The following is a 283,528-nucleotide window of genomic DNA, read 5'->3' as shown; positions in this document are numbered from 1 at the left end:
ATAAAGTATTTATGTAATCCTCTACAATTTCAAATACACAGGTATCAAACAATTAAAAATCATTTTTAAAAAATGGAGCCTGGGCTGGAGAGATAGTCAACTGGTTAAGAGCACTTGCTGCTGTTTCCGAGGACTTGAGTTCAACTCCCACCCCATATAAGGTTGCTTACAATTGCCTGTAGTTCCAGCTTCTAACACCCTCTTCTGGGCTCCAAGGGTACTGCACATTCACTGGAGTATATATACACACATATTCGGGAAAGGGAGGAAACAGGGAGGCATAAATTAAAAAAATTTAAAACTGAGGTAAAATTTTATAACATGATGGTACCATCTGGTCTTTTACAGAGCAGTGCACCTGCCTCTGAATTTAGTAAAAAAGAAAAAAAAAAAAAAAAAAGCCTGGGGAATAGTGTGTGTTAGTTTTCCATTCCTGTAGCAAATACCTGAGATATAGCAGCTTTAAAAAGCGAAAAGTTCACGGTTTGGCTCACAGTCTTTGAGGCTTCTGTGTATGGCTGATTGTCCCTATTGCTTTAGGTTGGTGCCTATCATGGTGGCCAAGGATACCTGCTTATCTCATAGGCAATGTGAACAAAGAGTTAGAAATACAGTTGGGGATGTGGCTCAGTGGGTAGAGCACTTACTTACTGTGACTGAAGCCCCAGGTACCATCCCTAGCATCACATAAAACGGGAATGGTTACATGGGCCTGTAATCCCAGCACTCATGAGGTAGAGACAGGAGGATTCAGACTTCAAAGTCATCCTTAGCTACAGAGTGAGTTTAAGGCCATTCTGGCTTACCTGAGACCCTGTCTCAAAAGAAAAAAAAAAAAAAAAGAAGAAGAAGAAGAAGAAGAAGAAGTTGGGGACTGGGGAGATGGCTCAGCATCTAAGAGGACCTGCTAATCAAGCATGAGGACATGAGGTTGGATCCCAGTACCTATGTAAAAAGCCAGCTGTGGCCTCAAGTCTCATGGCAGAAACAAGAGGTTCCCTGGGGCTTGCTAGCCTCCAGACTAGCTTCAGGTTCAGTGAGAGATTCTGTCTCAAAGGCATAAGGCAAAGAGTGACTGAGTAGGATCCTCAATGCCCTCTTCTAATTCCCATGCATACCCCCGCCGCCAACGTAAACATACACTATCCACACATAGACAACACACACCATACACACACACACAGAAGAAAAACAAAACCCATGTACCATGGTATCACACGTCCAAACAATGATGCCACAGTTCTATTTTCATTGTTATATAATTTGCCAAAGTTTACCAGCATGTCATATGTTAAGTTCAAAGACAGTCAACTAGAGAAAGGGGAGAAGAGAAACAGGTAGAGAGAGTTAGGCATGTCTAGACATGTTGGAATATGCCTGTAATCCCAACATTGTGGAGGAGACTGAGCTAGGAGGGTCACTGGGAATTTGAGGACAGCCTGGGCTACATAGTTGACATCCTGTCTGGGGGAAAAAAAAAAACCACAAAAGTCAGGCAAATATAAAGCATCCTTGTTTTGCAAATGAAAAGGTTTAATAGAAATGATAGCATTTCAAGTGGTTTAAACTAAAGAACAAAGTTTAAATGTGTAAAACTATAAGTTGGCTTGGTAACCAAAGTGGAGCCAAAATGGGTGCGCATGTACACTTTCCAATTCACTGAAGAGGGAAAGAAGATTTGAAAGCTCATAGGATTTCAAAAGAAAAATATAGACAAAGCTCACATCTAAAATGGAAAGTGCACCAGGGTAGGTTCACACTTAACAGATTCGAAGACTGGAAGTAAAACATCTGACAGCAGGTAGGTACTCACTGGTGGGAACGGTTGGCTGGATTTTGCTGAAGGATCCCTTGGATAGACAGTGTAGTGCACACCTGTCTGTCATCCAGCACACAGGAGGCTGAGACAGGATGATGCTGAGTTGGAGACAAGCCTGCTCTACACAGCACGTTCCAAGTTAGGTTGGGCTACAGAGTTAAGCCCTGTCTCAAAAACAAAAACAAAACAAAACAAAAACCCACCAGTAACTAATCTGTTAATTACTTAATTAGTTAATTAATGAATTAGTTAAATGGTTAGTTAATTAGTTCGTTGTTGGTTAACCAATTAGTTATTTCATTGCTGGTTAGTTATTTAATTGGTTATTTGTTAATTAACCAATTTAAAATTGGAATGCACACATACATCTAACAATATATTTATTTTCTAAGAATGCCCTTTATGGGGCAGGTGAGATGGCTCAGTGCATAAAGGGGCTTGCCACCAAGCCTAACAACAAGAGCTCAATCCTGGAATGACCAGAGAGGAAGGAGAAAATTGACTTCTGCAAGTTCTTATCTAACCCCTACACATATGCACATAACCATGTGTGCATATGTATGTGTGTGTGTGTGTGTGTGTGTGTGTGTGTGTGCAAATAAAATAAAAAATTTTAAATGTTTAAAGTGCATCTTACATATGTAGTTGCACAATGATATTTGTGGGAATATTGTAATTTCTGAAAGAATGAATAGAATTTCCACTAAAGTTTTCTTCTCAAAGAATTGGTGCATTTAATAAAATGATTGAAAATAACAGGAGTAAGTTTTTAATTAATAATGGTTTCTAAGCAGTGAAGATGGAGATTCTAAACAAATAACTAAAAAGAGGACTTTTAAATAGTGTTAAATGTACAGACAGCCCCCAACTTACAAAATGCTTAGATGTATAACCTTCCAGTTTAGTTTTTCAGTTTTATGATGGTATGTGTACACACCCATGCAACAAATTGATTTTTCACTTTCAATATAGTACTCAATAAACTCTGCGAGAGACCCTACAATGTGTTATAAAACAGGATTTGTGTTAGGTTGAGTGTTCTGAACACATTTAAGATAAGTAAGCCAGGTTAAGCTGGGACCATTTATAAATTAAGGGAATTAGGTACAGCTTCCACTTAAGCTATTCTCGAATAGAGGATATTCAATGGTTGGTCTTAATTGACAATTTTACACAATTTACAATCTCCTGGGAAGAGAATATCAATGAGGGGTTGTTCTGGATAAGATTAACCTGTGGGCATGTCTGCAGAGATTGTCTAGATTGTGTTAACTGCAGTGGAAACACCCTTCCTGAAAATGGGCGGCACCATTCCCTAGGCAGAAGGTCCTAGAGTGTAACAGTGTAAGAGCAAGCCAAACCCAAGCATCCATGCATTAGTCAATTGCTCTGTGCTCTTGCCTATGGATGTGACTAGATGCTGCATCCATATTTCTGCCTTGACTTCCTCACCATGATGGACTCTAACCTAGAATTATGAGTGATTCTCCCCTGAGATGCTATCACAGCAAAAAATAAATAAAACTGGGACAAGAGGCAAAGCCATCGTGAGCTGAAGAGCACCTGTCACCCATGGCATAGAAGCTATTCAATGGATATGCTTCTATTTATATGTTTAAAAAAAAACTCTAGAAGAACACCACTAACTCAGCTTGAGCAGTGACATTCCACCGACTGAAGAAGTGGGCAATGTGTATGGAGGGGTTTGTATAAATATCTTCTGCATTGCTACATTTTTTTTTCTTGATAAAGCATTTGTCTGGGCTTTGTCCTGGGTTTAGCTTTAGTTTAGTTTAGGAAGTGTGGGGGTCAGGAGAGGGAAGGCTAAAGAAATGACTCAGCAGCTAAAAGCACTTGCTTACTCTTGCCACACATAGGTTGAGCAACTCACTACACCCAGTAAAGACAGTTCTGGGGATGCGAACTCCCTCTTCTGGACTCTGGGGTCACTGTGAGCAATGTAGTGCACATACAGAGAAGTAGACACACAATACACACACACACACACACACACTTTTTTTTAAATTGACTCTTTAAGGGAAAAAGCCAGATGAGAGCTGGCATTCCCTCTCTGCTTCTTGATCTGCCCTAGTTTGAGGCTTCAAGGCCACATGTGCCCACCACCATGAACTCTGGCATACCTTCTCAGCCATGATAAAGTATAAATCTTTCAAACTGTGAACCAAAAATAAATCCTCCCTTAAATTGTTTGTGTAAGATGTCTGTCATATCAGTGAGAGATGTAACCAATGCACACTCTAAAGGGATTATTGATGCTCAGTAGAGCATGAATATATGGATATATGATATAAATGAACTATATCAAAACTCAGTAGAGCTTCCTAGCTACTAAATAGTGTTGCATGCTGTGACAGTCAGATGCCCTAATACCACCTGGGCATAGAAGGCCTATTCACCACAATCCTAGACCTTCTTTTCAGATCTCACTTAACATCATCATTCCTAAATACTCCCTGATGACCTGGTTTCATTTCTGTTGATGTGATAAATACACAGATGAAGAGCCATTTAAGGGAGAAGGAAGTTGATACAGCTTACAATTCTGCATTACAACCCATTGTAATGGAGAAGGCAGAGTGGCAAGAGCTTAAAGCAGCTAGTTTTATCACATTCACAGTCAAGACCAGAGAGAAACAAATGCACCCCTGCTACCTGCTTGCTACTGCTCAGCTAGCTTTTTTTTTTCACTAAACACAGTATTCTTGTCTAGGGAATGGTGCCACTCACAGTGAACTGGACCTTCCCACATCAATTACTTATCAAATCAGTCCTCTACGAATATGTCCATAGGTCAACCTGATGAAGACAATTCCTCAATTAAGACTTTCACAACTGACACCATTAAGTCAAGTGATTCTAGGTTGTGTCAAGTTGATAGTTTAAAACTACACATCACACCTGTGATCATAATTACACAGGGTTCCTGAATTCTGTGAGTCACTTTAGCAAATTATTGACCTTGGGGGAAATCATGAAAACCCTCAAATTTATAGCAAGTCTGTGAACCATGTCAGTGGCCTGAGAGTCTGAACTTGATATTCTGTGTTCTGTGTTTGTTATGTATTTGTGTATACCAACAATTCTGATTAATGCCTAGTTGGGGCCCAAACAGAGTAACAATCTCTTATTTCTTTTGAGGTAGACATAATAGTTTTCAGTGAAAGACTAGCTAATGTAGACCATTTCATATAACAAGATGATGGAATGTATGATGTAAATATCAGACAAAATATAATTCAAGGTAAGAGTTATTAAACAGAACAGAGAGTCATTTAGTCTGGGCAAAAAGTGCAACCAACCATGGAAATTTCTAGAATGTACCATTCTGCAACAAATAACCTAACAAGAAATCAATTGGAATACTATTAGGAATCATATGGGAACTCACTTAAATACCAAGTTACAAAAATATGTGTGCACCAAAATCAATACCTTTCTCCCTTATGAAAATAACAAGGTATGAAATATAATGGAAGCTAAGGTATTTTTTTCATTTGCAATAGAAATAAAATGTTCAGTCTATATGGACAGAAATTTAAGACTCTCTTAAGATACATAAAAGAACCCTGGTATAAAAAGAAAAGAAAAGAAAGGAGCATGCCTTGTTAATCTTTTTAAAACAATAGCAGAGCTCCCTAAATTAACTTCAAAGTGATGACAATTGGGACCCCAGTGGGATTCTGTTATGGTCCATGGCAACTGTCAACTTAATAAGATCTAGAACCACCTGAGAGATGAACCTCTGGGTGCATCTATGAGGAATTATCCTGATTGAGTTAACCAAGGTGGTAAGACTCACCCTGAATGGGCAGCACCATTCCATGGACTGGAGCCCTGGACTGAATAAAATGGAGAAAAGGTGGACTGAGTACCAGCATTTGCCTCTCTCTGCTTCCTGACAGCAGATATAACATGGCCAGCACCCTCATGCTGCCTCCTCCACTATGAGGGACTGTACATTTGAACTGTGAGCCACAGTCCACCCTTCCTTCCTTAAATTGCAAACTTTGTCAGGTATTCTATAATAGCAGCAAAAGAAGCTAAGACATTTATATTAGAATCTGATCAAAAGGTTCTAGAGTTCACCTGCAAGACTCATTATTTATGAAGGTAGAAGAATGAGCTTTACTTGGTATTAAATATACATTAATTATATGGCCATTGAAGATGTGGATCTTTCTATAATTGTCATAGTAATTCAGGAAAAAAAATTAACTACTTGGGATTTATTATCGGATTCAATATTTCCTTTTGAAATACAGTCTCCAAAAGGGAAGGACACACTCTCTCTCTCATTTTTGACCTCTTAATTTCTCCTTTATTCCCCTTCCCTTCCTCTTTCTCTCTCTCCTCCTCCCTCTTTCTTCCTCCCTCTCCCTCTCTGTAATTCCAGCACTCAGGAAATGAGGGCAGAGGAATCATGAGTTCAAGGTCATCCCCTGCTACAGAACTAGTTTGAAACCAGCCAAGTTATGTGAAATCCTGTATCAAACAAACAAAATACCATTGTGGGGGAAAGCCAGTAAAATAGTTGGCTACATCTATAAATGAAAAATAAACTTGCTTTTAAAAATCACTAATAATCATAGAACTATTGATATAAGAGTTTAAGATGCCCCATTAGATTGGCATGATTTAAAACTATGGAGACAATCCAGTATGAGAATATATGAACGTGTATCCTCTTTGAAAGTAATAGCCAAATATATGCCCCCACCCCTACCTGAGGTCTTACAATGATAGCTGCTAATGTTTTGTTTTTTTTTTTTTCAGCAGTATGGTCCCAGTAGGTTGATGATGATTTGGGGAGATGGTGTGTAGGCTCCAGAAGGAGGGTAAATATGATCAAAATACTTCATACATATGTATTAAATTCTCAGCGAATAATATTTTTTACATCCCAAGACATAAATCAAATTTCAAAACAGCCTGTCCAACATAATACCTTTTATTCAAAGTCATATACAGCTAAATTTTGTGCATATGGCCTAGAAATTTCTTTCATAGAAAAATAGTTAATAAACAAGGCATTCAAATGTTCACAAAAAATATTCATCCTAGAGTATTTTCAGCAGTGCTATTGAGAATAGCTCCAAACTGTAAACTACCCAGATGCCCATCAATAGTAGCCTGGATAAATAAATTATGACACAGACTGAGAACATGCCACATCAGTCGTGAACAACTGGGCAGGGGTGGATCTTTACAAATTACATGAGAGAAGAATGATAAAGACAAATTCACCTTCATGTTTATATATAATGAACTTAAAAACAGACCAAGGTAGCCTCTGTCACCAGAAGTCATCATAGGGGGAAACATGGCAGCATGCAGGTAGATATGGTGCTGGAAAAGAAGCTGAGAATTCTACATCTTGATCAGGCAGCAGAAGTGAAAGCCACCCTATGCCTAGCTTGAGCATGTGAGACCACAGAGCCTGCCCCATAGTGACATACTTTCTGCAATAGGCCACACCTACTCTAACAAGGCTCACCTCTTAATCCTTCTAATCCTTTCAAACAGTCCCACTCCCTGATGACTAGGCATTCAAATATATGAGCTCATGGGGGTCATTCTCATTCAAAGAGCCAACTGCTCTTAGCCTTCATCAGAGAAGCTTCTTACTGATGCCAGAAGATGGGGAGATGCACAGCAAAAAGCTGTCTTCTGGAAGCAACATAGCCATTGTGCTCATGAACCCATTGCAGCTGTGGTTATCTGCACAAAACCTGCACAAGGCACCATCAACATTTCATCAAAGATGGAAGATGAGCTCATTAGAGCCCACATCTCTACCAAGGGACTCCTGCAGTTAATGGTTGTTGGGGGAGGAAGGGTCATTTTTCTGAGTCATTGATAAATAGACACCACCACCACCACCCTCAAGCAAGTCATTCTAACCTCAATGGACCACACAGAAAAAGAAAATATGAAAGCGGGGGTGGGGGAGATTTTATGAGAGAGAGGGGAAGAGCTGTCTTAGGGTTCCATTGCTATGAAGAGACACCGTGACCACGGCAACTCTTATAAAGAAAAAGACTTAACTGGGGCTGGCTTACATGTTCAGAGGTTCAGTCCAGTATTGTCATGGTGGGAAGCATGTCAGAACCCAGGCATTCTTGGTGCTGGAGGAGCCCAGAGTTCTAAATCTTAATCCATAGGCAGCAAAAGGAAACTGTGTGACTGGGTGTAGCTTGAACATATATAACCTCAAAGCCCACCTCCTTTACAACACACTTTCTCCAACAAGACCACACCTCCTAATAGTGATCCTCCCTATAGGTCAAGCACTGAAACACATGAATCTATGGGGGCCAAACCTATTTATACTACCACAGGAGGACAGAGAGGGATGGGGGTGGAAATGACTAAACCTTGCTATATAAATGTACTTAAAAACAAAATAAATCTCTGGCTAGAGAAGTGGCTCTACAGTTAGGAGCACCAGTTCCCAGCACCTACATGGGGTAGTTCACAACCACCTGTAACTTCCAGGGACTTAATGCCCTTCTCACTTCTCCATGGGCACTGCCTGAATGTACACACATACACTCAGATACATACACATAAAATAAAATGAAACAAATCTCTTTTTAAACAGTTAGAAAATAAATAAAAGTAAGGAAGTGGAACAATTAACTAATAAAAATAAGCACTGGAAAGCTCATCAGATCACAGGGTCAACAGGTCAGAAAGCTATGGAGACACTTTTCTCCCAAAAGACTGTTAGTGAACTGGAGTTCATAAAAACAGCATCTATCCAAAGGCTAAGGTGCTGGGCAATTTCTGTTGATTCTGTTATTGCTGAAGCTAATCCCAAAATTCATTTTAAGAAATGAATTTATTAGAGGATTATTGAAATACAACCAACTGCATGTAAAGTTCTAGACTGCTTCAAACTAAATGCATACATACGCACATACACACAAACATACACATACATATATACACATATACACACATATACACAAATACATACAAACACACATATATATAACCATGAACATACACACAAATACACACTCATATGCACAAATACACATACACACATATACACAAATACATACATACAAACCACACACATATACATACAAATGCTCACATATGTACAAACACACACATATATACACACACACGTACACAAACACACATACAGACACATAACACACACACACAAACGTGTGGTGGATGATTTTGAAATTCTGGTTTTCCAGCTTTCACCTCCCAAGTATTGGGAATGTAGATAGATCTGTACCACCATGGTTTATGCCATGGTGGGGATGGAGTTTCATGCCTGCTGGTAAACACTCTACCAACTGAGCCCCAGATCCTAATTTGATAAGCTTTTATTTATGTATATACTCATATCACATCAGATGGCAAATGTATCTATATCCCTTCGTTATTCCTTCCTTTCACCTTCCCAATTGTCTCCCCTCACCTGCAAGAATCATGATAGTTGGAATTTGGGGGACATGGATTTTTTTTATGTCCCCTTATTTGGCTTCTGTGGGGAACAGAAGGAACAAGGTCTTATCTATCTCAGACTGCCTATGTAGCCAAAGATGACCTTGAATTTACAGTCCTCCTGCCTCCACCTTCTCATGAGCCACATCTGCCTCCCTAGTTTCCTTATTCCTTATCTCTGTACAGTTACAGAGATAAAGAGAGAAGTATAATCTTGGAAAGTTCTGGAAACTTCCAGAGGTGAAGCTTAGCTGAAAGGAGTTACTGGGAACAAGTCCTCCACATGTCTCTCCCTCTCCCTTCCCCTCCCCCTCCCCCCCTCTTCCCTTCTCTCCCTCCATCTCTCCCTCCTGCGATTTCCAGTCCACCGATTTCCAGTCCACGGTGAGGTAAGCAGCCTCTCCCACTGCCCCTGCTGCCATGATGCTCCCCCTCATCACAGGCCCATAAGGGCTGAAACCTCTGGAAGCCTGAGTTGAAGTAAATTCTTCACAAAGATGTGAAAGCAGAAGTGTGAGGGGCATAGCTGGGAGGAGAGGGAGACCAGCCCAGTGAGAGATGGACGAGAGGGTAATGGAGCAAATATGACGAAAACACAGTATATATAGGTATAAAAATGCCATGACACCTAATTATATATAATTAACATATGCTAAAATTAAACAAAAACATTTAGGAGCCATCAAGATGGCTTAGCAGGTAAAGGTGTTTGCCACCAACCTTGTCCACATCCCTGGAACCCACATGGTGCAAGGAGAGAATTGACTCCAGCCAACTCTCCTCTGTCTTCACGAGTGTGCTGTGGCAGTGTGCCTCCCCCATACAAATAAATAAGTGTAAAAATAAATACATAATAAGTGCTTAAAGGGTTTTTTTAATTCCTTCCTAAAGTTGCTTTTCTCAGGACTTTTGTTACTGAGAGGAGAAACAAAGAGAGCCGTTGAGTCTTCAGTGTGTTATGTTAGTGATTTAAATTTAATTATTCAAATGTAGTTGCAATTAATAGTCATGTTAGAGTCTTTGTATGAAGATACATTCAGCTGTTTAGCTAAATATCTAGCTTTTAAATGAGTTAAATATCTAGAAATGGAAAGCATGAGATAAAACAGATACATGTTTGACTGTGTGAAAGTTTGCCAAATTGTTACATAAAGCAACTGGAATATTCCATATCCCCCCTCCCAGAATGTGCTACCCACATTCAGGGTTCCTTTCCTTCTCAGATAAAACTCTCTAGAGACACCCTCACAGGCACATCTAGAGGTGTGTCTTCTAGGTGGTTCTAAATGCAGTCAAGTTAACCATGAAAGTTAACATTTTAATTTTGTTATTAAATTTAATTTTTAATATAGTTCCAGTAGCCCCACTCTGCCCAAAACACCTGCCATTTGCTCTTCCCTCTTTTTAAAAAAGTATATGTATCAGTGTTTTGCCCGTATGTATGTCTTTGCATCATGAGCGACCCTGGTACCCAGGGGAGCCAGAAGAGGGTAGGTATCCAGTTCCTTGGGATTAGATTTACCAATGGTTGTGAGCCTTAGTGGCCATAGGAGCATGAAGGCTGCTTGTTCACCTCCAAGAAAAGAGATTCCCAGCGGTCAGCACTCTTTCTCTTTGTCTTAATCACTGTTCTGTTGCTCTGAAGAGACACCAAGACGTATACAAGAAAGCATTTCATTGTGGGCTTGCTTATAGTTTCAGAGGTTTAGTTCATTCAGAGGTTTAGGTGCTACATAAAAACACATACAGATATACATACATACATACATACATACATACATACATACATACAGACTGACTGACTCTGGCTTGGCAAGGGCTTTGGGAACCTCAAAGCCCACCACCACCACCACCCCACCCCCAGTGATCCATTTCCTCCAGCAAAGCCACACTTTCAAATCCTTCTAATCCTTTCAAATAGCTCCATTCCCTAGTAACTAAGCATCTAACTCTATAAGCCTGTGGGGGCTTTCTTATTCTAAACACCACACCCTTTCTATTCAGACTGGTATTCTAGCCCATGAGCTGGCACTGCCCACATTCGGGGCTCACCTTTCCTTCACAGTTAAAACCTCTCTGGAGACACCCTCACAGACACATCATGTGGTGTCTCTCAGTTGGTTCCAAGTCCAGTTAACAATGAAAGTTAACCATCACAAGCACTGTTCTGGAAAGATTCGAATGGGATAATTCACACTAGAGAAAAGAAAAACTTGTTCTGACATTGGTTCCTGGGTCTGGAGAGATGGCTCAGTGGTTAAGAGCTCTTGATATCCTTAGAGAGGACCCAAGTTTAGTTCCCAGCACCTACATAGGGCAACTCTCAAGTCCTCTGTAACCCCAACTCCAGGCGATCCAACACCCTCTCCTGGCCTTGGATGTGCAAGGATCGCATCTATACACATACCCACTGACACGTGTGTATACAAATAAAAATCTTTTCAAAATGGAAAAAGTGTTCCTACCCGTGAGATCAGTGGAAAGAAAACAAACAATGTTATTGTCACAGCTTTCTCCCACATGTATAGTGTCACTTTTGAGGAGGTAGGTGTAAAACAGCTAGGCGGGGTGGGGGGTACAGCAGCTTGTCCTGCTGTTCGATTGTTTAAACATTAATTCCAGTTCCTAATGCATAATTACAACCTGGGTATGACCAGAGAAGGATGCAAAGACTCCTTCATCACTATGATGGGGATGGGGGTGGGGAGCCTTGCAAACTTGACAGGCTGAGTTTGAACCCCAGAACCTACCATGGCACACATCCAAAATCATAGGGGGATGAGACAGAGAGACAAGCAAACTGTCGTGCGTGTATAAATTGTAATGTGAGCCAAGGACAGAAATAAATGAGGAGAGAAAAATTAAAGAGGAACAAGCTTGGGTGAGCAGGGAAGGATGGGTAAGATCTGAGAGGAGTTGGGGGAAGGAGGTGAAAATATAAGATCAAACTACACTGTATAGCTGTCTCAAAGGCTAGGAAAAGAGATGGAGAACCGGAAAGTCATAACACAGGCCAAAGAGATGGCTTATCAAATTGAAGTGCTTGCTGCACAAGCTTAAGGACCAAAGCCCAGACTCCCAGAACAGGAAAAGCCAGGGTGGTCATGTGTGCCTATAACCCCAGCATTGTGGGAGGCAGAGACAGGAGGCATAACCTAGCTCCGGGATCAGTAAGAAACTTTGTGTCTTAGTCAAGGTTTCTATTCCTGCACAAACATCATGACCAAGAAGCAAGTTGGGGAGGAAAGGGTTTATTCAGCTTACACTTCCATACTGCGTTTATCACCAAGGAAGTCAGGATTGGAACTCAAACAGGTCAGGAAGCAGGAGCTGATGCAGAGGCCATGGAGGGATGATTCTTACTGGCTTGCTTCTCCTGGATTGCTCAGCCTGCTCTCTTATAGAACCAAGATTACCAGCCCAGAGATGGTCCCACCCACAAGGGGCCTTTCCCCTTGATCACTAGTTGAGAAAATGTCTTATAGTTGGATCTCATGGAGGCATTTCCTCAACTGAAGCTTTTTCTGTGATAACTCCAGCTGTGTCAAATTGACACAAAACTAGCCAGTACACTTTGTCTCTGTGGAATAAATTGAGACTGACAGAAGACGCTTGATGCTTCCCTCTGACTTCCAGACGCTTACGCATGGACACATGCACTTCCCCACACATGTGCATACTACACTAATACCACATTCACACATGAAAACACTAAATGTACACACACAAACACACACACAAAGACAAGACACAAAGGCATCCATGATCACAAATGACTGTGTACTCAAGTGAATGGAAGTTGTCTAGGGCTAAGTCTGGAGAGATGGTTCCGCTGTTAAGAGCACTTCCTAATCTTTAGACAACCTGGGTCGGTTCCAGCAGCCATGTTGGGTGGTCCAGGAGATTCACAGCCCTCTTCTGGCCTCTGTGCTCACTCACATGTACATTCTCTTAATTAAAATAAAGCAAATAGGGCTGGAGAGATGGCTCAGCGGTTAAGAGCACTGACTGTTCTTCTGAAGGTCCTGAGTTCAAATCCCAGCAACCACATGGTGGCTCACAACCATCCGTAATGAGATCTGGCACCCTCTTCTAGAGTGTCTGAAGACAGCTACAGTGTACTTACATATAATAAATAAATAAATCTTTAAAATAAAGCAAATATTTAAGCAACCAGTCTGGAAAGGCTACATACTATAGCAATACCATGGAAAAGGAAAAACGAGAGTGAGAGAAAGAGAGAGAGAGAGAGAGAGAGAGAGAGAGAGAGAGAGAGAGAGAAGACAAAGAGAACCTGGGACTAAGTAAAGCACTGGCCCTCTTTCAAGACAGTGAAAGCATTCTCTATCCTACTGTAACTGTGGGTTCATAACAATATGCATTTCTGAAAACTCACCAAACAGCACCCATGTTTACTTGAATGAGTGCCAATTTTTAAAGTAATTAATTGATTAATTAAAAAGTAATTAATGTTGGGTTTTTTAAGCTAACTCTCAATCATTAGATTTTACCATGGAAGACTCAGGAGCCAGATGCGGGGGTGAAGGCCTGCTAGCTCAGAGAGGCAGAGAAAGCACCCAGCTGACCTTCCTCCTCAGCTGATAACCTGCCAGGAATGACCCTCTCTCACACCATCTCAAAAAAAAAACAAAAACAAAAAACAAAAAAACTTCCTTCAAACTGAATGTCCCTCCCTTCTACTTCCTGTGCATCTCCTTCCAACTCCCTCTTATTCTCTCTGCTTTTTCTTAATAATCCTATGTTTACTTCCTATCAACTGGTTGCTTCTCTGCCTCTTGACCTGTGATTGACTTTATTTCATCCTGTTTACAGTATTCAGGCAGAAAGCTCTTGGATTAAAAATGTGTCCTGAGGCTGAGCCACATCCCAACCTAAAACAGGTTTTTCAGATAAAAAGCACAATCTTGGGGCTCACGGTGTGATCAAATATCCTGAGATAATTTAAGGCTGGGGGGCATGGTGATGCAAGCCTGTAATTCCAGAAGCAGGAAGATCATTGGTTCAAGTTCATCATCCTCAGCTACAAAGGCTAAGGCCAGCCTGGGCTACATGAGACAATACCCCCCCCCAGAAGCATTTAAGAGCTCAAACAAATCCTAGGAAGGGATCCAAAGAGAAACAAGTTCATTTGTACTGCAGGCATATAAAATGACCTCACTGAAGAGGGAAGGAAGGAAGTCAAACGCAAATAGCTTTGGAAACAGACCCGCTGTGTGAAGCTAAATGCAATGAGTGCTGGGCACGAGCACCACAGTTGATGCGCAGATGATGAAGTCAGCTCCTGTGGGTCCATGACGTCATGGTTCTCCAGACACTGTGGATATATTGGGCCTCATTAAATAAATGGACAGTTGATGGTCAGAGCCAAATTGCTCTGCGTTTGGAGGAGGAGGAGTCTAGAGTTTAGCAGAAAGAGAGGATTCTAAAATGATCCATGTAGTACTGGACTAGGAAACAACACAGATCAAAGCTTAAGTCAGGATAATTATATGTAGAGATGTGTGTGGATTGGATATATGTGGGGCTTGGTGTACACTCACGTTTCTTGGCCCTCTTAGCTGAGAGGGCCTAGAAATCATCATTGCCCCATAGCAACAAGCACATCTAGCATTCACATCTTGGCTTGTGATCCCCTTCTCTAACCAAAGAAACCAGGACAAGGGTCTGGGGAGATGGCTTGGTCAGTAATGTGTTTGCTATGAATCATGGGGACCTGAGTTTGATTGCTGCAACCTACATTTAAAAAAAAAAAAAAAGCTAGGCATGATGGTGCACGCTTGTAATCCTCTTCATAGGGAGATGAAGAGAAGGGTACCTCTGGGATTTGGCAGACAGCCAGTTCATGTACCTGATGAGATTTAAGACAATGAGGAGACCCTATCTCAAATTAAGCAAGGTAGAAGGCATCTCAGGCTGACCTCTGACATCACAAGTGCTTGAATATGGACACACTCATGCATGAGAGTGCACATGCAAAAGCACCAGAAAAACAAACAAACAGACAAACCAGGCCAGGAATGTGTAAGAAGAGGCTGAGATTGCTGTGGGACATCAAAATTAAACATTGCTGTAGATGGTACCCTTCGAGCTGGTAAAAAACAATCCAAAGAGCAGAGTTGTCCCCATCACGGTACACTGTATGTGTTACTTTTGCCCACAAATCTTGGCTGTTTAGTCTTATGTGTCTCTAAGAAGTCAAATCTTTAGCCTAAAAAATATTTGACCAAATATCAATTAAAAGGGAGACTTTGAACCAGGTAGAATGCTGGCCTGTAATCCTAGCACTCAGGAGTTGGAGGCAGAAGAACCAAGAGTTCAAAGTTATCCTCAGCTACATAGCCTAGGCTACATGGTACCCTGTCTCAGAAAACCCAACTATATAAGTAGGAAACTTAGCATCCAATTAAATACTTGAAAAAATGCCATACTCTGGTCTACTGTTGGGGGGTGGGGCGGTGGTTGTGGAATTCTTTGGATGTCAGAGGGAGTCAGAGGGAGACCATTCCTGTGGGTCACATTTCCTAAAGAAGGGTAGATGTGACCAAGACACCCATCAGACAGTGGGGTGGGGGTACACTGGTAACACCAGCTCTCAATTACTGAAGCAGGAGGATGGTAAGTTTGAGACATAGACAGAGTCTCAAAACAGGGGAGAGGAAAAGAGGGGAGGGGAGGGGAGGGGGGAGGGGAGAGGGAGGAGAGGGAGGAGAGCGGAGGGGAGGGAGGAGATGGAGGAGAGGGGAGGGAGGAGAGGGGAGGGAGGAGAGGGGAGGAGAGGGGAGGGGAGGAGAGGGGAGGGGAGGAGAGGGGAGGGGAGGAGAGGGGAGGGGAGGAGAGGGGAGGGGAGGGAGGAGAGGGGAGGGGAGGGAGGAGAGAAAGAAGAACAGGAGGAAGAAAAGAAAGATCAAATGAATGAAGGAGTGGAGTGTGGAGAGGAGAGAGGAGGAAGGAGGGAGGGGAGAGAGTGGGGGTGAGGAAAAATGAGGGAGGGGAGGGAGGACTGGCTGGTGGCCATGCCTATGATATTGCTACTACTATTTTCCCATTGCCTTACAGTATGCATTATTTTTAAATACTGTTTACTCTTAGCTCTACAGCTCCTTGGATGTGCGACCATCCCATGCCCGCTCCTACACCTTATTAGTTAACGCATCACTGAAGACTCGCGTGCCCTATTGTGCCACACGCTTGTTTAATGCTTTGAGACAGCACTAGACTATAATTGATTTTCTTCGCTGTTACCTTAAATGTTCTCCTCTGCATTTAGAAGACATAATTCACAGGCCTCGCTAGACTTGACAAAGAAATCCATACATTAAAAGAGCCTTTAAAATGCTTTCTTTTTCTGATTCTAACAAGATTCCAAGATTCCTTTTGCTTTGTTTTCACTTTTGTTTTCTTAAGAGTGGGTCTCATATCTCCCAGTCTGGCCTCAAACTTGCTCTGTACCTAAGAGTTACCTTGGACTCCTGATCCTCCTGCTTCCACCTTCAGAGTACTGGCTTTCAGGTGGGTGCTACCAGCATCATCAGCTTGCTAAGATTTCCTGGTACATTGTAATTTTCCCTACATTGAAACTCTCCAGCTAGTCCCAGGTCTGGTAAAGTCTCTCTCTGTCTCTCTCACATACACACACACACACACACACACACACACCTCCCCCTCCCCAGTGTTAATGGGATAAATGCATAAGTCAGTAAAGAAACTGTCCCCTCCTGCCCTCACCAACCCGAAAGGAGGGTGACTTGGTCATCAATACATATTGAGAGAGGACAGTGACACACACACACACCTCCTCCACCCAGAGTCCCAAATATGAACTTGAACTAAAGCCACGAGAACTGAGATGCTATTAACCCCTGTTCAGTTAGGGCAAAACCAAAAACACACACTCCAAGCTCCATACTATTCAAAGGAATCCACCCAACTTTTAAGTAACTTAGTGGTGGTAACAGCCTGAGGTCAGACAAGAGAATCATGAAGTGGAAACTGAGTTTCCTTTAGGGGAATGTAAGAGCCAAAGGTCAGGGCAGATGGCTGTAAAACCATCTTCTAAGCACATGAGGCCATTGCACACAGAAATGCACAGCAGCTGTGGGTTCCTTCTTAGGCCTACAGTAGACCAAGCCAATCAGCTTAGCAGCATAGGTTCTTGGAGCCTACCTCCAGTTGAAGAGTTTTGACAGTTGCAAGATGCCAGGGTGGTGTGGATCCATTTTCTTCCAGGAACTACCCTGTTAAGATGCCCATGTTCAGGTGGATGACTCTACACCCATGCACATAAGGACAACATTAAATAGACTCAGTGGGTTATGAAAAAGGACATGATTTGGAGAAGAGGGTAGCAGGGTAACTGGGGCAAGGGGAGAGCTAAAAAAGAAGAAGGAGCAGAAGGAGGAGACCAAAATGATCAAAATATGATTAATACGTGTGTGAAATAATTCAAGAATGAATCAAAAACCTTTTTGATGCGTTGAAGTTGGAGTACTGGCTCCACTGTAAAGAGAACTAGCTGCTCTCACAGAGGACCTGGGTTCAGTTCCCAACACCTATACCAGACAGTGACAGTCCACAAGCACCTGTAACTTCAGCTCCAGTGTTCTCTTTCTGGATGCAGTGGGCACCTGGCCTCATGTGGACATACCCACAAATATGCATCATTCAAAAACAAAAATAAACCTAAAAAATACAAAGTGGACCAGGGGTAAAAGAAAGACTTTGGTGAGTCCGGGTCAAAGAATTTAGGGTATGGCAAAAGGATATTTTCTACTTTTTTGTCTAGCTCAGCTGTCACGGGTTCTGTGGAGTTGAGGACTCATGCCTTGGCTGCACCTGCAGTTCTGTTCTTCACAGAGGACGAGGCTCTTGACCCTGAGTGTTCACGCTCATTTCCTCCAAGATCATCTCCATTAACAAGCAAATTCAAGTACTTCCTCTCTCTAGTCTCTTGCCTCTCCACTTTTGTGTCCCCTGTCCTCAAAAGCCCTGTCCTTTGGATGAGCCAGTGCAACTGCTTTGGAGAGAAATTTGGCAAAGTTAGCAGAAGAAGAAGGGGTGCGTGTATGTGTGTGTGTGTGTGTGTGTGTGTGTGTGTGTATCTGTGTGTCTGTGTGTATATGTCTATGTCTGTGTATGTGCCTGTGTGTGTCTGTGTGTATGTGTGTGTCTCTGTCTGTGTGTTTGTGTGCATGTATCTATGTGTGTGTCTGTGTGTGTCTCTGTGCATGTGTGTGTGTGTTGATGCCAGTAGTATGCACATTCACATGTGTGGATACACACATATGTGGGGGTGAACATGCTCATGTGCACATGCTGATAGAGGGCAGACCTCAACCACAGATGTCATTTCACACATGCCATCCACCTTATTTGATTCTTTTTAATTTTTAAATGACATTTATTTGTCGTGTGTGTGTGTGTGTGTGTGTGTGTGAGTTCATCATGGCTCTAATGGGGAGGTCAAACAACAACTTGTACAAGTCAGTTCTCTCTTCCTACCACAGGAGTCCCAAGGTTTGAACTCAGGTCATCAAGCTTGGCAGTAAGTGACTTTATCCACTGAACCATCCTGCCAGCCTTCTTACCTTGTGCTTATTACTTTATATCATCGTGGTTGTTGTTGTTGTCTCTCACTGGATCCAGGGCTCACTAAGGAGCCTGACTAATGAGCCCTAGGAATCCGTTCACCCATCCCCACAACTCCAGCACTGAGATTACAAGCATGTACCGCAACACCGAGCTTTAGGTAGGAATTGGAGATTTAACTCAAGTCCTCATACTTCCATGACAAGCACTTTACTGAGCTAACTTCACAGCCCCAGGGTACACTTTTTTTGTCCCAGATATTTTGCTTCTAGAAAATTTATCTTTAGTATATATGCGCAAGTTCATAAGAATAGACTTACAAAGATGGTCATTGCACTATAGCTTATGACAGAGAGGAGGAGTGAAAAAGAAAGAGAGAATGGGAGGGGTGACATTGAGAGGCACCAATGGGGGCACTTGGTTAACTAAATCACCATATGTCTTAGTTAAGGTTTCATTGCTGTAAAGAGATACCATGACCAAAGCAACTCTTTAAAAGGTCATCATTTAATAGGGGCTGACTTACAGGTTCAGAGGTTCAGTCCCATATCATCATAGCAGGAAACATAGCAACATCCAGGCAGACATGGTGCTGGAGAAGGAGCTGAGAGTTCTACATCTTGATCCAAAGGCAGGCAGAAGGAGACTATCCTCTGCAAGCATCTAGGAAGAGTGTCTTTTCTGCACTGGTCAGAGCTTGAGCACCAGTAGACCTCAAAGCCCACCTAATTTCTCCAACAAGGCTACACTTATTCCAACAAGGCCATGCCTCCTATTAGTGCCACTTCCCGTGGGCCAAGACTGTTCAAACCACCACACTACACCATAGAAAAGAATGTTGTCAGGGGCAGGGAAATGCCTGCCCCCATACATACTGGAGGAGCAGCATTCAGACTTCAAAACCCACATAAATTCTGGGTGGGTGTGGCAGCCTTCCAGTAATTCTAACCTTAGAAGATGAAGACCAGGTGTACTGGCTATTTTTGTGTCAACTTGACACAGCTGGAGTTATCACAGAGAAAGGAGCTTCAGTTGAGAAAATGCCTCCATGAGATCCAACTGTAAGGCATTTTCTCAATTAGTGATCAAGGGGGAAAGGCCCCTTGTGGGTGGGACCATCCCTGGGCTGGTAGTCTTGAGTTCTATAAGAGAGTAGGCTGAGCAAGACAGGGGAGGCAAGCCAGTAAAGAACATCCCTCCATGGCCTCTGCATCAGCTCCTGCTCCCTGACCTGTTTGAGTTCCAGTCCTGACTTCCTTTGGTGATGAACAGCAGCATGGAAGTGTAAGCCGAATAAACCCTTTCCTCCCCAACTTGCTTCTTGGTCATGATGTTTGTGCAGGAATAGAAACCCTGACTAAGACACCAGGGATATCCAGAGCAAGCTAGCTAACAAAGTAGATACATGGGTGATCTCTGACTTAGATTAAGAGACCCTGCCTCAAAGAATAGAATGGAAAAGCAATGGGTGATGGTTTCTGACAGCAGCCTTGGACCTCCATAAGCATGTGCACACCCAAACATACACATGTTCCTATACATGTAAATGTGAACACACACATAGGTATATGTCTCTGGATGAGATGGCAAACATAGCCTGATCTTAGATTCACCCTAATACATAAATTCAACCCATATCCCTCATGATCTTGTAAGCTGATGAGGAAACCATTATTCATCTCTTCCTTTCTAACATCCATATAAATCTACACAACCACATAGATCTAAATAGTGCCTTGATGAGTAAAAAAAGCATATGACCAGAAAATGTCAGCTATGTTTTTTGTTGGAAATAGGGACTGTGGTGATTACCTTTCACTGTCCACTTGAAACATCCTGGGATCACCTGGGAGGAGAGAGTCAATGAAAGGTTGTCTGGATCAGGTTAGCCATGGGTATACCTGTAGAGAACTTTCTCAGTTGGGTTCGCTGAAATGAGAAGACCCTCCTTGAATATGGGCAACAACATTCCCTATCTATGAACTGCATCAAGCCTCTACTGCTATAACTTCCTCTACAATGGTGGACTTGGGAGGGAGTTTGGGGTAAAAGAATCAGAAGTTCAATGTCATCTTTGACTACATAACACATAGCAAATCTGATGCCAACATAGGATACATAAGACCATGTTTCAAATAAATAAATAGCCAGATACATACATACATACACACACACACACACACACAGATACACTCACACATACAGATAGACAAATGAGGGAAGGGGGTGATAGTGCAGTCAGCAAAATGGTTGTTGCCTTGCAAGCATGAGGACCAGAGTTTGATCCCCAGCACCCACATAAAAAGCCAGGTTTGGTGACATACACTTGTAATTCCAGTACTGGGATGGCGGGGACAAGCAGATTTCTGGTGCTCACTGGCTAGCCAGCCCAACCTAATCATCAGGCTCCAGACTAGTAAAAGATTCTGTCTCAAAAAATAAGGAGACAGCTCCTGAGTAATGACACTTAACATTGTCCTCTGTCCTACACACATACACACACATACACACACACACCAAAACTCCACTGTCCAGACCTAGTCCTTCTATTACAATTCAAGATGAACCAGAAATGCTTCATCTTGCTCCTGTGCCTTGTGTTATACACGCTAGGATGAAAACAGCTTCCTTGGAGATGTTCCATGCCACAGCATCCTTGCTAGTTCTGATGAGTTTGGTACCACTGAGTCAAGCATTAGCAGAGAGAGAGTGAGAGGAGAGAGAGTGGCACTCAGTGTAGGGACCATGGAGACCTACACTAACGTGTTAAATTCACAGTCAAGAGCAGAGGGATTCATGCATGATTGATTGCTCATATGGAGGAATCAATATGATAGATTTGTATTGATGGACGAAAGGGAGACACAAAGAGGAAAGATGAGGGTGCCCCCCCAAGGAACAACTAGAGTTGTTGACATCAGCCTAGCAACCGAGACTAGCTTAGCAACCAGGCAAGAAGGAGTTGAGTTCCTTCAGCCTCTTGCTGTGTAGGACCATAAGGCCACGGGGCAGTCTGTGGGACCTGTTTATGAAGAGACTCTTTATCAAAGCTATTTAGAACAGGGGTGGGAGGGAGAAATAGAGAGAAAAAGTGCCCTTTGAATCTCCATTGCTTTGAGAGTCAGCAATTTAATGACTCATACATTCTAGATCCCTGCTTTGTCTACACATTTTCATTTCAAAAAACTAAAAACACTTTGTTTGGAAGATTGGTTATTTTTAGCTTATATATCAATAGTATGCATCCACTTCTCCCAGAGAGAACAGCTTCCTTCAGACTGGCCCACAGCACCACCCTAGAAGTGGAGCTGTTTGCTAAGCTGTATCTTGTCTAAGCTATTTGCACATCTCTCTGCTCCATTTTTTTGCTTGCTTGTTTGTTTGTTTGTTTGTTTGTTTGTTGTTTTTAAGGTCTGCATTACCGACCATCCAGGAGTCACTCAAGACCAGTTCTCTGAGAGTTAGCTTTGTCAACTTGACACAACCTAGCATCACCTAGGAAGAGAGTCTCAGTGAGGGACTGTCTAGCTCAAGTTGGCCTGTGGGCATGCTTGTAGGGAATCATCTTCATTAATGGCTGGGGGAAGAGCCAACCTACTGTGGGCAGCTCTATTCCCTAGGCAGAGGTCCTGGCCAGCATAAGAGTGGAGAGACCATGTTCACATTCATTTCTCTCTGCTTTTGCCTGTAGATGGAATATGACTATTTAAAGTTCTTTGACATCTCCACAATGATGAACTCTGAACCAAGGATTGTGAGCTGAAATAAACCCTTTTAAGTTGTTTTTGTTGGGGTGTTTTGTCACAGCAACACAAATGAAAGTAAAATGGCATCCTAAGATCCTCCTCCAGGTCTCATGGACACAAATGGATGAACAGGTTTCCAGCCTCCAAACCAAGGAGCCAGCACCCTTACAAGTCAGGACAGCTAGCTCCCCAGGGGATCACCCATGCAAATGGCTGCAACTTAAACCTTAATATATCAACTTAGTGTTTGGCCTTGGAGATACACAGATGCAATTTCATCACTCAGGAGAATGAGGCAGGGGGATTGTGAGTTTTATATCAGCCTAGAAAACAAAGGGGAAGGTAGGGGGGTGAGCAAAACTTACCATATTTAAGGTGGAAAAATCCACATCATCTATAGACTGAACCATCCCAAAGACTGAATAAAAGAACAGGTGCTATAACAATACCATTCATATTTCTTTCTCCCAAACTGTAAGGGCCATGTGACAAGACACCTCAGACTCCTACCAATAGGCCTTTCCCACTGTGGTTGGCCATGGCTCCCTAAGTCACAAGTGGAAGTAGTCATTCTTCCCTGAAGTTTTTTTCTTTGTTGTGTATTTGTCACAGCCATGGCCAAAGTAACTAGACACCTAGCCAAACTTCTTAAGCAGCCATTCTGAGCCCTCTCTTATAAAGACTTCCAGCTTCAAGTTCAGAGTCCTCAGGAGGGCTTGCCCTACGTGTTAAGATGCTCTTGCCCAAGGGTTTCTTCAGCTCCTGCCTTTGATTTCTCAAACAGTGAGTTATCTTGAAGAAGGTTCTGGAATCTAGATAAAGTCATGCAATATCCTGTGCCCGTGCCCTCCATGTCTGCATTTCTACAACTCTGGGGAAACATCACTAAAAATCAAGAACTGCATCACCTAAAATATTTCCAATTCTGCCCCATAAGCTTAAGTTCATGCCCTCTACCATAAACACTTCCCACCACTAATATGAGCTAGGATGGAGAGAGCAAGAGGTTCTGTTACCAAGAGCCTTGGAGAGATAACCTTAGAACCGACCAACGTAAAGAACTCACTGCACTGTAATCTTTGAGGCCAGTATCACACAGACCTAAAATCTTCCTCTATCCAAAAACAGTCTTGAGTTTTCACAGCATTCATGCGTGGATTCCTGGGCAAAGAAAAAGAGTAAGTTCAAAATTTAGGGAATCCAGTGGCTTGATAACATATAGACCCCCACAGCCTGAATGGACCTCTTCTGTATACAGAGAGAGGCCAGGAAGAACAGAAAGAAGTTGGGGGACAGAGGAGGGAGAGGACAAGGAGAATAGGGAGGAGGGGGAAGAGGAGAAGAGGGAGGAGGGAGAAGAGAAGGGAGAAGAAAAGGAGGGGAGAGGAAGAGAGGAGAGAGGAAAAGGAAGGGGTAGGGAGGAGGAGGGGGAAGGAAGAAGGGGGTGGGGGAGGGGGGGAGAGGATGGGGTGGGGGAGGAGGGGGAGGAAAAGAAAAGGAAGAGGTAGAGAAGGGGGTTAAAAAGGAGATGGAGAAAGAGGAAGAGGAGGAGTGGAGAAGAAAAGAGAGAAGAAATAGAGGAGAAGAAAAGAGAAAAAGTGGAGGAGGGGGAAATAGGGGGGCAGATGAAAGAGATGGGGAAGAGAGGAAATAAACCATGATTGGCCTCAGAGAGACTTGGTAGGAATTCTGGGTAATCCTTTGACCTTGTGACCTCAAATCAGTTACTCAGTACTTTAAAAGAAAGAAAGAAAGAAAGAAAGAAAGAAAGAAAGAAAGAAAGAAAGAAAGAAAGAAAGAAAGAAAGAAAGAGAGAGAGAGAAAGAGAGAGAGAAAAAAGAAAAAAACCTTTTCACCTGTAAAAAATGTATTTACACAGCTAGGCCTGGTGATGCAGACCCGCCAGCTACTTGGGAGACTGAATCAGGAGGATTTTGAGTTCAAGGAGTATTTGGCCTACTGAGTGGGCTTAAGGCAAGCCTGAGCAACTTTGTGAAACGGACCACCACATAAAACCAGATACACTGAAACTAATAGAAGAGAAGTGGGGAAGAGCCTCGAGCACATAGGCACAGGGGAAAGTTTCCTGAACAGAATACCAATGGCTTATGCCCTAAGATCAACAATCGACAAAGGGGACCTCATAAAATTGCAAAGCTTCTGTAAGGCAAAGGACACTGTCAATAGGACAAAACGGTAACCAAGAGATTGGGGAAAGATCTTTACCAATCCTACATCTGATAGAGGGATAATATCCAATATATACAAAGACCTCAGGAAGTTAGACTCCAAAGAACAAAATAACCCTATTTTAAAAAATGGAGTACAGAGTTAAACAAAGAATTCTCAACTGAGGAATACCAAATGGCTGAGAAGCATCTAAAGAAATGCTCAACACCCTTAATCATTAGGAAAATGCAAATCAGAACAACCCTGAGATTCCACCTCACACCAGTCAGAATGGCTAAGATCAAAAACTCAGGTGACAGCAGATGCTAGCGAGGTTGTAGAGAAAGAGGAACACTCCTCCATTGCTGGTGGGATTACAAGCTTGTACAACCACTCTGGAAATCAGTTTGGAGGTTCCTCAGAAAACTGGACATAATATTATCTGAGGACCCACTAATACCACTCCTGGGTGTATACCCAGAAGATGCTCCAACATGTAATAAGGACACATGCTCCACTATGTTCATCACAGCCTTATTTATAATAGCCAGGAGCTGGAAAGAACCCAGATGTTCCTCAACAGAGGAATGGATACAGAAAATTTGGTACATTTACACAATGGAGTACTACTCAGCTATTTAAAACAATGAATTTATGAAATTCTTAGGCAAATGGATGGAACTAGAAAATATCATCCTGAGTGAGGTAACCCAGTCACAAAAGAACATACATGATATGCACTCACTGATAAGTGGATATTAGCCCAGAAGTTCTGAATACCCAAGATACAATTCACAAAACATGAAACTCAAGAAGACGGAAGACTAAAGTGTGGATACTCTGATCCTTCTTAGAAAAGGGAACAAAATACCCATGGAAAGAGTTACAGAGACAAAGTGTGGAGCAGAGTCTGAAGGAAAGGCCATCCAGAGATTGCCCCACCTGGGGATCCATCCCATATACAGTCACCAAAACCAGACACTTTTGTGGATGCCAACAAGTGCTTGCTGACAAGAGCCTGATATAGCTGTCTCCTGAGAGGCTCTGACAGTGCCTGACAAATACAGAGGTGGATCCTCGCAGTCTACCTACTACTGGACTGAGCATAGGGTCCCAATGAAAGAAAGGACCAAGGAGCTGAAGGGGTTTGCAGCCCCATAGGAGGAACAACAATATAAACTAACCAGTACCCCCAGAGCTCCCAGGGACTAAATCACCAACCAAAGAGTACACATGGTGGGACTCATGGCTCCAGATGCATATGTAGCAGAGGATGGCCTAGTTGGTCATCAATGGGTAGAGAGGTCCTTGGTCCTATGAAGGCTCTATGCCAGGGCCAGGAAGCAAGAGTGGGTGGGTTGGTGAGCAGGGATAGGGGGGAGGGGATAGGGAGTTTTTTGGAGGGGAAACCAGGAAAGGGGACAACATTTGAAATGTAGATAAAGTAAATATCTAATTAAAAAAGAAAAGAAAAGAAAAAAAGAGAAGGCTTGGGATATAGTTCAGCTCTTAGAATCCCCCAGTGAGGGGATGGGGGCGTGCCTCAGTGGTAGAGCATTTGCCTGGAGTCCCCCAGGGAGGGTCTGGAAGTGTGGCTCAGTGGTAGAGCACCTGCCTAGAATCCCTCAGTGAGGAGCTGGGGGCATGGCTCAGTGGTAGAGCACCTGCCTAGAATCCCCCAGTGAGGGGATGGGGGCGTGCCTCAGTGGTAGAGCACTTGCCTAGAATGCCCCAGTGAGGGGCTGGGGTTGTGGCTCAGTGGTCAAGGACTTGTCTAGACTCTCCCAATTAGAGTCTGGAGCTATGACTCAGTGGTAGAGCACTTGTCTATAGTACACCCAGTAAGAGGCTGGGAGTATGGCTCAATGATAAAGCACTTACTTGTCTCAGCGCTAGTGAAGGGCTAAGGGTAGAACACTTGCTGAAAATCCCCTAATAAGGATCTGTATAGCACTGGTCTAATACACACAAGATCGTAGGTTCAGTATCCAGTACTCTGTGTATGTGTAAGCATACGCACACATACACACACACACACACACACACACACACACACACACACAAAGTCCTCATGGGAATATTTTGAGAATTAATTAAAATGACCCATGTAAAGGTTCTGTCTCCACGCTGTCACTTGCTCTGCATTCTGCAAGTTACATCTGTTTCATAACAACCCACACCCTCCCAAAGGCATTATTGATAGTGAGTTTGCAACCACGCCCTCTTGCCTTGAGAGTGAATCTCAGAGTCCATGGAAACCCACCACCTCCAGAACACACATAAACTCTCCTTCCTTCTGGATATAGCTCGTCCTTTGATAAGCCCCTATCTCCACCCCCACCCTCCACCTCCCACCCCCACAGTGGACTCTTCATAGACTCTCCTCTGTTCCCTGGACCCTGGGCATCACAGGCTTTCAGACCCCACCCCCACTCCCCTACCTGGGAGTTGCAAAGCAATCTAGATCCAGGGATTTAGGGTTGGGGAGAGACTTGCCAGGTGGGGAAGTCAGGGGCTGGGCTTCTCCGTGGCTCCTCTCCCCTTTCGGGGGTTTCTTGGTCCCCCTTTGTCTCATTCTCAGGCTTCCCATCTCCAGGTTGCTCAGGCAGCCGCATCGGGGGTCCAGGGTGATGTGGTCAGAGATTTGGGGGTACCTCAAAGGAGCATCAGCGAAGACATTGAGAGTCTGCAAGGAGTTGACAGAAACTTACTGCCAGAAACAATACCAAGTGGTTATTTACTCAAAGCCAGTTGCCTAAATAATTCACACCTGCCCTTCCATGTTTACACAGGACAATGGTAGACACAACCGTGGCACCAGAAATATAATTATAGTACTGACAGATGTTTAGTTATTAATAAGGGCTCAATGTCACCAGAGAATATTATATAACAAATGGATCTGCGCCTCTGGAAGCAACTTTCATCTTTCTAGGTACTTTTCCATTCATACCCTCAGGCTTTGCCCAAGCATAAGCAATATAAAGTGAACAATAGCAGATACCAACTTGAAAGCTACTTGCAACAAAGCCCAGTACTTCACATATGTATTTGCGTTAGGGTTGGAGCTCGGTGGGGGACACTCGCCCAGCATGTGTGAGACCCTAGGTTCCATCTCTTCACCCTTGCCTTCCTCAGCCAATGAGGAAACCCTGCCAGGGCTCGATGGAGCATGCCCGCTACTCAGAAAGATGAGCCAGAAGGGCTGTAAACTGTAAATTCAAGGTCTGCATAGGCTGCAGAGTGAGTTCAATGGCAGCCTGAGCCTTAGAGCTTGGGGCAGTGTGGGCTATGGAATGACAGCCTGTTTCAAACTGAAAGGTAAAGGAAAAACCATGAGATGACTCAGCAGATAAGTGAGCTTGCCCGGCAACTTGAGGTCAAGCCTCAGAACACACACAACAGTGAAGGGACAGTTGTCCTCTGATCTCCACATGTGCTCCACGGCACACTAGCAGCCCCCACACACATATCACACATGCATACATGTACAGCATGCACATAGATGTGATAATAAAAAAAATAAGTTTTAGGTAAAAAGAGGACTGGAAATATAACTAAGTGATTGGGCTTGGAATGTCCCAAAGAATGGGACCACAGGGAGTCCATGCAGAGGAGAAGCTACTCAAGTTCAGATTACTAAACAAGGTGTGTGATCACACACACACACCAGCACAAGACACTGTGTTTGCCCTGTGTCTCAACACTGATAAATGCTTAGGGAGATCCACATAAGCAGGAATGGTTTCTTTTGGCTCACAGGTTCGGTGGTCTCACTTTGTAAAACACTGGGTGTTGCTTCTGGCCCTGTTGTAAGGTAGAGCATCATGGTGGAAAGTGATGAAGCAAAACTGCTCACCCTGTGGTGGGCAGGAAGCAGAGAGAGAAGCAGAAAGTGGCCAGGGATTTGGTAGGCCCTTCAAAACACCATCTCCTAGTGATGCACTCCTTCAGCTAACTGCTACCCCTTAAAGGCCCACTCCTTTCCAGTGATGTCATCAGATTATGACTCTATCGTTAGGTTAATATATTCATGAAATTGAAGCTTTCAGAATTTGATCATCTCTAAAACATCTCAGCTCTGAACACTGCTGCACTGGGAACCCAGCCTTGGACATGTGAGCTTTTGGAGAGATACTTCACTGCCAACCCATAACACAGTGTTCTATAACAAATTTCCTCTGGGCTGAAACAGTCCATGCCGGAGGAAAGCTCCTGAAGACTCGGATAGTAAACAACCAACAAGTCTCAAGATGTCTCTGAAACCTAGCAGATTCATAAACTCTAGTCACCTTTAACTTTCAACTTTACATAGCCTAGAAGGAAATTTTAGTTGATTGGTTACTCAGATGAGGCTGGCCTGTAAACATGTTTATGGGAGATCATCTCAACTGTTAATCAATGTAAGAAGGACCAAGTCCACTGTGGACAGCACCATTCTCTAGGCTGTTGGTCTTAGTCTCTAGAAGAAAGTCAGTTAAGCTTAGACAGCCACCAAACAGCATATTTTTCGTGGTTTCTGCTTAAAAGTTCTGATTTAATGCAATAATAAACTGTAATCTGGAAGTATGCGTCAAAAAAAAAAAAAACCCTTTGCTCACTGTCTTAGGGTTTTACAGCTGTGAACAGACACCATGACCAAGGCAACTCCTATAAGAACAACATTTAATTGGGGCTGGCTTACAGGCTCAGAGGTTCAGTCCATTATCATCAAGGCAGAAGCATGGCAGCATCCAGGCAGGCATGGTGCAGGAGGAGCTGAGAGCGCTACATTTTCATCTGAAGGCTGCTAGCAGAATACTGACTTCCAGGAAGCTAGGATGAGGGTCTCAGAGCCCACGGCCACAGTGACACACCTACTCCAATAAGGCCACACCTTCTAATAGTGCCACTCCCTGGGCCGAGCATGTACAAACCATCACACTCACTTATGTTGGTTTTGGTCAGCATGTTTCATCACAAAGAAAAAGAAAAAAGAAAAAAGAAAAAAAAAAACAGAAAGGAAGTCTCTCCTCCCTCCTCAAATGATTTGTGCAGTTAGAGCTGCTGAGAAGAGGGGGATGTCTGACCTGTAGAGCTGCCGCCTGCAAGTTGTACAGTGAGCTTCAGCTTCCAGCTTTCATGAGTCGTCACCCATGCTAGGGTGGCTTTTAGTGACGCAGCACGTGCCTGTCAGCCACTGCTTCAGCAAGTTGGCCTGTGGTCGTTTAATTACCCTGGTCTATCATCAGTTCCCTATCTGGGGTGAACAGAGCTTTGTTCCTGGGAACAGTGTCCCCACCACAGGCACACACACCAACACTAATATCTCAGACACATAGACACAGTACACACCAGCGCCAATCTTCACACACACACACACACACACACACACACACAGATTTCAGATGCCCGCACAGATCCCACAGCCTCCATCTCTCTGGGCACACACTCACACAACAGCACGAGTCGGTCCTTGGGAATGAACCCATAGTCACCTCAGACCTGAATTCAAACTCTTCCTTTGACTCTCACACACCCAAGCACTCCCATACCCCGACACTGCACCCCCACGGCTGACGCCACTGTACACGCTGTCCCCCACCTGCGCGCGGTGCCACACCACTCTCTCACATGCCCCCCCGTGACTCGCTGATTCACATGCGCTGACACCCGCTCCCCACGCACGAGGCACGCATCTAGACTCTCTCAGTCGCCTCTAGTCATCTCGTGAAGTTCAACAGGAAAAACAAATTTTCCATGTGCTGACAGTAGACATTTTTTAAAAGTGACATTTTATTTTCAAATCTGGTTTGAGTTGCCAAGGGAGAGCTAGCACCATGGGAGCCACGTGACTGGTGGGAAAACGCAGGGCTCCAAAGATTTTCAGATGGCGCCCTTAGGCAGAATCCTTCCCTGTCAGGCTCCTCCAGGCAGGGTGGCCACCAGGATAGAGCTGCTAATGGAAATGGAGCTGCAGACCTGGCGGTGGAGTAGCTCAGAGCTCTCTTATAAGGCTGCCCCTGCTCACTGGCATCAGGCTTGAGAGCTCAATCCACTTAATGACTTGGAGGTTGGCCATAGTTGCTCAGAAATACAGCCTCGGGGAAGACAGCTCCCCCTATGGAACAATGGCTCCTGCAGCTCCGTGGCCTTGGGTGTCAGAGAAGCTCCAAGCAAGAAGACTCATCACAGAGCAAAATTTCCAGCCAGAAGCCACGCCCTCAGGATCCCCCTCTTACTGCCCACTCCAAGAACATTGCTGGGGGCGGGGCGGGGGGAGGGGGGCGCTCAGCCAGTACAATGTTTGCCATAGAAGCATGAGAATTTGAAGTCAGTCCCCAGAGCCAACATTTTAAAATCAGGACAAGGGCCAGAAAGATGACTCAGCAGTTAAAAGCACAGGCTGCTCATCTCGAGGACCCGAGTTTGATTCCTAGCACCTCCATGGTAGATAACAACCACATGTAACTCCAGTTCAAGGGAATAGACGCCGTCTTCTGCCCTCTGTAGGCACTGTAGGCAGATTGCATATAGTGAGCAGACAAACAGGGAAAACAGCCGATACATATACAATTTAAAAAGAAAGGGTTTCTTTTTTTTTTTTTTTTTTTTTGGTTTTTTGAGACAGGGTTTCTCTGCGTAGCCTTGGCTGTCCTGGAACTCACTCTGTAGACCAGGCTGGCCTCGAACTCAAAAATCCGCCTGCCTCTGCCTCCCGAGTGCTGGGATTAAAGGCATGCGCCACCACGCCCGGCTAGAAAGGGTTTCTTTAAAGATGGGCATGGTAGAATATGCTGGTAGTCCCGGTGGCGGGGCGGGGTGCTGGGGGGTGGGGTAGTAGAGATGGGACGGTCCCTAGGGTTCACCGGCCAGCTAGTCTACCCTACTTCATGAGTTTCAGGTTTAGTGAGAGACCCTGTCTCAAAGAGCAAGGGCAGGCCAGTGAGATGGCTCAGATAATAGAAGTGCTTGTATATGGAACTGACAATCCAAATTCAATCCCTGACACTCACAGCGTAGCAGGAGAGATCATCTAAGGGTTGTCTTTTGACCTCTACATGCATGTCAGTCATGGCAGGCAGGCATGTTTCTCTCTCTCTCTCTCTCTCTCTCTCTCTCTCTCTCTCTCTCTCTCTCTCTCTCTCTCTCTCTCTCTCTCCATGTATGCACTTCCAGAATAAATAAATACATACATTTAAAAACAACACATAAGGTGGGTCAGGTACAGTGACACATGCCTTTAATCCCACCACTCAGGAGGCAGAGGCAGGTGGATCTCTGTGAGCTGAGGCCAGCCTGGTCTACAGTGAGTTCCAGAATAGTCAGAGCTACCTAGTAGAGATACCCTGTCTCAAAAACAAAACCGACAATACACAGGGTAGATAGAGCCTGAGACGTGCCACCAAAGGCGAAGGTTGTATCTGACCACCGTGCACGCATCTGCTCTATCACGTTCTTGTTGCATCAGTAAAATAATCTTACCCCTCCCTCTTCCCCCCCTCCAAAAAAAGAACTTAGGGTAGAAAGAATGTATTTTGGCTCACAGTTCCAGGAGGACACAGTGAGGAGTACCTCATCACGGCGAGGAGACATGGTGACAGGAGCAAGAAGCTGACTGGTCACATTGAAACCATACTCAGGAAGCAGAGAGAGAAGAGGAAGTGGGGCTAGTTTATAAAACCACCAGTCAATCCTGCCCCCAGTGAGGTACTTCCTGCCAAAGGCTCTGCCTCCTAAAGGGACTGTTATCTTCCCAGATGGTGGCACCAGCTGGGGGCCAAGTGTCCAAACACCACATATAAGCCTGTATAGTACATTTCTCATTCAAACCACAACAGAGACAGACAGACAGACAGACAGACAGACACAGGAGAAAGAGAGACAGAGCGAATAGGAAAGCCAAGACACCCTTCCCAGTCCAGGACTCCCCACGGGTACCAAGTGTAACACCCAGTATTGTTCTCTGGACAAAATGGATGAACCTTCAACACCACTCCCTTCCCTCATCTAACTAGATGCCATTTCTGAGCCCTGAGAACCCCATATACTTTGGGGGGACCTACAGTTGATTCCTAATAAAAATGGTTCTGCCTTCCAAACTACCAGTGACCTGATTTCCTGATGAGACTTCTGAGGATCATTCCCTCCAAGATGTCTGTCTGTCAAGGAAGTCCATCTGTCAACTTCCCATCTCATCTTCTAGAAGGGGAGCAGGTGTTTGGGCCCAAATCTTGAAGTTTGAGTTCTGTGATAATGGCTGGGTACCCATTATGATCCTTTCAGCATCTTCCTCCAGGAAGCTATCCACCCACTTCCTGAAGCACCTAAAACATCCTGGAAGCATTGGCCAGGCTTGCGGGATAAGTGGGAGTTGCTCTAAACCTCCCCCACCCCCAAATGACATTACATAAGGTCTGCCTCTCAAGGACCATTGTGTGTGTGTGTGTGTGTGCGTGTGTATTTGCACATGTGTGCACATGATTTTAGAGGTTAATGATAAATTCTGGGTGTCTCAATCATTCTCTACATTATTTTTTTTCTTTAAATTTTTTAAGGATTATGTATATGTGTATGTGTGCCGGCACACACACACGTGTGCATGCATCTCAGGGATTGAACTCAGGTCATTAGACTTGGCAGCAAGCACCTTTATGCTTGAGTACTGAGCCATCTTGTTGGCCCTCTACCTTATATTTTGAGATCAGGGCTTTTACTGAACCTAGAGGTCACTAGGTAAGCTATGGGCTGGCTGGCCAGGGATTCTTCTGTCTCCACCTCCCCATCACTCACCAGGATTACAGACTCATACCACCACATCCAGCTTTTTTACATGGTTTCTGGGCATCTGGACTCAAATCTTCTTGCCTGGGACTCAAACATAGGTCCTTCCGTCAGTAAGGGCTCTAAAGAGTCTAATTCACTCTTAATTCACACACCATTGATCTTATAATAAAACAGGCCATGTTGACCCTCCAAAGACAGTAAAACACTATAAAAAGGCCAAGGTGCCACATGTCAAAGTATGGGATGACAGGAAACTGTGTCAAACAGGAGGCCACAACTCATTGCCTACTGCCAGTGCCTGGAAAGGAAGCTAGACCAGCAGAAGAGAAACTGAAACCCCAGACTCCCCGGCTTGTCTAAACAACAGGCAGCTGGCTTTATTAAGTTCCATCAATAAAGACCTTAAACTCTGAAGAGTCTCTATGAGAAAATAATAGTAAATCCAGGTGTGGTACCACACAACTGTGACTCCGGCTCTGTTGGAGGTGGAGGCAGGAGGATGGCGAATTCTAGATTCTCCTCAACTATAAAAGTTTGAGAATAGCCTGGATTACATAAGACTCTGCCTCAAACAATTGATAGAGGAATAGATTGATGGATGGATGGATAGATAGATAGATAGATAGATAGATAGATAGATAGATAGATAGATAGATAGATAATAGATGGACAGACAGATAATGGATGGATGATAGAGAGATTAGATAATTGATTGATAGATGACAGGTGAAGTATGATAACTGATTATGGATAAATATAGATGAATGGATGATAGGTGCTAGACAGTCAACAGGTAAACAGATATTAGATGATTGGCAGTTATAGGTAAATAGATGATTGATTGATTGATTGGTAGATAGATAGATAGATAGATAGATAGATAGATAGATAGATAGATAGATAGATAGATAGATAGATGCTAAATAGACAATTTAAAAGAAGTGATTACATTACTAAATAAATAAACTCTATTTCTGTCTATATAGTGGGGTTGCTTCTACTAAAGATTCATGATGACCTCAGCAGCTTCTTCCAAAATGGTGACAGGTCCAGTCAACCCTTGTACTACTGGTACACAGCAAGTTCCTGCCAGGCTGGTACAGTGTGACCCAGCACCAGAAGGCTACAGGGAACTGAGGCCAAGGCCTGGGCCCAGGGCAGGTCAGTAGAAATAAGGTGTCCTTAACCCAAACACACTTTGGGTACCAACCAGTTCAGCTATCAGAAGGAGGGCTGGCTTCCTGGGGATTCCCAGGGCTCAGAGTCTCCCCTGGGAAACCAGGGGACATGTTTAGTATGAGCAAGGACAATAGACATTTTTCTTCTCTTTCCCTCCCCTTCCTTTCATTTCTCTTCCCTCCGCCCTTTCTTTCTTCTTCCCTTTTCCCCTCCTCCTGCAGTTCCTCCACTTGCTCTCTCCTTCCCCCACCCCAACCCACACTCCCATTACTCTCTCCTCCATCCCTGACAGTCTTGAGTCCTCCTGCTTCAGCCTACCCTGAGCTGAGATCACAGGGCAGCTGGTGTCCCAGACGCCCACACCCGCACTTCCTCTTTACTTCCCAAACAACCCCAAAACTGAGCTAGAGAAAGCACCTGAGCTTGTGTGGACCAACCTGAGTCAGGGCATCAAGAACAAATGGGAACCTAAAACAGAAGTGACTGGGAACTCCATGTTGAGCCTGCAGCTGCCATCCCGACACTCACACAGCTCTTCTCTTGGTTACCAGCCAGCCTCTTTCACTGCTCCGGCTCCTAAGCGACTACTTAATCAGGCATTGTGCATTTGGATGTATTCATTATATTTTAATATGATTATGTCCAATCCAGTAGACTGAAACAGATTCATCCAGATGTGTAATTAGTCTCTAAATGCCGATTATTCTTGATGTCAATTTGGCAGGGACTTGGAGAACGAAGAAGCCATTCACACTCCGTGTTTATAAGTCATGCTTGGGGCAGGGCCCATCCATGCATCATGGGGTAGGGTCATCCACACAAGCACACCCACAGTGAACTGGGGTGCAAAGGCCCCACCCACCCAGGGGATCCCCAGGTCTCCTGCTTCTGCTTCCCTGTTCTGGTCTTTAAGAAGGAGCTTTGGAAGGGGATGGAGATGGTTGGCACCCTCTGGGGCTCTAGAGAATGGTATAGTCTCCACACTTGCAAGGTATACATGCATTCGCTAGCCATATAGTCACCCTGAGCAAGTGTCTTCCCCAGCTAGTCTCTCAGCTTACACAGCAACCCCTCTCAGTCCACAAGATCCTTCTGTAGGGACTACATCTTCACATCAGCCTTGGTGGATGGAACTCCCAGAAGTCCAAGCTTTTATGTTCCCAAGTTATCATAGAAAAAAAAAAACCCTCATAGTTTTTCCCCGATTTGTAAATTACATTTATTTATCTGTGTGCCTGGGGTAGGTGGGGCACATGCCGCCACGCATATGTGGAGGTAAGAGGACAGTTTGTGGAGTTGGTTCTTTCCTACAACCATGTGGTCCTGGGGGTGGAACTCAGGTCTCTCACCACTTGGTGGCAAGCACCTTTGCCCACTGGACCATCATGGAGAACCAGATGGAAATAACATCCTCTGGACATGACAAGGCTGTTCCACACATGAATTCACAGCAGCTGTGGTTGCCTAGACAAGCCAGTGAGAGACCTTGTCTACAAAATAAGGCGGGGGACTGGTAGGATGGTTCAGCAGGTAAAGCTGTCTGCCTCTAAGCCTTATGACCTGAGTTCGATTCCTGGGACCCACGTAATGGAAGGAGAGAATCAACTCCTGCAAGTTGTCCTCTGACCTTCACATTCACACTGTGTCACATGCATGCCTCTCCGTGCATAAATAAATTAATAAATTAATAAATAAAGTTTTAAAAACATAATAAAGAAAATAATTATTTACCGTGACAGGATTGAAGAAAACACCCAATATCCATTTCTGACCTGAGCACACTCACATAAATGCATGCATGCATACCTTCACAAACATGTACACAAGCATATATGATATGTGTGCGTGTGCACACACACACACACACACATACAAAGAGAGCCCTGCAGAATTGAGCTCCCATGACTTCAAATTTCTTGTTACCCTAAGGAGCAGTCTCTGAGGACCGACTTAGATCAAGTTTATCTTGGTCTTTGGCTCTGGGATGGTTCAATGGTGCTCAGCACTGACCCCTGGTGTTCACATCTCACACTGCAGCCCTCAGCAGGCTCATCACTCCCTGCGATCTGACCTGTCCCCTGGAGTACCATCAACTCTCGGCTTTCATCTTACTGTCTGCAGAGCCTTCCTTTTACTAAAGCGTAAGCCACAACACAATTGGTACCTTAGTTTAAAAAAAACCCTCTCATAATCTATCATCCCCTGGCTGCTACCCCAGCAGCTTCTGATGGCATCTACTGTGTGTACTATATGGTCCCTAAATCAGTTCGTGAATGCCTCAGCATCCATGAAGTGCATGCTTCTAACTGGGGTATTTGTTTCCCTGCCATGCACAACGAGTCTCTTCTGTTTTTTAAGTCTCAGTCCAGGCAAAATCAGACTCTCCCATTCCCCAGGTATCAGCTTAGCACACACCCAGCCTCTCTCAGCTCCCAGGATTCAGTCTAGTGCATGTTTTGTTATCTCCCAGGTCTCCACTTGGTATGTATTTAGGCTTTCCCATCCCCCAGGCCTCAGCTCAGGGAATACCTGACCTCTCTACTCTGCCAGACCTCAGCTCAGGGCATATTCAGCCTCTCTAGTCCTCCAGAATATCCTATTATCTCCTGTCTCCCAGCTTCAGTTCAGCACATACCTGGCCTCTCTCACTTCTCAAGCTTCAATGTCAAGTCCTCTTAGAGGCAATTTCCAGTCCCTGAGTTCCTGTGTGACTTTCTGCACACAGCTTCCTTCCACACACTCTGCCCTATTTCTTCCCATCAAAGTATGCCTTACTATCTAAAATGACCATATCCATTTATCTCATCGCATGCTAAGTCTTAAAATATAATAGCTCATATTTGACCAACTCTCTCATAGAAATATCAGCATGTGTGGCCAGAAAGGGGAAGAAATAAAGAAGAGGTGATATGCGGAAAAGAGGAAGACATCCATCCAGGGACTTCCTGGCTTATGGCTTTTGCCCAAGGGCAGTGGGAATTGTGGCTTTGGACAATCAGAACTCAGAGTTGGAGCTGCAGACAGCTCAGTAGCTAAAGGCACTGGCTGGTTTTGCAAAGGACCAGTTTGGATCACAGAATGTAGGGTTCACAACCACCTATAGCTCCAGATCCAAGGGACCCAAAAACCTTCTTCTGGCTTCCTCAGACACGCCTAGACACACACACACACACACACACACACTTACTTAAAATAATTCTATTTTTAAAAGAATTCAGAATTGAGAACAACATTAGAAACCAGAAAGTGAGGGGACATGCGAGGGATTGTCACCATCCTGACAGGAATTGATGATAGTGTCCCCACTCCCACCCCACCCCCACAGTGCATATGTGTCTGTGTGTATGTTCACATCATGTATGTAGGCATACCTGTATGTGTATGTGAGTTCTGAGGTCCACTGTTAACTCGTTATCTTCCTCAATTGCTTATTATTTTTGCTTATTTATATGCTAATTTTATTCTTCAAAGATTTATTTTATTATATTTAAAAGGGGAAGCATGTATGTGCATGTGTTTGGCTCATGTGTGATGGTCAGAGGACAAGTTGGTTCTCTCCTTCCACCATCTGGGTCCTGGGGATTGAACTCAGGGACATCAGACTTGGCAGCAATCACTTTTACCCACTGAGCCATCTTGCTGGCCCTCTGTATTATTTACTGATAGAGAGACTCTCATTCAAATCTATAATGGCTAACAGTATGTTTTAAGTTTAAATGATTACGCTTAGGAGATCTATAAGACAAACACGCCTGTAACCTTTAAGCCTCACTTTGTCTAAAAGATCCTGACAGAGAGTAAAAAATTATTTAAGCCCCTAGACCTGTGTCCAAAATAGCCCCATTGTTCCAGGATGCCAGGTGTTTGCGGTTTTTGCCAGGTGTTTGTGGTTTTTGTGTCTTTATAAACCCCTTACCCCTTGAGCTCATCATCGACTCCTCTACCCCTGCGTGGGATATGAGTCGTCCCCAGTGCACTGGTCTTTCCCAAATAAACCTCTTGCAGTTTGCATCAAGACCGTTTCTCGTGAGTGATTTGGGGTGTTGCCTCTCCTGAGTCAGAACATGGGGGAGTCCTCACACTGTGGGTCCTTCATGTCCAAGGACAGATAACTTCCTGGAGTGCTGGGAGCCATTGTTCATGAAAGATAACAAACCATATATTTGTTCTGTAAACAAGCTTGGTTGTCCCAAGTGCACAGGACGTGTGCTTGCTTACACATAGGCATGAAGTGTCAGGATTATCCTTGCCACTAATTGCAAAAAGGCAGAAAGTAAGTAGCCTTGTGACTCTTGCCTCTGTAACCCCTGACTAATGTAATTCGGCGCCATACTCTGAGCATGAGTCTTGGGTGCGCTCTTGGCCAGTATTCCATAAAGCCTCTTATTCATTAAAATTTACTCATGGTCAGATTGGTGAATCCCTGAATGAGCCCAGACCCATAAGGAACCTATAACTGACAGATTATACCAGTCTAGCTAGCCAGCTCACTCTGGGGAATACCCTATCTCTGCCTTCCAAGTGCTAGAGAAATGGGGGGGGGGCGGTCAGCACACCTGCCTGGCATTTATGTGGATTCTCAGGATCTTGTGTTCTTGTTCTTGTTTTGGGTTTTTTTGGTTTTGGTTTTGGTTTTGTTTTTCAAGACAGGGTTTCTCTGTGTAGCCCTGGCTGTCCTGGAACTCACTCTGTAGACCAAGCTGGCCTCGAACTCAAAGATCCACCTGCCTCTGCCTCCCAAGTGCTGGGATTAAAGGCGTGCGCCACCACTGCCTGGCAATTCTCAGGATCTTAACTCTAGTCTTCATGCAAGTATTTTATCCACTGAGCCATCTCCTCAGCCCCAGGAATAAAAAGTATTCCTGAGGCATATGTCACTCATTTTAGCTATCAGATTATTAAGGCAATAGACAGCCCCCAGCCCGCAATTGTCACCACCTCCTAGAGTCTCACTGTGTAAAAGGAAAAATCTGAAGCCTGGAGCCAGCCTGAATGGGTAATGCATCTCTAAGAAGGAGACTTCACAGAGTTCTCCCACCTGTCGGACCACCTTGCATGAGAAACTGGAGCTGAGACATGGAGGGGTCAGTGATGGGCAGGACCACACCTTGACCACAATATGCTTAGCTATACAACTTTCTTGTGCATGTGTGCAATCTCTCTCAGAATTTATTTTTAGTTTTAGTTATGTATACGAATGTGTGTCTCTGTGTGGTTATGTGCACATGTGAATGCTGCAGGTGCCGAAGGAGGCCAGAAGAGGGCGCTGTATCCTCTGGAATTACAGGTGATGGTGAGCTGCCTGAAGTGGGTACTGGGAACCAAACTCGGGTCCTCTGAAAGGGCGCACTTATCCATCATCTTGTTCTTTAAACTGAAATCTCATGTCGGGACCCCAAAGATGACTTGCAGGGGTGGGAGAGAATGTCCCTGGACCTCTCTGTTCCTCTTCTCTATATGACCAAGTTGAATAAATCTCCTTTCTCTGCTTTTCACTATGGTTGTTTGTTTAATTGATCTGCTGAGGACAGGAGGTGAGCCTAACTCTTTAGAGCTGACAGAGTCCCAGCTCTGACCCTGGTGGTGCTGGGAAGAAAAGGAAAGAGCTGCAGAAGATGAGCACACGTTTTCTTAGAGGGGCAGAGTTTGCCCATAAAGTACACAAATGGAACAAGTTCTAAACAGCATATTGAGGCCCAAGGGAATGGGCCACCCAGCCAGGTAAACTTCCCAGGCAAGGAAACCCAGCGCATGAATCAAGACTCTGCCGATACTCCCTGCAGAACCCAGCATCTCCACAGCATAGCATCTGTGCACAGCCCAGGGATCAAAGCAAAACTGCGCCTGTACAGGGAAGGAAGGAATGAAGAAAGGGAGGGAGGGAGGGAGGGAGGGAAGTAAGAAGGGAGGGAGGGAGGAAGAGAGGAAGGAAGGAAGGAGGGAGGGAGGGAGGAAGGGAGGAAGGGCAGACGGAATATTTGGACTGGTTAGATGGATCAGCCAGTAAAGCTACTTAGCACTAGCCTGACTTAGATCCCTGCTGCCCACATGGTGGAAAGAGAGAACAGGCTACCCCAAGTTGTCTTCTGACCTCCACACACATGTCATGGGGTGTGTGTGTGTGTGTGTGTGTGTGTGTGTGTGTGTGTGTGTGTGTGTGTTTGTGTTTGTGTGTGTGTGTATACAAAAAAAAAAACAAATAAATGTAAATTTTATTTAATTTTTTAAAATTTGGATTCTAAATATGTTTTGTTTTGTTTTGTTTTGTTTTGTTTTGTTTTGTTTTGTTTTGTTTTGTTTTGAGACAAGGTCTCATATAGGCCAGGCTGGCCTTGAACTTCCTATGTAGCCAAGGAATGCCTTGATTTCCTGATCCACCTACCCCAAACCCCTGAATACTTGGGATTTCAGGCATGCCGCACCACACCTGGTGAATGTGGTTCTGGGACACAAACCCAGGGCTTTGTCATATTAGGCAGGTGACCTATGAACTGAGCTACATCCTCTAACCCAAGGAATCCACGTCTTCTAGAGAAATTTCTCAGCCTGCTACAATCAACAACCTGTAGAACAGAGGCCACCACCAATCAAAATGGACACTGTCAGGCAAATCACATGGGATGCCAGCCTTCATGAGGTCGTCTGGTGCTGGCTGCCCCCCAAAGAGCATTCTGTTCCAGAAGTTGTTCTGGTCACCTCTTCAGTTTGCATAACCCAACTCCAGGACCCCCTCCTGCTCTACCAACTGTTAAAACATATGGGATTGTACCCAACCAGCGACCCTGGGCAACTGTCCTCCAAATCCTGTCAAGAAGAATTACCTCAGAATCCATTGCTTGGCACCTGCACTACTATGAGAACAGCTACCCATAGAGTTAAGTCCTTCAGTGTGAACAATAACTTGAAAATCTATTAGCAGTAGTAGCAGGGACCCCTTTCTTCAAGTAATATCTTAATTTTTTTATTTAACATTTTTAACTTTTAAAATGTTTTCGGAGACAGGGTTTCACTACGTGGCCCTGGTTGGCCTCAGACTCTCTATGTAGGCCATGCAGGCTGAGAACTCACAGAGATCTACCTACCTCTGCTTCCCGGATGCTGGGATTAAACACATGCACTGCCTCTGGCTTCCTCATACATGTGCATGTACGAATAAGTGTGAACATGTGCACACTTCTGCGCATGTAAACGCCTGCGTACCCACAAAGGATTAATTCAGACCTACAGAGACTGTTTGGGGATCGCCTTCTTCATAACCATGCTTCAGCTGAGCAATGAACATTTAACATTCCCCACACAGGCCCCCCCTTTTCCTTCTTCCTCCATCCCACCCTCAGGCATCACAAGGGGAGCAGATCACTCCACTCAACCCTTCCTATCCCAATATTTGCCACAGGCTCCAAAAGAATGAGGCCAAGTGACCATAGATTGGATGCTCTGAAACCATGAACCACAGTAAGTCGCCCCTTTAAAGGTGTCCCAACAATGAAGGGCTGGCTGACGCATCTCTGTATCTTGACAAATGCTACAGAGGCAGTTGTGAGACCCCATGGCAGGTGGCCTCTGACCTGAACACGTGTGCCACAACTCATACACACAGATGAACATACATGTGAATATACATATGTAATAATAATAGTAATAATAATACCAAACCATTTTTAAAGAAGGTCATCAAATAAGATTTGCAGTTTCAGCAGGCTTATCACTTTGCTGTCACCTGCCTAACTGATGACCCCACAAATGTCTTTGGAAAATGCCTTCGTTTACATCTTTCTTTTGTCCTACGATGACAGAAACCCATGCGCTCATTTCACAGTGGGACATGTTATTCGAGGCAATGAGAATCCACAAACCCAAGCCACAGTCACGCACATTTGCCTCAGGTTGAACCCTCTCTGATTCTCTCAGCGATGAGAACCACGTTGTGCGGTGGTCCTGAGCCTGGGATTTTACTTCCTGCCTTTGAGTCTGCTGCAGGAGCTTCCCTCCCTCCACACTGGCAGGAAGAGAACGCTCCAAGTTACCCCAAAGTCCACCTCCAACCAACGCCATTCCTGGCCCCTCCTTGCTTTCTAGGTCCAGTTTTCTCATTGCTTATTGTCTTTCTCCATTTATTTCCATATTCATTTAATTATGCCTCCCAATTCAAAATGCATCTCTGTACACGGCCTCGATTCTGGAACAAAGTGGAGCTATCTAACCAGAGGCCACGTCCCCATTTCTTTGTAGTGGGCTGCAGCTGTGTTGAGTCAGCCCTTCCAGAGTCCTCTTTAGCAATCACTGTCCATGACAACAGCAGCTCGACTATCATCTAAAACTAGAAAATCTGCCTGGCCGGCGAGATGGTGCTGATGAAACTAACCAAATTCCACTTTATTACTTGTTCCTGTAATCTTGTTAGCCTCTGCGTTTGCAACACCACACTCCCAAGGGGCAGGAGAAAGAAATGAAGCCATCACTGGCTCTAGACCAAGCAGTTGTTACTCTTCCTGTAGTATCTATGGAGTCTCCTAAGGTTCAAGGGCAACGAAGGAAAAATTCAGAATGTGGGGTCAGGCCAACTGGAGCTTTAAGATGTCTTAAGTTCCCATTGTACAATTTTGTTTTCCTTCAAATCAGGGGCCAAGGTGAGACAAATTGTGTCGCCTAGAAGTTTCAGAAATATAGGCTGTCAGAGTCAGCAGCTATGGTACATACCTGTAATTCTAGCACTTGGGGAGGGGAACTGGGGCCAGAGAGTCCGGTTCAACCCAAACTACATATACATCAAGACTGCGATGGTCAGAATCAATTGTCACTTTGACAGGCCCTAGAATCACCCAGGAGACACATCAGGACATGATTTTCTAGGTTGGGTTAATAAAAGTGGGAAGAGCCACCTGAAATACGGATTCACCAGCCCATGGGCTGGGGTCCTGGACTGAATGCAAAGGAGAAATTGAGCTGAGCACCGGAATCCATCTCTCTCTGCTTCCTGACTACAGATGCAATATGACACACCTTGGCAGACTTTTGACCCTGTGCCTTCCCCATGGGCCCTGTCCCTCGAACTGCGAGCCAAGGCAAAGCCTACATTTCCTCTTTGAGTTACTTTTTTCGGGGCTCACAATGCACTCAGAAGTCTATACATAACTAAACTGAAGGACTAGGAGATGGCTCAGTAGTGAACCCCGTGCCTAGCATGGGCAAGGTTCTAAGATTTATTTCCAGCACTATAAACAAACAAACAAATAGCAATCAAATCAGCTAGTGGTCCCAATGATCCCAAAAGTTAGGCTGGAGAAATGGTTCGGTGGGTAAAATCCTTGCCTCCCAAGCACCAGGAGCTGAATTCAACAGACAGAAGCAAGCAAGGCAGGAGAAACTCAACACTGGGAAGGTGGAGGCTGGAACCCTGGGGCTCACTAGATAGCCAGGTTAGCCAAATCCAGGAGTTCTAGGCAAGTAAAACACAAGGTGGGTCTGGAGGGCTGATGGTCTCCAGGGGCAATAGGGACTCAGGGCCAGTAAATCAACAGGGCTGTTGTGGATTCAAAGAATACATAAGCAGCCAGAATCCAAAAAACAACCTGGAGCCTAATTTGGCATGAGTAGCTGGGGCCAGGACTGCAGCTCACCATGCTGAGTTCAATCCCCAACAACAAAAACTGGGAATGGGAGAGAACAGAGAATGTCTGCAGTCTCAGTACTCAGGAGTTTGAGGTCACACATAGTTACGAAGGAAGTTTGAGGCTAGCCTGAGCTACATGATACCCTGTCTCAAAACAAAGCCAACAACAACAACAAATGGATGGTAGGCTGCGTGTAGTAATCCACTGTACACCTGTAACCCCAATGCTCTGGAGTCTGAGGCAGGAGGATCACAAGGTCTAAGCTAACCTGGGGCGCATAACACATTCCCGCATAACCTGAGCTACACAGTAAAACTGGGGCAAGATAGAAAGACCAAAAGGAAAAAAAATGGAGAGAATATGGGAAAGGAATGGAAGCCTGTCACCCTAGGATCTTGATTGTCCTTCCTGCTATGAGTCAAGAAACTGTGACACAACTGACAAAGTCAGAACTGCCTGCAGAGATACCATGTGTTTTCTCACATAGGAAATTCAAGTCAGCAAATGAGGGCCCGGGAGATGCTCTGTGGCTTGGAATGCCAGCTGATCTTGCACACTCAGCACCTATGTCAGTCATCTTACCACTGCCTGCAACACCCTCCTCTTTCAAGGCACAGCATTCTTGCAACACGTACACACACACAGAGACACCAGTGAATTGTGCTTGAATGCTTTTGGCCTTGAGTGGAGCTATATTAGGGCCCCCTCCTATCCCCAAAGCCAAGAACGCACCTTGGAAAGCCTTAGACAACTTCATTTACAAAAATAAATTACTGAGGATTAAAGAAAGACATAAACTAGCTCGCTATATATATATATTCACAATTGAAACTCTGATTAATCTTTAGACATCACTGTAAATTATAGCTATGAAATTTAGACAACCACAGAATGAGGAGCAGTGAGGTACTCATCGGGTAGAGAGGGCTTGCCGCCAAGCCTGATGTCCTGAGTTCAATCCCCGGGACACACATGGTGGGAAGAGAGAGTAGGCTCCTGAAAGTTGTCCCTTAACCTCTATGTGAGTGTGCACAGGCACACGTGTGCACACACACCATACTGTAAAGAAGAGATATGCGCATCCCCATGTTTATTGCTCCTTTATTCACTATAGCAAAGAATCAGAATAAAACTGGTTGGCCATCAACAGATGAAGAAATGATGACTATTTTATATATATGCATATATATGTATATGTATGTATATATATATATATGCATTGTGTATATATATATATATGTTATATATACACTTGTGTATATATTATGTATATATACATTGTGCATATATTGTGTATATAGATACACATTGTGTATATATATGTATATATATTGTATATATATGAATATTATTCAGATCTTAAAAAAATGATAAAATTTGCAGGAAAAGGATGGACTTAGAATAGTTAGGGAGATCAAGGAACCTCAGAAGGAAAAACACACATGTCCTCACTTATATGAAGAGCCTACTGATAATATATGCATATTGTAAACAAGTGCGCATCTGGGTACAGTCTAACATGAAGAAAAAGAACAAGAATGGCTAAATTCTAGGGGATGGGGGGACTGAATGCAGGTAACAGGAGTTATGAAGGAAGATATAAAGCTAATTGATTTTCCAGTCCTGCTTCTGTCGCTGCTATTGTTTTGGTTTGGGTGGTGGATAAGTGCACAGAAATGTATTTGATGGTAACAGTCTAACACCCCGTGTGAAGCTCAGCTGCTTCAGAATGGCTGTGCTAACTGCAGAGAGGTCTACTGAGACGATGGACTTGGGCTCCAGTTCATGGTGATGCGCGGTGTTTATTTGCAAGGGTTGATTTTTAATAATATGACGTTTATTTTAAGTTTTTTAAAGAAAAGGAAACCATAGACTCATATACACTGCCACTGTAAAGACAACAAAGGTTGATAGCCCTTAAGAAAACTGATCCATGCCTCAGATCACAGTCTCTCTCTCTCTCTCTCTCTCTCTCTCTCTCTCTCTCTCTCTCTCTCTCTCTCTCTCTCTCTCTCTCACTCCCTCTCCCACTCCCTCTCCATCTCTGTCTCTCTCTCTGTCTCTCTGTTTGTCTGTCTCTCTGTCTGTCTATCTGTCTCTGTCTCTCCCCAACCCCTTTTCTAAGTGTCTATCTCCCTGTCCCTGATCCTATCCCTCCCTCCCCCTCCCACCCTGCCTGCCAACACTTAAATGTGAAGAATGGACCATGTCTTACCTCTACTGATCAGACTCACTAGCTCTGTTTCCATCTAGCTCATTCTGGAAACCCTTTCTGTAACGCAGTCAGGGATCTGGCTTCAGCTGAGCCAAGGTCCCTGAGGAGGGACTCTGTAGGCTGCTGGCAGCTGGCAGCCTGATGAAGCTCTGTCTCAAAAAATTAGAAGACAGGGGTTGGTGGCATGGCTCATCAGGCAAAGCCATTGTCACCAAGCCTGACAACCTGAGTTCAACCTTTTGGATCCACACGGTACTGGAAGAAACAGACTCCCACACACGGCGTATGACCTCCACATGCGTATCATAGTGTGTGTGCGCTCACACCCACCCTTCTGCACATACATAAATAACTGCAATAAACATTTCTAATTGGAAAAGACAGGTTCCCTTCCACCTTGTTCTCCCATGAATGTTTTTACTCTGTAGTAGAGCAAAACCCTGCTCCCAGCTTCCCTTAGAGTGTAGTGTCAAGGAAAGTGCTCTCGTCTTTAGGAGACCCAGACCACCTCAACAATGGATCCGTTGGAAGCAAGCCATGGCTGAAGTAAGGAAACAGTGTCTCTTTCTTTAGGGCCTGAAAAGGTGCAGAAGGGAACAGGCTTGGGGAGATGGTAGGAGAGACTTGCTAGAGTCCAGTTTACAACAGCTATCTTGAACTCCAAGAATGGGTACCAGGTAAGATGAGAAAGGGCAGGTGATCGCCTGCATCCCAACACATATAAGCTTTGGGGGGAAACGGAGGACCTCATTTATCCAGGCCCTCAGTGATGTAGCCAGGCTGGCTTCTTTCTCAGGGGACCAAAATATACAACGTTCAGGCCCTGGGGGAGGAAAACAGCTCTAGGGAGCTGGCTGGGCTCCTTGCGAATGTGAGAATGTGGTGTCCCATTTGGAGCTCTCTGGAGAGTTCCGAGGGCCAAGTCTCTCGGCCTTGCTTTGACAAGAGTCACTTTTCATCTTCCTTGGCTCCGGGAGCCAGCCAAAGCATGTGGGTGAAAAAAAAAATCAGTTAATAACTATGCACATTTTATAATAAATTTTAACAATTTAAGAGTACAGTACAGCTTTATTCTCGTTTTTATTTCACCACACTAATTCAGCGCGTAATAACCTGCCAGGGACACAGAACCCACTTGACGTATGCTCTGAGCAGCAAGATAATGGAGAGAGCTTCACGGGGACTTCAGATTGCACCCAGAGCACCAGAGGACTCCCCTTTTTTTCTTGGGAGCATTGAGGGATGCAGCCCTGAGTTGTTCAGAGGAGATGCAAGCTTGGAGACGCTCCAGCATTGGGTCTCAGTGGCCGGCTTCTGTATTGAGCTCCCCACCCCCAACCCCGTGGAAGGACTGGCAGAGGAGGGACCAAAAAGCACAGATGGGATGTGCTAACAACAGCCTGGCTCTCCTGGGATCGCTGCGTTCCCTGGATCTCTTGGGCTTTGGCTGCAAGGTAAAGTGGCTCGTTTCTTCCTGACAGCTGGCCACTCCCACCTTTCAAACCTGAGCTAAGCCCCCCAAGGAAATGTTCACAGGGGCACAGATTTAAAAATAAATAAATAGATAGGGCCTGGAGAGACAACTTAGTGGTTAAGAAGACACACTGCTCTTTCAGATTTTCCCCACCAGCACCTATGTTAGGTAGTTAACAATAGCCAAGTAGCTCCAACTCCAGGAGATCTGACGCCCTCTTCTGGCCACTGTGGGCAACTGTATATATGTGCACACTCACAGGCACTGACACATACACACAAACACACACATATACACATAAATGAAAGTAAAATTAATTTTTTTTTTCAAAAGCGAAAGGAATCACCTGCCTTTAGCACCAATCTTCTAAATACCATCCCAGCCAATCCTCTTCCCAAGGACGGAAGTCATCCATCTAACGGTTTCAGAGTGCTGGGGATCTGAGTTTCGCTGTCCATGGTACACTCCAAGCTTTTGTCTAAAGCAGTGCTTCTCAGCCTTCCTAACGCTGCGACCCTTTAAGACACTGTCTCACGCTGTGGTGACCCCCAAGCACGAAAATATTTTGTTGCTACTTTATCATTGTAATTCTGCTACTGTTATGAATCTTAATGTAAGTATATGCTATGCAGGATACCTGGTTTGTAACCCCCAAACCAAAGGGGTCACGACCCACAGGTTGAAGACCACTTCTAATGGATGTTGAAATAGATTAGTTGGATGGTATTGTCAGCAGTGGTTGGGGAAGAGATAGCCCAGAATGACCAACCAGCAGCCTGAAATAGTTTCTTAATCTTTTAGGAACCTTTACTTAAAACCAGGCCCTCTGCAGGAGCAGCAGGTGTTCTTAATCCCTTAGTCACCTCTCCAGCCCTCCCATGGATCTTTTTGGTAATTCAGCTAATAAGGGACTCCAAGGTGCCTGGGGTGGGATTATCATCTGAATAGGATAAAACCAAGATCCATCTGAGCCATCCATCGGGTCTTGGCTAGGTCCTCAATGTAAATGAGGTTTCTGGAGAGATTCTTAGAAAATTGCAGGTTTGCTTTGTGGGTTGCAACCCCTTTGACAAACCTCTATCTCCAAAAATATTTACATTACAATTGCAAATTACATTACAATTACAGTAGCAAAATTATAGTTATGAAGTAGCAAGGAAAATAATTTTATGGTTGGAGGTCACCACAGCATGAGGAACTGTATTAAAGGGCCACAGCATTAGGGAGGCTGAGAACCACTGCCATAAGCAGTTATAGAGTTCTTGCTTCTCCACTGGTGAGAGGCTTCAGCCAGACTCCAGTTGGAGTCTTCTTTCCTTTCTTTTACCTCCTTATTTCTCCCTATATTTCTATCTTGCCTTTCTGCCAGATTTGGAAATATGGATACATGGAAATAGTATCTATTCCCATCACAGATTTAGTAGAGCATAAACAGATGTGTGCATAAAAATACAAAAATTAAACCAAGGATTAAAAGGCAGAGTGGCTTTCAAAAGACCATCAAAGGACCTTGAGACTGGAGTGGGAATGACTAAGAGATTAGATGGTTTGAAAGAGCTGTCTTTGCTTCTCTGGTCCCATGGCTTTGGATTGTGGCAATACATTGGTGGGTATGGCAGTTTGGCCCATGAGAAGTGGCACTAGTAGGAGGTGTGGCCTTGTTAGAGGAAGTGTGTCACTGGGGAGGTGGGGCTTTGAGGTCTCAAAGCTCAAATATGCTCAAGTCTGGCCAGTGGTGATACACCTGGCTGCCTGCAGAAGACAGTCTCCTTCAGCTGCCTTCAGATCAAGATGTAGAACTCCCTGCTCCTCCAGCACCATGTCTGCCTGGATGCTGCCATACTTCCTGCCATGATGATAATGGACTGAACCTCTGAAACTGTAAGCCAGCTCCAATTAAATGTTTTCTTTTATAAAAGTTGCCTTGGTCATGGTGTCTCTTCATAGCAATGAAAGAAACCCTGACTAAGCAAGTGGGACTGTGTAAACAAAATGGCTTTCCTCGTGGGAAGGTATGAAAATAGAACATCCTATAAATCCCTTTAAGGATATCCTCATGACCTAAGACCTCTCCTTCTGCCTCTTAAAACCTGCACTACCCCTCCTCCTAGTCCCAAGCAGGTGACAAATCCTTCAACAAATAAGAGGGGGGGATCTAGATCTATAGTTCTAGATCTGAACTATAGCACATCTTGAACAGGGAGACACAACTGCTCAACTTCCTTGGTTATCTCTTCCTTGTGTCACTGACCTTTAAATAGCTCAGGGTTCCGCTACTGGGTCTTCCTCTATCTATCATCCACTGATGATCGCATCTGACAGGTCTCCTAATACCTTCTGTACTCTGATGACACTCAAGGCTGTCTCTAAGGCTAAGGAGATGGTAAAGTACTTGCTGTGCGAGCATGAGGTCACAAGTTCTACCCCCAGCACTTGCATAAAAGACCCAGACACCATGGTGTACTTTTAATCTCAGCACTTAGAAGGGGATAGGTAGATTCCCTAGAGCCCACTGAGCAGCCAAATTAGCATACTTGCAAATCCCAGTGAGTGACCTTCAAAGACCAAGGTAGACAGTATGCATGTGCACAAACACACACACACACACACACACACACACACACACACACACACACACCTGCCTCCAGCCAACAGTTCCTTCTAGACTCAAGTCTGACCACTCTCTATTTCCACAGATATCTCCAAGTAAAAATAAGAAACCCTAAACTGGGCTGGAGAGATGGTTCAGAGGTTACATGTACTGTCTGTTCTTCCAGAGGTCCTGAGTTCAATTCCCAGCAACCACATGGTGGCTCACAACCCTCTGTAATGGGATCTGGTGCCCTCTTCTGGCCTGCAGGCATATATGTATGCAGAATGCTGTATACATACTAAATAAATAAATCTTTTATAGAAAAATAAGAAAAAGAAGCCCTGAGCTGCTGCTTTCCTGCTGGATCTGCTGCATCCACGGGTCCCCATCTCAGACCACAGAGGCCTGAGTCATTACCTACTCCTCTCCTTTCACACTGCTGTTCAATCCACCCACAAACCCATTTTCCTCCTGCCTAGAAAGAAAAAAGCAGAAGCCTAGCACTTCCCACACATTCTCAGTGACCCCTTAACCAACCATCTTCTATTCCACCCAGTGTCCTGGTTTCATTTCTGTTGCTGTGATAAAATACCCTGACAAAAATTAACTTAGAGAAGAAAGGATATATTTGGATCACAAATAAAGTCAAGAGCAGAGAGAAATGGATACACCCATACTGCCTACTTCTTCTAAGGCTCAGTTTAGCTTTTTTGATTCTCATGCAGCTCATGAAGCCCCAGCCTAGGGAATGGTGCCACCCACGGTGGACTGGGCATACCTATGTTAATTAACAATCAAGACAATCCCTCATGTGCATGGCTACCAGTCAACCTAATCTGAACAATTCCTCCATGAAAGCACTCTTCTGAGATGACTCCATGCTGTCAGCTAAACTACCAGCATACCCAGACTATAAACTCACATCCCAGCTTGTCTGCCTGCTTTCATCTCTGCCCCACCCCCACCCCTATCTCAACACGGAAGTGAAGATCATTTCAATTTGCTTCTGCTTTTGATCATAGTTTAATGGTTGTGAGAATTCCTTTTCCAAAGAAACATAAACAATATCTACCCCCTCCTCATAAGGCCCCAATGACAAACTGAAGTATAATTCCACAACAGTTCCTCCTGAGGAACCAATGAGTTTCTGGGCTTACTTAAAGAGCATAGTAGGGAGAGTGCACAGGCCACAGGGCAGGAATATGTGGAGCTCAGAGGACAGCTTGCAGAGTCAGTTCTCCCTTTCTACCAGGTGAATTCCAGAGATCTAACGTAGGTTGCCAAGTTTGGTGGAAATTCCTTTATCCAATGAACCATCCCTATAAATCATACTTTTAAGAAGAAAATTGATGGAGTGGAGATATAGCTCAGTTGGTGCCGTGTTTGTCTGGTGTGCATGAAGCCCTGGGTTCCATCCTTTCATACAGATCTCTTCCCTGTAGACATATAAGCAGCATCTGCCTCTTTTTTCCTAAGCAAAACAAAGTATGGTCCCATCAATGCTTACTCTGGGGAACCAATGAGTTTATTGGACTTTCTTACAGAAAGGTGAGGGGTTACCGGCAGAATGGTATGGGTGAGCTCCAGTATGGCTCTGCAAAGTCTTCACCCACCCAGTGTGAATAATGCCTTCCCCATATCTGCATAGATGGAACCCCTTCAATTGACCTCCTCCAGCCTCTGTACTTTAGCACCTCCAAAGACCCCAGGCTGCCTGCAAGAGGGACAGAAGTTCATATGATGACCCTCCCCACCCTCTTTCTAAGAGAGAATGTCAGGAGTCCACAGGCTCAATTGGGATGGTTTCTTGCAAGCAGGCACTGATGATCTCATGAAGATAGCAGCAGTTCACCCCAGAAGACTGTGTTCTACAACAGTGCACTGCATCCCATCTTACTCAACATCAAAGCCACAGTTCTTACAGTGTTTTCAAGACTTGTTATTCCATGGCAGGGAGGTGTGGGGGTGGGAATATATGATTCATCTTGTCTTGTCTGGTTTTTGAGACGGGGTCTACTGCATCCTTGGTTAGCCTCAAACTGACTGCATAATCAAGGGTGAGCTTGAACTTCTGATCCTCCTGCCTCTACTTCCCAAGTGCTGGGATGACAGATGTATACCATAATACCCAGTTTAAGAAGTGCTGGGGGTCGGGGGGGGGGGGCTGGTGAGATGGCTCAGCAGGTAAGAGCACCCGACTGCTCTTCCAAAGGTCCTGAGTTCAAATCCCAGCAACCACATGGTGGCTCACAACCATCCGTAATGAGATCTGACTCCCTCTTCTGGTGTGTCTGAAGACAGCTACAGTGTACTTACATATAATAAATAAATAAATCTAAAAAAAAAAAAAAAAAAGAAGTGCTGGGGATGGACCTTGGAGCTTCTGCATGCTAGGCAAGAGCTCTGTCAACTGAGTTACATCCCCAGCTCAGCCCTCCACTACAATGCTAAAGCATCTACACACACAAAGAGAGAAAGACAGAGACAGAGACAGAGAGACAGAAAGAGACAGAAAGACAGAGATAGATTGAGACGGAAGTGGGACCATGGAGGGGAAGTTAGTTATCTCCCTTAGAATAAAATCTTTCCTCTTAAAGAATCCAAGACCCTTTGTAATCTGGTCACATCTCCAGCCTTCCTCTCACTACGTGACTACGGATGACAGCCGACTGGCATCTCTATCACCCCCGAATGTGGTTCATTAACTTCTGACCTGTACATGGGCTACTTACAGGTCTAGAATGTTCTCTCGATGTCACTCATTTGGGAGAATCAATTTAGGGGTCGCTTACTCCAAGGACGATCTCCTTAACCCCAAGTTAGGTAGATTCCATAGATTTCTTGCCAGGGTTCACTGGATTTGACAACTTGGAATCTCTATTGTTGACAATCCACTTTATAAAGCTGTGCAGCTTCAGGGATTTTCTTACAGGAATGGAAAAAAACTAAACAACACAAACATCCAGGCAGCAATATTTATTGGCTCGCAAGGTACTGAGTGTCTCTACACACATCACCTTATTGATATTGTTTACCAAGTTGGTTGACTTCTTCTACACAGTAGAGCAATTGTGTAAGCAGAACTTTCTTCCCAGAGCTGTTTCTCCCTTTTAGAGCCTTTCTTCGACGCATGAAGAGGAGGCAGCAGCTCGTGGTAAGGGGAGTCACCTGTCATACAATTGCCCTGACTGATCAGAATGTTACCAAGGACACCCAGAGCCCACAGGCATCTGATACAGGTCTCAGAACAGGAAGCAATTTTTTTTTCTTTTTACCGCAGTTCAAATTTCTCCACCAATGGAGATGCTTTAGTTCACACTTATCACTGTTGTGGGATTCTTCTGTCTCTCTGGCTCATCTGCACTCCTTCAGTAAACTAAGTGAGAAATGGTGGTGCCCCGTCATTAAAAATCACCCGTGTTGATGGTTAAAATGCCCACAGAACATCATGTATTCGTTCAATTAACTTTTATGGAGCAGAAATGCCTGACTAGGTCCTGCTCTGGCCTTTGGGAGAAAGTTAATGGCAAAATAGCATAGGAGAGGTCACCCCTGCCTTCAGAAAAGGCACAGTCCAGCGGTCAGGGGAGGACCCATTGTAGTTATCTAAATGGCTGCATCCTTGCGTTAATGTGCACTTAATTGATAGCAGCAGAGATAGAAGATGGTCTTTCCTTGTACCTATGACATACACGGACTTCAACTGCTGTATCTCATTCAACCCTGACAACTTTAACCTATTGCAGATTAAAGAAACGAGGCCCAGTGATAACAGATCACCCGCTAGGCCACACATTGAGGCACCAGTCTATGGGTCCTCTCCATCGCACCACCCCAATAATCTGTGCGCCCCCTCAGGTCATGTAGTGAATACTAATGGTGGTGCTTGCTGATCTGTGATCTTAGCACGTGGGAGGCATGGGGATCACCATGAGTTTGAGATTAGCCTGAGCAAATGCTCTGTCTCAAAAAAAGAAACAAACAAAGAAAGAGGTCTGGGGATGAGTCTCAGTCGGGAAAGCGAGTGTCTAGCATGCACAGAACCCAAGTTCACTTCCCAGTCCCTCCATGAGCCAGGTGTGGTCACAAACACCTGTAACGCTAACACTGAGGAAATGAAGGCAGGGAGATTAGAGGTTCAAGATCATTCCTTACAAGAGAACTCAAGGACCTGAGTTGTATTCCCCCAAACCCACATAAAAAGGCCAGGCATGGGGTTTTGTGCCGGTAATTCTAGTCCTGGAGACACAGAGGCTGAAGGATCCTAGAGACCCCACGGACCAGCACATCTAACCTAGCTGATAAAGTCCAGGCCAGTGAAAGACCCTAGCTCAAAGGAAGTGGGCAGCATTCCAGACGTTGACCTCAACTTTTATGTATACACCAACCAACACATGCACACACTCACTAAAGCAGGGGTTCTCGACTTTCCTAATGCTGCAACCCTTTAACACAGTCCCTTGTGTTGTGGTCACTCCCAACCAGAAAATCACTTTGCTGCTACTTCATAACTGTAATTTCACCACTGTTAGGAATCATAATGTCAATATCTATGTTTTCTGATGGTCTTAGGTGACCCCTGAAAAAAGTCGTTTGTCACCTACACCCTTGCCAGGGGCCCCGACCCACAGATTAAGTACTGATGCACTAAAAGAAGACTATTAAAAAGACTATTAAAGGACCAAAAGCCATATTGCCATGTTACCAGATCTAGACAAACCCCACTGGAAGTATACTTGGTTTGAAGGCCAGCTGACACCAGTAAATTGAAAACACACACACCATTAACTTGCAAGGAACAGTTGAGGCTAAACAACAGTCCCCTGATTTACTTGTTCATAGGTCCCTGCCAGCACAAAGACACAATTTGTGATATACATCCATCCCAGGCCTCTCTTGTCAAAACCTCAGAAAGCCCCTGGGAGGGGGGCTGCTGACGCTTGAACAACAGCACACAGAGCAGCCGGGACCTCCAGCTTTGGGAAGGACAGGAGAAAGAGGTACTGTGTGGAGCCCCCTCGGGGGACACGTTCACCTCTGAACCCTCCAGCTGTGCATGCTGAGGACGCATCCTGATGACAGTGGCCACAGTCCAGTTTGCAATCCCCAGGAAAGCTGTTCACAGAGGAACCGAAAGCACAGCCTTGGGCAAAGCCGCCATACCTTGCTTCCCACATTGCGCTTCTCCATCTTGCATGATGAAGGCCTCTGCTACTGAGGTTTGGTTTGGTTTGGTTTTTTTTTTCCCCCCCAGAGAACAATGATTCCTGGGTTTTCTTTCAGGGGGGAATCTTCAAATTGCCATGCAACTCCACCAGTAGACCAGTCACAGAGACTGGCAAGTCCATCATGTGCTACACTCTAGGGCTCTGAGCAGTCTCCCCTAACCAGAGAGTTTCAGCGCTGTAGAGAAGTTCATTTTCCTACTAATATGGATTGCAACGGACCTACAGTGTGTGGGAGGCAGATGCTTAACCCAGAGGAAATGCCCAACCTTGACTAGGAGATTGGAAAGGATTCCACACATAAGAACCACCGTTCAAACAAATATTTTTTGGACCTTGGTGCCAACAATGGGGGGGGGGCGGCTCCCTCTGGACATAACTGGGTAGCAGCTCACAATTGGGGGAGGGGGGCTACCTACAGACATTAACTGGGTTGCAGCTCACCTCCGTCCTTATGCTTTACAGGTGACGCTCCTCACCCAGCAGGTTTAAAAAGAAGTCACTGGGAGAAATCAGCAAAGGTGGTTTTCTTCCTAGATGCACCTCCCTGACAGAGGCTGACATCCAGGGGAATCCCTATCCCAAGGCCAAGTGGACCCAGGGACCCGGCATTCAGAATAAAGAAGCAACCATCTTCAGGAAGCTGGCTTTCAGGGTCATCTCTGGAGAGATGGAAGCTGACTGACTTGGGTCTAGGCTGAGAGGAGAGGCTCACCCCAGAAGGAGGCTGTGGGGGCGGAAACAAATCAATGTAGAGTGTGTAGATGGATGTGTGCTCTGGGCCCGTGTACAATTTACAAGTGCAATGTGAAAAGAAAATAAATCTTTCTTCTCCCTCGCTCTCCCTCACTCTTTTTCTCTCTGCCAGGCTACAGCAGATTCCTAAATCAAAAACAAGTCTTTAGAAGAAAGCCTCAGACTGGGCTAGAAGTGAGTTTCCTCAAAAGGCAGGAGGGAGGGGGTGAAGGATCTTTGAGAAAAGACAGCAAGCTTTTAAAAAAAAAAAAACAAAAACAAACAAACAAACAAAAAAACCTGGCACTATTCAGAGTCTAGGGTATGGGGACAGGTGTTGACATGAGGCACCTCTGGGAGGATTTCTGGAGCAAAAGTTGTATGGGCTGCATAGCCGTCTTCCATCTGAGTGGCAGGTCATGGGTTTCTTTCAGAAAAGCAAACTGAGTCAGGGTGACATCCTTTTTTTCATGATCACCAAGGGTCAAGGGACCCAGCCGGGAGAAAATGCTTTTGCACAAGCCAGAGCAGAACTAAAGATGTTTTCCCCGCTTCTGCAGACCACCTGAGCAGCTAGGTGAAGCCAGCCAGGGCCAAAACAAACAAATGAGGACCACCCTCCAGAGCACCCCTTCCCTCCCCTTCCTTCCCTCCAAAGCCCAGGGAATCAAGACTTGATTTGTCTCAACTAGCTCCTGAGCTGGGGAGGGGACCGGAGAGGAAGAAGAGGGAAAGAGGGAAGCCAGGGGGCCAGGCAGCGTCCATGCAGTTAGTGTCTTATTGATTTAGAGCCACAGGAGCCAGCAGCGGCAAGGACCATACCTCCTGCTGATCTCGGGAGAAGTGCTCCAAGATCCATGGCTGTGGAGTTGGGGGAGAGTCGCTAAGCCATCTGAAGGAACAGAGCACTGCAGCTCCTCAGCCTGATGGGCCAGGGCGAGCTTTAATTAACAGGGTCTGATGCCTCTTCTTTTTTGGTAACTGAGCAGATTTAAAGGGCTAGAGACCCAATTTGAAGGGTGCTGCTGCCTGCTGCTGCTGCCACTCGCTCGGGCTGCTGCTGTGGCTGCTCCTGGCTGCTGCGCTCGGCTGCTGGAAAAGCTTCCTGCAGATTGCTAGTTCCAGTGAGGAGATGGAGCCAGGAGGACAGGAAATGGGGCTCTGTTCGTGCAGGGTCTCTTGGGATCTGAGGTTGGGAAACTGGACCACCAAGCACAGCCCATGCCAGTGAGTACCAACATCGTGCCTGCTGTCCTCTTTGGCCAAGGAGAAGGGCTGCACTGGAGGGGGGCAGGCAGGTAGCATCAAGGGCACCCTGTCCCCATATGAGCCTAGACAGGACGCTGGTCAGGGAGAGTGGGAGGGAGTTTCTGTTCTGAGAGGGTTGCTTGAGCATGGTCACTGTAGAATGTGCACACTCATATACAAGCCTGCCCTTGCACACACTGGCATGCCCGTGTACACACACACACACACACATACACACATACACACCTGTGCACAGACACTTATACGTGGCTAGATAGATGGCTCATCTGTTAAAGACGATATCTATCCAAAAAAGATAGATATCTATGTGTATACACACCAGTCCATGTAGATGTGCCTGTGTACACATGCAGGTCTAATCATATACACACACACACACACACACACACACACACTCATATACATACGCGCCTACTTGAGTATACACTCACAACCTCTTGCATACAAAATGTGCCTCCCTACCACCTTCCAAAACCAGACTTATGTCCTCTACACCTATAGTAATGTGACCAAGAAAATCTGTGACATCAGGCATGGTCAAGAGAGTAGCCAGGAGTTAGATGTCCACAGAGAAGGAACATGTGTAAAATTTCTGCTGAGTTCCTGAGCCCTTGCTGCTTCTGAAAGACCACAGACCTTGTTGAAGATCATCTTAACTTTAAAAAGAAAAAAAAAAAAAAAGACGGGTTTTATTTTTACTTTATGTGACTGTCTGTGTATGTGTATGTGCATGCACACGCACATGCATGAGTGCAAGTGTGTGCAGTGCCTGCAAAGGCTGGACGAAGGCACGGGATCCCTTGAAGCTAGAGTTCCAGGAGGTTGTGAGTTCTTCCCAAGGTGGGTGCTGGGACCTCCAGAAGAGCAGAATGCACACCTAGCTGCCAAACCACCTTTCCAGCTCCGGGAACTACATAATGGTTGAGATTATCACAGCGGAGACCCTTTGACACGAAACCTTTTCCCCTGCTCCTGCTAAGGCAGCCACTGGCCTCTCTGTAGTCTTCTCCGTGGCCACTCCATGCCTCAGCCTCCTCCATTTCTTTAGTCAGTTCGTTTCGTGGCACCTTACCAGGCACTTTGTGAAAATGTGTATGGAGAGGGCTGACGCATGCTGGGTAATGGATGCATGCAGAGGGAAGAGCTGTGTCTTCCTGTATTGCCCTCTACCCTATCTCTCACTGACCTGGTGCTCGACTTTACTGCCTGTCCATGAGTCCCACTGCCTGGCCCACTGCTCTTCCTTTATATCGGTGCTTGGGACTCAAACCCAGGCCCTCACACTTAGATGGCAGGAACCACACCGATGAAGCCGTTCTCCCAGCCCTAGCCTGGGATTTTTAATCCCATTTCCCCTGATAGGAACACAAAATAAACTCAGCCAATCAGCGTTCCGTATCTAACAGTGCCCGGTATGCATGTCTGAGGGCACGCTAAGATTGTGGGTGTGAAGGGGGGGCCTCAGACCCTCCCTAGGATGCTACCGTCAGGTGTAGGACCCTCTTCTCCTCCTAAACCTGCCTTTGTGAAGTGACAAGGTCAAACCAAGCCAGCGATGCTCTATATGGAAAGAGGAAGCCAAGACGAGAAAGATGGGGAACTTTTCAAAAGCTTCATCCAATGATAGCAGCACTGAGCTTAACCAAACCCTAGGTGATTGAAACAGCCCCGTGAAGAGAGGATGGACTTACAAAAAGAACCATGAAACCACACGCAGGCCTTTAAGGAGATGAGAAGTGAGAGGTGGACAATGGATCCCCGATTCCCTCCTCTCCCCCCTCCCCCCAACCCCCCTCCAGAGAAATGGTCCCAGCATCTGGCCCAGGTGGCCAAAGACTAAGTCTCTGTTTAGACTTCACCTGGGACTTAGGCAGAATCTCTGCAGCTCCCCTCTGTCTGTCACCCACTGCCAGCTATCTGCATTGCCACCACCCTCACATGCACACGTAATGGCCACAGCACCCCTGCACACACTTAGAGCTTGTTCCACAGAAAATCTGATGTCACCCTCTTGGACCCAAGTTCTGCACACTTCCTTGCTCTGTGTCTCTCGAGGAGGTCTCTGTGTTGCCTCTTCCTCATGTCTACAGAGAACAAACCTGCCAGGCGGCAGGGAACTACAGTCCTAGCACTTAGAAGGTGAAGGTGGGAGAAGTGAGTTCCCAGGATAGCCTGGACTACACAGTGAGATGAAAGAAAGAAAGAAAGAAAGAAAGAAAGAAAGAAAGAAAGAAAGAAAGAAAGAAAGAAAGAAAGAAAGAAAGAAAGAGAGGAAAGAGAAAGGAAAGAAGGAAGGAAGGAAAGAAGGAAGGAAAGAAGGAAGGAAAGGAAAGGAAAGGAAAGGAAAGGAAAGGAAAGGAAAGGAAAGGAAAGGAAAGGAAAGGAAAGGAAAGGAAAGGAAAGGAAAGGAAAGGAAAGGAAAGGAAAGGAAAGGAAAGGAAAGGAAAGGAAGAAAGTGTAGAGGTAAAAAGGAGAAAGAGAAAGAAAGGGGAGAAGGGAGGGAGGGAGAGAGGGAAGGAGGGACAGAGGGAGGGAGGGAGGTCTAAAGAAAAGAGAAAAACTGAAGATAATGTGTGCTTTCCCTAGTGATTGACAGGGGAGTCTGCCTGCTTTTTCCACCCTTGTCTTAACACCCAAGCTCTCTCCACCTTAACCCTCCTTACCATTCAGACAGGGTCCCTCACTGAACCTGAAACTCACACTCTGGCTTGCATCCAGCGAGCACCCAGGATCCATCTGTTTCTTCCTCCCAGCACTGTCCTTAGAGCCATGTACCACTCTAGTAGACTTTTTTTTTTTACATAGTTGTTGGGGATTCAGGTCTTCAGGCTCAAGAAGCAAGCCCTTTAGCCCTATCTTCAACCCCTCAGTGCCCTTCGATAACTGCTAACCCAACCTTGTTGTATCCTTTAGAGAGGAAAAGGGCTGGTCTGCCCCATGTCAGAGAAAACTGCACATCAGAGCCACTCAGAGTAGAGTGCCAGCCATTGAAGGACCCCTGGGTTGGAAGCCTCCTCAGAGGTCTGACTAACAACCCTACCAACCCTTCTCGGGCCAGGTAAGATCACCTTTTGCCTTTGGTTTGTCCACTCCTAGGCTCCTTGCAGTTCCTAATTCCTAGGCAAGTTCCCATGTGTTAATGCCATCTGTTTGAAACATCTAGTGTGGTTTTTGTTTTCCTGACTGGACAAGATTTTTTTTTCCTTGGAAATCCCAAATTGGAATGTTCTAATAGTCACGATTAAGACTCAGTCAGAACGTTCTGGCACAAAGTACACATCTTGGAGTATGTTAACATTTACCAATTAAATGAAATTATAAGAGAGTAAAAAAAAATAAAGAAATAAAGAAAATCTGAGCTCATCTTTCACATCGGAGGCTGCTGGCACAATTCTAGGTTGTCTACTTATCATTTATGATACCAAATTTATAGGCATCAAGAAAGAAAAATATTCCCAGCCCAATTTTAAGTCTGATGCATTCAAGACAAAAAAAAAAAAAATTAAGAGGCAAGAGAGAAATTTGAGAATGGCCTGAATGCCACCCCAACAGAGAAAGACAGTTGCTATAATGTGCATACAATTGTTGTGCTTGTTACTGAGCTTCAGTTCAGTGCATCAGGTCAACAACTGCACACTGTATTGATAGTTCAGAAGTTGGACAGTGAAGCTGGGAGGGAATTTGAGGAACTGAACTTATCTCTTAGTAAACCCCTCATGGGGTTATCTATTCTGACAGATAGATAGATAGATAGATAGATAGATAGATAGATAGATAGATAGATAGATAGATGATAGACAAATAGAGAGATAGAGAGATATAGATTATGGGTATAGATAAAGATTATAGATGCAGAGACATAGATATAGGTTATAGGTATAGATATAGATTATGGATATAGGCATGGATTACATATATAGATAGGTATAGATATAGATTATAGATACATAGATATAGATGGTAGATTTTAGGTATAGATTATATATTATATAGATTATAGGCATAGATAGAGATAGAAATTATAGGTATAGGTATAGATTATAGAAATATTACAGATATGATATAGAAAGATATAGATTATAGGTATAGGCAAAGATCTAGATGATATAGATATAGACATAGGCAAACAAATCAGTCACTTTGGAAACAGAAGAGCATGGGGCCCACACTGGAGAAACTTCTCTAAGGCCTCTGTCATGTTCTTTCTACACACTGAGGAGAATGAATGAGCCTAGTTGTCGTTACTGTAACAAAGTACCTAGGTGGGTAGCTTTATAAAGAAAAGAGGTTCAGCTCATGGCTTTTGAATCTGAAAGTCCAAGTTTGGGTGACCTCAGTAATAGTAATAGCAGCCTGAGGGCTGGTAAGGTGTTTGGGAATATGATGGAGCTGAGGGACATGGCATCAAAATGCCGAATACGATGTCAGAGCAAGGGGTGAGGCCAGATTCGTTCTATAACAATCCCCTCCTGACAACCATGCTGGTCATCTCCATTGGCAGTTTGACCAGATAGAAGGATGCTTAGGAAATTAGTAAGACACACTCCTAGGAGTATCCAAGAGGGCATTTCTAGGAATGATTGGCATGTGGGAGAGCAAATGATAGGAAGACTGGACCTGATAGTATGTCAGATACATCCAACAGCCTGGGAATTAGGATGGGATTGACAGAAGAAAGGAAGCTAGCCAAGTATGTAGCCCTGCTCTTCCTCTTCCTCTTCCTCTTCCTCTGTCTACCACAGCTGCCATCACCTGGGAACAACAGACTCCAGTACCAAGAAGCCTCCAGGCCTTCAGCCTCAGACTAGGGCTGCATCATTGGTCCAGCCTATAGGAAGTTGGTGAGGCTGGTGTGAGGAATTTCATCAGTGGGTGATGCTTCCAGCTACTGGGACCTACAGCATGCAGATGGTCACTGTGGGACTCTTCTGTCTGCAGTTTTGTAAACCAATCCAATGAATGTTCCCATAATCATTTTATAATCCCATATACAACAATATGTGGTGTGTATTACCACATATAAGCTTCTGTGTGTTCTGTTCTTCTAGAGACCCCCCCCCAATACAGGAAGTAATCTATATACTACCTTAACACCTTCTGAGACCATTGCAACCCTCAAATGTGCCCCCACATGGAAACACATCTTCACATGCATGCATATCACACGCACACACATACACATGGAATAACAACAACGAAAAAATAGCTAGGCTAGGTGTTTGTGGCACACACCTTTAATCCCAGCACTGGGGAGGCAGAGGCAGGCAGATCTCTGAGTTTGAGGCCAGCCTGGTCAACAGAGTGAGTTCCAGGACAGCCAGGGCTACACAGAGAAACCCTATCTAAGGAAAAAGAAAAAGAAAGAAAGAAAGAAAAAACAACAACAACAACAAAACAAAACAAAAAACAAACAAAAGCAAATATATGAGACAAGAAGCACACGGATGTCGCAGGTTCTCCTCACAGACACCACCTGACTCAGAGGGGACTCTGCAGAGGTGGACAGTGGTGCCAGAGCCAGAGGATGACACGTGTTGCTGAGCTGAATAGACGCCCTGCTGCTGACATACAAAGTCGGGGTCTAAGGCTCCCAGGCAAAGCCAGGACCAGAAGACAGAACGATTCCAGTCAGAGAGAAAAAATGTATTACTGGTCAGACTGGAGAGGGAAGTGGGGTACATTATGACTCTCTGTGTCTCATGGGAGGAGAGAAGAGTCACCGAGGGGCTTATCTGGGTGAGGTAGGTACCTTTGAAAAATATCCTTCGACTATATGAGGGGCCTAATGGGCCACAAGTCAACCTAAACAGCAAATAAAATGTAAGGGAACTTGTGATTGATAAACAATTAGATAAACCTCTCTAAAAGAGAAATTACGCCCCCCCCCCACACACACACACACCTCCCATCACCATTTCAGAGGAAAGTCAAACTCTGGCTTGAAGGCTCTGTATGAACCGCTGGCAGGAAATTACCTTTCACCACGTCTCCTCCTTCCAACTCCTAGCTGACAAAAATAGTTCCAGACACATAGAAGCACTGTCGACGCCCGGAAGAGGCTAGCTAGCTTCACACAATCTGGCCTCGGCATGTTCTGCCAGCTCGGGGGGTAAGCATCCTCAGCCCCTGGTAAACGCCTAATTATCTACCAATGCCCTACACAGATGTATGTATTCATCGTGAAACATCCCAAAGATTGGTCTCTCTGAAACCCTTTCTTCTCCATTCCCTGAGCAGAGAAAGGTACCTACTTCTCTTACAGCAGCCAGCCCACTGGGTAGACATCTTATTTTTCTCCCAGAAACTGTCTCCCACTCTATAAGAGGCAGGCATTTCTCTATAAGAAACAAATGTCCCCCTCCATTAGAAATATGTCTCTCATCTTGGTGCACTTAGCTTATCTAATACAGGGCTGGTTCATAATAACTTTACATTTTTTTATTTAGTGTGTGTGTGTGTGTGTGTGTGTGTGTGTGTGTGTGTGCATTTTTTATTTATCTATTATTAGTGTGTGTGTGTGTGCCCTTTTGGGGCACACATGCTACACCATGTGTGTGGAAGCCGGAGGACAACTTTGTGGAGTTGTTTCTCTCTCTCTATTGTGAAGTGGGCTCTGGGGATCAAACTCAGGCTGCCAAGTTCTTACAGCACTTCACCCCACTGAGCCCTCTCACTGGCCCCAACAAATTTTGATTAACATGAACCGATGCCCAAGTATGAAGGCTTACACTGTAATCCAAGCATTCAGAAGGCTAAACCAGGAGAAAAGTGAGTTCAAGGTCAGCCTGGGATAGATACAGACACACCTCTCCCTGCTCCCACTCCCACCCCCCAAAAGCAGTCGATCTGCTTCTTTATTAACAAGCTAAGAAAGCTTACTCTCTGGCAAAAATGAGAAGTTTGTAAATCTCACCCCCGTGGAGCGGTCAAAGTACGTGCATACTCTATAGCCCTGTAATAGGGAGCTAGCTACCCAGGTCGCAGAACGCTGCACTAGGGAAACTTGGAGCAGCTTTCTTAGCTCCGTTCCTAAGTGCTGGGTTTCAGGTGTGTGTCACCACGCCTAGGCAGCTCCTGTGTCTTACTGTGATAAGCCATCATGACTCCAGTGATCTGTGGAGGTGATTTTGAAAGATATCCCACAGAGGGTTACCACCTTGTGTTGAGGCAGAGAGCTTTTCCTCCTGGAACCCCTGTGGATCTGGATTCAGCATCCTGATTCTTAAGTCCAAGGTTCCAAATGATTTGCAAGTAGCAGAAATAACATACTGTTTTGCCTCTCCAACCATCTCCCAGCCTCTGTCCAGTTACACATTCTTCTTCCTCCTCCCCTTCACCAGCTTCCCTGGGCTGGTGGGAAATAGCAACCCATGGAAGGGAGTGACATCCCCTAAAGCATGAACTGTGGCCATAAAGGATAAAGATGCCATTCATAAAGTTTGTCCCCACGGGATAAGAACTCTGAGCCTGAGAAACTATCGTGAAAATCCCCTCCCTGGTGGAGATGTGAACCTTCCTCAGAAGGCTCCAAAGACAAACCAAGATACAATTACCCCCTTGGGGGAACCACTGAGCTTATTGGGTTTACATAAAAAGCATGGGTGAATGAGGAGTTACTGATAGGAACTTGTGTGGCCCCCAAAGTAGCCACACCAGAAAGTCTTCACCCAGCATCAATGATGGCTTCTCCACAACCACACATAGTGAATCCCCCTCCAGGCTTTCTCAGCCCATATACTGTAGCTTTTCCCAGGACTACTCCCCAACAAGCAATTAAGAAAAGTTTCAACCCTATAGGTAGAACAACATTATGAACTAACCAGTACCCTAGAGCTCTTGACTCTAGCTGCATATGTATCAAAAGATGGCCTAGTGGGCCATCACTGGAAAGAGAGGCCCATTGGACTTGCAAACTTTATATGCCCCAGTACAGGGGAACACCAGGGCCAAAAAGTGGTAGTGAGTGGGTAGGGGGGGGAGGGTAGGGAGGACTTTTGGAATAGCATTGGAAACGTAAATGAGGAAAATACCTAATAAAAAAAGAAAAGAAAAAAATTATATAAATATATATATATATATAAAAAAGAAAGAAAAGTTTCAGCCACTGCATACAAATGGCTGAAAGGAATGGCTGGATCTCAGGTGAGGGTCCAGTGACCCTCCCCACACTCCTCCTCTGAAGGACTGTCAAGAGTCCCCGAGCTCACTCCTGGTGAGACACTTACAGTTGATGTCCTGATGCTGGAGACTGTATGGCTCAGGAGATAATAATACCTTGCAACAGAAGTTCCCAGACACAGGGAGGTGATTACATAGGAGCTGGGCTGCCATGATGCTTTCTGGGTAATGCAAAAGTCCCAGAGAGGCCAGGAGGTACTCCCAAATAGATTCCTGAAAGGATAAATGGCTTGATACACCACTTCACCCCATTTGAGTAACCTTTAGCCCCAACACAGCTGGGTGTGCTGCCAGCCTCTCTGACTGGAAATCCAGCCAGCACAGAGCTCTGGATAACATATGAACAGCAGTTGTCCTTTCCCTAAATCTGGTTGCTGTCACCCGGCAAGGCCATCTTTTGATGTTCCAAGGCTTGATGTATTTTTATCTAAGCCTAAGAAGATGCCAAAGCCAACAATAATGCCACTGCCATTATTATCGAAGGAACCACATCTGTCAGGGAGCCAGTGGGATGTATGCACACCGAGGCTCTGAGAGAGCTTCTCTGACATCTGACGCATGTCCACAACCTCACTATTCTGGATCCATATGCAGAAAACCCACCATGAAGACAGAGCCACAAAAGGATCGACTATGAGATTGGAGAAACAGATGAGGGGAGGAGACCTAGCCTGGATACGGGCAGCACCATTCCCTAGCTGGGATCCTAGGCTGAATGAAAAGGAGACAGTGAGCTGAGCACCAGCATCCATCTCTCTCTGCTTCTGGAGGACTATGGATACAGTGTGACCAGCTCGCTCAAGCTCTAGCTGCCATGCCTTCCCCTGCCGTGATTGACTGTATCCTCTCTGAACTGTGAGCCTCAGTAAACCCTCCTCCCTTAAGCAGCTTCTGTCAGGTACCTGGCCACTGCAGTGAGAAAAATAACTAATAGGCCCCTGTGTGTTATAAGGTGTACCAGCCCAACTATTTGTTTACTCAAGGGTTGACCTTGATTTCTATTGTCACTGGCCATAAGCCATGTCCATGTATATACGACTATACATACAAGTCATAGAAAATTAAAAAGCACAGAGAGGCAACCCCAGAACTGTAATAGCCCAAGATTCACCAATGTTTTAAATTTTCATTTCTATTAATTAATAGTAAGAAAGGACTGCAGAGATGGTTCAGCAGCTAAGGGTGCCTGTTGAGCAAGCCTGAGGTCTACAGTTCAAATCCCAGTACCCACATAACAAGCTAGACTACAAACATTCCTCACTCTGAGTGGGATAAAGATAGGAGGATCACTGGGGCTTATGGTTACCCAGCCTAGGAGAAAAACACCTGCCCCACATTCAGAGAGACATTTCCCCAAAGGAATAAGTGGACAGTAACAGAAGTAGACACCTGCCACTCTTTCCTGATCTACACACACACACACACACACACACACACACACACTCACTTTTTTAGTTGCCAACAAGAAAATATCCACTCAATATTGCCTATTTTTCTCTGCTACTATGACGACCATAACCATAGTTCTGGTGACTGTGACCCACTGAGACACTGCTAAAAGACCCAGCCTAGAGATCCAAAGGAGACAGAAGCCATGTCGTATTGTGCTGAAGACCTACACAGGTTGTCTTGGAGGCTGAGACTAGAGCCTTATTTGCCTTCTCAGGTGTTACACTATCTTTCCTGGGAAGCCATGGACAAATAACTAATCACTCCCAGGAAGGCACCAAAGCCCAACTCATCAAACGGTACTGGGTGAGCTGACTGAACTCACAGAGACCTGGAAGGGATTACTTACATGTAAGAAGCAATAGGTGCCCCAAAACAACTGTATCACTCACTGCAAATTCCCACCCCGGCAAGAATGGTGACCTCATGGATACTGCAACCTGGAGGCCTCTCTCAGTTAAATTTCTACTTCCTGTATAGTCTAGCATCTCCCAGGATCCTTTGCAGCTTCTGGTGGACAGGAAGAAGGAGTGACCAGAATCCCAGGTGAGGGTTCTATGACTCTCCTCCACCTACTAGGGATTACCAACAGCTCCATTTCCATTACCATAGACCTGGCTATCACTGTCTTGTTCTGCTCTAGTTGCCAGGGCTACTGAGCCAAATTAATCTCTACTCCAAGATGCCATCATGTTACACCTGGAGGAAAGAGACCATTCTATAACACCAGGCTTGGAAAATCAGCAGCTTCTCAGAAGGTAAGGACCACCCATGGAAATACTGGTTATTTTTATGATCTTAGTAACAAAATACTTATCAGAAACAACTTAAGGAAGGAAGGATATATTTGGCTCATCCTAGAGGGGAAGGCATGGTGTTACCGTTGGGTCCATGGCAATAGGAGCTCCTAGCTTGTTCACGTTCTGGTGAATTTTGAAGCAGAGCTGGGTTATGACTTTCAAAGTCCATTTCAAATAGCTTATATCTACCAGCTAGAACATATATCCCAAATATTCTACAAGCTCCGAAGACAGCACCATATAAAGACCAAGTGTTCAAAGGTTTATATTCAAATTGTAAATTAGACAAGTGTCATTTCTCCCAGGGACTCAAAGAACTCCAAGAATCTAACTCAGCAGAGAGTGAGGAATATCTGCATAATGTATAGGAGAGGGAACCAAACGGGAAAAAGAAAAGTCAGAAAGAATTAAAATTGCTGAATCTAAACTGGAAAGAACCAAGATAGGTCATATTAACCACCTTGCCCAGATGTAGCCACCCATACCCACTTAGCTTATGTAAAGGTAAATACTTAAGAGAATGGGAGTGGGACACTGGAAATGTAATGTTATAGGTTTTATATTCAATATGTCCTCCCAGAATTTATGTGCTGAAGGCTTGGTCCTTTCAGAGTTAGCTCTAGTTGCCAACTTGATACAGCCTACAGTCTCTAAGATGAAATGACTGAGGATCAGACCAGCCTGTAGGCATGTCTGTGGGGGGTTGTCTTGACTGTTAATAGATGTAGGAGGGCCCAGCCCACTGTAGGCAGCACCATCCTTAGGCAGGTAGCCCAGAACTGTATAAAAAAAAAGCTATCAAAGCATGAGCTTGTGAGGCTCCATAGTTCTTGCATTCAGATTCCTGCCTTGGCTTCCTTGACTGTGAGCTGGAGGTATAAGATGAAATATCCTAGATATAGCTGTCTCTTGTGAGACTATGCCGGGGCCTAGCAAACACAGAAGTGGATGATCACAGTCAGCTATTGGATGGATCACACGGCCCCCAATGGAGGAGCTAGAGAAATTACCCAAGGAGCTAAAGGGAACTGCAACCCTATAGGTGGAACAACAATATGAACTAACCAGTACCCTGGAGCTCTTGTCTCTAGCTGCATATGTATCAAAAGATGGCCTAGTCGGCCATCACTGCAAAGAGAGGCCCATTGGACTTGCAAACTTTATATGCCCCAGTACAGGGGAACCCCAGGGCCAAAAAGGGAGAGTGGGTGGGTAGGGGGTTGGGGGGGTGGGTATGGGGGACTTTTGGGATAGCATTGAAAATGTAATCGAGGAAAATAACTAATAAAAAAAATAAATTTAAAAAAAAGATGAAATATCCTCCCAAGTAGCTTTTTGTCATGGTGTGTGTCACAGCAACAAAATGAAATTACAACAGTCCCCGAAACAGAGGTGGGGCACCTGAAAGTGGTTAGACTATGAGGATTCTCACGTTTTTAGAGGAAGTGAGTCATTGGGGCACGTGGTTTTGAAATGTATACTTTTCTCACTCTCTCAAGTCCAGGACATCATGAAATGAGCAGCTTCATTCCCCTGAATGATCCCTACCCTGATGCTCTCTGCCTTACCACAGCCTAAGGGCAATGGAGCCAACCCATCATGAAATGAACCCTTCTATTCCATGAGCCGAAACCTTTCCTCCTTTACATTGTTTCTCATAGGGCACCAGCCAGCAAGATGACTCAGAGGGTAAAAATACCCAGAGCACAAGCCTGAAGACTTAAGTTCAGTCCCTAGAAATTACATTTAGAAAGCTGAGTGTGGTAATGTGCATTTGTATGCCTAGAGCCTGCAAGGCAGAGACAGGAGAATCTCTGAGGCTCCAAGTCTACTTGATGAGCTCCAGGCTGGTGAGAGATCCTGTCTCAAAGAAAAAAGTGGATTTTACCTTAGGAATGATCCAATGACCCAAGGTCTCTTGCTTACATACACACACACACACACACACACACACACACACACACACACCCTACGATGGACGTGGGTGAACATCTTCCTACTCACCTTCACCCCCTAATTGCTGCATCCAGGATAATGGAAATGTAGACATTAAGGACGGCGCGATAGGAGGGTTTTGTAATATGACAGCCAAAGTCAAGCAAGAGACAGACACTCGCCTAGCATAATAACGTCCAGAAATGATGCCAGCAGGAAACCATGAATCTTCTCTGTGGATCATTGCGATCTGTGGGCAGGAGATGAACACTTGCACAGTGAGGTGCCTGATTTGTTGTTTAATATAGTTGGAGATGAGCTTGGGAAACAGGAAGAAACAGAACCTGACACCCAATGAAGAGGACCCCTTACTTCTCTGACTTGTAGGCTCCAAGTGTCCCTGGTCCCAAGCAGCAGTAAAATGAGTAAAGACACTAACATCAACGAAGGTTGGAATGCTTCGGGTAAGAAAATAATCCCAACACAAGAAAGAAGACACACAGGTGGAGTGGGAGAGTAAGAAAACGGGAGCTGGAGAAACAGCTCACGTGATAAAGCACTAACCTTGTAAACACAAAGGTCCGAGTTCAATTCCCAGAACCTATGTAAAAAAGCCAGGCATTCTGGTTTGCGCTGGTAATCCCAGGATTGAGGATGAGGACACAGGAGAATTCCTGAAGCTCACGGACCAGCCCCTTAGCCTAGTTAGTGATTCCCTGCTCACTGAGAAACTACATCTCCAAGAAAAAAAACAAGGTTGGGGTGGGGGGCAGCTAGTGAGACATCTTAACTGGTAAAGGTACCAACTGATTACCTGTATCCCTTCCCTGAGACCCACACGGTGGAAGAAGACAACTGCTTCAAGCATTTGTCACATACATAGCACACACTAAATTAAAACATGAGGGGTGGCACATGCCTCCATGCATGCACACACATACACACAAACATACATATACATGTATATACAAAAAAAAAATTCCAATTGGGAGACCTGGCTGGGTGTTGTGTTTCCAACTTGAAATCAAAGCAACCGTGAGGATCTCAGTATGTGACCCTCACGAGATCAGGCCTGACAGGAACAAAGCTCTATTCACACCAGAGAGGGTGCTGCTGCTGCCAGACAAGAGGATTCCTTCCACCCACGTCTGTCTTGGAGAACTGGTGAATGTATTAGGGCTACCTACAGGAGGGCAAGAGGTGACCCACAAACAGCAGCATCATTAGCATGTATGATGGATTCTCCAGGCCGCACAGACTCCCCACTTCAGTTCATCTTCTACCACCTGTAGACCGAGGATGCCCCAAGGGCACGCAACTGGGACAGTTACCTGTAGCTGGTGTGGGGAGGCAGGAGAGAGAGTTGGCTGGAATCTCAGGGGAGAGTCTCATGACTCACTCCTACCACCTTTGCTGCCTTGGTTAGTTTTCATCATTTTTTTTTTAAAAAAGGTAACTTCAGCTGAAAAAATGGTCCCATCAGGTTGGCCTGTGGGCAAACCTTTGCTTGATTGATGCCTTTGCTTGATTGATGATTGGTTTGGAAAGGCCCAGCTCGCTGTGGGTGGTGCCATCCTGGGCAGGTGGTCCTGAGTTGTCTAAGACAGCAGGCTGAGCCAGCCATGGGGAGCAAACCAGTAAATAGCACACACACACACACACACACACACACACACACACACACACACAGCCTCTGTATCAGCTCCTACTTCCAGGTTCCTGCCCTGACTTCCTGCATTCACTTCCCGTCATGATCAACTACAGCTGTAAGCTGAAATAAACCCTTTTCTCTCTAAGTTTCTTTTGGTCGTGGCATTTATCACAGCAAGAGAAACAGCCTTCTATGAGGGAATGTCAACAGGCTCCATCTTGTGAGGGTCCTCTATGCATAACAACATATGCTCTGATTTCAAGATCAGCTCAAAGGACAGCATTCCATAACACTAGCCAAGAGACCATTCACAAGCATGCAACAACTACAGATTAGAGCATTACATTAGAGGCTTACAAGGTCCAGTTTTTAACCTATGACCCATATTGGTTCTATATTGTTTTACCATTGATGGACAGGTCTTTCAGAGAGAGAGAAAGACAGAGAGAGACAGGGAGAGACAGAGACAGAAACAGAGACAAAGACAAAGACAGAGAGAGGTAATAGACCCATGTGAATAGGCGTTTACCTTACCAAATAAAAGGGCTTAGCCTTTTGCCCCATGTCACTAACAGTTACCCCAAACACTACTGGGGTCAGTTATGTAAGGGTATCTCTCCCAGAGGGTGGTTTCCCAACAAGAGATTCTAAAACCTAGAGCTAAAGGTATATATAGACTTGGAATTTTTGCTACTGGTCCAAAGATTTACAATATAAGGAACAAAATAACACACAGGGAGTACAATGTGTTTTGAGAGCAGCATGAACAGGTAGATATCTTGTGAGTTGGGAAGGCTTCCCGGAGGAGGTCCTATTGGTTCTTGAGTCCTGAAGATCAAGAAGTTAATAAGAAGTACATCCCTGGACCATTTCCCACCTCCACTACCAGGGAACAACTGCGGGCTTCCCTGAAACTCTAGAAAAGGACACACAGTTTCTGTCTTTCGAAACAGTCCGTTATTCCCGAGTCCCCACAGCTCTTGGGCTCTCTCACCTGAGTTCTTGACTTGTTCCTTAAAGCTGCTTCCAGAAGGACTCCAGACTGACTACTGGAGCTGCGAAGGTGGATTAGCCACAACGCCACAGCCAGGAGATCTTCCACACCGAATTGGCTCAGTCCATGCAGCCCGCCAAAGAGTGTGGGACCCTGGCTACGGTGCCCCGGTCCAACTGTGAATCGGGGAAGCGTGTCGCCTGCTTTCTGGATCCAGGCCAAACCCAGCTGACCTACCGGGCAGATGGAGGTGGAGCTCAGGGATCCTGGCAGATCTCCAGTGTCACATTAACTCCCAAGAAGCCACAGAAGCAACTGGCTGAGGGCAGCAGCCATAAGCCCAAGTCCAGGTCCTCTTCCAGACTGCTGGGGCCTCATTGTGGCTCTGGCTCTTATAGGTTCTGGTCCTGGTTAAATTAGACATGTTTAACATCCATTGGAGCCTGAGACTCTTGGCAGTCCCTGACCAATGAACTGAGAACTTTAGGACTTCACTTAATTTTTCTCAAACTTTTCTTTTAATTTAATTAAAATGCGCACTGCAAAAAAATTACTTTCGTTTAGAATTCATTTTTATTTATTCATTTCCTTATTTCTCTTTTTCTTTCTTTCTTTCTTTCTTTCTTTCTTTCTTTCTTTCTTTCTTTCTTTCTTTCTTTCTTTCTTTCTCTGTGTAGTCCTGGCAATCCTGGAACTCACTCCATAGATTCAGGCTAGCCTCAAACTCCCAGTGATGCACCTACCTCTGTCCACTGAATGCTGGGATTAAAGGTGTGGGCGACCACGGCTCAGTTTGCTTTTTTTTTAATGGTACTGGAGGTCGAACCCATAATAAGAGTTCTACTTCTGAGCTACCCCTACCCAAGACCCTCACCATGGGATTCTAGGCAGGGCCTTGAGCTCACCACAGGTCCCATGCTTGCAAACGTCACCGGACCCACTGGTTGGATCCGAAAGGCAAAGCCACATAGGATGTGGGTCCCTGTACCCCAAACGTTCTAGCTTTCTGCTACAACCAAGCCTGCTCCCTGTATCCTTAATGTTGGCCAGCTTGTGGACAGCTCTTCCCCCAACAGATTTATACATAGAAATATCTAGTGAGGAGAGTTCACGCACCTGATCTGACTTTGATATTCCCTGCGGCAGAAAAGGCTCCCTGCCTGTTCCCATCTGCCAAGGCAGAGCTCACGCTGGCCTCAAGCAAATCCCATATGCCTATGCTAATGTGAGTCAGGGCCCTGTCCCTAAGGCAGTGTGACTATTTCTTAACATCCTCAGCCTGAGCCATCAAAGGTCCCAGAGAACTCATGTGACTTGTGAAATGTCCCCACAGGCTCACGTGTTTGAACCCTTAGCTCCCAGCAGGTAGTGCAGCTTGGGCAGTTGTGGAACCTTTAGGAGGTGAGGAAGTGGGCCCCTGGAGATGGGTCTAGAAGCTTTTAGACAGATGGGCTCCACTTCCTGAGAGTGGATGCAGCGTGACAAACTGCCTGGCGCTCCTACTCTGCCTTCTGTACCGTGATGGATTGCTCTTCCACAAGACTCGAGTTTGATTCCCAATGAGTACCCTTATGAAGCAATTCGAAACCTCCTGTAACTCCAGCTACAGGGGATCCAACAGCCTTCGCAAGCAACCGAACACATGTACGCGCTCACGCGCGTGCGCGCGCACACACACAACATTTTTTAAAAGTATTTGAGCTGGGCATGGTGGTGCGAACCCATGATCCCAGCACTGGGAGACTGAGACAGAAGGATGAAGGACAGCCTGAGCTAGATAGGCTACCCCAGTTTTAAAAAAAAAAAAAAAAAAAAAAAAAAAAAAAAACCCTTGGCCACAGAGATTGTTCGGATCAGTAAAGCATGTGTTGTACAAGCATGGGGACCTGAGTTTAATCCCCAGAACTTATATAAAAACAGGGCATGTGTAACCCCAGAACTGGAAAGGAAGTAAAAGCTTGAAGTCCGCTGGCCAGCCAGCCTGGCTGAGTCAATGAGCTCCAGTTTCGGTGAGAGCCCCTGTCTCAGACATGAAGCAGTCGAGGAAGACACCTAGGGCCAACTCCCAGCTCCACACACGAGCATGTACAGCACACTACGCACAAACCTGGAAAGCATTTGGAGAATGTAGCTTTAAGTTTTTGAAACCAGAATAAAGTTGTTAGGTCAGAGACAGAGCAACTTACCGACCTTCTAAGACATTTTACACCCATAGCAATTGGAGCTGTAGCTTCTACAAGCCAAAAGTCGATTCTGTCTCCACCAAGGGAAAAAAAAAATATCAAGTTAACATGGGAGCCCCACAATGTCTGAGCTGTTGAGTAATGATAAAGACACATCCCTTTATCTTTGGCAGGGGGCGGGGCTTGTTAGACAGCACCCATGTGATCTTGGAGGATGCTCCTCCTTTACCCCATCTTGTAGCTGAGATTTTTTTATTTCCTTTAACTCCTTCGACTGGTTGAGAAGCCAAGCTCTACATCAAATGCCTCCAAGATATGGCTCTGTGGTGTTTAACATCCTGAAGCCATAGCTCACCACTCCCTGTAGGGACAGTGCCCACTTATGGGGCAGAAGTGAAAAGGGCCTGGGGAATGTGTAGACCAACTGATAGGGTGCTTGTCTACCATGAATAACTCCCTGAGTTCAAGTCCCCTGTACTGCTAAACAGGCATGGTAGTATCCCAGCATCCCAGAGACTGGGGCAGAAAGATCAGAAGTTCAAAGTCATCATTGGCTACACAATGAGTTCAAGCCCAGTCTAGACTACATGAGACCTGTCTCAAAAGGAGGGGGGGAAATTGTATATTGGTTGTGGAGCACTTTTCCAGCCCACCTCTTGACACTTCTGCAAATGTGTGTGACATTCTGACCCAAAAAGTCCCTAGGACACACTGGTTTCTTCCACCCTTGACTTTAACCTTATTCCCTAATTCTGACATACTCATCCCTGAAATGGTCACCTTTATTAACCCTGGATTTACATCATGGCATCATACATGCTCTCTGGAATATTCCTTTAAGATGAGTTCTTTAGCACTTCCTGATCTGGGATATCAGAACAAGATCTGTGGATGGTTAATCTTGAATGCCAATTTTATTGGCGTGAGAAACACCTAGGAAATTTGTTGAGCACACCTCAGTGAGGGTGTTATTAGAGATGGTTAATCCTAAGAGCACTAATCAATGGATTATTGCCTTAATAGACTCATAATATGGCCACATTTGGGAGAGGTGGAAAAAGGAGGTGGGAAAGCTTAATTGGAGGAAACGGATTGCTGGGGGTGTGTCCCCAGGGTTATATTTTGCCCAGGTCCCTTCCTATCTCCCTCTTTGTACATCCAGGTGGAAATTACATGAACTGCTCTGCTCCAGGAAGTCCTCCTGACCAAGACAGACAGAATCTCCTGCAACACAAATGCAGAATTCCTGCCTTTGATCTGCCTGTGCTTGGTATTGTCACAGCCATGAGAAAAGCAACCAAATATCGATCGTAGCAACTACGCCATACCACCAATGACAGTTTCCGTGCATGGCATTCTAAATTATTTATTGGTCTCGTCCAACTTAATCCTTTCAACAAAGGTTAAATGCAGACAACTTCACCCTGCTGTTGTATTAAAGGAAAAGTAAGATTTGGGCAAATGGAGTGATTCTTCAAAGACCACATGACTCAAGAGAAGCCAAATCAGGATTCAAATGAAAATATCTATCAACCTCTGCCTTCCTCTCCTATCTCCTTTCCCCCAACACCCCTCTTCCACCTTCCGCCTTATCATCCCAGGTTACCTTGCCTTGAACTTGTCACATAGCCGAAGATGACCTTGAACCCCAGATCCTCCTGCCTCCACCTCAATTACAGGCATGTGCCACCACACCTGGTTTATTTGGTACTGGGGCTGGAAGCCAGGCTTCATGCCTGCCAGACAAGTATTCTTTCTACCAGCTGAGATAGATTCCCAACTCCTAAAACAGTTTCTCCTGATCTATAACTATATTATATATCAAAAACATCACATCAATGCTTCCAAATAATATAATCAAAATAATCAATAACAGGGAGCATATGGTATTTTTCATTCACATGCACCTAAGCACTAATGTGTCGAACAATTCTTCACCAGTTTTTGGTAAGCTTGAGAAGGTGTACGTGAGTCCTTAGTTAAGTCCTTATTATAAATATATAATATTTATATATTTTACCCAGTTTGATGAGGTATTTTCTTACTGAGTTTTAAAAGTTCTTTATAGAGGCTAGACAGATGGCCTAATGGATAAGAATACTTTTTGCAAAGGACCCAAGTTCAGTTTCCAGGATCCAGTGGTTTACAACCACCTGTAACTCCCGCTCCAAGGGATCCTACACCCTCTTCTGATCTTCATGGGTGCCCGCACTCACACGGGTACAAATTCACACATCCTTGGAATTTTTAAAAACTATTTAAAATGTCTTTATACTCTGAATTAAAAAAAAAAGGTTCTGTTGCTATTGTTTTGTTTTGTTTTGTTTTGTTTAGACAATCTTATATGTAGCCCAGGCTGGCTTTTAACCTTGCCAAGGATAACCTTGAATTACTGATTCTCCTGCCTGCACTTGCAGAGTGTTGAGCTGTCACGAGTATGCTGCTGTACCTGGCAGGATACAAGAGTTTTATAAAGTGTGCTTTGTAACTGTTTTCTCCTACAAATGACATTCCGACACTTTCCCTCTTCCTTCTCTCAACAGTATTGTGTGGACAGCTGAAATTTTCATCTGGGTGGACTCTGATTTATCTGTTTACGCTTGATTTTCTTCTACCCTAGAGAGCTTTTCTCTCCATGGTGCTCTGCGCCAGCTTCGATAGATTTCCTCGAGCAAATGCATTTCATGGCCTATGCCCTCCTGTACATAGTACCCAAGACCACCGAAACTTGGATGAACCTGGTTCCCATGAGAGACCTTTCAAGGAAGCTGTAATGGAGCAGTTGTGTGCAGATAATTGACTTTCTGGAAATCCTGGAGTAACTTCAAGTGACAAAGCCCAGTCCATTGGCCATGTAAAGTGGTGTGAGTCACTTCCTCACTGAGACCTCTTGGGGTCTTCGGAGACTGTGACTGCTCACATCACACTTAACCGGAGTGGTCCAGCATTCTGGGGACATGCTTGTCCAAACCTCCCAGCTTCCAGATGGTAAAAACTGCAGCATCCCTCCACAGCATCCCAGGCTGCTCTTACAGTTTCTGTTTGTTTTAGATACTTTGCTTATTACTGTGACAAAATAACTGTCCAGAGCAACTGGGAGGGTTTATGGAGGCTCATAGACCCAGGGCACAGTCCATCATGGGGGTGGGGGGAGGCTCGGCCGCAGGAGCATTAGCGGCTGGTTACATTGTATCCACAGTCAGGAAGCAGAGAGAGATGGACGCTGGTGCTCAGCTCACTGTCTCCTTTTTATTCAGTCTTGTGCTACCCACATTATGGTGGGTCTTGCCACCTGAATTACTATAATTTTTAAAACCCCTCAGAGACATACCCAGAGATTTGTCTACAGGGTGTATCTAAATTCTGTCAAATTGACAATCAACCGAAATCAAACCATTCATTCCACACAAGAGTACTAAACACGTATGGTGGGAGCTGTCTAAGGTGCTGGAGGCAGAGGAAGCTACCATGTCAGAGAGGGGCTTCTGGTGGGGGCAAGAGAACAAGCAATGTATGCATAAATGCGAGGTTACAGTTGAAGGCTGGTGGAAGAGCTCAGCGGGTAGAGGTGCTTGCACCACAAGCCTAAAGACCTGAGTTCAAGTCCTGGTTGTCACAGTGCAAGGAGAGAAATGACTTTACAAAGTTGTCTTCTGACCTTTGCAAGCACACCGTGGCATATGCCTGTATGCTCACACACCTCTTCACACACGTGCACACACAAATGCACATACACAGCTGGGCGTGGTGGTGCACGCCTTTAATCCCAGCACCCGGGAGACAGAGGCAGGCATATTTCTGAGTTCGAGGCCAGCCTGGTCTACAAAGTGAGTTCCAGGATAGCCAAAGCTACACAGAGAAACCCTGTCTCGAAAAACAAACAAAGAAACAAAAAAAAAAAAAAACCCACATACACAAACACGCAAGCATGGCATGCATGCAGACATCCATATGCTGACAGAGAGGAAGAAAGAACAGTTGGGATGAATGTCATAGGGCCAGGTGTGGGGGCGCCTGCCTATAATCACAGCCCTTGAAGGATGGCAGTAAGACGACTGGGAGTTCAAAAGTTCAAATCCACCCTGGCTCCATGAGAATCTGTCTCATAATAGCAAAAAGAGAGAGAGAGAGAGAGAGAGAGAGAGAGAGAGAAGGGGGTGAGGTTTTGTCTTTAACTGTCTATTGTAATGTTAAGTGCAGGCTCCCAAGACCTCAAATCTGCTCATAGCCCCTGTGGCCCTGCCCCTGAGTTAATTCTGATTGGTGAATAAAGATGCCAACAGCCAAAAACTGGGCAGAAGAGACATAGGTGGGGTTGAGGTTTCAGTGGCTAGGATCTGCAAGGACCACGTGGAGGTGAAGGAGCAAGGAAGCCACCGCGAGGTAAGGGTCAAGAGAGCTTGGCCCTAAGGGCTGCTCAATTGCAGTTAAAAGCAGTCCAGATGGAACGAAGTAAATATTAAGTAATAACTCGGGATTATCAATAGAGAAATGCATTCTAACAACTTGGAGGGAGCTGACCCAGCTAGCTCCTGTGCTGCTTAAGGCACATTGAAAATATAAAGGCTGTGAGTGTGTCTTTTATCTGGGAACTCAATAACCAAAGGTAGGGTAGGAACCCCTGGCTGGGATTTAAACACTTATTAGTACAAGAAGGGGAGGCCATTCCTTAGCGTGTGTGTGTGTGTGTGTGTGTGTGTGTGTGTGTGTGTGTGTGGTGTGTGTGTGTGTGTGTGTGTGGTGTGTGTGTGTGTGTGTGTATGTGTGTGTGTATGTGTGTGTGTGGTGTGTGTGTGTGTGGGTGTGTGGGAGTGTGTATGGTGTGTGTGTGTGTGTGTGTGTGTACAAAGGCTCTCGGGAGCTGAGATGTGAGTGGCAAAACTGTCAGGGAGCGAAGACCAAGACAAACAGATGCCCCCCTCCCGTCCTCTCCCTCCCCCTGCCCCCCGGCCCCCCCCCCGCCCTCATCAGAGATCAAAGGGAGCCACACTGATGTTGTCAGAGGCCACAGGTTCCAGCATCTCGGGTTGCCGACTTGGCCTTGACCTCACATCTAGCTGGAGATGACCTTGAACACTTGACCCTTCCCCTCCTTGGTTATGGGATGACAGACGTGTGCCAGCATCCCTGGTCCAGACTCTGCCTCTTTATCCCTTTAGCTTTTTTTTACAGGAAGATGAAGATTTTATTTTGATGATTATCAATGAAATGGAATAAAAACACCAAAAAACATGCCCACGTTGATACAGACAATTAAATTTCGACAAAGGGAAAAAAAATCAATGGAAGGAAGCGAGGCTGGGCTTTTCAATAAATAACACATTATCTTAATTACCATAGCTTTATAATAAGTCTGCAAAGAAATAATTTTCCAACTTTCAGTTTTTCATTTCCAATATGGATGTCTTTTATTTCTTTTTATTATCTTATTACACGGACTAGAACTTCTGGTAAAATATTGAACGAGAGCTGGAAAGAAGGCTCAGCATTTAAGAGGGTACGCTGCTCTTGCAGAGGACTTCAGGCTTTTCAGAACCTGTAGGGTGGCTCAAACCACATGTAGCTCTAGCCCTGGGGGGGGGGGGCGGGGGAGGTGTCTGATGCGTCCTTGAACACTCACACACATGTGACAGACACACACACAATGTAAAAGTAATAATAAAAGAAAATATTAAGTAAAATTTTAAAGTGCAAACTTGCCTCTTATTTTAAATTTTAGATGCTTCTACCACATTAAAGATGTTGAAGCGGTAATTTGCTAATATGCTCTGCCCAAATGTTTTAAACTCCCAAAAGAAAGACATACACACACGCATACACACACGCACACACACACACACGCACACACACACACACACACACACACACACACACACAGCCTTATTTTTAATATCCCTTAAACAACACAATGGCTGGGCACTTCCAAACCTCCCTGCAGCTAGCACACTCTCCCCTGAATTATTACTTTCTAAAACCTATAATTCCATCTCTGCTACCCCAGACCCAGTCAGGGTAGAGTGGCCCCTAGGGATACTACCCCAATTCTTACATATTGTATTCTTTCTCTCCTACAGTTCTCAGGCTTGATCTTTCTGCTCCCCTGCCCCCACCCCGTCATGGTGATTCTAAAACCTCCTTCCTTTTGTTGTCACTTGCTCAGGAAATCTAAACTCCTGCCTCTGCCTCCCTGCCCAGCCATTGGCCACAGGCAACTTTATTTACCAATTAGAACCAGCTGGGGGCAGGGACCTTCAGCATCTCACATGCAGACATGCCAATCCTTGTGTGATGTGGGGAGCTGACTTAACACGAATAGCATTAGAACCAATCCACAACAAGATCTTATCTTTTATTTCTAGTTTTCAGAGATGATTTTTCAGGACTGAAATGGAAGATTTAATAAAATAAATAAACCATGTTTATTAAGATTAGGGACTAGGACGATGGCTCTGTGGATGAAGTATTTGCCTCAAGAGCATGAAGACTTGAGTTGAATCACTAGCATCATGCTAAGTCAGGGGCAGGAGTGTGAATCCCAGCAATCCTACAGCAACATGGGAGATGGAAACAGGAGACCTTCTAGAAGCCACTGTGGACTGTGGAACATAGCAGCAAAGAATCCCATTCCAAACAAAAGGGGTACCAAGGACCAACACCTAAGGATGTCCTCAGATCTCCACACCCATGCTACATCTCATACACACACACACACACACACACGGGCGGGGCAGAGGCATTCACCATGAACACATGCATACGTATATTACATATTTAAGGGAGCTTTCTTAGATCTTAATTCCCTGATTCCCTATCATGAGACCTACAGTCAAAAAAGATGCTATTGTATTTTGGATCTGAGGCTGGTTTGCGATGCTGTGTGTGTGTGTGTGTGTGTGTGTGTGTGTGTGTGTGCATGTGTGTGTGCCTGTGAATGTGCATGTGCTTGTGCTTGTGGGCACGTGGTAGCCAGAGTTCTGTCAACCTTGAGTGACACTCTTCAAGAGCATGCCACCTTGAGTTGTTTGTTTGTTTGTTTGTTTGTTTGTTTGTTTGTTTGTTTTTTGAAACAGAGTCTCTCATTGGCCACAAGCTTGCTCATTAGGCTAAGCTTATTGGCCAGTGAGTCCTAAGAACCCACCTGTCTCCACCCACTCGGCAGTAGAATTACAGATGTTTACCGCCACATTGGTTCGTACATGGGTTTTACATGGACTGAGCTATTGCTTCGAAAGCTGGAGAGCCTGTCAGAGATGAGGCTGCACTGGCAGAACTGGGCCACTGAAGGTGAGCCTTAGTAGGTTTTACTGCTCCCTGATTCTGGCTCCTCCCCCCTGCGTCTTGGTCAGCCATGGTGTGAATCCCTTCTGCCTCATACTCCCACCGTGAACAACAGAGACAATTCCACTGCCATCCCTGCCATCCCTTCTGTAATGCACATATATTGGCCAGCTGCCGTGCACTGTCTGAACTCTCTGAATTCAGGAAGTTGGACTGCACGCACACATCCTGCCGTTTCAGACCCAAGCATGTGTTTCTCAGATTATCCTCTGGTGTCTGAGAATGGGCTTGCCTCCCAAAGTTGGTGACAGGGAGGGAAAGAAACAGCAAAACAGCCCAAGAGTGAAATACTCTGTCCTTGAGGGTAGCTGGAAGAAGACACATTTCCAACATAGGTCACGAGTGTTTATCCCAAGACGTGAAAGTGCCTGCAGTGGGAGAGAGAAGCTAGAAGTTCAGCCATGGAGAGAAAGCCCAGTCTGGAATCCAGCTAACTACCTCAACTTCCCCGATCAGTTGCTGCTGGATTGTTGTGAGTGCCTGACTGGATGATGTCATGGATGTTGTGAGTTTCTGATTGGATGATGTCATGGATGTTGTGAGTGCCTGATTGGATGATGTCATCACATCTGCTGCTATCTGTTTGTTTTAACTTGGAAGCCTCTCTCTCCTAAGGGGACAATCCTCTGCCCAGGACTTTCTCCTGATTGGGAGTCCCAACTGAGTAGCTTGATGGTGTTGCCCCATGGATTTCTTCTAAAATGTTTGAGCACTCAGTTTGATGGAACTATGATGGCTAGCTATCCATCTATCTATCAATTGACACTTATTCTTTTACTTTACCTTGCTAATATATTTGGTAAACTCATTTGAAATGGAAAGTCTAGCAATCACATATCAGTCTCAGGACCACACAGAGCACCTTCCCTGCCATGTTGGACTTAAACTCCTCTGTAACCATAAGCAAACATAAATCCTTCCTGTCCTAAGTTATGTCTGTCGGGTACTTTGATCACACAGATGCAAAAGTGGCTAACATAGATGTTATGGAATTTCCTTACTTCTCAGCTCCACATGATGTGGCTTAGCAATCAAGGTATTAGAAAATCATAGGCCTTCCTAGCACCATATTAAAAACCAAGTGTAGGAACTGGAAAAAAATGGCTCTGTGGTTAAGACTGCTTGCTGTTCTTGCAAACTGCACCCACATCAACCACTTATAACCTCCTGTTAACTCCAGCTCCAGGGAATCTTCTGCCCTCTTCTGGCCTCTAAAGGCAGTGTACTTATGGGCACATTCACATACATACACACATACACACATACACACACACACACACACACACACACACACACACATACTCCAGAGCACACATACATGTGTGCACACAAACAATTTAAAATCTAAAAATAAGCCAGGCAGTGGTGGTGCACACCTTTAATCCCAGCACTTGGGAGGCAGAGGCAGGCGGATTTCTGAGTTTGAGGCCAGCCTGGTCTACAGAGTGAGTTCCAGGGCAGCCAGGGCTACACAGAGAAACCCTGTCTCAAAAAAAAATCTAAAAATAAAAAAGCAAATGTGTCAGTGCACACCTATAAATCCTAGCACTCAGGAAACGGAGTTAGGGAAATCAGAAGTTCAAGGCCATTCTCAGCAACATAGCAAGTTCAAGCCCAGCCTGGACCATACAGCCACCACCACCCTCTCTTTTAACAAGAAAAAAGGCTTCCCTCTTCTTTACCTCCCCTACACATTCACATCTGTGAATATTTTCAGAAGTAAGGAGGGAGCAGAGTACAAAGCTTTCTTTCTTTCTTTCTTCCTTTCTTGCTTTCTTTCTTTCTTGCTTTCTTTCTTTCTTGCTTGCTTGCTTGCTTGCTTGCTTGCTTGCTTGCTTGCTTGCTTGCTTGCTTGCTTTCTTCCTTTTTTCCATGTCTTCTTTATGAGATTTCTCTCTGAGCTTAAGTCTGCTGTGAGGCATAAGGGATTAGCCCAGGAGAGTCAAACCTCCAGGAAGGTTTGCCTTCTCGTAAAGCCACTGGACTCCTTTGAACTGATGCACCAGCTGAGGATACAAGACTAAATGTTGCTTCCTGGCTGTCTGCTCCAAGGAGTCTCTGTAAAAATGGCCTTTTCTGGTGTCTCTAAAACCCAGAGGAGGCTGGGGAGGAACAATGGCGCAGTTGGCAAAGTGCTTCCCTTGCAAGTGTGAGTACCTGAGTTTGATCCCACGACCCCACAGGATAATGTGGAGTACGGGCTGGTGAGGTGGCTCAGCACATAAAGGGGCTGGCTGCTAAGCCTTGAGACCTGACATGGTGAAAAGAGAAGACAGACTCCAGAAAGACATCCTCTGACCTCTACAAGAATGTTGTGGTGTGCACACACACGGGAACACATGCACAAGCATGCACACATGCACACACACTAAACAAATAAATGTGTTTAAAAAAAAAAAAAAAACAGAATATAGTGACACATGACGCCAGGGCTACCAGATGGAAACAGGCAGATCCCTGAAGCTCATGGTCATCCAACCCAGCCTATTTAGTGAGTTCCAGATCCTAGTGAGGGAAATTCAAATACATAATACATACATACATACATACATACATACATACATACATGGTGGGAAAAGCCTGAGGAACACCATCTGAAGTGTGCTCTGCCCTCTACATGCATGTACACATATACCTATACATGCATGCAACCATGTGCTGTGTGCAGTCAAGAATAAAAGATGGATGCTGGTGCTCAGCTCACTCTCTCTCTCACCCCAGGCCCCCAGCCCGTGGGAGAGTGCTACCCACATTCAGAATGGGTCTTCTTACCTCAATAAAGCCAATCTAGAAACCTCCTCACAGACTTGCCCAGAGCTATGCTACCACAATGATTCTAAATGCAATCAAGTCGACGATGGAAACAGATTGTCATATTTGGTCCTTAACATTTTTTTTTCTCTTTAGGCAAATAATCTGCATACAGAGCTGTAAGGAATCTGGACTTGTGGAATATCATGGCAGTTGCCTGTCATCTCAGCTGAGATGAAGGTCGAGGCAGGAGGATGGTGAGTTCCAGGCCAGCCCAAGCTACATAACATAACCCAATCCCAAGCAACTGAACTGATAACAAGTAGTAGTAGTAATAATAATAATAATAATAGAAAGAGAGACAAAGGCTGAAGATGGGAAAGAGGCTAAAGGTCTCACATGTCAATGGAGTAAGACGAAATCTTCCAGTAATGATTTTGTCTATGTTGTGAGTTCTGCAGAGAACCCCTGAGGACTTGGGATTCTGGCTAGTGGGGATCCCCAGGACACACAGACATTTGTACAGTATGGTTTCTATTAGAAAGGATAAACCAAGGAGCTGGGGGAGACAGCTCTGCTGGCAAGAGCACTTCGAGATCTTCTAGAAGACCTGAGTTCATTCCCAGCATCCACACTGAGTGATTCTCAGCCACCTGTAACTCCAGTTCCCCGGGGATCCAGCACCTCTGCTTCCATGGACACTGCACGCACGCACGCACACACACATACACACACATACACACACACACACACACACACACACACACACACACGCATGCATGCATGCATGCACAATGCGCAATTTTAAATATGAATAAATCTTTTAAGAAACAAATAATTTTAAAGAATAAAGCAATGAAGCTGTGGAAGGGCCTGTAATCTTAGCACTCAAAGGCTGAAGCAGGAGAATTGCATATCTTGAGGTCAGCCTGGGCTCTGCAAGGAGACGATCTCAAAAACAGCAAAACAACTGAAGAATGAGAAAAGAAAGCAAGCAATTAGCAGGGAAGGCGAAAAGACCAACGAAAAGCACTACCAAATGTTACCCCCCCAAAAATCCATTTAGCCAGGCGTGATGACGCACGCCTTTAATCCCAGCACTTGGGAGGCAGAGGCAGGCGGATTTCTGAGTTCGAGGCCAGCCTGGTCTACAAAGTGAGTTCCAGGACCGTCAGGGCTACACAGAGAAACCTTGTCTCAAAAAAAAAAAAAGAAAGAAAAAGAAAAAGAAAAATCCATTTAGTACAACAGCTCGAGCTGGGAAGACTTGCTTTATTTCTTCTTTGCTGTGCGCCCCTGAACACATTGTCCAGCTTCTCTGAACCTTGAATCCTCTCTTTGCAGTAAGAAATGATAATATCTGGCTCATAGGGTCCTTCCAAAGATGATGTCACAGCCCCCCAAGACCTGGATTATTTAAAGCAGACCATCAAGATGGTTCAGTCAGCTAAGTGCTTGCTCCACAAACAGGAGGTGCTGAATTGGAGACCGGCACTCACATAAAAAGCCGGGCATGGTCTCCCACCTTTGTAAGCCCAGTGCTGGGGATGCAGAGTCTGTGTGAAGCTCTGGGGCTCACTGGCCGACCAGCCAGCCTAGCCTACTTGGTGAGTTTCAGACCAGTGAGAGACCCTGCCTCAAAAAAAAAAAAAAAAAAAAAAGGAAGGAAGGAAGGGAAGGGAAGGGAAGGGAAGGGGAGGGGAGGGGAGGGGAAAAAGGGGAAGTGGAGGGAGAGGAGGAGGGAGAGGGAGAGAGAGAGGAAGGGAAGGGAAGGGCAAGGCAGATATTTCTTGAGGAAGAGCACCAGAGATTGACCTCTGCCCTCTAAATGTACACACACACACACTTGTGTGTGCACACACATGAACTGACCCACCCACCACATACCCTCCCACACACACACAAAAAGAATGGGTGTTTTAAAGAAACCAAAGGCATCCTGTAAACTATGCAGTAACCAAGCTACAGAAGAAGACCGAAGTGAACACTGGAAGAGTTACAGCAGCGAGCTCTAAGCCGGCTCCATTCTGTTTTCCAATGATTGTAGTACACATTAGAATCACTTTTTAATCACTAACTACTGTTTCTTTGCCAGTACTTAAGACCTCGAGATTTATTTGAGTTCCACACTCATAAATAATTGAGATTTATTTTCACACAGTACAATTAGAAGAAATTATGTAGCCTTAGAGTAAGAAGGTCAGAATTTATCCTCGGGGGAGGGGCAGGGGGCGGGGCGGTGAGATGGTGCAGCAGTTCTATTTTCAGTGCTCATATGAGGCTGGTCCAGGGGATCTGATGCCCTCATGTGGCCTCCAAGGGCATTATACTCAATGTACACAACGCCACACACATATTTAAAATGAATTTTTTTTTTTTTTTTTTTTGGTTTTTCTATACAGGGTTTCTCTGTGTAGCCCTGGCTGTCCTGGAACTCACTCTGTAGACCAGGCTGGCCTCGAACTCAGAAATCCACCTGCCTCTGCCTCCCGAGTGCTGGGATTAAAGGCATGCGCCACCACCACTCGGCTTGAAATAAAAATATTTTTAAAAAAATATGTTATCTGTAAACTTATGGAGTCACTTAATATGGAGGTTTCTCAAAACAAAACAACCAAAAACAAAACAACAAGAACAGGCTGAAGAGGTGGCTCAGCAGTTAAGAGCACTGGCCGCTCTCCCAGAGGACCTGAGTTCAATTCCCAGCAGCCACACAGTAGCTCACAATCATTTGTAATGGGATCTGATGCCTCTCCTAGCATGCAGGGTATACATGCAGATAGAGCGCTTATCTACATAAACAAATAAATCTTTTTTTTTTTTAACCACTAAAGTCAGAACTACATATGACCCAAGCCACACCACAGCTAGGAATATACTGGAAGACCCCTAAGTCAGCAGATCACAGAGGTACCTGCACATCCTTTGCCACCCTGGTCACGATAGCCAAGAGTTGGTACCATCCCAGATGCCATCAATAGACAGGCCATTGTGGTGTGTGTGTGTGTGTGTGTGTGTGTGTGTGTGTGTGCACAGTGGGGTTTTATTCAGTCACGGAGAGAAATGAAATCACGTTTGCAGAGAAGTGGATGGGAGCGGAAATGACTATGCCGAGTGAGATAAACCAGACCCAGAGAGACAGAGACGACGTGGGTTCTCTTAGCGGCAGAAGCCAGATTTTAAAACGCAAGTGATTGTATTTTTTTTAAGTGAATCTTACATCCCCTTTGATGTACTGTTTCTGAGGGTGCCTTTTCGTTTATGTACAATGAGACAGACGTGATGGGGTTTAGAGCTTTCAGAGAATCTGAGGGCTGAAGTCTGGAACCCTCGATTCCCCAAGACCCATGGTGGAAGGAGGGAACTGGTTTCCACAAGTGCGTCGTAGCATGCTCATGCACACACGACATACGAACCAAGTAAACAGTTTTTAAGTAATGCAGTGCTTAATCTCTTAAACAACTGAACACTGATCAATTTATTTACTTCTTACTTCTGCAGTGTTGGGGGGGGTGGAATCCAGGACCCTTGTACACCAGGCAAGTGCACACACACACACACACACACGCATACTAGATACATATATAAGTACATAAATCAGATAGACTATCATGTCTCTACTGACAATTATACTTTTTTTAAATTTAAAATCAGAGTATAGTGGCAGTCCAAATCTCTCCCCCAAGGGTCCAGGGAGCCGTGTGGAAGAGGGAAAGGAAAGATTTTAAGAGCCAGAGGAGATGGAAAACACCAAGGACCCAAAGCCTTCCAAACACACCAAAGTCAGCGCACACAAGAACTCACAGAGGCTGTGGTGGCATGCACAGGGCCTGCCCAGGTCTGCTCCAGATGGGGTCCCAGTGCTGACAGAGTGCAAGCAAGCCCCCATCCCTAACCCAGATGCTAATCAGTGTTCGCCAAAGGAGTCTCACTGGGAATACAGATCACTCTTCATGGCAGGCACCATGCCCAGCAGTAGATGGCCAATGCAGAACGCATTCAATGGCATCTTTGGAGGACCTTTGTCTCATAATGCTTCGTTTGGGTTTCTTTCTCTTTCTTTCTTTCTTTTTGCATATATATTATGTTTCAGGGTTTGTGTGGGTGTGCGATTTCTGCATGTGTGAACACGTGTGTCTCTACATCTGTGTTTCTTGGGCTTTTCCTTTGACTCTCTTTCTTCTGTTTGTTTGTTTTGTCCTATTCCAGCTTGTTGGTTTTGCTTTATCTCATTTTATTTTATTTTATTTATTATATTCCCCTCCCTCCTTTCCTCCCAGTCCCCCACATACCCCCAATCTCCTCCCTTCCCATCCGTGCCTCCATTTCCCTTTAGTAAAGGCCAGGCCTCCTAGGGATATCAATGAAACATGGCATGCATAGCAAGCTGCAGTAAGACTAGGCACCTTGAGGGGCAGTGGTGGCACACACCTTTAATCCCAGCACTGCAGAGTCAGAGGCAGATGGGTCTCTGAGTTCAAGACCAGCCTGGTCTACAGAGCAAATACCAGGACAACCAGGGCTACACAGAAAAACCCTGTCCCAAGGGGGAAAAAAAAAATTAGGCACCTCCCCTTATGTTAAGGCTGGATGAGGCAAGCCAGTAGGAAGACAGGAGTCCCCAAAGCAGGCAACAGCATAAAAATCAGCCCCCCACTCCCTCTGTTAGAAGTCTCACAAAAAATAGCCTGTTTGTTTTCTAATGAAAGAGAGGGTTCAGATTTGGATGGAAGGGAATGGGAAGAGAATCTGGGAGGCGTTAGGAGAGAATGTATGAAAAAAATCTAATTTAAATCTAAAAAAACAGAAAAATGAAAGGGCGAGGCAGTGAGATGGCTCAACAGGTAAAGGGGCTTGCCACAAACTCCTGCCAGCCTGAGTTCAATCCCTGAAACCCCACATAAGAAGCTGTAAAAACTCAGACACAGCAGTGGGCTTCTGTAAGCCCAGCACTCGATGGTGAATGGAAGGTGGAGATGGGAGAGTCCCAGGGAAGCCCATGGACCAATTACATGGCAGAGGCACATGATTGTCTCTTCATCATGGACGGAGACAATCTCAAGTGCTGGGACTAAAGGCATGTGCCACCACCGCCTGGCCACACCCTTATTTCTTGATGTCTTTGATATTAGCTACTGATCAATTAGTGAATCAAATGACAATTTAGCAATCACACTCTTTCCCACTTCCTAGTATGTCATCATTTTTGGCTGAAGCAACATTTTTCCCGTGCCCATGTCAATATTATTCGTGGGTGATTGGTGTTATATGAATACCACTTATTTTCTTTACCTTGAGGTCCATAATTGCCTCTAACTCATTTCCTTGCTTTCTATACTTAACCATAGTTGTATATAATTATATCACCTGCTGTGAGCTACTCTAAATATCAAATAGAGGTCAGAGACTGGGAATCAGGCATCCTTTAATCTGTCCAATTTTAACAAACTTCCTCTTCTCACTATAGGACCATGACCTCCAACTGCATCAAAAGTCTCCAAATTCAGATTCTACTTAGACCAATGTCTTCAAAAGAAGCATTGTTAGCATTCAGTCGGGGTGGCCAGTCCCAGTGAGTGGAGGGCTGGAGGCAGCCCCAAGGGGATGAGGTCACGGAATCAGTGAAGAGAGGATGATGCTTACCACTAAATGTAAGTGGTCCCCAAAAGACACCTGCAGAAAGGTACAAAAGACATCTCTGCAGATGAGAGGTGAGAGATAAGGAAGGGCCTCCTGTTTTCTGGGGGCATTCAAAGTCAGTCTTTGGGGGGCTGGAGAGATAGATGGCTCAGAGGACAGGAGTGCAGTCATGAGCTCAGCATCCACATAGAGCTAGTGAGATGGCTCAGGTGCAAAACACAAGCAATGTAAACCCAACCTGCGTTCAGAGCATTTGTAAAGGTGGAAGGAGAATACACACACACACATGCATACCGCATAAACACTAACGATGTTGCTCGATAGCACGCACAAAGCCCTGGGTTCCATCTTAACACCACATCCAACTGGACTTAGGGGTGTACATCTGTAATCCTCATGCTTGGAAGATGGGGGGGAAGAGGGTTAAAAGTTCAAGATCACCCTTGACTACAGAAAGAGTTCAAAGTCAACTTGGATTTCCTGAGACTTTATCTCAAAAGCCAAACAACAGAGCTGGGAGGATGGCTCAGTGGGGAAAGCACCTGCCTTATGCAAACCCAACAAGCTGAATTCAGATCCCTAGAAGCCATGCAGTAGCCAGGCATCAATAACTCCAACGCCCCTGTGGGGACATGAGAGACAGAGACAGGAAAGTTCTCCTAGTGTACACAGTGGTGCACAGTAAGAGAGCCTGCTCCAAGATGAACACCTGAGGCTGTCCTCAGACATACACACACACAAAACACACACATGCGCGCACACACATGCATGAAAATAAAATATCATAGTTTTTTGTTTGTTTGTTTTGGGGGACAGGATTTCTCTCTGAAGCCTTGGCTGTCCTGGATCTTGCTCTATAGACCAGGCTGTCCTCAAATTAGAGAGCCATCTGCCTCTGCCTCCCAAGTGTTGGGATTAAAGATTTGCACCATCGCCTAACAAGACACAGTATTTTTAAATAACTTGCTGGAGAATTGGGACTGTGGAAGGTGAGGCTAGCTGGAGGAGTGGGTTACTGGGTGTGTGACTTTGATGAGTGTATCTTCCACTAGGGTCCTCTTGTTGCTGGTCCACTTCCCAGATGCTTGGAGTTTAATGCACTTGTTACCTTGCTAATTAAGGTCAAAGTCTACCATTGCCCGGATAGCCTTCTGGGGCTCGACACATAATGGAGGACTCCCTTCATTGGCAGAGCTTCCCCTTCTCTGACCTTGCCTGGGGAGTTCAACTCCCCCACACACACACACACACATGAACATCACATACCCTTGGTTAAGATTACAGGTTCAACGTCCTTTCTTCTGATCAGAACCCATTCAGCTAGCACCTGAGATTCCTGACATGCTTCCCCGTGCTAATAAGGCATTTCAGGACCACAGTGCAAATGGCCTTTGCCCATCCTGGATGCCCTTACCTCCAATTCCCAAAGTTATATAAGCCTTGAGTCACCCAAAGTAAAGTTGATCTGCGGCTGGTCCCAGTATGGTTATTCACCATCAGTACTCACAGGGCTTCCGAAGCCCCGTTCTCTGTCTCTGCCAGCTTTGCTGTCATGGACCGTCTATTGACTATCGGTTGATGATCCCCAAGGGCAGGGAGTCCCAGCACTCTGGTCTACCACGATGTTCTACTTTCCCGAAAGCCCAGAAACCTGGAACCAGCCCATTGAAGGGGCTCTAATTGCCCAAGCTCCTTCCTCTGATGACTCTACTGCTACTATGCATCCTTGCTGCCAGGAGGCCAAGAGCCTTTCAAACAGTCCCAGTGCTGTGACGTTCCAACTCCCAGGGGCTCAGCAACACCACAGCCAAGGACTGTGTACTGACCTCTGAAAGCATGCCCTAACACAAACCTGTCTCCCAGTAAGTCCCCTCTCCGTGCATTTGATCTCAGGAATAAAATGCTATGTCTCAGGGGTGCATTAAAGGGCAGTCTTTGAGGCATCTAAAGTCATGGCTCAATAGTTAAAAGTGCTTGTGTAAATAGTATGCGTGCATTTGTGTGTGGGTGCATGTGTGTATGAGCATATGAATGGTGTGTGTGTGTGTGTGTGTGCAAGCGCGTGCGCACATGCTGACAGAAGCACACTTTGGAAATGTCTCTGGAATATTTATATGAACTCACACGCAATGAACCAAACAGCTAAGCTCACACGAGAAGGACAGGGAGAAAGTGTGCGGGTCCTTGGGGGAGACATCAGGGAGGATGCTATAGCAATTGGTCAAAGGAGGGGCTCCAAATACTGGGGCCCAAAAATATAAACTCTTTTTGTTTGTTTGTTTTGTTTTTCAAGACAGGGCTTCTCTGTATAGCCCTGGCTGTTCTGGAATTCACTTTGTAGACCAGGCTGGCCTTAAACTCAGAAATCAGCCTGCCTCTGCCTCCCGAGTGCTGGGATTAAAGGCGTGCACCACCACGCCTGGCGGTTAAACTGTTGATATGCTCACTCTAAAGCAGGGCATGACCTGCTGACTCCACCTATCAGGAGTGAAATAGAGATAATACTGAACAGTAGCCTGGGGAATGCTACTCAGAAAGTGCTTACTTTGCGATCATGAGGACCCGAGTTCGATTCCCAGAACTCTTTTAAAAAGAAAGAGAAAAGTCAGGCATGGTACTGTGTGCTTACAATCCTAGTGCAGGGATGCTGAGATGAGCAGCTCCCTGGAGCCCACTGGCCAGTCAGCTTAGCCTTCCCAATGAGTTCCAGACCGGTGGGAAAGCCTGTCTCAAGCACTAAGGTGAAACAATAAAAAAGGAGAGAGGGAAGGGGGGGGGTCAGTGGGTAAAAGGGTCTGCCACCAGTCCTGATGATCTGAGTTCAAGCCCCAGAACCAACATGGTAGAAGGAATGAACCGCCTCCTGCAAGTTGTCCTCTGACCTCTATATGTGTGCCATGGTATGTGCATGCCTTCATACAGGTGTGCAATGCACACACACCCAAAACACACATGCGCACACACACACATACACACACACTCACAGATACAAAGTGAGTGAGTCTAATATAATACTTTTAGCATTTTTAAAGAATTGATTACTTTTACTTTATATGTGTGGGTATTTTGCTTGCACAACATGTCTGTGCACCACATGTATGCAGTGGCCAAGAAGGCCAGAAGAGAGTGACAGAATCCCTTGAATGGGAGTTACAGGTGGTTGGGAGCTGCTATGGGGGAACTGGGAACCAAATCTGGGTCCTCTGGAAGAGTAAGCAGTGCTCTTGACAGCTGAGTCATTGCTGTAGCCTCTGTGTGTGTGTGTGTGTGCGTGTGCGTGTGCGTGTGCGTGTGCGTGTGTGTGTGTGTGTGTGTGTTGGATTGGAACCTAACAAAGGAACAAAGGACACCCAAGGTTGTCCTCTAGACTCCATAAATACTCATACACATAAGCACATGTTCCTATAGACACACGCACACACACACACACACACCAGAATAAGGAGACATGACCCACTGAACCTACATATCAGAAGAAAAATATCAAAAACACTGAAATACTTAGAATCAGCTGGAAGAAAATGCTGATAGAGTTTTCTGACTCATTCAGAAGTGCTTCTTGCTGCAAAATTAGTATGTCTTAAAAGAATAAATTGGTCCTGATCAAACTCCGAAAACCATTTAGTGCCTCTCAACACCAAGATACACCGAGGCATCTTGGTAAGAGCCAGTAGTAATCAATATGGCAAGTTACCTCTGACTTATTGTTTTTACAGAGAATTTTTTTTTATAAATGAATCCATTACCAAGTGCTCATTAGATATTAGGGCCCTGATACCTGGCTGAATAGGAAGAGAAGGAAGCTAATTAAGACAGCTAGGGACCTGTTACTTTGTGAGCTTGCCAAAGAAGTGATTCCTACATTCATCCTTCTGCACACAGCTTTTAATGTGTCTGCATGAGGCCCACCTGAAGATAGACTCCAAGAGAAGCTGATGAAGATGCCATCTCTGACTCAGACTTCTGCCTGGGAAAGGGGAGAGAGGCATTGCAGATTAGATCCTCTACGTCCTCCATTGTGGTTTGAAAATGAAATACCCCACAGGCTCAGAGTTCAGCCACTTGTTCACCAGCAGATGGTGCTATTTCAAGAGGCCGTGAACCCTTTAGGAAGTGAGCCCAACTCGGAGAAGGGAGATCACTGGGCTGGGTGAGAAGGGATCTCAGGTTATATAAAGTCCCTGGTTCCCAACTCTCTCTCCTTCCTGGTCCATCGTGATGTGAACAGCTTCTACCACATGCTCCTACCACTATAAGCTGGGTTGCTTTGCCATGCCTTCCCTGCCATTGATGGACTGATATCCTTGGAACCTCGAGTCTTCATTTGTTTCTGTGTTTCACTCACAACAAAACAAAAATACTAATATGGCCCCCAAGTCTTTTTTTTTTTTTTTTTTTTTTTTGGTTTTTCGAGACAGGGTTTCTCTGTGTAGTCCTGGCTGTCCTGGAACTCACTTTGTAGACCAGGCTGGCCTCGAACTCAGAAATCCGCCTGCCTCTGCCTCCTGAGTGCTGGGATTAAAGGTGTGTGCCACCACCACCCGGCAGCCCCCAAGTCTTAATCTTTAACCTGGCACTATTGGAAAGTGGTGGAAACTTAAAGAGGTGGTGCCTAGAGCAGTGGTTCTCAATCTATGGGTCCCGACCCCTTAGAGGAGCAAATGATCTTCTCATGGAGGGCGCCTAAGTCCAGAAGAAAACACCAACATTTACATCATGATTCATAACAGTAGCAAAATTACAATTATGAAGTAGCAACAAAAAATAATTTTATGGTTGAGGGTCACAACACAAGGGTCACAGTGCTAGGAAGATTGAGAACTACTGAGCTAGAGAAAAGCCATTGGAGACTCTATTCTTATGGAAATAATGGCACCCCATCTCCTCCTCTTTCTCTCTTTGCTGCCTGGCCCAACACTAGGGTCTGGTTTTGCTACATCTTGCCCTTCTGCCATAATGTTCTACTTCATCACAGGTCCTACACACATGGGGCTACTGTTAAATGATCAAGGACCGAGACCACCAAAACTGTGAGCCCAAATGAACCTTTCCTCTTTATAAACTATTTGTAGCCAGGTATTTGTTACAGTAACAGAACGCTGACTCATGCAGGAGGCAAAGATTTCAAACCAATAAACTGCAACACCGTGTTATGTCTAGTGTACAAGGCTCTGGGTTCTGACCCCAGGACCCCCAAAAGCAGTCCAAAAATGAGTTTCCTTTAGTTAAGAGACATTTCCAGTTGCTATGGAAGCCATCTAAGCATGTGAGACATGGCATCAGGGCTCATGGGGAATCTGAAAGCTTTTTCCCTGGAGGGTGATGGTGGAACTGGTGATCGTGGAGAGGCAGACATTTGCCTCTGCCCCCAGCTGTTGGGCACAAGGCTACCCACACCCTCCTCACCACATGAGAGTTCATGGTCTGGGTGTTGTGTTGCCATTAGACTGAGAAAGCAGTTCCTTAATGAGATACAGTGTTTAAGTGCTGTAAGCACACCCTCTATTTTATGTCTAGATGTGTTTGAATGATGTGGTAATGGGAAAGGTATATTCTGATTTCCCCACCAAGTTAAATAAACACATTAGCTCAGGTAAACAGAGCCCATGGAAATGAGCACACTGGGATGTGGTGTAGCTCTAAAGAAGGTCCAGTTCTTCTCTTCATCTCCCTCCCCAGGACTGCAGACAACCTTGGCACCCCCAACTACCAGGGCAATATCAGTAATAAAAGCCATTACATCAGCATTTCCTGTCCCCTGGGGACAACAGGCTGAGTCTTTTGGAGGGGACACAGAGCAGAGTGGGACAGGATGTGGTAGCCAAAGGAATGGTCAGTTTGTGACTCTGAGTCATAAATTGTCATAATCAGGAGGCAGACTGAGCGTGAGGTTGTAGCTGATGTTCTGCCTCCCCTAAAAGGTTTGGAAATTAAAATAATAGGCTTTTTAAAAAAGAGCCACGAAGGACTGTCTAATGGTCCACACTCTGCATTAGCCACAGACAGACCCAGACAGGCCAGTGACAAGAACAGACTGTCACCTCCACCCTCTCCCCCAGGACAAAAGACTGAGAAATGGGAAATAGGTTCAGTCACTGGGTTGGGCTGAGAAAGGGGTCCTGGGAGAGCTGGGAGAGACAGCTGGTCCATGAGAAAGCACTTGCCTAGAATCCCTCAGGGAGGGATTGGGGGTGTGGCTCAGTAGTAGCGCCTCTGCCTAGAATCCCCCAGTGAGGGGCTGGGGGCGTGGCTCAGTGGTAGAGCTCCTGCCTAGAATCCCCCAGGGAGGGGCTGGGGGCGTGGCTCAGTAGTAGAGCCTCTGCCTAGAATCCCCCAGTGAGGGGCTGGGGGCGTGGCTCAGTGGTAGAGCACCTGCCTAGAATCTCCCAATGAGGGGCTGTGGGCGTGGCTGTGGTAGCGACCTTGCCTAGAATCCCCCAATGAGGGGCTGGGGGCGTGGCTCAGTGGTAGCGACCTTGCCTAGAATCCCCCAATGAGGGGCTGGGGGCATGGCTCAATGATAGAGCAGTTGTCTGGAATTCTCCAGGTGAGGTTGTGGCTCAGTGGTAGAAGGCACCTGAGGAACAGCAGCTGAGGTTGTCCCCTAGCCTCCACACACTCACACACAAGTGTCCTTGTGGTACTTCACATAGACCCAACGCCCTCTTTGCTGAGCTTCAGCAGCTACAGCGTGTATCTGTTTGCTCTTGTTTCCTGGTAACCCCATTTCCTACACTGCTCCTCCTCAGGACCTGGTATCTCTGCTGTCATGTTACACTATCTGCTTGGGGGACGTCAACCTTCCTCTTTTGTGTTTTAGCATTTATTTTTAACCATGTGTGTCTGTGCGACTGAGTGCAGTTGCTGTGGAGTTGAGAAGAGGACCCTGGGTTCTCTAGAGCTGGAGCTGCAGGTAGGTGACTGTGAGCTAGCAGAAGTGGGTCCTTTCCAAGAGCAGTTTGGGCTCGTAACTGCTGAGTCCCTTCCCTAGGTTTGAACGGTATCTCCCACCCACTGTGATGATTGATGCATTTCTGCCTCCCTGGAGGCTCTCTCTAGACCTTTCTGAGGGTCCTCTTAACCTTCACCCTTGAGTGCCCTCTACCTGCTACCACTGTCTATTCAATCCCCAGGGCAGGGCATGGTGAGCCAACACTGAACTCCCCACCCCATCTGACCAGTCTGTAGCTGCATCCATTAAGCATTAGGTCATAGATCTCGCTTGAATCCACCCACAGCTTTACAACCCACTTGTGCAAATGTCACCACACACACACACACACCAACATGGGCACAACCCGGAGGTGGGGGAGAGGGCATTACTTCTAGATTGGTCTATGAAAATGCTTACCAACTCATGTCTTTCCCTCTTGGCCTCTCCAAGCCATTTTAAAGCCTGCAGCTCCAGTGATCTTATTAAAATGCAAATCAGATCAAGTTGTTCTTTTGCATAATTGTTCCTAGGGCCCAGGCCTGGCCTCCACCTCCCTGAATCAACCATTACTCTCTAGGCTTGACTGGCTGTTTCTTCTCCTCCTCCATCTCTGAGTGTGCATGTGTGTGAGGCACCCATATTCATGTGTACAAAGGTCAAAGACTCTGAGTAGCCTCTATCACTCCCCACCGTATCCCCTTAGACATTGTTCCTCAGGTCATTTAAACCCTTATTCCCAGTGGGGATAGCTGTTTGGGAAGGTGTTTGTTTAATCTTTATGTTTATGGGTGTATTTCATTCTGTCTGTATGTATTTCTATATCTATGCTTTGTGCTGCTTGAGGAGGTGGTGGTATAGCCTTGCTGGAGAGGACACATTTGGAGATGAAAAGTCTTGGGCCATCTCGAGTTTACTCTCTTTACGTGGAGCTCCAGCTGCCATGCCTGATGAGGTCATGCTCTGCCACCATGACCAGAAGCCCAAATAAGCCCTTCCATCTCTGAGTTGCCTTGGTCACAGTGTTTTTTGTTGTTGTTGTTGTTGTTTTGTTTTTTGGGTTTTTTTTCTCTCTGTTGAAATGTAGTTAACTTAATAAATATTTCTGTCATTGGATTAAATATACAATTAGGAAAGTATGGGTATAGGTCACAGTGTTTTATCAGGAACAATCAAAAAGTAACCAATATGGCGAGGCGGGCAGCCGTCAAGCTCTGGGTAGCCTCCTATAGCATCAGGGTTGCACAGGCCAAAAGGTGGGTGCACAACCACGCCCAGCTTTTTATGTGGGTGCTGGGAATTGAACTCAGGTCCTATGCTTTCAAGGCAAGCTCTTTTACTCACTGGGTCATCTCCACAGCCCCCTTTCCTGCACATTCTATGTCATCTCTCAGCTCTAGGTACATGGGTGGACCCAAGCCATTCTACCACAGTCTTCTCTCCTTCTCTAGAATCAGGATTCTTCCATTAGGTTATAGCTATATCATGGCACACACATTTTCCAGGGGCTGCCCTGCGGCCACCAGGAAGTGTCTCTGGGTACCTGCTGACCCTGCCTCCTTGGCAACACTCATCAGGCACTGTCTGACATTCACTATTCATCTCTGGGAGTCTGCCTGTCTCCCACAGATGCCATCATCAGAAGTGTGAGGACTGTTCTTCCATGTTACAGAGTTAACAACAGATCCCCGGTAGAATTAAAACAAAGTCAGTGTTTGGTGAAAATGTGAAATAACAAAGACTATGAGGTACATAGAACACCACAACACATATAAAATGTATGCCATTCTTTCAAGAAATCATTGTCTAGGCTATGAAGGGAGTTGGAGGGCAGCCTTGTTGGGATGAAAGGGAGAACTGAGTGCTAAGGGTTTAAACTCAGGTCCCACTATTTGGCACTGTACCAAATGAGGCACCTCCACCCCAAACCTTTTCTTAACAGACTACAGCTTTGCTTCAACAACAATGGGGCGGGGGGGGGGGGGGTGGAGGAAGGGAAGAAGGAAAAGGAAGAGAGCCTTAGCTCTCCCTCACCTTCCTGGGTTCTACGACAGACCCTTGGATATATACTATTCTGAAGTGAACAATGTTTGGGATTTTTTTTTCTCCCCATTCTCTAAGATTTTTAAAACTCTGTGTGTGTGTGTGTGTGTGTGTGTGTGTGTGTGTGTGTGTGTGTGTGTGTGTATACAGGTGCTTACAGAAGCCAAAAGATTCCCTGGAGCTTGAGTTATATGCAGTCACAGGTGGCCTGCATGGGTGCTGGGAACTGAACTTGGGGTTCCCTCCAAGACCATCAAACGCTTTTGGTCATAAGCCATTTCTCTAGCCCTATTTCCTTATTAGCGTTATAGACTGTGTGTATTTAATAGTTTGAGGGAATGCAAAATATGGTAGCTTGTATCAGTAATCCCAGCCCCCAGGAGGCAGAAGAAGACTGCCACAGTCTGAGGGACATCCTGGGTGGTGGCTCCATGGGCAAAAGCACTTGTCACACGGCATGGGGACACAAGTTTGAATGCCCAGAAGCCAGATAAAAAGCCGAGAGCAGACATATGTGCCTGTAACCCCCGCTGCTGGGGATGGGAGTGGCGCTAAGGACTCATTGGGGCTTGCTGGACACCAGCCTTGCTCTGGGGTCAGTAAGGGACACTGTTTCAAAGGAATAATATTAAAAGTAGCAGAGCAGCCCTGTTCTGTACCCTGCATGTGCACAGGTGAGCACACCTGCATACCCACGAGTATATACAACACACAAATACACACATGTATAGTGAACTGATGCTGTCTGAAGCTAACACACAGATGCCTGAGATCCTGCAGAGAGCTTGACCTCGGCTGAAAAGCATGCAGGAAGTGTGGGTCGGTGCACATTAAAAACCCTCTTGTGCTCTCTCCAGCCCCCTTAATAGCCAATGACCTTAACTTTGGTCTCTTACCTAACATTCCCGATAGAAATCCTCAAAACATATCCAGGTTAGGGCTTGCCTGCCTTCTCCCAAACCTAACACTGAGCACCGTGTGTAAATTCTGGGAAGACACACCCACTCTGGTGTCAGTCTAACCTGTTGTCCCTTCCAGCGTAACCTTGAATGCACTGATGCATGGCACCACTTTTGTTCTATGACTATAAAAATGCATGTAACAGCCAGGCAGTGGTGGCGCACGCCTTTAATCCCAGCACTTAGGAGGCAGAGGCAGGCAGATTTCTAAGTTTGAGGCCAGCCTGGTCTACAAAGTGAGTTCTAGGACAGCCAGGACTATACAGAAAAACCCTGTTTCGGAAAAAAAAAAAAATGTATGTAACCTGTTCCGTGGTGGAACATATCACTTGGAGCAACCTAAATGCAAGCCCCCAGCACGGTCAATTATATCTACTTCATGTATTTGCACATGTGTGCTGTTGTGTGACCGAGCATTGCACAAGAACAAGCTCAGAAGACAGCTTGCAGGACAGTCGTGTTCTGCCATGATCAGACTCGGGTCAGCAAGCATGGGAACATGTCACCTTCAGCAGCTGAACCATTTATTTATGTCCATGTGTCTACCTGTAACTCCAGCTCCAGGGGATATGACACCCTATGCTGGCCTCCATAAACATGACACTCATTTGCGTGTGCACATGTGAACACACACACACACCTTTGAAAACTGAACAATCCTTTTCAGGTCTGACTCTAAACAGAGGTCTTACCTTGGATAGGTAGAAGGGTTTAGCCCAGGGCACTCTAAGCTAAATATACTAAGTGATCACTCTACAAAGAGCCAATAGCTCAGAGAGCCTGCCTGGAGATGCTGGCCTGTAATCCCAGCTCTCAGCAGGCTGAGGCAGGAGCATTGTCATGAGGGAATGCCAGCCTGTACCACCTAAGCAGAGCAGATCTAAAGAAGAGAGAGGAAGGTAAGGAAAGAGTCAGTAGCTCAGAAGGAGGTGGCGGCAGTGTTTATTCCCTGTGTAACACTCAGGGATAGCACTTAGGAAAATTACTAAAATAAAATCCAAACTATAAAAATTCAGAGGTGACTGTCATCTTCACTGTCTCAGAAACTGACTCATTAAAGGGCCTGAGTTCTGGTAAGCAGCGTCGACCTGTGGATGCCGTGTGGGCAGCATGGCTGCCTGCTGGTGTCAGACCATGAAGTACGGCTGTGAACTGTTACCCCGTGGACAGTGATGGCAGCCAAGGACCTGCCGGGGCCATGTAGCTTTTGTCTTTGGAGATCCTTAACTCAGATAAGCTCAACATCCGGAAATGTCCTTCGTTTTGTTCTTCCTCTGGTATCTCGTGTCCTTGGGATCAAAGCCTCTTTCCCTGGCACCAAACAGTGCCCACTGTGGGGTTCTGGCCATGTAATCCCTTGAGCTGAACGTCTTGGAGCCTCCACTTTCTTCGTACTGCAGAACGAGCTCTTGGAAGCGGCTGTAATTGATCCATGTCCACCATTCTCCATCGATCTTAAACTGCAAAGAAAAGTTGTCAGGTCAGATGTAAAACTGTGTATAAAGAATAAAGTTCTAGTCCCATCTGGACCACACCAGCTGCACTGGCTAGTTTTATGGCAACTTGGCACAACCTAGAATCATTTTGGAAGAGGAAATCTCAACTGAGAAAATGCCACCACCAGACCAGCCTGTGGTACATTTACTTAATTGATGACTGGTGCAGGAGGGCCCAGCTCCCGTGAATGGGGCCATCTCTGGGCTGGTGGTCTGGATGGTGTAAGAGAGCAGGCGGAGCAAGCCAGTAAGCAGCACCCCTCCATGGCCCCTGCTTCAGCTCCTGTTTTCAGATTCCTGACTTGAGATCCTGCCCTGACTTCCTTCAGTAATGGACTGACTACAAGCATAAACTGAAATAAATCCTTCCCTCCCCAAGTTTTTTTTGGTTGTGGTATTTCATCATAGCAATAGAGGCCCCGAGTAAAACACACAGCACTGGGTTGGGACTGGAGAAATGGCTCAGCAGTCAAGAGCATGCATTGCTCTCCCAGAAGGCCAGAGTTCCTTCCCATCGCCCATACAGGGCAGCTCACAATGGCCTATATGCCTAGAACTCCAAATAGCCAAATGCCTAGAACTCTAGCTCCAGGATATTCAAGGCCCAACATGGTCAAGGCCACCATGCAGCATACATAAATATAAATAAGTGTTTTTTTTAAGGATCAAAACAAACGTCAAAAAGCCCCTAGTGAAAGGGTCAAGAATGTGGATCTGTTGGTAGAGGCCTCTCCAAACATGGGTTCTGCTCCCAGCATTGCACAAACTGGACATGGTGGTAAACACCAGTAATCCCAGCATTTGTGAACTAGAATCAGGATGATCAGAAGTTCAAGGTCAACCTGGACTACAGAGCAAGTTCAAGGCCAGGCTGAGCTACATGTGATTCTTGCACAAAAAAGAAAAAAAAAATGTTTTAAATTGCTAATAAGCCTGGTTTTCCTATCATGTTAAACTTTCACATGTTTTTGGTATGTTTGTGGCCCTGAAGACTGCTCCAAACCACGCATGGCAGGCACATCTGTTAACAAAGAACACTTCCTGAACTAGGCAGAGTGGCCCAGGCCTGGAGACTCAGACCCTGGGAGACTGAGGCAGAAAGATCCGAGGCCAGAGCAGGTTCTATTTAGGAATACATACATTCATGTCATATATGTATAGGCATGTAACAATTAATGAAAAAAGAGGCCATGAATTTGAAAGACTGCAAGGAGGGGTTTATGTGTGTGTGTGTGTGGGGGGGTGTTAATTACAATTTCAAAAAAAATAAAAGAACAAAAAAATTAAAGCCCTTAAAAAAGAAAGAAAGAAAATGTGTATCAGTGCGAGGGAGTTGGAGGCAACCTGAGCTACATTTCTGGAAAAGGGAAGGAGGCTACTCCCTAAAACTGGCAGCTGAGTTTTCCTGGAGTGAAGTGACTGCAGACACCTGCAGACACATCTGGTCAAGCTGCCTCCACCTCTTCCTGCTGTGGTTGCTTTCTATCTCGTGTGTGTTCTCCTGGCTTTGTTGGCAGCATGGATGTGTGGAGGTCTTTCTATTGCTAAACTTTGCTTGAATAAAGCCTCAATCAATGGCTTCTAATTCTGAGCTGCTAAATGACTCAAGCTAGCCTTTGCATCCTAACGTGCATACAATATCTCATTAGCAGAAAGCCTCGTTAAGAATTTCAATTCAATAATGGGGAATAATCCAATTTGTACTCTCTTAAGTAAATTGCTTCTCAAAAGTCACTGTGGAATAATGGCCGGGATGAAGAGAACAGAGAAGCCACCAAGGAGAAGGTAGTGGGGGAACTCACTTTGTGGCGAGGGCATTGCATTCAAAGCCTCTTGCTGGCATTCATTTATGCAAAGCTAATGTTGATGGGTGACTTGTAAATAGACTAGTGTTTCTGTCCCAGCACTAGGAAGACTGAGGCAGGAGGGAGTTCAAGGGCAGCCTGGGCTACAGAGTGAGAGCCTGTCTCAAAATAAAAGCAGGGCTCAGATGCAGCTAAATGGTTAAGACCACTCACAGCTCATGCAGAGGATACAAGTTCAGGTCCCAGGGCCCATATTGGATGGCTCACAACCACCTATGATTCTAGTTCTGGGGGATCTAACACCCTCTTCTGATCTCTGAGGGTCCTTGCTTTCATGCTATCAGGTACATGCACACACACACACACCCAAAAATTTTCAAAAATATCTTTGAAAAAAGTAACCACAAAAGTCTAATTCTATGAACCAATTGAAACAACAGTTTCCAGTTACAGTTAAGAAAAGGTATTAAAAATGAAAAACAGAGTTTCCTGGAGTCAGGATAATACTTGCTGAATTTAAATGGCTTGTGGTTTATGTCACCTAAGAGCTTTCTACTAGACAGGGCCAAATGTATATAAAAGCGTAATTAGTCTGTGGATGAAGTATGAGGCCTCCCTGTCTGAGGTCCATTCTTTGGGACGCTGCCCCAGGGCTTCCTGCATCATACAGGCAGAGACCTAACCCCCTATCCTCATGCCCTTCCAAGACACACTGTACACAGGGTTCTTCAGGCCTGCGGCAGGCAGGTAGCTCTTTCTAGCCAGGCACGACGGTGCACACGTGTAATCCCAGCACTCAGGAGGTAGAGGCAGGAAGAGTTCGAGTTCAAAGTCAACCTCCGCTAAATACTGAATTCCAATTTGAGGCTTGCCTGGCCTACGTGAGACCCTGTCTCCAAAAACAGGAGGGAGGGGTGCAGCTGGAGAGATGGCTCAGTCCTTTACGGCATTTGCTCCTCTTGCAGAAGGCCCAAGTTTGGTTCCCAGCACCTACGTGGAGGAGCTCACAAGCCTTTCTTTGTAACTGCAGCTTCACGGGACCCGATGCCTCTGGGTCTCCACTGGCACCTGCACTCACACTCACACACTCACACATATGTATGCATAATTAAGAATAAATCTTTTTTTTTTTTTAAAGCAAACAAAAAAATAAGAAGTAAAGAATTCCTTGTCAAGCCAAGCGTGGTGGCGCACGCCTTTAATCCCAGCACTTGGGAGGCACAGGCAGGAGGATTTCTGAGTTCAAGGCCAGCCTGGTCTACAGAGTGAGTTCCAGGACAGCCAGGGCTACGCAGAAAAACCCTGTCTCGAAAAACTAAAGAAAAAAAAAAAAAAAAAAAGAATTCCTTGTCATAGATAGTTTCAGAAAGACAAAAGGATCTGCTGAGATTAGACAGCAGTTCTCAACCTGTGAGTCACTGGGATCACAAAGTAGACATCCAGCACACCAGATACTTACATTACAATTCATTACAATAGCAAAACTACAGTTATGAAGTAGCAATGAGAATAAGTTCATGGCTGGGGGTCACCACACCAGGAGGAACTGGATTAAAGATCACAGCAGTAAGAATGTTGAGAACCACTGGATTAGAACCATAAACCTAATTTTTAGTCCAGCCTACATTAAAAAAAAAAATCAGAGTTGAGCCACCACACACACACACACACACACACACACTCACAAAACACAATAACCCATATGCAAGGCACCTTATCTGCAATCCCAGAGGCAAACTGCAAACTTGGGCACTGGGAGCTATGCTAACAGTCTGTACCCTAGTCCAGAATGGAAGAAACCACTTGCACACACGGGGCCATGTGAAGCTAAAGTGTCCAATGACAATTCTGATTCCTGGTCTGAGGACAAAACTGGAGGGCTAAGCTTCTGCAGGCGACATGGATGCACATTAGGCTCAGGTCACTGTGACAAGGCACCTCAGTCTTGGGCTGCTCAGGAACAGAAATGAAGGCCAAAGCCAGGTTCCTGCAAGTCTGGTCTTCCTGGCTGGCAAAGAATGTCGACTCCGTGGCTTAACACGGGCTCTCTTCCCTGTGCACGGGCTATTCAGTGTCTCCTGTGAGGATGCGAATCCAAACAGATCAGGCCTGTTCTCAGGACTTCAACCAATCCTTAGAAGCCCCAACTTTAATATAGTCACGCTTGCAGATTAGATACCTAACACAAATTAATTTGGGGTATGGAGAAAGCAAGATTCCATCCAGAATATGGGTAACTCTGAAATTAATGCCTCAAGGATCAAACTGAACTTCTCAAGACAAGCTGAGATAAAGGTAGCTCAGAAAAGTCAAACTGTTTTATGCAAAAGTCAGAAGCTAAAAGGGCAGCGCTTAGCACGTCTGACACAAACTGCACCGGAAGACAGCTGTGTCAACAGGGAAACGAAGCCTCAGATCTAAGATGCCAGGGTAAGTGTCCTGAGACATGAGGTCATCTGACTTCAGGGACTCCTCATACCCCACAGGAAGGAAAGAGGTAAATCTATGCAGAATTATGAACACACTCAAAAGGTCACGTATGGTCTTATGACAGACACACTGTGCTGAGGTTCGGCCCTGACTAAATAGCCAGGCGGCTCTAGACAGGACCAGCCACAGAGGCCAGAGTACCTGCCACAAGGAAAATACTCAAACAACCTCATCTGGCTATTTTCTCACCTTTCACACAGAGAAAATCCCATAAACCAAATGACTGACAGCACAAGTCAATTATTATAAACGATCCAAAGAAATCTACACATGATGACATATTAGCTACAGGCTCAGCTCACAACCCAAACCTGATACCTAGGTTATTTTAATGAATTTTGTTATGTTTTGAAAATCTTTATTACATGTATTCATTTGGGAGGAGAGGGTACGCACGAATGGAGGTCACAGAATAGCTTGCAGAGGTCAATTCTCTCCCAACGCCCTCTGGGTCCCCAGAGTCAGCTGGCCCAGCCTGGTGGCAAGTGCCTTTACATCTGAGCCATCTCTCTGGCCCCAGATTATTTTGTGTTTGATGTCTCTAAACTTGCTGGCTTAAGGTGACTCATCCAGTTGTGGGCCCAGATGGAGATATGTCACCCTCTCTGGCCTCCAAGGGTACTGCACTCATATGCGTGCACACTGGCATATGCAAACATGATTAAAAATAAAAGCAATTCTTTAAACAAGAATCTCTAAACAAAATCTTTAAAAACTCAAACAATGGAATAGTGCTCTCTGTGTTGTTCTGGGCTTTCTTAACACTCATGTTAGGAAAGACAGTGGACAAGCGGACATCCCCTGTGATCAAGTGCGGGGCACAAAGAAGAAAGAGAAGAAAGGTGAGAGAGAAGTGGGGGGCACAGCACACATCTCACCTTCTTGTGTCCGATCAGGAGGCAGTTGGAGTGCTCGTGTTCACACGCAACTTCATAGTCGGGAAGCAGATCGACCAGCTCACGGACAAACCGCACCACTTCCTCATGCCAAGGGACATTGGCCATGGTGAGGCTGCTGGCTGCACTCTCCCCACAGTAGGTCACACCCTGAGGGAAGGACAGCATCAAAGACTGTTAGTTACGGACCTGTCTCTGGGGGGGACAGCTTGTGGTGGTCACATTTCATTATCGACTTGACGGGATTTGACATCACGTAGGAGACAAACCACTGGGCACATCGGTGAGAATGTCTCCAGAAAGGGTTAAGTGAGGTGAGACGCACACTGAATGTGGGCTAGGGTCCTGGACCAAATAAAACAGGCGCACCAGCATCCATCTCACGCTCCTGCCGCCCGCCATGCCTGCCCACAGACATTGCTTTTGTAGGCATTTTCTCACAGCTGGGAGGGGAGTAACTGATACAGATCCCACTGGAATTCTATAACGAGAGAGCGAGTTTTTCTGACACAGTGTGTCTATGTGGCGCTTATCTGCTGAGCCATCTCTCTAGCCCCACTGAGTGTGAATTTATAAAGTATTACATATTATATACACTGAGCAGGTCGTATTTAGGAATATATGTGTATTATATTCATACAACAACACTTAATGAAAAAAAAGGCCATGAATTGAAAGTGGGCAAGGAAGGGTATATGTGAGAGCCTGTGGGGACAAAATGGAAGGGAAAATAATATATTTATATTCATTATATAAAAAATAAAAGAATTAAAAATAAATAGAATATCACACCAAGGAGAAGCATTTGCGGACTGACGTGCAAGCCTTAATTATTTTATCAATATGGAAATTCCTACTTCTTTAAAACAACTGTAGTACCATACATTGGCTTCTAATTCTTCCTCCTTATCTGTGAACCCAGACATACCTCCCCAGCCCCCAATCTCCTCGGCCCTCTACTGGGCAAGTGCAGTGGGAAACGATTCTTTCTCAAATAAGGTGTCTCTTCGGACCTCTCCAGAGCAACCCTGTTGTTTTGGTTCTGAGATGTTTCATACATCCCAGGCTGGCCCTAAAGTCAGCCTGTATCCTGTATCCTGCCGAGCTTGAGCTCCTGGTGCCGATTCCACCTCCTGAGAGCTGGGATTACAGCCACGGCCACCATGACCAGCTCAGCACTGGACTGCCTCGGCAGCTAGCTACCATCTTCTAGACACAGGCAGCAATCGAAACAGAAAGGCAAGCCTGCTGCTTACAAGTCCCCTCCTTGATACAGACACACAGACATACATGCCACAAACACATACATAGATTTCAGACAGACGAATGCTACACACACACACACACACACACACACACACACTCGAGAGACAATATGCACTACAGAGAAACACTACACATACACCCCACAGACATATAGATACTATACACACAGACACCACACATACAGACACTACAGAGACACTGCTCATGTATGTACACAGAGACACCGCATGCTGTGTAAGAGGCAGAATTGCATTATATTAAAAAGAAAAGCTGATTCTACAAACGAGCCTTAGGCGACCCGCCCCTACAGATGGCAGAGCTGGGACTTGGCCTGAGCTCTACAAACCCTCAGTGCAGATGACAGCCACCACAGATGGCTGTTCGCAGTACTACGGACACTGCACCCAGAAAGCCTTCTCTGAATATTAACCACCCACAGCCCCACTTCCTTAGAATAAGTGGTGAAATGGCCTCTGTTTGCTTGGGGATTTAAAGAATCCATTAGGCTGAGCTTCAGTGGATTTTAACACGCAAGTAACACAGTTCAAGACACCATTAGGAAAATCAAGTTGGAAAACTGTGCTAATTACTAACCCAAGTGTAAAAGAAGAAGTAAGAAGAAAGAAGGAAGAAGAAGGGAGAAGAAGAAGAAAAGGAGGAGGAGGAGGAGGCGGCGGCAGCGGTGGCTTACAGACAGGTCATCAGATTCCAAAGCTGCCTATGAGAGCTGAGTTACGCAACTGTGTGGAAAAGCTATCTCAAAGGAACTTCTTGTTAATATTTAAAAGTTCCCTGAAGCACAGAGGTCTCAGATAAGATCTTATATTCATAACTTTGATTGAGGGAGATAGTTTAATATTTTATTATTCAGCAATAACAAATCATGAGATGCTAAAGGGGACTGACTCACTGGGAAGATGGACTATATGCCGAAGTTCATTAAAACCTTCTGTTTGTCTTGTGTAGCCCAGGCTGGCCTCCATTTCACTATGGAGTGAAGGATGACATTAAACTGCCAACCCTCCAGCCTCTCTCTCATGCGTGTACCACCAATCCTGGCTTATGCAGTGCTGGGGATGGCCAGCGCTTCATGTGTGGTAGGCAAGTGCTGCACCGGAGAGCATCAGCCCAGTCCTGAACTGTCTACTCTCTGAGGACTATGAACTGTTAAACAGGAGTTAAGCACTGTTTCAGCTTGGCTGGGTTTATAACCATCTCCAAGACAGAGCCTGATGTGTCTGTGAAGGTCTTGCTGTAAAGGGTTAACGGAGGAGGAACCATCCCGTGGGCTGAAGACCCAAACTAAAAAGGAAAAAGGGAGGCACCAGGATGGCTCAGCAGGTCAGAGTGCTTTGTCACCACGCCTGATGACCCAAGTTTGATCCCCAAGTCACATATAGGAGAAAAGGACTCGCAACACTTTGCCTTACTGTTGGAGCACAGTCCAAGGATGCAGTCACGTGACGGGAATTCGGAGTGCTCATGAGAAAACAAGAAGAAAATAAGACCAGAGTCTTGTGTCCTCAGTTTCTTTAAAAACATGGAATTGTTCTTGGAACATGTTTCGTACCCAAGCCAGGAGCGGATAGGAGTGAGTTACACAAATTATTCGCTACAACTGGCTTCTGTGCTCTGTTCATGTCATATGCATGTGTAGAAAAACATGTTTTGGCCATGTGCTACTTGCACTTCTGATTCTCTACAGCTCGACTTCATAAGAGCTTTACTCAAGTGACCTCTCTTAACCCTCAGAGCGTAAGCTGCCTGACGCTCTCAAGCTGGCTACTGCACACAACTTTAACGGGCCCCATTTTTAGGCTCCGTTTTCCTTTTGAATGGGAACAGTTCCAGATGAATCACATGCTCACACATGTGCGCGCGCGCACACACACACACACACACACACACACACACACACACCTTTCATTCAAGCACTCTGAAGGCAGAGACAAGCTCTGTGAGTTTAGATCTAGCCTGGCCTACATAGCATACTCTAGACCAGACAGGGTTACACGGTAGGATCCTTTCTCAAAATAAATAAATAAAAATAAATTAAGGTTCAGTAAAAATGGAACAAAGGAGAAAGCCATCAGACTGCTACTATTTATGCTTCCACTTACTGATCCAATTGGATGTAAAGAGGCAGGCCCTGTCTCCCACTATCACGTCTTCCCCTTGATGACAGACTACAGAGTCTCCTCAAGCAGTATATGGATGCAGCAACATGAAAACTGATAAACACTAGAGACTCAAGTACTTGGCAACCCCCTGCCCCTGCCCCTGCCCCTGCCCCTGCCTCTGCCCCTGCCCGTGGGCAGAGAGGGGAGCTTTGCTGCATGTCCTCAACCACCGTTGAGCCCTGTCAACAGTTTCAGGGCCAACAGAGGGTGGCTTTAAACAAAGTCACTGACAACAAGCGGTTACCAGGCACTTCCTGGGCTCAGAAGAGAACACAAACACAGGATTCCTTACAAATGTGTTCCATGCTTCGAGTTTCAATGTGGCAGATGTTTGTAACGTGAAGTGCATTTTTACCAACAAGCAGGCAGATAATGAGAGCTGAGAGTCTCAGGCTCACAAATGAAGGCCCCATTCAAGCCTAATGAGGCTAAAATGCACGTTAATTTACAGGGAATATAAAAGAAAAAAAATTTTTACCAGACTGGCAATGAAAGGAAAGAGGAAATCAATATAATGAAGAGATAGCATCTACTGATTTATCTTCTATAACATGCCTAATGGAAGGCAATCTAAACATTTACTGGATCCAGGCAAAGATTATCCCATTGAATTCTCAAACAAACCTCTTGAACAATTATTAATTTAAGGCAGATGGGCAGTGTGCACCTACAAGCCCAGAGCTTGGCAGGCTGAGGCAGGAGAGAGAGAGATTCCAGACCTGCCTGGGCTGCCTAGCCAGACACCTGCCTCAGAGAATAAAAGCCACTGTCATTCTAATTTTAGGAAAGATAATTTGGTTTGAAAGACTGCATGTCGAATAGGTATCACTACATGTTTCAAACTATGAGCAAGATGGTGCAGCAAGTAAGGGCGCTTGCGGCCAAGTCTGACCACCTAGGTGGGATCCCTGGAACCCACCCAGCAGAGGATGAAACTGACTAATGCAGGTCGCTGGCTGACCTCTGTGTGTACCCATGGTCAGGATGGGGAACCTCATATACATACATATGAACATTTGGAAAAACAAAAGAAGAAGAAAAGCTTTAGATTTTAAACCAAACCTTTGATTCACGGCCTGAGCAGCCTCATAAATAAAATGAGAAGACAAAGGAGATAGGAAAGACAGAAAGGCAAATTCCTTGATCTGGTTCAGTCAGTAAAACAAGAGAAGATGCTAAAAAGAAGTGAATAGGAACCATGCTTGAAACACATCCCAAAACACTCACGTTTCTACTCTTTGCATGGTATTTATGCGTTTATTCAGTGTGTGTGCATACATGGAGGTCAGAGGTCAACTTGCTAGCATTGGCTCTCTCCGACCAGCCAGGGTTAGCGCAGGTTGTAAGACTTGGTGGCAAGCACCTTTACCTGTTGTCACTGGCCCTTGCTTTTGTTTTGGCTGTTTTAAGACATGTGGTCTAGGCTAGCCTACAACCACGGTAGCTGAGGATGACCCTGAGCCGTGGGGTTACAGTGAGCTCTCTCACACTCAGCTTGCTTCTACCTTAGGATCCTCACAAAAGACTCAGCTCTCCTGCAACTCAGAAGATGGGCAAGGCCAGGGGGTGTGCATGTGAGCCTGGCATACTCTTAACTTTGAACCAAACTGCCCTGAGGCTCACAGGAAGACTTCCCCTTTTTGCTGAGTCAGGGTGGTCATGACTCCAGGCTTCTCCGTTTGTCTCAGCCCTGGGCAGACACTCCTCTGATGCACTGCCCTGCACTGAAAGGCTCTGTCTTCTGTCCTTTAGGCTGGGGTCCCTCCTGAACCAATGGACTATGATGTGCATGACCTCTTGTCCTCACACCCTGAGGGCTCCATTACAGACCTGACTTATCAGTTACTCTCACTCGAGGGCTTCATCTAATAGATTACACACACTTCACTTCTTGGGGGTAGGGGTTATCTTGGCTGTCACACTGTTTCTCAACGAAGGAGCTTCAGAGACCCTTCTCCCTCCCCTCCTCCTCCTTAATGTCTCCTTAGCCTCCACTAGTTTTCTTTCCAAAGCTTTATTGTTAATTATGTAATGTGGCTATGTGCACCTGTGAGTAGTGCCTATAGACACTGCCTATAGGTGTCAGACTGCCTGGAGCTGGGATCAGAGCCACCGGATGGACACTGGTGCTGTAAAGAGAACGGTATACACTCTCAACACCTCAGCCGTCTCCCAGCACCGTCCACTGTTTTTGTTTCCATTTCATCTTTGATTTTTACGATGAGTGTCACCCTGTAGCCCAAGTTGGCCTCAAATTCCGCCTCAGCCTCCCAAGCACTAAGACTACAGGCATGAAGCCACCACCACAACAAAATGTCACCTCTTCAGACAATAACTCTTTGAATCCTACTCAACAAGAAAGCTTACCTTCTAGCTTACTAACTTATTTTTAGTTGGTTGCTGTTTGCTTGCTTGAAATGCTGGACATAGAACCCAGGGCCTCCTGGATCCCAGGCAAGCGCTCCACCACCAAGCCACGTTCTCGGTCCTGGTTCAGTCTCTGAGTTTTGAGAGACAGAACATGACAGTGCAGACCTGGAAGCCCAGCATAGAGGCAGCTTGAGGCAGAGGACTAGAAAACAAGATAAACCTGGATTACAGAAGGAGTTCAAGGCCAGCCTGGGCAACTTTGCAAAACCCTGCTTCAAAATAGGTGAGAAGAGCTGGGGAGAGAGCCCAGTGGTTCGAGGATGTTCTAACTCATCTGTTTGTCCTGAGGGAAGGACAAACTGGCCTGGTCCTGTAGGATCCTAGGGAGAACTTCAGAGCTAGCCCCAGGCCCATGCCTTCTGCCTAACTATTTAAAACTGCCAGCAGGTGGAATCAGTTGAGGTGTCTGTCAACAGATGAACAGGTAAGGAAAATCTGGTGTAAGAGGCTGGTGGCAAAGGCTCAGTGCGCAGAGGCAATTGCCACCAAGTCTGACAACCTGAATTGGAACCTGAATTAGTTCACATGGTGGAAGGAGGGAATCGACTCCTGAATGCATGTAGATTTTCACTCTTGCTAGACCACACGTTTCTCTAAGAATTTTAAACATCAACTCTCTCATGTACTTCTAAGGACTTCAGTACCATCTCCACGCCTCCCGTCCTCAGTTTTCCCCTTGAGTGCTTGAGTGAGTACAAGTATCGCCGGCAATCCTGCCGGGATAAAAGGACGAAGTGGGAAGCTGTTTGAAAGAGACCATGAGCGAGCGGTGACACAGCTTTCTCTACTTCCGACTCATGTGAACGGGAGCCAAATACACAAAAACCCCAGCAGGAAAATATACTGTCTAACAAGTAGCCCTTTCTTTCTTTCTTTCTTCTTTTTTAAATAGTAACTACTACCACTGGTGCGATGGTGGCACATGGCTGTAACCCCAGTACTTGAGAAGTGGAAGCAGGAAGATCAGGGCTTCAAGTTCATCTTTGGCCACATGGTATAATGTCAACAGAAGACTCTGTTTAAAAGACATTTAAAATTTTTTTCAAATTGTAAAATGTTCACCATGACTTCGGAAGAAAGGGCAAGGGGAAGAGGGAGGGAGAGGGGTTGAAAGAGAGGGCGAGAAGGGTGCCTGTGACCCAGCCAAGCACAATAAAAACAGACATTTTACTACCATATAATTTGTGGAAACATTTTTAATAGCTAAACCATAAATTAAAACACCACTAATCTCTGCTGTTGGCGAGCTTTCCCTGAACAGGGACATATATTTTCAGACAGTTTATATTTGTGCGTCATTAAAACTTCTGCCAAGAGAAACCTTTTGAACTTAAGAGCAATTTTAAAATCAAAGAAGGTCTTTAGCCTGACCAGAGATAAAATTATAATGGCTCAGAAAGCAGGAGCCCTGGGTGCTCATCTCCTGCTCCCCCCACTTTGCCCCCACCCTGCCCCTCTTACAGAGTGCCCACCTCCCACCCCTACTACAAAGAGCTGAGCAGGGGCCCTGGATGCCTACCTCCTGCTCCCCTCAAACCCTGCCCCTCCTGTAGAGAGCCCACCCCCCACCCCTCTATCTCTAAAGCAGTGAAATGCTGCTTCCCAGCACTCCTGAGACTCCACGCTGAGAAGGCAAGAGCTGGCTTCTAAAGATGAGGACTTCCTCCTACCAGTCACCCATCTTGTGGATGCTCTTTGGTCCCCAGAGAGCCCCTCCATACTCTATCTTACAGGCAGAGCTCCAAACTGTCACTTCCAGCCCTGGCTTAACTCTGAAACAGTGGCCTCTATGAACTTGTACTTTAATATGTAAAAGTATCATATATAGCCAGAAAGATTTTGCTGAAGGGACTGTTATAGCTGTCTTGTATGAGGCTATGCCAGTGCCTGGCAAATGCAGAAGTGGAGGCTCACAGTCATCTATTGGATGGAACACAGGGCCCCCAATGGAGAAGCTAGAGAAAGCACCCAAGGAGCTGAAGGGGTCTGCAACCCTATAGGTGGAACAACAATATGAACTAACCAGTACCCCCAGAGCTCATATCTCTAGCTGCATATGTAGCAGAAGATGGCCTAGCCGGCCATCACTGGGAAGAGAGCTCCTTGGTATTGCAAACTTCATATGCCCCAGTACAGGGGAATGAACGCCAGGGCCAAGAAGCAGGAGTGGGTGGGTAGGGGAGTAGGGCGGAGGGAGGATATAGGGAACTTTCGGGATAGCATTTGAAATGTAAATAAAGAAAATATCTAATAAAAATAAATATATAAAAAAGTATCATATATATACACACATATATATGTATGTATATATGTATATTTGTGTGTATGTATATGTGTGTGTGTGTGTGTATAGTGTGTGTGTGTGTGTGCATGCACATGCATGCGTGCTGTGCATGTTTTCCTTTTCCTTTACTCTTTTTTTTTTTAATGTTTGAGAAAATGTCTTATGTAGCCAGGCTTACCTCAAACTCATGGAGTAATCAAGAATGAGTTTGAACTTGTGACCCTGAGTGCTGGGATTACAGGCCTCTACCACTATGCATAGCCACTGGGTACTATGTTTTTTTTCAATCTTTTTGTTTGTGTGGTGGTGGGATGGGTGTCAGTCCTTGCTTTCCACCTTGCTTAAGAAAGGGCCGCATTGTTTGCCTCTGTGTATGCCAAACTAGCTGGCCCACAAGTCTGGGCTAAACAGTGAGTCCCAGGCTAGCCTGGACTACAGAACAAGACCCTATCTCAAAAACAAACAAAAAGTGGATGGATGGATGGATGGATGAAAGGAAGGAAGGAAGGGAGGAAGGGAGGGAGGGAGGAAGGAAGAAAGGAACAAAGAACTTACCTTTTAACTTACATAGCTTAGGGTAAAATAATCAGGGATAAGGGCAGAGACAGTGGGTGGCAGTTGAGCTGAAACCAGACCTGCCCCAGCCTGGTCCACTGAAGGTGGTAGGTGGGCAGGACTCATTAGACCTACCACCCATGCCTGGAGGTTTGAAATGTCTCCTAGAATCTAATTGCTCATCCTAGCACTGCTTTCTCAGTTTAGTGGAACTACACAGAACAGCTCATCTTGTGTTGTCTACCTCTTATCTTAGGAAACTCTTAAAGATTTTCTTTTAAATCTCAATACCAAATATCTAAAATGTCAGTCTAAACTGACCATGTTGTATGTGGCAGTGATGAACTGTAAAATAAATCAATGAAATGATTGATTTTTATAAGCTGACCGGTCCGATAATTAAACTTATTTCTCACTTTGAAAAAAAGATTTAAAAAATATTGTGTGTGTCTGTGTGCAGTGCCCTCAGCTGGGTCCCCTTGAGCTGGGTCCTTTGGGAATGTAGCAACTGTTCACACTGAGCCATCTCTCCAGCCCGGCAAAGTAGAAGCTTTCGAAGACCAATGGCTCAGTCTCCTGCAGTGCTGTGTCTGATGCCCAGGACAGAGCCAGCTTCCTGGTGAGTCTATGATCCAAATACCCAGAAACTCTGCAAGCTTTACCCCCAGCCCTCAGTCAGCTGCCCTCTGCTGCAGAATGCCCACCACCAGGCAGCAGAGCTCACCTTGACCTCGATGAAGTCGGGGTTCCCCAAGGACACCAGCTCAGCGTAGGCCTGGAGTTCATCCACGTTCCAACACTTCACAAGCGTCAGTCTGTAGACCGTTCGTTGTTGCTGGAACAGAGGGAAAACAACTTGGCTTTAGCCTGAGCATATGTCACAGATTGACCCAAGAACACTGGCCAGCACCCTTAAGCCACAGAGAACGCAGGTCAGGTGAAGCCCCTATGGACGTCTACAAACCGAAGTTACTTTAAAAAAAAAAAAACATGGGTTGCTCAGCTAGCTCAACTGGTAGAGCACGAGACTCTGAGTGATTTTATCTTTCATTCCATGTATACGGATGTGTCTGTGTCTCTGTGTGTGTTTGTATACAGGAGCACACTGCCTTCAGAGAGGCTAACAGAAGGCAGCAGACCCCCACCCTGTAACATGGTGCTGAGCATGGAGCCTAAGGCCTCTGGGAGAACACCAATGCTCTCACCCACAAAGCCTTCTATCTCTGCAGTCCCTGAAGTGACAGTCAGTGATGATCAGATTCTCACGCCCAACACGCACTCGTGCATGCACGCGCACACACACACACACACACACACACACACACACTGAACAGGCTTCAGTATGAGCAAAGGGGTAGTGAGAGGACTCAGTGAGTAAAGGCGCTTGCTGAAAATCCTCATAACCTGAGTTCAAACTCTGGGACCCACATGGTGACTGGTGAGAACCAATTCCTGCAAGTTGTCCCTTTACCTGTATGTGCATGTACATACATACACACAGGTGCATTCACATGCACACATACAAATACACAGACGAACACACAGACACACACATATCCACAAGTATTCATACGTGCAGAGGCACTCATATATTCACACACACACATACACACTAACTAAACAAACAAATAAGTAAAATGATTATTAAAGAGAAAGCAAGTCCCCCCATGGGTGCCACCACTGGTAAACTACCCGCGCTCCTGTGAATAACCCTTCTCCCGTGCTAGGGTTAGAAACTGTCATTAAACTCATTATGTGATGGAGAGATGGCTCAGCAGTTCAGAGCACTGACTGCCCTTGCAGAGGACCTGAGCTCAGTCCCCAGCACACACATCAGGCAGCTCACAACCACGGGTAACACGAGCTCTAGGGGATCTGACATGGTCTTCTGTCTCCATGGTCACCTGCATATGTGTGTGCACGCACACACACTTTAAAAAATATTTTTTCCAGGTCACACACATAAAAAAAGGCATTAAAATAAAAAGGAGACCTGTTAGGAGGAATAAGAGGATTTTGGGTGGAGCGGGACAAAAAAGGGAAACAGAGGGTAAAATGACTGGAAGGCATTACAGACACGAAGGAAAATGTCAAACTGAGATGTGATATCAGTAAACAGATACATTCTAATGAAATAAGGTGATTAAATCATATTAGATGATGGAACATTAACTCAAATAACCTTTTCAAGCTTTTCAAGTTCACACAAGAATCATGTGGACTGTGAATAATATGGATTAGCATTCTTTTCTCTCCGGCTTTTTTTTTTTTTTTTGGTTCTTTTTGGTTTTTTTCAAGACAGGGTTTCTCTGTATAGCCCTGGCTGTCCTGGAACTCACTCTGTAGACCAGGCTGGCCTCAAACTCAGAAATCCGCCTGCCTCTGCCTCCCGAGTGCTGGGATTAAAGGCGTGAGCCACCACCGCCTGGCTCTCTCAAGCTTTCTTGTCATTTATAATCACTGGCATTTCTTGTTGACAGGAAAAACATGTGCATGCGTGGTTTAACCAACACCTACCAAAGAATCCAAATTGGAGCACTTTTTTGTTTGTTTGTTTGTTTTTTCAGAAAGCATTAAGATGGCAGTCATTAAAGACTCTGAAAGATGGACAACCCAAGATGTTGCAACCTTCCTGGGCCTGAAATAAACAAGTAAGACTCAGGGCATTTTGACCACTACGGATAGCTTAAAATCAAAGGCTAACATTTTGCCCTTGTGGGGAGGCCAGACCTGGGTAACAAATGCTTTAGTGAGCAGGGCTCAAAATAATGGAGTGAAAAGAAGGGACACCAAGCTCCCCACTTCTGTGTTTGGGGAAAAGAAAAGTGTAATTTATAACAAGAAAAAAGTCACAAGAGTAATTTTTTTTTATAAAGCAAGTCTCCTGCAGCCCAGGCTAGCCAAGTACAACCTTGGACTTCTGCCTCTATTTCCTGGGTCCTGGGGTGCCCATGTTCCTGAATGCTACAGCACCCTGCACATGTGAGATCTTTCATGGACCAAACTTAGAAATCTATACTAAAGAGCATCTGTCAGGCACATCAAAAGCATTTCATTCCTATCTACTTAGTTCTTTAGAAAGGCATTTTACCAGGCAAGAAAAGACAGGGCATTTCTAAATTCCCTTGCAATAGCTGTCAGGCTTCCACATCAAATCGAAGAATAGATAGAGCTAGGCTGGAGAGATAGATGTTCAGCAATTAAGAGCTCTCAGTCTGCTCTTACAGAGACTTGAATTCAGTTCCCAGCATCTATGCTGAACAGCTCAGAATCACCTGGAATCCCAGCTCCTAGGGCTCTGTCCCTCTCTTCCGGCCTCTATGGGTACCTGCACTCTTGTGCACAGACATACACACACACTTCTAAAAATAAAAGAGACGTCCCAGTTAAACTCACAGAAGGCTGTCTATCCTGTTGTTTTAAAGTCTTCCTGAAAGTTCTGATCAAATCAAGGAAGCCAGGGCAAAAAAAGACTGAAGTGCACACAAAAGCAGTAAACTGTGAGTAATATAATTGGAGTCTTGGAAAGCTACCAACTTAAAAAAAAAAGAAAGAAAGAAAGAAAGAAAGAAAGAAAGAAAGAAAGAAAATAAATCAGATGCAAAGAAAGTGGCCAATTACCAAGGACAACTCGCCAGCTCTGCTAGCCTAGAGCAGCAGTGGGTTAAAATAAATCCGAGGTAGGATGGGATCCAGAGAATGCATGCTTCCTCAGTATGCTCAATTCCTATCTTTGTAAAACAGGGGATTTGTGCAGGCTTAGCAATGTTAACCCAGGAAGCCCAGGTCCCAAAAGGCTGTGGCAAGAATGCACCAAGTTTACAGCCTGGGTTACACAGCAAATTCCAAGCCAGCCTGGGCTACACAAGAGTGCTGGGCTAGCTGGGTGGCACACAGCAACCCCATTTCCAAACTAACAACAAAGTCGTTTTTGTTTGCCTGTTTTAGCACCTTAACCCTGTCGGACTTAGAACCAAGCCTTGCAGAACTAAAGCACGCCAAGTACCAAGGGACTGTTTAGACACCTCTATTAAAATACCAATGACAGAGCCGAGGTGGCTCAGTGCGTGATAATTCAAGGGATGCAAGCATGAGAATGTAAGTTTGGGTCCCCAGAACTCAAATAAAAAGCCAGGCATGGCCACACACATCTGTGACCCCAGGAGTGGAGTAGGGGTTGGGGGATTGGCAGAGATAGGATCACTGCTGCTTCTCTGGCTGCCAACCGTACTCCAGCTTCAGGGTAAGAACCTGTCACAAGGCAATAAGGTAGAGAGTAGCACAGCAGGACACCTGATGTCCTCCCCTGGCCTCCACAGACAGCAGGGCACTCACCCCCCTCCCACACACTCACTCACAAAGATACACCACACAAATGTACATCATACGCTTACACACCAAAACTAAACTAAGTCAGCCCCAACAGGAAAGACTCCATGCCAGCAAAGACCATTTACGGAATAGAAGGAAGAGAATATTCCACTTAAACATCTCTATAAAAACCCAACCATTCACTTAGGAAATTACATGCAAGAGACGAAACTTAAACAAAACACTTTTCTGAGACCTAAAGCAAACTCTGCCTCTCTCTACCTCCATGGAAAGCAGGATTTATAAACCGAGAGGTTTACAAGTCCTTTGAACACAACCTGATGAGGCCCCTAACAGCAGAGACATTACTCAGCACTTGCTGTGTGCCAGATGCTGTTACGTGTATTTGTGTCTTTCCAAGGCTATAAAATCTGTATGTACATCAGAAGGAATCTTGGCAGATATGTGTGACTATTATCTTCACTTGACAAACACGAGATCCAGGCTCAGAGAGGGTAAAAATGCCAAAAGCCACACAGTAGCAGAGCAGGTGATCTGGGATGTGGTCGCCAGCAACAGGAATCCTAGCAACTGGGCTTGTGTGTACACTCGCTCTGCTTCTCTGTGTCTGTCAGTCCGTCTCTCTGGGTGTCTGTCTTTCTCTCTGTGTGTCTGTCTGTCTCTATCAGTTACACCTTGTAAAACTGAGATAAAACACACAAAGAAATTAAGACTTCGGCCTTGTCTGGGTGGCTAGAGTGCTTGCCTTCCCTACAATGAGGCCCTAGTGTCCATCCCCAGAACCACATAAACCAGGCATGGTGGCGCATATCTGTCATCCCAGCACTAGGGAGTCGGCGGCAGGGGGATGAGGAGTTCAAGGCCTCCTTTCAAGTCAAACCTGTAGTACATGAGTCCCTGACTCCAGTGGGGGACACTGGAGAATGGATCAGTGGTTTACAACTGCTCTTACAGAGGGCCTGGCCAGTCTGTGCCCCACACCCAAAAGATGCCTGGAACCCCAGCTCCAGGGAACCCCACACCCTCTTTTGTCCTCTGAACTCACATGCACAGAGACAGGCGTACTAAAAATTCTTCTTTTTAAAAGATGCATGAGTACATTCATATTCCAAACTGATGTTCCACTGTAATTAATATATATAATAAAGTCACCTCTACAGCTGAGCCACTTCTAGTTGTACAGTGGTTGCTATGCAGTAGCAATGGTGGTTTCCAACCAGAGGCAACTCTGCGACCCTGGGGCTATCCTGTTCCAACTTTGAAACTTCCTTCCACAGGAAACCTTGGGAAGCCTCTGTGGCTTCCATAAGTGGGGGTGCTCCTGACATCTAGTGGGCAGAGGCCAGAGCTGCTGCTGAGCACAGGATAATCACAAGCTCCTCCACCCTGCACCCCTTTTCCTGCTATCACAATCATTCCGTGAAAAAGGCCAGTGGAGAGAAAGCCAAGAAGTCCTGTTAGAGCTGGTCTTCCCATGACCATTAATGGAGTCTTGCTGTACTTGGCCATTTGCTTAATGTCCATGTTTAGGAGCCAACTATCTTCTCCCAGAAGTGCACGACACCCTTTATGCACATAAAATAAAACTGTATTCATCCAAGTGTGTGTCAGAGCATGCACACGCCACACATGCTGTAGCGGTCAGGATATGAGGCTTGGCAGCACAAGCCTTTACCCACTGAGCCATCTCACCGGCCCTGATTTGATTTGATTTGATTTTGAAAGACAGGCTCTGACTCTAACTTCCCATCTAGCCAATCACCTTGATGTTCTGATCTTTCTGCCTCTACTCAGAGCTCCGGGATTATAGGTGTTGCACTAGCCCGCCCCAGAAAGTCAGGACTACCACAAGTGACAGTCTGAGCTGGAGAGTGGCTGTGGAGAGCTGGCCCCGTCCTGCCTGGGGTTTACGCTGAGTCAACCGTAAAGCCATCTGGGCCTGGAACTCTCTTTGCACAGGTTTTTAAATTATAAAACCAGAAGGCTAGAGAGATGGCTCAGTGGTTAGGAGCACTCCCTGCTATTACAGAGGACCTGGCAGATGATCACAATTACCTGAACCAGCTCCAAGGGCTCTGTACTCCCATGGACGTACACATACACACGTGCACAAACACATACACACACGAAAAATTAAGATAAGCTGGCTGCTATGCACACCTTTAATCCCAGAACTTCAGAAGAAGACTTTGTTGTGTGTTTGAGCCAAACTGCTCTACACAATGAGTTCCAGGTCAGTCAGAGCTACAGAGTGAAACCCTCTCTCAATAAGTAAATAATAAAGTCAGATTATTTATAAGCCCTGTTACAGTTCGCTTTCCGTTGCTGTGATTAAAATACCATGGCCAGAAGCAACCTGGGGAGGAGAGGCTTACGTGGCTAACAGATTACGTGTGGAGGTTTGGTCTGTTGAGACGAATTGTAATGCTAACCTAAGACCTGGTTGCCCCAGAGATGAGAGTCCACATGCAGACCCAAGCAATGCTATGTGTGACCTTGCCCCCAAATTATTTGTGCTTGGTGAATAAAGATGCCTATAGTCAGGGCTGGAGACATGGCTCAGCAGCTAAGAGCACCAGCTGCTGGGTCCTGGGTTCAATTCCCAGCAACCACATGGTAACTCACAACCATCTGTAATGGGATCTGATGCCCTCCCTCTTCAAGACAGCAACAGTGTATTCACATATATGAAATAAATAAATCTTTAAAAAAAAAAAAAAAAAAGCCGGGCAGTGGTGGCACAGGCCTTTAATCCCAGCACTTGGGAGGCAGAGGCAGGTGGATTTCTAAGTTTGAGGCTAGCCTGGTCTACAGAGTGATTTCCAGGACAGCCAGGGCTACACAGAGAAACCCTCTCTCGAAAACAACAACAACAAAGATGCCTACACTCTAAAGCTGGGCAGAACTGAGATAAGTGGGGCCTGGTGTTCCTGATTGGAGGAGACCACAAGGCGGAGGGAAGAAGGTGGAGAGAGGAGAAAGACACCATGAGTTAGGAGTCAAGAAAACATGGCCCTGAGGGCTGGCCAACTGGAGGTAAGAGCAGCATAGATAAATCACAGTAATTACTCGGGATTATGGATAAAAAATAGATTTTAATAACATGGAGGGTAGATATCTGATCTGCATTAGTGCTGGTAAAGACTTATTATAAATATAAAGGTTGTGTGTCTTTTATCCAGGAACTGAACGATCAATGGCAGGGTAGAAACCCTGGATTGGGATTAAATTTTTTCTACAACAGTTACAGCCCATCATGAAGGTAAGGACCCAAGGCAGGAATTGAGGCAGAGACCATGGAGGGATGCTGCCTACTGGCTTGCTCAGCCGGCTTTCTTATGCACCTCAGGACTATGGGTATGCCACTACCCATAGTGAGCTGGGCCCACACCCAGCAATTCATTATTCAAGAAAATGCCCCACAAGCTTGCCTACTGGCCAATCTAATGGAAACGTTGTCTCAGCTCAGGTTTCCTCTTCCCAGATGACCCTAGTTTGCATCAAGCTGGAAAACAAATCTAACAAATACAGACTCACAGCCTTCTGGTTTATTTTTGTGCCTTTTTTTTTTTTTTTCTAGTTTTGTTTCCTAAGCATCTGTACAGTTTGACCAGGAGGCGGCCTGACTTTAATCCCAGTACTCGGGAGGCATGGGCAGGTAGATCTCTAGGAGTTCGAGGCCAGCCTGGTCTATAGAGGGAGTTCCAGGACAGCTGGGGCTACGTTACACAAAGAAACTGTGTCTTAAAAAAAAAAAAAAAAAAAAGATTTTGTATATTTTATCTAAATGTCATAAAGTCATTCAAAACATGTTTTTTTTCTTTCTTTTGAGTATATATGTGTATACACATGTGAGCATGCATGCAGATAGCCACACACATGCCACAGGACAAGTGTGGAGGTCAGAGGACTATCTGGATTGTGCAGTCCTCAACTTCCACCTTGAGATGGGGTTTCCTTGGTTGTCGCTGTGCCTAACCCAGGCTAGCTGACCCATCATCACAGGGACACTGATATTGTAGATCCGCTAAGTCTGGCTTTACATGAGTGCTAAGGACCAGAACTCGGAGCCTCAGGCTTCTGTACGGCAAGTACCTGGCCCACTGCGTCATCTCCCATAGCCCTCATTTGGTTATTTAGCATCTCAAGATTTTCAGTGTGATGGTTTCAGTGAGAATGGCCGCCATAGGCTCATATATTTGAATGCTTGTTCCTAACTTGATGGAACTGTTTTGGGAAGGATTAGAAAGTGTGGCCTTGTCAGAGTAGGTGTGTCATGGGTGTCGGGGGAGATGCATTGTGGCTTCAGAAACCCATACTAGTCCCAACCTCTCATTCTCTGCCTCCAACCTGCAGATCAGATGCGTGCTCTTGGCTACTGCTCCAACACCATGCCTGTCTACCTACGCAGACACAGTCATGCTCCCCGACATGGTCATGGCTTCGCTCTCTGAAACTGCACACAAGTCCCCAGTTACATTCTTCCTCTTGTAAGCGCCTTGGTCATGCGCCTTGGTCATGGAGTGTCTTCACAACAAGAGAACAGTGAGCCTGGCCACATTCCTTTCCATCCCTAACATTCCACATTTGTCTTATCTCGCTTCACTGACTGACTCTGCAGTCTTACAGGCTTTTTGTTAAGGGCCAACTTTGGTTTTTATAATCGTCTCTATTCTGTGGATGGTCTGTTTCATTAACTTCTTTATTCCCTCCCAAGTTCTTCCTCTGTGGGTAATTTGCAGTTCGGTTCTAACTTCTTAATATGTATTGATCTTTAGTCTTTCTTACTGAAATAGGAGGAACTCTGTTTCAGCAAAAACATTCATTTCTTGTCATGGGGAAGAAAGCTCTAGACTGATGACCCACAGTGGGTTCCACTTAGCTGAGGCCTCTTTCAATCCTGAAGAACAGTGCCGCTGGAGCTGGAGAGATGGCTCAGCGGAGAAGAGCACTGACTGCCGTTCCAAAGCAACCAGGTTTGACTGCCAGCACCCACGTGGCCGATGACAACCATCTGAAACTCCAGGGAATCTGACGTCCTATTCTGGACTCCGTGGCCACCAGGAAATAGTTTGCAGACACACACTCAGACAAAACAACCATACATACTAAAAATAATAAAGTAATTTTTGAAAGGAACAAAAAGAAAAGAATACTGTTTCCATCTTCCCAGGTCTGGCAGAGTCCCAAGTAGGCTTGGCCATCTTTTCCTCAAAGACAGAAGGAAGAGGTAGCACCAGGAGATCCTCACCAGAGGACATGGAAGTTAAACAGCAGGAAAGGACAGAATGATACATTTTTATTTATTTGTTTAGAGAGAGCATCTCACATTGGTTAATGCCAGCTTGAGCTTGACAGAATCCAGAAGTGCGGGGGGGGGGGGGGGGGGGGGAGGGGGTCGTCTCTGAGCCCGTGTTTGAGGGACGATCTTAACTACATCCTCACTGTGGGCAGGACCATTCTCTGGCTGGGACTCTGGATGGTCTGAGTGTAAAGGGTGTTGGGGCAGCAGCATGCATTCAATGCTCTAACCCCAGCTCTGACTGCCATGTGACAGGCTTGTGGCCTTGCCCTCCCTGTTGTCCCGCTGCTGCATGGAGCCTCAAACGTGAGCCAGAATAAGGCCTTTGCCCTATGTGTCACTTTAGTGGGGTGAAGGCACTTACCATGTGATCGTGGCAATTTGAATTCTATCTACCGGACCCAGGTAAAAAGCCAGACCTGGCGGCTCACATTTGTGATCACAGCATTCCTACTCAGAGATGGGAGGCAGAGGCAGGAGAATCGGCTGGGAGCTCAAGGGGCAGCCACCCTGGAGTACACTGCCCACTGGCAAAAATAAGAGACACTTCAACAGATGAAGGGAAGCCACTACAGAAAGCTGCCCTCTGATTTTACCACATGTACCATGTTTTATGTGCGCGCGCGCACACCCACGCACACACACACACACACACACACACACACAGGATATAAGGATACATGTATGGCTTTTTAAAAAGCTGAATAACAGCCAGGCGTGGTGGCGCACACCTTTAATCCCAGCACTCGGGAGGCAGAGGCAGGCGGATTTCTGAGTTCGAGGCCAGCCTGGTCTACAAAGTGAGTTCCAGGACAGCCAGGGCTATACAGAGAAACCCTGTCTCGAAAAACCAAAAAAAAAAAAAAAGCTGAATAACATCTTTAGAAGTAGCTGGAGAAAGTAATACAACAACGTATTGCTGTAATGAGGAGAGAACAACAGAAACACAGGGGAGCAGGAGAGGCAACAGCAGAGCATGATGGGAGGACTGCCTTCAGTTCACAGATGGACATGGAATGACGGAGTACTTGCAGTTTTCTAAAGCTGACCAAAGGGATAGAAAATGCACTCAACTCCTCCCGAGTGCAGGAGGAGCACCTTGTACTTATGGGATCACTGCAATGCTCTGACCGATGATTACAGGTCAGCTCACTTGAGCAGCGCTAATTAAACACAGAGGCATCAAAGGGGGAGGGGCATGAAAATAGGAGGGAGTTCTTGGGAAAGAGGGGTTCAGTGAGAGTGGGAGGGGGGTAAGAGAGGAACTGGGGTGTTATATTCATTTGTGAAATGGAAAGGAATACATTTTTGTTTGTTTTTGCCTTTCAAGACAGGGTTTTTCTGTGTAACCCTGGCTTGCCCTGGAACTGGCTCTGTAGACCAGGCTAGCCTTGAACTCACAATGATCTGCCTGCCTCTGCATCCTGAGTGCTGGGATTAAAGGTCTGAGCTAACACCCATGAAAACAATTTTTAATGGGGCTGGAGAGATGGCTCAGTTGTTGAGAGCACCAGCTGCTTTCTGAGGACATGACTTTGATTCCAGCACCCATGTGGCAGCTCACAGCTGTAACCCCAGTCCCAGGGCATACAAAGCCCTCTTCTGGCTTCCTTGGGTACCAGGCACACACATGGTGCAAGCAAAATACTCATACACATTTTGTTTTTTTTTAAGCAATAAAATAATTTCAAAGTTAAGAAAAAAATTAAGGAAGGAAGCTGGGGCTGGAGAAATTGCTCAGGCCTTGAGCCCTTGCTGCTCTTGCAGAGGACCTGGGTTCAGTTCCCATGAGACACCTTACAACCATCTGTTAACTCCAGCCCCTGGGGAAGACTCCCTCTTCTGGCCACCAAGGGTAACTGCATAACACAGAAAGACAACACATAAATAAAAATAAATCTTTTCAAAAAAGATTATAGTTCAGCATTTCTCTGGAACACAGAAACAGCTTTTAAATATTAATACACGAAACAACTCAATAACACAAAATAGATAACACACTGACCAACTGAAGCTCATCTCAGGGATGGAATGTTGTTTGGTATTTGAGAATCAGTGCCATTCACCATATTAGCAGAAGGAGCGGACTACTCAATAGAATGAGAATAAGCACGTGAACTCAACAATTATTCATCATTTAGAACCCATAGGGCTCTGGGAACAAAAGGAACATTCTCCACACTAATGATATTTGCAACAAGTCAACAGCAAATATTATTATTAATATTATTCGTGGTGAGACAGCGAATATTCCCCCTGAATCCAGAAGACCATGCATGGGAAGGCAGTGGTAGGACCGTCCTAGAAACAGCATCACACAGCAAAGCTGTCCTACACGAGGAACGAAAGGATACCACGGGCCAGTGAGATGGTTCTACAGGAACAAGTGCTGGCCACCAAGCCTCACAACCTGGGTCTGATGTCGGGGACACGCATGCTGCAAGGACAGACCCAACGCTTGCAAGCTGTCCTCCCCCACATCTGTGCTGATTCACAAATGCTAGGGTATGCATGTGCCGGCACACACACACACACACACACTTAAAAGATCTTTTTAAACATACCATATGATTTGATTTAAGGAATTAATCATTTTAGAATTAATAAAGTAATTCTTATAACTAATATTAATATGGTTAATAAAATGATATTATAATTAATAAAATAATTGCTAATAAATAATCATTTTAGAAGACTCTGTCATATAACTATCCAAAAAATCTAATTCCTACATATCTATTATAATTTTTGAAAATTAAAAAATTAAGTATTATTTACCAGTGGCATCCAATACTATGTATTTGTAAAAACCAAAAATCACAAAGCACAGGAGTGATCCCTACAGAGGTCATTAAATGGTACAATACCACTTAAGAAATGCTAACTCCCTACAGAGGTCATTAAATGGTACAACACCACTTAAGAAATGCGACTGAAGAAGGAGCTCTCAAATCCAAACCTGGCCAGGGCTACAGGGTGAGTTCAAGGCCAGTCTGGGTTATATGAGACCCTGTCTCACACACACACACACACACACACACACACGAATACAAATGTGGGTCAATACTCTAATGCAAGGATCAATCCATTCTGGCCCTAAGGTTGAATGGTCCTCTACTTGTTCTCCTTATAGCCTTGAACTAAAAATGGATTTTATGTCTGAACAATTACAGTCTGTCTTGTAACTGAGAACAGTGACCGTGACGTCCAATTAGGCAAAGCACAATACCACCTCAACAAATGTCAAGGCCTTCAGCAGGACTCTATCTGGACTCAGCCTTCACTAGTACAGTCTGGGCTTTGTGGCTGTGAATTTCTAAAGCTATGTTTTCTCCTTTCTGAGAGCATCACCTCCCCACAAGCCCTTCACTGTGCCTCTAGTGTGTGCGTGCATGCATACTTAACTCCCTAGACAACCTTGGGTTCCTGTGCTCCCACCCCAGGTGGCACCAACTCTTCCGTTGCCCCTCGACACAGGATGCAAATCCTGCCTAGACTCAGCAAACATGGCACTACCTCAACCAGAACACAGCTTGTGTCATTTTTAATAAGTCTTTGTCTGTCTGTTTGAAACAGAATCTTACTATGTAGCCTTGGTTGGCCCGGAGCACACAACGTAGACCAGGAAACCATTGTGATCCGACTTGCCTCTTGAAAGTGTATTTTTTGAGTGATAAGAAGAAGCTGAAAGTTACACAGAGCAGACTCAGGCAAATCTACTCTAGGAAGAACAGGGTCTGAACGTTTGGATTACATGTGCTGGCATACGCACAGCATTGAAATAAAATAGTGCCCACATACGCACAGCATTGAAATAAAATAGTGCCCACATCTGGGTGGGGTGTATACAAGTGTGCAGGCACTCAAGGAGGCCAGAAGACAGCACTGGATCCCACAGCTGCAGTTACAGACAGTATGACTGCCAGTGTCCTGCTAGCCATCTCCCCAATGTTCAAGTCTTTAGGTGGTATATATAGAAATATTCACAGTTTTATTCCAGTGAGATGGTTCAGGGGGTAAAAGTGCTTGCTACCAAGCCTAAGACCCAGAGTTCAAGCCCTGGAACCCCCATGACTGAAAGAGAGAAGTGACTCTTAAAAGTTGTCATCTGATCTCCAGAGAATGCCTTGGCAGGCCCACACTCACACACAAATACAGAGAGAAATAAATTAATGAATGGAAAAAAATTTTTTTAATAAAATAAACTATTGCAGTGCCCCCTCCCCTGTCTGAGTGAGGAAGCTGATCAGGCAGTAACTTACAGTACCGTCAGGTGTCAGAGCGAAGGCTGAAGCTCTATGCTGCGGCATCCTCTGCTCTTTCTGGCGCCTTAGGTAGTCATAATAAAATGTTGAAACCTATACAATTACATGTTGGAATTCTGCGGCTTCTAATTAGGCTGCACATTCCAGGTGAGGTTATTACAGCGCAGGCCCACAGCTCTCTTAATTCCAGTGATTTACCCTGACAGTTGCAATTCAAGACAAACTAGTTGAGGTGGTGTCAAAACAAGATAAAACGGTCTCCTAAAATACAGCACCGACTTACTAGTAATCAAAGGGATGCAAATTGAAGCAGTAATGAGGTACCATTTTGGATTATCAAATTGGCACAGGTTGTTTCTTTTAAATAGCAATGCTCAGAGCTTCCTAGACAGGCACACCCATCCCCTCATGGTGGGGCTGTGATTCGGCACAGACATTTTGGAAATTAATGCGGCAACATGATTAAGGATTCTAGAAAATATCCAACTCGGTTGATCTGGTAATTGCATTTCTAAAAATTTAGCCTACGGGAATGATAAACCTCACAAAGGCTGAGGAGTGAGACTATCCACTGGAGCCCTTCTAGCAATGGTGAGATATCACAGCATCTCAAGATGTTCGACACCAATCTATGGTGTGGTCGTTTGGCCAGCACACACACCTACAGTGGTATTTTAGGTAGTATCTGTGAACCCAGCATGGCTGAGGCATTCCTATGGGAAGCAGAGCTCAGGGCAGACGTGCAGGCTGGTTTCTCATCCTATGGCTGTGAAAGAATCCCCTGGCAAACACAGCCTAGGGAAGGATTTATCTGGGCTCACAGTCCATCATGGTGGGGGAGGCAAGGCAGCAGGAGCAAGAGGCGGCAGCCACACTGCATCCAGTCAAACAGGAGTGAGCAACGCGTGCTCAAATGCTCACTCTCCACCTACTTCCTCCCTTCTATGCACTCCAGAGCAGGCCCAGGGAACAGTGCACCCCTCTGCGGAGTGGGTCTTCCCACTGCAATTAACCTAATCAAGAGACTCCTCCACAGGCTTGCCTTCCAGGTCCTGCAGAAGTAACATGCTAGATGAGCTATCAGAGCAGGACTCTAGGAAAGGGAGGGTAAGTCAAGTTGAGGCGGTTTTATTACACTCTTGTTCCCACCGAAACCTTGGGGAAACCTGCTGTAGAGGAATGTTTAATGACAGGCAGTGATTTTCCTAGTCGATTTGTAAAATATGTAGTAACAGGTGAAGTGTGGGCTCTCGTGACTGAAGAGCACTGCCATGAGGTGACAGAGTGGGTCCCTGAGCACAGAGCACCATATAGAGGTCAGAGAACAATGTCACCAAAATCAATAAACAGACGCTCGTGGTGCAGCCCCGCCCAGACGCCCAGTCAGCTCCCATCACTTACACTTCTGTGTCTGAAGATGTGGACCAAAAAGCCAACCCCCTGGCAGTATTTCCAGAGACACAGCTCATCCATCATTCTTGCAGTAAACTCTTATGGACAGCAGCAGCCGGACCCAAGGTACGTGGGACACAGGGGTGAGGGTACCTCAGATAAGCCAATGAATTCAGTAGCAGATCTACATTCCAGAACTATTGCTTAAGCTAACCTCACTGTCGGAGTTCCAAATACTAAGAAAATGACCCCATTGGTGGACACTGATTGTTTAATCACAAGATTTTAGAGTTTAGAGATGTTTACATTTTAACTTAAGTCAATAAATGTCCCTGTGTTAAGACTGGATCTCAAAAATAAAAGACTGATTAAAGACAACTGGGTCCTTGAATGAAGCTTTCCACGGTCCCTCTCTGGAACATTTATCAGTGAGGTGTGTCTGGTGTTTGAAAGTAAAATCAGAAGTGACAGTAAACTGAACCTCACCTGCCAGAGGAAGGACGGGACAGGGAGATGGCTCAGCAGTCACACACACCCGCCAAACATAAAAGCAAAGCACCAGCTGCCCACGCGTGTCCTTGGACTTCGTGTCTGAGGCACTCAACTACAAACAACGTGACAATAATATTCAATAATCAAATAAAACTTTTAAGATGGGGCTGGGTTGATGGCTCAGCAGTTAAAAGCACACCCTGCTCAGGCAGAGGATCCAAGGGCAATTTCAAGCACCCACCAGAGGTAGCTCACGACCACATGCGATTCCAGCTCCAAGGGATCTAGCATCCCCTTCTGACCTCGGCAGACACTGCACTCGCACATGCACATACACGCACACACCAAGACTAAAACTGATACTTATTAGAGAATGACTTTGACCTGTGGGGACAGACTGTTGAGCCTGGCTTTTCAAAATGAATCAAAAGTGATAGCAAACCAAGTCTCTGCGAGAAAACGCAGAGAGCACTACAGCCTCGCTGGCACGCCTGTGATATGCCTTTCATTCAGATCCACCTTCCTGAGGGGCAGTCCTTACTAAACAAGGAAGGTGGACTACTAGCCAAAGGGTAGTACAGGTCTGTGGCGAATTGTAGACTGGTCTCTGGTCGAGCTGAGGTCTGAACCCCGATGGTCATAATTCACCTACATGACACAGTAGGCCTTCCCTCATGCTCCTGGAACTCCAGCCCCTGCCTAATGTACCACCTCCCACAGCCCCCACAAGAGAAGCATGGTCAGTAGTCACATAAGCAATGGCCCAAGCTTCTGACCTTCAGGCTAAACTCCTCCCCAGTTACCTAGCAACAGTGAAGACCATAAAAAGGGGTGCTCAGCCCCCACCTCACTCTTACTCTCACTCCTTTGTCCTCTCACTTCTCACATTTCTCTCCCCTTTCCTTTCTCTTTGTCTTGTTCTTTTCTTTTCTCTTCTCTCTCTCTCTCTCTCTCTCTCTCTCTCTCTCTCTCTCTCTCTCTCTCTCACACCTTCTCTCTTTCCCCTGCATTTCTATAATAAAGCTCTTAACATAGAGAGTCTCTGCTCCATCAAGACCCACTGCACACTCTGGTCTGTGTTGGGAACTTCTTCTTCTTCCTCTCTCCCACAACCCTGGTGGCTTTAGCAAAGTAGCTGGGGGGGGGGAAGGGGGGTGTCCCCAGGCAGGACTGCCCCTTGGCCACCCCCTGAAGAGTGGGATAGAGGAATGCCCACCCAGGGATGAGTGGATAGGGTAGGTAGCAGCCCTCCCACGCCTGACTGACCAGAGAATAGGGAAACTCTGGCGGGGCGTGGGCCTCTTTTCCCTTTCCCCACTTCCCCCAGCCCCCCACCCCCGGGCTCCCCTTTTTATTTTGTTCCCAACACAAGTCTGTTTCCTGAGCTGTTCCACTGAAACAGATGAGGGGAAAAAAGGAGAGAAGGAGGGAATAGTAATAAAGATACAATGAGATGGACGGCCTCATGACCAAGAACTGGATTCAGTGTCTGCCGGGAAACACATGGGAACAAAACTAGCATTGAGTCAAGATGATGTACCACAATTCCAGGGTTTTCTCACCTGCCCTCTCAATGGGAGGCAAACATAGCTCTATAAGGAGGTAGCTGTGGTCAAAGAAAACTAAGATTAAAAGGTAAATGAAACCAAACATAGTAACAAGTGCCTATGATTCCAGTGTTTGGATAACAACAGAAGGGTCCTTGAATACACCTGGAAACCCTGCCTGAAACAAATATATAATAGAGACAGGCATGGTAAAAAATAAAAAGATAAAATTAGTGGCATAACAAAAGAGGGTCTTTAAAACATATTGTTAGGACGGCTCAGCAGTAGAACCTTTTAGTTGAATCCCCCAGTGAGGGGCTGGGGGCGTGGCTCAGTGGGAGAGCACACATCTGACATACACAAAGCCTTGAGTTCCAAACTCAGCACAAAAATCAAATGAATGAATAAATAAATAAATAAATATCTTCACATACACACAAGTACACATATAAACCTATCAAAAATGTGTACAGCATAATACAATTGTACCTTCTAAAACTGAAATGTAGCCCCTATACAGTGAATAGTTAACTACCACAAAAGACACCCACCCCCACCCCCATTTGAGGGCCAGGTGGTGGTTCCATATCCTAGAGTGCTTTCTGGAAATGTTGAGAACAATCAGGTAGTCGGACTGTCACCTCCATTTCTAACCCCAGCCCTCCCATCCTCAAAGAATGGGAAACAAAAGCAAACCCAGCCTCCACCCTGGGGGAAGGAAAGGCTCCGAGGCTACAGAGGCTACAGAGGTTGTAATCATGTGAGAGTCAGGGCTGCAACTCAGGCGACACCTGAGGGAACACATGTGCAAAGCCCCTGCCCCCAGTACCACATAAACTCCAAAGGCTGCTCTTTATGTGAAACTGAACATTTCTGACTGGTCCCAGCTACAACGCATTTCTCCCCACTGCGAGGCTAGATTTAGGAACAGAACAAATAGCTGGATATAAATGGTATTTATTCCAACCCAGTACCTCAAGGACTAATGGAGTAATTCTTTTATTCCCGTGAAGGCAAATGACTTTTTCCCACACGCGGTGCCTTCTTGCAGGCCCTCAGCAGAGGTGCAAGTTATCTTTCAATCGCCATAAATCAAGCAGACCCCCAAATGGTCTCCAGGATCTTCACTTCCCGAAAGCGCTAATAAAATGGGTTTTCAGATGTCAAGTTGAGAAAGTGTTTCTTTCCTTCTGGCTTCAACCAGCCAAAGAAATTAGCCCCTGCTCATTCTTTTTAATTTCCCTTCCCCTTAAACTCTGCTTTTAATCAAACATGAGGATTCTCATAAGGGAGTTCGATTCTAATCTCCAAAATGGGGATGGCTGGGCTCAAAGTTTAAAACAGGCCTGGAGACGAGCAGCCTTGAAGAATGTCACTTGCAAAGAAATTAAAGGTTATGAAGAGGGTTCATCAGCCAAGAAAGAAAGCCACCAAGACAGCAAGACAGCCTCAGGGGTGAAAGGTGCTTGCTGCCAAGCCTCCCGATCTGAGTATAATCGCCATGGTGGAAAGAGAGAACCACTCCAAGTTGTCCTCTGAACTCCAAACAAGTGAGAACACACATGCACACTCACACACACACAAACACAAACATACTCATACTCTCACACACACACATGCACACTCACACACACACATACACACACACTCACACACACATACAAACACAAATACACTCATACTCTCACGCACACATACACACACACACACAATAAATGTAAAAAAACATAACCAAATTTAAAAAAAAGTGTTCAATGGGCACCATGAGTGGTGGAGGGCACAGGCTTCTGGGCTATCCATCAGCTGCCAGCATCACTGAGACCATGAAAAGCCTGCCTCAAGGTGCAGCCCACACCCCTTATGCCAGCGTAATTCACTTCTTGGTTCCCAGGCAGCACCAGAGACCATCGCAGTGCAGACCGCCAACCGTGCAAGCTTTTCTGGGTCTACACACATTCAGCACCTTCTCTGCCTTTGAGCACACAGTGAGGTGTTAATCTTTCGCACCATGAAAGGTACCAGTAAAATGAGAGCAAAATTCCTTTCCAGCAGCCACACAGGTAGAAGTTGTCTCCTCTTACCAGGAGAAAAGTCTCCTGAGACGTCCACCTGTTCACTTACTTCCCAGGTACCTCTTGGCTATGCTGAATCATCAACATCACTGCCTCGTGCTCGGGATCCTGTTTGGTTCTTTGGTGTGAGAAAATACCCAGACCAAAAGCAACCTTTGGTCAGAAAGGGACAGGAAAGGGTTTATTTGGCTTAAATTTCAAAGTCACAATCCATCACTGATGAACATCAGGACAGAACTAGAAGGAGGAGGATCGGAAACTCAGGTCATTCATTGTTACAAACCGAGTTCCAGGCTAGCCTGGGCTACAAGAGGCCCTGTCTTTAAAAAACAAAACAAAACGCCGGACAGTGGTGGCGCATGTCTTTAATCCCAGCACTTGGGAGGCAGAGGCAGGCGAATTTCTGAGTTCGAGGCCAGCCTGGTCTACAGAGTGAGTTCCAGGACAGCCAGGGCTACACAGAAAAACCCTGTCTCAAAAGACCAAACAAACAAACAAACAACAACAAAACCAAACCAAACACAAACATGATGACATAGATCTTTAATCCCGGCACCTGGGAGGCAGAGGCAGGGGATCTCCATTAAGTTTGAGGGCCAGCCTGGTCAATAAAGCCTGTTCCAAGTCAACCAGGGCTACATGGTCAGACCACATCTCAATAAGTGAATGAATGAATAAATGAATGAATGAATGAATGAATGAATGAATGAATGAAGAGATGGTTTAGCAGTTTGCTGCTCTTACAGAGGACCCAGGTTTGATTCCCAGCACCCACTTGGGAGCTCACAACTGTCTATAACTCCTGTTCCAGATGATCTGATGCCCTCTTCTAGTCTCTCTGGGCACTGCATGCACACCATACACAGACATAAGGTAAAACACTCATACATATAAAATAAAAATTAGTATTTTCAGTAACAACCTTGTGTATTTCCAATACTTAAGCTTCTCCCCACCCCTTAAATGAATTGATTCCCTCTTTCCTTTTGATTATTTGTGTGTGTAGGGGGTAGCAATCAGCATACAGGTGCATATGTACATGTGTGTGCTCATCTGTATGCATGAAAGTAGAGGCTAGAAAATGTTCTTGGGGGCCATTTCTCCGGTGCTGTCTCCCTTGGGTTGGAGGAGGGGGCTAGTGCACATGAGGCCAGCACCCATCAAGGCCAGAAGAGAGAATAGGATGTCTGGAGCTGTGAGCCAATGATGCAGGTGCTGTGCTACGACCTACTGGGGTCCTCTGGAAAGGCAGCAAGTGATTAAGTGCTCGGCTACCTCTCCAGCTCACATTGTATTTTTTGAGACAGACCTGGAGTTCTGCAAGTGAGCTAAGCTAGCTGGCCACTGAGCCCCAGGGATCCACCCATATCCATTTCCCCAGTGCTGGGATTCTAAGAACAAGGCACTGTGCCTAGATTTTATGAGATGCTGGGGATCCACAAGTAGCCTTCACACTTGCTCAACAGGCACTGACCACCCCTCTCTATCATCTCTCCTTCCTCATCTCCCTAGCTCTTTGCTCCCCTGCCCTCACGGCTGTTGCTTACTAATTCCCTGGTGGTAAACGGCAAACCATCCTCAGCCTCCAAGCCTCCTTCCTCCTTCCTCCTTCTAAGCAGTCTGCTTGAGCTATGGGCTGCACACAGCAAGCCACCCAGCGAAAAGGGCACATTTTCCTGGCTCCCCCAAGCAGAGTGTGGCTAAGGAACTCCAGGTCCAGGGGCTCTGACACCCTTTCCTGGCCTCAGTAGATACTACAGTCACACACACATACCAATGTACAGACAGAACATAGATGATTAAAAACAATACAGCTTTAGAAGGTGCTAGATTCAGCAATGGCAAGGGAGAAAAGAAGGAACTGAAGACCACACACAAAGCCCCTGGCTCACCTTCATGGATACATCATCTCACACATATCATCTGTGTGGAATCCAGTCCTGCAGCTAATCTGAACGCCAGTGGCACCGTCAGCTTAGATCTGGATCTGGCTAGCTATGTGGGGTGCTTATTCTCGCTATTTTACAATTGTCTGTAACCGCAGCTTCAGTTTTGTTAGCCTTACCGATGATTAAGAACTCTCGCTGCTTTCTCATCGTGTGCACAGGGCAGCTCTCAACTGCCTGTCGCTCCAGCTCCAGGGAGCCCAACGCCCTCTACTGGACTCCTCAGACACCTGCACTCAGGAGGGATACAGTCACACAAAGACACACATCAATAATTTTTTAAAATTATTTTTAATTTGACTTTTTGAAATGCAAGGGCTTGGAACTTTGCTTGTTGCTGCTTTTTTTGGTCTTGCCAATAAGAAGCCATGCCGGCTAGTTTACTACCTACAAATGATCTCTCCCTCTCTGTGCTGCCAGAGAACAGAGACCTCCACTGCCTTGTCTACTGCTGCCAAAGATTATCCTTACCAGGTATGAAGCACTCAGTAAGCACTTGCCAGGGGAAGGGGCAGTCTGTGTGACTGGAGTATTAGCATTTGTTGATGGATGGGAATGCAGAGCCTCATATAGCTCTGACAGGGCATCAAATGGGGCTGGAGGAGTAGTTCGGTAGCAGAGCGTATGCTCGGCATGTGTGAGGTCCTGAGTTCAACCTCCATCATCAAGAAAAACAAAAACAAAAAAATACACAGGAAAAAAAATCTATAAATGTTAGAAGGCAGTGGCCATTTTTACCAGGTACTAATAGAACATGACTCTATCATAAGAAAAACAATTTGGGAAAAAACATATACACGCACGCACGCACACACCCATGGGCACACACACACACACATATACACACTATAATTACAGCGACATATGCACCCCAAACCCAAGTTTATGTGAGGTTCAGCGTGCCCAAGGCCAGCCTTCATTACATGAAACCCTGACAATCAATTGGAAAAATTAAAATGGGTCATATATCAACTAAAGTCTTCCGAAGAACATCTTAAAACTGAGATGAGATGCCTGTATATGAACTACCTCTGGCACAGATCTGTACGTGTAAAACAACATTTCCAGGCCTAACACCAAAAATAAAGGTCAGCAGCAGCTGCCTGGCAGAGAATGGCAGCCTCTGTGCCAGCACCAACCAAGAAGCCTCTTTTACGGTGATGCCTAGTAACCTGGCCACACCAAATTCAATGGACTCTGGTGCTCCACCAACCATGTCTGCAATGCCATTCATTTCCTGCACACAGTTTGCAGAAAATCAACATAAATTTTGCCCTTGCAAACATCCACTGAAAACACTGGGTTGAAAGATCTGTATGCAAAGTCAAGTTTGGACATTAAACTCGTGCGCCGACTGGAATACCAACAACCTCCAGGCAGAGGATCTGCAGGGAGCTGCCTGGATTTGGAAGGCATTTGGAAGATATATGGATGCTAATATTCTTTATATGGTATGTAAGCCAGAAGTCAAAGGAGGTGCATATAAAACTCTATTACCTTGTGGATAGACAGATCTTGAAAAACATTTCTCATTTTTAGATAGTTGCCAAGTTGCCACTGCTGTTCAAGCCCCAGTCTTCTCGGGCCTGACCTCAATATACAACTAGCTTTGAGAAAAAAACAGTAAACCAAAAAAGAAAAGTATTGTTTCCTGAAAGTCACCCTCTGTTCTGTGTATTTATAGTCATCTGGCTCATCGAGATGTAGAAATTTCTGGAATCAATTTTGCAGTGCTACACAAACAGCCATCATAAAACTTCAGCAAACTTTCAGAGACAAATAACAATTACAAAATTTGGCCAGCTTGTGTTGGGGACTTCAGATGGGAGGCTGCTTTGTTTTGAGACACAGTCTCAGTAAGAAGCCCGGGTGAGAGAGGTGTCAACGGGAGGAGGTGATCTCAAAGCTGACAGGGAGTGCAGAGAGAGAGACACACACACACAGAGACAGAGATAGACAGAGAGGGAGAGGGAAATGCGCACACAGGAAAGGCTGAGCAGGACACAGTCCCAAGGGCTCATATCCTATGGCCTAATTCCTCCAAACAGGCCCGCCTTCTGTGTCTTATAACAACCAATGCCACCATCAAGAGCGGAGTCCTTCTGTTAGGTTAGAGCCCTCACTGACCCAGCCAGCACTGCCTGGCATTTTAACTCTTCCTTCTTCTCTTGAAAGTCTCTCAATCCTATCAAGCTGACACCCAGGATTATCCGTCATGGGGCTAGAGATGTGGCTCAGTGATTAAGACCACTTGCAGAGACCTGAGTTCAGTTCCCAGCACCCGTATCAGGCAGCTCACAACCGCCTTTAATTCCAGCTCCAGCAGATCTGATGACCTCTCCTGGTCTCTGTCTGTGTGTGTGTGTGTGTGTGTGTGTGTGTGTGTGTGTGTGTGTGTAATATTTTTAAAAATATTACAGTCAGGCCATTAAATCCCAGCATTTGGGAGGCAGAAGCAGGCAGATCTCTGAGTTCGAAGCCACCTAGTCTACAGAACAAATTCCAGTACAGCTAGAGCTACAAAGAGAAACTCTGTCTCAAAAAACAAACAATACAAAATTAATATATACCATTTCTTTATTCGATTCTCTCTGGTTCTCTTTATTCACCCCCAATTTCAATATTCAGCCTGTAACACTTTCATAGTCAGAGAAGGGAAGGTCAACTATTAAATGTTAAGTGTGAATTATGGGCCACGTGCAAACACTGGCTTGTTTAAATAGTAGACACAAGGTTGGAAAGAAGCCTGAAGTCCTTAAAATGCTTCTACAAGCAGGAAGACCCGAGTGTGATCCCAGAACAAGCACATACTGCGTGCTGGCTGTGATGATATGTGCTAGAACCCTAGTGTTACAGAGGCAGAGCCAGGCTCACTGGCCAGACACCCTAAACCAATCCGCATCTCAGGCCACTGAGACCCGGTCTCAAAATAAGGTGGGTGGCACCTGAGGAACGACACCTAAGGTTGAGCTCTGATCTAAACGCACACAAACACAAATATTAACTAGTATAGAACACCCCACTCATATCAAAAGCACCCCCACCCTCCCACCCCCCTAACCACCCCCGCCCTTAACACGTAACATAGCTCCAGGGTATCAGGCCACCAAGTCAAGCTGCTTTCTGTTTGCTTTTGGGTTTGGAGGCTGTGGGGTTTGTTTTGTTTGTTTTGTAAGGGTCTCTTCATGTTTCCCTGGCTGCCCTTATACTTGAGATCTCAAATTCCGGGCCAAAGGACTCGCCGAGCGCGGATGTGGTCTTAGCTTCAGTTCCTAAGAACCACAGTGAAAACAGGAAAACGAGTACACACAGGGGCAACGATTTCCATTACAACTTTTTTCTTTTTTTTTCTAAAGATGTTTTATTATTTATGTACATGTATGTAAATAAAGTATGACTGTGTGTGTGTGTGTGTGTGCATGTACATACAAATACAGGTGCCCATAGGAACCAGGAGAGAGAATCAGACCTCCTGTAACTAGAGTTACCGTGGTTGTGAGCCTCCTGACACAGGTGCTGGGAACGAACTCACATCGTCTATTAGAGCAAGTATAGGCTGTTAACCACTGACCCACCTCCCCAGCCCAGACATTCAGTTCAGACGCTCTAACTGAAATAGTTCTTATATATTACTCACATGCTACCTGTGAGCTCACACTCAGTTACTTCTGAGCTCACATGCTTGATTCTTGAAATTTCTGAAAATTAACTTTATACTTAAACCTCGATTCTCTGCTGACATCCCAGATAGGCGTGCTGCAGGCTGCTACCTAGCACACTGTACTATGAACCTTGTGAAAATGTTCCTCTCTTTAAACACATGACCATCGAGGACACCAAAAGGGACGGAAAGCCAGCACACTCCAGAGAACCCTGGTAAGGTAATACCTGCATGAGAAATGCTCCCTGCTCCTCAAAAACCTGAAAGTCAGTAAGCAAGCCAGGAAGCCAGAAAGTGGGCTTCAGGGGTAAAGTCGCCTGACACGAGTAACAGAGACCTCAGTCTCAAAACCCGGTGACAATCCCAGCACTCCTACAACAGGAGAGGTGGAGACAGGGGAATCGCCGGAAACAGGGGGGAGTGAGCTAGCCTGGACTACCCAATAGCAGAAGCAATAAAAGAAATCCTTCCTCAACCAAGTGGAAGGAGAAAACCAATCCCAAATGTTGTCTTTACACATATGTGCACACATATATACCACACTCTGCCCCCCCCAATAATAAAAAAAAATGAAAAAAAAAAAAAAAAAAACCAAAATTGGGGCTAGGTAGTGATGGTGCATGCCTTTAATGCCAGCACTTGGAAGGCAGAGGCAGGCAGATTTCTGAATTGGAGGCCAGCCTGGTCTACAGAGAGAGCTCCAGGACAGTCTCTAAAACAAAAGAAACCCTGAAGATAAGGAACAGGAGATGGCTCAGAAGTTAATAGCATCTGCTGCTCTTGCCCAAGACACAAGTGTGGCTTCCAGCATCCACACGGGGAGGTTCCCAACTGCCTGGTACCTCTCGTTCCGTGCCCTCCTCCGGCCTCTGAAGAGAGCTCTCAGTGAGCAGGAGCACTAGTTGCTCTCGCAGAGGCCCAGGGTACAGTTTCTACTACCCACACAGCCACAGTCCTCTGACCCCCGGAGGTAGGAGGCATGCACACAGTACACATGCAGGCAACACACACACACACACACACACACACACATAGAAATCTTTAAAAGAAATTAAAGAAAAAAAAAAGGATTTAATCTTTCTGCATTTAAAGAAAAATGAAGTAAACAAGGCTCTGTTCATTCTTGTTTACTTATTTTGGGGATAGTGTTATAATTCCTACCTTTGCAGATAAGGCTTTCAAACTGTCTAGGAAGCGCTGCCAGAAATCCTTGAAGAGCGGGCGGTCGATCTTCTTCAGGCCGTCTCTGGTGCTGGCGTCCACGCTCACGTAGAGCTGAGTAACTGGCGTGAGCTTCCTTGGGAATGGAAAGAGAAAGAAAATGGAAAAATGATGCCTACGTCAGGAACTCCACCGTATGAAACGTACAGTCTGGAAGAGATGACACAACACTGCACTGGTCTGAAAGTATCCACTCTGCCCACCTATCCAAAGCAACCATTCTGTTTTCTTTTGGACAGAGCCAGAAATGGAAGCCAAGGCCACGTGCAGTGAGGAATAGCACTCTGCCACTGCGCTACAGCCCCAGTCCACGATGACGATGATTTTATAATGAGACACAACAAGAAGTCTCTGGTTATTTTTAAATGCCTAGACATGAAGGCTAATAAACTGAAAACATTAATTATCTGAAACTGGCCCATCAGCTCTGCCATGCAGTCTAATGCAGGTGGAAACCCAGAGCTGTGAAGTGAAGTGGAAATTTAAAGGTTCTCGGGAAAATCCGTTGTGCTGGACAGTGTTTTTCTGGCGCAAACACTGGAAGGTGTTTTCCTGAAGCGGACACAAATGAAAGGATGTTTTGCTAGCGCAAGCACATGAAAGGACACATGATGAAGGATTCCTCACTAATGACACACGTGTATTGGTTTGCCTTACACATGTTGTTGAGTTCCATTTGTCATGATGCCATGCAGAAAAGCACACTTCTAGTGGTGTGCTGGTGGCTTCTTGCCCCTTCCTCAAACTTGGGCCAATTGGCAGAGTAATGTCAGCTGAGGCAGTCTCACATGGAGTTCTGCTAAGACAGACTCTCATGCTGAGGCAAGACCCATGGGGGACATGTGATGTTTGGAGGGAGTATAAATAGGACTCAATGGTCTGTGAGAGGGGCTAGTTTTGCAACACTTCTTGGTCTAGTATCTTCAGTGATCTTCGCTTCACTGAAAGAGACACAGCAGAGAATTCCTGGTGTCCCTGCCAGTCCTGGTCCCTCCTGCTGATTTGGCTGAGGCCTAGCTGTTCCTACTAGGTCTTGCCACTGCTACTGCTATCCCGAGACTACCAAACTGGACTGTTAGTATATTCCTGAAGTTTGCAAGTGAACCAAGCTACTGGTGCTGACCTATAAACTGGACTGCTAATTTCCTGACAACACAGATGGGATTTGCTCCAAAGGACAATTTCTAAACAGGTTCACTTCCTCCCTAACCTAATAACCGTTTTTTCCACTCCCTCTGATGGGTGATGGACTAGAAGGAAGGTTAAAGCATTTAAGAACCATTATTAAAATCAGGGTTGAGAAAAATTAAAAACTACAGTGTAGTGTCTGGGTCAATGGGTCTCCAATATCCTCAGGTCACTGGAGGAACCTCCAAAGGACAGGAAATAGGACCCAGCCCATGTACCTTATGCGGAGAGCACAAAGCCAAACCCATTCGTCAGAAGGAGAAATGGCTTCAAGTCTGCTTCGCCTAGACTGACTGAAAAGATAGGAGTGTGTGTGTGTGTGTGTGTGTACACATGTGTGTGTTGCTCTTGTTTTGTTTTTCTGAGTCTAGCTCTCACCATGTTGCCCAGGTTGATCTAAAACTTGCTATATAGAAATTGCCTCTAACTCACCATCCTCCTGCCTCAGGGTTCTCAGTGCTGGGATTACAGATATTTACCACCACATCCAACTTCTACTGGGAATCTTAATCAACACCATGGAGTCCTCTAAGATGACTTGGTGGGTACAAGTACTAGCTACCAAGCCTGATGACCTAAGTTTTGTCCCCACAACCCACATGGTAGAAGAGAATTGTCTGGAAAGTTGTCCTCTGTGGAGATCACAGGCATGACATGGCAAACACATACAAAGAAACACACAAAATACAATTTCATTTTTTTTTAAGTCTTTATAATCCCAGTGCTACCAGCCTGGGCTTCAAAGTGAGACCCCCTCCCCCTTCAAAAACCAAAGAAAGCAAAGAAGACTGTGCTGAAGGGTACTGCATATCTAGCATGGCCTCAGACACCCAGTGCTTGGTCATGACCCTTCCTGATCAGAGCAGAATCTGGCCTGACCTTTCTCCTGTGTGCATAACCACTTAGCAGCAATTCTAAAGGTCAGACATACCGAACAAGCATCTACTGCACATGGAAATCCAAAGTTCTGGCGGCTGACACCGTGTTAAGTGTCTGAGATACAGGGTCAAGGAAGTCTCCAGCTCTCACTCCGGAAGCAGACAAAGAAGAAAGAATGTCTCTAGGAATGACAGAGCTCACTCTAAAAGGCTAGGTAGCAGCCAGGGACCCTGAAGACATCTCCTAGGGCCTAGGGATCATATTTCTGCCTAGACATGGCCTTGGTAACAAAGACAGGTCACAAGGCTCCCAGCCTGACCCCCTCCCTCTACCTCTACAAATAATATGTCAATAAAGAAGGCTATATAGGGGCTGGGGAGATGGCTCCGCAATTAAGAGCACTTGCTGTTCTTGCGGAGGACCTGAGGTGGTTCCCAGAACCTACATCAAATGGCTCATAACTGCCCATAACCGCCAATACCCTCTTCTGGCCTGAGGATGCCTCAGCATACATGGTACATATACGAATACACAGACACACATATACATAAAATCTAAATCTTTTTTAAAGAATTCTACACCACAGCTGGGCAGTGGTAGTGCACGCTTTTAATCCCAGCACTTGGGAGGCAGAGGCAGGCGGATTTCTGCGTTCAAGGCCAGCGCCTGATCTACAGAGTGAATTCCAAGACCACCAGGGCTACACAGAGAAACCCTGTCTGGAAAAAACAAACAAACAAACTAACAAATAAAAAGCTACGCTGTAACTCCTGTGTCTGAGAACTCCATCACTATTTAGAACGATGGAGAAGGAGACTATGTTGAAATACAACCTTAAACCCCCTGTCTTAGTCAGGGTTTCTATTCCTGCACAAACATCATGACCATGAAGCAAGTTGGGGAGGAAAGGGTTTATTCAGCTTACACTTCCAAATTGCTGTTCATCACCAAGGAAGTCAGGACTGGAACTCAAGCAGGTCAGAAAGCAGGAGCTGATGCAGAGGCCATGGAGGGATGTTCTTTACTGGCTTGCCTCCCCTGGCTTGCTCAGCCTACTCTCTTATAGAACCCAAGACTACCAGCCCAGGGATGGTCCCACCCACAAGGGGCCTTTCCCCCTTGATCACTAATTGAGAAAATGCCTTACAGTTGGATCTCATGGAGGCATTTCCTCAACTGAAGCTCCTTTCTCTGTGATAACTCCAGCTGTGTCAAGTTGACACACAAAACCAGCCAGTACACCCCCACACACACACTGTCATAAAGTCCAAAGGCTGTGTGGACACCATGACGACACATTCTAGCTTTAGATTTCTGAGTGAAGTAGGATCATTCTGCAGATAAAGGCCAGCCTGGACCTGAGTTTAGTCCCCAGGACCCAGGTGGTGGCCAGCCTCAGCTCAACAGTGGCATCTGGACCAGGGTCAGGCCAGCTGTCCACTCTGTAAGACACTAACGGCCCTGGTGTGCAGGGATGCTGCCACCTTACCTGATCTCCTCAGGGAACTGCGCATTGGTGACAAGGAAGCTGGAGATGCCGTGCTGGTGGAGCAGCTTCAAAAGCCTGTTGATTTCTGGGTACATGATGGGCTCACCCACGAGCGACAGTGCACAGTGCTTGACCTCCATCCCCTCTTCAAAGCGCTCCGCCTTGAGGCCTGGCACGCCTGAGAGAGCAGTGACGAAAGTCAGAGCAGGCACAAGCCCAGAGAGCATGGCTTCCATGACCACTAATGATGCTTTGATTTCAGAGGGAAAACCCTGTTTTTAATCATTTAAACAGGAGCTCAATCTGTGGCTCAAGCAGGCTGGAAACTCTTAGTAATCCTCCTGTCTCAGCACACACACACACACACACACACACGCCATTGCTGAGATTACAGGAGTGGACCACCACACCCACCTTAAAACCCAATCCTCTTCTTTTTAAAAAAAATGTTTTCATTTTATGGGTGTCTGCACGCACCACATTCGTGCAGTACCCCAGGAGACCAGCAGAGGGCATCCAGTCACCTGGAACTGAAGCTAATGGCTAGTGAGCTAGCTGCCCTGTGGGTGCTGGGCACAGATCCCACTTCCTCTCCAAGAGCGGCAAGCGCTCTGAACCACTCAGCCATCTCTTTAGCCGTGGAACTTGAATGTGGGGCTGAAGGGATAGTCTAGTGGGTGGAAGCTCTTGCCTTCACAACTAATTAAGGACCTGGGTTCAAAGGGAGTAGACACAGGATGATTGATGGGGACTGTGAGAGACCCTGTCTAAAAGAATGAGGGAGGGGCAGTTATAGAGCAAGACACCCAGCATCCTGCTTTGAACTTTCCTTGAGAACCCATGCGCGCTCGTGCACACCCCTACCCCCAGACTGTGAATATAGCATCTACCGAAGAATTTTTGTTAGGATTGAATTAAAAAATAAACATAAAGACTTCCACGACACTCAGGAGGCGACAGCAGTTTGACCTCTGTGAGTTCAAAGCCAGCCTGGTCTACTTAGTAAGACCCAGTCTCAAAAATAACTAATTGTTTTCCTCTGAGACCCTTTCACTAAGAACTAGCTATTATAATAATACCTTGGTCCTGGTTTACTGAACATCACAATCAGTTACGTATTAGATGGAAAAGTGGCTCAGACAATAAAACGCTTGCTAACGAGCATGAGGACCTGTGTTTGATCCTCTGTATCCCTGTTTAAAAAAACAGCCAGGTAAACTGGTCCAAGCCTTTAATCCCAGTACTCAGAAGGCAGGTAGATCTCTGTGAGTTCAAGGCCAGTCTGGTCAACATAGCACATTCCAGAGCAGCCAGGGCTACATAGTGAGACACTGTCTCAAAAAACGACAAACGGTGTGGGTAGTGGCTCCTCAGGTACCTTAGGGAGGCAGAGACAGTCAAGTGCCTCGAGTTCGGTGCTGGGCAGCCTACTTGGGAAGTTCCAGGCCACTGATAGACCCTGTCTCAAAACCAACAAAAAAAAACCAACCAACCAACCAACCAACCAATCAACCAACCAACCAATCAACCAACCAACCAACCAACCCAGGATGGGCAGGGCCTGAGGAAAGACAACCAAGCCTGCCTGTGAGTGCTTGCCCAAGCTGTGGACAGGCAGTGGGAGCGAGCTGCTGGGCATCAGTGGGCAGGTGCTACTGGCCAAGGGGGATGGTGTTGGGAGACCCACATATCCCACCCCACCCGGCTCCTGAAAGCCTTTCAGCCTCCTTCCAACAACCAAACACACACACACACACACACACACACACAGAGAGAGAGAGAGAGAGAGAGAGAGAGAGAGAGAGAGAGAGTAATGTCACTATCGCCCCAGCAAAAACAAAGAACTTAAAACATACTTGGAAATATAAATATGCAAGTAAACCGCCCCCACCCCCATCTGAAGACCAGGAAGCAGATTAAAATTCCAAAACCGACAGATGCCATCTTCTGTGTGCCTGACACTCAGCATGTGCATTTCCCATCAGTGTTTCTGAGTGAGTTTGTCCTTGCGTTATCGAAATCTAAGATTTAACTCAAATCCAAGTTTTAAATAAAACTTGATCCTTAAACTCAGTCTGTGTTGCCAAGACAACCTAGCGCTCTGCCTAACAGTCCTGGTTAGCTTTAAATTCCCCAAGAGCAGCAGAAGAGAGGGGTGGGTTTACCCTGAACTGCAAAATCAGCCTCCAACTCTGAATATGGGACAAGGGTACGTTGGCTAGACCTGGGGGGTTAGGGGCAGAGGCACTGGGCTCAACTTCTGACTCTACTATGGAGTTAGTCTGGCATCCATAGGCAGGCCCCAGACTTTTCCTCCACTAATGTTTAACATGGTAAGCAGAAAAGGAGACCGTGAGCAAGAATTAAATTAGGGGCTGAGGATATGGCTCCATTGGCCAAGTGCTTGCCTCACAGGCAGAGGGGTGCATTTCTGTAACCCCAGCATTCAGGAGGAGGAGGCAGAGGAAACACAAGTCTAAGGCTATCCTCAGCTACATGCTGAGTGGGGGCCAGCTTGGGCTACCTAAGACTTTGATGCAACCCCATCGCCCTACCCCTGCATGCACGCACAGATAAAAATAAACAAATAAGCAAAAATGAAGGCTTGCTGGTGACACAGAGCAAGATGGTGACCGTGGAGGTGACTGGAGACACAGCTGGTGTGAAGTGGGCTCCAGCTGAGGCCGTGTGGAAGGAATCACTGGCATGGAGTTTTGCTGACTGGATATGTGCATGGGAGAATAAGGTGTCCCAGAGAAGCCTCGAGTGTGTGGCCTGAGCAATAGAGCTCTAAACAGCAGAGACAAAACAAGCAACGAACCCAACAAAACAACCAACAGGAACCCCTGCGGGAGGATGCAGCAGGAAAAGTACATACGGGATTCAAAGTCAGACAAGAAGCTGAACTGTTCGGTAGACAGCTAAACGGATGCACAACGCTCAAATGTGGGTTCTAGAGACAGCTTCAGGAATCGACACACACAGACACACACAGACACAGACATACAGACACACACACACACAGAGACACACAGACACAGACATACAGACACACACAGACAACACGAATACATATAAACAAGCATAAACACAATGCACGCATACACACCACACATGCACCAGCACACGCATACAATCCAATTCACAAGATTTAACCCTTTTGAGTTTTCCTGGTTTCATTGTTACTAAGCAACTTCAGGGCCGTTTCCCTCATCCTGGGCAGCTTCCTCCCTCTGATTCATCACTACAACAGTCATCAGACAAACTAAGGAGCAAACTTTACCTCACAGATAGATGCCAAAGAAAGCAGAGCTCTGGGATTTAGCCTAACATTGAGTAAACCATGGCACACAAACATGATGAATGATGCACTAATCCACACATAACATCCTTATTTCTTTTTTGTTGCTTGAGGCGAGGTCTCCCTGTGAAATCTAAGATGGCTTCAAACTATGTAGCCTAGGATATGCTAGAACCTACCCTGCCTCAGTCTCCTGAGTACCAGGACTGTAGGTGAGCCTCACCATGCCTGGCTCAAGGGTCTCCACATCTGAAGTCGGGGCTAAATCAAATATGAGACATTCTTTTATTCTCATAGTGATACAGGTCCCCGGATGAGTGACAGCCGAGACATATGTTTGATGGAGACTTCACAGTGCTAGGTGTGTGTATGTTTGTATTGGTGAATGTACATGGCCAGTGTAGACACCAGAGGAAAACCTCCTTCTTCCTCAGGCACCATCCATCTTGTTGAAACGGGGTCTCTCGTCAGCCTGTAGACCACCAAGGAGGCAAAGCTGGCTGGCAGGGAGCCCTGGGGATCCATCTGCCGGTGTCTTCTCAGCATGTGTATGCCACCATGCCCAGATCTCTTAAATGGGTTCTGGAAACTGAACTTAGGTCCTCAAGCTTATACAACCTCAGGGTTTTATTTTGTCATCCCCTAGCCCTTTCTTTGAACCTTAAGCCAGGTTCAGAGAACAGGGGCTGGAGGGATGGCTCAGAGGTTAAGAATGCGTGCTGCTCTCCCGGAGAAGCTGGGTTTGCTCTGAGCAGCCACATAGCAGCTTAAAGCCCTCCTGGAGACCTGATGCTCTTTTCTGGCTTTGGTGGGCACCAGGCATGCACATGGTGCACATACATCCATGCAGGCAAAACACTCATACTCATAAAGGAAAGGAAAGAAAAAGCAAACAAACCACGGGTGTTTCTGCACCGTGTCACTTTTTGACACAGCCTGTGGCAAGCCATTTGTGTGTCTGCTCTAAGTAAGAACAGAAATGAACAGAAACGAACAGAAATGCTAGCAACAAATGTCAATTTCATTTACATCTTCAAGACCCAGGACATTCTTAACAATGCAGTCGCCCCTTGGTGCCTCAGGACTGATCCTCTGAGACTGTGTGTGCCTGCCAGGATGGTATGAGGGGAGGGGGGGCAGAGTATAACTTGAAAAGATGCTGAGTTGCATTGAAGTTCTGACCTACTTCTGATCATCAATGCGTAGTTAATTGTGCTTGTGTATAAAGGAGATATTGTGAGAAGAAAGCTATCTTAATGACTGGGTGAAAGAGACAATGATTGCCCACTGAACTGAGAGCACAGAGTTTGGAACAAGGAAATCAGAGAACATCTTCAAAGCCTGCTCTAGGCTGGGCAGTATGCTAATGTTAGAAAACCAGAGACAACGGGCAACAAGACCCATGGTCCATCCAGTCCTCATAAGTAGAGTGCTGAGATGAGCGAGTCACACCATGGAAAGCATGGTGCCTTCCTGGCAGGGTGGGGAGGCACTCTAGAGGACAAAGGACATTCTTTTCCTTGTTGGTTGGTGGGTTTTGATTTTGGGGGGTTTTGTTTTGTTTTATTTTGTTTGAGACAGAGACACATGTAGCCCAGGCTGCCCTTGAATTTAATATGTACCCAAGGATGACCTAGAACTCCTGATCCTACTGCCTTCCCCTTCCCAAGTGCTCAGATTACAAGGTGCACCACCATGCCTTGTTTATGTGGTCTAGGGATAGAGCCCAGGGCTTCAGGAACATGCCAGGCAAGCGCTCTCTGCTTTAACCACACCCTCAGGCTGACAGTCACTGAAGTTAAAGGATACCCCTCTAAAGGCAAGCCAGGGAGGAGATGCTCGATGCAGCAGCTAAGAGAAAAGGGGCTTCAAGAATGGATGGACATACATGTACTTTGCAATTTACAAAGGAGGAGAAGGAGAAGGAGAAGGAGAAGGAGAAGGAGAAGGAGAAGAGGGGAAAGGAGGGGAGGGGAGGGGAGGGGAGGGGAGGGGAGGGGAGGGGAGGGGAGGGGAGGGGAGGGGAGGGGAGGGGAGGGGAGGGGAGGAAGAGGCGAAAGAAGAACTAGAACTGTTTCTAAGCATTTCTGGTTACAACATACAAATACCAAAGTCTTCTATATATGCCTAAATGATACTGATATGCCTAAATGACACTAATAGATGCCCCCCTTTCTCTCTTTCTCTGTCCCTGTGACCTCTTTTTTCAGTTTTATAAAACAGGGTCTCAAGCTCACCATCCTCTGCCACAGTCTCCTGCTGGGATGATGGCAGTGCACACAGACACCCAGCCAATGAATCTATTCTGATGCCTCCCAGTCAACTTCAGATATCATTGACCTTAGGAAAGAGCTGTGTCTGAAACATTGGGAAGGGGGTGGGGTTTCTAGAGCCACCTTCTTAGTGGCTCCAACAATGCAGGACAATTCAGCAGTGCGCATAGTAAGTCACTATATAAAACCATCATATTGCACCAGTGCACACAGTAGGTCACTACATGAAACCGTCATATCGCAAGCTCATGCCATCTGCCTGCAGCAGGCTTTCAGTTGTGCACCCAGGGTCAGCAGTGCAGATTCCTGGAACCCTGTGAGAAACACACATGTGCCAGTCATGGTGGCCCACACCTGTCACCCCAGGCCTCAGGAGGCTGAAGCAGGAGGAGCAGTTCAAGGCCAGCCCGAGCTACACAGTAAGACCCTCATCTCAAAAAGAGAAAGAAAAGAAAGAAAGCAGAACGAGAAAAGACAAGGACTGTACATTCACAGGCCTCAGCTCGCTAGACTTCCTCTCCGGGAAGGAGCAGCAGTTGGTGTCTGAGCAGCCGCAGATGGTTCTGACTCACAGTAAAGTCTGGAGCCAGAGCTCCCAGTGGAGCCAAAGCCGTGTAAGCATTGGGCAGAACTGAACTGGAAAGCTTGAAAATGAAGGACGGGGTTTCTGCTGCCTCACTGTGGGCCACAGGAAGGCATTTTATTAAGAGCACCGCACTTCGCATGGGGCAGTCACTCATAAACCCTTTTATGAATGGTTACTAACGAGGCAACTCCACCTCACTAACCATTTTATTTTTGGTTTGGTTTGCTCATACACACACACACACACACACACACACACACCTACATACATATTACCATTTTGATTTTTTTAGGCAAGGACTCCCTATGTAGACCAGCCTGGCCTTTAAATTCAGAGATCCACCTGCCTCTGCCTCCTGAGTGCTGGCATTTAAGGTTTGAGCCCCCACATCTACCTTACTACCTTACTTATATCTTTAATTATGAGTATGGTGTGTGTCTGGGAGAGAAGGGGTATGTGCACATGAGTGTAGTGCCTGCAGAGGCCAGAAGAGGGCGCCAGATCCCCAGAGCTGTGGAGATGGGGCTGTAAGCTACCTGAAGTGAGGGCTAGGAATAGAACTTTAGTAGCACACTCTAAACTGCTGAGCCCATCTCTCTACAGACTGAAGCCTCAGGTCCGTTCACAAAGCCACCTCATGCTTTCCAAGAAGCAACAGTAAAAGCGTTTAGGAATGATGGCTAGACGTCTCCAGGAGAAACTTATAGACTCAGTGCACCTCACTCCAGGTGCTAAGCTTTGGCTGGCATTCTTTTTTTTGTTGTTTTTTTGTTTTTTGTTTTGTTTTGTTTTTTTGTTTTTCGAGACAGGGTTTCTCCATGTAGCCCTGGCTGTCCTGGAACTCACTCTGTAGACCAGTCTTGAACTTAGAAATGTGCCTGCCTCTGCCTCCCAAGTGCTGGGATTAAAGGCGTGCGCCACCACTGCCCGGCCTTTGGCTGGCATTCTTAATTCTTCCACCTAGTGGAAACATACAAGCTAAAAGGGACACAGGGAGATGCACAGTGGTGCAAGAGGCATGGAAGTCCCTGTGTTCATAGATAAGCACAGGAACAACCAGGAAGGTTAAACACACAGCTGTCTCTTCAAAGGGAGACATTGTTAACCTGTTTTCCTCCCAGAAGGTTGGGAACAGACGTGGTTAATAGCCTGGTGACCTTTGTGTCACCTTGTGGCCGGGCTACACTGGATCCTCCCCAGACTCATCTCATGAGCCTGCGTCTCATGAGCCCGGTTCCGCAGCTAATCGACAGCCTCCATCTTTATGGAAGAGGTCACCTGCACTTTACCAAGTTCCCATATCGCACTTCTGCAGCTCTGTTGTGCGCACAGGAATGAGCTAATTATCACCAGGAAATCGTTTCTTCCAAACTGTGCTGTGCTTAAATTTGCCTAAAATAAACTACTCTGGGTCCGACTCTCTTAAGTTTGAACCAACGTCACTACTGCATCGCTCTGAGCCAAACTGCCTGGTCTCTCTTACGGATCCCCTCTGCCGGCCATCTTTGGGAAGTTAGTTATGTCAAATGATGTTCTGCAGGGACACACAGGTAAAAGAATGTCTTGCAAAAGCAAACACGTGAAAAGCTGTTTTCCTGAATCAGACACAGGTGAAAGGATGTTTAGATATAGCAAAGACGTGAAAGGACCCCAGATGAAGGAGTATAACTATGACCCCACAGACAGTGGAGACGAGCACTGAGCATTGGTTTGGTTTGCCTTCCCTAGCGTTGTTGAGCTCAACTTGTGCTAACGATGCCATTGAGAGAACCTGGCCCAAGAACTGCTCTCGAGGTTCCTGCAGTGACTTGCAGCTTCATCTGCAAGGTGAACTTATCGCCACCACAGGATAAGAGCAGATATACACTTGTAATGCCAGTACACTAGAGAAAGAGGCACGAGAATCAGAAGTCCAAGGTCAACCTCCACTACAAGGCAAGTTCAAGGCCAGCTTGAGATGATAAGACCTTGTCTCGTAACAAGGCAAATAAACTAAAGAAACAAGCAGGAAAATACCTTTGAACTGTTTAATCATGTTCTGATGGTTCTCAATGGCTTCCTTCAAGATCAATTCTGGCTGGTCCATCTTCCACCGCCACTCAGTGCCCACAGGATTGGTATGGTGCCTGTAAACACAATACAAAGTACTAAGGCCTTCTGTTATGACATCCCAGAGTCTACTGTGACTGTCCCAGCAAAGCTCCACTGTTCAGAGAACAGTCCCTACTTAAGTCATGGCACATGGCAGAGATGGGTGGGGAGGGCCTTTAGCAGTCTGCCTGGCTCTCAGCTCAGAGACAATCAACTCCAGGTATAGGTTGACCAAACAAATGAACCTGACTTTTAAGAAAAATACTGTATCACATATTTATGGGTACCTCTGTGGGTATATATATGTGCACCTATGCTCAGGTACTCAAGGAGCCCAGAAGAGGCACTGGCTTCCCTGGTCCCCTGAAACAGAAGAAATGCCTCTAACTGCTGAGCCACCTCTCCGGCTCCTTCTTCCTGCTTCTAGTCCTGCTAACTGAATGCAGACGTAAATGCACGATGCCCTCTGGCCAGAGCATTTCCACTGTGAGTGGAAAAACCACATGAGAAGAGGCGAAGTGCTCAAGACTTAGAAACTATAGCCTACCCCAGGCGCTCAAGGCTCTCAGGAGCAGTGGGTGTGGCTTCTCTGTCTATTCCAGTCTTTTGTTTTGGACAGACTCCCACATAGCCAGGCTGCCCTCAAATTCCCCATGGAGTTGAGGACACCTTTAGCTTCTAATTCTCTGGCCCCCACATCCCCAGTGCTGGGATTACGGTGCGGACCACTGTATGTGGTTTATGCAGTGTTGGGAAAGGAACGCAGGCCTTCATGCACGAGAGGCAAGCACTCTTCCGACTAAGCCACATCCTCGGCCCTTCTTATTCTTTGCCTATTTCTTTTTCCTTGTTCCTTGGAATATGTAACAAGTACAGGCCTCACTGCTTCCAGCTCTGATTTTTTTCCCTGTGTTTATCTATATGTGGTTCTACAAATGTATGTGCAGATGACCCCAGGGGCCGGAAGAGGGCATCAGATCCCCACAGAGCTGGAGTTTCCGGCAACTGTAAACTACCTAATGTGAGAGATGGGAGCTAAACTCAGTCCTAAGAGCAGCAAGCGCTTGTAACCACTGAGCTATTCTCCAGCCCCCAGTTATATTTTTTAAACACGAATTATAGTCATCTGAATAGGTTTGGACCCCACAGGCTTATGTGTTTGAGTGTCTGTCCCACCACAGGGAGCGACACTATTAGATGTGGCCTTGTTGGAGGATATGTGTCACTGTGGGGGTCTCCCAGGGCTCAAGCTCCACCCGGAATGGAAGAGAGCCTCCTCTTGCAGAGGAGTCTATGGAGGACAGTCCCGACCTAGCTGCCTCTGATCAAATTATAGGACTCTCAGTTCCTCCTGTACCATTTCCACCTTGATGATAAATAATTCAGTTAACACACTCACAATAGGGCTATGTAGGCTGACATTCTTCTTAAAACTTTGCTGGAGCTTGGTCCACACATCACACGAATCCAACACTCCCCCGGCAGTGCTCAGGCTCTGGTCACCACACCGCACTGCCCATCTCCACTTACCGCCAGCAGAAAACACATTTATTCGCACACGCCAAGCTTGGGGTGGCTTCCATGCAGCGGTGGCTCTCGATGCCGTAGAACGTGTGTTTGTAGCAACCTCCTCTCCCCCGCAGCATCGACTGTGGCAAGCAGGAAACACGCCATCATTTGAGTGGGATAACAGAAACCTAACAGCTAGGCACTGTTTCTCTACTTGCACGCTCTAGTTTTCTTGCTTTTCATTACTGTGTATGAAGCATGCAGGCTCAGGCAGGCCACAGCATGTGAAGGTCTGAAGACAATGCTGTGGAATTGACTCTTTCTGCCACCCTCATGTGGGTCCGAGATTGATCTTATGTCACTAGGCTTACATGGCAAGCCATTCACCCTCTGAGCCATCTCCTCAACCCAAAGGCATTGGTTTAAGACAGCACTGTAGGGCGGAGGATGACTCAGTGGGTAAGCGTACTGGCTGACCAGAGTTTGACCCCTGGGACACACAAGATAGGTGAACCGACACCTCCGAATTGTCCTCTGACCTCCACACAGACTAATAACTAAGTTCTGTCTGTGCTTTTCCCAGCGTGCGCCTCCCCGGGCCCCACCCGCCACCATGCTGTCAGCAGTATGTGACCGCGCTGCCTCAGTCCCTCTCCTCCCATGTTCATCTTGGTACTTCAATATCAGAGATGCTGAGAGAACATCTCATTAGTCCACAAATCCCTGAGGCCCCGCTTGGGAGTTCTGTTTGTGTCTAATCTACTGTGATTTCTGTGGTTCAGCCTGGGTAAATCCTATTGACTAGTTCTGGGTGCAACTGTGCCATCGATCTGCTGGGGTCAGAGCGCAGCGGCTGCCACCCCTGCCCAATGGCTGAGCCCTTGGAAAGTTGTTTTATCTGTTATTCTGCTTCTCTGTTGGATTGGGCTTCTCAGTTGTGTTTTTAGTCTTGCTCTTCACTGGACTATTTTATTCCTTCCTTTGTGTGGAAATCACTGATGCCTCGATTGCTGTAGCTGCTCAGAGCATTCACCCAGTTGGATCCTGTTGACAGCAGCTGATTATCTTTTGCTATCTGAGTTATGACTTTCTCAAGTCCTTGCTCTGTGTGACAGGTGATTCTTCTGCAACGTCCTGGGCATTCTGTCAGCGAGGAGAGTCTAGACCAGTAGTTCTTAACCTGTGGGTCTGACCCCAGAGGGGTCACCTATGAGATATCTTGCATATTAAAATTTATAACAGCACCAAATGACAGTTATGAAGTAGCAACAAAAAACAAATGGGAGTGCCAGTGCCCTTTGTCAGAACTGGGCCTGCCTAACTCATTTGGAGGGGCTCCCCTTCAAGTTAGGAGGTTGTAGAGCCTAAGGAGGCATGCCTTTCTGTGAAGCTGAGGCAGCTAGCACTTGTCTCTGTCGACATCTCCTTTCTGGTAGAGGATGTGATGTTTCTCACGCCTGACAGCTGCCCTCCTCTCACCACCTTCCTTCACAGCACGCCTCCTGGCTAAAGAACCCCAAACTGCCCAGATGATGATGCCCAAGCCCTACCGGCATGTTTGGGGATGCCAGCCAGGCTGCAATTCTTGCAGCCTACTAAGCCTTGACATGGAACTTCGGAGGAAGGCGTCAGATCATCTGCTTCTCTCACCAAGCTCCTCTCGGTCCCTCTCTACGCCCAGGGCGCTGCTTTGGCTAAGGGCTCAACAGTCCCGGCTCTGTCGTCTGTCACGTCACTGTGGCTAATTTCCTCACCACACAGATAACTCACATTTGCCAAATGAGCAGCAATCTATGACCCAGTCCCCACACATAATCAGTACCATCCAGTGCAGAGACCTGTCACCTAGCACAGGGCCTCAAACTCTGACTTAACGTGACACTGAATTACAGACTAAGGTCACTCACCCATCCACACAGCTGTCGAGAAGAAAATTATGCTGCAGCCATTCATCTTTTTTTTTTAAAGGCATTTGAGACTTTTTTTAAAAGAATTGATTTATAGGGGCCGGGCGTGGTGGCGCACACCTTTAATCCCAGCACTCGAGAAGCAGAGGCAGGCGGATTTCTGAGTTCGAGGCCAGCCTGGTCTACAAAGTGAGTTCCAGGACAGCCAGGGCTATACAGAGAAACCCTGTCTCGAAAAACCAAAACAAACAAAAAAAAAATTTATTTATTACATGTAAATACATTGTAGCTGTCTTTAGACACCAGAAGAGGGCGTCATATGCTACTAAGGATAGTTGTGAGCCACCATGTGGTTGCTGGGATTTGAACTCAGGACCTCCTGAAGAGCAGTTACTGCTCTTACCCGCTGAGCCATCTCACCAGCCCCTGCAGCCACTCATCTTAAGACAACCTCAGTCAGACTTGTGACAAGTGCTGCTGGCTGGGACTTCACTTCCTTGCCTACCCTGTCCTTCAGGAAGTCTACATGGGAGCTTTGTTTGAGACAGGGTCTTACATATAACAGGATGGGTTCACACTCTATGTTGCCAAGTTCAAGTGTGTCTTGAGCACTTCTAAGGAGTACTGGGAACTGAGTGTACACGACCCCTCCAATTTACCCAGTGCTGGAGATGGAGGAACCCAAGGCTTCCTGCATGTGAGAAAGTACTCTACTGAGCCACACCCACAGCCCCACAGACATATCTGTAGCTTCCCTGCCAGATTGAGTGACAGAACGTTTTACTGGAAACCCATCATCATCTTCTGTATACGGGAGGACAACTTGTGAGACTTGCTTCTCTCCTGCCACCATATGGGTCATGCATGCCACCATATGGGTCATGCATGGTTACTGAACGCAACTGGTCAGACTCGGTGGCAAACACCCTTAGACACTGAGCCATCATGCCAGCCCGGGGTGGCCGCTGCCAGCTGTTGTCCTGGGCAAGGGAAAGGCAGATCTTTATAAGTGCTGACTGGGCAGCAGGGCAGCAGGGCAGCAGGGAGAGGAGAAGGAGAAGCCACGGTGACAGGACATGGAAAGTGTGAGACTGGCACAGACTCAAACTGCTCAGCAAGACACTGTCACCTTCAGAATCACAGGGTAGCTTTAGGCAAGACAGCTCGTGTGTAGCTGGACGTCGAGATGGCCAGGTATGGTGGTGTGTATCTGTAATCCCAGGACTCAAAGGGACCAGAAGTTCAAGGCCAGCCTGGGCTACACAGTAAGACCTTATATCCAAAACAGTCAAGAAAGGTAAAGAAAATAACAACCTGCAGAATTCTTATTAATATAATCTGTTTTTAAAATGTTCCGCTGACCTCACATATATTGTTAATAATCCCCACGAGTAAGTAAGTGGATAACAGAAATCTACCGGTAGTGATCACTGTTTGAGTTGTTCTAGGGCTGCCCATCACTCGCTCTGAAACTGTCACCACAGGTGCGCCATCCACAGTAGCCTAGGCCTTCCTATTATTCATGTTTTCAACACATGGCCTAGTCCAGTGGGAATGGCTTAAAGGAGACCATCTCCAAGTCTTCTTACAAATCAGAAACAGGGCTGGAGAGACAACGAGCCCATGGTGCTGCTGCAGAAGGCTCAAGTTCAGTTCCCAGCACCCACACCAGGGAGTCCACAACTACCTCTGACTCCAGCCCAAGGACTCAGTGCCCTCTTCTGGCCACTGAGAGCACTACACTCATGTACACACACACACACACTTTACATTAAAATTAAAATAAATAAATTAGAAACAAAACACGGACCATGAGCCATGGCATTTAAAGACATAAGGTTGATTTTCTGTGTCATTCTATGCCAAGCCCACACCAGGTGACCTCTCAGGACTTCACACCCATTCTGAGTTATGAATGAGGTCTGAGTCTGTGTTTTGCGTGCAGCCTCTTTCCTCACTTTCTTCACTTGAATGAAGCCCTGGCCCTCTCAGCCCTCCTTCAGTAAGGGCTGCTTCCCTCTTAGTCTTACCAGATATATGTAAGCATCTCACTGCTTTCAATGCAGAGAAACTTCTAATCTTTCTCAGATTTAAACGGATCCACTCAGAGTGGGAGTGCTGCCGGCAGGGCTCAGGGATAAAATGCCTGACTAGCACGGATAAGGAGACTCCAGCTTGATGCTCAGCACCACACATAGGGAGCAAGGAGCAGGAGGAGGAGCAGGAGGAGGAGCAGGAGGAGGAGCAGGAGGAGGAGCAGCAGGAGGAGGAAGAATAAAAAGAGAAAGAGAAAAAAGAGAGAGAAGACAGAGGGGAAGAAGAGAAGAAAGAGGGGAAAGTATAAGAGGAAGAAGAGGAAGAGAGCTGGCCTTGGAGGAAGTGAGACTGCAGATCTAGCCGCAGCAGCCAGCCCCTCCCTCCCCAAGGCATCTAAGCATTCTGCATGGAAATACAGATTGATCATAAAGTGCTTCCTCTTTCATTCCATTATAGATTGGATGAAACACCAATTTTCAAAATTATGCATGTGATTTACTATCTGAAAATTGAATTTAGCGATGGTAAAAAAGACACTGCTTATTACTGGCTGTGCACAGAAGGCACCAAGTTGGACATCAGTGAAAGTCACTGGACTGAAAAGAGAACAATGGGGATGTGACATGTGGAAACCACCATTAACTAACGCATGGGGCGGCTACCAAAAGGAGACGGAGCAACAGAAACTATCAGAGCAAACGTCTCTTTCTAATATGCTAAGGAATATTTGTACCTTAGAAGGAAGAGGAACGAGTTAGAATTAAATAGTTTCTTTGGGATGTAGCTCAGAGGTAGAATGCTCACCCGGCAGGAATGAGGCCCTGGGTTCAAGCCCCAAGACCACACAAACTGGGCATGGTACTCCATGTGTAATCCCAGCATTTGGGAAGTAGAGGAGAAGGTGAATCAGTTCAAGGTCATCCTCAGCTATGTAATGAATTCAAGTCCAGCCAGAGCTACATGTGACCCGGCCTCAAAAGCAAATAAATAAGTCAATAGGCTGAGGCAAAAGGATCATGAACTTGAGAGCAGTCTGGATTACAGAGGCAGACATCACCAGGGAAAGAGCAGGGAAGGGAGACTGCGGAGAGTGGTGAGTGAATCAGGACCCTCAGAACACTGCTGGTGGGGACATAAAATGAACCAGTCGCTTTGAAAAATAGACAGTTCATTGGGAAAAAAGACAAGTCACCGTGATCCACCAACGACAATGAAGTGTGCACCACATAAATCCATCCACGGAGTGATGTCCCCGGAGGCATCGCTCATAACATCCAATACACGTGTAACCCCAGTGTCCATCAACATCTCAGTAAATAGACAAGGAATAACAGACAATGCCATCAGCCAAGGTGGAGAATCAAACTCGGATTCATGGTTCCTAACAACTCCGCCATAAGAACATCAGACCAGTGAGAGAAAGCAGCAGGCGAAATGAGCCACACCTATGACTCCAGTCTTCGGAAATGTTAAAAGAGCCACTTCACGTAGAGACAATGGGCAGATCAATGGCTCATAAGAACTAGGGGAAGATTCAAGAATGCTATTACTAGCCAGGGCGTGGTGTCACACACACACACACATATACACACACACACACACACACACACACACACCCCGGCAGAGGCAGGTGGATTTCTGAGTTCAAGGCCAGCCTGGTCTACAAAGTGACTTCCAAGACAGCCAGGGCTACACAGAGAAACCCTGTCTCGAAAAACCAAAAAAAAAAAAAAAAGAATGCTGATGCTGGCCTGTCTTCCAGAGAGGGATCTTCAAGTCAGACTGTGACGATAGCTATCGACACACTAACGTGAGCCACGTACTGCACGTGAAGTATACCACAAGAGCACTGCTGAGACCATATGGGAGCCATCCAAGTGGCTGCTGTCACGCTGGAAGACCTGAGTTTGGTCCCCAGAGCTCACAAAGGTGAAGGCGAGAACCAAATCCTGTAGGCTGTGCTCTGACTGCCACACATGTGCGCACACACAAAATAAATGGACAAAAATAAACAAGTTGCAGGAAATAGAAATAATATTTGAATAAAACCAATAAATACCTTTGTCCACCTGCAAAGCTTCACACCAGAGTGGCTGCCGATCAGCTGGTACCCTACAGGGAGACGCAGACAACAGAAAGAAAAATGAACCCAAAGTCTCACAGCAGTGACGACGAGATTGAGCAAAACCACTTTTCTTTACTAAGTTACAGAACTCAACGACCCTGTTGCCAAAACCCTCAAGGTTTAGCTTGCTGAGAAAGCTTTTGAGCTTTAACTAGTTGCTATAGTTTGTGACTAAGTGTCACTGAGTAGCCGGTCTTCCCTCCTCAACCTCCAAGAGTGCTGAGGTAGTAGGTTGTGAGCCAGTGGCCTGACCACCACAGGAAACCGATTATAGTTTACCCATACCGAAGTGGCCTCAGCACCCAGCAGGTGGAGGCAGGAACTTGAGGGCAGGCTGGGCTACGTGCCTTTAATCCCAGCACTCAGGAGGCAGATCTTGATAGGTAGCCTAGTCTACATAGTGAGTTCCAGGCCAGCCAGGGCTATACAGTAAGAGTCTAGCTCACAAAAAAAAAAAAAAAATCAATCACTCAATCAATAAAACGTTTATGTATTTAATGACAGAGACTTAAACAATAAAGTAAGCCATTGTCATGTTGGGAGGTTTTTGGCTTCCAGGAGCTCAGCAGTCCCAAGGCCAACCTCAGTACTAAATCCCAGGGACTGAGCAGTGTCCAAAACAAACCTGGTCCCCTTCCTCTATCTCCACTGAAATTCTCAGCCCAAAAGCAACTTCCAGGAGGGAGCCCAGGGTTTATTTGTCTCATACTTTCAGGTCACAGTCTACCACTGAGGAAAGTCAGGGGAGGAAAGTAAGCTGAAAGGACTGGGACACTGCGGGATGGCTTGCTTGCAGGCTACTGCTCGCTTAACTTTTGTACACAGTCTAGGACCATGCTCAAGGAATGGTGCCGCCCACGTGGGCTCCTCCCTCCTACATCTACTAAAACTCAAGACAATTCCCTGTAGGCATGCCAACAGGCCAACCTGACCAAGGCAATCTCTCAATTGAGACTTCCTTCTTAGGTGACAGCTGGGTCAAGCTGACAATTAAGGTTGACTAAGACCTCACCCAGAAACACACTGCATTCAACATGTGGCAGTCTAAATGAGAAATGTCCCCCAAAGGCTCACATCAATGATTTTGTGTATTATATGCAATATAAAGTCCATAGATGGAAGAGAAATGTCATTTGTCTTTCTAAGCCCAGCTTATTATAATCATCTCCAGTATCAACTTTCCTATAAATGTAATTTTGTTCTTTATGGTCCAACAAAACACATATGGGCATTTTCTTCATCCATTCATCTGCTTCAAGTCTGCCTCCATCTCCATCTTGACTAGTTGGCAGCTGGAGCCCTTTGGCTACAGGGCTACAGTAAACGCAGCTGGGAGGTTATCTCTGTGGTACTCTTGACTCTAAGCTCTTCAGGTTAGGCCAGCAACAGGGCTCGGGAGGTAAAGGCATTTGCTGCCAAGCCCGAGTTCAATCCCTGAAACCCATGGTGGATGGAGAGAAGAAAGTGCACACGTGAAAGGCAATGGGGACTTCAGAAGTTGGGCTTATGCATTGTGAATTATGATATGGCCCCGAGGGGCTGGAGAGATGGCTTAGTGGTTAAGAGCACTGACTACTCTTCCAAAGGTCCTGAGTTCAAATCCCAGCAACCACATGGTGGCTGATAACCCTCCATAATGAGATCTGGTGCCTCTGAAGACAGCTAGTGTACTTACATATAAAATAAATAAATCTTTAAAAGATAAATGACGTGGTCCCGAGCCTGTGGGAAATGGAGCCCAGGGAGAGGAATGTGCTGGTGAGAATGAAAATGGCCCTCATGGGCTCGAGTATTCAAATGCTTCATCCCGGTCAGTGGAACTCTTTAGGGAGGATTTGGAGAGGTGGTCTTGTTGGAGGCAGTGTCACTGGGGGTGGAGCTTGGAGGTTTCCAACATACACACCATTCCCAGTTAGCTCGCTCTGCCTCCTACGTTTGCATACTCTCTCAGCTACTGCTCCTGTGCCACCCCTGCCTGCTGCTGCCATGCTTCCCCCCCACCCCATGATAGTCATGAACTCCACTCTGAAACTGTAAGCCAAATAAACTCTTTCTTTTATAAGTTGCCTTGATCACGCTGTCTCTTCACAGCAACAGAAAAGTAATGAAGTCTTTGGACATAAAAAGACTGCCAAAGCTAAGCCAAGTAATAGTGACACAGGCCTCTAATCCCAGCACTTGGGAGGCAGAGGCAGATGGATCTCTGAGTTCCAGGACAGCCTGGTCTATAGAGCAAGTTCCAGGACAGCCAAGGCTACCCTGAGAAACCCTGTCTTGAGAAACAAAACAAAACAAAACAAAAGATTGCCAAGTCTGGTGGACTAGAGCGATGGCTCAGCAGTTAAGAGCACTAGCTGTTCTTTTCAGAGGTGCTGAGTTCAAGTCCCAGCACACACATGGGAGCTCACTACTATCTGTAACTGTAGTCCCATAGGACTCAGTACCTTCTTCTGGTGTAAAAATATACATCAGACAAAACACCCATATACATAAATAAATCTTTTAAAAATGCCAAGTCTGAAGATACAATGACAGACGTTAAACCAAAAAGTGAGACGAGAAACAAAGAATTTAACAAATAGAAACATCAGTGAGCTTTGGTCAAATGCAAGCAAGCCTGCTAGAAGACATGTGGCACAGTCCTCGAGGAACAAGGAGCGGACATAATAAAATAACTGAAGAAATAATAAAACTAAAGAAACATAAAAGACTCAAGATGTTGGAGATATGGCTCATAGAGGTTAAGAACTCTGGCTGCTCTTCTAGAGGACCTGTGTTCAACTCCAGCACTGTGGGTCCCAACTACCCCATTCCAGGAGATCTGAAGACTTCTGTCCCCTGGAGGTGGTGTCCAAACATACATGAAGGAAAATCAAGAAGACCCTAGGTTTGAACCCAGCACCATGAAAACAAGGCATGAGGGAACATGTCTACAGTCTCAGCATTTGGAAGGTAAAGGCAGGAGGATCAGAAGTTCAAGGTTATCCTCAATTTGATAGTGAGTTTGAAACCATCCTGAAATGCACAACCCCAAAAGAAAGCCTGAGAAAGAAGAGAATGTGATGAGGTGGCTAGGAGTGGCTCCGGCAGTCTGTTCTCTCCAGGCAATGATCAACCTTGACTGTCAGCTCCGCTGGATGGACTAATACCTAGGTATGTCCAGAATGTCAGAAACTGAGGCCTCTGGGAAATTAAATGCCCCTCTGATGGAGTCAAGAAGTGAGTAGTTTATACAAGGCAGTGCCAACTGTGGAAGGTGGGCTGGCTGGAAGAAGTGTGTCACGGGAAGAGTGGCTAAGGGTGTGGCTGCTTCCTGTCTCCAACTATCTACTTCCTATTTTGAGGTCTCTCCCAGGCAATTATGCTGCCCTGAGGCTCTATCTCATTATAGACACATGGCCACAGACCACACAGACTAAGCTTCTGAAACTGAGCTAGATAAATGCTTCCTCCTGTGTTGTTTTTCCCAGGTCCCAGTGCTCTAAATTCTGACTAACACATGCTGTGACCCAACTGCCACACTAACCAACATGAGACTTCTTTGTGTCCTGTGACAAGACTATCTATGCTATGCCCCCCACCCTGGGCAGCAAGCCAAGCACAGCAGAGAGCAGGAACGCCCAGTGCGGGCAGGCAGGCAGGCAGTCACCTTGTTTAGTCAGGGCTTCGCGCAGAGCAGGTGTTATCATAGCTCTTCCTTCGCCATCCTCGTTCTTCTCTGGGTTCCTCTGCATGGCAGCTTTCCCGTCCTGATGAGCCTTTTCTCTCTGTGTTCAATTGAGAAAATAAAATTCAGAATTGGTAACAACCAAGACTCCCTAGCAACAGTGAGGAGGCTCGTGTAACCAAGGTGAGACCCTGCATCCCACAGTGTGATCTCGCTTACAGAGAGACAATGACCAGGGTCAACAAATAAACAAAACAAAACAACCATAAAAACCCAGCCTAAGGCAATAGTTCATCTGTTTAAAAAGTATTTAATTTTTATTCTACTTTACTTAATTAGCGTGTACACGTATGGCAGTCAGAAGACAACACTTGGCAGCTGGTTATTTTCTCCTCTGTGGGCATCCCAGCAAGCTCAGGCAGCCCAGCTGGGTAGCAAGCACCTTTACACACTGAGCCATCTTTTTTTTTTTTTTTTAAATCAATGATTAAGCCGTCTAATGAGATATTGGTTGGGCGGTTGGATACACTGGCCCATCCATATCGGTGCTCGGCATTCCTATGGCAGATCTGGCATGGACAAAGTCTACTTTCTCTCTGACTTCCTCAACTGCCGTCTCGAGGTTCTCAATTTCCCCTGCAAGGTGGCCAATGGTGCCTGACATTGATGGAACTCAGGTAGTTAATACTGCAAGAGACTTGGTTGAGTTCCTTAGTGCTAATGTCATGGACTCAACACTTGCAGCAAGTTTAGAGATCCTCGCACCCATCCTCGGAACATCGATTTGGAGTTGAAGGATGGATTCTGAGTCCGGCCGTGTAAGTGTTCCCAACAGCTCCTCCGTCAGCGACGCCTCCTTCCAGGTCTCCATTTCCGGGCTGAGGAGGTTCCTTGCACCTGAGAGTCCTCTGAAGACCTCCTCCTCCACCCCACCGACATCGACAATACTTGTTGCGGAAGTCTCTGAATCAGGGATGGAGGCCTTGCCTCCTCTTTTCTTTGTTGAGATCTTGCACTGTCTGAGTAGCCCGATAAGGCAGAACAGCTTTTTCGGGTCCATTGAGGCAGAGCAGCTTGTCTGGTGTCTTAGTCAGGGTTTCTATTCCTGCACAAACATCATGACCAAGAAGCAAGTTGGGGAGGAAAGGGTTTATTCGGCTTACACTTCCATGCTGCTGTTCATCACCAAAGGAAGTCAGGACTGGAACTCAAGCAGGTCAGGGAGCAGGAGCTGATGCAGAGGCCATGGAGGGACGTTCTTTACTGGCTTGCCTCCCCTGGCTTGCTCAGCCTGCTCTGTTATAGAACCCAAGACTACCAGCCCAGGGATGGTCCCACCCACAAGGGGCCTTTCCCCCTTGATCACTAATTGAGAAAATGCCTTACAGTTGGATCTCATGGAGGCATTTCCTCAACTGAAGCTCCTTTCTCTGTGATAACTCCAGCTGTGTCAAGTTGACACAAAAATAGCCAGTACATCTGGGTTCATGATTTTTTACAGGTTAGTTCCCCACTGTGCCATCTTGCCTGCCCCACGATCACACACTTTTTAACAATCAAACACAGATAAACTGCCTAACTTTGGCAAGTAACTGACTTTCTCTGAATTTCAACTTCACCTGAAAAGGGGGCAGAATGCAAGTATTAAACAAACTACCCTTCTAGGGATTGTGCACGCCTTCAATCCCAGCACTGGGGAGACAGAAGCAGGTGGATCTCTGGGAGTTCTAGACCAGGCAGAACTACACAGAGAAACCCTTTCTTGAAAAACAAATAAATAGGGCTGGAGAGATGGCTCAGAGGTTAAGAGCACGGACTGCTCTTCTAAAGGTCCTGAGTTCAAATCCCAGCCACCACATGGTGGCTCACAACCATCTGGAAAGAGATCTGATGCCCTCTTCTGGTATATCTCAAGAAAGCAACAATGTATTTACATATAGTAAGTAAACAAATCTTTCTTAAAAAAACAAAAACAAAAACTATAAACAAATAAACAGACAACCTACAGCTTCTAGCAGGAGGTGCACCTCCCACTGGCACACTTAAGAAAGGAGGCAGAGAAAAGCAGAAGAGAAGGGGGAAAGAAGAGTGAGGGAGAGAGAAGGGAGGAAGATGGAGATTCAGGGCAGCAAGCCCACAAATGGTGAATGAACACAGTTCAGGCTGACTCTTTGACCTTCGGGCTCTGAGAAAAATTGGCCACACTTCATCCTCAAAGTCAGCACTCCAGATGCCTAAGTGTAGTCACAATGCAAAGCCAATTCGAGATGTGCCTCTGCTGGTGTAGCCTCCATATGGAAGTGAAAAACATTAAAATAAAAAAAAAAAAACCTCAATCATGTGTTCTCATCAGCTATAAATCATATTTCTCATCGGTGGCTACACACTAAGTTTAAGGCCAGCCTGGGCTACATTTGACTCTCTTTCAAAGAAACAGTAACAACAAAAAACAAAAAGACAAGAAAGGAGGAGGGATTCAGGCTGGAACTCAATGGCACTGCACAGCCCAACATACACAATGGCTCCTGGGTTAACACATAGCAACACAATAAATTAACTACACGTGTGCAAACATATACATAAAATGGAGAGAGAAAAAAAAACTGGTGACTTATTTTCAGGTCTAACTGAAGACAATAAATACACATAGTCCCTTCCATTGGATGGCTTTGTGGAAATTTTTAAAATACTAAAAACTGGCAGCTTCCGAGTCCAACAGCATTTCACTTCCAAAACTAATAGCAAAGATGGTTTCTGTTACTGTGTTCTCTAGCGACCTCTTCTGGCCACCAGATGAAAAGCAAAGAAATGTGTCCTAACCTCCCTATGCAAATTTTTAACGAAGGCTTATTAACCAGGTATAAATTCCAGAATTCTACCTAAATCTGCTACTTCATTTTCCACTTAAAGACTGCTTTTCAAATAAAGAAATTTACATTTTCAGTCAAAAGCCAAAATGTACTTGCACTGCACTACAGTTTGACTGATTTGGGGAAAAGACCATAAAAGAACTCACGTTTCTGGTTTGCTTTTTGTTTATTTGTTTGAGACAAGGTTTTTCTGTGTAGCCTTGGCTGTCCTCGAACTCACAGAGCTCCTCCTGCCTCTGCCTCCCCAGTGCTGAATGCCCTTTCTGAACCACTGTGCTCTCCTCAGCCTCCACATTAAGACTTACCCGTCCTCCGAGGAGCCTGTTTGCACAGAACTGAATGAGAAGAATGTAGCAAAGGCCAGAGAGATGGCTCAGCAGATAAACACACTTGCCACAAGCCTGATAACTTGAGTCCACCTGTGGGACTGCAGGGTGGAAGGAGAGAGAGAAGCCATTCACAGATGCTGTCCCCTGGCTGTGCCCTGTGCCCCTACATACATACAACACACAAAGTGCAGACACACGTGAAAAAAGTGTAACTTTTAATGTTCAAAGTTCATGTGAGTATGGCAAAACAAAAAAGACAAAACAACCAAACAGAACCCTTCCAGGTGGAAGCTAGAGAAATTCAACTGCCTTTCCTTCAAGCCAGACCTGTGCTGCGCCAGAGCCTAGGAGCTGAATGGATCACAGAGGCCAACCGCAGCATCCCCCACAGAAACGGTACCTTTTCCCTCTTCACGGGGTTCATGATGTTGCCCAGGTCCTCAACATCCACCACAGAAGTCAGGCTCTGATAATCCTGGGTCCCGAGCTCGTCCTCGCTGCTGCTCTCACAGGGCTCTTCCTCCTGCAAGGCCAGAACGTCAGAATCCCACACAAAGCTCAGCTCTCACGCAGCCTCCACGGCGTCCCTGTTTTATTGTGTTTGGGTGAGTTTGTGCTGCTGGTGATGGATTCCCTGGCCTTTCACAATCCTGGGCAGGCGCTCCGCCACTGCCACACTTCAAAGCACCTTTACAGTGTTTTTGTTTGAGTATTCTTTGCTGCTTTTTAATCATTATTTTGTGTTACATGCATGCATGTGTGTGTGTGTGTTGTGTGTGCGCGTGCATGCATGTACAAGTGCTTACAGTGTCCTTGTAGTGCCAACGCTTTCTTTCGTCTATGTGAGTTCCAAGGCTGGAACCCAGGTCATTGAGCTTGGTGGCAAGTTCCTTTACATTCTGAGGCATCTTACTAGCCCTGCCTGATTAGTAATAATTTTTAAAAATATAAATCATATAGGGCAATGGTGGCGCATGCCTTTAATTCCAGCACTTGCGAGGCAATGCAGGCAGATTTCTGAGTTCGAGGCCAGCCTGGTCTACAGAGTGAGTTCCAGGACAGCCAGGGCTACACAGAGAAACCCTGTCTCAGGAAAAAAAATATTCATCTTACCTCTCTGGCATCAAAGTGATCCCTGTGAAAAGGCATCACAGAGTCCGTCCGTTAGGAGAGATGGCTCAGTGGTTAAGAGCCCTGACTGCTTTTCCAGAGGACCTGAGTTCAGTCCCCACTCACATGGCAGTTGCCAACTGTGTCTATTGTTGGTTCTAGGGGATTTGGTGCCCTCTCCTGGCCCCGATGGGTGGGAGCTGCACCCACATGGTGCACAAACCTACTTACAGGTCACATAAGCAAACAAACCTCACAAAGTGACAAAAACTAATCCCTCAGCAAACTTGTCCTGTGCAAACAGGCTGGACAATGCTCGAGGGAAGAAGACCGCAGGCACACGGGGAAGTATGGGCTGCGGGGTAGCTGGATGGGACAGCACTTCCCAGCAGGCCTGGGGCCACTAAGACGCTGCTTTGAGTACCAGTGCCTGCAGCCTGGGCTCTATCTCCTCGATCCACTTGGTGACGGAGGGAACTGACTTCTACAAGGTGTCACCTGACCTCTACACACGCTCTGCAGCATGTGTGCACAGGTGCAAACACACACACGTTAAGAATTTTTTTTTTTTAAATTTTGGGCAGAGACTTGTTTGCTTCTAGATGACAAAATAGTAATGTGTCACAAAAACTGTCACTCAACAATGGGCCATATGTGTGGCAGTGGCCCCATGATCCCATATTGCCTGTGACATCACAGCCCTCTCCGTTTCTTTCAGCTACCTGCTGATGCCCACCTAGCACTGGAGCAGCCTGAACACGTCACTGCTCAGAACAGATTCTGAGGTTAAGTGCCATGTGCCTGTGACCCATTTCTGCAGACAAGTATAGTGAAGTGACTTCAATTCATCGCTGTGTAAAGGGCCAACGGTCAGCATATAGAAACAATCCCAGCCTCAGCTCTACAGCTCTGTCAGGCTTAACCCAGATGCTACTGTGCAATAGGGAGGGATGAGCACAGCTGCGACCCCAAACCCTCCAAGGGAAAGTAAGTCTGGAGAGGCAGACAGACTGACAGAGTGCTTCCATAGCACTTAGAGCCCTGGGTTCCGCCTCAGCACTGGATGCACACAGCCTGGGGATGCATACCTATATTCCCAGCACTCTGAAGGTGGAGGCAGGAGCATCACAAGTTCAAGGTCACCCTCAATCAAGCAGGTATCAATCAATGTCACCTAAGTTACATGAGACCCTGTCTCAAAATTAATCAATCAAATTTTAAAATTGGCGGCAGGTGACATTTAGCTAGCGAGTCACTTAGCTGACGATCTAGGGCTCCTCTGTAACTCAGGCTCAGAACCTCATCTCTGACAGAGACCAACTTACTGCCTCTCAAAGGAACTCATTTCATCTTCACATAAAATCTAATCAGAACTGCCATTAACTTGGCTCTGTGACCTTCAGAAAATTAAAAACCTGTCTTCAATAGAAGATGAATGCAGAGGATGAGAGATGGGTCAGTTGCCGAAAGCACTGGCTGCTCCAGGAGAGCGCCTGGGTCCAGTCCCTAGCATCCACTCGGTAGCTCACAATGGTCTGCAACTCCAGCTGTACGGAACCCACACCCTCTTCTGGCCTCCACAGGCACTGCAGGCATGTGCTAAACAAATAAATACACTTGCAGGCAAAAGACCCATACACATACATTTTAAAAAAAATAAATGAATAAATGCTTTAAAAAAAAAAACCAGGGCTGGTGAGATGGCTCAGTGGGTAAGAGCACCCGACTGTTCTTCCGAAGGTCCGGAGTTCAAATCCCAGCAACCACATGGTGGCTCACAACCATCCCTAACAAGATCTGACTCCCTCTTCTGGAGTGTCTGAAGACAGCTACAGTGTACTTACATATAATAAATAAAATAAATCTTTAAAAAAAAAAAAAAAACCAGCCGGGCGTGGTGGCGCACGCCTTTAATCCCAGCACTCGGGAGGCAGAGGCAGGCGGATTTCTGAGTTCGAGGCCAGCCTGGTCTACAAAGTGAGCTCCAGGACAGCCAGAGCTATAAAGAGAAACCCTGTCTCGAAAAACCAAAAAAAAAAAAAAAAACCAAACAAAAGAAGTTAAATGTAACTCATAGAAGCCACTGGGGTTAGAAAATCAATGTGAAGCACCCCACCCTCCCCAGAAATGGACCAGTCCAATTATAGCAACCCCAGGGTACAGACATTACAGAGTTCGCCCGCTGTGTCTAAAAGATTTAGGGATAAGTAGCCACAGTAGGCTGCCTCTGTCGTGGAACAACTGCGCAAACATTAAGGGAACGTAAAGCTGGAAGAGTGGATGGGAAAAGTCACCTATGCTGGTGGGAGGCAGAACACAAGCAACAGTAAGCCACTGAGAAATCGCCAGCAAACTGGGAAACAAAGTGTGGGGGTGCGGGAGAGATGTGAGGAGATCACACCCTGGAAGGAAAATGGCCGAGGCTTCTAAAGTGACTGAAAGGGGCTGGGGAGACTGTTCCGTGGTTAAAGTGCTTGCTGGGCAAACACGAGGACCAGAGTTTGACTCCCTAGTTCTAATCCCTATAAACGCTGCATGAGTATGGCTGCCCACCTGAATTCCAGCCTGACTAGCCATCTCTCTCTCTGAGTGCCGGGTTTGACTGAGATACCCTGCCTCAATGAATAGGGTACAAAAGAAATCAAACACGATTGCAAACATTAACCTCTGGCCTCCACATATGTACATAAACACGAACACACACACACACACACACACATGCCCACAAGCATACACACACACATGCATACCACATACACATGTATGAAAATGGGAAATACAAACTTTAAAATATAGTCTGTATAAGGAGAGCAGTGTCTACCCGGAATACACAAGATGACGGACTAGACAGACTGCAGACAGGAGTAGCTGCGGAAAGCCTGCTACAGCACACTAGGGAAGAAAGTTACTGGTCATTTGCAGGTAAAGGGAGAGCAGATGCCTGACACTCAAAGTCACCTGTCATTTGACACTTATGCTCAGCACCAAGAAGCACTCCCCCACCCCCACCCAGTGTGACACTAGCTCGTAATGAAGGTAACGAAGAGAGGGAAAAGCAGGATGCAGGTGGAGTGAGGAGAGTGAGCAGGAGCCAAGGTCAGGTAGAGGGACGGGGTTTCTAAAACAGTAGGGAAACTGCTGAGGAGGAGGAGGAGAACGACAACAACAACGACGACGACGACGACGACTACGAGACGACGACAACCAAGCACACCTCTGATCTCAGTGACATAATGAGAGCCTGTCTTAAAAGAAACATTGCTCTTTCCAGGTGTGGTAGCATGTCACCGCAATCTTAGCAGTCAGGAAAGAGGTCACAAGTCAAGGCCAGCCTGGACTACACACACCCAGTTCCAAGGCAATTGAGAGCACAGGGCAAGGCCCTGTCTTAAAAGAGAAAACAAGAAAAAGAACCTAGTGGCACAAGCCTGTGATCCCCATTTTCAAGAAGCTAAAACAGGAAAATTCCACCTGGGCTAAAGGGTGAGTTTAAGGGTTGCCTGAGCAACTTGGTGAGATCCCATTGCCAAATATAACAGGAAAAGAAGAAGAAGAAAAAAAAACAAGACGGGTCCCCATGTGATCCCAGCACGCTAGGCAGGAAGAACTGGAACTTATGGTCATCCTCAGTTATATGTCAAGTTCAAGACCAGCTGTATGAGACCCCGTCTACAAATCATAAATGGGGGGCTGGAGATATACTGGCAAGACCTGTGATCCCATTCAATCCCCATGGGAAAAAACACCAGCCACTATGGCTTTGTGCGGCTGCACACTTGTGCACCTACACCTGTGTGGCCGAGACAAGGTGCCGTGACTGAGGCCAACCTCACAGGCAGAAGCAGACTCTACACCACCCTTTTGGAGGGAAAGTATCACCACTGTGTAGAGCTGTTAGGGCCGGGAGCAGCCTGCTAGGAAGATGGGGTGAGCGTTAACACAGACATTCAAGCCTCGTCTACTGACTGGAGCAAAAGTGGAGAAAAAGACTCCACTTGGGCCAACACTAAGAGCCGCTCCCGAAGGATGTGGCCAGGCGGTCAGCCAGAGGACGCCAGTTGTGACACCAGCAGCTACTGTGCAGCCTGAAGACAATCTCAGGACGTGGATACCGGAGGAACCACTCAAGAGTAATGCTTCCAGGCTGAGGGAGTCGGCAGGGAACCCCAGGATGAGCTGCTGCTCCAACGGTGAGCGAGAGTCACTGGGGTCAGGATACACGCTCAGACCGAGACACGCGTCACTCCTCTTAGCTTCCCTTTCTTGACCAGAGGAAGATGGTGAAAGTCAGCCTGGCTCAGCAAGGCAGCAGTGAAAGGGACAAGAATGAGTGCCATGGCCCTGAGCTTTCAGGCCCAGTGCTTGGAAACTGAGGCCAGCGAAGTACTGAGCTCCAGGCCAGCCTGGGCTACATAACCAGACCCTGTCAGACAAAAGGGAAAGGGGAACAGGGAAAGGGGGAAGTGGGAAAAGAGGAAGGAAGGGAGGGAGGGAGGGAGGGAGTGAAGGAGAGGGGGTAACAGGGTGGGATGACAAGAATGAAGAGGAGGAGGACAGCAGAGGAAGAAGAAAAGAAAGAAGAGGAAAAGCAGGAAGGAAGGAAAGAGAAAGAGGGAGGAGGAGGAGCCACACATCTAACACGTGACTAGCACCCAGTGTAAGTCACAAGCTGAGCTCTCTCTCTCTGTCTCTCTCTCTCTCTCTGTCTCTCTGTCTCTCTGTCTCTCTCTCTCTCTCTCTGTCTCTCTGTCTCTCTCTCTCTCTCTGAAACAGCGAAACAGCTGCACCTAAGTTTCAGATCATCTAACCGTGACAGAGGTAAAACAAGGTATTATCTCTTCATAGCCAGAGCCACACAGAGGACAGCCACACATGTGCTTGTGTTTTCTCTCTCTCTCTCTCACACAGACACACACACACACACACACACACACACTAAGAAAGGAGCATAAGCACACACCTCAGCATCCCCAGGATGCAATTCGCCTTGCGGGTGAGGCCTTGCCGCTCCTGGGCCATGCTGGGCCGACTCACACTTCCCTCTCTTGCAGTTCCTGCCACAGGCCTTTTTCTCCCCTCTCTGCAGGGCCTGCAGCCGGGAGATGAACTTGGTCTTCCAGGCTGTGAAGTCGGCCTCAATGCTGCCATGTTTGCTCTGAACTGCATTGCAGTCGCCTTCCCCTCGGGTCAGCACCCGCTGGGCACCGAGCATCCAGAGCCATTTGTCAACGTTCGTGCTGACCTTCAGGAAGGAAAGGGGGCAGAGAGTGAGAGAGAGAGAGGGGGGCACTGAAAAAAACACAATCCACAAACATACAAATGAAAAATCCCATCTGTCCTCTAAAGCAGGCTTCCAGGCTGCACTGCAGAAACCCAGGGATTCCAGCCACATTTCAGGAGCTTCTGCTGAGGAACACAGCACAGGTCCAAATAACAACCTCCAAGCTCCAAGCTGGGCCTGGCGACAGGATCTCAGGTCCAAGGCTCCCCTGGACTATACAGTAAGTTCAAGGCCAGCCTGGGTAACTTATGAGACTCTGCTCCAAAATGAAAAGGCTAGAAATATACCTCAGTGACAGAGCTCATGCCTAGTACACAGGAGACCCAGGGCTCAGTCCTCTGCACTGTATAAACTAGGTGTGGTGGCACACACAGCTTCACTTACAGAACTCTGAGATGAGGCAAGAAGATCAGAAGTTCAAGATTATTCTGGCTGAAAATGGAGCTCAGTGGTAGAGCCCCTGCCTAGAATCCCCCAGTGAGGAGCTGGGGGCGTGGCTCAGTGGTAGAGCCCCTGCCTAGAATCCCCCAGTGAGGAGCTGGGGGCGTGGCTCAGTGGTAGAGCCCCTGCCTAGAATCCCCCAGGGAGGGGTTGGGGGCGTGGCTCAGTGGTAGAGCCCCTGCCTAGAATCCCCCAGGGAGGGGCTGGGGGCGTGGCTCAGCAGCAGGGTACTTGTTTAGCATGCTCATGGCCTAGGTTCCATTATCAGCACCATAAACAAACAACATTAATGTAATAATATATTATTATTAGGGCTGGAAAGATGGATCAGCAGTTAAGAGAACTAGTTGTTCTCCCAAAGGAGCCACATTCAATTCCCAGCACCCACATGGCAGCTCACATGTCTGAAATTTTGGTTCCATGATATCCAGCACCTTCTGACCTCCGCAGAGACCAGGCATACACATGGTGCACAGATAAAATAATGTGTTCTCGGGAGACCTTCTCTGTCTGTCTTTTGGCTAAGGAAGGACCTAGTCCTATAACTCACCACACACCCACCTTGTTGAAGTGGCTCCGGTAGGCAGAGTCTCCCAGGCCAAACACTGCATAGCGAAGTCCCTTCAGGTAAGTTTTGCCAAAGCGGAAATCATTAGCCGATTCCTCTAACCACTTGCAGAACCACTCTGCACTCTCTGTAGGGCAGCCGTCCGTGTACGTAGCAACCAGGAAGGCACAGACGGTTTTACTAGTGATCTGAATGAAGCGGTGCTTATGTCAGAAGGATATTAGAAGCAAACATGACTACAAGAATATTCAAAGCAAGAACAGAAAGAGGACTCCGTGGTTAAGAACACCGGCCACTCTTACAGAGAACCCGGGTTCTATTCCCAGAACCTACACAGTGGATCAGAACCAGCTATAACGCCAGTTCCAGGGGACTCAACAAAGCCCTCGTCCTGCCTCCATGGGCACCAGGCATGCACATGGTGCACTTACACAAGCAGGGAAATGCTGACAGTCAACAAAAATAAAACGACATAATAAATCTCCAAAAAATAATAACATGCAGGGTTGTCTAAGTGAAGTTTGTTTTTTGAGTGCAGGCCCTCACAGCTCCACCTCGTGGTATACCAGGAATCCCAGGACTCTCAGGAGGCAGAGGCCAAGCCAGGGCTACAGGGCAGGATCCCAACTCAAAAGACAAATCAAGTGCCTGAGTCACGGTAAGAAAGCTTCCAGCTGAAATGGCTCAGCACAAATTTTTAAATTACTCTGAAGATTCTACTCACCCCATAGGGCAGGTGGTCAATTAAATTTGAATTTTAAATCTTTATTTGAATTGTGTGTGTGTGTGTGTGTGTGTGTACACTAGTGCAAGTGCCAAGGAAGCCAGAAGAGGGCATCACATTCTCCAGAGTTGGAACTGTGGGCTGCTGTTGAACGGCTCAATGTGGGTGCTGGGAACCTGACCTGGCCACAGGAGCTCTTAACTAGTGTGTCATCTCTACAGCCCCAAATTTGGACAATTACCAACCTCTCCTATCAGACTGTCATCTGGATCATATTCCTTCAGATTAATAATGGCCACAGGCAGGTCCAGAGATGTGACAGCTTTGGCAAGAATCACTGCAAATCCCTAGAAAGAGAAAAAAGATGACAAACCGTTCCGTGTGCCAAATAAAGAAAGCATGGCTGTTGTTTGCGCCCGCTGGCCAGGGAGCATGGCGCCCCCTTGTGCTGGCTGCTTCTTCAGCAGCTTTGCCTTGACCGTCATCACTGTGAACAGGGGAGGGGACTCTTATTCTTCTGCTTACAGTGTTCTCGATGAGCCACTGAGTCGCGTTCCCACTCTGTAAAGGTGCGCCCAGGATGAAAGACCTGGTTTTGGTGCTTTGCCCCAGTAGGAATAGAAAAATTATGCCAAGAATGGACATAGAAGCTGGAGGCTGGTGAGACAGCTTAGTACACAGAGGAAGGCACTTCCCCAAGCCTGATGGTTGGGCTCCTAGGGCTTACATGGTAGAAAGATAAAACCAACTCCCACAAGTTGTTCTCTGTACACATACATACAATAAGTAAATATAATAAAAGATTTTTTTTAATTTTTTAATTTATTTTAGAGGGGAAATAGTTCAGTGGATCAAATGCTTGTTATTACAAAGGCCTGAGGACCTGACTTCAGATCTATGTAAAGCCAGACACAACAGCACACACTGCAACCCCAGTGCTCCTATAACAGCAAGATTGGGCATGGACACAGGAGAAGCTCAGAAGCTAGTAGGCTTCCTAGCCTGGGCCCACAGCCGTAAACAACAGAGACCCAGTCTCAGACAGAGTAGCAAATGAGGACAGGCAGACACCCAAGCCCGTCTTCTGACCCTGACAGACCCACACTCAACACACACAAATCCAAGTAACATAAAAAATGTTTAAATTTTAAAAAGAAAAAGAAGCTAAAACCAGGCAAGATGGTTATGTACTTATAATCCCAGAATCCAGGAGTCAGAGGCAGAGGGCTCCCTGGGTCTCACGGACCAGCCAGTGTGGACTATTTGGAGAATCCCAAGCCAGTAAAGACCCTGTCTCAAAAACACAAAGTACACAGTATCTGAAGAACATCCCAGGTTTGTGGATTAGGAGTGGGTTCTGCAAACATCAGGGCTGGCAGAAGGTCAGACGAGCAAGACACGAAGGCAATTCAGTTGAACAAGACTCAGTAGCCGGTGCCAGTTCAAACTTCTAGAGTCTGACCCTGGGCAGTTTATTTTAGGCTATCTAAGTACAGCACAATTTTGGAAAAAACTTTCCTGATGATAATTAACTCGATCCTGTGAGTACAACAGAACTTAAGGCATGATTACATTGAAACTTTTTTCAAAGCACACATGACCTCTTCCATAAAGAGATGGGTTCTGTTGACTGAGATACGATGATGCTCAAGGTAAGGAGCTAGGGAGGAAAAGTCTGAGAAGCCGGAACAGTCGGGGGAGGGGGAGGGAGCAGTTGGGTGTGGCCTGGCCCTACAGACAGCCCAGAGCTCACCAGGTTATTAACTACATCCATTCCCAGATTTCTAGGTGGAAACAGGTTAAAGAGACAATGCTGTGTTTGATATTCCTGCTTTCCCAAGTGCTGATCTGTGTGCCCTCTACAAACACACACAGCACTAGAATACACACATGTGCTAGTGTACACACATGCATACAACAAACACAGCTGGGTGGCAGAGAATGGGAAGCCAGTTAATCAACAGGAGGAGGCCCTGGAGTCACCAGCAAAGATAGGAGGCAGGAAACAGAAAACCAAGTTATTATACCGCATGGAGAAAGATATACAGCTGTCAGAGACCAAGGGGCAGTTGCTCTCTCCCATGTAACATTCTTGTCAGCTCTCCCAAAGCATATGACCAAATGCCTCAGAAAAGCTCAAATTTCCAGGCAGGCTGACTCAGAGAAAAGCACCCCCTCTTTGCTCCTTGGCAGTCCCAGGACCTGGCGCCATCACCCTTCACTGTTAGCTATGACCACGTCACTGACTGGACACTCACCATGCCAGCCTCACTTCTGGGCAACATTGCACAGAAGCAAACAAAATGGACAAAGCCCTGGTCCTGAAGATGCCTCTACAAAAGAGGCAGTAGAGCATACCAGGTGCCGATGGGCACAGTAGAAGACAGATGAGAGGAAAGGTAGAGGACGGGGCGAGGGCAGCAAGCGAGATCACTATCCACAGAGCATAGCACAAGGGTGTGTGTGAAAATGTAAGTGGCTGACCCTTGTCACTCAGCCCAAAGTCCCTAAAACCCTTGAATTCACTATCTGGCCAGTGACATGACTCACCGGAGAGCCCTTAGATGACTCTGGGACAAAGGCTGGCAACCAAGAAAACCAACCATGTGACTAGAATTTAATCACCAATGACCAACGATTAAAAGGAGATATTATGCAATTACTATGCAAGCTAGAACCTAAGAGCTACTCAGCAAACGTCATGCTCGGGCACACAGAGAATCTGAGGTCAGCCTGGGATAAAGGAAAGCCTGCCTGAAGCAAACAGTTATAAGGCTCTGAATGGGGCCAGGGACACGGCTTGGTGGGCGAGTTAAGGCTCTTGCCACCAAGCATGATGACCTGAGTCTGATCCCCAGGACCCACAGAGTAAAAAGAGAGTCAACTCCGGCAGGCTGTCCTCTGAGCTCCACGTTGAGTGCAGTGGTGAACAGTGTACATACAACACACATACGTGCTAACTTCAATAACTCACAAGCATGCAGGTGGCCACAGCTGTAACACCGCTGTCATGATCCACATTGCTGTGACTCGCTGAGGAGTCTGTGCCCACGCTGTTACATTCTTGCCCTCTTCCTAAGCAACCGATTCCCCTTAACCCTCGTGCTTAAAATCTACATAAAACTGTTTCTGGATAAACTCCAATTCTGCACCCACTGACAAAGTAATAATGATGGACTAGAGTGATGGCACACGCAGCAGTTAGGAGCAGTCTGCTCTTCCAGAGGACCTAGGTTTGAATCCCAGCAATCACGGAGGTTCACATCCACGTGTAACTCCAGTCGCAGGGGACCTGACCCCTTCTTCTGGCCCCCAAGGTGCCCTTTTGCAGGCATGCAAAGACATGCAGGCAAAACATCCACCACACAAAATACATTTTTATAAAACAACAATTACAAGGCCAGTGACTCGCTCAGCTCAGTGAGTAAAAGCACCCACTGCCAAACCTGATGCCCTGAGCTTGCCTCCCCTCCCCTATCCACACCCCGTCTTCCCTTCCCTCTAGCCACATGATGGAAGGAGAGAACTGACGCCCGCCATTTGTCCTCGGGCATCCACACGTGTGCCCACACACAGGCTCAAACACACACAAAGTAATAAAGGTTTTTAAAGGAAATAATGACGATAAAAAGTACTATTCCAAACAGACCACCTGAGACTGTCTTGAACAGAACAGCTCTTCTGTATAATGCCCACAGGAGGGCAGTAGAACCCTCTCTAGCAGCACACAAAATAATGGTTTTTATGAAAGACCCATTTTCACGTCAGTCTTACTCAGTCACTTCGTAGAGAGCACTCAACAGTTGTGACCCTCATCCCAGGGAAGCTAAGAACACATGCATCCAAGAAGAGCAGCCCGGGAAGTCTGCTCCACACATCTCCAGCTGAGTCTACCTTCCCTGCCTCTAACACACTTGCGGCACACTGACTAGATGTGTGTGAACTTGCCAGAGATAGACCCCATTGCTGACACCATCGCCATCGTTCAGTTTACACTAGTTAGTGCCTGGCACATCCAACCAACAGCTGAAAGCCACAGGCACCCCAAGGCAGCTAGAAAACCAGCACCTAAATAAATAAATAAATAGATAATAAATAAATAAATCAGGCTTGCCTCATTACCAGAGTGCTGGACAATTTTTTCTACCTTGATCGTGAGGTCCTACATGTGCGATTACAATGTCATGTGACAGTGTTGGACATGCCTTAAGTCCACGTCCTACCCCCACAGCAGAATTTCCACCCTCCAGAGGCAGACAAGGGAGAGCAGAGCCTACAGACACTGAGCCCAAGAGAAGGAAGTCATCCACCATTCCAGAACAAAGAAAGAAGGGGGAAGGGACTAGAAGGTTGACAGAACTAACTGCTCAAGAGGGTTTCTGGCATTTCCTTTAAACACTGGCAAAACAAAGGAGAGGCATGGTGCAAAGTGTTCACCTTGGCAGTGCCCGTCTGAGATCCATAGAAAATCTTCACTCCAGAAACGTGTGTCTGCTTCTTCTGAGGGGAGAGGGAGCTATCAGGAGCTCCTGGGACACTTTTCTCCTGGGAACGAGTGACCTTGAAGACGAACAGAGGAAGAGAATCCATCAAGACTCAACCTTAGGCAGAGGCAGGTGGATCTGTGAGTTCAAAGCCAGCCTCATCTACAGAGATCCAGGAATCAACCTCTCCCTCACTTTGAGCGGTACGAATATTAACACAGACTTTCTAGGTGTATACCTCGGCTCATCCTCTTAGCCTAACTTGGTCCTCAAAAGGCAGGACCCACTTCGTCCAAGTTGCATGATGCCCATGTTCTGCAGAGGAATTCTGTAGCCTCCTCTTGGCCTGTATGGAGGGCTGGTTCCAGGATAGACAAGACATACACAGCTACAGGACTTCTTTTTTTTTTTTTTTTTTTTTTGGTTTTTCAAGACAGGGTTTCTCTGTGTAGCCCTGGCTGTCCTGGCACTCACTATGTAGACCAGGCTAGCCTCGAACTCAGAAATCCGCCTGCCTCTGCCTCCCGAGTGCTGAGATTAAAGGCATGCGCCACCACGCCCGGCTTAGGACTTCTTTCTTTAGGGAGATGTATACAATGTCTACCCCTCCTTAGAGCACTCTCAAACAAACCATTCCACCATTCCATCCAAGCCCAACCTGGGCAACCTGAAAGCAGCCGCCATCACCTTAAAACTCCTACCCCAGAATGGTGGATGGCTTCCCTACAGCTGCAGAGATGGAGTCTGCTACTTAGGTAATCTCCCACGTTCTACAGACTCTAGCTCCTTCCAAGAACGAAAGGCCACAAGGGTATTAGAACAGAATTACAAGGAGTTACAGAAACAAAGAATGGAACAAAGACTGAAGGAATGACCATCCTGAGACTGCCCCACTTGGGAATCCATCCCATAAACATCCACCAAACCCAGACACTATTGAAGATGCCAACAAGATTTTGCTGACAGGAGCCTGATATAGCTGTCTCCTGAGAGGCTGTGCCAGTGCCTGGCAAATACAGAAGTGGATGCTCACAGTCATCCATTGGAGAGAGCACAGGATCCCTAATGAAGGAGCTAGAGAAAGTCCCCAGGGAGCTGAAGGGGTTTGCAGCCCTACAGGAGGAACAAAAATATGAACTAACCAGTACCCTCAGAGCTCCCTGGGGCTAAACCACCAATCAAAGTCAGCGTTCAATGGGAGGAGAGGCCCTTGGTCTTGTGAAGGTTCTATGCCCCCGTATAGGGGAATGACAGGGCCAAGAAGCAGGAGTGGGTGGGTTGGAAAGCAGGGGGGGTATAGGGGATTTTCAGAGGAAACTAGGAAAGGGGATAATATTTAAAACGTAAATAAAGAAAATATCTAATAAAAAATTCAAAAACAAACAAACAAAAAGAACAGAATTGAATATACATGGCCAAGAGGAACAAGATTGGGGAAGCAACCTGAATCTCAGCTGTGTCGCTGGACACCCCTCCTCCTGTGAGGGAGAATCAACAGTCACCAAGCCTGATCTCTTGCAGTCAGAGCAGCTCTGACAGAGACAGCTGTTATGCACAGAGGATGACAAACGAATATGTATGCACACACACATAGACCACCACCACCACCACCCCTGGTGGTGTGTGTGTGTGTGTGTGTGTGTGTGTGTGAGTATCATGTGATCACCAAGGACTGAAGAAGGTGTTGGATTCTCGGAACTGCAGGTACAGGCAGTTATAAGTCACCTGACATGGGCTGTGGGAGCAGAGCTGGGGTTCTCTGCAAGAGCACACATGGTCTTAAAAGCAGAGCCATCTCTCCACGCCCACAGTCAGCTTTTTATGTGGATTCTGGGAATTGAACTCAGGTTTGCGTGACAAGTGCTGTAACTCACTGACCTATCTCCCCAGTCCAGTTGCCAAATACCTTCTATTCTTTTGACTTAATCCTAAAAACCATGAGGATATAATGGGCAAATTGTGGATTCTTGTGTTCTGACCTTCAGTGTGTATAAAGGAAAGATTACCCTAATCCCTAAGGGCACAAAACAACTTTATTTTTCTCATATACTTATCTGTTTATCTATCCATCTATCTCTTTGTTTATTTTTATCTTTTTTCTGTTGTTGTTTGGTTTTTGTTTTCTGTTTTATTGAGGCTGGGTCTCTTTACATCGCCCTGGCTGTCCTAGAACTCACTTTATAGACCACACCAACCCCAAACTCACGGAGATCCACCAGGCTGGTCTACAGAATGAGTTCCAGGACAGCCAGGGCTATACAGAGAAACCCTATTTCAAAAAAGAAAAAAATCTTTTTGATTTTAACTTAGGCCATTATAACATAGTCTTTAAAATCTTAAGGGGAAAAAAATTAAGGCATTAAACAAAAATCTAGACCCAATGCCCCCTTGTGACCTCCAAGGGCACAGACCTACATGTGGGCAAAAGATTCATGCATGTAAAAAAAAAAATTCTGCTGGGCATGGTGGCGCACGTCTTTAATCCCAGCACTCGGGAGGCAGAGGCAGGTGGATTTCTGAGTTCGAGGCCAGCCTGGTCTACAGAGTGAGTTCCAGGACAGCCAGGGCTATACAGAGAAACCCTGTCTCAAAAAAAAAAAAAAAAAAATCTTAGAAAAAAAGAAAGATGAAGGGGAGGTGGATCAGGCAATCCAGACTGGGCTGGAGAAATGGCTCAGTGGTTAAGAGCACTGACTGCTCTTCCAAAGGTCCTGAGTTCAGTTCCTAGCAACCACATGGTGGCTCATAACCATCTGTAATGGGATCTGATGTGCTCTTCTGTTGTGTCTGAAGACAGCTACAGTGTACTCACATACATAAAATAAATAAGTCTTTTAAAAAAAAATCTAGACAAACAAAAATGTGATTTTTTTAAATTAGGTATTTTCCTCATTTACATTTCCAATGCTATCCCAAAAGTCCCCCATACCCAACCTCCCGACTCCCCTACCCACCCACTCCCACTTTTTGGCCCTGGCATTCCCCTGTACTGGAGCATATAAAGTTTGCAAGTCCAATGGGCCTCTCTTTCCAGTGATGGCTGACAAGGCCATCTTTTGATACATTTGCAGCTAGAGTCAAGAGCTCCGGGGTACTGGTTAGTTCAAAATGTTGTTCCACCTATAGGGTTGCAGATCCCTTTAACTCCTTGGGTACTTTCTCTAGCTCCTCCATTGTGGGCCCTGTGATCCATCCAATAGCTGACTGTGAGCATCCACTTCTGTTGCTAGGCCCCGGCGTAGTCTCGCAAGAGCCAGCTATATCTGGGTCCTTTCAGCAAAATCTTGCTGGTGTATGCAATGGTGTCAGCGCAAAAATGTGATTGAATACCCTGTGGGCACTAGGCATGGAGCTGCCAGCTGGTAATCTCAACACTTGGGAGGCTGAAACAGGAGGACCACCCAAGTTCAAGGCTAGTGGCTACAGTGTGCAGCCAGGGATATATAACACAGCTCTAGCTCATGCTAGGTGGGTAGGTGGGGGTACTGGCTGGTTCTGTGTGTCAAGTTGACACAGGCTGGAGTTATCACAGAGAAAGGAGCTCCAGTTGAGGAAATGCCTCCAAGATATCCAGCTGTGAGGCATTTTCTCAATTAGTGATCAAGGTGGGAGGGCCCATTATGGGTGGGACCATCCCTGGGCTGGCAGTCTTGGGTTCTATAAGAGAAAAAGCTGAGCAAACCAGGGGAAGCAAGCCATGGCTTCTGCATCTGCTCCTGCTTTCTGACCTGCTTGAGTTCCAGTACTGACTTCCTTGGTTATGAACAGCAGTATGGAAGTGTAAGCTGAATAAACCCTTTCCTCCCCAACTTGCTTCTTGGTCATGATGTTTTTGTCCAGGAATAGAAACCCTGACTAAGACAGAGTTCAGTTCCCAGCACCCCCATGGTAGTTTGCAAGCATCTGTAACTCCAAGAGACCCAATGCCCACTTGTGACCTCCAAGGGCACAGACCTACATGTGGGCAAAAGACTCATACATGTAAAAAAAAAATTCTTAGAAAAAGAGAAAGATGAAGGGGAGGTGGATCAGGCAATCCAGATCCATCAGTTGCGTGTGCGCACATACACACAGAGGACCTGAGTTCAAACCCCAGCACCCACATAAATAAAAGCTGGGTGTGCTGACACATACCTGTGATTTCAGTGCAAGGGAGGCAAGAAAGAAAGAAAGAAAGAAAGAAAGAAAGCCGGGCAGTGGTGGCACATGCCTTTAATCCCAGCACTTGGGAGGCAGAGGCAGGAAGATTTCTGAGTTCGAAGACAGCCTGGTCTACAGAGTGAGTTCCAGGGCTACACAGAGAAACCCTGTCTCGAAAAAAAGACAAAGAAAGAAAGAAAGAAAGAAAGAAAGAAAGAAAGAAAGAAAGAAAGAACAAACTGGTTCTTCACTGGCCAACGACCATGGCCCGATCTACAAACTCCAGGTTAAACGGGAGACCCCGATCACAAAATTAGATGAAGCAGCAGAGAAAATGACTCAGCTGTCCAGAGCACACACTAAGCTGTTCCCAACACCCATACCAGTTCCAACCACCTGTATCTCCTACTCCAGAAGATCCAACACCCTCTTCCATCTTCCACAGGCACTGTACACATACCCACACATGGGCTCCCTAATTAAAAATAAAACCGTTTAAGGGGAGAGGTAGAGAGAGAAGACCTACCCCAATTACCTGCTTCTTGATGATATGGACACAGATGCAAAGGGTAAGGCCCAGGGCACAGCCCATATATATGTAGAACCTGTTCATCCACAGTGACAGCAAAGGCGAGAAGTCCCACACATCCAGAGGCCCTGAGTTTAAAACCACACAGATGTAACAACACACGCGGCCACACACAAAGACGCCCATTGATGTTGTAAGAATTATGAGGCAGAGGCAGACAAATTTCTGAGTTCGAGGCCAGCCTGATCTACAGAGTGAGTTCCTGGACAGACAGGGCTATACTGAAAAACCCTGACTCCGGGAAAAAAAAAAGAATTATAAGCCAATGTCATGATCTAGGAAATGTAGATGGCTGGGTCAGTTTTTTGGTTGAAACAAAGTCTCATTTTGGAGACTGGGCCCGTCCTCAAATTTACAATCCTCTTGCCTCTGAGTACAAAATGGCACCATGTCTGACTCTTTTTTTTTGTTGTTGCTATTTTTGTTGTTCTATGACAAAGAGCCTCTCTACATAGATATGGCTGTCCTGGAACTCTCTAGGAAGACCAGGCAGACCAGGCTGGCCACCTGCCTTTGCCTCCCAAGTGTTTGGAGTAAAGGCATGTGCCACCATTAAAAAGGATTTATTTGTATTACTTTCAGTTACATGGAGGCAAGATGAGCCATAAACACAGAAGGTGAAGATTTTTTTCACAGGACTAGAAATCTGAAATTTATTGGGGTTTTTTTGTTGTTGTTTTGTTTGGTTTTTGGTTTTTTTTTTTTTTTTTTTTTGGTTTTTGGTTTTTGGTTTGGTTTGGTTTTTTCGAGACAGGGTTTCTCTGTGTAGACCAGGCTGGCCTTGTCAGAAGTCCGCCTGCCTCTGCCTCCCAAGTGCTGGGATTAAAGGCGTGCACCACCACTGCCCGGTGAAATTTATTGTTTACGGGTGCTGTTTAATCGACCCAGAAGTCCCAAAACATGGATAAGGAGTTACCCCACCCCCCGCCCCTGAGGTTAGGCCAATTTCCATCGAAACGTGTCCTTAGGCTCAGAAAGGGGAAAACCTAGTTAAGAGCTCCCAGAAGCGACAGCCTCCTGCTAATATGTGCGTTCAGTAGGCTGAGGTGGGAGGAACACCGTTAATTTTTAAAACTAACCCGGGCTACATCCGAGTTCCAGGCCAACTTAGACTACAGAGCAATTTCCTAATCCCCCTGGGTAGTGAGTTCCAGGTGAGCCTCAGCTATCCACTGAATGCCGAACTAGTTGCTATACAAGCTGAGATCCACACATAGTCTAGACGGTGAGTCCCAAATTTTCCTGAGCTTACACTGTGAGTTCTGAGTTAACTTGGGATACATAATACAGTCCTTTCAAAAGAAAAACAGAAATAAAAGGAAAGAAGAAAAAATAAGATACAATAAAAACAAACAGTAACACATCAAGTGTAGCAACCTAAGGCCCTCCGTGGAGGGGGAAGCTGTTGCCTTCTGCCCGCCCGAGACCCTGGCCAGCCCAGCCTCACCCATCCTCCGCGGAGCCCAAGCCACGCAAGTCAACCGGCAAAGGCAGAGAGAGAGGGACAGCGAACAGGAGGGTCGGGTTTACAGGGCCAGGGAAGCCATGCAGTCCGCAGACCTGCCCGCGTTGGTTGCAGGGGACAGAGGCGGGCTCAGAAGAAAAAAAAAAAGGAGCTAGTGGAAGCTCTAACTTCCTCTCTGATAGGCTCAAATAGAAAAGAGGCGGGACCAGAGAGAAGCCATCGCTTCTAACCCTGAGAAAGATGCTAGAGCACTTCCTGTACTTCTCGGATTGGCTCAGAGTGGAAAGGGGCGGGCCTGTGGGAAACCCGGTCCAGAGCGGGAGATGCAAAAGCAAGCGTGCTTCCTGCTCCACTGTATTTCTCGCATCAGCACAGAAGGAGAAAGGGCAGGGCAGAGGGCAGTACTATCAAGAAATAAGTGACAACCTGGCATACTCCTGACCATTAATCCTAGCACTCCAGAGGCACAGGCAGGCGGATCTCTGGGAGTTCCTAGTTAGAGGATAGCTTGTTCCGCCGCGTAGTGAGCTCCAGGACATACGTATGCCAGGGCTATAATGAGACCCTGCCTCAATCAATCAGTCAATAAATGAAAGAAACGAATTCAGCTTGATGACACAGACCTGTATTTCAGCGCTCTTGAGGCTGAAACAAAATGATCACGAGATTCAGGATAGCTACTATTTGGAGAAAGAGTCTCACTGTGTAGATCTGGATGGCCTGTAACTCGCCTATATAAAACAAAATGGCTTGGAATTTACAACGCAATTAGCCTGCCTCTGACTCCCAGGTGCATAGGTGACTAAGCCAAGAGAGTTTTTATTTACTTCTTTTAAAAAATTATAGCCGGGCGTGGTGGCGCACGCCTTTAATCCCAGCACTCCCGAGGCAGAGGCAGGCGGATTTCTGAGTTCAAGGCCAGCCTGGTCTACAGAGTGAGACCCAGAACAACCAGGGCTACACAGAGAAACCCTGTCTCAAAAAAAAAAAAAAAAAAAAAAGATATATATATATATGTGTGTGTGTACATATATGTGTGTATATATATACATATATGTGTATATATAATATATATCACTAACTGCTCTTCCAAAGGTCCTGAGTTCAATCCCCAGGACCACATGGTAGCTCACAACCATCTGTAATAGGATCTGATGCCCTCTTCTGGTACGTCTGAAGACAGCTACCGTGTATTCATATACATAAAATAAATAAATAAATCTTTTTTAAAAATAAATCTTAAAAAAAAAATTAGGGCTGGCGAGATTGCTCAGTGGTTAAGAGCGCCGACTACTCTTCCAAAGGCTCCGAGTTCAAATCCCAGCAACCACATGGTAGCTCACAACCATCCAACGAAATCTGATGCCCTTTTCTGGAGTATCTGAGGACAGCTACAGTGTATTTACATATAATAAATAAATAAATCAAAAAAAATTTTAAATTAAAAATGAGCGCAGCCTCTGAACTATGCAGAACTATTCAACCAAAATATCATGTTTCCACTCGGGCAATAAACATTACTCACCCATAATAAGTAAGCATAACTGGCGCCTGTAAATGACGTCATCGCCGAACGACCCGCCTTCCCTTGAGGGTGGAACTAGAGGGCGTAAAAGTCACGCCGCGCAGGCGTGGTTGCTTTCTTATCGGCTGCCTGGCTAGTGCGCCACTTGACGCATGCGCAGTAGGGCAATCGGGCGTGCGCTAGCTTCTTCCCTGGTAGGTTCCGGAAGAGCCGCGCACTCCTTGGGCGTTAAAGGTTCGCGCGCCGCAGTGTCGTTTCAGCCGAGCACTTGGCGTCCCCTCGAGATCTGTGAGCAGCCACCATGTCGATCTTCACCCCCACCAACCAGATCCGACTGACCAATGTGGCCGTGGTGCGGATGAAGCGGGGAGGGAAGCGCTTCGAAATCGCCTGCTATAAAAACAAGGTCGTCGGCTGGCGGAGTGGCGTGTGAGTAATCCTGTGCCCAGAGTTCGGGGGCCTGGCCACCCAGAGGCCTGGCCTCCCTAACCCCGGCTCCTGAGACCCACCGGTACCTTTCAGGCCTGGTTTACCCGATTCGGATTGGGTTCTGGTTTGGGATTTTGTTGGTATCATAAAAACTGCCAACTACAAACGCCTTCAGAGCCGGGTGGACTGATGGTTTAGGCCTGTAATCCCAGCGCCCAAGAGACTGAGGCAGGAGGATTGCTGCGATTTCCAGGCCAGCCTGGAACGTGTGTGTATGTGTGTGTGTGAGTGAGACCGTGACCGACCCTGTACTAATAAAACAAAACTGTGGTAAAGAGGACCCGAAATTGCAGTAGCCTCTTGGATTAAATGTTTAAATCCGGCCGGGCGGTGGTGGCGTACGCCTTTAATCCCAGCACTTGGGAGGCAGAGGCAGGCGGATTTTGAGTTCAGGGCCAACCTGGTCTACAGATTGAGTTCCAGGACAGCCAGGGCTATACAGAGAAACCCTGTCTCGAAAAAACCAAACCAAAACAAAAAAGACAGGAATCCAACATTCCAAATGCTATCTCCAAGAAAAGAAACATTATGATCATTTTCCAGTGTTAATGATCGGGAGCTAATCTTACACATACGAATCCTGAAGTTAAAACGTCACACCTCAGAATCCCGTTTCCCAAAGTGCGTAGTGTCTTCGCTACTGCCACCTAGGGACAGATATTCCAGGACAGAAGAAACACCACTCCCCACCACACCCTGAGTTTCCTTACATAAAACAATGATGTAGTTTTTCCCTCTGTGGTGAAGTGGGAGAATACAGATACTGTCCTGCGCAGGTAGTCACCAGAGAGAGAGTGGGGTGTGTGTGTGTTTGATTTCTCTAGGTTTTTTTTCCTTTAGGATTTTTTTGTTGTTGTTGTTTTGGTTTTTTGTTTTGTTTGGTTTTTTGTTTGTTTGTTTTTTGAGACTGGCCTCAAACTCCCAATTTCCCTGCCTCTGCCTCCTAAATGGTGAGTTACAGATGTGCACATCACCCCCAGCTTGCAGCACTTGCCATTTCTCTTGTTGCTATCTGTGTTTAAATGTGAGTGGATTTTCAACTATCCAGTGGATTCACGTAGGACTTTCTCTCCTGCCCTTTCAAGGGAAAAAGACCTTGATGAAGTTCTGCAGACCCATTCAGTGTTTGTAAATGTTTCCAAAGGTCAGGTTGCCAAGAAGGAAGACCTCATCAGTGCATTTGGGACAGACGACCAGACTGAAATCTGCAAGCAGGTAGGTCCTGCCAGGTGCAACCTAACAAAATCTCATGATCGTAGGCAACATCAGGACCACTGTTCTTACTCTTTTTCTTGATGAGTTTTTGTTGTCTTAGAATTTGTTGGGTGTCCCCGTAACCCCCCCCCCCCCCCCCCCGCTCCAGTTTGTTGGGCTATTTGCTATTTGGGGAGGTTTGTATAGTATTTGCTGCTATTTTTTGAGACAGAATCTCACTCTGTAGCCCAAGCTGACATCAAACTCAGGGGATAGCCATGCTGGCATGGAACTTCTGATTCCTCCAGGGTCATGCCACCTCACCCACATCCATTATAGCATGCAGTGATTAGGACCGGAATCCACTACTCTAGATACTATCACAAAGCAAAGAAACTTACCATGGTCATGTTTCTGAAATAATAATTGGGAAGCTAAGCCTACAAATACTAAAATGAGTACTACAGGTCACACACACACACAGACGCCCTCACCCACCCTCCTCGGAATCTCCACTTTTCCCCAAGTATGAATCTCCACTTTTCCCCAAGTATGCAGAGTCTTTGCTTTGGCTATTTAGGATGTAAGCCTTCACTCCCCACCACACCCTGAGTTTTCCCTACATAAAACAATGTCATGGGTTTTTTGGTTTTGGTTCTCCCCCCCGTGCCCCCCAAGATGAAGTGGGAAAATACACAGATATGGGGGCAGGGGAGCCAACACATAGTATATCACTATGTAGCTCTGACTGGTCCAAAACTCACTGTGTAGACCAAGCTGGTCTTGAACTCACAGCAATCCACCTGCCTCTGAGTTCTTTAATTAAAGTTACATACCACCATGCCCAACTTTTTTTTTTAATTTTATTTTGGTTTTTTGAGACAGAGTTTCGATGGTTCCCAGAGCATTTCTGCCAGTTTTAGGTTAAGGCTGGTGGGACCTTAAATATTCCACCAACTTGGGGTATTGAAATTTGCAGTTTCCTTTCTTTTCTTTTGTTTGGTTTTTTGAGGGTTTCTCTGTGCAGCTCTGGCTGTCCTGGAACTCACTCTGTAGACCAGGCTGGCCTCGAACTCAGAAATCTGCCTGCCTCTGCCTCCCAAGTACTGGGTTAAAGGTGTGCGCCACCACATCCGGCTGCAGTTTCCTTTCTAAGGCCTTGACATTGAACCTTTTAGCCCATCCTTAGGAAATGCATGACTGCCTGGTTCTCCATCATGGTTTTTCAAGACAGGGTTTCTCTGTGTGGCCCTGATTTTCCTAGAACTCACTCTGTAGACCAGGCTGGTCTCAAACTCAGCAATCCTCCTGCCTCTGCCTCCCGAGTGCTAAGCTTAAAGGCGTGGCCATCACCCACAGGCTCTGGTTCTCCATCTTACCAGAGAGTAGGGTAGCCATCCTGGAATATGACAAACTCCTAGATTTGTTTTTGTTTGTTCGTTCTTTTGTTTTTGGAGACAAAGTGTGCCACTATGTCCACCTTCTGCATTTTTTTTTTCAATCAGACTTTAGAAATCTCTCCTTTACCTGATTGTGCTTCCCACCCTCAACCCCAGACTCTTTTTTCTTTTTTCTTTTTTTTTTTTTTTTTTTTATTTAAAGAAAGATCTGACTACGTAGCTCTGGTTAGTCTGGAATTTGCTATGTAGACCAGGCCAGCCTCAACCTTAGAGATCTTCTAGGCTCTGCCTCCCAACACCTGGGATTAGAATTGTATGCCACCACATCTGCCTATGGGATTTTTCTGGGGGGCGGGGAGGATTCTGTCGTGGGGGTTCTGAGGATTGGACACAGGGCCTTTAGCATGCAAGGTGCACACTATCACCAACCTTCCTATTGTTGCCGCCCTTTAACACAGTCCATCATGTTGTGGTGATCCACCCCCCAACCATAAAATTATGTTGTTGCTACTTCACAACTGTAATTGTGTTCTTGTTAGGAATCATAATGTAAATATCTGATATGCAACCCCCAAAGGTGTCATGACCCATACATAGGCTGAGGACTGCTGCTCTAAATGGACTTTCTCCCTAGCCCGCAGTAAGTGGGATCACGGAACTCCTTATAAGCTGCTGCTGGATTTAGGCAGCACGTGGTTCTGCATGAGCAGCTGCAGTGGATGCCGCTCCTTTCCTCCCCACTACCTAACTCTATGCAGTAGAGCGAGATACCCAGAACTGATGAGGGCTTTCTGTATGTTCTGCCATCTTTAGATTTTGACTAAAGGAGAAGTTCAAGTGTCAGATAAAGAACGGCACACACAGCTGGAGCAGATGTTTAGGGATATTGCCACCATTGTGGCAGACAAGTGTGTGAACCCAGAAACAAAGAGACCTTACACCGTTATCCTCATCGAGAGAGCCATGAAGGACATCCACTACTCCGTGAAACCCAACAAGAGCACAAAGCAACAGGTAAGGGTTCCTTGTCGTCCTCAGGACCTAAGGCCATGGAAGTACCTGATGCGCCTGCCTCCCTGTCTCTGGTGCTGGGGTCAGAAGCACACACTTCCAGACTGCCTTGCTGTTTGTGTTTATTAACATATTTCCTACAGCTCAGCCCTGTCAGGCCAGCCATCTGCTGGCCTGGATTCCATGAGAGACTGACACCCTGGCCCAGAAAATAAAAGTCACTGGTTTTTGGGGGTTTGGGTTTGGGTTTTTTAGATTATTCAGCTCTGTAGTACTTTCACAGAGTTTACAACTTTTTCAAGTTAGAAATACTGGTACCTTCATCTTGAGGGATGTGGAGGCAAAACGGCATCCTTCACCACATAACAAATTTGAGGCAAACTTGAACTGCGCTGCATGACAAATTCTGTAAAATAAAGGCCTGGGAAGAAGGCTCAGGACAGGAGAGCACTTGCTACACAGGAACGCAGACCTAAATTTGGATATCCAGGACCTGGCTATGAATCCAAATTGGGTCCCTTGCTTCTGCACCTGTAACCCCATTGTTGTGGGGGCAGAGGCAGGAGGCTTTCTGGGAACTGCTGTTTACAGAGCAGCTCCAAATTCAGAGAGAGACCCTGTCTTGAGAAAGTACGGAAGAGGGTAATAGAAGAAGACATGGGCATATGGGTCATGTACAGACATACATGCATGCACACTCTTGCAGTTTCATATAACATGCATACTCAAAAGAAATAACAAGCCCGGCATGGTGGCGAACGCCTTTAATCCCAGCACGGCGGAGGCAGAGGCAGTTGGATTTCTGAGATCGAGGCCAGCCTGGTCTACAAAGTGAGTTCCGGGACAGCCCCCGAAGTATAGTATGGCCCATATAACTTAACAGCCTGAGCTCAGGCAGTGTCCTGACTTAGACCTGATCATGTACGTCCAGAAAAGGCCTGGCGGAAAACTGGAAGGCGTCAGAGAAGAACCTCCATACACAGAACTCTGGGCAACATCAGAACTACTCAGGTCCATTCCACAACCCAACCAGGGGCTTCTCTGTACAGGGAACAAGCACAGGAGAGTCATCAAGGGACTAATGACCTCACATCAACCACCTGTGCACTGTTCCCCTCTCCATAAACCTCAGATTCCACAAGCTCAGCCCCGCGTCTCCACCACATCCAGTGCCAGTGACGCTCCCTGCGGGTCAGTGGCAGAGGTGCCAAGGCAAAGGCCTGTGAGGACCTCAGTGTGTATCACTAGGCGTCCCTGCACTCCGAATAACTAGTTATTGGACTTTCAGGGAAGCCACTGAGTCTTTTCTACCCAATGACAGCTTCTCGGGCAGGGGTGTCCGCAGAGTGGGATGGGCCTTGCTGGACGGCTGGTGGGATGCACTGGGCCATTTTCCCAAGGGACATGTCTCTGGTCTCACCACTGTTCTAGAATTACTGTGAACTCAGCTATGGGCTCAGGTCCTCAAGGTTCATGGCGTAAAACATGGTGGGCTTAGAAGTCTTTGAGGCCAACAAAAAAACATTTTGTCTGTTCTAGAGAAGTTCACGTTTGCAAATGTACAAAATTTCCACCGCACACATTTTCTTTTAGAGAGCTGAGGACAGCCCAGATCCTAGTGCATGCTTGGTAGGTGTTTCACCACTGAACTGAGTCCCAGCCTTTAATGGTGCTTTCTGCCGAAGCAAAGAATTATTTTTTTTTCCATTTCACAAAATGAGACACTAGCTCATTTTTTAGGTATTTCTAGGATTGCTGGTACCTTGGCCGTGAAGCCGCTGCCATAAGGCAGCTATGTGGCAACTGCTTTGTTCATGTCTAACATATTAGTGCAGCACAAAAACTAAGTAACGAGCGCCCCTTGTTCTGTCTTAAAGGCTTTGGAAGTGATAAAGCAGCTGAAAGAGAAGATGAAGATAGAGCGGGCCCACATGCGATTGCGCTTTATCCTGCCTGTGAATGAAGGGAAGAAGCTGAAGGAGAAGCTGAAGCCTCTGATGAAGGTGGTGGAGAGTGAAGACTACAGCCAGCAGCTGGAGATCGTAAGCTGATGGTGGCGGGGAGCAGGTGGCACAGCCAAGAGCCCGTGATTATGACCTTAACACATTATTCTTGGCTTCCTTCTACCCAAATAGCCTCATTCCTGATCATAAGTGCTGTGTTCATTACTTTTGCGTGGCTGTGACCCAAACACTTGAGAGAGCAGATGAAAGGAAGTAATGGGGTTGGTTTTGGTTTTTTTGGTTTTTTTTTTTTTTTTGGCTCAGTCTGAGAGGGTTCAGCCCGTGACTGCCTCATGTCCTTGGACAGGACAGGAAGGAGAGCAGATAGGGAAACTGGAGAGCAGGCGTAGCTTACAGACAGGTCCCTGAGAATCCTCTCCCTCCATGGAGACCTCGGCCACTCAAGTTCCCAGGTGTGACAGGATAGCACCGCCAGCCAGGGATAAGACTTGGAACATGTGAGCCTGTTGAGGACAGTTCCTGTTTCAACCATGGAACAGTATTTAGAGGGTGTGGGCTAGGCTAACGTATCCATGTGTAAAGAGGATGGGGCAGTTAAGCATTCACAAGGTTTTCTTATTTGCCTCTTTGTCGAAGCATTCATAGCAGAATTGTGTTGGCCATATCCATTTTCTTTGAAATAATAAGATATATTTTACACTGAATCTTCTCTTATGGGCTAATAATAAAAGTGGAGCCAGATATGCACCCCTGTCATCTCAGTATTCCGGAGGCAGAGGCAGGTGAATCATGAGTTCAGCTCCATAGTAAATTTGAGACTAGCAGTTACCAGCTCTTTTTACCAGAACATGGTTTAAGCATTAGAGTGAACAGATTTGATGCTGAGCTGACTACTCTAGACAGAATCAGCTTGACCACACTGGAAACACCTGAACTTTTCAAAACCTACCATGGCTTCTCAGTATGCCTCTGGGCTGTTTCACAACTGGAGGTGACCTGTAAAAGTCTAATGCTACATTTCATCCTGGAGAGGACCATAGTTTGCTACACACACACACACACACACAACGGGGGAGGGAGAATATGGATGTCTTAGAAAGGAGTGAAGTGCTAGGGATTGAACCCAGGGTCTTTTTTCTTTTCTTTTATTAACATACATGAGTACACTGTGGCTGTCTTCAGACACACCAGAAGAGGGCATCGGATCCCATTACAGATGGTTGTGAGCCACTTGTAGTTGCTGGGAATTGAGCTCAGAACCTCTGGAAGAGCATCCAGTGCTGAGCATCTCTTCAGCCTCTGAACCCAAGGTCTTTATGCTAAGCAGTGCTCACTCTCAGTATGAGCTGCAGCACTGGCCAGGTGAGTCTTCAAGGGTGTCTTAGTCAGGGTTTTACTGCTGTGAACAGACACCATGACCAATGCAAGTCTTATAAAGAACAACATTTAGTTGAGTCTGGCTTACAGGTTCAGAGGTTCAGTCCATTATCATCAAGGTGGGAGCATGGCAGCATCCAGGCAGGCATGGTGCAGGAGGAGCAGAGAGTTCTACATCTTCATCTGAAGTCTGCTAGCAGAATACTGACTTCCGGGGGCTGGTGACATGGTTCAGTGGGTAAGAGCACCGACTGCTCTTCCAAAGGTACTGAGTTCAAATCCCAGCAACCACATGGTGGCTCACAACCACCCATAATGAGATCTGTTACCCTCTTCTGGTACATTTGAAGACAGCTACAGTGAACTTATACTAATAAATAAATCTTTGGCCGGAGCAAGTGGGGTTGGCCAGAGCAAGCAGAGGTCCTAAGTTCAATTCCCAACAATCACATGAAGGCTCACAACCATCTGTACATCTAAAGTGTGTACTCATATACATAAAATAAATAAATCTTTAAAAAAAAAAAAAAAAGAATACTGACTTCCAGGCAGCTAGGATGAGGGTCTTAAAGCCCATGCCCACAGGGACACCTTCTAATAGTGTCACTCCCCAGACTGAGCATATACAAACCGTAACACGGGATAAGTGCCTTTCCCAAAGTCCCAACAGTAGGTGCTTAGCATCGAGACAGAACCCCAGCCCCAGCCTGCTGCCCTGGCCTCCACCATGTGAGCAGCACCTAGAACACAGCCATAGATCTGCCCTGAGCATTCAAACTGGGCTTATTCTGTGCCGATGCCCATCTTCCCTTGGAAACCAGCTGTGTTACTCATTGCAGGTGTGCCTCATCGACCCAGGCTGCTTCAGAGAAATTGATGAGCTAATAAAAAAGGAAACGAAAGGCAAGGGTTCTCTGGAAGTGCTCAGTCTGAAGGACGTGGAGGAAGGAGATGAGAAGTTTGAATGACACCGCCCGGCTCCTCAGCTGGAGCACGACCGAGGACGCTTGTTCCTCACAGCAGCAGCAGCAGCTCGTTCTGTGACCTGCCAAATGCCCTGCTCACACGACGTGCCACTTTCCATCTTGTGTTAAACATTTACCCAGGTATCTGGGTATTTTTGTTGTCAATTAGGGTTTCCAGCAAAAATGAAAAATAACCCAAAATACAGAGTCCAGAACAGTTGTTCACTGCTGCGTCTGCCTTTCTAGTTCCAATGGGGACCAGAGACGGCATTGGTGGATAAGAAGGTAGAGTTAGTCCATGACAGATCATTGGAGAGGGGTCTGAATAACAAAGGGGGTACGCCTGCTGGAAAAGAAGATGGGGTGTTTGTGAATAATGAAGTGCAGGTCTGGGGTGTGAGCGTGGAGAGAACGTCCTGGTTCCCTCCCAATAGATGTATAATGACTAGGGAGAATTTGACTTTCTAATTTTCAACAAACATGGTACCAGACTGACTTCGATTATTCTTGGGAAAATATATACAGTCATTTAATACTAATTCTTAAAGGTTTATAATATATGTTAGTATAGTTAAAATTCTATGTAATCAATAAAACTTATTTTTACTAAGCTCTGGCTTGCATTTCTAGTCAGCTTCCCCTTTGCTCCGGTTTTGTATTCAGTACTTTACTCACTGCTCTGATGAAATGCCTGGAAAACCATCTCAAGGAAGGTGAGGCTTTACCACACGCAGCTCAGCATGTGAGGGGTCACAGGCCTTCAAAGCAAAGGAGGTGTGGTGGCAGAATGACAAGGCAGTTGGTCAACGTCTGCAGACCCTCAGTTTTCCTCTATTCAGTCGGGACTCCAGCCCACAGAGGCCTGTTCCCATGGTGATTAGATGGTGTTACTAACCATCACAAATAGAGGTGGGCGCAGGGAGTTACAGGTTTGGTTTGGTTTCTTTGTGGTTTGAGGGTCTTAGTCAAAGGCCTTTAATCCCAGCACTTGAGGTAGAGTCAGGTAGATTCTGAGTTAAGGCCAGCCTAGTTCCCAGCATGCTCCAGGATAAGCAGGACTACAGAGAAACCCTGTCTCAAAATTCAAACAGAAAAACATCCAAGAGTATAATGTACCTTGACAGGTTTTTGGTTTTGCTTTTAATTTATTTTCTTCCCATTAGGAGTCAATACTCCCGCCTCAGCATTCTGAATACTGGGACTATAGGCCTGTGACCAACCTGTTTTTAGAGTTTGTTCATCTACAACCAACCAACACAGCACAAGAAATTTGGTTTTCAGAGGCAAAAAGTCCAGCTTTCACAAATGAAGTGTTTCTTTTTGGGATTTGTTGTGTTGTTTTTAATAGGTTCTCAGGCTCGCAACATGACCAACAAAGGCCCAGACCCCCAGTCTAATGACCTGAGTCCTACCCCAGGGCCCACATTAGGTAGAGGGGAGCCGCTGATTTCTGCAAGTTGTCCTTCCTTCCATTTATTGCAGTAGTACCCAGGAACCCATACACCCATGGGAGGCATGTTAGCACATAGCTTTAATCTCAGCACTCAGGGGACAAGGAGAGACCCAATCTTCATTTTGGCTGCCAGCCTGATCTACTTAGAAAGCTCCAGCCAGCTGGGGCTTTATAGTGAGATGTCTCCAAAATAAATAATAAAGAAGAAAAAAAAAAAAAGATTTGCCGGGCGTGGTGGTGTACGCCTTTAATCCCAGCACTCAGGAGGCAGAGGCAGGCGGATTTCTGAGTTCAAGGCCAGCCTGGTCTACAAAGTGAGTGCCAGGACAGCCAGGGCTACACAGAGAAACCCTGTCTTGAAAAAACCAAAAAAGAAAAAAAAGAATTGGGTAGCCCAGCCTGGCCCTTCCTGCCTCACTGTCCCTCAGTACTAACACCACAAGGTAAGCACCACCACACCTGTCCTGTGCCCACAGTGAGCTGGACCACTGCAAATGTGACGGTTTACATCTCTGATGAGTCTTGCTTTTCTGAATGTGAGGGAACTCAAAGCACAATATCCCACAAGTCAGTTCTAAAGCAAGATCTCATAAAATGATGTGTTGATTCACCAAGGCGTATTCTCTTGAGGTGGGCGTGAACAAAGAAGATGGTGCCGAGCACAGAGAGAGCACTCAAGTGCAGGGTTCCAACAGAAAGTAGGTTTTACACTCTGTACAAAGACCCTGTGTTTGTTGAGGTCACCTCAGTAGGAAACACTGGCCACCCTTCATCCTCATGGCAGGGGATACTTAAAAAAAAAAAAAAAAAAACAGTCTGCAAAGCCCTGGAAGTGCTTCCTGCCTACTTTTTGTTTAAATAACACCAATCCGGCTGGAATTAAAACGACAACCAAGTAAATCCAGATGTTTTATTCTGTAAAGCACATATGCACATACTTCAAACACAGAAAATCAATGGGGGAAGGGACGCCATCACAGATCAGCTAGTGACCATCATGCAGCAAGGGACGGGAGATGGATCTGCTGCCCTTGAGTCCCACAGTGCCTGCAGGAGGGTCAAAACACAGGAGGCTGGGTTCCTATGCACTGCCAAGAACACAACAGAAATACCAGGTTCCAAACGATGAGAACTTACACATAGAATCAAAACTGATTCAAGTCATACCATACGGTGAGAGACAAAAGGAAAGAGATCAATATGATCTGAAACAAGCATTTCCCAGGAAGTCACTGCCTTGTGACTACACCCCACATCTGAGGGCAAGCCAGTGCTGCTGGGGTCAGAGGTCTCTAGTAACCCACTCTGACATTCCACTTCTGAGGTATACCAGCAAGGAACAGCTGAGGACCAGGCCCAGATGTGTCTGCAGTCCCCTAAACTTCAGCCATCCTTCCCCAGCCATCCTCCATCTGTCTACCTGATATGGTGAATATTTGAGTTTTAAAGTATGTATCTGGCCTCAGGATGGGTCACGTCCCAAGCATTTTGGGGACTTCCTCTCCCTAGATCTTGTGGTGTTCCTCCTTCCCACCCTCTACAGATCCCAGCCACTGCCTGTTAATAACACAAGGATGACTACGAGGAACACAGCGGCCGACAGACCAGTGAACACGATTCTTCTCGTGTCTCACTCTACTGGGTCTTATTACTCAGTAACAGCTTAATCTGAAGCTTGGTGCTCCGGATGACACACGTATACCAGCCAAGCCAAGGGTCTCAAAGTCTCAGAGAAGACTAGATTAAATTCACATATTACCCACCTTATAAGCAACTCACCTCTGCTTTAAGAAATACTAGTGTACCACATAACTACAGTGATTATTTTAACAAGCTTCAATTTAGAAGAAAAAACAAAAGTATTGTTTTCCATCTAAGAATGCCTGGGATAAAATTCTCTAGGCCAGTAAGTTTCAGAATATAGTGAGTTAACTTCAATTGAGACAGATCTACAGTTACAGGACAAAAGTGCTGACATACCTAAGTAATTTTTCTCCCTTTGAGAGACAGGGTATCAGTATGTGGCCCAGGCTGGCCTTGAACTTGAGATTCTCCTGCCTCAGCCTCCAAAGGGCTGCTCTTACATGCATTCATCCTCACACCCAACAAGTCTGGAACACTGCTTGAGAGAACACTGTATGGGGATTGTTAAGGCAAGGCGCTGATAGAAAAACACTGAAAATACAAATAGCGGGTGGAAGGGATCATGAATGACTTTTCTAAATGGAATACGGAGAGGGCAATGGGACAGAGGAACCAGAAGGTCACACCTGTCCTAAGGAAAATGCTTCCAGTTTTGACTAGCAAGCATCAGAGAGTGCCTCATGCCTTCTTCCTTCAGATCTCCCCAGCGTCAGTTGCACATTACATACCTATAATGGGCAGTCTCCTGGAGATGTGTGATATATAAAAATAAATGCAAAAAAAAAAAAAAAAATTTTAAAAGAAAATGTATCTCCTCTCTAAAAAAAAAAAAAAAAGAGCAAGCCGTGTTTCTGAGCATTAGAGCAACATCTCTTCTGCCGCGTGAAGTCAGTCACACACACAACCCTGTGCCTTCACTACACAGCTACTTCTCAAGCCAGGAGAGCGCCCCTCCCAGGAGCTAACGGGAGCAGAGCACCCCAGTGCCTAGCTGCCAGTGTAGACACGGAAGGAACTCTGCTCTTCACTACAGAAATGACTTGGGGGCCTGACCTTTTACCTAAGAGAGACAAGCATGTCTGTCCTAACTAGGGCAGTAGTAAATTGTCACTTTTTCCTCTTTAAAGGAAAGTTTCCTTGCAAGCATACTGAGACAGAATCACTGCTGTTACTATATGGTACGCCAGCCACCGACATGTAGAAGCCACCGGAGGGAAGAGTGGCTTCTGAAACGCAGTGTCCTGACAAAGGTGCAAACAGCTTCCAACACTCACCACGCCAGTCTGCAACAAGAACCACAGCAAACCTCGGCCCCACGGGCGCTGGAACACGACCTGCTCAGCTCAGCTCTGGCAAGGTCCCCACAGCCCCCGGCTCTCCGTGGAAGAACCCCATGTCCATGCCCTCCTGCCCCTCAATGAGGGGGACGAGTTCAGGTGCATCCAGGGCAAAGCACGTGCATCACAGGACCAATTTCCAGATCAATGTTTATAAATATGTACAAATCAGTTACAGGCACTTGAAATGTCTTTGGCTGGAATAACCCAACATTGCAAGATCGTGTATTCACAGAGTGGCCAGGCCCTGGGCGATTCAGCAGGCAATGATCATGGTTCTTGGTCTCTCAGAAAATGGGGAGCTGTGGGATTAGGCATCAGCCAGAGCCACCTAGAAGAGAGCAAGCAGACAACTGAGTCAACTAGGGAGCCACTGGGACCGAGAACAATACTGCGAGGTCATGCTATCAGCATCTAGTACCTTTGGGGATTGAGGGAATTAATAAGACTTTAAGGAAACTACCTCACCTCGGAGAAGAATGAACAAAACCCTAAGTCTATAGCAGTTGCCAACCTGCAAAACCACTTACACTATGCTTTGGAAAGCAAACCTTTTATTCATTCACTCATTCATTCATTCATTTTAGAGACAGGGTCTCACTATATAGCTCTTGCTGGCTTTGAACTAATTGATTCCTTTGCCTCTGCCTCCTGAGAACTAGAATTAAAGGTGTGTGCCACCATCCCTGACCTTGAATTTGGTTTTTTGAGGCAAGAATTGAGGTAGCCTAGGCTGACAAACTCACTATGAAGCGGAGGATGACTTTAAACTCCTGATCCTCCTGCCTTGACCTCCCTGGGAGGTCAAGTGCTGGGATTCCAGGCACGTACCATGTGTGGTTTACCAAGTGCTGCAGACTGATCCCACGGCCTCATGCTTACAAGACAAGCACTGTTAACCAAGCCACATCCCTAGCCACTAGTTAGTTGGCCCTGATAGGTCCTCTGCTGCATGACTCGTTTGTTGAAGGAAGGACTGGGGGTAAAGAGGCACGAGGGACATGAACTCCATCAGATATTATTCACAACAGCTATCATGAAGTTGAGACTTTTTTTTTGAGAAAGGCCTGGTGGCAGAGCCAGCCACACCCACCCACTACTCACCTTCTCAGGGCAAAATTCAGGATTGCTCTGCCGCAGTTTGCTGGGTCTGCCTTTGATGACTGCATAGCAGAACATCGTTATCACCATCACGAAAAGGAAGTAACTGGTGTGCATGAGATGCAGGTTTATTAATGAGCGGTCGTCCTGAAGAACAAAGGAAGCCAGACATGCACTCCATCACCGATGTTCCAACAGCAGCTCCATGCCTGCAGCAAGCTCATGCCTTTGTGGTGCTCAGAACTGCACCCACGGCCTCACACCCACTAGACAATCACTGAGCTCCATCTCCAGCACCCCAATAGTAACTCTTAAGTTTGAACAGGCAGTCTCTCTGTGTATCTCCAAAACTACCAAACTAGTTGTCATTATGTGAAGACATGGAACTTGCATGCAAGGGGAGCTGCACGCCACCTGCCCAAGTCCTGCTCTGCTTTGACATGTCCTCTTGATCCCACAAAGCAACTGGTCTGCTGCCCACCTCTGAGACACTCCTCCACTGGACAGCTGGCACATCCCACCAGAGACAGCATCCCTTTCCCTTCTGTTTTTCACTATGTCCCTGGCAGGAAGGGGCACAGGCTAGCCTCATTCCTGAGATCTCATATGTAACCACAGTCAAGGGGGCTTGGAAGAGACCTTGTCTACCTCCCATTACGTTTCTCCACCCAGTGCTCAGGGCCCATTTTAGAGTCTCATTCTTGAATACAGCTTGACCTAGAACTCACTAGGTAGCACAGACTGGCCTGGAACTCATCTTGCTTTAGCTCCCAAGTGCCAGGATCTGAGGAATATATATATACCAGGCCAGACCAGTCTCCTTTTAAGATTTTTACTTTTACGTATATGTGTGTGCTATGTGTGTGCAGGTGCCTGTGGAAGCCACAAAGGTGCATCAGGTCCTCTAGAGCTGGAGTTACAGGTGCTGGCAACTGCCTGATGTAGGTGAACTCTGGTCTCCTGCAGAGCAAGTGCTCCCAACTGCTGAGCCATCTCTCTAGCACCAAACCAGTGAGTGCATGAATGCTTTCCAACCGCCTGACAAGGCAGTCAGGCCCTGCTGGAGGAGGCAGGTGAACCCTGGCTGGGCAGAGAAAGCTCTGGAATCTGACCTCTGTCCATGCAGCCTCCCCTTCTGCCCTACACTGGCAGCTCCCTGACTGATAACATCCATAACTGAACAGAAACTGAAAAAGGGATAGTCCAGGGAAAAATAAAAAGAAACCCATGCAATACACTTAGGAAGGAAGCAAGGACAAAAGTCATCAGTGTGGCAGACTATCCACTGACTGCTGCACTGACAGCTGCCTCTTTCCTCTGTAGGCCCTAGTATCAAGACAAAAACTCATTCTAGACCAGGCATGGTGGCACAAGCCTATAATCACAGCACTCAAGAGGCTGAAGCAAGAGGATCCCAATTCCTAGGCCTGCCTGAGCTACACAGTGAGATACTGTTTAAGAAGAAGAGAAACAAAGATTTGCCTCTTATGAACTACTCACCCTTTTTGTACCCTAAAGAGAACTAGCTATTGCTAACACTGACATTAAGCAGATACTCTGCATATAAGGCCTCAAGTGACCCTTATGGGTTACAAACATAAAAACAATTTTTTGTTTTGTTCTGAAAAACAAAAAATTAAGGAACAGGCTTTTCTAAACCACAAAGGTACCAAGATATCCACAGCTCTGCCATCTAGTCTTCCAAACCAAGTAGAAACCTAGAATAGCCAAGGCTTAGCTAACCCAAGATGTAACATTCATACACCCACAGCTCCAGGATGTATGTACACACACACAGTCACAGACAAAAAAAGGGACTTATTTCACTTACATCTGGAACAATAACGGTGAGTTTGGGATTTAAAGCATGGTAGACTTTCCCAATGGCACCCTTATAACACCAGAAAGGATTGTAGTCTTGAGCATATTTCGTGTTGGCATCTCTGGCAGTTGTGAAGATCTTGTACCAGAGCGTGGCGTTGCTGTATGTGTCGGGGATACAGTGAGGTGGTTGACTGCAGGGGAGAGGAAGAGACCAGCTCGGTGACCTGAAACATTTATTTGGGGTCCCTCCACACAGACCCCAGCAACACTGAGCAGAGCCACATGAGGAGAAGAAGAGGGAAGAGGAGCCTTCTAGAGCAATCACCACCCCTCTGGGACAGACAGACAGCGCTGCTTGGAGAGTCGCTTGCTACTGCCTGTGCTTTGAGACAGGATCTCAGTACATAACAGAGGCTGGCCGACGAGTGCCTACAACTGCAGGTATGAGCCAGCACGTCAAACTTCTATAGTGTTCTTGGTTTGTTTAAATGCACACATAAGGAGCCAGGCATGGGACTGGACACCTATAATCTCAGAACTCCGGAGAATGAGGCAGGATGAGCAGCAATTCTAAGCCAACCTCTGTTGTGTAGTGTTTGAGACCAACTTAGGCTACATGAGACTATCTTAAAACAAATCCCCCCAAAACTAAAATAACCATACTCACATATCCATCCCCTACAAATATATACAATTTAAAGTAATAAAAATGAGTATTTAAAATAATATAAAATAAAATATAATTTCTGGGTCACAGAGATGAAGAGAAGAACCTTTAGGCACCTTTAATTACAGGTCACTCTGGCAGGGGACCTGGCTCTTTCTTTCCCAATACATGATCCCTTTAGTAGGAATGGTTGCTGGAGAGTGGCCACAGCACCACTGGCCTCCTGAAACACTGGCTTGGGGGTGGGGCTTCTTTCTTTTTTTGGGGGGGGTTGGGTTTTTTATTTTGGTTTTTTGTTTTGTTTTGTTTTGTTTTTCGAGACAGGGTTTCTCTGTATAGCCCTGGCTGTCCTGGAACTCACTCTGTAGACCAGGCTGGCCTCGAACTCAGAAATCCACCTGCCTCTGCCTCTGCCTCCCAAGTGCTGGGATTAAAGGCGTGCGCCACCACCACCTGGCCTGGTTTTGTTTTGTTGAGATAGGGTCTCCTATGTACCCTTGACCTCATGATCCTCCCACCTCCACCCCTCCAGTACTGAGACTACAGGTGTACTTCTCATGTCCAGTTTATTCTGTGTTGAAACGGGACCCAGGACCTCATGAACGCTCAGCAAACACTCTACTGACTGAGCTACAACCCCAAACAGGCACATCTGTTTATGGAAGAGAAGTTAGAACTTCAAATTAAATTAAATAATCCCTGAAACCAGCTCAGATGGCTCAGAAGGTAAAGTCGCTTGCCACCAAGCCCAAAAACCTGAGCTCAGTCCCTGGAAACCAGAGAGAGAAATGACTCCTGCCAGGAATCGTCTTGGGCTCCAAATGTGTAGGACACTTACACGGTGACAGGGAAGACTCCAGGGGCAGCTGTGAGGGTCATGCATGCTGTGAACACCACCTGCTCACAGTGGCCATGGAGGGCACAGTCATCGGCGTTCCAGGCAGCAGGCAGGGTGAAGGTGATGTTGATCTCCTCGTGGGCTTCCCTGCCTGCGGAAGAATTGGCAGTTTATTGGTGGACACAGGCAGAAATGTATAGACTGTTTGCTGACACTCAAATAAGTCTGAAGCCAAACTCAACAGGCACCAACTGGCCTGCACACCTACCTGCTCTATGGGATTTCTGATCTGTCCTGATCTGTGAGGCCCACCAGACTAGCACAGCCACCAAGTGTCCACAGAAGGCTCCTACTTTTCAGCTGGGGCTAGGAAGCCCTGCCAGAGCCAGAAAGGAACAGAGTTGGGCAACCTGAGTGGAGTCATTTTCTGTACCAGTGATACTTCACTCAGAATCAACCGTTAGCCCACGGATGTGTCTCAAGTACCTCTCTGCACACACACAGGGAGATGCAGTCCACCAGACTCAGGGCAGGTCTTGGGACAATAGAGTGCATCTTGCACTAAATCAAGATGTTCTAAGGTCATAAGGAGTGAAGGGTGTTTGCTTCTTGAAATGCACAGGAATGATTTGCACCGAATGTCCACTCTTAACAGTCAGAGGCAACAAGCAGGACCCCACCAGCATCTCCAAGACGTGACTACCCAAAGGCTTTTGGGAGCCAAAGGTTATCGATCCAAGGTCCAGCCAGCCCTTCGAATGAACGAAGGTTTTGCGGCTTTTCCCAGCTTCCTTTCATGTCCTCCTATACCACTGAACTACTGTGCCCAGGCTTAGCATATACAAGCAGGCATAGCCATAATCCATGCTTTTTACCTTTTGTATTATTTAGTATAGTAGTTTGGGTGAGAATGGTCCCCACAGGATCAAATGTTTGATTACTAGTCCCAAGTTAGTGCAAGGGTTTGATGCATTTGGGAAGGATTATGATGTGTGGCCTTGTTGGAGGAGGTGCGCCCTGGAGGTGGGCATGCACACCTTTAATCTCAGCCCTTAGGAAGCAGAGGCAGATGGATCTTGAGAGTTCTGAACTTGAGGCCAGCCTGGTCTACAGAACAAGATCCAGGACAGCAAAGGCTAACAGAGAAGCACTGGGGGAAGGGGAGCAGCCTCTGCCATTCCCAGTGAGCTCAACTCTCCTGTTGTGGGTTAAGATGTGAGCTCTCAGCTGCTGCTCCAGCCACCTGCAGCCATGCCTTTGCCCAACCATCAGCTTTCATAAACTCAAGCCTCTAGGACCATTAGCCCCATTAAACTTTGAGTTGCTTTGCACAGGAATATAAATGTAACAGATACATTTAACAAGCCCCTAATTAGCATTTTAAGTACCTGATAGTGTTAATTCATGATGAACTTTCTTTCAGGGTAACCCACCCCCACACATACTGTATGGACTGGCGATGATGGTATATCCCTGTATTAATTGTTAGTTGCTGTGCCAGCACCAGGCTGGCAGATGTAAATGTTTGTCATTTCCTCACCTGCCCCCAAAGGCAGGCAAGCTGCTGTGGGGAGAAAAAAAATCTCCCACTTATGTTAACAGCTCCTTTATATCAGAAAGAAGTGTGGCATCTGAGAAATAAAGTACTGGCAGCTGAAGCTGGGGCAGAAGAAAAGAAGACAGGAGAGAGGCAGAGAGGGATGGAGGCAGAACAGGCTCAGGGCAGAGAGCAGAGAGAAAGCCACAGGGAAAGACATAGTGGCAAAGAAGTTGGGTTGAGTTAGAGGGACTGCCCCAGCAAACAGGCCAGCAGCCTTAAACTATACAGATGTCTCCCTGTGTTTACTATTAAATCATAAGCAGGGACCCCTGAAAGTCCTGCAATAATGAGCTGTCTTATTCTGACCAAAAGCAACCTGGGGAGGAAAGGCTTGGTTTGTTTATATCTCTCAGGTCATATACATTGCTTAGGGAAGTCAGGGCAAGACCTCAGCCAGGGCAGGAACCTGGAGACAGGAGCTGACGCAGAAGTCATGGAGGGGCACTGCTTACTTGCTTGCTCTCCATGCATGGCTCATTTATAATACCCAGGCTCACCAGTCCAGGCGTAACACCACCCACAATAAGCTGGTATCCTCCCACATCAATCATCAAATACACACATACACACACACACACACACACTTTACCCACAGGCCAATCTATATTGGGAGTATATTCTCAACTCTTGCCAGATGACTCCAGTTTGTATAAAGCTGACATAAAACTAGGCAGTATATGGACTTTGGTTGGTGTTTGGCTTATCCTTTTTTAGTACTGGGCCCTAAACCCAGGGCATTACACACGCTCGGCAAGCCCTTGCCCAATGAGTTACCCCCAGCCTGATTCCTGTTATTTTCACCTCTTCTGTAATCCCCAAATTTCAAGGTTGAAGGCCTTAGGTCTGAGGCTTTTTCTAGTTCTTCCTAGAAGCTAGCACACCACTAAACAAACTGTGGACATTTAAAACTGTACAGACCTGGGACTGGAGAGATGGCTCAGTGGTTAAGAGGACCCTAGAATCAATTTAAAGCGCCACACAGCAGCTCGCAGCTGTAACTCCAGTCCCAAGGAGATTCTGTGCTCCCTGGCCTCCATGGCACCAGGAATATACATGGTACATTAGCCATACATACAAGCAGGCAATACACAATACATAGAACATAATTAATTAATTTTAAATTAAAAAAGTTCAGGCCTGAGAGAGCACTTTTTCACAGGTATGAGGCCTGGTTCATAGTCCAGCATCACAAACAACAGTAAATAACAGCCAGCACGGCAGCTAACAGGGCAGGGGAAATGAGCCTGATGATGAAGTTTGGCACAAGGGACTGAGGTTCATATTTTACCTGGCCTTCAGGTCCTCCCAGCATCCCTCAATCCCTACCTGTCACTCCCTACCTTCCCTATATAATCTATCCTGGTCTCTCTCCTCTTCTCTCTCTTGCAGTGTATATAAGCTTTCTCTCCCTTTTTCTTCTTCCCCTCACCTCCCATGGTGACTCCTCAGGCCTCAGTCCTTGTGGCCATTGAACTCACCCCGAGAGCAGTTTCCCAATAAACCTGCCTTTAATATGATCTAATCCAGCTTGAATTGGCTCAGTTCACCGGTGGAGAAATAACCTATCAGGTGACCTAAGATTAATCCTAGGATCCTACCTACATTTACAAACATACAGGTATGCCGCTTGTGCAGCCACACACAAACCCCAGCACAGTACACCCATTCATAGACACGTTTGTAAATACACTGTCTTGAACATGATGGACTGCTGACTCCCACACAGTCAAAAAACTCAGTATAAGTCTTAACTCCCCAGACTTAAAATTAACAACCAATTTAGCTTGATGTTGATTGGAAGCCTTACTAACAACTTCAACAGTCAATTAACACACATATCTATCCCTGTATCATAAACAGGAAAAAAGACACAGCAGCAAAATCACTCCTTCCTGCTGTGTGCCACCGACATTAGACAGGTGAACTGCTCACATGGTGACTCAGCGTGTTTTCAGTGGACACTCGCTATGTGACCCCATTACAACCAAAAAGAGACTACAAGACTATCACAGTAAGACAGTGTGGGATGTTAGGCTTCTAAGATGTCTTCATTATTTCTATTTGTAGCGTGTGCTGGCCTCAAACTCAATACTGATAACCCTGAACTTATGACCCTCCTGCTTCTACCTCATGACCACCATCAATTCTTCTTTTTGAAATCTCTGGGTTTTGTTTTGTTTTTTGTTTGAGACAAGGTCTTAATATGTAGCCCTAGCTGTCCTAGAACTTGCTATGTAGACTACCAGATGGCCTCAAACTTGCACAGATCCCCCTGCCCCTGTCTCTGGAGTGCTGGGATTAAAGGCATGTGCCACCAGCCTTTTTTGTTTTTGTTTTTGAGGCAGGGCCTGAAACTCACAATCCTACAGTTTTACTCTCCCACATGCTGGGATTATCACTGTGTCCCACTGCCAAGCTGGCCTCAGTGCCTCTATGACCTAATGCAGCATTTTTACACTTTTTATGTTAACTTCTCTCGGGTTCAAATAGAGAGCTGGAGAGATGGCTCAGCAGGTAAGAGCAGAGGTTCTCTCGCAGAGGACCAGGGTTCAGTTCTTAGCACTCACATGGCAGGCAGCTCACAGTCATCTGTAACTACAGATCCAGAGGCTCTAACTCCCTCTTCTGATGTTGGAACACACAGTGCACATACACCCATGCAAAACATTCATATACAAGCAAAAAAAAGCTTTTAATAATGAAAAAAAGTTCAAGTATAAATGGACCTGAGCAAGTGAAACCTATGTTGGTCAAAGGTCAAATAAACTGAGGCCAGAAACAGACCCTGCACTAACAAGTTCTCTCTCCTCCCACTTGGCATCTCCCAGTGCTACAGAGGAAGCCAGGGCCTCACACACACAAGCCCAGTGCTCTAACAATGAGCTGTGTCTCTGACCCCATCAGTCCTGACTCTGAAAGCTTTTATGAAGAGACTGTGTATGATACCTGAAGACCGACTGAGTGAAGACGCACAGGAACCAGTCCTTCTTGGCTTCATGAAGTCCAAGTCTCAAGAGGAGACACAGCAGAAACACAGAACAGAACATGGAACCTATCTCAGCTGCTGCCTCAGAACTCTGAAAGGAAAGTAGCTGGCACACACCTGACAATCCAATCTGATGCCCGAGGATGGTGGAGTACAGGTGTGTAACATTTCGAGAGTACCCTCCAAAGGGCTTGAGAGGGTCCAAGGTCAAGGTAATGGCCACTGAAATATTGATGGGGCCTGACTCCTCCAGGGACTGGGGCGGCTGGGTAGACGATCTGGCCTGCCCGACGGTCATGGTGCTCTCTGGTGTCGTGGTATCGTTGGAGAGATGCTTCAGTGTCTCGTTTTCTGATACACACAAGTCCAAATCATTAAACCGGAGCAGGAAAGTATTCCAATCCTTCAGCAAAATAAAACAGAGAAGATATGAAGTCCCAGCATCTCCAAGGCAGAAAGAGCCCTGACCCTGGACTCTGCTACACAGCACAAGACAAAAAGAATGAGATGAGGTTGACGGTCTCAAGTCACAATACACTACCACTCAGCACCTGTAGCACCTGATCCAATGCTGCTCGCCCTGGAAATCTGCACCCTCTGAAGTGGCTGAGCATTCAGCATATTGTAATTAAGAGAAAACAAGATCAAACTCAAAAGGGATCTTGAGGGGCTGGAGAGAGAGCTTGGTAGAGAGAGTGCCACTCCAGAGATTGCCAGCACCCACATGGCAGTTAACACTAACTGTAACTCTAGTTCCAAGGGACCTGACACCCTCTGGCACTTCCCACACACAGTGCACAGACATAAATGGGAGCAAAACATCCATACACATAAAAGTAAATAAAAGCAAAACAAAAAGGCCGTGAGGGCTGTCCGATGACTCGGTGGTTAAGAACACTCGCTACTATTACAGGGAGAGCAAGGTTGATTCCCAGCACCCACGTGGTGGCTCACAAGCATCTGTAACTCCAGTGTCAGAGCATCCGAGATCCTTTTTGTGCTCCTTGGGCACATGGTGCACATACTTACATGCAGGCAAACACTCATACATAGACAGTAAAAATTAAAAAAAAAAGCCAGGCAGTGGTGGCGCACACCTTTAATCCCTGCACTTGGGAGGCAGAGGCAGGTGGATTTCAAGAGTTCCAGTACAGCCAGAGCTACACAGAGAAACCCTGCATTGAAGAAAAAAGGGGGGCAAAGGATCTTGAACAAAAGTGGTGACACATTAAAATCACTATTTTCATTTATTTTATAGCTTGTTTTAGCTTTGTTTTAAGATTTATATATTTATATTAATATATGGGTATATGTCTACATGTATGGCTGTGCGCCACATGCATGCCTGAAAGTTCACAACTGTCTGTAGCTCCAATTACAGGGAATCCAACACCTTCTTCTGGCCTCTGAGGACACTGCATGCATGAGTATACAGACACATATGCAGCAAAACATGCATATATATTTAAATACATACATACATACATACATACATACATAAAAATGGTGGTACAAACATTTAATTGCAGCACTTAGAAGCCAGAAGTCAGCCTGATCTGTTGAGTATCAGAACAATCAGGGATGCACAGGGAGACTATGTAAATAAGTAAGTAATAAACCACTTAGAAATGTAATAAAGAAAAAGAACTCCACTGGAAATAAAAATGTCCTTTCCTTCTCTCTAGGAGCTAAGACTCTTACTCAGTACTTTAGGTTAGCACATAAGGCCGTAGGTTCGTCACCGCATCACCACGACCCACTGCTCTCACTCACTGTTCCCCTTCTCCACGCCCACTGAACAAGCTCTCTTCAGACTCTTTTGGAACATGCTCTTACTCCATGGCCCAGGATAGCTTTGAACTCACACTCCTTCTGCCGCTGTCTCCCAGTTCTGGGATCACAGGAGTGCATCACCATACGCAGAGTTTGTTCAATTTATAAATACACTCTCCCAAATGCATGTTTCTCTACTGAAATAGTCTGCATAAAATTGATAGTATTGCTTAAAACAACTAGGCATTCCCTAGCCAATCACAGGAAAAAAGAGAAAACTACATAAATATGTACTTTTTCTGACATATCTACTATCTGTGTGCCCTTGAATAACAGAGCCAAGAGGATATGGAGTTCAAGGGCAGCTTGGGCTTCAGGAGACCTTGTCTCAGAAAGAACTGTCCAGATGTGGTGATACACAACACATAATCCAGCATTCAGGAGGCTGAGACAGGAAGATCACGTCAGGTTCCAGGTCAGCCAATAGCCTGCAGTACAGAGTGAGACCTCACATATAAAAAGAGCTGCTCCCCCCCACCACACACACACACACTCCTCTACAAGGTCCATCAGGCACAAGCAGACACCAGGAATATACTGACCTCAGCCATTTCTGGGGACTTAATCTCCTTGATCTTGAAAAAGTAGCCCAGGGTGAGGAAGGCGATGGCCATGGCGCTGACACTGATCATAAAAACCACCAAGGGTGGCCGGCTGCTGATGTACAGCTTCAGGTTCTCCAGGGGGTTGATACTGAACATGCTTCCCACCAGCGGCAACCTGCAACACATGCAGCGAGGGATTAGCTGGCAGCCTGGCTGCACTGAGCTGCAGCGCTCAGTCCAGTCTCATACAGGAGGACTATGCACCAAAGGCTGGATCTGAGAGAGAAAATGTCCACGCAGTGAGCTCATTTGGAAGACTAGAAAGAGCCAGGCATGGGGGTGCCCACCTGTGACTTCAGGAAGGAGAAGATCAGGAGTCAAAGGTCATCCTCAGCCACAGACAAAGCCAGCCTAAACTATGTAAGACAGTCTTTCTAAGAAAATACAAAAGTATTTTTAAAAAAGGAAAAGAAAGTGGAGGGAAGGGTTGGAGCTGTTAGCTCACTTGGTAAGTGCTTGCCCAGCACACACAAAGCCCTGGGTCCCATAACCAGCACTGTGTAAGACAGGCAGGGAGGCACACATCTATAAGGCCAGCACGTGAGAGACAGACAGACAGACAAAAAGATCATGCGTTCAAGTTTATCCTTGGCCACATATTGATCAGGCTGGGCTACAGGAGCCTGTCACACACAGTACATTATTATTATTATTAGTTCATGCCCACAGGAGACTTTTATCTACTGACCTGCCAATCAAGTGCTCTACCACTGCTGTTGATGCTAACCAAGCTGTCCGGCCTCTCTTGGATGTCGTCTATGCTGTTTGAGAACAAGTGCATTAGCAGTACTTCTTGGAATCCCTGTATCTTTTTCCTTTTTCCTACTTCAGTGAAACATCAATAGCAATAGCTGTAATAAAATTCTTGCCTCACAAAAATGCTTTGCAATGCTTCACCATTAAATCTGGGACTCAACACAGGCTTCTGGTGGGAAGCTGTGCTAGCTAATTTTATGTCAACTTGACACAAGCTACGTTCTTTTAGAAGAGGGAGACTCAAATGAAAAAAACTGTTCCCATTAAATTGGCCAGTGAGCAAACCCGTGGTGCATTTTCCTGATTAATGACTGATGTGGGAGGGCCCTGGGCAGTGCCACCCCTGGGTTGGTGGTCCTAGGTGCTGTAAGAAAGCAAACTAAGAGGAGCAAGCCAGTAAGCAGCCCCCTCCAGGGCCTCTACATTAGCTGCTGCCTCCAGTTTCCTGCCCTGTTTGAGCTCCTTCAATGATCTGGAAGTGGAAGCCAAATAAACCTTTCGACCCCAAGTTGCTTTTGTGAATAGTGTTTCATCACAGCATCGGAAACCCTGACTACCACAGAAGACTTCCCGAGAGGGAGGAAGTGCTTAACTCTTTCTTAGAAGCTTACAAAAGACTTTCACTATAATGTTATTTCTTTCTTTATGGGGGAAAGAAAGGGTTGGGACAGAGTCTCCTGTATTCCAAGCTGGCCTTGAACCCTGAGCTTCCCACCTCTGTCTCTGTATTGGGATTAGAGACGTATGCTACCACTCCTGGCTGTTTTTCTCTTGGTTCTTGGGTTCAAGGTCTCTCTTGTTTGCTATGTATCTATTGAATTCAGCCAAATACTACATTTCAATGAATACTTTATCTGCAATATCTAAACAATTTTTGTCTTTTACTCTGTTAACATAAATAATCTGATTAATCTTTTCCATACTGACTGCATGGTTTGGGTAACTTTGGTATGACTGAGAACTGAGGAGTTTGGTTTGGTGTATGGGGGCGAGAGCACATGCCGACTCACAGACTACCCCCCAGCTCCTGATCGAGACCTTCAAAGCTACTGTGATGATATACCTGCTCCTTTACTCCCAGCTTTTCTGTGTGTTCATAAATAAGACAAGCTTGCCATTAGCTATCTTTTTTTCCTTTTTTTTTTTTTTTTTTAATTCTTGAAACTAGATTTCCCTGTGTAGCCAAGATGGCCTGAAACTTCCTATGTATATCAAGCTGGCTCTAGATTCACAAAATTCCACCAGCCCCTGCCTCCCAAGTACTTGGATTTAAGGCCTGTGCGACCAGGAATAAGATGCACTTCTACTTCTTAGAAATTTGATTAACTCTGGCCAGAAAACGACTTGAGTCTGCCAAGTATTTGTTTTCTATTTTGAGGAGGCTATCTTAGCTACTTTAACGATTTTAAACTGTATGTCTATTTTTTACTTCTGGTGAGTCAAATTTGAGAAAACGGGCATTTTAAGAAATTATCCCTTTTACATTGGCTTTTAAACGTCATGGCAGAGAATGACTTTAAGATTTATGTTTATGTATGTGTATGTCACATGTGTGCAGGTGTCTGTGGAGGACAGAAACGGGCATCAGATTCCCTAAAGGTGGAGTTATAGGTGGTGGTCAGCCTGCTCGCGTGGACACTGGGACCTGAAGGCAAATCCTCTGTGAAAGAAGCACGCACTCTGAACCTCTGGGGCATCGCTCCAGCCCTTTATTTGTAGTTTTGTTGTTTTGTAACTCAGGTGGGACGAGAACTGGCTATGTAGCCAAGGAGGACTTTGGGCTTCAGATCCTCCTGCCACCACCTCCACATGCTGGCATTTCAGGAATGTACCACCACACCCAATCTATATAGTGCTGGGGACTGAACCCAGGGCAGCTCAAGAGCTGCACCTCTGAAACTTTCCAGTTGTCTGGTCTTTCCAAACTGCAAATCACTCCAGAGTAGGGAAATACTCTTACCTGTCTCTGGCTCAAAAAATCTAATAGCAAAGGGATGATGAGAACCAGGTACGGATGGGGAGTTATAGCTATAGTTACAGTTGCGGTTACAGTTATAGTTATAGTTTCAGTTAGTTGTAATTATAGTTATAGCTATCGTTATAGTTAGGCAAGAGGGAGAAGTTTCTCAAACAGTATGTAGTTCAGGCCTTCAACTGACTCTCCTGCCTCCACCTCCCAAGCACTGGGATCATATGGTGCTACAAGGGTGCAACTCCATGCCAGGCACAAAAGCATTTTGAACAAAACTATCAAGATTCTAAATAGTTACCAAAACTCTACCCTTTCTACCATGCACACTCATTTTCAAATAGGAAATTAGAGGCTATATCAGTCAAGAGACGCAAGGTTTCCGAACCAGGCATGGTGGCATACACTTTAGTCCCAGCACTTACAAGAAAGGCAAAGGTAGGCCAATCTCTGTGAGTCTGAGGCCAGTCTGGTCAACACAGAGTTTCAGGTCAGCCAGGTCTACATAGTAAGACTTGCTTTTAAGTTAAAAAAAAAAAAAAAAGTTCCTGTAAGCCTTGCCGGGCGCACGCCTTTAATCCCAGCAACTCAGGAGGCAGAGGCAGGCGCGTTTCTGAGTTCAAGGCCAGCCTGGTCTACAAAGTGAGTTCCAAAACAGCCAGAGCTATACAGAGAAACCCTATCTCGGGGGAAAAAAAAAAGTAAGCCTTACTTTTAAATAAAAATGCAAGCTGGATGGTAGTGGTACACACCTCCCAAAACTCAGGAGGCAGAGGCCGATCTCTGTGATTTCAAGCTCAGCCTGGTCTAGAGCAAGTTCCAGGATAGCCAGGGCTACACAGAGAAACCCTGTCTGGAAAAACAAACAAATAAGCAAGCAAGCATTGCATTCCGTTGGGGGTGAGAAGCAGGTGCTGTGGCTGGCCACTTCCCCCAAAGTTCATTCCAACCAGGTAGTAAGAAATGAAGGCTGGGAAATGGCTTCTGAGAAGTCCAAGGACTGAGGGAAGGGACACCAGATAGAGAGAGTCAAACTCTTGACTCGTCAAGCACAGAAGAAAGACAAATACAGGTCACCAGTGTGTGACCTAGACTACTTCCCTGCCACCAGAACCAAGCCAAACTGTAGACAACTTAGGTAAAGACAGCTCCAACAATCCTCAAGTTCTAAGCACACAGTCACTCCAAAGGACATGGGTCGGCTTTGTGACACTCCACAGATTTAACTGCAGCACACCTCTGCTTTCCTGCAACTCCATTTCTAAAATCCTAACCATGGCTAAAAAAAAGGCTCAACTACTGAGTTGCTTGACTTAGGAATATTTAAAATAGTGAAATAGGCCGGGCGGTGGTGGCACACGCCTTTAATCCCAGCACTTGGGAGGCAGAGGCAGGCGGATTTCTGAGTTCGAGGCCAGCCTGGTCTACAAAGTGAGTTCCAGGACAGCCAGGGCTATAGAGAGAAACCCTGTCTCGAAAAACCAAAAAAAAAAAAAATAAAATAAAATAAAATAAAATAGTGAAATATAAAAATAAGGGCTGGTGAGATGGCTCAGTGGGTAAGAGAGCACTGACTGCTCTTCCAAAGGTCCTGAGTTCAAATCCCTGCAACCATATGGTAGCTCACAACCACTCATAATGAGATCTGACACCCTCTTGTGGTGCATCTGAAGTCAGCTACAGTGTACTTACGTATAATAAATAAATCTTTAAAAATAAATAAAAATTTTAAAGGGTTGTTGAGATCACTCAGGGGTAAAGGTGTTTGACTTGCAACCCTAGTGGGCTATAAATATGCTCCCTGGGACCCATAAACAGATGGAGGAAAGGGCTGACTTCATATACGTGTCCTTTGACCTCCATATGCATACCATGGTATGCACATACACATATACAAACTAAATACCATGACCAAAAATTCAGAGAAAAGAAAATTAAAGATGTCAGTAACAATATAAGAAACTCTTTCAGGGCTGGAGAGATGGCTCAGTGGTTAAGAGCACTGACTGCTCTTCCAGAGGTCCTGAGTTCAATTCCTAGCAGCCACATGGTGGCCCACAACCATCTGTAAGGGGATCTGATGCCCTCTTCTGGGGTGTCTGAAGACAGCAACAGGACAGTGTACTCAGACACATAAAACAAATAAATTTAAAACAAACAAACAAAAACTCTCTTTCACAAGAGTTACTTGTGGATTGTGGCAGAACCAGATTATAACAGGCTAAGGAGAAAATAACTACTCAGCATACGGCATGCAGTGGACACCCTAACAACTACTTAGCACACCCTGGGTAGGTATTTTAATCTCTCCAGCACTGTTAGATGGGTATCAGTCTCCATGTCAGCATACAGCTTAGGTAATGTACAGTGATACAAGCAGACATGTAAGTGGCAGAGAAGGACTCTCATTTAACTCACTGTGCTATCACACAACACCAAGGCCAGCAAGAGGGCTTCCCACCAATCAATTCCACATGCCTTGAACACACCAACTACATCATTCGAGACACCGTCTTCAATAAACACTTTAGCTGTCTTAACTAAAGTTCTGTGGGGATGGAAAGAAGGCTCAGTTAATCTTGCAGGGAACCTGGGTTGGGCTGGTGGCAGCTCCAGTGGCAGCTCACAAGGATCTGGGATCACAGGCATGTGCCACCAGGTCTGGCCCATAATTAGAATTCTACAGACTTCCCATACTGACAAAAACCATCCTGTAGGTCCACCACCCTTGCACTGTGCTCTGTATCCCCGACCACTCCAGCCCACCCCCAAATCAGGCCCAGTTTTCTCTAATGCTCATGTGTAAAGAGGAGAGCACTAGGTGAGAGAGGGAAGAAGGGTCAAAAGGAAACAGGAAGCTTTAAAACCATGGGCTCCTGAGAATGTTCAGACAAGGCAACGACAGAAGCCTGGGAAAATACGAGTTCCAGAACTGTGACATGGCTTCAGGTTATTTCCATTATGTTAAACCCACAGCTCTGGGTTCTCTGCATCAGAACTAAAGCTGTGTGTCTTACAGTATGTGGAAATCCTCCCGTGATTTGTTGTATTATACAACTATGGGGACAGGTAAGAAATCACCCCCCTGTCCCAGTATTAACTAGCCTTGCCACCAGGCTACCACTACTCTGTTTGTGAACAGGGCCTGGTGCCACACAGCTAACAACACCCCAATATGAGGCTGAGGCAGGAGGATCACAACTTCAAACTACACAGAGAGTTGGAGGCCAGCCTGAACTACACAGTGGACCTGTCTTTAAAAAAAAAAAAAATCTGTTTTAGCCGGGCTTAACCGGCATGGCGGTGCACATCTGCCATGGCAGCACTAGGGAGTCTAAGAGAATCAAGGTCAGCCTCGACTGAGTCGTGGGTTTGGACTATCCAAGGCTGCAGGAGACCCCAGACTCCAGAATTCAGATTAAAACCAGAACAATACCGTTATTACATTGTGAAACCTTGGCAGTGTGGCCCACGCCTATATCTCTGAACTACGGAGTCTGAATCGGGAAGATCGGTGTTGAAGGTGAGTCTTGTCTACATAGGGAAATCCTAGTCAGTTAAGGCCGCATTAAACCCTCTTTTGAATATATTTTTGACCACCCAAAGTCAAGTCACAAATCTAAAACTGAAAACACACACACACAGAGGTTGGAAAGATGGCTACGGGGTTAAGAATACCTGCTATTCCAGAGGACCAGAGTTAAGTTCTCAGCACCCCCATCATCAGGCAGCTACCAATGGAGTGTAACTCTGGATCTAAGGACACAACGCCCTCTTCCGGAATCGGTGGGTATTTGCGCTCACGTGCGCAGACAGATACAAACACATCATTTAAATAATTTTCCAAAACAATCTTTTTTTTTTTTTTTCTAAAACTTGCAAAGGATGCTAGTAGGTCCACGCAGCCTTATTCAGCCGACCTATATAAGACTTGACTGCGGGAGCAGGACTCCGCAGGCCTCGGGAGGATGGAGCAGGACCAGGTCAGCTAAATAGAGAGGTGAGCGGAGCTGGGGTGGCTGGGGGAGCCTGCGCACCGATCCGCCCAGCACGCCGCGGGCCCCGGGTTCAGGGTTCCCGGTCCCGGCCCATGAGCCCGCGATTACGACCCCGTCTCCTACTCACCGCCCCGCAGACCGGCGGCTCGAGCCCGCGGACGCCCGCGGCCTGGCCCTGTTCACTCGCGGCGGCGCGCGGCGGGCCCCGGGCTGCCCCGCACCATCCTCTCCGCCGCTCCGGAGACAGCGAGCGGCTCCTCGGGGCCGAAGCGACGACCCGAAGCCAGGCCAGAGCGCGCCAACGGGACGCCGGCTCCGCGCGCTGCGAACGCCGGGCTTTCCGGGTGAAGGCTGAAAACCACGTCACCACTAACGCCGCCCTGACCTCTGACCCCGCCCGCGCGCGACGGCGGCGCAGCAGGGACAGAATTGCTCCGGGGCGAGCGGCGGGAGGGGTCGGGGTGGGGGGAGAAGCAGACTGTCTTCGTTTTGCAAATGGGCAAAGTATACACGGAGCTGCCTGAAATTTATCACTCGCATTCGCGGACTGCAGTGAGCTTGCTCGGTTCCGTCCTGAAGTGCTTCTGCAGGTCTTGGTGTGTATGGCGTGAGATAGTAAAGAGGACACGATTTTCATTTATTTTTGTTGGAGTTTTTGGTTTTGACACAGGGGTCTCGTGGATGGCAGGAGCTGGCTTCCTGTTCTCTCTGGAGCCCAATGAGGAGCCAACTATCTTAGTCATGGTGTTTGAGCACACTAATACCACCCTCCTCTCTGTAGACGGGACTCTAGGATCCACTGGATGGGAGTCTGTCGCGTCTCTGGACAACAGGACAATTCATTTCAAGCCATGTCTCAGTCCCCTAGGACCTAGCTGACCTTAGAAGAAGCAAAATATTATCCCTTTTAAATCCCTCTAACCACATTAATACTGACCTTTGTACATGATTATTGAAAAGCAAGGAGATCAGTTACACTTATCCATTTGTCTGGTCTTGACTTTTTTTTGTTGTTGTTCGTTAAAGACAGGGTTGCTGGGCAGTGGGGAGGTTGTCCTTTGATCCCAGCATTCAAGAGTCAGAGGCAGGCAGATCTCTGCATTTGAGGCCAGCCTAGTCTGCAGAATGAGTTCCAGGAAGCTGGGGCTAAACAAAGCCTGTCTTGAAAAAAAAAAAAGACAAACCAACCAACAAACAAAAAAAGATAAAGGTCTTTCAATCCATCCCTGGCTGACTTAAAACTCACTGTGTGATCCAAGCTGGTCTCAAACTCAAAGATCCATAAGTGCTGGGATTAAAGGTGTGCCATGAGACATGAGAACATTTGTGAGAATTTTCTCCTTAGGTAAAGACTATGCGATGTTTATCCCCTTTTCCTAAGGTCTCAGTGACAAACCAAAGTTCCCCCTGGAATGCCAGCAAATGTATCTGGCTTACTTACAGAGCATAGGCAAGAGGTTACTGTCAGAAGGGTGAGTGACCTCAAAGCAGCTACACTGGAAAGTCCTCACCCAGAATGGATCGTGGCTTCTCCATAGAATGTGTAAGTGGAACTCTGATGCTTGTCTCCCCCAGAACCTCAGGGCCAAATGCCACTAGGGCAAAGATTATCAGTGTACATGCTGTTAAACAACAGGGCTTTGTTAGTTCCAGGGAAATCGAATAGAAGACATCTGCATGTGTATGTCTGTGTGTGCACAGCATGCGTGTGCTCTCATTCCAGACAATGAGCTACCACTGCTATGCTTTTGGTTTTGAGTAAGTGCAAGGAACAGGTAGAAAGGCAGAAATACACAGTAAAACTCGATCAAATCGATGTTTCTGACATCAAGCAGAACTCAGGTAAGGAAGGCCTTAAACCTAGGAGGCTGGAGAAGCTACTGAGAGGTTTTTTAAGACAGAGCATCTTCTGTACTCTTTACAAGGGCTGACTGACAACAGTTCTTGTTATTTTTATTTAGTGCTTATAATCTAGCAAATATTGAAGTGGACTGAATGAAAATGGACCCCATAGGCCCATATGCTTGAATGTTTGGTCCCCAGTTAGAGGAACTATTTGGGAAGGATTAGGAGGTGTGGCCTTGTTGAAGGAGGTGTGTCACTGGGAGTGATTTTGAGGTTTCAAAAGTCCCTGCCAGGCCCACTATCGTCTCATCTCTCCCTACTTGCTGCCTATAGATCAGGAGGTAAATCTCTCAGCTACTGCTCCAGCACCATGCCTGTCTGCTTCCCTCCGTGGTGATCATGAACTGACCCTCTGAAACTGTAAGCAAGCCCCCAATTAAAGACTTTCTTTTATAAGAGATTTCCTGGTCCTGGTGTCTCTCCACAGCAACAGAACAGTAACTAAGATAAATATAGACCACAGAAAAATGGCTTAAAAGAGAGGAAAAAAAAAAAAAAACAGAATGGGATGACATCATCTTGTTCATTTTTGGTAGCCTGTTTATGTCACTGTCACTAACTCCCAAGTTGCAAGGAAATCTGGAGACGGGGTAAATAACAAGCTGGGAATAAAAGGAGTCTTGAGAGGGAGGCAGAATATTCCATCTCAAAGAAAAACAGGCTTAGAGACAGTGGAGCCAAAGGAGCAGACATCAGGACCCAGCCAAGCCAAGCATGGTGGCTCATGGGAGAATCTCTGGGGATTCAGAACAAGCCCAATGCTGAGCTGTTATTAGAGGCAACTGCATACAAAGACACTGTGTGGCCATCAAACCCTGACAGAAATGACTTATGAAAAAAAATGGGATGTTTAATTGATTATTATCAGGGAAAACAAAGATAAGGAAGTACAGGAAGAGGAAAAAAAAAAACGCATGGGAACAGAAAAGCCATCTTACCCACAAGATCGTCTGTTGTAAAGATCACTTCTGGCTGTCCTCAGAGGGTCAGAGTGCCCTTAGACATGAGTCTCCTTCGAAGAAGAGGCTATATAACATATAAACAGAAAAGCCTTAAGACATAGCATGGAGCATCTTCCTTGAGCTGGAAAGCCTGCTATACAGGCTGCTTCCTTCTGTCCTGTGCCAAGAGTCAGGGTGCTCTGAAGGTACAGAATGTGTCTCTTCCTCAGACAAGGGTGTTGGCAAAACCGAAGGGAGGGACTTCTTGCACGGGATAGCCAACCCCAGGCCAATTCCCACTTAATGGGGGTTCTTCACACTCTGAAACTCAAAGTTCAAAATCTGTCCGCTGCACCCTGGTAACCTCTCTGGGTGGTGTCCTGGGTTAGGTCCTTTTCACGAACAGGCAGGTTGGTACAGTCACCCAATCAGAGCTGGCTGAAAGCTGTGTGAGGTGACCATGGACACCTGTGGAACTATGGATCCAGACCTTGCATTCACTTCAAGCCAGAAGCACATTTCACCCTCATCCAACCTCCAGCAAAACCCAAGCACCACCATGCACTTATTATTATTATTAATTATTATTATTATTATTATATCTTTTTTTACAGTCCGGTCATTATCCCCGTCCCAGTCTGCCCTCTGATAGTTCTTCCTCCCCCATCTCTAAAAGGATGTCCCCGCCCCCACCCCCACCCCATCATGCATTTTTTACCTTCATCTGTGCGTGCAATTTCCTCGGATACCCTGGTACGTTTTGCTTTGCATGCCTTTAATCCCAGCACTCTGGAGACAAAGGCAGGCAGAGATCTCTGTGAGTTCAAGGCTAGCCTGGTCTCACTATGGAGTGAGCTTCAGGACAGCCACAGCCTCAAAAACACAAAACAAAACCAACCAGCCAAAAAGCAAGATGGTGTATGGAATACTGGCCTTCAGCAAGCTAACTACCTTTGATAGGAATAAATAAAACCCTCACAATTCCAATATACATTTTTTTTTTTACTTTAAACCTGATCAGCATATACAGACTTTCCAAGTTTTATAAACAGAATTTGCTATTATGGTAAGTGACTGGGGCTGTTTTAAAAGAGTGGGCTCAATGAGTCTCTGGAAAAGGGCCCTAAGACAAAGAAATCATACCTCCATACCTCTCTTTAGCATGGCTTAAGGTAAGCCTGACTTCTGCGGGGTGGCCCCTTGGCCAGGTAATTGACCAGGCCCATCTGGAATGTTAGGTCCACCCAGGCTGGAGATTATGTTCTCTAGACCAGAAGTTTCGTTTTAACAAGCCTCACCTACTATTGTAACGTTTCCTCCTCGGAAGAGCTAACCTGTTATGACTGTCCTCAGAGCCTAGCAACTTGCCGTGTTTAAGAATTCAGCTGTGCCCCGCCCTTGGGAAATAACACTCCAGATGGGCTTGTAAGTTTACACCCCACCCTAACACACACAAACACACACACACTCACTCACACCAGGGAAGAACAGAGGGTGTAGCATTCAGCTCAGCTGACACTTGACCTTAACCAGGAACGATGAGGGAATGAACAGAGGATGGACACAAGTACAGAAAAGCTGAAGTCAGGAGGCACACACGAATGCTCGCATGCACACATGCACAAATCCACACACATGCACACATTGGGGAAGAACAGAGCGGGCAGCATTCAATGTAGCTGGGGCTTGGCTAGGAACAAACAGGCAAGGAAGAAAAGCTAAGACCCATGCGGGTACAAAAAAAGCTGGAGTCAGGTGAGCCTTGGGCACTCTGACGGAGTGGTCTCAACTACAGCAACAACTCACAACCTCAGCCCCTTCATCGTGGACAGAACAGGAGGCGGCTTTAGCTAGTCTCAGGTGTCTATAGTCAGTCTTCAGCCGGAAACATCTGGGAGAGTGAAGATGCAGCTGCTATGAGCCTAACCGGTCCTTCACAAGTATTCATCTTTGCACACTGTCCACATTCACACTAAAGGGGAGGCTTTGCCAAATTCCCATCATCAACTTGTATACACAGTCACTCAGGGCTTTCTTCAGTTCCCCACATGAGGTGTTAGGTTGGGGCTACATCTTTGTGGTTATGGGAGCCCCCATCCTTACTGGATAAGGCTTTCCAGGTGTGACTGGTGATGGGAGGAGTGTCCACACCCTGTAACTAACCCCGCACTTTCCTGTAAGGAAGCCCACTAAGTTCACTGGCAACACTGGACTTTGCTGGAATTGTGCCTTGGCTTGTCATTGAGACCTTAGAGGTAGGTAGAGCTTACCTTTCCTCCCAGGAAGGAATTACAACATGCCTCTAGAAACACTGAAGAACCATATCAAAGATCAGAGTCCCCAAACACTTTTGGCAGCTCTGGCCCCTGGGAAGGCTGCCACCACCAAGAGAATCTGGCTTTTAGTCAAGAGAGAAACTGGTTACTCTTCTTTTGGATCTTTTTGCTCTAAGTTGCCTAGTCAAATCTTAGCCCATTTTCAACACCCCTGCCCCCTTTCTGAAGAGGTAACGCTAACAGCTACTATGGAGTTGGGGCAGTGAACTTTCTGGCTTTTTTCTAGCTCAGTGGGAGCAGTGGGTGTGACCACTGGGGTACCTCTCCAGTGGACCTACCTATAAGACACTCCAAAAGTGCTCTAATAGTTCTAGTCACGTAGCAGCAAGGTGCAGAGAGAGAAGGAAGTCTTTGGTACCTGCCAAAAGAGATGGGGATGGGGGTGGGGGTATAACATGTCAACAACTCATGTGTGTGAACACTCATTCCCTGGCTGAGGCAATGGTGGGTAGGAGACAGCTTTGGAGATTACAGGTCAGCGGTTAGCATTCCGGCAGCTGCTCCTGGCTTGCCACCTTGTAAGGAGTTCCATTCTATGTTCCAGTTGCCATGACGGACTTAGACGGTCTGAACCAAGCAGCCAGGATAAACCTTCCCTCCCATGAGCTGCTAAGTTGGGTCTTCTGTCACAGCAACATAAAACTAATTACCAGTCTTCGACAGCTCTTTTAAAGCTCCCAACCATCATCACAGTGACAAAAATATTAGTAATTATATGTATTCTTCTTATCCTTCTTCTTTTTTAAGATTTATTTATTTGGGAACACTGTAGCTCTTGTTAGACCCACCAGAAGAGGGCGCCAGATCCTGTTACAGATGGTTGCTGGAAATTGAACTCAAGGACCTCTGGAACAAGAGTCAGTGCTCTTAACCTCTGAGCCATCCCTCCAGCCCTTATGTATTCTTCTTGTAGTAGGGAACCAAATGTCAACTTACTTGGAAGGATGGATCATGAAACTTTATTGATATGGACATCTTTCCCAACACTTGATTCAAATCACATTCACAGTATATAAATGCCAGACTTTCTTTCTTTCTTTCTTTTTTTTTTTTTTTTCCTGAGACGGTGTTTCTTCAAAAAAACAAGAGAGTGTTTCTGTCGTGTGTAGTCCTGGCTGTTCTAGAACTCTGGAGACTAGGCTGGCCTCAAACTCAGAGATCCACCTGCCTCAGCCTCCGCAGTTCTGGCTTGCACCACCATGCCCAGCAATACCACACTTTCTTGTTCAGAAAACAGAATCTCTGGCCACTGTCCTGATGCTGAAATAATAAGCCTCTACCTGAGGCATGAGACCATGATCTCAAGCCAATGAGACCAATATCTATGACCAGGGACATAGCCACAGAAACTCACAGGTCAGCCTTTGTGAGCTGACAGGTTACTTCTTTGTTTTTTGTTTTGTTTTGGTTTTTGATATTAGATGTTATGTAGCCTAGGCTGGCCTCGAACTCCTAGAACCAAGGCTGACTCTGAACTATTTTTCTCTGTTTATACAGTGCTGGGGCTTAGACCTTGAACCCTTGTTCCTCGGCCTCTACCCTGCCAGCCTTGATATGATTATTCTACTTAGCATACAACTAAAAGAAGTGAATGTTTCCAGGAAAATGTAGCCTATGTGGACCTGGATTAGCAGCTAGAAAGTAGAGAAAATAAAGAAAAGGAAAGTATGCCAGCTACTGTAATCACCTGGGCCTACGTTACTCTACCACTGAGCTATATACCCCCAGGCCACGTTATTCAGAAAGAAGATCCTGACTGGTTGGTTATACATGGGTGTGAAAGCCAGAGGTCAACCTGGAAGGAGTTCCTCTGAATAAATGCTACTCACCTGGTTTTTTGAAGATAAGTGTCTCTCACTGGCCCGGAACCCTCCAAGCACACTAGGCTAGCCGGCCAGTGAGCCCCGAGACCCTCCTTTCTCCACTTCCTCAGAGCTGAGATTACAAGGATGTTGCCACCAGGATTTAACACGGGTTCTGGGGAACAAACCCGGGGCCTCAGACATGCAAAGCTTGTTATTTTACCTCCTGAGCCATCTCCTCAGCCAATTCACTGGCACCTGACTGTCATCCACTGCTTTCTGTGTGAACTTAGGCAACAGCTGATTCAAATACTCTATGTCATTAGTGACTACTGATGTGTCCAATTTGGTATAGTTAATATCAGCTTAAATAAAGCATTAAAGTTTTATACTTCATGCTGAAGAGATGACTCAAAAGTTACCAGTGCATATTGTTCTAGAGGAGCTGAGTTTGGTTCTCAGCAACTATACCAAGTAGCTCACTACAGCTGCCTGTAACTCTAGGACCAGGGGATCTGACGCCCTCTACTGGCCTCCGTAAGTACCTGCACTCACACACATGCATACACAGAGACATACACATGATTAAAAACAAAATACTTTTTAAAAGTTACATTCTTGACCTACTTCTATTCCCAAATTATCATACTGCATATTTGTAGTAAGCATTTAGGAAAATATTCTGGGAAAGGAAGAAAGTCTTTCTCAGCTACTTGAATGCCACGACCCTGTTGAAGAATGGTGTCCTGAGGAACTACTAATTTCACAAAGGTGCTGATAACCATTGGAAGTGTCATCCATCTGTGGTCTAAGAAACTCCACAGGGATTGGAGAAGATTCCCCACCGCAGGGCCTCACGGAAGGAGACATCAAGTTAACATTACACTATATAATCAATGCAATATTCTTTGGTTATAGCATATTAACTACTAGGTGCATAACCCCCTTGCTGACAAGAGACCAGTGATTTTTAGCAGAGGCTAGCTCTGTCTCCTAGGAGACATGAGATACTGTCCAGAGGCAGGTTTAGTTTTTCTTTCTCTCTTTGAGACAGGATCTCTACAGCCCAGGCTTACCTCAACCTCACTATGTGTCTGAGGATGATCTGAACTCCTGATCCTCTGGCCTCCACCTCCTGAGTACCAGGATAATAAGCACATGCCACCACACATGAATGGAGACCATGTTCCCACAAACATGGGGCGGGGGTGGGGCTGCTGGTGTCTGAGTACAGAAAGCAGAAATCCTACTCAATATCCCACAATGTACAAGGCAGTCTTGCCATAACAGGAAAATCTTAGGCCCCAATGGTCAATTCTGAGGTTGAAAGTTCTGAGAGATGTCTATGTGACCTGCTGACTCTGTTGCCTGTTGGTAAGGTTAGAGCAGACTATGAAGAGCACAAGGCATCTACTTGCTTCACACTTTGAGAAGTTCCCCCATCAACTTCCATAAGCCTCATTCATTCCTTCCAACTCCCATCCAAGAGCACATCTTTGTATCACAGAATTCTGGGATGATTTGTCTGAAGAAGCGGAGCGTGGTGGTAACAGACCCCAAATCCCAACATCGGGAGGGAGGGAGGCTGAGGTAGGAAGATCTCAAGTTTGAGGGCTACCTGGGTTACGCAGCAACAGCCCGTCCCTAAAGACCCAGGAACAAAACAAAACCAATCAGATAAAAAAGGCAATAGCCCCACAGCACTGTGGGGGAAGTTTATTGGATAAACAGGGAAAGGAAGCTGCAAGCACAGTTCCAAGTCAACTGTACTAATCAGCAACTGTGTGTTCATGTGTGTGTGCTACACATGTATGTAGAGGTACACAGGCACATATGTGGCCATGTGGAGGCCAGAGAGCATCCTTGGCTGTCATTTCTCAGGAGCCGTCCATCTTGATTTGTTTGCTTACACGGGGTGTCTCACTGACAGCGATGCCCCCTGCCCCAGGAACCTGGCCATCTCTGGCTCCCAGCAGAGCTGTCCCAAGTGAGTGTCACCATGCCCGGCTTTTCACCCGGGGCCGGACAGGGAGCTCAGGTCCTCACATCGGTGTGGAGAGCACTTTACTGACTGAGCCACCGCCCCAGGGTCCCAGAATAATTCTGTATGTGACCTAAAAGTTGGCGTTACAACTTCTTCACATGTGCCAGAAAGAACCTCGAGTTAGGGCAGTTAGTGCCTATGTCCTGTTAAAGCTCAAATTCTTTAGATTCTTTTTAGTGGGACAAACCATATAAAATGGCGCTAAAGGCAAACATTCATTTTGTTTGTTTCATTTTCACCTAAAAAAAAAAAAAAATCAGCTCATGAAATGCCATGCACGCCGAGACACCCCTCCCCAGCCCTATGTGTTTTTTTTACATATTTACAATTTTACATATTTACTTATTAACATTATCTTCTATCTTTACAATTACAAAATTATTTCACACTGGGAGAGTGTGGGAACATAGAATTCATTTCAACATAGACTTTATAGCATCTGTTTTATCCTTTAAAAGGCAGTGTTTACCCAAAACCAACAACAGTGTCTACACAGAGGAAGCCCATGGGAAATCAGGGAGGACATAAAAGAACGACACAGAATTCACACAAACCTACTCCACCAGCTCAAATAAATAGTACATTATTATTTACTAAGCTTCCCCAGCTAGGAAAAGAAAAAAGAAAATAACCAATTCCTAAATCTGTACCTTAAAAATACTTTGAAATTTTAAGCAATCAGTTCATATTCCGGACCTGAACAGTGGAACACAGCAGCTCCCAGAAATCAGCCCCAAATAAACAGAGCCATCACCCTGCGTACACCTGAGGCTGCAGAGGGGGAGGGAGCTTGTCGTTCTCCACATTCTCAGAGTCGATGGCTGCTAAGGGTTGGTTCGGGGGCTTAATCTCCAGTGGGTATTTCTCAACAATGTCTTGAACTTCCTTGGCAATCCCGTCTGTCCAGTCTATTAAGTCTTTTTCAAGTTTCTTGGCTTCGTTCATGATCCTTTCTTGCCGTTCATTCAACTGAGACAGGAGGTCCAAGTTCTTATACATTTGCTTCACACCTAAGCAGGCCTCCGGGGGCCAGCTCTCAGACTCCTGCTTCCTGGGGGATGTCTGGCCAGACATGTACCGGTCAAAATCCTCCTGACTTAAATTCAAAGACTGGGCGTCTAATTTCTCAATGAAAGCCACAGCACAGCACTGCAGAGAAAAGAGAACAGCATGGCGGTCAGCAGAAAGGCTGCAAGAATTCAGGCAGAGTTTTCAATCTTTCCCCATTCCTAGGTCTGAGGATTGAACAAGGGGCCTCATACATGCTGGGCAAGTGCTCTGTCACAAGCTATATATCTTCTGTCCTGTCTCAGAGATAATTAGTAGCCTAGGCTAGCCATAAACTTACTAAGTAGCCAAGCATGATCTTGAATTCCTAGTCTTCTGGTTCCTGGTACCTCTGCTTCTAGAGACTATAGGCATGGGCACCAGGCCTGGCTGTCCTCTTTACCACAGGGACTCACAATGTAACCCAGCGCTTTTGACCTGCCCATCCCATCCTCTCAGCTGCTGATATGCACCGGCCCAGCTTCACAGCTCTCCTTCCCTGCTTCTCTGAAGACTGTGGTCCCCTCCACTCTGAGAGGCACACATCCTCAGGAGCTCTGAGCTGTCAGAGGGTCCAAGACCAACCTCTCACCTCCCTCCTGGGTCCTCTCCCTGCCTTTGGGAGTCCCATTTTACCAGGTTGGTGAAGTAGTAGCCATCCTCGCCCGTCATGAGCCGGCTGGGGTTGCAGAAGCGAGTGATGTACTGGATGTTGGACTGCAGGCGAGGGGGGTTGCCCTTCAGGACGATGTAGATCAGGGTGGGCAGGAAGTCATCGGCAGAGGCTGGTTCATTCTTGGTGATCTTGATGGCATTGAAGATGTGCTTGCTGCACCTGGTGATGCAGGCCAGCTTGTCCCGAGGCACACGCTTTGAGTCCATCTCAATGATGTCTGTGAAGAGGAGGCACCGGGCCATGGGAAAGGAGAACACAGCTTTAGAAGTGTCACACCACTTCTTATTGTTCACTTGCTTTCTGTGTTTTTATTTGTTCAACTGGAGCTTATATTTATAGCCCAGGGCTAGCCCCAAATTCCTTAAGCAGCAAAGATGACCTTGACCTCTCAAGTGCTGAAATGGTGGGTGTACAACCACATAGTGGATGGGACACAGGGCTCTGTAGGCTGAGGTCCACCCCCAGCCTCTTCTAACAAAGCTCTATACTCAGTTTAGAAAGTCTTCGCTGTGCATACCGCTTCTCGGGAGGGGATAGATATGGTTACAGACAGAAAGGCCTCGAGTGGAGAAGAGTGGTAGCAGTCACTGTCAGTTCTAGCTGTGTTTGTCATCTCAATGATCAAAGCCTGACACTTCCGGCCAGCACCATGGCTCGGTATATAACAGTACTTGCTGATGCCTGTGAGTTCAGTCCCCATGAAACACACTGTAGAAAGAGAAAACTGATTCCCACAAGTTGTTCTTTGTCCTCATAGCCCCAAAGAAAGACAGAAAGACCGACAGAGGTGGGGGAAGGGACATGTTACTTTAAAGAAAATATCAGAGCCGAGCGGTGGTGGAGCACGCCTTTAAATCACAGCACTCGGGAGGCAGAGGCAGGCAGATTTTGGAGTTCGAGGCCAGCCTGGTCTATAGAGTGAGTTCCAGAACAGCCAGGGCTACACAGAGAAACCCTGTCTCGAAAAACAAAACAAAACAAACAAACAAACAAACAAACAGAAAATATCAGAAGAATGGGACCAGAGAGGTGGCTCAGAAGTCAAGAGTACTGGCTCCTCTTCTAGAGGACCCAGGTTCAATTCCCAGCACCTTACAACTGTCTGTAACTCCAGTTGCACAGAAATACACATAGACAAAACACCATTGCACATTATATATCAACCAATCAATAATTTTTTTAGATATCAAAAGCAGTTCAAGTGGAAAGGAGAGAACTCCATCACAAAACAAGAAGGGGGAGGAACTTACTTGCTGCAGTGTGCAGCACCCAGCACTCAGGAAGCAGAGGCCCAGGCATCACTTGAGTCTGAAGCTAGCCTGGTCTTGCATAGCACGTTCCAGGCTAGCCAGGGTTACATAGTGAGATCCTGTCTTAATTGAAAGAGCAAAAGGAAGGAAGAAAGAGGGAGAGGAGGAAAGGAGGGCAGGATTCTAAGGGCTTCCCTATGGGTTATACTGCAGCATCATGGTAAGCTATGGAGAACAGTAAGATGTAAAGCTCTCAGCCACACTGACCTGTGATCGCTTTCACCACCATGTCGGACACTTCAGGGATTTCCTCATTGACAGGGACACAGAGCATCTGAGGCGTTACCCAGTGCAGGGCCCTGCAGAGACAGGAGTGGTCAGGAAGAGGGTAGACACTAATCTTGTTGTTCGTCCAATCAAAACAAGGGTAGCACTGACTTATTAGGCAATCCCAAGTTCAAGCATATGACTCTTCCCTGAATGCCATGGCTTCTGTGCCTATCACAGCAGAGGACAGAGGGCAGAGTGTCCTGTCTCAAAGGAGATTCTCCTGTGAAGGCTGAGAACCCATACCTGCTGTCCTCACAGTCCACAGCTAGTCCTGCACTGTGACACCCTGCCTTCCATGTCCAAGACACTAGAGTCCCTGAAGAGGAAGAGCTATGTCCCCATAACCTCAGTCACTTCCTGGCTCACCCTGACTATGCTGGTCTCTGCTGCTGAGTTCTCCATGGGCAGGGTTACTGCTCTGAACCTACCCCTCAGCCTTGGACTCTATTTTGCATCTATCTGCCAGGCGTCAACCCTATTTTCTGGTGCCGCATCTCCATGTACTTACCTGAGACCTCATTTGGGGTTCCTCAGCCAAGAAACTCACACTTGGGTGCTGTGAGGGCTAAGCTTCATTGATAAGTTGACTCAACTTAGAATGGCCTAGAGGACACCCTGGATTCAGCGGTGAAGGCTTTAGGAGATTAACTAGGGGGATAAGAGCTGTCCTAAACTTCAGTGGCACCATCCATGGGCTGGGGACTCAAGCTGAGTAAAAGAGAGAGAAGCATGGTGGGCAGACCTGTAATCCCAGCAGCTGGGAAGCAGAAGTAAGAAGATCAGGGGATCGAGGCTAGCCTCAGCTACATGAGACTCTGTCTCAAAAAAAAAAAAAAAAAAAACAAGGGAAAGAGTGCTGGAGAGATGGCTCAGAACTTAAGAGCATTGTCTGCTCTTGCACAGGTCCTAGGTTTGGTTCCCAGCACCCACACGGGATGCTCACAACCATAGGCAACTCCAGACTCAGGGGACCCAATGCTTCTGACCTCCATGGGTTCCCGTATGCACGTGGTGCACATACCATGTACTCAGGCACATTCCTGTACACATGAAGTAAAGGAGGAGAGGCCTCCTGATGCAAGGAGTCAGAGGGAGCCCCAGCTCCATGTTCCTGCCATAGCTCTGCCTTCCCCACCATGGTGGGGTATCCCTCCTAGACTACAAGCCAAAACCAATCTCTTCACTTCAGTTGTTCCTGGCAAGTATTTTTCCACAACAGTGAAAAAATAACTACTACAGGCTTGTCTCTAAGCATTCCACTGCTGCTGAACTGCGAAGTCTGGGTACACCCCGTGAGGTCCCTGAGAAGGGGTCAGTACAAACTGCCAAAGCCATGCCTACAGAGGAAGAAAGACACACGTCCTCCACCGCCTTGAGACTGACAGACACAGTTTTCTGCTGACAAGGCAGCAGATTCCTTGAAGCTTTTAGGGACCTAGAATGATCTCACACAGCCAACATGGGTCCTCTCTCCAGCCAGACAGAAAAGCTGATTATCCTAAGCCTGGCTGAGATGCTCCTGCTGCTACTGCCCCAGGCTGGAAGCTCATACGCACTTAGCCACATGCTATCATTCCGTTCTAGGTTGTAGAGATAAAGCAGACACTGCGATCACCTGATTCTTTTTTGAATGGCGAGATCTTTCTTCTCATCATCAGTAGTCTCTGGGCAGAACACAAACTTATAGAGACGCGTCATGATGTGCTTTTCGATCTGATCCATTATCTTCTCCACTTTCTCTGGAGGCACTGGAATACACAAAGGGGTATAGCAGCTCAAGAGAAGGATTTCAAAACAATACTATTTCTGTATTTTCCATACAGAAAAAAATTGCTGTCCGCAGCCATCTTCCAGTAACTCGCCAAAATGACGAACACAAAGGGAAAGAGGAGAGGCACCCGGTACATGTTCTTTAGGCCTTTTAGGAAAACATGGCATTGTTCCTTTGGCCACACACATGTGAATCTACAAGAAGGGTGATATTGTAGACATCAATGGGCACTGTTCAAAAAGGAATGCCCCATAAGTGCTACCACAGCAAAACCGGAAGAGTCTACAATGTCACCCAGCATGTCGTGGGCATCATTGTAAACAAGCAGGTTAAGGGCAAAATTCTGGCCAAGAGGATCAACATGCGGATTGAGCACATCAAGCACTCGAAGAGCAGAGACAGCTTCCTGAAGCAGGTGAAGGAGAACGACCAGAAGAAAAAGGAAGCCAAAGAGAAGAGCACCTGGGTGCAGCTGAAGCACCAGCCTGCGCCACCCAGAGAAGCACACTTTGTGAGGACTAACGGAAAAGAGCCTGAGCTGTTGGAGCCCATTCCATATGAATTTATGGCCTAATGTATACAACGAAAGAAAGTACCAGGACTGCAAAGCGTTTTCCTTAAAAAAAGAAAAATTGCTATAAACACACCTAGTAAAGAAACATTAAAAACCCTCTTTATAAATTCGTAACTATTTGGGCTGGGGATGTGCCCCAGCATGCATGAAGCCCTGGGGTCCAACCCCAGCACCATATAAAGCAGGCATGGTGGTGCATGTCTGTCTTCTTAGCACTTGGGCGGTAGAGGCAGGAGGCTTAGGAACACAAAGTCTTTTAGAGGCCAGCCTGAGCTATGTGAGACTCTGTCTCAAAAAACAAAAACAAAAACAAGACAAAACAAAAAAACAAAAACACAATAAAAGAAATTACAACTTTCTAATCTAGAAATTGTACAGCATTCCCACCTTTTTGCTAAACTGGTTCGCTGGAATCTAGCAGGTATATGCCCTGCCAAGTAGGAAGACTTCTGTGGGTCCCTCTCTATTGCTACACTGGTAAAACACTTGCAATTCCCAAGGGTGCCAAGTGCTGGCAAACGTCCTTTCCTCTGCAGCTTCCCACAAAGCCACCATGTTCTCTCTGAAGCACGCATGAGGACATCAAGCATAGCTCAGACATACCCTCAAGTATAGCGTCAACAGAAGGCCAGAGGAGCTCTACAGAGCAAACCCACAGCTTGAAGTGGGTGAGTCTCATTTTTTTCTGCTCCAACTCCCCTCCCTCAGGTTTATGTCATTGTGAACAGTGACTCACCAAATGGCAATTCCAAGGTAGGGATTCATACAGAAACCCTCCTGAGCCTCTCTGATCTTCCCCACTATACTCACAATACAGGAATTATATTATTCAAAGAACAACCCAATTGCCCAGGTCATGCAAGGGCACTGCTGGGTATGAGGCGGATGTCAATGTCAGCACAGTACTTTGGCACCAGCCAGGCCAATCAGAGGAGGCGAGGGCAGTTTGAGCTCCAACTGGCTGCCTCACAACAGCTGGCTGACAACATATTACCTTTCCCACGGGTCTGCATTCTTTCAGCCACATTTTGGTAAAAGTCCTGAGTACACTCTGACTGTTCCTCGATGCTTAAATCCTGGAATCAACAGACAATAGGTTGGTAAGCAGCTGAAGAGTTTGAGAACACCACCAAACCTGAACAAGTCCCTCAAACACACTCCCTGCACTGAGCCGACTCTATAAGAACTTAAAAATCACACATATTCTGCAAGAAAGAGAAATCTACTATTTTTTTAAAGATTTATTTATTTATTATATGTAGGTACACTGTAGCTGTCTTCAGACACACCAGAAGAGGGCATCAGATCTCATTACAGATGGCTGTGAGCCACCACGTGGTTGCTGGGATTTGAACTCAGGACCTTCGGAAGAGCAGTCAGTGCTCTTACCCGCTGAGCCATCTCTCCAGCCCGAGAGAGATCTCCTGTTGATGATCTTTACACATCACAGTATGCACAGACAGTCTGTGAGCACTCTATTTCACATCACCACCCTCATCATTACTATTTATTACTATTGCTACTACTACTAGTGTTAATGTTTTCATGACAAGGTCTTTTTAGATTTTAATAGCTGTAACATGTACGTTTTGGATCCTTTTTGAGTTGATTTTTAAAATACTCATTTTTTTTCACTTTAAAAAACGTCGATTGCCCTCTAGTATCTCCACATTCATGGGTATAGCGATACTTCTATACAAGATTGGACCAAGGCATACGATCCTAGACTTGCCAATGTGCTATAGCAGGAATATTCAAATTCCTTCCCACTCATTACTTTGAAATCCACCATGTGTCATGTGTCAACAACCTTAGTTTTCCTACTGTGCTTAAGGACATCAGAAATGCTGGAGAGATGACCCAGAGGTTAGTTAGGAGGACCTGCTGCACTTCCAGAGGACCAGGAATAAGTTCTAGCATTCACATCAGGCCACTCACAACAGCCTAGAGCTATAGCTTCTGAGTCCCCCACACCCTCTGCTGACCTCCATGGGCATCTGCAAGCATATACACATTCTGCCACGCAGACGCAGACACAGATGCACACACACACACACACACACACACACACACACACACACACACACAGCACTGGAGGTTTAACCTTGTACCTGGCTGGCCCTCCTTTCCTCACCCCTCTGTCTTGCTGCCCAGTACCTGGAGGCACTGTTCTGCAATCTGCTCCCACCATGCTGACTTTTTCAGCTTCTGTGTATAGTGAGGACACATTGCTTCTAATTTTAGAACCAAGTCTGTGCTACTTCCTCCCAACTTCCTCAAGAACTAAAGCTTGTTTGGATGAGTCTCTTCCTTTTAGCCATATCCTTCTGGTTTCTAAAGTAACCAGATAGCTCAAACTACTATTTGGTTTATACCAGTTGAAGAGGGTGCTAGCAACGTCGCTCAGTGGGCAGAGTAGCCCAGCACAGTGTAAACCACTGCTATACACCCTGTGATTAAGCATTTGGAGGGGGAGGCAGGAAAATCAGGAGTTTAAGGCCAGCGTAGGTTACATGAGACTTCGTCTCAAAACTAAATAAATACATACGAACGAAATGCTCAGCAAAATCTCTGTAAGGTACAGGAGGGCCTTCATATTCTGGGAAAGATGAGTGAAGATAAAGACACATTTCACACTATAATCTCTTCACTGAAACACAGAAAAAACACCTTCTCCGTAAGTGCTAACACAAGGCAAACTGTAAGTTAACACAAAGTAACCAGTAGCAACTGTTTCTATTTTATTCATTTGTTTATTTAATTTTATGTGCATTGATGTTTTGCCTGCATATCTGTGTGAGGGTGTCAGAAGCCCTGGAATGGGAGTTACAGACTGTTGTGAGTAGCCATGTGGTTGCTGGGAATTGAACTCAGGACCTCTGGAAGAGCAGCCAGTGCTCTTAACCTCTGAGCCATCTCTCCAGTCCTTTGTTTTTTATTGTTGTTGTTTTGCTTGTTTGTTTTTTGAGTCAGGGTATCTCTATTATAGCCCAGTCTAGAACTCCTTCCCTATGTATACCAGGCTAGACTAGAACTTAAAAACAAACCACCCTCCTCTGCCTTCCAAGTGCTGAGATTAAAAGTGGGAGCCAACATGCAAGGCAGAGGCAAATCTTCACAGAAGGACTCTCCAGGAAACAAAACCAAAGCCATGAAATGACCAAAAGCTCCTATATTACACTTGATCACTTCCTCAGGAGAATGAGATCACAGAGTGTGGCTCACAGGAAAACTAGTGTGTCTTTGCTACACGTGCATGTGCACCACACGCATGCCTGGTGCCCTCAGAAGCAAGGTGTCAGGTCCACCAAGCCAAGGGTGCTGAGAGCTGAGCCTGGATCCTCTCCAGCTCTCCAGCCCTAGAGTAATCGTGTTTTACAACACGAATTAAGGGTCTAGAGAGCACTGGTTGTTCTCAACCTGCCAGGAGAGTACAGGCCAGCCTCTAACTCCCTGCTATCTGCTCATAAATGCGGAGATGAAAGCCTATGCCACCTTACCCAGCATATGATTTTTAGTTTTGAGAAAGGCTCTCATTATTTTGTCCAAATCAGTGTCAAACTTGTGGGCACAAGCAATCCTCCCACCTCAGCCTCCCAACTGCTTAAGTATATGCTCACATCAGCACGTCCAACCTGAGAGCAGGCTCTAAGCAGGAGTCCATATAAGCAGACTTAGAGAAGACAATTCTCCACCAAGCCAGGAACCTCACTGAATTAGATGACAGGGTTTTGAGATGACTGTCTCTCTGCATGTCCTCTGAGCTTTTTTCTCCCTTTCCTTTTGAGATAAGGTCTCCTGTGTAGCTCTGGCTGGCCTCCAACTCACAGACAGGTAATCCACTTGCTTCGGTCTCCTGAGTGTACAGATTAAAGGCATGCGCCACAATGCCCAGGTTTCACCATACTTTAAAATTACTCTGGAAGGGCTAGAGTGATGACTCAGCAGTTACGAGCACGGGCTGCTCTTCCAGAGGACCCAGGTTCAATTCCCAGCACCCATACAGCAGCTCACACCTAACCCCAGTTTCAGAGGATCCAATGTCCTATTGTGACCTCAGTGGGCCATGTAAGCACTAGGTACACAGACATACATGCAAGCAAAATATCTATACACATAAAATAATAAAAATACTCTTTAAAATTACTTGAGACGGGCTGGTGAGATGGCTCAGTGGGTAAGAGCACCCGACTGCTCTTCCGAAGGTCCAAAGTTCAAATCCCAGCAACCACATGGTGGCTCACAACCACCCATAATGAGATCTGATGCCCTCTTCTGGTGCATCTGAAGACAGCTACAGTGTACTTACATAAAAATAAATAAATAAATCTTTAAAAAAAAAAAAATTACTTGAGACATGAGGCTATGTTCAAAGGTCAAAGGAAAGCTACAGAGAGTACACTACACAGGTGACCACATATACCATTGAACCCATAGTCAATATTCTACCAAACTAAAGCTTAAGTCTCACAATAAGATTACTTTTTCCTTTATTTGTTTTTTGTTTGTTTGTTTGTTTGTTTGTGTTTGACACAGGGTTTCTATGATGTGTGGTCCTGGATGGCCTCAAACTCAGGGGTCTGTCTCTGCCTCCCAAGTACTGAGATTAAAGGGTGTGCTACCACCTCTGGCTGTATCTTGTTTTATTTTTAGTTATGTGTACAAACGTGTGTGTATGTAGGGTATATACATGAGTGCAGAGCCAGCAGAGAGGTGAGTGTTGTCAAACTTTTGGATCCTCAGAACAAGTAGAACCAGCTTCCTCCTGATTGCTGAGCCATGTCTAGATAACCTTTTATAAGATTCTTTTATACAAGTTACAATGCCTTGTACATTCTAGCTTCTAATTTCCTTATTGAAAAAAAAATTCAGGTGTTGAAGGCTGAACTCAGAACTTTGTCATTAAGCCACACACGGCCTTTTCTGCACTTTTTTTACTCCATCCTCCCCCATCCACAACCTCAATCTCTCTCGAGTTGGTATGGGGGGGTGATTTATTTACTTTATGTATGTGAGTACACTGTAGCTGTCTTCAGACACAGCAGAAGAGGGCATCAGATCCCATTACAGATGGTTGTGAGCCACCATGTGGTTGCTGCGAATTGAACTCAGGACCTCTGGAAAAGCAGTCGGTGCTCTTAACCACTGAGCCATTTTCTTTTTTCTTTTATTTTCTCTTCCTCTTTCTTTCTTTCTTATTTTTGAGATAGTTTCTCTGTGTATCCCTGCCTCTATAGACCAAGCTAGCCAGGAACAAGAGATTCACCTGTCTGTACCTCCTGAGGGCTGGAATTAAAGGTGGGGAGCCTTCTCCACATTCTTTTCACAGTTCTAGGGCTAAACCTAGGACCTGCTGTGTGCTAAGTAAGCTGTATTCCTGGACTACCTCCTCTGTTTTCTTAATTTCAGAATCTTTTTGTTGGTAGTTTTTTGAGACAGAGTTTCACTCTGTAGCCCAGGCTGACATGGAACTCATTATGTAGTTTAGGCTGGCTTCAAACTTGATCCTGTCCTAGATCTCCCAATCCTGGGAGATTACAGCAGCGATTCATACAAGGATGTTATGTCAGTCATGTGCCTGCTCTTCTCATTACAGTGAAGACATACCATCCTGAAGACTATGACAAGGTTCAGCGACACATATTCAATCACAGAGATAGATGTGGTAGGATTAGATGGTTATAACCTCAGTAGTCAAGGGATTACAAATTCAAGGTCAGAGTGAATTACAGGGTGAGACCCTGCCTCAAAAGAAAGGGAACCCAGTAGGTGATAATGTAATTAAAAAGAAAAGAGGTGGTTGCTGGAAAGATTGCTCTGCGGTTACGAATACTTGAGGGGTGGAGTTCTGTTCCCAGCCCCCGAGTGGCAGCTCATAACTGCCTGTAACTCCCATGCCAGGGGATTCAATCCTCTCTTCTGGCCTAGAGCAAATACCCACATTAAAAAAAGGAAATCTTAAAAAAGAAAAGCTGAGTGACTCTCCCGTTAGAGCCCCCACAGCCCACGCATGCCTCTTAGGGTGCTTACTTTCTTCCAGAGTGCCCCACCCCATCCTTGAGCCTAAAATTAACTGGAGATAAAATAAACAAGCTTCAAAAAAATTAGCAAATAAAATTTTGTTGGATCGTTAAAGGATTATATAATGCAATATTGTGGTGGGTCTGAAATATGCAAGCGTTGAAATTTCAGCCAGAAGTAATAATGTTCAGGAATTTTTTTTAAAGCCTAAATACAGATAAAGTGTTTCGTAACAGAGAACAAACAGCTGGGGAAGGCATTTAACACAGTTCTGAAAACAACTGTCTCGTCTTGGCCCCCACACAGAACAGGTTGCTCAACTCTGGCATTAACTAGGACTGGAAACAACAGGAACGATCCACATCGGACAGAAGCAGGAGTGTGTCACTGTTCTAGGCCTCAGCAACGTGGGAGAAAACAATCTGTGCAATGCAACAGGAACACAGACCAGTGTACAGCAGGGTCAGTGGGGCGGCTCCTACAAGCAGGGCTTACATAGCATGCTGAATAGGCACTAGAGTGATAAAGAAAGCCTAAGTGGGGTAAAGGTTTGCGAACACATTTGAAGAATTCAAAGTGCACCTTAATCTAAGTGCATTTCAAATCTCCAAGAACCGTTCCCTACGTTGTATTTAATAAATTTATCTGAGTATTGTCGTAAAGCTAGAGTATGTGAGTTCAGACGTAAACAATAAGTTTTATAACCTGGAGTCAAAGGCCAGTAGAGATTCCTTCAAACACCTGGAGAGGTAGCCCGATGGATAAAGAAGGCACTTGCTACCAAGCCTGGTGACTCAGATTTGATCCCCGAGACCCACATGGTAGAAGGGGAGTGCAGACTCCTGACAGTCATCCTCTGACCTCTAAATACCCATGCCTACTTACAAGCACACATAAACACACAATCAATCAATCAATGCAATTTTTTTTTTTGTTTGTTTTTTGTTTTTTTGAGACAGGGTTTCTCTGTGTAGCCCTGGCTGTCCTGGAACTCACTTTGTAGACCAGGCTGGCCTCGAACTCAGAAATCCGCCTGCCTCTGCCTCCTGAGTGCTGGGATTAAAGGCGTGCAATTTTAAAAATCCACCTGAGCTGTATCTGGATGTTGCCCATCATGCTAGACACCAAAGATACACAAGACACATGAACAACTGGACACCTTACCACAAAACACTTGGTGCTAGTATAAAAGAAAATTAGCTGCACAGTAGTTCTCAAGTCAGGAGGAATTTGAAGCTTATCAGGTCTCCAGCACCAATTAGTGATGCTCTGAACACACAGCATAGTGTTCCTCTTTGGTTTTTTTCTATTTCCTTTTTATTTGAGACAGTGCTGCACTGGATGTGGTGGTGCACGCCTTTAATCCCAGCACTTGGGAGACAGAGGCAGGCGGATTTCTGAGTTCGAAGCCAGCCTGGTCTACAAAGTGAGTTCCAGGACAGCCAGGGCTTCAGAGAAACCCTGTCTCGAAAAAAACAACCTCCCACCCCAAAAAAAGAAAGAGAGTGTTGCCCTGTGCAGCCCTGGCTAGCCTAGAACTTACTATGTAGACCACACTAACCTTAAATACACAGAGATCCGCCTGTCTCTGCCTCTAAACTGCTGATACTAAAGATGCGCGTCACTATGCTAGACTTGCTTCTGTATTTTCAGACTCACTAAAAAGTCAATTAAGTGCTTACACAATAAGGGTAGTTTATGCTTCTCAGAAGAAGAAAAACCCAAGCTGATCGGTGTTTCTGTAGATACAATGTAAACACAGTAGTATATATTCTGCACATACTACAGTGTAATACAACTTTATCCTCTTGACACTGCAAAAACAACCTCAAACTTGACTTTTCACACATTCAAGAAGCCTATCCCTCCCCTCACACACCTCAGTGTCATTACACACACACACACAGAGCTCAATGTCATTATATAGACAGAGACAGACAGACAGACAGAGTGACACACACACACACACACACACCCCTCAGTGGCAGCTTGCTTCAACTCCAAATGTCACTGTTTCTTCATAAACACTTAAAGTAAAAGATACAGTCTTTCTAAGATGGGGTCACAACACCCCTGAAGAGCAAGAAGGAAAACCCTCTCTTGGAGCACTGAATCTTAGAACATTTTGGGGCATGGCCACAGTAGCTGCTTGTTGATGGCTGTTCCCTCCCCTCTCTGTAAGCTCTCTTCCCCTCACAGAAAGCACTGGTAGAGCTAGTTGAGTTTAATATGGTAGAAGTGAAAAAACTTCAGTTTTACTTACAAAATGATTCCTTTCACAAATAGTTTTATGAATTATGAGAATTAAAATTACAGATAAGAAACTTTGGACTAAAGACACAGGTGTGATCAAGCACTGTGGCAAATGACACCTCTAAATGGCAGCAGCATCCCAGAGGTTATGGAGGGGGCAGGGAGGGGGGGTCTCAAGTCGAAGGCCAGTCTCAGCCATATGGCAAGCATGATCTAGACTACACACATCGAGACCCCAACCTCAAAACCTCACAAAATAACCCCCTACCAGGCACGATGGGGTGTTTGCATCATCCTAGCACCGTGCCAGCTGAGGCAGGAACCAGGGAGCTGAAGACTAGCCTGGGCTACACAGTGAGAGGCACGTGGAAGCCACAGCTCTGGTTCACTTTGAAAACCCTAGCAAGCTAACCAGACCACTGTCTAGTTTGGCTTTCACCATCCTTCATCTACAAAACAACGGGACTGAAACTGCAGCCACCAGGGTTCCTTTCACTGCTACCCTCTCTCCTTCCTTCTCTAAATAAACACAGAGAAGCACACTAAAACTCGGCATGGTGGCCACACCGTTAGCTCGAAGGTGGATCTCTGTGAGTTCAGGTCAGCCCGGTATATAGAGTGAGTTCCAGGCCAGCCAACTCTATGACAGTGAGACCTTGCCTTAACTGAGGAATAAGGAACGGAAGGAGATCCAAACACAAAAAGGAATACAAGCAATGAGGAACCAAGTCTAGTTCCTGCTCCTGGCCAAACAGTTGAGCTAAAGGTCTATGCAGGCAGGCTGCACTAGCACAGGTAATGAGCGAGGCAGCCTGTCCCTCTAGCTGCAGAAGTTTCACAGAGATGAATGACCAGGGCACAGTGGAAAAGTACTAGCTTGGAGTCAGGTGTTAGTGGAGCTAAAAGGCTGGTCTTAGGTAACTATCACTTGTTCCTCTCAGGTGTAAAATGACAAGATTACAGCTCTCCCTGACCCTCCCTAAACCACAGCTCCTATTCCCAAGTGGTAGCGTCAGCCTACCCTTTTATAAGGCATTGCTTCCAAAAACATCTTCGTCTGTTTATAGACTTCTTGGCCCGTCTTGTGGAAGGTCTTGAGAAAGTCTATGAACTCCTTAGTCACTCGGTCCGTCTCAATGCTGGTTTGCCGGTTTGCGGAGGGACTGGGAGCTTTGGCTTCCTGAATTTCTGCTGAGAAAATGAAACACAGCAAGTTTTGTCACCCAGAAGGCTGATGGATGGAATTACTCTATGTAGCCAACAAGATTACTGAAATTATGTTTAATCAAAATTAAATTAATAGCACTTTATATTTAAACATTTGGATGAGTTTCCTTAAAGCAAGGGAAAATAGGAAGTGTGAGTAGATAAAACTGCACGTTCTAAAACATGCTCAGCAGAGCTCAACTGTGGCTCGGTTGGTAGAGTAGTGCTTGCTGGCATGTAGGAATCCCTGGGTTCTAGCCCCAGCAAGGAGTCAACAAGGCATGTTGTGCACAGCTCTAATCGCAGCACTTGGGAAGTAGGAGCAGGAAGATCCAGGTCAGTTAAAGGTCATTCTCAGTTGCCCAGTGAGTTTGAGGGCTACACAAGACCCTGTCTCAGAAACCTTAAGAGCTTCTTTTTTTTCTTTTAAAGATTATTTATTTATTTATTTATTATATGTAAGTACACTGTAGCTGTCTTCAGACAGCACCAGAAGAGGGCATCAGGTCTCATTATGGGTGGTTGTGAGCCACCATGTGGTTGCTGGGATTTGAACTTCGGACCTTCGGAAGAGCAGTCGGTAGCTCTTCCCCACTGAGCCATCTCACCAGCCTGGTAAAGAGCTTCTTATACAAGCCTGGAGACCTGACTTTAATCCCTACGATCCAGCAGGTGGATACACAGAATGGAGTTCTGCCATGTTCTCTGCTCAAGGACTGAACTACAGCATAACAATTCTTTTTTTTTTTAATTAATTTATTTATTTATATGTAAGTACACTGTAGCTATCTTCAGACACACCAGAAGCACCAGAAGAGGGAGTCAGATCTTGTTACGGATGGTTGTGAGCCACCATGTGGTTGCTGGGATTTGAACTAAGGACCTTTGGAAGAGCAGTCGGGTGCTCTAACCTGCTGAGCCATCTCACCAGCCCATAACAATTCTTAAAACACAAATACAAGGCAGGGTGTGATGTCAACAACCTCTAATCCTAGCAGAGGCAACCTCTAATCCTCACGAAGATCTCTCAGTGAGTTCCAGACCAAAGAGCTACAAAGGAGACCCAGAAAATACGTTAACAAACAGAAAAAGCTGGGAGGGTGGATGGGATAGGGGGTTTTCAGAGGGGAAACTGCGAAGGGGGATAACATTTGAAACGTAAATAAATAAAATAACCAATAAAAACAATTTAAAAAAAGAAAGAGCAAATCAAGTACTAACAAAGACTCTCACATCTGTGCTACCAACCCAACAGCTGCATTAGGTAGTTAACAACATAAGAAGGCAGAATAATTCACTGTCAGGCAGCTCGGGAAGGGCCTGGTACTCCCTGAAGTCACAGTTCCTCAGAGATGACTACTGAGTGCTGTGGAAAAGTACCATTGCCAACGCCTCAAAGAAAAAATAAATAAATAAACTCCAACTAACCATGGGTCAGTAAGATGGCTCAACATGGGAAATGCTTGCCATACAGGCCCAGAGATGTGAATTTTACCTGTAGAACCCACAGAAAGGTAGAAGGAAAAAACCTCCACAGTGTTGTAATGTTATCTCCACAGACACACACCCTACTGATAATTTTTTAATTTTTTCTAAACTAACAGAAAGCAAATAGAAACTGCTTATTAGCATTTTTAGTCACTAATACTGATAATGAAACAGAACCTTTTCTTGAACAACTTTCTTGCTGAGTCAAAAAGTCACTGTAACCACCAATGGAAGCAGGAAGGCATCAGGTGACACACAGCATCACAAAGAGACAAAGGCCAGTTTATTTCCCCCACCATTCAGTTTGCAAGTCACACTGCTCTAAGTAAAAATGCATCCAAGCTGGGTGTGTTGGCACATGCCTGTAATTCTAGCACTCAAGAGGTTGAGGCAGGAGGATCAAGTTCTAGGTCAGCCTGGATTACACAGTGCATCTGACACCGGCTTGAGCTATATATAGCAAGAGTCTATCCCACACACACACACACACACACACACACACACACACACGGGGGGGGGGGCAGGGAGATAGAGACAGAGAGATAATAGAGATATTTTGTCTGGTTTTTCCTTTCCAGACAGGATCCTCCTGCCTCAGCTTCCTCAGCAAGTGTGCACCACCACACCCCACAGGAAAAAGAAACCAAAAGGTATTAAAGTCTACCAACTCCACACTTTAATTTTATTTGTCTGTTTTGAGACAGGGCCTCACTATGTACAATACAGGATGGTCTCAAACTCACAGAGATCTGCCTGTTTCTACCTCCTAATCTCTGGGAGTAAAGGCATAGGCCACCATGCTTAACACCATACTATTTAGGAAAAAACAAAAAAAAAACCTCTTATTTCTACACATGGGAACATATCCTACTCCTCACACTAGATAGACAGACAGACAGACAGACAGACAGATTATGGAATTACTTCTATGCTTTATGTATCTGGGTGCTTTGTCTGCGTATGCATCTGCACGAATGGAACAAGAAGGTGCCATTCAAAAGTTAAGTTCGAAGTTTAGGTAATAATCAACAAAACCATAAAAAGTTGTCTTGGGCATGGTGTCTTTTTACAACAAGAAACCCTAACTAAGATAAAATCTGAAATTTGATCTTGACAAGAACACAACAGCTTCTTACACTGTGCAGGCAGGAACCCAAGTGTTAGAACTTTAAAAGGGGGCAATTCAGCAATAACCAACAAAGTTAAAACCCACATGCCCAGCTGGGCACAGAAGCTGCAGGGTAATCCCAGTGCTTAGGAGGCTCAGGCAAGAGGAATGTGGATTGTAGGCCAGCCTGGGCTACAAAGTACGACCCCATGTCACAACATGTGAATCAGGACACTAGGGGTAGGAAAAAGATGCAGTCAAATAATCTAAAAGAGCTTGCTCCCACCCACAAAGAAGGGAATCCCATAATGGAAAGTTAACTCTTCAAGGCACAGCAATCCTGAACACATATCTAACAACACAGCTTCAAAATGCAAAGAGCAGGGCTGGTGAGATGGCTCAGTGGGTAAGAGCACCCGACTGCTCTTCCGAAGGTCCAGAGTTCAAATCCCAGCAACCACATGGTGGCTCACAACCATCCGCAACGAGATCTGGCGCCCTCTTCGAGTGTCTGAAGACAGCTACAGTGTACTTACATATAATTAATAAATAAATAAATCTTTTAAAAAATGCAAAGAGCAAAGACAGAAATGTAAGGAATAAGAAACAAATTCTGATGCTAAGGTCCTGTTCCCCAATTGGTTCTTGATCTGTCAGTAAAGAAAGCAAGCCATGGGCCAATTGCTGGGCGGATGGCACAGGCGAGACTTCTGGGTCCTGGAGGAAAGGAGGATGCAAGCAAGGAAGGAGAGAAGGAGTTTTGTCATGCTTTGGAGGGAGAAGAACCCAGCAGCCATGTGAGGTCTCAGGAGGAGCTGGGGCCTGTGGCCACTACTATAGGTGGGCTATCAGGGATGTTTGACAGGGGCTAGATTGGACTAGCCACTGAAATTTAGAGTAGGTGGGAGGCATGAAGCTAAGAGTATTGGAAAGGACATGTTTTTCCAGGTGGGAGATAGTAGCACCCAGCAACTGTGCCAAGAAGGCAACACTGTCCTCTAACCCTCACATACCCAGCATGGCCTCCCCACACATATACATTCTTTCATTCACTCTCTCTGTCTCTTTCTCTCTGTGTGTGTAATAAAATACCTTTTTTTTTAAAAAAAATATCACGAGGCTAGTCTGGTCTACAAAATGAGTTCCAGGACAGCCAGGGCTATACAGAGAAACCCTGTCTCGAAAAACAACAAAAACAAAACCAAAATCACAATATTTGAGCAATACCATGGATCAATATAACTCAATTGAAATGTACAGACTGCTCAACAACAGAAGCACAACATACCTTCCATGGGACAAAACTGACAAATGAAGCGACTGAGCCTTGAAGATGGTTAGAAACCTCAATGATTCAGTTGCCCAAGGTTAAGGACAGAACTGAACTCAAGCCAATGTGTTTGACTCCTGAGCCTTCCTTATACTCCCTTATGGCAGAGCACCAAACAGCCTTCAAAGAATGCCAAGCCCTTAGACTATGTGGAGACTAAAAGCTTCAGGGCCACAGGCAGAGGAAAGCCAGTCGCCTCCCTCATGGTTTCACTTGCATACATCAACAAACCAAGGGGAAAGTCCTCAGCTGAGCACACTGGTTCATACCCACATCTCAAGGCTAAAGGAGGAGTTCAAGGACATCCTGGGCTACAAAGTGAGACTTTGTCTAAAAAATGTAGTCTACCTCAAATCCCCTTTTATTTTTTTTAGATTTATTTATTTATTTATTATATGTAAGTACACTGTAGCTGTCTTCAGACACTCCAGAAGAGGGCGCCAGATCTCGTTACAGATGGTTGTGAGCCACCATGTGGTTGCTGGGATTTGAACTCTGGACCTTCAGAAGAGCAGTCGGGTGCTCTTACCCACTGAGCCATCTCACCAGCCCTCAAATCCCCTTTTAAAATGTAAGCAAAGGGGGTTGGAGTAGTGCTCAGTGCTAGAAGACAGGGCTGGTTCTATCAGAGCTCACCAGACCACAAAACAAACCAACCAACCAAGGAGACAGAAGAGAACAACCTACCCACATTACACCTGTAGTGTTTGCCAGGGGCCAATCAGAGCTTGTACATCAGCTTACAGCCATCTTGTGTTTCTCAAATAAAGACAATTTACAGTTCAAGTTCACCCAGTCAAACAGGGTTCTCCAGCTGTCATCTGTCACTCAGCTCAAATGTTTAAAGAGCTCTGCAGCCCAGCCAGCCTGAACCACAAGGAGAGCAGTAATCCACTATCATTCAAGGAGCACAGGCAGTGCAGATTCAATCCCTCATGAACTTAACAGTTAATGAGCTGGGTGGTGTTATATATGAGTATATGAATCTTAGAAAACTTGTCACTTACCTGTCCAAAGCCACATGTGAGTAAAAGAAAGAGCTGGGATTTGAAAACAGATTTGAATCTGGAGCCCAGGCTAGTTCTTTATAACTACCCTGGACCATCTTTTGTTTTGTTTTGTTTTGTTTTATTTTTGAGACAGGGTTTTTCTGTTTAGCCCTGGCTGTCCTAAAACTCACTCTGTAGACCAGGCTTGCCTCGAACTCAGAAATCCCCCTGCCTCTGCCTCCAAAGTGAGGGGATTAAAGATGTGCGTCACCACTACCTGGCAACCATCTTTTTATTACTGCAGCATCTGTTTCCTTCTACCTAAATCCCCAGGAGGGTCTCAAAAGATGGGCTAATGGCTAAGAGCACTCACTCCTCTTCCAGAAGCGCCCATGCTGAGTGGTTCACAGCTATCTTTAACTCCAGCTCCAGTGAACCCAATGCCCTCTTCTGACCTCTGTGGAGATGGCACTCACATGCACACACTCATACACATAAATAGCAATGATAATAACAATAAAAAAGCCAAAGAGGAGGCTGCAAGACAACAGACTCAGTTAAGCAGACAGACCAAATATTACATCAGATTTCCTCTTTGATTATGAAGAGAATAAACCTTTTTAATCCTCATGGTTATGAAGAATAAAGACAACATGAGGAGGTGCAGAGTGTCAATTATTTTCAGCATAAGCACGGGGGGCCTGAATTTGATTCCCAGCACCCACTAAAAAAGCCAGGTAGGCTATCATGTGTCTGTAATGCCAGCACTGGGGTGGCAGACTCTGGTGCTCCCTGGCAGTCAGCCTATCCAAATTGGTGAGCCCAGGGTTCACTGAGAGAGCCTGTCTCAAATAATAAGGTGGAGAACAATCAAATAAGATACCCACACTCACACAAACGCACATACAGACCCACGCACAACACACACACACACACACACACACACACACACACACACACGCACATTCTTCAAATCCCTTAGAAGGCTGTGCTTTGTTTGCAATCAAGCTCACTGGGCTCAAGAGCTTTCTTTTGTGCTGCTAATATAAATAAACTGACAAGGGCAAAGGCTCTACACATTAAGGAAGTAAAATAAAGTCCCAGAAACCAAAGCTGACCGCTGTTAGACTCTAAGGTGACCTGTACCGGGGATCAGCTGAGTGTACTTAGGGCCTAACCAGGCACCTGGCACAAGTGGGGAGGTCACCTGTAAACTCACAGCCAACAAGGCCAGCACTTAGGAATGAAGCATTTTTTACATAGTTGGAGCTCCTCACCCTCAGAAGCTCTTTTACAAACACAGCCTCCCGCCCCAGCAGGAAATGAGGGCAGGAAGATTCCAAGTTTGAAGTGAGCTATACAGTGAGTTCAAGGCCAGCGTGAGGCTCTACACATGACCCTGTCTGGAGAACTCAAGGACTGAGAACACAACTGGTGCCAAGAAAGCCCTTGCCTAGCACTCAGGAGAACCTGGGTTTAATCCCACTACTAGGCAGGTGGGTAAAAGATACAAGCCAAAGGGAAAGGCAGCACTCCCTATGGCAACATGGTCCTAGAATGGTAATCACCACCCGCCAACATTTGGAGATTTGTACTAGCATTGCTGTAAATGCTAGGGAATTCCTAGGTGTTAACAGAATGACCTTCCAATACCCAGAGCTGAAGACAGGGTCAAGGATCTTCTTTAATGTTTAAGCTAACGTTTACTTAGCTGTTTGGTTAGTGTGTAAATGTACATGTGTGCAATTATGTGTGCACATGCTGAAGTGCACATATGGAGGTCAGAAGATATTTTAGGAATTCAGTTTCTTCCTTCTAGTTCTTGGGTTCTGGGGAGCATTCAAACTCCAGTCATTGCGCTTGGAAGGAAGGACCTTTATCCCCTGGGGCACTGTGCTGGCCAAACTTTTTTTTTTTTTTGGTTTTTCAAGACAGGGTTTTTCTGCATAGCCCTGGCTGTCCTGGAATTCACTCTGTAGATCAAGCTGGCCTTGAACTCAGAAATCCGCCTGCCTGTGCCTCCCAGATGCTGGGATTAAAGGCGTGCGCCACCACTGCCCGGCAAGGCCAAACTTAAAACTGTTTTGTTTTTTTTTTCATACAATTATATTTTGACCATATTCTTTCCTCTACCCCCAAAATATCTTCAAGAAAGAAGAAGGCGAGTGAATGTGGGCCTCAGCGCCATGTGAACCACCAGCGTTGTACCAAGATATCCCAGACAACAGTTAAGAAGCACACATCACTGGCCAGATATGCTTCAAGGAATTTGCTCCTTTAGACAAAAAAAAAAAAAAAAAAAAAAAAAGCTTGCATATGTGCATATGCAGAAAAAAAAATTCACTGTAGAAAGGGTGTGGGGTTCTAGAAAAGCAGCTCCCCCACCAGCATCAACGCTTTCTCTCAGTCTCTCTGAGCACCAGCATCAGGGCTGTGAGACTGAGACATGACCAATGTCTTCTGAGCCTCACTCTGAGCCTCTTCAATGAGCTCACTGGCAGAACAACTGAGCCTGTGACTGTATTTATTTATTTTAATTTTATATGTATGGACGTCTTGCCTACATAAATGTCTGTATGCCATTTCTATGCCCAGTGACCAAGGAGATCAGAAGAGGGCACTGGATTCCCTGGAACAGGAGTTGCTACATGGGTGCTGGGAATCAAATCTGGGCCCTCTATATGAACAGCAACTATTCCTAACAGCTGAGCCTGAATCACTATGCCTTTAATGACCTCTTTGTGTGTGTGCCTTTTATGACCTTTTTTTTTTGAGACAGGGTTTCTCTGTATAGCCCTGGCTGTCCTGGAACTCACTCTGTAAACCAGGCTGGCCTCGAACTCAGAAATCCGCCTGCCTCTGCCTCTGCCTCCCAAGTGCTGGGATTAAAGGCATGTGCCACCACGCCAGGCTGGAAGGTTATTTTCTTAAAATAGATGAACAAGCACAAATCCATCCACAAGAAAATGCTTAACACAAGTTATTTAAGAGCTCCAAATGAGCCTTTTCCTGTCTGTTTCCTAATAGCATAGGAAATAAGCTTTAAGAGAGAAAGTCTCTCAGGTGACTTTCAAGTTTAGAAACAGCCACTTCTCCTAAGTTATTGACAGAGTGGGTATTACACAAGATAAACAAGGATGAGAAAAAAAATAAAGGCATGAAAAATACAAAACAAAACCATTAAGTAGCCAGTGATAAGCAATTTGGATGAGAATGGAGAGCGTTACTAACAGAATTACACATTTCAATTCTCTTTAGTTTTCCTGTGGAATAAAATGCTTCTTTAAAAAACAAGGAAACAAGCCGGGCGTGGTGGCGCACGCCTTTAATCCCAGCACTCGGGAGGCAGAGGCAGGCGGATTTCTGAGTTCGAGGCCAGCCTGGTCTACAGAGTGAGTGCCAGGACAGCCAGGGCTACACAGAGAAACCCTGTCTCGAAAAACCAAAAAAAAAAAAAAAAACAAGGAAACAGTGTCTTCAAATCAAATGCCTGGCCATCAAACCTGACTTCCATGTGAAATCTGGACTAGAGCTCTCTTGGGCTTACAGAAGGGAAAGGCTGAGCCACCTGCATTCTGGATCTAGTCTGCAGCTTACTCAGGCATGGAAGAAGGAGAGAGAAAATTACCCTTCTTGGATCCAGCCCTGGAAGAGGCGCTGAAGAACTTCTTCACTGTGGTGACTTTTCGGGTTTTCTCATTGGTCTTCTTCTCCTCGAACTTGGAGAAGGTGAGGGGCTGGGCGCCTTGGCTGCTCTGGCTGCTTGCGAAGGCCTCTTCCTCCTCCCGCTGAAGTCTGAAATTCAGGGGAAAGTCTGTGAATGATCTGGGTCCTCTCCAGGTTTTCCCAGGGTCTAGAAGATCTTGTCCAAATTACTAAGAAAGATCTGACTTTATAAACAGAAACTAAATATACCAAGTGGGTCTGAGATCTCAGGTACATAGCTATTTTAAGATGAAATTCTATACCTGGTGAAGATTTCAATATATAGCTTTAATCTCCAGTACCCCACAAAAAACAAACACACAAACAAACATGTTTGACACCTATAGTCTCAGCAGTTGGGAGGCCCAGGAAGAAATATCACCATGTTTGAGAGCAACCTGCGTTATAGACTAAGACCCTTTCTTAAATTCCCAGATTAAGAACCAGGGCTTATGAGTGCTAGTGGGATGGCTTAGTGTGTAAAGGCACTTGTCACCAGCCTGCCCTCCTGAGTTTAATCTGGGAGCTCAAAGGGTAGGAAGAGAGAAATGACCACTGCAGTTATCCTCTGCCCTCCATACAAGGCTGCAGCATTTGTATACACTCACACATACCATAAATCAATGCAGGAGCTGGACAGATGGCTCAGGGTTCAAAAGCACTTGCTGTACCTGTAGAGGACCTGGTTTGGTTCCCAGCACACACATGGCAGCTCACAACCTCCTCTAACTGCAGCTCTAGAAATCTAACACACTCTTCTGGTCTCCTCAGGTACTGAACATGTATGGTGCACTTACATACATGCTGGCACCATACACATGTAAATAAGTCTTTAAAGGTGCAGAAAGAAATGTAACCTAGAGCATTTAAGGCTTAGGATGCAGCTACGTTGCCTAGCAAATCCCTGAGTTCAGTCCCCACCACTGCACACATGGTGGCACACCCTGTACTCCCACCATTTGGAAGGTAAAGGCAAGAGTATCCAAAGTCCAAGGTCACCCCTGATAACACAGTGAGTTTGAGGTCAGCTTGGGAGATAGAGAAAGATCCTGCCTCAAAATATCATTACAGGGCCAGCAAGGTGGCTCAGTAGGTAAGATAAAGGCACTTGCCACCAAGCCTGATGACCTAAATTCAATTCCCAAAACCCATCTAGCAGAAGGAAAAAGCCTCTGGCCTCTATACAACTCCTTCAACAAAACTAGATAATTTTAAAAACATAAACATTATGTACTATATGAACATGTGCATGTTATGGGGCTGGAGAGATGGCTCAGCAGTTAAGAGCACATACTGTTTTGCAGAGGACCTGTAAAAGGAACTTTTATTTGCCTGTTATAATTGTTGTCTGGTAGGCTTTCTGCTAACCTAGCCCTAGTCCTGTAAGCTTCTAGCCTTTGTATAATCCTAGCTAGGCCTAGAATGTTTCCAGCCTCTGAGACTTGCTTTTGAATGAGCTCACTTTTTCCTAGTTCTTTCTGAACTCAGCTGTTCAGGCTCAAACTCCTCTCCAAGCTGACTGATTCAATCTTTTCTTTCTTTCTCTCTCTCCCTCTCTCCCTCCCTCCCTCTCCACTCTGCTCCACTGGTCTCTAGGAACTCTACTGTATTCCTGTACTGTATGTACTCTCCTCTTCCTTTACTGTCTCTCTCTCCCTTAAATAGCTTCCCTTTCCTCACTTGTCTCGTGGGAGTTGGGCACATCCTATTCTGTCAAATCTTTCTCTGATTCATCACTCTGTCTGCCACTCAGTTAGATAACACTTTCAAACATGGCTGCTTCCTTCTGCAAACTAACTTTACCTTCATTGTTTGGGATTAAAGGTGTATACTAAGGGTGTGTCTGTATTATAGAGGGATTAAAGGTGTTTGCCAAAGGCTGAACCCACACCTTAACTAGAAACAGTTCTTTCTTTCTTTTTTTTTTTTAATTTTATTATTATTGTCTTCAGACAAGGGGGCATCAGATCCCATTACAGATTGAGCCGCCATGTGGTTGCTAGGATTTGAACTCAGGACCTCTGAAAGAGTAGTCAGTGCTCTTAACCACTGAGCCATCTCTCCAGCCCTTTTTTTAAGATTTATTTATTATTATACATAAGTACACTATAGCTGTTTTCTGACATACCAGAAGAGGGCGTCAGATCTCATTACAGGTGGTTGCGAGCCACCATGTGGTCGCTGGGATTTGAACTCGGGATGTTCGGAAAGAGAGGTCAGCACTCTTACAGGCTAAGCCATCTCACCAGCCCAACAGTTATTTTCAGTAAATAACACAATCTTGGGGTTCACAGTGTGATCAAATATCCTGCAACAAGGACCCAAGTTCAATTCATACACACACACACACACACACACACACACACACACACCAGGCTAAAGAGACAGTCAGAGAGCAGAGTTTAGTTCCCAAGGCCCATATCAAAAGATCCAAATTCACCTGTAACTCCAGTTCCAGGGAATCTGACTCCCACTTCTAACCTCTGCAGGTCCCCACACACATGTGACATATACACAAACAAATCTTTCAATGGTGCTCAGAAGTTCTATAGAAGTTCTATATGACTAGAACTCTAGATAAGCATGTCTGGGCATGGCAGGCTGTGTATCCGGATGTGTCTTGGTGACCACACCCCACCTCCACATAGCTTGTGAGGTCATTTACCGTTCTGCCAGTTCCCAGTCCTCTTGGATCTGCCTCTGCCGGGCCTTGTGGTACTCCTCCCTCCAGCACTTGGAGCAGAAACCCTGCCAGGCAGGGTTCCCGTAGTAACCGCATCCTTTCTTGCACAGGAGCTCAGATTGATCCACATGAATTCCCCTGCGTTCGGACTTCAGGCTCATCTTCTTCCTGATAACCAAGGAGTGAAAAAGCACTGAAAATTAATTTACTTCCATACTATTAAAATACAACATTTATGAAAAGCAAAATACAAATGAGTCTGAGATCTTCAAGCCATAGGGGAGAAAGAACAGGAGAGAAGAAAGTAGAAAAACCAAAGTTAAACACGGCAAATTCAAGTAGAGTCATAGTAAAGAAAGACTTCATCTGAGGTCTGAAATTCACAGAGCACCTTAAGAGACTAATACTGGATTAAAGACCTAAGCATAAAGCTTTAAACTCCTAGAAGGAAAGCTTCCTAACACTGGCAAGGACTTCTTCAATACGCCAAAAGCACAGGTAACCAAAGCAACAAAAAGACAAATGGTACAACAGCAAACTTCTGCACAACAACAAAGCAATCAACTGAGTAAAGAGGCCACCTACAGAATGGGAGAAGACATTTCCAACCTCCACAGAAAAGGTTAAATCCAAAATATCTAAAGGACACTGACGAAGCAACAACAAGGTAGAATACACAAAAGTGTCCAACAGACAGTAAGACCTTGTCTCAATAGACACACCAGAAAGCGGGTAGAGCTGAGATAGTTTGGCAGCTAAAGATTTCTGTCACCAAGGTTCATAAGCTGAGTTTGAACCCTGGGACCTACATGGTAGATGGAAAAGCAACTTCCCAAATGTTGCCGTGTGTGGTGGCATATAAATACACAAGCAAGATTAATAAAATACTTCTTATAATAGCCAACAAACTGGGTGTAGCAGTGCATGCCTTTAATCCTATCACTCAGAAGATAAAAGCAGGTGTATCTCTGAGTTCTAGGTCACCTAGAAATACTTCGTTAAGACCCTGTCTCAACAAGCAAACATGACTAATAAAGAGCAAGAATGTTGGCACATGCCTGCAATTCCACCAGTCTGAGGCAGGAAGACTGCAAGTTCTAGGCCCACCTAGCTTATAGAGTGAAACCTTATCTAGAAATAACCATTTAATTGTCAGAAAACACATCAAAGTATTGGAATAAATCAAAACCATAATGAGACAGCATTTCACAGAGCTGAGGAAGCCACCTTAAAGTGTTTATAGGAACACCTATCCATTATATATAGCCTTTTTTCCATTCAGAAGGCTGCAAATTGGAGGTGAATAGCCTGGTAATCTGTATTATCTGTAGGATCAGGCCATACCAAGCTCCCACAACCAGGACCAGAGGAGGCTAATAGCCCAAATGACCACTATGATAAATGTGTGCCGGAGACCATGCTAGGTCACCCCTAGGTCCTAGCTAAGGCAGGTAGCCATCTCTAGAACCTATCTTCTTGAAAGAAACGACATGTACTTTTAGAGGAGTTTCATTATCATTATGTCTCCTTGTGCACCAGGGATTGTATTACACCAGGAAACAGCTTCCCAAATTGTACTATGTCTAAGTATTCAAGGCAATAAACCACCAAGTATCAGACTCCCGAAGTTTGATCCAGCCCAGATGACTAAGTCAGGCTGAGCCAAGTTTATATTCCTACCTCTTCAAGGATCGTTTTGCTGCCAGTCATGACACCTCCCTTTATTCCTATGAATTTTTAGTTCATGTGTTTTGTTACAATGATGGAAAATTATCATAGCACAATGAAGGCACTATCCAAAACAGCCAGTAAAGATTGATTAAAACCGGTCCTGCGGAAATGGCTCAATAGATACAGTAACTGTTGCACAAGCATAAGGAACTCAGTCCAATCCCCAGCATCACCTAAGAGCTGGGAATGGCAATGTATACCTGTAACTCTAGTGCTGGGCATAGAGACAGGGAGATCCCTGGAATTTGCTAGCCAGTGGGCTAGCCAAAATGTGAGCTCAAAGTCTCAGGTCTTTTTCTCTGCACCCACATGAGTGCAGCTATGAAGCTGAGATCTGCTTTTGGCTTTGTGTTATGTCTGACTTCCTTCTAAGGTTTACCTTGTATCTGCATACCTTAATATTCAGCCAAAGTGTGCTCAAATCTCTCTGGTCAGTGGGGCATTGGTTTTAAGGGGGCAGAACCTGTGTATACAAAGACAACATGAAGTGGCCCCAGAAAACATCGGAGGGTTTGGTCTCAGTGCATTCTTTGGCACATATATAGATCCACTGGTAGGGTTCTATTTTATGTATGTATGATATATGTATGTCTTTATATGAGTGTGTAAATAGGTACACATATGTGTGCCCGTATGTGGAAGCCAGAGGTTGAAGTCGGATAGAATGCTTTCTTCAATTGCTATCCACCTTATTTTGTAAAAATGCATTTGCCAGATGTGCTAGCACACACCTTTACTTCCAGCACTTGGGAGGCAGAGGCAGGCCAGACTGGTATACATAGCGAGTTTGTGCCATTTAGAGCTACATTCTGTGACCCTGGATGGGCTGGGCTGGCAAGATAACTCAGCAGATAAAGGAACCTGCTGCCAGCCTGACAATCCCAGGGTCTGAAGTGGTGTACGGAGAGAACAGACTCCAGCAAGTTGCCTTCTGACCTCCATATAAGATATAAGATACATCTACAAATATACACATAAAGCAAATAAAATGAAAAAAGAAAAGAGATAAAAGCGCTTTTCCCAGAGCAGCGGGAGAGTCTGTTCACCGTGGAGTCAAATGAGTGCACCATGCCCCTCCCTGTACCAGTCAACAGACTAATACGTTCATGAAATCTGGGTTCCTTCATCTTGGACCCCTTAGCTGTGACTCTGCCTGCATGGGACTTGTGAGGCAAACGCACTCACTGTAACAGAGCCTATTCTGCTGATATCCTGAATAGTGGGTCCCTTTGTTCCTGTTACAGGAGTCTCAGGTCTTCTGCCTGTACCCATCAACTTTGGCGTGCTCACTTGCTACTTATAAGCAGAGCAAAGTTCCAGTCCTTCACTGTCCTTAACATTTCCAGCAAGCAGTACCCAGGAAGCCATTCACACCTCCAGCCATTAAAGCAAAACAAGAGGCCATCAGATGGGGCTAGGGGCTCAGTGATAAAGCACTTGCCTAAATTACTCAAGCTCTGGATTCAAGACCCAGCACTGTCAAAACAAAAACAAACAACAACTCCACCAGCATGGGGCATTACCCACACCTATCAGAAACTACATAGGCCCGGACATTAACACTGACAATGGCATTCCCTTTCATCCTGAGGTGGATGTAAACACTCCAGCTGACTGTTAATAGCTTCTTTTTCGTAGTTTGGGTTTTCTGAGAAGGTCCGACTCCGAAGTCCATACGAATATCAAACTCATGGCAATCCTCTTGCCTCAAGCGCCCTGAGTGCTGGCATTATAAGTGGGAGCCACAACCCAAATTGCCCTTAGAGTTCTTACTCGTGGATTCAACAGTCACACACTGACAGTCATGTGGGCCACTACAATAAACAAAAGCTCTGTGGATCTTAATGTTTCACATGGGCAGGATACAGCCAAGACCCGAAGGAAGAAACACTATTCATATTGACTAACTATTCTTTTTTGCTTTGTTTTTTGAGAAAGGGTTTCTCTGTTTCTCCCAGGCTGCCCAGGAGCTCTCTCTGTACCCGGACTCAGAGATCCGCCTGCCTCTGCTTCCCAAGCTCTGAGATGCACCACCACCATCCTGCCTACACCAACAGCCCATGTTTAAGAAACAAGCCCTGTATGTGTACATGCAATCTATGGGACTCTAACAACTACTTAGATAATAAGAATAAATAATAAAATACCTCACAGTACTACCAATATGTAAAAACATCTAGAAAATATTTTAATTGGAAAATTATGTGGCCAATGTAAAAATACTGATATAAAAAGCAATGATCATAGATACACCTATATTACTAGAACTTGGAAAGCTGAGGCAGGAAGGTTCTATGTTCAAGATCAGCCTTAACTACAAAAGACAAGAAATAGAAATAAAGAAGGTTTTAATGGTAAGGCTGCACTTAGTAATACATGCAGTGTCACTGAATAAAATACACATAAAGCATTAGTAAAATAACACAGGCTCCAAACTGCACATTTACTACAGATGACAGAATTCTCAAGGCTTTTAGGAACTCAGGAAAATGATTCCATAGTTCACCAGCAACAATAAATAGCACAGTGTTTAACTTTCTAAATTCATTTTCTGAATTTTTTCCTGCATACTAGTTAAACAGTCTAAACTTAGACAAATCACTAAAAAAAAATACAAAACCGGCCTGGCGGTGGTGGCACACGCCTTTAATCCCAGCACTTGGGAGGGAGAGGCAAGCGGATTACTGAGTTCCAGGCCAGCCTGATCTACAAAGTGAGTTCCAGGATAGCCAGAGAAACCCTGTCTCGAAAAAACCAAAAAGAAAAAAAAAAAAAAAAAAAAAGCAAAACCCCCAAATGAATCCTAATATACCATAACACATAATATTAAGGGAAGGAGGAGAAAGGAATGTTTTAAGTAAACAGTTGTAAATAACCAGTCAGCGATCTGACATCTCTCAAAATAACTGGAAAAACCAGTTAAGAGGACTGAGAGGTGACTCAGTGGATGCTCCTGCAGAGATCCTGGGCTTGATTCCCAGCACCCACACAGCCGCTCATAACCGCCTGACCCCAGCTGCAGGGAATCTGATGCTTTCTCCTCCACTCCGAGGGCGCCTGCACTCGTGCACAGACAAGCACAGACAAACACAGACACATAAGTCATGAACTCAGGACGAATGTGTACAACACCACAGCCAGCTTCTCTTTTTTAATAAGAGGACAGTTTTCAATTTGTCACACTATGTAACCCAAGCTGGTCTACAGTCCTAACTCAGTCTCCCACATGATGGGATGACAGATGTCCACACCACACCTGGTACAACTTAAACACTTTCAAGAGAGACAGAAGGATGACAGAATTCACAAAACTTCTATACCTAGAAGCTAGGGGAAAATCAAGAAGGAAGTGAAATTTGAATACATAAATTTAAACGTCCATCTAGTTTTAAAATGGCCTCACCTGGGACAAAAATAGGTAGGCAAAAAGAAGAGTGGAAACTAGCATTTACATGTGACAATGAGGTATTTTAGTATACAGAGAGATAATATTAACAAAAAGCCTGAGATTGGCTGGCAGCTGTGCAGGACAAGGACACGGGCAGGTTCTTTGTAAACTGGAGCAGCCTCCTGGAAACACAAGGGGAAAGCCTAACATGTGCACTTGACATTTTGAAAAGGCGATGCTTGCCACTCATGGGATAAGGGAACTCACTTCCCACAGCCTCAGCAGTGTTAGAAAACGTTTTAACTTTTGTCAATCAACAGTTAGCCAATGTTACTGCTATTTGTCTTTACATTTTATTTTTAACTATGTGATATGTGGGGGGGGGGAGGGGGGGTATCCTGTGCACAGGTGAGTGTGGGTGTTCAAGGAGGCCAGGAAAGGCTGTTGGGTCCCAGGGAGCTGGAGCTACAGGTACTTGAATGTTCCCAGCATGGGTGCTAAATGTTCTCTGTAACAGCAGTACATGCTCTTAACTACTGAGCCAGGTCTTTAGCACCTGATTAACAATTTTTACTGATATTCGTTACCATACATACATTTGCTTCAAATAATTTAACCACTGAAATTTTCTGCTCCTGTGTCTATATCTCTAAAATTTCCCTTTGATTCCCAGGTCCTCTTTTTGAATTATCCTGTTTGTTTGTTTTGGGTTTTTTGTTTTTTGGGGTTTTTTTTGGCTTTTTTTGAGTCAGGGTTTCTCGGTGTAGCCCTGGCTGTTCTGGAACTCACTTTGTAGACCAGGCTGGCCTCGAACTCAGAAATCCGCCTGCCTCTGCCTCCTGAGTGTTCAGATTAAAGGCATGCGCCACCACGCCCTGCTTTTTGAGTTTTTATTTTGTTTTTGCTTTTGGGGTTTGTGTGTGTGTGTGTGTGTGTGTGTGTGTGTGTGTAGTCCTGGCTGTCTTGGAACTCAACTCTGTGGACCAGGCTGGCCTTGAACTCAGAAATTCGCCTGCCTCTGCCTCTCAAGAGCTGGGATTAAAGACATGCATCACTACCACCACCTGGCTTGAATGATTTTGTAGCCTTCTTTTATGTTATGAGGGCACCATCACACAAAGACATGGCATTTCAGATCTGTATACGGGTTTTACCAACTTCCCCTCATGATACATTCTTTCTAAAAGCAGTATATCATGCAGACAATTGACATCAGAGTTTCCGTGTTAACTGTTACAAAACAAAGTATGTAAACACTACCCTGTCCAAGTAATCCCAAAAGATAATCAGACCCACAGGACACAATCCGGGGAGTGAACTGAGCTAGTGGAGCAGCATTGTTCAGGCCTTCCAAGCACCATCCTCTGCTGTGCCCAGCCAGATCCTCCTCCCACGAGCAAAGTTAGGGCTCTAATCTGAGCATGCTCAAAATAATCCACATGTGCTAGCCAACTGTCGTCCTCTCTCAAGACTCTTCCAGAGAAGCAGTCAGCACTCAAATGGACCATTACTAAGTACCAGAGCAGCAGATGTGGCTCCACCTGAGCAGCAGCACTGCATAGAGCATCTCCCCACAGGAGGGGTGTCTCCAGTGCTATTTGGCTTAGTTCTGCTCTAGCCATTTCACCTTTCTCAAACACTTCCGTGTCACAGCGTCTGAGAATCTGAGTTTATCCAAGCCCTGGGCGATGCTAATGGGAACCACCTTGGAAAGCACAGCTATAAAGAAAGCACTGCCAGCTGCGAAGAGACTCATCTCCCCTGACCAGCAGGGGATGCCCTTTTCTTTTTCAATTATTTTTATTTTTGTCAATAGGAGTATGCCTCTGCATCACAGAAGCTAGAAAAAGACAGGCTTTCTGGAGCTAGAGTGACAGGTACTTGTAAACCACCATGTGGATGCTGGGAATTGAACCCAAGTCCTCAAGATCAGTCAGTGCTCATAGAGCTGGGCCATCTCTCCAGCCTGGGATGCCCTTTTCTGAGTGTGACAGAAGCCTGTGACAACCTCTTGCTAAGAACTGAAAAGCTAGAAACAGTGTGAGATATCAAGGTTTAAAGCACCATCATAAATGCAAAGGAAAGGAAAGGAAAGGGAGGGGAGGGGAGGGGAGGGGAGGGGAGGGGAGGGGAGGGGAGGGGAGGGGAAAGCAAGCCAGTCAGTCACACAAGCCTATAAGCCAAACACTTGGAAGGCTAAAGAGGAAGATTGCAAGTTCAAGGGCATCTTGAATTAGCTAGCAAAACCTTTGTCTCAGCAGGTGAAGGCATTTGCAGTATAGGCCTGATGATTTCAGTTCAATTTCTAGAACTCACAAGCACACTCAGACATGTAAAAATAATAACGTTTTTACAAGAATAATTACAGGGAGCTGGAGAGATGACTTAGAGGTTAAGAGCACTTGCTGATCTTGCAGAAGACCTAGCTGGGTTCTGTTCCCAGCACCCACATGGTATCTAGACAGGGATGGTTCCCACCTAAAAACTGCCTGTAACTTTAACTCCAGAGGATCCAGTATCTTCCGGCCTTGCATGCACATACATACAGGCAAACACACCCATTCACATACAATACAATTATTTTTAAAAAAGAAATTAGAAAGAAAATGGAATAAACGTGGAGATGGGGCTGGGAGTGTAGTGCAGAGGTATATAGCACTTGCCTAAAAAGTACTAAGTACTGCGTTTGACCCCCAGGACCACAGAACATATAATATATGGCTAGATAGGCTACTTCCCATTGTCTCTGTCATAACACATTCTAGTTTGTAGGCCAAGTAATAACATAATAAAGTATTCTAGAAGGTCGGGCTAGCATGTGGGCTTGAAAGCATGTTACCATCCAAAGCTCACCAATAGTATTAAAAGTGAGCCATCCATGGCTGGACAGTACCTGAAACCCTCCGCAGACTCCACACACTTGCCACGCTAGGTTCCAAGTGTGGCAGCTAACAAATTTTCACTGACTGTAACATAATTTGCTACACAGAAGGCAAGCATATCATCTCGGTCTATTTCCTATAAAGAACTTTGGTTTTTTCCTCTTTCTTCTCTTAATGCACTGCTGAGGCTGGAGGTCAGGGGCCTGTGCACACGATGACAATACTGAGAGCACTGCACACCAGACCTGTGGTGAATTCTAGTCTACCTCTTTTGCCTTCAATTCTTCCTGTCTTTATAATTCTCATTTGGGTTACCCTATTGCAGTCAAAGCTTTGGTCACTGGTCCAACTCATTCTTCAGGGCACATTTTAAAAACGTAAACGTTTGATGGAAATGCAATGAAGAAGTTACAACATCACACCACTGTATCTAGACAAGGGTGGTCCCACCTACTGCTTACTAAGGATAAGTAAGAGCCCTCTCCTGGCTACGCCAACCATGCTGGCACTCTAGAAATCTTAACTAGGGTTCCTGAAAAAGTAACCTTTCAGTGTGCAAACCACAGTGACTTCCTAAGACGTCCTAGCCTGAGATGAGTGGACTTGTTCCCACCGTAAACACATTCCTCTGGGTACACTTTGCAAGATGATGCTCTGAGCTGAAGCTGGAATCTCAAAGCCTGCGTCTAGAAAGGAATTCTCACTCGTTTGCTATCCTTTCAGCCCATCTCCTGCTGGGATGTCAACCTTGTCCATTCATCCAAACCACACACACACACACACAGGATAATGCACATGGTTCTGACTGTCCGACACCATAAAATACATCTATTCAAGGCATTTTCCTGACAGCACGAGATCAAAGTAAAAGCCGAAAAAACACTTGAGGGTAGTAAGAGACTGTCCAAGCTTATCTTGGTCATCTAAAACAGAGCCTTGATTGAACTGTAAGATGGAAACTCTTGGATCCCGAGACCAGGAGCAGTTCAGCTGACACACAACAGAGCACACAACCCTTCCAAAAGGCACATGGAAACTGAAGGGATTGAGTTTCTGATTACCTTTCAAGGCCACGAAACCATTCTACTCCTTTCTCCACTGGCTACTAGCAAGCAAAGCCACCTCTGTAGCTCTGGACCGGACACTTCAGACGTCATAGCTGGCCCTTGATCCTCCAGCTCACTCTCCATTTACTCTGAGTCACTCAGCCACTCATCTCCCTGTGTGTTACCAGCAGCAGAGCAGGGTGGGCAAGCCCTTACAAGCCATTAAGAATCCTTTCTGGAACAAGATGTGGTACAAGAGGTATGCTCTACTTAGGAAAATTATAGTATAACACAAATACAGTTTTATCCACTAATAAACATTTTGAGCTCAATCTTTAAAAGCATCTTTTAAATATGCTCCAAAGTGCCATCCAAAGAAAAAGAAACTGCTTTAGTAAACAGTATACCTAAAATTAGAAAATTCTATATGCTATTATAGAAGAACTGAAAAAAAAATAAAACACTGTCATTATATATTTTTTAACTTGAAAGCACGGGAAAATTATAAATATAATCTATATAAAAATTCCCCAAATTATGAGCAAAGTACAAGGAGACATATATAAAAAGGTCACATGGAAGGCATTATTTTACACTACACTTAAAAAAAGAAAGAAATAGAAATTACAAAAAATAAAAATAATAAAAAAAGGTCAAGTGCGGTGGCACACACCTTTAATCCCAGTGAGGCAAAGGCAGGCAGATCACTGAGGTCAGCCTGTTCTACACAGTGAGTTCAAGACCACACTGACCTACAAAGTGAGGACCTACCTCAAACTAACAAAACGAATAAAAATACACAAGATCAGCACAGTTTCCATATCAACAATCACTCATTAGTACCTTTCAGGTTACTAACGTATAGGTTAATACAAATAAGTACTTTTATCAGAGCTACCTTCATGCTAAAATTCCCAAGTACAGATGCTAATACCACATGAGCAGGCATCTGAAAACTCTCGATTTCCTACTTCTGATGAGCAGCAGTGGCAGGAGAGGTATAAAAATCATAAGCTGATGAAGGATTATGCATCTAGTATTACACTCTTAAAAATGTTTAGAGTTGCCGGGCACCTTTAATCCCAGCACTTGGGAGGCAGAGGTAGGCGGATTTCTGAGATCGAGGCTAGCCTGGTCTTCAGAGTGAGTTCCAGGACAGCTAGGGCTACACAGAGAAACCCTGTTTTGAAAAACAAACAAACAAACAAAAAGTTTAGAGTTCATACAAAACTTTAAAAAAAAAATCAGTTTGTTTTTTGGTTTTGTTGTTGTTGTTGTTGTTGTTTTTTGAGACAGGGTTTCTCTGTGTAGTCCTGGAACTCACTCTGTAGACCAGGCTGGCTTTGAACTCAGAAATCCACCTGCCTCTGCCTCCCAAATGCCCTGGCCCACAGCTTATTCTAAAAAAATAACCCTCATTTTTCTTTCAGGGTTGGGGAGATGACTCACTGAATAAACATGCCTGCTCACTAACAATTTGAGTTTGGTCACCAAGGACTCATGGTGGAAGGAGAAAACCAACCACCATGGTTTGTCCTCTGACCTCCACACATGTCCAGAGCATGCTCACACACATACAAACTGATCACAAAAATGACTTTTAAAGATTTGTTTTTATATCTATGAGTGTTTGCCTGCATGCGTGCATGTGCACCACGAGTGTGCCTGGTGCTTACCAAGGCCAAAAGAGATCAGATTCTCTAGAACTGGAGTTACAGGTTGTTGTGAGCTGCAGTATGGGTGCTAGCACGCAAACCCAAGTCCTCTCCAAGATTAGCAAGTGCTCTTAACCACTGAGCAATCTCTCCAGCCCTCACCCCATTTTTAATTTAGTCCCCACATTTAATCTTAATATACCCCAAGTTCGGTTACAATGACTTTGCTGAATGACAACTCAGCAGACTCACTTAAAAAGTGTCCATAGATTTTACTCAGGATGGGGTGTAGTGGCACAAGCCAGGTCTACATAGTGAGTTCCAGGACAGCCAGAGCTACATAGAGAGACATTGTTTCAAAAAATAATAACAAAAACAAAAACCAACACAAGATTTCACTCAGTTCCATCTTAGCTGTCCTGCACCTGGCAAAGGCTCACACCATGCTTAGAGCCCTCAAGGCTCTGGCTACATTCTTGTTTCAGATCCAAACAATCTCCTCCCCATCATTTGGGAATAAAAGGCTTATGACTTGGGACAGGTTGGGCAGATCAGTGGTGCAGGATTTGCAGAGCATGTGCTCCACATACCCCCAGTACCCAGCCCAGGACCCCCAGCTCAGTGTGTGCACATTCTCTGATTCCTACTGGAGATGCACCAGGGTTATCCCTCTGATCAGGATTTATGACTTCTGTTACATCTAATTAACTGATCATAATCACCATAATTGGCTGTTCTGATGACTGTAAGCCTGGAAAGTATGTCACCAAAAACAAGGAAAACTTCTCTTATACAAGCAAAGTTAGACTTCCTACCCCTGTGGAAAGAGCTTCATTAAAAACAGAAATCTCTGAAAACAGGCACTGGACCAGAAAGACAACTCAGGGGTTAAGAGCACGGACTGCTCTCTTAGAAGACCCAAGTCTAATTCCCAGTACCACACCAGGGGATCTGACAGCCTCCTCTGGTCTTTAAGGGTACCTCATTTGCACGTACCTCATTACACAGAGCACACATAAAAAAAAAAAAAAAGATAAAGGCAGCCATCAAAGCATCCAGCATGGAAGGCAAGTGCCCCACCAGCAGTGACGGCCCAGACCTTCTCCTGTGACTTTAATTGAGACTCACTAAGTTGCCCAGGCTGGCCTGCTTTGGCAATCTTCTGCTTCAACCTCCTGAGTAGCTGGGCTTACAGGTTTGCTAGAACACAGCCTCTTAAAAGTGTTTTGGGAACTTTATTCAAACATTAAAAATCACCCCTTAAATAGTAATCAACGTGATAAGATCAACAGTCATTTCCCCTGTACACACTACTTCATACAGTGTTGTGAGCATTGGGCAAGATTTCCAAAATGGTTGGCCTTTTCCATGAAGCTCTCAATGTTATTGGGGTGACTTTATTATTAGGCTAAGAAAGGCACTTGGCAACACTTCTAGTGATGCATAGGTGTTGATTGCAGACATCTCTTCTAGAGATGCTTATCTCACAGCCAATGAAACGAGTACCAAAATTTAAATGTACACAGTCAAGATTTAAAATTCTATGGTATCTAGCCAAAGACTGGGAGAAGTCCAGGGATTACTCTCATGCAGTCAGCAAGTACCCATGGAACCTATAAATACCCAATATGAATTGGGAGTGGAGAGATAAAAGTAGATTTCCTGTTATTGGGAGTCAATCTTAGTAATGAGTACACGATTCAACTCAAATACTTAATCACCAGAAAAGATGGCCAAGCAAGACGGTACCTAACCCAGAACTACCTCGGACACAATCATCCTCAACCATACAGCAGCCTCTGTGTGTGTGTGTGTGTGTGTGTGTGTGTGTGTGTGTGTGTATGTTTGCTTAGAAGTTATCTTAACCTGGTCCCTTCTTCCATCCTCCACACTTCAAAAGGTTGGCCGGTGCTCTGATCCTCAGTGCTCTAGCCTAGCGCACACCATGATGAAATTCTGTGGGAGATTTTTGTTTTCTTTCTCTGCAGTGGTGGGGATAAAACCCAAGGCCTTGGTGCAAACTAGGCAAACATTTCACACCTTAAGGATCTCTACCGTCCACTATCATGTGCTAACGGGTGCCCCTGGAGCCTGGAGAAGGGCATAGATCCCCTGGATCTGGAAGTTGGACAGTTGTGAGCTACCATGTCCAAACCAGGATCCCGTACAAGAGCAGCCAGATCTCTTAACCAGGGAGCTAACTCTCCAGCCAAAATGTTGTAAGCAAGTAAAGATTCAAATCCTGGCTGCACCTTCACTCTCTGATCAGGAACCACTAAATCTTGGAGACTCTTAAGAAGTCCACGCACATGTCTTGGAGGTATACTGTCCTTTAAAGTGTCTCTCTCTTCCTTAAAGCCCGTGCTTAATTCTATATTAAAACTGTTTCTTAATAAACTCTAACTTCATTTCATCAAAGGCAAAAGGAGGGGGGGCTGGGGAGATGGCAAAAATAAAGTACTTGCCACACAAGCATGAGAACCTGAATCAGGTCCCCAGTACCCACACCAAAAAAGTGTTCCCTGTAGCTTGTGGGCTAGCTAGTAGTAGTCTAGGCAAATCCAGCTCCAGGTTCACTAAGAACCTGTCTCAATGAAAGCCAAGGCTAGTGTGACACCAAGGAAGATAGCTAACATTTTTGCTAACCTCTGGCCTCCACATGCACACACTGTGAACACACATACCAAAAGAAAAGACAGGCAAGGCAGTGGTCCACACCTGCAATCTCACCACTTGAGAGGCCCAGGCAGGAGGACTGCTCCAAGTTCAGAGTCTTGCCTGATCACCTGATCTACACAGCCAGAGCTGTATTGTGAGATCCTGTCCCCCAAAATTAACACACAAATCAAAATAAATAAATAATCCCCCAAACAGTAACTCTCAGAGGCTGAATAGAAACTGGGACTGTAGCTCAGTTAAACAGCCCCTATCTAACGTGTGTAAACCTTAAAGTCAGTCATCACTAAGTAACAAGCAAGCTCCCCCCCCCCATCCCACTAACACGCACCTCCCCCCAAAACAGTCTATGTAGCCTGGACTGTCCTGGAACTCACTCTGTAGACCAGGCCTGTTCAAACTCATACAGATCTACCTGTCTCTGCCTCCTGCATTCTGGTATTAAAGGTGTGAGCCACCGCCACCACCGCCCAGTAACAAGCTTGGCAAGACCATTTTATTTTAGACTCCTCTTTCTTCTTTTAACTGCGACTCTGGTGGGCGGGAGGATCGACTATTACTCTGTAGTATAGGCTGGCCTCAAACTCACTACATAGCCCCGTTGATGTCAAAACTCCCAAGACTGTTCCTGCCTCAATTTCCAAATACTGGGATGTCAGAAGTGGGTGACTAATTGGGTCTTCCTTTGAAAAGTAATTCTAGGTTTGTAGGTTAAAAGACCCAACAGTTAACTTCCAGGAGGTGGCAGGGGGTGGGGGGACGATAGGGGGTCTTACCACAAAACTAGGTGACGCTGTAAAACTTCTGCCAGTATCACATCTAAACTCCACAGACAGACCGAGCCTACCACATCCAGCAACACATTTCCCAACCACAGAGGTTGGTCATCAGCTCTGAGACACAGCCAGCTGCCAATGACCTAGTCTCCAAGGCGCTTCCCTCTATGGAGCCAACTTCCGCGAAGGGATGGAAGGACATCCCCTTGGCTCTCCCTTCCAGACAGCTCGGAATCAGGGACTGCCTTTATTATTATTTTCCATAAAAGGGTCTTCCTCAGTGGCAGAGGGCTGACCTCAAAACTCACGGCAATCCTCCTGCCTCAGCTTCAGGACTTCTCATTCAGAGACAACCATAACCTTGGCCTCTAGCACCTGGACGAGTATTCAAAACCCCGCGCCACAGCAGCCGCACCAGCCGCGGGACCCACGCGGGCTCCGGATGGGACCCGCCCGGCTGCAACCACAACTCCAGACTCGGACAGGATCGGAGCGGCAGCCGACGACCGGGGAGCGTGTCCTCCGGGGAGCCCGAGTCCCGCCGAGCTGAGAAGAACTCGGCCGAGCTGGAGAGGCCGAGAGCAGCAGCAGAGCTCCGACGGCCTGGCCCTATGCGCCCGCCCGCCCGCCCTCCCGGCTGAGAGGCGGAACGGAGCGGCCCCGGTCAGCGCGCGGCCGGACACCGCCGCCGCCGCCCCGCTCCGAGTGGGAACGCGCCTCCGGAGCCCCCGTCCCTCCGAACCTGCTCCGCGGCTCCGCCGGCGTCCGACCGCCGCTCCCAGCGCCGCTTCAGTCACTCGGCTCCCTGCCCCGCCCCTGCCCCCGCACGCCCCGCCCCCGGCACCGCGAGCACGCGCGCGGTGCGTACGCGTGGCGTCATTTCCGTGACGCTTCGGACTTCCGGGGACTGGCTGGCGGCTGGCCGGAAAAGATTGCGACGCTCTGGAGGCTGTCCACCCGAAGGGGCAGTCCCTGAGGGCAGGGGACACCGAGTGACCGTGAGGCCCTCGCTGGCGTGTCTGTGACTCGCGAGAAGCCGCGGTTTCCCCTGTCATCCCTCATTCCGTCTACCAGCTTCTGCTTGCATTAGCCTGAGGGCGACATGGAGCCCCGAAGACAGCCATACACGAAACGGGACGTCAAAGTCTGGGACCAGGAGACATCTCCCAGCGAGTAGCGAATGCGGCCGCCAGAGGGAAATACAAACACACCTTTCCCCTAGTGAGCAGTTAGCAGGGAATAGATAGTCAGGAACAAGATCGAGAGGGAAAAGTTTAGCACATAACTGCCTGTCTGTAAAGATAGATAAGGCTCCCAGTGGACAGTTGACATGCCACCTCACTAGCTTTTGTTATCTCCCTGAGCCAAGAACCGTCGGGGTGGAGGAGATGAAGTTATAGGATAGGCGAGGAGAGAATTCAGAATGAACCCTACAAATGAGCAACCCAGAGTCCGTGAGACTGGCTCTCAGCTCTGGAAAAACAAAAACAAAACACTGTTCCCAGCAGAATTTTTTTTTAACCCCTGTCTCAATAAATGCCTGTTTTCACCTTTTCTGACTCGCTGCTATTTTGTTTTTCACTCCTGGGCACTCGCCCATAGAAAGAGCCTGGTCACCTGGGCAGATGGCCCACAGAAATGAACACTCCTGGTTTGCTCTTTTTAAGAGCAGGACTTGAAACTGATTCAGTTTAGGAGAATCTTAAGGAAATTGGTCCAATAGCAACTAGGCTGTGATCCCAGCCCAGGGTAGGTGGAGACAGGAGGTTCAGGAGTTCCCATCTCTAGTGTTCTTGGCCTGGGCAAATATAAGGAAGGTTGTGGGGTATAGCTTCATATCGAGAGCACTTGATGATGCAGGAGTTGTGAGAATAAAAGGATCTTTCATGACCCAGCTGTGCTTCGCACAAGGCTGTAGGGTGCCAGACAGGGTCAGGTTGGCCTAGGGAAGTGGCTCCAAGTTGGATGTTTAAGGTCTATGAAGATTAAAGACAGACAAATGAGGTGAAAGCGAGTTTTATGAAAGAGGATTACAAATAAAGAGGGCCAGAGAGATGTTTTGGTGTGTAAAAGGTTTCCCATTCAAGCTTGACAACCTAAATCCAAATCCTGGAACTGACCTGACAAAAAAAAAAGGAGAAGGAGGGGATGGAGAGATGACTCAGTGGTTAAGAACGGTGCTTGCTCTTTCACAGGACCTGGGTTCGATTCCCAGCACCCACATGGCAGCTCACAACTGTCTGCAACTCCAGTTGCAGAGGATCCAATACCCTCACACAGACACACATGCAGTCAAAATACCAGTGTACGTAAAATAAATAAATGGTTTCAACAAAAAGTAGAGGGAGAGACCCAACTAACAAAGATGCCCACTCACCTCCATGTAAGTATCATGGCATCCACACACAATAATCATAATGTAAGGAAACATGAGGAAGCCTCTCCGGTACATTTACTACAGAAGCGGGGAAAGCTTTTGGCATCAGTGAAGATAGCTGGACAGTCAGGTTGGTGCCAACTGCCCAGGAGCTTGCTTCATCAGGTTATCTCAGACATCTTTGTTTCTCATCCCTGGTGTTCTTGGCCTCGCTGCTTCAACTCTTAGCGTTCATTTAAACCATAGATACATATTTTCACAGCAATATGTGTGAACTATGGGCAGTTCCACTCTGAGCCCTTTTCCTTTCCTACCTACAGAAGGCTAGCTCTTTCCTCTGGAGGACCTAGGTTCAATCATCAGAATTAAAAAAAAAAAAATTGGGGTATAGCTGAGACCTAAAAATTAAATAAGTTAGCCAGTGGGGTTTTTTGGTTTTGTTTGTTTGTTTGTTTTGGGGGTTTGTTTGTTTGTTTGGTTTTGAGACAGGGTTTCTCTGAATAGCCCTGGCTGTCCTGGAACTCACTTTGTAGACGAGGCTCACCTCAAACTCAGAAATCCACCTGCCTCTGCCTCCCGAGTGCTGGGATTAAAGGCATGTGCCACCACACCCGGCTAAGTTAACCAGTGTTACACAGCATTAATAGTGAAGACATGAACAGAAGCTAGTCTTAGTTCCCATTTCAAGAATGCTAGAGGCAGCAGATAAATGTTGTCTACCTTGTGAAGTTCTCTAAAAACCCACCCTTGTCTTAAAGATTCTGTAGACTGGTTTTGGAGAGTTGGAATGTTATAGAGCCATATCTCAGACTGTCTTTAGGTCCATTGAATATCCTTTTAAGACTCATTCTAACTCTGATTTAACATCCTTCTGGCCAGCCGGCAAAATCTTTGGAATGTATTCTTACATTCCAACTGTGGCATCCACCAATCCACAAGCCAAGAATGTGAACAGATCACATGTGAAGCCAAAGTCAGAGCTTCCCTGACTTTGTCCTAACTCCCTCTCTGTTAAGCCCCACCAATGTGTTCAGCAGTTGTGTTCACGTATGACTGGCTCACTGACTTTATATAAAAAGTTCACAGACATGATGGCACATGCTTAGAATCCCAGTGCACAGGAGGCTGAGGCAAAAGGAACGGGAGTTGCAGCTGTATAGTAAGTTTAAGGGCAGCTTTATCTACATGAGACCATATTACATTATTTTTAAAAAGTTCACGTTGGCTGGGCGTGGCGGCGCACGCCTTTAATCCCAGCACTCAGGAGGCAGAGGCAGGCAGATTTCTGAGTTCGAGACCAGCGTGGTCTACAAAGTGAGTTCCAGGACAGCCAGGGCTCTACAGAGAAACCCTGTCTCAAAAAACCAAAAAAGTCCGTTTCACACCGGGCAGTGGTGGCACATGCCTTTAATCCCAGCACTTGGGAGGCAGAGGCAGGCAGACTTCTGAGTTCAAGGCCAGCCTGGTCTACAGAGTGAGATCCAGGATAGCCAGGGCTTCACACACAGAGAAACCCTGTCTCGAAAAATCAAAAAAAAAAAAAAAAGAGGTTGGTTTTATGACTTTTCTTGGGAAGGCATGACTTTTCACTCCAAATATCTCTCCAAATAGAGCACAGAAACTATACCACCCAAGTCTGCTTGCTGAACCACTACATTTAAATAGGGAATATTTACAGCAGCATGGACGATTTATAGATAGCTATGGCACTGAAGAGACCTCACTGCAAACCACCCACCCCGAACATTTTTTTTTCTGAAAAGCTATCTGTAATATAACAGACTGGCCTCAAATTTATTATATAGCAGAGGTTGACTATGAAATCCTGATCCTCCTGCCTCCATCTCTCTTGTGTTGGGATTATAGGCATGGGCCACCACACACAGCTCTAGGCCTGTCCTTGACCGAGCTTGGCATCATATATTACATCAAGTGCAATGTACTTCTTCCAAAGCCAGAACTCAGGGACTCAGGAATTAAGGAGACAGGACTCAGAGTGGGCCGTTGAAGTTTTGCTTTTTATCCCCACAACCTTTAGCTCTGTTGGCCTGAGGTCTTAGTTCCAAGAGGAGGGATGCTTCCACCAAGAGACACAATCATGATTCCCCTGAACCAGAGATTAAAACTGCCATTTTAGCCAAATGGCCCATACCTTTAATTTCAGCACTTGGGGGAGTCAGAAGCAGGCAGATGTCTGAGTTTGAGGCCAGCCTGGTCTGAAGACTGAATTCCAGGGCAGCCAGAGATATACAGAGAAACCTTAAAAAAAGAAAGAAAGAAAGAAAGAAAGAAAGAAAGAAAGAAAGAAAGAAAGGGGGGAGGGAGGAAGGGGAGGAGGGAGGAGGGAGGGAAAGGGGAAGTTTTTTTTGTTTTGTTTTGTTTTGGGGAAGGGGAAGAGAGAAAGAAGAGTAAAGGAAAAAAATAAACATATTCAAGGATGCTACACACACTCCAGTGAAGTTTGCTTGGCAGGCCCAGAGGCCTGGGAGCACTCACGAGGCAAAGAGTTTCACAGAAACTCACCTCCTGGAACTTCGGTGTTCTCACGGTGTTCTCATAACCCGTATATTCATACCCTATCACTGAGTTAGTCTGGTGTATGGATCCACGTGCTCTCTTTTAGTATTATCTTATTATAAGTTCCTTTTAAGATTGAATTCTGACATAGCTAAGCCTTTGCCAGTGTTCCAATGTCCTAGAAAATGCTTGAAGCTCAGGTGCTTGGTAGAGACAGTGAAACTAATTAAGCATTACAAAAGAACCAAGCCAGAATAGCTCAGGGCTGGTCTGCAGAGTGTTTACTTGAGGCAGTAGCCAGTCTTACCCAAACACAATGGCCTAGCAAATAGGTGGGTTTACCGTGAAAGAGCTAGGGAATCCCACTGAGATAGAAATCTTCAGTACAGGCTACATTGCATATTAGAAGCAAGTTGGTGAATTCTTCTGACAAATGGAGATTCTCCACAGATACTTAAAAGTTACACTCATACAAGAATTTATCAAGGCCTAGGAAATAGGGGGGTTGTGGTATTGCATTATTAATGAGAACGTCTGCTAGACCAGAACCCCCCCTGGTGCTAGCTTTCACAAGGTTCAAAGGAGTAGCACTAATTGTGACTAGGGTGTGAAATCCTTACCTGTCATTAAGCTGACCCTAGGCAGGACTGCTTTATCTTTACTGTAAACATTTACCTGGTTCCTGTAAGTCCTTTTGAAGTCATTCCTTTGTTTTGTATCAGGTAACTTCAATGTACTTTGCCTGCTGTGACTTCCTACCCCCTTTATTTTCTGTATTACATAAGACTGGTGTTCACTTTGTGACAATACATTCAGATTCTATACAATCTCCTATGTGCATCTGTCTGTCATTTCCGCCGACTCCTTGCCCATCTGCACCCAGAGACCTGTCTTACACAGACAAGGGACACAGAGGGTCTGCAGCACGAGGAGTTGGCATCCCAGTGTGTGTTAGGTTATACTGAGAATGATTTTGTCATGCTATGGGGAAAATACAATCTTGTAGACAGGAGGCAATACATAAAGCATCTTCAGGCAGAGTGAAAAACTGTAACTCTAATGGTTAACATTATATTAACTTAGCTGGGTCACAAGGCCAAATATATAATCCTATATACTTCTGATGTTTCTGATGTTTCCTGGATGAAACTTATCTTTTTTACAAAGAAACTTTCTCATGTGTTTTTTCTTGTTACTAGGAAACTTCCTAAAGCTAAGACTGATTACATATTCTGCTATGTTCTGTGCCCTTGGAAACCAATCACAATAGAAGTGAGTAGATCTGTTTTGTATAGTTACCCACAATAAGCTTGGACCTGAACCAACCACACAGCAGCACTGCCTCTATGTATAAGCTTTTATGGTGTTTGCCTTTATATGATGTCCCTGGGATGGCCCCAACATAAGAGACATCTGCATTATAATAAAAAAAACTATTTGGAACAAGACTTCCCTTTTGAGTAGTGGTATAGTAAATAAAGTTCCCAAGACCTCCCTGGGAACAGACATCCTACTCAGCAGAAAGAGACATGTACATAGGCAACTGACATCCTGGTTGGCTAGTTAAGACATGAATGTTAGACAAGGCAAGTCCCCTGCCACAGTTGAATACCCCAACCAATGGAAACAGGATACATGTACAACAAATACATGTTCCTACGGAAATCCCTTATACTTAAATCCTGATTTGTGGCATAGATGTTTGTGGATTTTGGCCTTAAAAACTCTTAACTCGGGGGTCATGATTCAGTTTCTGAATTTGGACCTTGGCCTTGGTTGGGCCAATCAGCCCTGGGGCATATGCTCAATAAACTATCTCTGACTGACCGAGATCATTGTTTGTATGGTTTGTGAGGCGACTCCTGGACCCCAACACCGTGGGTACCTGGTGTCAAACTTGGGCCCTCTTCGAGAGAAGCCCACACCCCTAGCTGCTGAGCCATCTATGGAGCCCTGGGATTTACCCTGAAGCTTGTAGACTAAGTGGAAAACAGACAGGACTCAGTTTTATGGGTGGACCTCGATTAGGCAGTTGAGGGTGAGAGTAGAATTTAAAAAAAAAAAAAAAAAACTGACTCTGGAAAGCAGATGGGATGCCTGACAGAGGAAGCTTTCAGAGCATCTTATGCTGCCTGCTGGAGATAAGAAAGGAAGCAAGAGCCTTGGGCGACTGCTCAGGGGCTGAGCACTAACGGTTCCTCTACAGTACCCAGGCTCTAGTCCCAACCCCAAATGGTGGCTTTCAACCATCTGTAAACCCAGTCCCAGGTGATCTGACACCCTCCTCTGAAGGTACCTGGTGCACATGTCATACCTACCCATACACGCAAAACACACATATGCATAAATTTTTAAAAAGAGAAAGACAGAAAACCCTGTGAATGAGGTACGATGGTACACATCTGTGATGCCAGCATATATAAGGGCTCATGCAGTGGAGGCAGGAGGATCGCTGTCTGTTTAAGGTGAGCCTGGTCTGTACAAAGTGCAGGCCAGCCAGGATGACAGAGCAAGACCCTCAACCCTCTGTGCTGACGAACTAAACCTTCCCAGAGAGGAGACAAAAGAAGCACCCCCCTCCCCCCTGCGAGCTGTTCCAGGCAGGTATTTGGCTGCAGAATTGAGAAAGGGAGCTAATTTGGGAGGTGATGGGGGGGGGCCTTAGCCAAACCAAGAGGTTATCTGTAGCAACGCGGTTGAAAGATTTCACAGGTGACATCGTGAACAGATTCAAGCTCTGTGTAGGAGATGCCACAGCAGTCAACAATGGGCTATGTGTAGGAAAGAGAGGACCGTCAGGGATGTGCTGACTTTGGTGAACGGTGCTACCAAAGATTGGTTAAAATGATGGAGATGGATGCAGGAGAGAGGAGTAAGGTGCGCCCGTTCTTAGGTACCCATGCAAGCAGTGATGTTAGCAGGTAATTTGAGTATAGCATTTCACTCACGTCTGTGAAAAGAAGCCTGGATGAGATCATAAAACTGGGTCAATAGACGTATAAACGGGATATGTGGTAGTCGGGGTTTTCCACAGTCACAGAATGTATGGAATGTCTCTCTAGATTAAGGGAATTTATTGTGATGACTTACATTCTGGAGTCCAACAGTGGTCAGCTGTGAATGGGAAGTCCAAGAATCTAGTAGTTGCTCGGATCCCTCGGGGCTAGTTGTTTCAGCTGGTCTTCTATAGAAGTCAGTTCCAACAGATGTGCTGGCAAGTAAGTGCAAGCAGGCGAAGAAGAGTGAGTCTTCCTTCTTCCAATGTCCTTATGTAGGCCCCCAGCAGAAGATGTGGCCCAGATTACAGGTGTAGATCACCATGCCTGGATCTGGGACTTTCTTTGTCTCAGACTGACCTAGAACTCAGCGATCTCCTTGCCTCAGTCTCCTGGGATTAAAGGCCTGTACCACCTTGCCTGGGCCTAAGCTTTTCATAGCCACTATGCCTCAAGATCTCCAAGCCAAGATCCAGGTCAGAAACTTGTATCTCTCACCCTCCAGATTAGGATCACTGGTTTACCATTCTGGATTGTAGTTCATTCCAGATATAGTCAAGTTGATAACCAGGAATAGCCATTACAGGATAGTTATCAACGGATTGTTTCTCAGTTTCACCTTTCATTGCTTTTTTCAGGAGGGGATCAATGGAAAAGAGACCTTTTAATTTTTTAATACGTGATATTCCTCTTTGTCGGTAGGGGGCGCGGGCGAGACATGGAACAGACAGGCATTTGCCTACCTGGATGGGTTGGGTCCAGCACCAATGTGTGTTGATATTAACCAGAACTGTTCTTTGTTGGTTTTACACTGCAGTGCCCCCAAAGCAAGTGCTTGGAGACATCCCTGCTACTCTGTAAGCCAAGAAGAACTGGACCTCAGTTTCAGAGAGAGAAAGGAATTCTTCCTTTGGCCTCTATCCCAACTCCAGACCAAAGCTTCTTAAAATTTTTTTCCTCCTGATCCCTAGAGGTGGGGCTTGACATTATATATAACTGGATATATGGAATAGTTCACAAGCTAGACATTTACTAAAAATAAATCATAAAAGAATTTGAGGGCTGGAGAGATGGCTCAGTGGTTAAAAGCACTGACAGGTCTTCTAGAGGTCCTGAGTTCAATTCCCAGAAACCACATGATGGCTCACAACCACCTGTAATGGGATCTGATGCCCTCTTCTGGTGTGTCTGAAGACAGCTACAGTGTACTCATACACATAAAATAAATAAATAAATCTTTTAAAAATTTTTTGAGAATAATTCTTTAGTGTGTGATATACACTAAAGTGTGTATACTTTAGTGTGTGTATGTATATATGTATATGTGTATAGGTATATGCACAAATGTGTAAATATACATATACACTATATACACACACATATATAATTTTATATATCTTTTTTTTTTTTCCGAGACAGGGTTTCTCTGTGTAACCCTGGCTGTCCTGGAACTCACTTTGTAGACCAGGCTGGTCTCGAACTCAGAAATCCGCCTGCCTCTGCTTCCAGAGAGCTGAGATTAAAGGCGTGAGCTACCATGCCCGGCTAATTTTACCATTTATAAAAGATGAAGGCAACCTTGCATTCTAGTGAGATGCATGAAGAACTAAATCTTAGCTGGGCGGTGGTGGCGCACGCCTTTAATCCCAGATTTCTGAGTTCGACAGAGAAACCCTGTCAAAAGAAAAAAAAAAAGAACTAAATATTAGCTGAATATTTGATGCTGCATAGAGCATCTCCCGTGATTTTTCAGAGTTAATATTTTGATTTTACAATACTCTCCAATGCTGAGAATACTGCTTCACATACTGTCTTAGTTAGGGTTGTACTGCTATAAACTGACAGCATGAACAAGGCAATTCTTATTAGGACAACATTTAATTGGGGCTGGCTTACAGCCATTATCCTCAAGGCAGGAGCATGGCAGCATCCAGGCAGACACGGTGCAGGAGAAGCTGAGAGTTCTACATCTTCATCTGAAGACTGCTAGCAGAACACAGACTTCTAGGAAGCTAGGGGGAGGGTCTTAAAGCCCACACCCACAGTGACACGCCCACTCCAACAAGGCCACACCCCCTAATAGTGCCACTCCCTGAGCCAAGCATATACAAACCATCACACATACGTACACAGTACAGAATGGCAGAATGTACAGGTCTATCTGAGAGAGTGCAGGATGGCTAATGAGAGGGCCTCCTGAGAGCCCCCACCACGCAGAGCTAACATCAGGCTCTCCTCTGGCCTCCACATGCTGTGGCACATGTGTGCCACCCCAGTGAATAAAGTAGAAACAAAATAGAACAGCAATGGTATCAGGGTCTAGCTGGGTGCCAGTGACACATGCCTGCAACCCCAGCTACTTGGGAGGCTAGCCCAGGCTATGTAACAACAGGTTTCAAAAAAGAGTTTAAAAACTGGGGGGGAGGCTGGTGCTGCTTGCCTACCGCTCACAGAGACTTATGTTCCAGGCCCTGCACTATATAAACTAGGCATGGTGATACATGTCTGCAGTCCAGGCGGGAAGATTAGGAACTAACAGTCATCCTTGATGACGCCATGAGTTCAAGTCCTGCCTGGGACACATGAGACCCTGTCTGAAAATAAAGTAGTGGTGAGGTATGGTGTCTCACAACTGTAATCCTGGCACTCAGGAGAATGAGGCAGGAGGACTGCCATGAGTTCCAGGACAATCAAGGAACAGTGTGAACCTGTCTCAACAGGAACAAACAAAAGATAATATAGTGACACTTGTCATCCCAGCACGTGGGAAGTGGTCAGGGACATCAGGAGTTCAAAGTTTACCCTGGGCCGCCATACAGCAAGTTTTCGGCCAGGTTAGGGTATACGAGACCAGCTTTTAAAAAAACAAAAAACTCGGGGGCTGGAGAGATGAATCAGTGGTTAAGAGCACTAACTGCTCTTCTGGAGGTCTTGAGTTCAATTCCCAGCAACCACACAGTGGCTCACAATCATCTGTAATGGGATCTGATGCCCTCTTCTGGTGTGTCTGAAGACAGCTACAGTGTACTCATATAAATTAAATAAGTCTTCAAAAAAACCCAAAACCCCTCAAATTCAAAATCAAATTCCAGGCTATAACAATTAGGAGATTTCTCTAAGTCATGCACTGTTGGGAAGATGAATTATAACATGGAGGGCAGAAAACACTAAAAAATTTCCATAGGATCTGATTCCAGTTTCCACTCTAGTTTCCACTTCTAGTCATGAAGTGTTTCTAGAAGGTTCCAAGTCTTTCACACAGCGGCTCTGTTTTCCCCTGATACACAAAGGCCCTGGTTCTGTTTGGTGTCAGGTGGAAGGTTATTTACAATGATATGCCTTGGGTCTTAAATGTCCCCTTTAAATGGCTGTTAGAGGCGTGGTCCCTATCTGGGTAAGGTGGCCTGCAACCATAATCCTGGTTTCTCTGAAGGCAAGAAAAGTGTGCAATCCTAACTTTCAAAACCAGCTGGGCAGCACAAGCCATGTCTGGGGGACAAAAGACGAGACCCTGTCTTCATCCAGCTTGACACTGCCAAAGGGTGACAGCGACTTGAGGAAGAGGGGCCTATCAGGAGGTTTTAGATCAGTGGTTTTCAACCTTCCTAATGCTGTGACCCTTTAATGCAAAGTTCCTCATAGTGTGGTGACCGTCAACCACAACATTATTTTGTTGCTACTTTGTAATTAATTTTGCTACTACTGTCATGAATCCTAAGGGAAATATTTGCTTTTTTTCTGATGGTCTTAGGTGACCCGTGAAAAGGTTGTTCAACCCCCCGGGGTCACGACCCACAGGTTGAGAACCTGTTTTAGAGCATTGGTGTAAACTGAATGCCTTTGCTCCATCTCAGGATCAAAATCAAACTGTTCTCTAAGATGGTTATCTCAGGTAGTTTAAAAAAATGTTTCTTTCATTCATTCATTCATTCATTCATTCAAGTGTGGGTACAGGATCTCTGGCTGTATTTTTTTTTTTGTTGTTTTGTTTTGTTTTTGTTTTTCAAGACAGGGTTTTTCTGTATATCCCTGGCTGTCCTGGAACTTACTCTGTAGACCAGGCTGGCCTCAAACTCAGAAATCTGCCTGCCTCTGCCTCCCAAGTGCTGGGATTAAAGGCGTGCACCACCACTGCCCGGCGGTCTCTAGCTGTTTTACAGAGCAATTTGGCAGAAGTCCTTGCAGTTCAGTGGCTAAGCTGCCGTTCCTGCTGTTCTTTTGTGTTGGGGAGTGTGAGAATTTTGAAAGAGGAAGTACAACTCTGGCTACTGGAGCTCTTAGGCAACCCCAGTGTATCAATTCTATAGTAACATTGTTAGTTTTCAGTTGTTAGTTTAGAATCAGGTGTTCCCCTAAGAAAGAAATGAAGTCCACAGCTAATAAGAACGCTCCAGAGGTGACCTGAGAAGCAGCAGTGTGTGTCTCCACCTATTCCGGATAACTACTCCCTTCCCCAGCACCCTCCTCACACATGGTAACAGGCATGTGTGTTGGGCTGGAGAGATGGCTTCTGAAGGTCCTGAGTTCAAATCCCAGCAAGCACATAACAGCTCACAACCACCCGTAATGAGATCTGACGCCCTCTTGTGGTGCACCAGAAGTCAGCTACAGTGAACTTAAATGGGCCAGAGTGAGTAGGGCCAACTGGAGCAAGCAGAGGTCTGTACAGCTACAGTGTGCTCATATACACAAAATAAATCTCTCTCTCTCTCTCTCTCTTTTTTTTTTTAAAAGAAGACTTGTGCCATCCCAGCATTTAGCAGGTAGAGGCAGGAGAATTGTTACAAGTCTGGGGCTAGCTTGGGCTACACAGTAAGATCCTGTCTCAAAAAAATCAGGCAAAAACACAGAAAAGGGAAATTAGAGGAAGGAAAAGGAAGGAGGTGGGGAGAGAGAGAAAGCTGAAAGGGCCAAAGGATAAACAGTTAGATGTTAAGGGATCATGCTGTAAACATGCCAACCCCAAAACAAACTGGTGGGGGAATCCAGTTGTTGGGAGGTGGTGGCACTTACCTTTGATCCCAGTACTCAAGAACCTCTCTGAGTTCAATGCTAGCTGGTCTACAGAGTGAATTCCAGGACATCCAAGGCTTCGCAGAGAAACACTTGCCAGAAAGAAAGAAAGAAAGAAAGAAAGAAAGAAAGAAAGAAAGAAAGAAAGAAAGAAAGAAAGAAAGAAAGAAAGAAAGAGAGAGAGAGAGAGAGAGAGAGGGGGGAGGGAGGGAGGGAGGGAGGGGGGATTTGGGGGGAGGGAGGGAGGGAGGGAGGGAAGGAAGGAAGGAAGGAAGGAAGGAAGGAAGGAAGGAAGGAAGGAGGGAGTTTTGTTGTTGTTTTTTGGGTTTTTTTGTTTGTTTGTTTGTTTGGGGTTTTTTTTTTTTTTTTTTTTTTTTTTTTGGTTTTTCAAGACAGGGTTTCTCTGTGTAGCCCTGGCTGTCCTGGAACTCACTCTGTAGACCAGGCTGGCCTCAAACTCAGAAATGTGCCTGCCTCTGCCTCCCAAGTGCTGGGATTAAAGGCGTCCGCCACCACTGCCTGGCAACCAAGGCAAGTCTTATAAGGACAACATTTAAATAGAACTGACTTAAAGATTCAGAGGTTCAGTCCAGTATCATCAAGGCCGGAACAGGGCAGCGTCCAGGCAGGCATGGTACAGGAGGACTGAGAGTTCTACATCTTCATCTGAAGGCTGCTAGCAGAATCCTGGCTTCCAGGCAGCTAGGAAGTGGGTCTCATAGCCCACATCCACTGTGACACACCTACTCCAACAGGGTCATACTTGCTAATAGTGCCAGTCCCTGGGCCGAGCATATGCAAACCATCACAGAGGGGGGCTGGAAAAGAGATCCCTCCGTGGTGGTTAGAAGCATAGGATGGTCTTCCAGAAAAGCCAGGTTTGCTCTGAGCACACACAAGGCAACTCAAGACCATCTGTGTAACTTCAGTCTTAGGGACGTCGTACCTGGCTGGCACACGCATGGCACAGACAGAACGCCCATACACACAGAAATCTTGAAAAGAAAAGACATCCAAGCATACTGCACGTACTTTCAATCC

The 283,528-nt window shown here is 45.9% G+C and overlaps 5 protein-coding genes, 1 long non-coding RNA gene and 1 pseudogene across 12 annotated transcripts in view; 3 read left to right on the top strand and 4 right to left on the bottom strand.

Annotated features, from left to right (window-relative positions):
* Caln1 (calneuron 1) overlaps positions 1-73,117 on the bottom strand; it is a 477,612-nt gene extending 404,495 nt beyond the window's left edge. Inside the window, exons 1-2 of one of the 4 annotated variants that reach the window (XM_029477873.2) lie at positions 72,906-73,117; positions 27,270-27,514 (exon numbers count right to left, since the gene is read on the bottom strand). In XM_029477873.2, the coding sequence (XP_029333733.2) occupies positions 27,270-27,418 (149 nt within the window). In that variant the 5' untranslated portion in view covers positions 27,419-27,514; positions 72,906-73,117. Of the gene's footprint in view, positions 1-27,269; positions 27,515-57,451; positions 57,544-72,905 lie in introns of those variants that run through there. The other 3 variants (XM_021163075.3, XM_029477872.2, XM_085837229.1) reach the window with 3 other exon arrangements.
* LOC147005360 (uncharacterized) lies at positions 57,687-62,869 on the top strand. The gene is made up of 3 exons (XR_015046862.1): positions 57,687-57,856; positions 60,812-60,956; positions 62,641-62,869. It is a non-coding gene; the product is annotated as an uncharacterized LOC147005360 (long non-coding RNA).
* Positions 73,118-101,676: 28,559 nt separating the features above from the next.
* On the bottom strand, positions 101,677-187,562 carry LOC110294411 (S-adenosyl-L-methionine-dependent tRNA 4-demethylwyosine synthase TYW1). Of its 2 annotated transcripts, none has more exons than XM_021162631.2 (16): positions 187,418-187,562; positions 185,908-186,038; positions 181,195-181,317; positions 177,003-177,104; positions 176,027-176,221; positions 174,704-174,985; positions 169,034-169,156; positions 165,417-165,534; positions 161,702-161,754; positions 155,720-155,838; positions 154,115-154,224; positions 145,939-146,116; positions 142,323-142,458; positions 116,877-116,987; positions 107,420-107,587; positions 101,677-102,210 (listed from the first exon to the last, which is right to left on the bottom strand). In XM_021162631.2, exons 1-16 carry the CDS (start codon positions 187,419-187,421, stop codon positions 101,989-101,991), a joined length of 2,175 nt encoding a protein of 724 aa, XP_021018290.1. In that variant the 5' UTR covers positions 187,422-187,562; the 3' UTR covers positions 101,677-101,988. The 2 variants fall into 2 exon arrangements, with proteins under 2 accessions (XP_021018290.1, XP_021018291.1); XM_021162632.2 differs by having other exon boundaries at positions 185,917-186,038.
* A 1,542-nt stretch (positions 187,563-189,104) lies between these two features.
* Sbds (SBDS ribosome maturation factor) lies at positions 189,105-197,919 on the top strand. The gene is made up of 5 exons (XM_021162350.2): positions 189,105-189,389; positions 190,535-190,664; positions 192,857-193,057; positions 194,932-195,096; positions 197,235-197,919. Exons 1-5 carry the CDS (start codon positions 189,262-189,264, stop codon positions 197,361-197,363), a joined length of 753 nt encoding a protein of 250 aa, XP_021018009.1. The 5' UTR covers positions 189,105-189,261; the 3' UTR covers positions 197,364-197,919.
* A 1,790-nt stretch (positions 197,920-199,709) lies between these two features.
* On the bottom strand, positions 199,710-220,327 carry Tmem248 (transmembrane protein 248). 2 transcript variants are annotated; one of them, XM_021163142.3, is made up of 8 exons: positions 220,099-220,269; positions 213,937-214,009; positions 213,186-213,363; positions 210,928-211,213; positions 206,225-206,375; positions 204,727-204,910; positions 202,899-203,042; positions 199,710-202,125 (listed from the first exon to the last, which is right to left on the bottom strand). In XM_021163142.3, exons 3-8 carry the CDS (start codon positions 213,342-213,344, stop codon positions 202,105-202,107), a joined length of 945 nt encoding a protein of 314 aa, XP_021018801.1. In that variant the 5' UTR covers positions 213,345-213,363; positions 213,937-214,009; positions 220,099-220,269; the 3' UTR covers positions 199,710-202,104. The 2 variants fall into 2 exon arrangements, with proteins under 2 accessions (XP_021018801.1, XP_021018800.1); XM_021163141.3 differs by lacking the exon at positions 213,937-214,009 and having other exon boundaries at positions 220,099-220,327.
* Positions 220,328-228,649: 8,322 nt separating this feature from the next.
* Positions 228,650-270,400, bottom strand: Rabgef1 (RAB guanine nucleotide exchange factor 1). Of its 2 annotated transcripts, none has more exons than XM_021162460.3 (9): positions 270,327-270,400; positions 255,413-255,598; positions 252,671-252,837; positions 243,943-244,112; positions 235,642-235,723; positions 233,918-234,050; positions 232,240-232,331; positions 230,683-230,939; positions 228,650-230,148 (listed from the first exon to the last, which is right to left on the bottom strand). In XM_021162460.3, exons 2-9 carry the CDS (start codon positions 255,589-255,591, stop codon positions 229,750-229,752), a joined length of 1,479 nt encoding a protein of 492 aa, XP_021018119.1. In that variant the 5' UTR covers positions 255,592-255,598; positions 270,327-270,400; the 3' UTR covers positions 228,650-229,749. The 2 variants fall into 2 exon arrangements, with proteins under 2 accessions (XP_021018119.1, XP_021018120.1); XM_021162461.2 differs by having other exon boundaries at positions 243,943-244,109.
* Positions 234,282-234,647, top strand: LOC110294318 (large ribosomal subunit protein eL21 pseudogene; annotated as a pseudogene).
* Positions 270,401-283,528: the final 13,128 nt, after the last annotated feature.

Source organism: Mus caroli, unplaced genomic scaffold (genome assembly GCF_978045245.1).
Source record: "Mus caroli unplaced genomic scaffold, Mus_caroli_1 scaffold_4, whole genome shotgun sequence".
NCBI classification, from domain to species: Eukaryota; Metazoa; Chordata; class Mammalia; order Rodentia; family Muridae; genus Mus; species Mus caroli.
Note: the sequence above shows the minus strand (reverse complement) of the source record. Positions and strands in the feature narration are given on the sequence as shown.

Bases quoted from the DNA above. Each gene is read 5' to 3' on its own strand.
- Tmem248 (XM_021163141.3), bottom strand. From the start codon at position 213,344: ATGTTCAGTATCAACCCCCTGGAGAACCTGAAGCTGTACATCAGCAGC. The intron at 204,911-206,224 runs GTAAGTGTCCTA...TCTCCCCTGCAG, and splicing joins GGAGTCTTCCCTGTCACCGT to TCAACCACCTCACTGTATCC. The intron at 203,043-204,726 runs GTAAGTGAAATA...TTTGTTCTTCAG, and splicing joins TCACCGTTATTGTTCCAGAT to GACGACCGCTCATTAATAAA.
- LOC110294411 (XM_021162631.2), bottom strand. The intron at 142,459-145,938 runs GTAAGGTGGCAG...TCCATTCCCAAG, and splicing joins CAGTTCCCTGAGGAGATCAG to GAAGCTCACGCCAGTTACTC. The intron at 116,988-142,322 runs GTAGGAATTATA...CCTCTGTTCCAG, and splicing joins TGAAAGCCTTATCTGCAAAG to CAACAACGAACGGTCTACAG.
- Rabgef1 (XM_021162460.3), bottom strand. From the start codon at position 255,591: ATGAGCCTGAAGTCCGAACGCAGGGGAATTCATGTGGATCAATCTGAG. The intron at 230,940-232,239 runs GTCAGTGTGGCT...TCCTCTTCACAG, and splicing joins GGTGGTGAAAGCGATCACAG to ACATCATTGAGATGGACTCA. The intron at 230,149-230,682 runs GTAAAATGGGAC...TTTTCTCTGCAG, and splicing joins GCTACTACTTCACCAACCTG to TGCTGTGCTGTGGCTTTCAT.
- Sbds (XM_021162350.2), top strand. From the start codon at position 189,262: ATGTCGATCTTCACCCCCACCAACCAGATCCGACTGACCAATGTGGCC. The intron at 193,058-194,931 runs GTAAGGGTTCCT...TCTGTCTTAAAG, and splicing joins ACAAGAGCACAAAGCAACAG to GCTTTGGAAGTGATAAAGCA. The intron at 195,097-197,234 runs GTAAGCTGATGG...TACTCATTGCAG, and splicing joins ACAGCCAGCAGCTGGAGATC to GTGTGCCTCATCGACCCAGG.